The 270,755-nt window shown below is 40.3% G+C and overlaps 1 protein-coding gene across 1 annotated transcript; it reads right to left on the bottom strand.

Annotated features, from left to right (window-relative positions):
* Window positions 1-12,667: 12,667 nt before the first annotated feature.
* On the bottom strand, window positions 12,668-142,153 carry lamc3 (laminin, gamma 3). Its single transcript, XM_080510274.1, has 28 exons — window positions 141,831-142,153; window positions 129,495-129,799; window positions 112,036-112,166; window positions 109,677-109,843; window positions 91,140-91,328; window positions 90,045-90,162; window positions 83,792-83,890; window positions 80,747-80,883; window positions 79,463-79,582; window positions 66,920-67,118; window positions 52,424-52,533; window positions 48,969-49,196; window positions 34,808-34,996; window positions 33,315-33,560; window positions 31,429-31,582; window positions 31,136-31,278; window positions 30,783-30,961; window positions 27,724-27,904; window positions 26,384-26,628; window positions 23,372-23,448; window positions 22,985-23,119; window positions 19,231-19,444; window positions 18,942-19,088; window positions 17,332-17,434; window positions 16,745-16,947; window positions 15,626-15,766; window positions 15,382-15,481; window positions 12,668-13,744 (listed from the first exon to the last, which is right to left on the bottom strand). The coding sequence occupies exons 1-28, from the start codon at window positions 142,129-142,131 to the stop codon at window positions 13,479-13,481; spliced, it is 4,827 nt and encodes a 1,608-aa protein (XP_080366400.1). The 5' UTR covers window positions 142,132-142,153; the 3' UTR covers window positions 12,668-13,478.
* Between the last annotated feature and the right edge of the window lie 128,602 nt (window positions 142,154-270,755).

A 270,755-nucleotide genomic window follows, 5' to 3' on the forward strand; every position in this document is an offset into this window, starting at 1 on the left:
TTAATGCATCATTGTAGAGTTGGCCATCATGTAATGCCCTGGGACTTGGTACTTTTATAGTTTGAGTCACACGTACTAACGATCCAATCGATTGTCCTTTTCTGAAACGGAAAAGCAAAAATTTGATTGTTGTGGACACGGGGCCTTAAGATCTATATTACGATGTCAATTAATAATGTTTCTTGTCCACCGCTCAGGCTTGGCTTGATGGGCGTTTACCTCAAATCTTTCTGTTTCACTTTGAGTCCAGCATTTCTGAATCACAATCTTGAAAAGATGTCTCCTTTCTTATTTGTTCCTCCTCTCATCTCACGGTTTTTAGATCTAATGTGACTTGTGTGTGCACAAGTCAGAAGGAGAAAAGAATGGAGGCCGGGAAAGAAAAAAAAAAAAAGAACAGTGACAAATGGAAAACGGCATGCAGCAGACATCTATATTTTCTTTTTTGTAGGTTTGCGAAGCCCCTTTTTATTTGTTCAAGAATACAGACAGATCAATCTGTGTGTGTTTCCATGATGAAGACTTTTGCAATTGTTTTTTTTTTCTTTTTTTCCCAGAGCTTCTCTGATAGAAATGGAGATCTTTTGTATTCCGTTGCCCCCTCCGTCACCAAACAGCTTTTGTAGAGAAAGACATTCTCTTGAATTTTGAAAAAAAAAAGCTGTGCTCATTATACTTGGAATATTTACAGGATTAAATAAAGACGACAGCAGGGGGGGGGGCTCTGCAACAAACATGTCTGTTCACTGTGTCAAACACATAATGAACCAGTTGGGCTTTTGTCTGTTTAAGCTTCCGACCTTCACAGCTCTGCATTGCCTGTTTATTTGGGAATTTTTTTTTTCTCCCCACCACAAGAAGGGGAGTTATTTGGCGCCCGACAAGTTCCCCCTGACAGCAACAGTCAGGCTAATAAATGCTGGATAACATAAACTCCACTTACCTGTCCAAGAGAAAAACAACTCTGCTTCAGTTTTGCCATTCCTTCGGTTTCCTCTCTGTTGCCTCCCTCTTTCAACAGGAATTCAGCCCCGTTGCGGTTTATGAGCCAACTCCATCACTGCCAATTTGTTGTGGACATTTGAGGCAAAATGCTTCTCCCTCACGTTTTGCATTGTGTGACCTTGTGTTGTTTGGTAGGAGCTTTTCCACCTCAAACTAAAGACGTCTCCTCCAGTTTGAACTTACCTCTCGAGTCCTCCTTTTTTTAAATTTTTTTTCGCATTTATTCAACCCTGAAAAATTCCTTTCATCTCCCACCAATGCCATTTGCATGGATAGATATCACGCTGAGTAAGGGACGATATCGTTGCATTAACTCTGAAACTGGAAAAAAAAAAAAAAAAAATTCAGACAGATTCCTGTCGTGGTCCAGCCTGCAGCGCCGCACTGACTCGACTCACTCAGGGTGTCTAATGACCTCCAGTGGGCTGTAGATTCTGCTAAATGGCGCCATATTATAGTGGCTGACCTACCTTGCCAATGTTGACACGTTGCAATATACTCTTCCCTCGCGGCGCCGCGAGCGCGTGTCACGGGTTTGCTTCCGATTCATACAACAGATAATCGTGCAAACTGGATTTTTTTTTTTCTTCCTCTCATTCGTATCCCGTGGAGCGGCACATCATTTAATTTTTTTTTTATAAAGTCCCACCAGCTTCTTCTTCTTCTTTTTCTTGTAAAAACTTCTCATTCCTCCCTCGCAGCACATAAAGATGTAGTTTTATTGAATACAGAACAACACGTGCAGGATTTTCACCATCTGAATGGGTAAAGTCTTCAAAGCAAGTTATTCTCTCTGTGCATTAGTCTGGAACCTCCATTCCTCTTCATAATGAAAAGTGAAAGGTGAATCCCCTCGCTCACCATTCCCAAGGAAAAACCACACCTGAGGTCCAGATTGACTTAATATTTCTATTTGTTAAAAAAAAAAAAAAAAAAAAGAAAACCTCAACATAAAACAAGCTTTCATGTTATATTTACATATATTAAATTCAACCTATTTTTATCTAGCACCAAATACAACAGTCACTTCTGGGTGACTTTAACAGAGAAAACCCAACGAATCAGCATGACCTAGCAGATTTATTATTGATATATAATACTAACTATTCTTAATACAGAATACAACTATTAACTATTGGAGAAGGGGTAGAACTTGATAGGTTTACTTCTGGCTCAGGACTACAGACCTGAGATAGTAAAGAGTTTACACAAGTATGTATTATTAATCAAGAACATTCTCACCACCAGGTGGTTTTACAGGCCGGCGGTGCTCCAACTCCACTCACGGTGTAGGAAAAGGGGAAGATGACTTCACATTCAAAGCGTCTCCATTATTCCTGGATCAATGCAAAGCCTCTCACATCCTACTTAAACACAGATAAAAAGTGAACAACGGCACTCTTTTTAATCACTCTTTTAATCATATAGGCGTCTCTTAGCGACATAACAATACATGGATCAGCATTAACACAACGCCTCTGAAGGTGTGCCGTGCGTCTCTTGAACTAAGACGTGAGAAGGCGACGCTGTGAAGTCGCGAAGTTGCAAATTGTCATCTTAAGATGAGAAACGCCGAGTTTGTCTCACTCAGGTTTACGACGCTCCACTTTGGAGCCACATGTGGCTCTTCAGCCCCTCTTTAATGGCTCCGGGAAGCATTCGCATCATTTTATGCCAGTAAACATTTATTATCTACACACCTGAGTCATTATCAGAACAATGCTGATCTCTTAGCTGAAAGGGGAAAACAAAATGGTTAAAACACTGCAAAAAATTCATGAAATGAATAAAATGTGTTCAATTGCTCAAAAAAAGATAAAAAAAAAAAAAAACACCAATTAAAACAAATGAATAACAGAGATCAAATGGGTAAAATAATTTAAAAAACAGAAAAGCCTTAAACAGTTAAAAAAAATGTCACAGCTACAAAACTGTACAAATGTGTAAATTGTACTGATGAAACCCAGCAAACCCATAGAACTTTGTGTACTGCATTGTCATCATTTTAAAAGTCAAATGTGTTTTATTTTATATGTGGAAAGTGACAAAAATGGCTTTTTTGGTGAGAAAGGTCACGGATGTCGTGATTCACGTTTGATTTTTTTGTGTTATTTTTGGCTTATGGCACATTTACAAGAAAATTAGTGAAAATGGTGATATTTCGCTGCATTTGGGCCTTTTGTTTACACTTAAATGGAACAACAAATCATCGAAAATGATTTGATAAAAAAAAACAAAAAAACTCCGGCCAAAGGGGAGATTTGGAACAAATCTGCCTGTCATTTTTGGGAGGAGCTCTAATTCTCTGTCGGTCAAAAGAAACGACCCGGCATTATCGCTGAAGGAACAAAAAGTAATTTATGTCATTTGTTGATTTATTATTGATTCTGATTGGCTATCATAGCTTTATGCTTCTCGTTACACTGCCCCCTACAGGTTTAGAATGCTCACAGTAATGCTGAATGAGGTTTTTATGTGGGATTGAGTGAATGAAAATCTTTGGGTACAAAATAATTTATAGAGGAAAAAGTAGTAGTAAGTAAATGTAGTGATTGGAGGGAGTTGAAGATTGTTAAAAATGAGTCCCGCGGCGTGGCTTACTCAGCTGAACGAGGACACTCGGGTAGGATATATGTACCTGACGATCTCTGTGTAAAATCAAAACATGACTGTTCTGCGGCACTGCAGCCCCCGGACGCGACAAACGCTGATCCACTGTGTATTTTGACACCTGTCTATCACAGCCAGCACCGGCGTCTGCTGTAGTTTGAGCTACAGTCGCTCGCCTGTTGGATAAGTACACCCGGGCTTCACTTCCCACACGCAGCAAGAAGCCTTGATTTCCTTTGACTCTCTGTGCTCAGTCTCCGCTTTTCCTTCGCATTTGATAGGAACTGACCCGCCGAGCTTCATTTTTTTTTTGGAGACGCTTTTGGCTTGACCCAGTAATCTAGCCATCACAATCTTGTCAAATACAATTTCAAACGTTCTCTTGGCCTATTTTTTTTTCTTCTGCTTCTAATCTGACACGTCAACTCTCGAGCCGAACCCCAGCTGACCTGAAATATCCACCTGAAAAACAGAAACAGAAATGTTATTCATATCGCCTGTCAATGATCTTTTCATCTTCACTTATTCCCTTAACATATACGGAAATCTGTGTTGAAGCATTGTGTCTTCTGAACTTTAGTGATTTTTAAATAGTTTTTCTTTTGTATTTTTGTTGTTGTTCTTAATAGACGCTACAACACAACTTTAAAAAAGGAGCACGACCTTAGAGACCTCCAAAACGTCATTCACTATCAAACATATGGCTCACACAAAAGCACAATTATATTTGCACGACTGCTCGAACATAAGAGGAAAACATCTTTCTTCTTCAGCAGCATCTATAACATCCCTTACATATGGTAGAGAAAGCCACAAAGCAAAGAACAATTAAATGCTTTCATACCGATGTAAAATAAATGAGAAAATATGTGACTGAGCATGCGATACGTCTTTGAAATAGAAGTAAATACCAAGGTCACGTGTGTTTTTATCTGTAATCTGCTTTTAGACCAAACTCAGTCAGACACAAAATTAGCCTGAGCTGTTCAAATTCTTCAAACGACATTTTCAAGCGCATTTATTGTCCTAAATGAACTGGAGCCAAGAATATGACAATGCCATTGATACCATGCTGGAATCAGACTCGCATGACAGCTTGACAGCTTTTCCGGGGAGCTTCGGGACCTCGAAATGCTCTGGGCGAGACAAAAGGTAGAGAAAATTACATGTAATTGCTTCATAAGTGCTTTGTTCATTCATTGAACCCCTGATTCTCTCACATTCTGAGTACTTCTATAGACACTTGAACAAAAATGTATTTTCTGTGTCTTTATCAAAATCGGAAAAGCAATTATAATTTTTTATTTTTTTTTTATCTCAAAACTTTAAATGAATTGTCTCAGACTGGTTTGAGTTGAGTTTTGGAAATTCTTTCCCCTCGAGACGACATGTAAAACACAGCAATAGTCCATCTTTTTCTGCATTTACCTCGACTTTCCAGACTAAGGCCACCTTTACACATACGTGGGTTTTTGCAAAAAAACAAATCTTCATTCACACTGACCACATATACAGCTGGTTCAGAGCTGCTATGAGCATGCCAAACCTGTAGGGGGCAGTGTAGCATTAAGCATGAAGCCATGATAACCAATCAGAATCCTGAAAGAAAAACACCACGGAGCGAATTGTGACGTAAATATCCGCGTACTTTAAATGCAGCCAGAGACACAGATTTTACCCACATCTCCACTGTGGCCGGAGTTTTAAGGAATCATTGTTTGTGGTGAGTCGTAGCTGCGTTTATGTGTAAATGCGCGGCTCAAACGCAGAGAAATATCAGGTTTTTTTCGAATACCCAGGTACGTGTAAATGTGGCATGATTCCTGGAATCGCCTTGGCGCCCCATGCAGGTGGTATCTCTATGAAATATTTGTCGCACTTGTCTTTGGGCAAAAAAAGTGCTTGATCTTTGTCTTTCTTTTTCTTTTCTTTTTAACTTCCTTCACATACTTTTTAACTCCTTCTTAACATAGATACAAAATATTCGTAGTACGGTCTATTCATTGCAGCGTGTGTTAAGTGCTTAATAGAAAAATTTGACATATTGTGCTGCTTTACATTATCGCCATGACAAGTAAAAGCAGAGACTGTAAGCATGTTTTTTGCTGTATTCACACAAACATATATTTTTTTCCCCCCTAATACCAACTTGAAAGCACAATTTGCATATGTTTTCATGGTTTCAAAAGGTGAGTCGCAGCCATAACGCCAACCTGTCGAGCTGCATTTTTTAAAATGTATTTATTTTATTTGTTTAACCTGCGTTTTCCGGCATGTCTGCCATTTATTTTTCTCCCCGCTATGAACCCGTGTAATCTCCGCACTGTACATACAGCGCACTCACATTCACGGCTCCATACCAGAGTAAATTAAAAAAAAAAAAAAAAAAAAAGGGAAACGGTTTAAATAAAAAAAAATGAAAGAAGGCACTTTGCATTCTGCAGCTGCGTTTAAGACTTTACAGTGTTGTAGGTGGAGGCGGTGGTTGTGCACAAACATATTTAGTGTCCTTGAAGTGGGACAAGATGTTGAGGTTTTTTTTATGTTGAGGATTTGTGCTTGCTCTGCTCAGACCATGTCAGGCGTCTGCATTTTGTCTTTTTTCTAGATTTGAGCAGTTTGTTGTTTTGTGTGTGTGTGTGTGTGTGTGTGTTTTGAGGGGGGGGGGATTTCGTTCAAAAGGCACATTGTAGTTTGTTGCAGTAATCTATCCTCGACACATGGTTGGTGTGTGAATGCCGTCCAGCACGTGAATGCCAACATGCTTCCCGACACACACAAGGAGAAATGGTGAAAGTAGGAACATCCCGTGTGAAGCGAGTAACTCATCCTTCCTCCCTTCACTTGTAGATTAATGCGGTTTCTTTTTTTTTTTTTGCTCTTGGCTCGGTATCCCTGCGCTCTGGGCAGCATTTCGCCTCACAATCTTAATGAAATACCTTCTATTCCTCTCCAATCAACTGGACGTTGTCCCGCTCACGGCGTCTGCTCGGAGTGCTTCTCTTTGATGGATCTGGCTTTGCTTTGTGGGAGAAACCTTGTAGGCGTCGCTTATTTTAAATGGATGCTTTGCAATCTCTGAAGGGTTGCGAGGAAGTGCTTATCAATATTGCATTAGCGGCTTCGGATGAAGGTCGGCGCACCCCCAGAGTTAAAAGGGAGGCAAGAAAAATTAAGCAATATAATGGAAGAAAAAGGTCAGCAATGTGAAGCAATTTAGCCAACTATAAAAAAAATAAGCAATCAGCCTGAAAACCAACACCGCCTCAACTGTATGCCGTTAGAAGAGGTGTGTGGTGGGGTATAGTGAGAATAACCTCGGTTCAATTCCTGACTGAAGGGACATGCAGAATGCAACAGCTGTCGGAGAAGGTTTTGGAACATTTTCCTGCAGAAACTTTGCTTAAAATTGGCTATATGTTGAGATTGTAATGATTTTCAGTTTGCAGCAGTGGCTCTTTGTTATTCTTCAATTCCAGCCAGTGTTAACTTATAACTTATAAACCACACTATAACTATTTTGCCTCAATTGTTGTACTTTTAAACAGTTAGCAAATAGAGAGCACTTATCAATATGACTCTTATTACTTGTAAACGAATGCAAGCAGATGCTTCATGAGAGCCTTTTTGAAAATGTGTGTGTTTTAGGGCTGGTTTACTTGAAATGACAGTTTAAGTTTAGGGAAAAGTAAAAGCCAATCTTAGGTATATTTTCACCAACACATTCGTCCGTCTTTCAGAGCATTTTAGGATCACAACCCCCCCAAAAAATGCTTTTTTAAGCTCTTAGATTTTCAGTCATTAATAAATACGAACATATCTAAACATTTGTAAACCATCTATAAACTTGGAAACATTTACAAAATTGTTAAGACATTGATGTTTGTGTGCATTTGAAAAATAACTATAATAGAGAAAGTTGAACTTGACCTTCTCAGCAAAACTTCTCCTTTAAAACCAGTAAGTTAGAAGAGATTTATTAAAGTTAATAGTCAGGGACTCACTGCTCGTTATCTGTAGAAACACAGGAGAACAAACCAGACCTGACTTTATCCAATCGCAGTGCAAGTCTGGCGGTGGGTGATTTTTAAAAGCTTCCCAAGTCCCAGACATTAAATGACACCAATTGGTTTAATTTTATGAAGTAAAGCCCGACTCCTCAGGGCCATTTCTGCAATACCCACACACTCGAGAGAGAAATCAAGAAATCCTCTTTTATTGAAGATAATCTGTAGTTCAGAGCCCATTGTTAGTTGGTTGGCATCAACACATTTCAACATTAATACTGTTTATTACTTTAGTTTAAAAAACATTTTTTTTTCTTTTCTGCGCCCTCTATTTGCACAGCCACCACTGATCGTTTGATTTAATGAAAACATATTTTCATCACGGCTCCTCTGCTCGACGACAAAGAAGTACTTCAAAGGTTCATGTTAAAGGTTATTATGGTAGTAATTTACCGGTGCCGCCCACTCGAGATGAAATTGTGCTGCATGTGTCCCGTGGACTAAAAGACACAGCTGACAAGGGGGAGCTTAGCCATGAACAGGATGGATTAACGGCAAAAGAAGTCATTTCCCCAAGAGGATCAATGAAGGATGCCTCCTTCTACTTCCTGTTAGCTGGTATTAACGCCGTCCGAGTTGGATGAAAGATTGAATGGATGGATATTAAAATAGTTTTACTACATTTTCTCACCTTTGACAAAATGTAGTGGCAAAGCAAAATATACATTCAAACCGATATAGATTTTTATTAAAAAAATTTTTTTAATTCAGCTGGCGACATTACGTTTTGCACTGAGCTTGCAGTACAGCACTTTGAAACCAATCAATCATCTCATACACGTCACAGGTCGAGAACCAGTTTCTGCAAGTCACATAGTCATAAGTACTATATATATATATGAGGGAAGAAATTAATACAAGCATGCTTCCTGTCACGGTCACCAGAGCAAATCTACATCTTTGATTTTGGTACGTGTTTTACAACTGGATACAAATCCAGTAGGATTTCTGATGTGATTACCTTTTCTACCTGATCTAACCTCGAGGTCACCACTGACCTATTCAAGCATATTGCAATTAAATCGCACAAATTAAAAACAAAACAAAAAAATGGAAATGCCTTCCAGGTATATCTTTTTCTGACACAAGTGTAAATATTACCATTGTGCTGCTGCAGAAAATAACCAGGCGCTGCCCCTCCAGGGTCGATACCGACAACAGGTTTTCACCCGTTGGCTTTTCATCTTAGGACGAGCATTAAGACGTGCACACCGCCTGTGAAAGCAGCATTGTTGGGCAACAGTGGTGGGGGGGGGGGGGGGGGGGGGATGAGATCACAGAGCGGTGAGATGTATCCCGTGGCTCTTGCCACCACCTTTCCTGAACTTTTGCAACAGCTAACCAACTTTTCTGAAACTGATTCTGTAACAAGCACATTCACTTCATTCACGACTCCATTAATAAGTCCCCTGAAGGTTGCATGGTATGAAAAATGTAGTCACGTTCTCCTGACTGGGTTGGCTGGAAATCCCGCAGGCCTTTAGGCACCAGAAAGGAGGACTTCACCACCCTCTGTCTGTACACAGTTTAAACAGTCTTTTTAATCATTATCATCAACAGAAGGGTTGTGTATCGAGAGGAGTTGATGTTATAATATTACTGTGAAAAAAAAAGTGGAAAATGAGTTTTGTTTTGTGAAATTAAAAAAAAAAGTAACAGAAATAGTGTTTTCTTTTTTTGGTTGTGAGATTAATGACGTTCGCATAAACAATCTTTTTTTTTTTTCCTTTCGTTTCCCAAGCTTGTGAAAATTTACCTCCATGAAAGAGTCGTGTCTCGTAATGTTTTCCATCACACACCAATAAAAATAACACCTCCATCAAACACTGAGATCTTAACAATCTAACTGGTCTATTGCTTTCTGCGCAGTAATGAGTGATTGAATAATGTCCTCTTGCAGCTTTGAATTACAAGATCCAAGAATAACTCGAACAGGCACTCGGTAGAGCGCACACCACTTGCAGTGATATTCACAGTCCCCAGGTCGTCGGTTTGAGGCGGCTCACACAACTGTAATGTATTGTTTGCTCATGGAGTTTGAATTAAGCTTAACGGCATTTAATAAGTACTTGTGTCGGTACTCGGATAGGCTATCACTCGTCCTTTCAAAAAAGTGGTATTGCATTCCCCCCCCACAATATGGACAATCATTTGACGCATCCGACTTCAATGTCACTTTGTTTGTGTTGCCTGCTGCATTTTCATCGCTTGGTAAATAAGTGTGGGTCACAGCCGCAGCAATACATCCTGAATTCCTGAAGCGGTTGAAGGGTAATCTCCGCCTGTCAGCGAAAGCGTCTCCCGATGCTTGTTTTGTTCTGTTTATTTCCCCGAGATCTCTACTTGCTTGCGACACGGTTCAAATAGTCACTGCAATAAAAGGAGACACCGTTTTAAATATTTAAATTATACTTTAATAAACCAATTAAACAAACTGAACACCCCTCATCTAAGGCGGGATGGGAGAATGGGCGCTGTGTGAGGGGAGTGTGTGTTAATGTGTCTGACAAAACAACTTACACCGCCATTACCCAAACAAGAGCGAGAGCTGACTGACTGCAGGAGCTCAAGTTGCTTGTTCACACTCCGTCTCGCTGTGCTGAATTACTAATGAGACCCTGACCCTTCATGACTCTTCTATTAGATTTCTGCATTTAACCTTAAACTGATCCCAGAGTTCAGTACTTCATTTCAATTAAAATTCGATAGTATGTGTTTTCATTTTTCTCCCCCCCCCCCCCCCCCCCCAAGAAGGCAGGTGTTTTTAGAACTACCTGATAAGTTTGAAATAATAATAATAAATGCTGTTTGAGAATATCTCAAAGTGATTTAAAAAGCCCACAGTGCCACCCAATTCATTGCAATAAAATACTGTTAAACCCGCTTGCCCACACGTGTACAATTAATAAATAAATGTACTAAAACATTCAAGGGAATTAAAAGTTTCATTTAAAAAAAATTCCTTTGTCAACACAAACCTTCGTTTGTGCCAAGTTTTACAAGCATGTGAAAGCTAATCTAGCAAAAAGCACATGGAGGATTGTGTAAAGCAAAATGACTATCCATTTAGAACAGATTTGTTGGTTTGCAGGCCAAAGGAAGACCCGTCTGCCTCCTTCTCTACTGTGATATCATTTCTTAGAAAGAAGTAGAAGGTCAATAATCATATTTGAAGCCCCAATATCATTTGCGATTATTCTTTCTGGACAGGAAACTACTAAATACATGCACTTAGGATTCAGTCAGTTTAGTTTACTGCCTTTCAGTTGGCTGTTCGTGTTTAATTTCACCACTCCAGATCTGATGCGCCGTCAATTGTAGCAAAGAGCAATTGTAACATAACGTTTTGAAAATGAGGTGGAACTTTTTCAAAAACACTCCTGAAAACGCGACCTTCCAAAAAACGTGGAAAATGTTGCTGTGCAGACGTGAAACGACGCGTTTTCTCATGACAAGTCCCCAACTTGGAGACCACCAGTCTCACTCACGCTTCAGTTTGATGAAAGTTCATACATTCAAACAAAATACTTGGACGTTTTACCGTAACTATAATTCAGATAAGTGTAGTTATTCTTGAGTAAAGTAAAGTTAGCGTGGTCGTCACAAAAATATCGTGAATAAACATCGTTAGAAATGGGCCGGCACAGTCTGGTGTTATAGAAGAATTCAACAATGTGCACTGCAATAAGAATTATTTCATGAATATTATAATAAAGTAATGACTTTAATCACTCGCTGCTATTCTCCATCACCTCGATACCTCTCAGCAGTCATGAATTTAGATTTCATTTTCATATGGTAATGACACTCATCACTACGTAGCCGCTAAACTAACTGAAAATGAATATCCTTCATTCCTAAAGCAGAGTTGCATTTATCCCCAGGTTGAATTTCTACACATGTTCTGCTTTCCCCGGCGCCATCGGGAAGCCGGAGAAATCGTGGCAGTCGTGCCGAAATGAAGAATTACCGAACTGATCGTCTTGGTCGACGGTTCATCAGAAACAATGGCAATGTTTGTTTCGCAGTGAGGAATCGTCGGCACGTCGACATGATGAAATCGTAACGCGCAACGTTCAATTGCTTCCCGAATCAAAAGTAGAAAGCCAAACCCAAATGAGATTACGCTTTTAAAAGGAAACTTAAGGAAATTGAACAGAAGACTTTTGCAATGACTGAAAAGCTGTTTTATTGTTCTCGTCTTCTGAGCTTGTTGATATATTCCACACACCATTTACAATTTGAAGATTTTATTTGGGGACGATGAGCAGCTCTTTTCATTTCCCTTATGCATTGTTATACAATATTGCACCGTTGTACAACAGTGTCCACGAGAAAAATGCATTATGTAAAATGAGTTACATTATGTAAAACAGCTCTTTCCAAGTGTGCTTTGTTGCATAATGGATTCTACAGGAGGAGTGTACACACTTTAAACATGGTTTGAATCAGTGGCGCAGGGAGAAAATGCATCATTACATGCACAGTCGTTCTGGATTATTCACTAATATAATTCAAGTGATCAAGTAAACGGCATGTTTCATCGGAAAGCGACAGCTCCACATGGCTTTCTCCTTGATACTCCGATGTTTTGTTGTATGCATACCGAACATGAAACGCAGTAGTGGAAAGTAGGCAAAAAAAAAAAAAGCCACCGATGGAATAAAGAGGAGACACTTTTCATTGTAATTGAAATGAAAGCCATCGTGGACGTTACCATGTTCAACGAGACAATTCCAGATGTCTTGAAACTAACTTGAGTATTAACATGCATGAATGTAGAAATCCTTCACTGGACTTAAACATTGAAACCAGTGAGTTTTTACAAAGATCACATTTTTTGAAGTGCACATCTGATTATTTCAATAATCTAAATACTTCAATCAATGCGTCTGTAAACAGACTCAACTCGCCTGCAACCATCACAATGGCTGGTAAACCGTACATAATCCCTGTAATCAGTGCTTGACTCCTATATCGCGATATTTCTCACTTCAATGTCTAAAATCAAAATAGGGTATGTCCATGACCCCCACTAGCCCCGATGTGGCGCCACCCCTGGATTAGACTATAATAAGTGAGTGTGCATTTGTTAGTGGTGACCTTAGATGAGGCGTCTTACCTGGACCTGACCCTCGATTGAATTGGTATTCCAACAACTCATAAGTGATTCATATGTAGACCAGAATTGGAAAAAATGCTGTAAACACTAAAACAAAAGACAAGATAAGGAGAAAGTGGCAGTAAAAAAAACAAAAAAACAACGTGGAGGTAGGCACTGTGAGAATCCCCAAAACGGGTTACGTGGTGCTGAAGCCTGGCCTGAACCCCACTGAGACCAGGAGGACTAATTGTTAATTAAGCTGTGCTGATGAAAAAGAGCTCAAGTGTAAATGAATGTGTCAGTCTGAAGAAGCACTCAGACACACCTTTTTACCCCCGCGAAGGAAAATCAGCATTATTCTAAACTCGACAGTGCACTCCAGCAGTTCAGAACTGCTTGGTTATTATTCACGGCGAAAATTGCGAGTTTGCACGCGGGCCGGTTGAAAAGTGAGCGAGACGTGAGCGAGGGGGATGGAGATTAGGGATGATTCATTGGAGACGGTGAAGAGAGGCTTTCTTTGGTTTGAATTGTGCCGGTAAAAAAAAAAAAAAAAAAATGTACCACGGGAGATTAAAGAGGGAATGCTTGGTGACTTTTTTTTTTTGAAAGCTTTTTTTTTCTTGAACAAAAGCTTTTTTCTGACGCTCAGCTGTCTCATCTGTGATGTGACCAACCGCCATCCGAAGCGTCTAGGCTTTCCCTGCTGCTGCGCTGCCCCGAGGGCAGGCCTCGGGCAGGTGCGACGCAATGTCCCTGAGGCTGTCCCTCTCCTTGGTGATCTCCTCGATGTCCTGTTCGACGGCGGCCATGCGGCTCTGCTGTTCCCTGGCAGCCGAGTGCAATTTCTGGATCTTGGAGCCGAGCGCCGGGCCCTCCACGCTCCCACGCAGCATGCTCAGACGGCGAGCTGTCTCGTTCAAGATCCGGTCGAATCGTTCCAGTGGCACGGTCCCATCTGCTCCCGACACGACAGGAGAGAAAGAGAGAGAGAGAGAAAGAAAGAAGGCGTTGAAATAAGACGTGAGGGGAGGGGGGTCTTGTTTTTAAGGCTGTGGTCCATTAGCGGCTGTTCGACATCCAACGATCGGTATCGGCCTGGATGGCGACCTAATTAAAGTGATTATGCTCTCAAGCGTGTTGACCACAGAGGGCAAAGTCTTTGCCTTGAGAGTTAATTCTACAAGTTCTATATATTCTATTCTATTATATTATGACAGGTTTAAATTAACTGGACATACAAGTGTATACATGTGAGTGTATGAGACTAAATATAATGTTGGGACAAGGTTTAAAGGTTAATAAGTTTTCAGCCATTCTTGCCACATATTAGTTTAGTTTGTTTTTATTTCATTGATTGACAAAACTGAGAAATAAAACAACCAAAATATGAATAAAAGAGAGCAGAATAAATGTATTTAATCTGCCCCTTTATTTATTATTACTGTCACTATTACTATTAATAACAATACTACTACTAATAATAGTATTACTGTTGTTGTAGTTATTATTATTAATAATTATCTATTTATCTCTATATCAATATAGATAGAGATCAAATTGACAAATGCAATAACATTGACATTTAATTAAATTATTAAAAAAGGAGACTCATGCAAAAGAAATGGTACATCCCAATTAAAAATCAAGCTTAAAACAAATGAAACTAAAATAAAGATTCAAAAGTCGACATATCCCATGTTGAAATGACGCAGAAAGAAAACGTTCATGACGATACAAAAAAAAAGCTGCTCTTTACTACGGGTGACAGATGTAGACGGGCGAACATAAACTGGGAGAGGATTCCACATTTTGGGCGAATAAAGCTTCTACGTTTATGACAGAAACATTTCATAAAGCATGTTAATTAGACATACACATGTTTGCACTGCAAATTCACGTTCTATTTGGTTTGTTACATTGACATATTGTGTACGCGTGGGAATAAGGAAGTGTGACAGTGCGAAGCTCTTTGAGATGTGTAAATCACCCCAGCATTTGTGCACGCACCCATTATAACACGTTTAACACCGAGGTGACGCCAAAAGTCTGTGATATGTAAAGTCATTTTCCGTGTTTTGCACATAAGCGCTCAACCCATTGGCTGAACGAGAAGCTCTCAACCTGTTGCTGTTTCCACATGATGCACTGAGAAACCTTTTGAGTAGGAAATTAAAGCCCCCCAGTTCTGAAAAGGTTTCTCTCGCCTATAGATCGCGACAAGTATATCTTATTAATCAAGCTACTTTAAGTGATCCCTTTGGGCAAATTATTTTAGGCCCCCAGAGGAACCGTTTGGGGCTGTGGGCCTTGTTTAGAGACCTGCAGTGGTGACCTCTCAGCGGCGACATTTAAATAAAAAAAAAAATTAAAAAAAAATCAGAGAGAAGGGTTTGAATTAGAGTTTGAAAATCCGCTTTCTATTCCACATGAGCAGCAGTTCTTTCTGTGTTTTCCCCGGGACTGTTTCCATGTTAAATGAGCCTTTAACAAGCACTGAGCTGTTTGGTGATCTGGCATTTAGATTATTGGATTTTATAGACGCAGAAGCCGACAGAGGAGCGACAATAAAAATCATTTTTGAGCGAGACTTACCAATCTTGCTGATTAGCTCGGTGAGTGCGACGGAATAGGCCTCCAGCTGGAGCTTGGCTGCCTCCATATCTTGCTTCACGCCGGTCAGGGAGACCTCGCCCTGGGAGTGCAGAGAGAGAGAGAGAGAGAGAGAGAAAAAAAAAAGACATACTCTAGAAGCAGTCTTTTAAGTCGCACAGTGGAAGAATGGATCGATATGCAGAGACTTCACTGTTCGAATGTGAAAATGACTGTGGTTAAGTACCCCCGAGGCGAGCTGGGAGTTTGCTCTGTCGGTCAGCAGCTCCTGCGCAGACAGCTGCTGCAGAGCGCCGTCCAAATGTGAGCCAAGGTGAGCAGATGCAGTCCTGGTGTGCTTGGCCTGGGTCAGCGCGGCTTTGGATTCCTGAAGACGAGGGAAATAATGAAGCGAAATGGAGGAAAGGACAAGGCCGAACGGTTTGACGGCAACCGCTAAACATTTGAAATAGTTACGACTAATGTGGCGACGCCGCCTTCACACAACAACGCCGACTCACGTCACCTCCTCCACCCCACAGAACCAAACTTTTTGAAATTCTCAATTTCTTAATCTTAATTTTCGTTATATCGGCTTGGCGCCGTGTGGTACTGGAACTCTCTGGGATTTTCTGCTCGACCCAGAGTCGATCTGTTTTCATGACCGTGTGAATGTTTAGTACACGAGACCCGGTCCCTCGATCGCACGTGGTACCGAATCCAACAACCATCTGCTGTCAAGTCGCATACATGCCACTTCCACGTCACGGACTGGAGACTGACATGACAAATCCGCGCCGGAGGAAGCGTTCCAATTTTATCTGGAGAGTATCACGTTAGATTTCGAAAGAGAGTCCTGGTAAGCCCAACTAATTAATTTAAGACCATTAAATCCGAGAGCAACACATGCACTGCTCTAATTTTATATCTCTGGATTCACATTTATATACTGCAGTCATTTTTTATTATTTTTTTTACAACCAACAGCTGAGGAAATATAGCAAAAGGTGAAACCTTATTGCTTTCTACTCTGAATGCAGAAGAGTTTATTTGCTCATTTGTGTATGAATAACAAATTAAATACAGGTCAGATACAGAGCTCATTTGATGAGAAGTAAATGCGCAACTGGGGTTTGAAATGGAATAACCTCGCTCTGACCTAAAGACAAAGTAGAGAAATAGTATTGACTGACATTTGCTGGGAGTAGAGAAACAAATCAATGAATAAATAAACTTTAGAGGTTGGAGTGAAGAAAGAAAAACAAGTCATTTTCAATAAAAACGACATAAAATCACATCGATATGAAATTAGCTACAGACGGTCCACACTGCTGTATCTTCACGCAGTAAAAGCAAGCGCTCGTACCTTCGCGGCGGCGTTTGCCGTCAGCCGCGCTTCCCTCGAGGTGTTCCTCGACGAGCCGGAGGTTTCCAGAGCGGGTTCTATCATGCTTTCAATCTGCGAGACCTTCCTCCTGACGTCCGCCAAGACCTTCTCCTCCAGCGGCTTCTCCTTCTTCATGGCGGCCTTGGTCTGGCTCTGCCGCCGAGGCCACTCCGCCGCCATGTCTGCAGTTTCAGGGTGCGGAGTTGAGATCCCGCCAGTGACCTCGGCAATTTACGACTCGAGACATTCGGTGCTTAATGCCTGGTTAATTAATTTACCGTCACTCATTGTATCGTGAATGCGCGTTCATAAAACGTATGTTGGGGGAAAAAAAACTAAACTTAATGCATTCTACTTGAGCTCCTGTTGCACTTAATACATGACAAATAGGTCAAAACATTACAACAGCGATGACATATTTATTATAGTAATACTTCAGTCTGCAGCGCTTATTCTTTCTTCTTTTTTCCCTTTAGTTTGAGCACTTGACATTTCAATTTAAGGAGAATAATTCAGTTGACATTCAACCAAAACAGTGACGCAAGACAAAATAAATAGAGACTCACTTTCAAGCCGTCTGTGCAGGGCGACGGCTTCGGATTCCACCTCTTTTCCCGTCACCACGGATGACAAAGCCACGACCTTTGCTCCTTCGGCACGGGCTCTCAGCTTCGCGGGGACACAAGTGGGAGGAAATGCTTTGTCAGTGGCGGCAAATATATTCAAGGGAAAAAAAAAAAAAATATATATATATATAAAGAAAAGTGTGTCTTTCAAGGACACAAATCGAAAAATGGCATTTGAAGCGATCGCCAGTCGAACACGTTTGAAGACGAGCTCAGTGGGAAGCGGCTGCTAAGATCATTGAAAGTCACGCGACATGACTACATTAATGCATCGATGCATATTTCGAGTGGGAAATTATGCCGTATTTACGTTTTGCATATTTAGAATACCCGAGGAGTCTGCGTCCTTCATTCCACCAAATCAAATTTAACTGGAACCTTAAAACGCGTTGAACCTTTTTGATATATGAACATAAACTGTGTCTTGTGTCACATTTATGACGTTTCAATTACAATTTTAGGATGTTAAACATTTCAATACATTTTCAGCTAATTTGCACTGAACTATAAACATTTCAACCTTCTTTATCAGCATTCTTTTTTGTGTGTGGCAATTTATCAGGTTTTAAATAATTTGGGTTTTTTTAAGGAGTTCTTTTGTGTGCCATTTTCATTTGAATTCAGCCAAAACCTAAAAGTCCTTTTGAAAATGACGTTATGCACATAAATATAGTGAAAACAAGGTAAAAAGTTTATTTAGGTAGAATTCAGAGAGCCACAACAGGACGCCAACTCGATCATCTCAATTCACTGCAGGGCCAGACTTGTTATATCTTTGATTTAACTTGGATATGTTGCAGCTCTGGTCTAGGCTTTGTGGCCTTTCTCTATTGACTTTGCAAGTTCTTCCTTTGAGGTAAATTGAAGACTCTAAACTGTGAAGATATAATATGAGACCGTAACTTGAATAACTTTGAGAATATTTCATGTTTTTAACTGTAAAAAAAAAAAAAACAACCCTGAAACTAAAGTTATCTCATTTTAAAAGATTAGTGATGCTCACATAGTGTTCTTGTTTCATGCTGCTTGGGATTCTGTTGAATGTGTGAGTCATGAATTACTCAAGCTACGATTAATACTGACAGCGGGAGATTAATAAGTCGTACGCAGCCTTTTTATACAAAGAAAAATGAGCTGAGGAAAAGAAAAACACTTAATTAAAAAAAAAAACATGTTTAAACTGTCTTGGTCGTGAAAATGCTCAGCGGCAGCCTTCATATTTGTATTATCGATTCATGTTTAACTCTTGGATTCACGCTCGATGTGTGGGAGAAAAATGTGTTAGTTTTATAGTTAATAGTTGGTCGTCTCTGCGAGAATGAGTTTGTGGTAGCCCGACATGATAAATACATAGTTTTCAGCATTTCTGCCGTTTACGTGTAAACAGGAAACACTTGAGTGTAAAAAAAGAGTCTAAATATCATGTATAGAAACGGCATTATTTCCACCTGGGGTTAGTTAAGTAGACTAAAGGTTTTACCGGAAGCTTTGAGAAAAAGAGAGGCAAATAAATAAATAAATAAATAAATAAAACATTAGCACAAATTTACCTCGTGGATATCTTCCATGCCCTGCATGTTCCTACTGGCCGTCTGGATCAAGGGTTGCATCTCCTCTTTGATTTTATCAACAAGATTATCTCTGGCTTGAATTTCCTCGTCCAGCTCTTCGGTCCGTCTCAGCAAGTCGTTGACCCACTGAACAAAAAAAAACAAAAAAAAACAAAACAAGACCATAATCCCAAAAGATCCAATTAATTTGTAAATTTGACACATGGCATTTTACCGCGTGTCACACACATAATGCGAGACAACACTTCTACAAATTCTACTTGCTCACCTCGGCTGTGCGGTTGGTTGGAGGCGTGTGTGTTTGGTTGGCCTTGGCGGCTGACGGGCCGGCGTCCGTCAGAGCGAGCTGATGTAAGGATGATGTGATGTTTCCCAGGGCAAGATGGAAACCGGCGCTTCCTTCCTTCATGGCCGACTGTCTGGCTACTGTGTCGTTCAGCTGCACCGCCAGGTTCTCCTTCTGCCGCTGCATTTGTGTGATTCTGGAGTTGTGGGGGGAAGGGCAAAAAACAAAGGAAGTAAAAAGGCAAATTCTTTTTGTTTTTAATTCAAATTAAAAGTGTTTTGTGCCCATTTGATTTATGACTTAACGTCACTGTTGTATGAGCTGCTGAAAAATTTGCAGATGTGTCAAAAGTAACTAACGTTCTCGACTTGCAGGTTAAAAAAAAAAGGACAGACAAACAGGAACAAGAAACAGATTTTTCAGATGGTTCATCAGATGACTGAACTCAAAAGAAATGTCACTTCTAATCGTTTTAATGTGGCTTCCGCACAATATCCCGCCCATATTTATTTTATTTGACTCGTTTTTATTTGATTTTATTATTTCCCTATTTTTAAATTCATTTTTTGTTTTTAAATCTTTAAATTGACAGATGACGTCAGACAGGGGGATCCGGGGACCGTGATGTTTGCATAGGTATAATATGTACATGGGGAGAGTAGAGACATTAAGACGGTCGGTGTGAGAGTAGATGAGGGAGGTAATGGGGTGAGATGGAAGAAGATGATTTCGTGGCGACCCCGAGCAGGAACAGCCGAAAGAAGAGGAAGAGTAAAAAGCTTATCAATGCTTATCAATACACAGGTGACAAAAAAAAGGCAATATAATGCAATTCACTTGAATTTTTAGGGCATTTTATTCGTTTTTAGGGCATTTTAAAGGTATTTTTGTTGGTGACACACTCGTGCGCGCGCACACACACACACACACACACACACACACACATTACCATAGTAAGGCTAAACTTTAGATATCGTTTCTGCATCTTGAATCTTTATCCTCTTTTATTGGAAATCAGTGACAAACTGGAATGGAAAAAAACACCAAAAAAAATGCAATTTCAATGCCCACTAAAACTGCAGTAATTCTAACTACTTGCATTACTTCTGGACAGGTTATTTAATAGTTAACACGCGCGTGTGTGTGTGTGTGTGTGTGTGTGTGTGTGTGTGTGTGTGTGTGTGCGCGTGCGTGCGTGTGTTCTGCAGCGGGAACAGTTCAATACGATATAATAGACAATTCTAACCGCCATATCAAAGTCAATATAAGTCCCGGAACAAGGCAGTGGAGCTTGTTATGAGTGAGTAAAGAGGAGTAAAGAGAAGTCGACATTGTAGAAAGAAAGCATGATGAATTCATAAAAAAAAAGTGTTAGGCATGGTGCAATGGATGCTAAAGTGCCATTTTATCACCTCTCCAGCTGCAGTAATACCCGGTCTGTTTTCCTCGGGAGAACAGACACACACACACACACACACACACACACACACACACACACACACACACACACACACACACACACACACACACACACACACACACACACACACACACACACACACACAATCACAGCCTCAGTCACATGATTGGTTTTTTTCCCCTCTCTCTCTCTCTTTTCAATTTCTGTGTGAACAACATGAACATGTGGTTCTGACTGGCTGCTAAACATCATTCACTCACACAATAACACATTTTGCATGTCTGGAATGACGACAGAAAGCCGGAACATTGTGCTTTGAAGTGGTTTTTATGCTCCCAATATAACCGCTGCGGCAAAACCTGAAAACAACTGGGCCATTGGGTAGCTCGCACTCGCAGCCTCGAGGCAAAATTTATTTTAAACTCTCTTCTGCGTAAGTAAACCACTAACTAGTAAATTACAGTGATCGAAATGAGATATTTCAAAGAAATAGCACCAGTGATTGGATGCACTTCTACACCTTCACCTTCATTCACAGACATAATTCATATTCATACATCTGCACTTTATCGCACGCAGCCCTGCAGATTGAGTTGAACAGCTCACCTTGAACTCTTCTTATGAAATACACAAGCCTCCGTTTTCTCACAATGCCAAATGGATGTACTGGAGTAAATCGGCCTCCAATGTTCCAACAAGAGACGGACTCATAAGAGAACAAACTTCACAAGGTTTTCTTATAAATTGTTGAAAGAACGGCGAGGTAGTTCATGCACTGCTTTCTATGAAATGTACAATAAATGAGTGTGTATTTGTACGTATGCCTATGAAATCCTGGTTCGCACCTTCCATACAGCACTGACTCATTGTTTTGTAAATCAAAATTAATGCAAAAAATCACCACTGGGAGAAACTTGAATGATTAAAACGCCTTTTTTTTGTTTTCACAATCTTGTTCTTTCATAATCTTTGTGAAAAAAAAAAATCCCAGTGATGAATATGTGCAAATATACCACACTATGCACAAAAGTAGATATTTCTGATATTCTCATGCACATACTTGCAATACACTCATTAAAAAAATTAAAAGATTTTCTTTGCTGTTGAATTTGATCATGTTATATTTATCATCTGTATCTTCAAATTCCCGTGACATATTTTTCATGGTTGAAATATGTTTTCTCCCTAAAAATTAATAAAAAAAAAACAAAACAAAATCTGTTATCAGCAAGTCTGAAACTCTGGAAAAACATCACTCAGCATATTAAAGGTCAAACGTCCAAGTCTAGTATGAAAAAGTGGAAGAAAAACATATTTTTTAGTGCAATGGAACTTTTTTTTAAAAGTTCGTAGAAACTTTTCTTTTTTTTTTTTGCAAACATGACCCGGGGCCTCAACTATACCCCGCATTTTTATTAGTTTTGAAAAGCTTAAAGAAAAGAGGACCACTCTTTCAAAGGTAGCCCCATCTGAAAATGTTATTTTTACTGATCTTTTGCTGATTTAAGTTATTGCCCCGCTGCAGTAGTATACTAGTACTCTTGTGAACTCACTGTTTTGAGGCTGCGGTCGGAGAAGAAATGAACGTGGACTACTGCTGGTCAGCTCAGTGTGGAGTCAAATCTATTATCTGGAAATATTAATCCACAAAGCAATCATACGTGTTAAACGCATTTGTCAGGAACGGGTTGTATAGTCCCTGTCAATAAAATGCTCCTGACATGCCTAAGTATGAATACATAGGGGACCATTTTTTTTCGTGGGAAATGCAATTTAATGGCACTCATCTGTGCATAAACTGCTCAGTTTGCATCCTCCCAAGTGACACATGCACTCGCTGGCATGTGGCCGTGCTCCGAAGACGAACAGAAGTCTCCTGAATCAGCCAGACTACTGTTAGAAGGGGGTAATCAATTTTGAGCCGCTCGCTTCTTTGCTCTCATCATGGCCACCGGAGGGCTTTTTGCATCATTCCGTCTAGCGTTCGGGATAATCCTCAGAGCAATCACACGCTAGGAGATGCAGCGAGCGTGCGGCAAATCCGAGAAAGCAATAGGCTTACAGTGGAGAGAAGCCGTCCCCCTGTGGCTAAATGTCTTACTCCTTAACTCCAGTGTGCTTTAAGAGCCGGCTGCGAAGAGGAGGACCGCGAGCCGTAACACTGGGATCGGTGCACTTTGTTAGAAATACACTGTCGAAAACATAGTAATCCAGGAACATCTTGAGAATCAGTAATGAAAAAGGAAAAGGCTTTATGTGCATGCGAGTATTCACACGAAGGATTGTTTTTGTCTGGTGTGCGTTTTCTGAGCGTACTGCCTCGTCAGGTTCCCGATGTACTCCTCGGTGGAGTTGTCCTGCAGTAGATCCATCAGGAGGCCGAACGTCTGCTTGGAGGTCGATAACGCCCTCGCAGCGACGGCCTCGATGCGGTCTGCTGCCTCTTCGTGGCTGCGTGGGGGGGGAGAGACCAAGTTTAGACAAAGGGAAGTGAGAAAAGTCCCACAAATTCCACGACTGCATCAGCCCGAGGAGAGGTCGATGACTTCCACCGGCGACTCTTGTGTCCAGCTCAGATTTCTACGACGGCCGTGCGATAAGTACGGCAATCCGACGGCATCGACTCGTCGCCGGGTGAAATGGAATCCGAAAACCGACCACCGCAGTGGCCCGGCCGCGTTTTGTACAATCAGTCTGACTCACCTCTTCATCAGGACCTGTGATTCATTGACCATGTTGCTCCACTTGTTAGGTCCTGACACCAAATCAAAAGGAATGACCTGCGAAAAGTAAAGCCACACGGCGAGAAAAGAAAGAGGTGCACGTCAGGTTTGGACAAGTTAAATTAAATCATCTGAACTGAAATCCCCATATATCATAAAACATCATAATTAAGGGATTTTTCACACTCTGGTTGACTGGGTGTTTACTTTTGTTACAAGGGGTGTTTGCTGTCAGAGCCCCCCCCCCATTCATGTGTTTGTAGAATAAAATAAAAGTAACCCTCATGAGCCTGCCTCAAAATAGGGATTTTGGCTTTGCAAACAAACAATAAAATAAATATAATGAGCCTCTTCACATAAATATATGCAATCAAAAAGGGTTCAAAGTAGGGGCATATAAAAAAAAAAAACTAAAAGCAAAAGTATCCCCTGAAGTTTGATTCAGATAAACGTAGTGCGTTTACATTTCAGCCCCCTTTCCAAAAGTGACATTTAATTTGACAAAATGCAAATAGAATGGGACAAACGGCATCTACACTAGAAACACGAGTGTTATTTCTTCATTTTCGGCGGCTGGCTCTGCTTATTAATGTGGAATTAAATTGCCGCTGCTTCGGGCTTACCCGGGCGATAAGAACGATGAAAACACAATATGTTTGCGCGGACACGCAGAGACACGTAATCAAAAAAAAAAAAAAAGAAAAAGAATAGGAAGCTATATATATATTGGAAAAAGCAGGCCTCATCTCACCATACCCAAATAACATGCCAGGAGTATCCATAATAGATTCGCACAAGCGTCGAGGAGAGACAGAGAAAAGCCTCCCGGCGTGTGAAGAACAAGTTGTTAATTTTAGCGTCCGTCAAACCGCCTCTTGGATTTTCTTTTTTGCAGGCAGGCGTTTGCCACTCAGGGAGCTGGTGTGAGTGAGGTACGGGGCGGTGGGGATGAAATATTGTTTTGCTTTGGGGAATCTTTGTGTATCTCTGCGACAGAGCACCGCCAAGCGTAGTAAACTGCAGCATCTCGTAATAATGACAAGTAATCAATCATTTTACTTGCAATAACAGCATGGTTTCCCCCTCTTCTTCTTCTTCTTCTTCTTTTTGTTGTTGTTGTTGCTGTAATGACAGCACGCGAATGCTGTGAACCCTCCTTTGTGCTAAAGCTGATAACCTGTATTATCTCGGCAGGATATGGCGATAACCCATAAAAAGAATCCTCTCAGTCTTTGAGCAGCTCTTGTGGAGGTGCAGCGGTCAGTTTTTAAATAGGCAAGTTCACGGCAGCAGTTTCTCTCTTGGTCTTCAAGCAGCTCTTATACAACTTTCAGGAGTGCTCGGGGGTCATTATCGCTATACAGGATGAATCCTTTTCCGAACAGAAGACAAAGAGCGGTCGCATTGCAAAGTGTCCACCTCCAGAATGGATTGGAATGAGGAATATATTGACCTTTGTTTCACCGCAGCACCATCATTCCTTTGTCAGTCTCCTTGCGTACACCCTCTTGTACCCGTCACTCTCTCTCTCTCTCTTGGACTCGCAAGTAAGGACTTTCGCCAGTCGTCCAGTGCGATCTGGTGGCATGTCTTAGCCCACCACAACGCCTGTCCTTGATCCCCCTTCAGGAGATCGATATAGAGATGCTCCTCGTGCTCTTAGACCACTACTTGATGACCTTCTATTGACCGGACTTTGCTGATTATTAAGTTCTTTATTTAGCAAATTCAGTATCTGTTCTAAAGTCACTTATCCATCTCTCAGTGAATGGAGCTTGATGTATTGATCTGCTGATGCAGCCTAAATGAAAGAGTGGAGATACAATTCAAGGAACGCCGACCTTGGCTTGAAAAGGCGTCAACATGGTCAATTGATGTCGAATCTTAAATGGGCCTCCTATTAAGCCAGATTTTTTTTTCATGGTTTTTATAAAACATATGCTATATATTTTGAAAAGCCAGTGCAAGAACGTTTTGAGATTCACACTTGTGATGTCCTCAAGTGTGACTTTTCCCGCCGCCACTAAACCTCGCAGTTTCAGCGTCTGTCTCTTCAAGGAGGCCCCCCTTTTTAAACCCGCTTTTCACTGAACGTTTCACTTTTTAACGACATGGAGCCCGCCAGCCTGCGGCTTCAAGTGTTTGTAATTTGACACCAGCGTCAGTCCACTGTGAGTCTTTGCAGCGGTGTGAAACCTCACAACTAAAAAAAAAAAACTATGGCTTACATCTATTATTTGACATTTTCCACAAGATACATTAGTGGAAACTTCCTAAAAACCAGAGAGGTGAACATTTTTAAATAAATCTATATGCTATGTGTAATAACTTCATGCACCTCAGGGGTGTCAAACTCATTTTGCTTCAGGTCTACATACAGCGCAACTTCATCTCAAGACGAGTAAATAATAGCATTATATAGTATAAATAACTGGAACTCTGCATGTCTGTCTTTGTTTTTTGTAGTGCAACAAAATGAAATTATTTCATTAAGAAGTTCACTTTAAATAAACTGTCATTTTACAACACATGACAAACCTGATATTAAAATAAAAGAACTACAAAATAAACCATATTTTGCCTCAGTTCACCATATGCTTTCCATCTAATAGATCAAAGTGGATTTCTATTAGACTATTTACATCTTTGAAGACATGAAACATTTAGCCACACGTAGCCAAAAATAGAATAGTTTACATTATGGTCAGAATCAGAATAGTTTTATTGTAATTCAACAATGTATAATGTAAGTGACTTGTCAAAATCAAGGAATTATCTTTATTGTAGACACATTTCTACATCTGTGGAGTAATCCTGATTAGCTAAACCGACTCACCACTTCATCCAAAGTGCGCCCCCAGTAGTCAAATAAAGTTATTGCAGCTCATGTCATAATTTCTCAGAGCTAGCAGCTGCATGTTTTTCACCCCTGGTTTACCGGCTCCATGTGTAAACACAATGCCGAGAATGTAAGAACGTATGAATGGCTCACTGTGTTGTCGAGGTCCAGCGTCGCCCGTTTCAGCTGCTTCTGAGACGTCCCGATCATCAGCAGGGTTTCTGTGAAGGCTTGACACACACCCCTGCTCCTTTCATCCTTCCTCATCTCCTTCCTCTCTTCCTCCGTCGTGCTGAGGCTGCAGTTCAAAGTCGATGTGATGTCACGCAGCTGGGCTGAAAGCGCGCCCGAAGAAACTTCCAGCAAAGAAATTTGTCTTATGAAGGCTTCCCGTGCCTCTGCAAGAACAAAGAATAAAAACAAAAACAAAACCAGAAAACAAAACAAATTAAATCTTTCACGGATTATTTCACCAAGAATGCCATTCTTCCAACTCTTTGTAGCCGGTAAGCCGTAGTTTGACACTTCTCAGTCGGCTCTCTTTTCATTACGTTAATTTATGTGAGGACTCTCATCTGTCTTGTCTGTCGGTACTCAGAGAAAAAAAAACAAAAAAAACCCTAAAGACTGCAAAAGCATTTGTGATTCTGTCCACATACTAACATCTCTGTCATTCTCACTTTGTAATCTGTGGTGTTTCTAATCCAAGCGGATGCAGCTCAACACAATTAGAAGAACATATCTGGGCTGCCGCACCGTTTGTGACACGCGTTGCTGCATTCCGTGCGTTTTGCGACTCTCATAATGAGAGATAATAAGGGTGTGCATGTGCCCCCCCCTGATGTGAGCTGGTTGGCATCTGTATGCCCACACGGTGACTCCGTCACTCCCACATCCTCATTAAATCATTACGAGGCCACCCAGTGCCTTGAAGAACACGACTTGTAACTCCGTCGGTGTATCGCGTGGGTGTCGGGAGAGGGATAGTTAGACAACTCTTATCATGATTGCAACAATAATCATAATAAACCAGGGATTAGAGATGCACCGCCTGTCATATAAATAGGGATTAAGTTGGTCGCGCGGCGCCTTGTTCTATATTGTTATGATTTGTCTCCATTTGGCCTGTGCAGCTGAGCCTGTGAGCCTTTTCCCCTCCAAAGATAATGAGGATATATCAGCATTGTGTTAAAGTAATTGGGAGAGGTTTGTATTGTTGCCTGGCTCCTGATTCAATCGCTTTGTTACGTTGCGTCTGTGACGGCGTCACGCCGAGGAGGCTTCAAGACTGAGGCGGCGGCCCATTTGCAAGAACTGTCTCTGGTCTTGTTGCGAGCCTGATCTGGCATGCTACCAACTCGCAGCCAAAAATATAGCTGCGACACGTAAGAGGGCCACTGAGAGAGTCAGCCGAGTTGTCATGACCACATAGGAAACGTCGCAGAGTGCGACGGGGGGGGGGGGGAATCGTCTCGGATATTGGTGGCTGTTACCTTGGAAGGCCAGGAAATCCTCCAGAGCATTGGGGAGAGTGTCTTCCCCCTGGTGCTCATGCTCAGAAAGCCTGGCCGTGTGATGCTTCAGGAGGTGGGGACGTTTCCCAAATCTTCCCCGGCAATCAAAGTGAGCCAGAAGCTTCTCCAAATCCTGCAGGCGAGTCCTCAGCTCCTCTGCCTGTAATAGCGTCAACATTTGTCAGCGGCGGCGTCATTGAGAATACAGGGTTTTGTATTGTTTTGGGTTTTTTTTTGGTGAGGACCAAAAAAAAAGAAGCACGTGACGCTGCTGCTGCTGCAACTACAAACACAGCCACAAAGCATCTCTCTATCCAGATTTGTATTTATTTATTCGGATGCCAGGATTGAGATAGGTCTCTGATTCTCGGTACGCCAAAACATCAAAATGTAGTATTTCAACAAAAGCAATGAATAAATGAATATCAACAACAGGATAAGGACGGAATAGGCTTTTCATAGTCACATCCACTCGCTATTCTCCGCACAGCATGTGGCCAGGGAAAGCGTTTCACGAGATAACTACAGAAGACTTCTCGGGAGAACGGAAGGCCACGTCGGTAAACGTGAGGAAAGTGCAGTGATTGGCACCAATTTGTTGACCCCGGCAGTTAAATGGTTCAGATCCATAAAATGAAGACGGTAATCAGGCTGTGATCATGCCTTGTTTCTCTGTGTGCTTTTCACGCTGGTGTGATTGCCGGGTGTGTTCTCTCGAGCAGGAAAAAAAAAAAAAAAAAAAAAAACCCACACTCGCTGATTGTATATGTACACAACCAAGGCTGTTAGTAAGGTTACAGCTTCAGTGAATTTAACAATATGTGCAGCTCCTCTGCGCTCGCTCTTGAACAAGTCTCATATGTTTTTTTTTCTTCTTCTTCTTCATTTTCCCTTTATTATTGTATTCCAGACTCTAATCTGCAGTTTTCAAGTTTCTCCTTTGTTTTGCTCTCACTCATCAATCAAGCATCTCTGTCTTTTTCAACCTTTCGCTCGTCGTGCTTGTAAATCTTTTTCCTTTCTGTACATAAGCCCCGGGAAAAAAAAAAAGTAAGCGGAAATATAGAGAGTGCAGGAGACAGAAAGCGAGAGCTGGGGGGGGGGGGGGGGGGGGGGGGGAGACTGAGGACAGTGAGAGTAATTGCAGGTGTTCAGAGCAGACAAGGGTTGGGATGTTCACGAATTGCTAACACTGTGGAAATGCATTCACGCGGGTACAAGCCGGAGTCCCGGAGAGAACACACAGCCACTTTAGCCAGAACAAGGGATGCGTACGGAGAAAAGACAGAACATGTTGGTGGTATTGGATTGTCCGCCAGAAGGCGAATGCAGGTGCGCAGCACCTTAGCATACAGACGTGGGCAGCAACAAATCCAAAGGGACACAAAGAGGCAGAGCAGGGGATCATTAGGGGCAAATGTCTCTTTCTGTTTCACTGCACATCCACCGTATACTTGCAATGTCCAAATAAAAAGGAGCCATGTGGCTTGTCACGAGGAGGATCGGGCTATTTTAAGAACAAATTTCACCTTACAAAGTGCAAAAAAAAAGGGTTTATGTGAATGGACGCAACATGATAGGCTGTAAACACACATGTAAAACCTTCACATGCACTGTGGAGGAATACTGATGATGATGAAGACGATGATGACGTATTGTTTCTTTCAAAGTGGAACAATCTCATGTTTCCTCCAGTAGAAATTGCAGTGAGTTCTGAGTTGTATATCAGACAATATAGTGAAAAGATGAATCTAAATTATTTAAAATTCTTTAATGAGGCCTCATTAAATGTAATTGCTGACCTCTAGAAAGAAGTATCATTGAAAATCGGGGTCTACTTACTGAATTCTGACTTTGATTATTTCTATTCTGAGAGTCATCGGGAACCATCTAACCCAGTGGTGTCAACACATTCTAGTTCAGTGGTCAAATACAATAAAAATACCATTTGAGTGTAGTTTAGTGAAATAGTACCATAATAACCTTTAAATTTAAACTTTGTAGTTTTTCTTTGTTGTGGCGAAGAGTGTACGTGATGAAAAGGTTTATATTTCTTGTGAACTCTTAACAATTATAACAGAAAATGAGTATTATCTCAACTTAAAACCAATTTTTAATGAAACCTGGTGCAAAATACAGTGAAATGCTGAAAAAAAAGAAAAGAGCCGTTGCATTGTTGCATTGCGTTGTTTGAGGCGTTTCTATCTTTCATGTCAGCATCAATGATATATATATATATAATATATATATATATATATATATATATCTCCTCTGGTCTCAGTGTGTTGTGTTGCTACTCTTAAGTGATTTTTTTTTTTTTTAATCCATGTTTTTCTTGGTGGTTTGGGCAGATTTTTCTGTTTTGACGTTCTGATCTTAACCTTCTGAGTTAATTTAATTAGTATTTTCTTATGCAATGATCAGCTATAACATCAGAACCACATGTGAAATGCTGTGTTGGTCCTCGTGCTTCCTTCGAGATATGCACTTTCGAATCTGTACATCTGAAGGCAAGGTGCAGACTGCATGCAACCATTCATATCGACTGATGATCGATCAGAACAGACCATAGTCTTGGACTTAACTCAGGATGCAGGAAGCAAAGTGGCATCTGACATCTTTCTGTCAGAAACTTCTGCTGCAGTTTGAGCTAAAGCACCTTATTTGTTGAAACCGACCATACTCAAGCATCAACTTCTTTAATTGCAGTTTTGGACATGATCTGTCCAAGTCTTTTAACTGTTTAAAATCCTCAAGGTTTTTTCATTTTTATCAACGTTCAAGAAAAAAATATTAACTTCCTGCCCAACATATCCCAACCACTGACATCTGTCATGATAAAGAGATGAACAATGCTATTTACTTCACCATTACAATAAATATTTTATCAGTTTCAGTGTTGCTTGCAGCTTCAATAACTCCTCATTATGAAGCTTGATTCTTCACTTTACAGCACAACGACAAAATAACACGATTGCGGGTTTAAAACCACTAAGGGCTGAATCGTTTACTTGTAAACGCGCAGCCGCCAAACTCACCTGTTTCTTCACGAGACCATAGCACGTGGGGCATTCCTCACACTGGTGTGTGGCTCTGTCGTGGAAATAGTTCAGCTCACATTTGTCACACTTGTAACCCACAAAGCCCTCGCGGCAGTGGCAGGTGCCGTTACTGTGACACTGCATGGAGATGGAGCCCATGGGGTCACAGTTACAGGCTGGGCGAGGTCGGAATGGAAGCGGGATGAGAGGGGGGATAACAGGGAAGGAGCAGAAATAAACATTTGAGGAATTAGAAACGCTTTCATGTGTGATCTGTATTAGAGGGACGTCTTAAAGGATTAGAGGATGGCAAATAGTGCCGTCTTGATGCCTGGAGTAAAGCACTGTACCTCTGCAACCTCGTGACGAGAATCCAAAGAAGCCCACACGGCAAGAATCGCACAGCCTCCCCTCCACTCCCGCACGACACACGCACTGCCCCGTGATTGGATGGCAGGCCATGGACGACGAGCCAATCGGATTGCACTTGCACCTGAAAGGGGAAGGCAGAGAGGACGAAGGGTCTCCAAGATGAATTCACTTTCTGAGTGCAGTTATGACATCTTTTCACACCGATCCAATTTAGATAAATAGTTGTTTTTTTTTTGTTTTTTTTTAAATCAACGCTTTGCGTTTCGTTTACGTTTCGCATCCAAGGCCCTGCTGCAGGTTGAAGAAGCCGACTTCACAGTGGCCGCAGTCCCGTCCGGTCACGTGACCGAGGCAGTGGCAATTTCCCGTCTGAGGGTGGCATTCGTTTACATGTCCTGAAGTCCCTGCAGGACTGCAGCCGCATGCTGGAGAAGACAAATGAAGCAATTTAACCATTGAAACATGAGGGATATTGCATTTTTTTATTTTTTTTTATTGTTATGTATCACTTTATCATGCGGAGGGGATAATGTGAGGAAATGAGTAAAAGGGGGATGTATGGATTCTTCATTTGACACGTTCAGGACAGAAGAACAACCGGGAATAAGTGCAGAAGTGAATAAGTAAAGGCTCAGAAAAATCAAAGGACAAGCTGCTGGATCTCTGTCTACCTCTGTGGCTTTGTTTTGAGTTTTATTCACTTGAATTTGCCCGACTCGAACACTTTCATCTTACTTTTCTTTTTTTCTTTCTTTCGGGTGGGGTGTTTTCATTCTGACCCACGGGAATTTGTTCGTCCCAAAGCTTTTCCTTTTCATGACTGAAGTGAGCTCCACCTGTCGGATGTGAACTCCCGAATACCAGTCAGACTGAAAGTTCTATTTCTGCGTTCCTTCCAAAAAGCTCAGCTCAAGGCCGGGCAGCCTCTCATGGAATTTCACCCATTCATTTTCTGCTTTTTGCTCTTCTAAATGGAACAATGTTAATACCTAACAGAAAATGTGAATCTCAAGAGGGAGCACAGGTATTCCTGAAAATTCTCTCTGGGTAATTCAGTTCTAAAATTAGCCTTGTTTGAATTATAACTCGACATGTTTTTGCACTGAACTGTTTAGTTTACATACTAAAAACTCAAGTAATCTTTGTTTTTTTCTTTTTAATTTGCCTGGAGTTTGGCTGATTGCTGTAAAGCACATGCTACTTGTTTAATTGCACACATCGGTTTGCAGTTAGGGTGAAATATTAGACAAACATTTTTGAGGTTAAGAGGAACTCTGTCCATCGCAGAGAAATCACACGCATATTTGAAATGTTTGGTATCAAAAGTATTTAAATAAGTGGTTTGAATAAGGGTTGAGGGTGACTTTTCAGTCATAAGACATGAAATATTGGATTTTTGTTAACTTTTAATCATAAGTTTTCCTGTTTTCAGAAGACATGACAGTTAAAAATATTCTATAATGGTATGTTTGAATTTTGACACAGGACTGCTGAACGCATCATAGTATTTTGACTCCTCCTCACCCACACCTATACAGGACTGTTACACTACAGAGTGCCGTCGTGTTGGGAAATATTATCCTGAAATAGATATCTATTGATTTTATTTATTTTTAATGCATCTTTTACATAAATGTTTTGATAGGTACATTTTTCTATATTTTTTACAAATATTTCTCCAGAGCCATCGTATCGAAAGTTCATTTTGATGCAAATTAAAATGACAAAGAATATCTATCTATTGCACATGTGCGAGAAGATGGACGATAACAACAATGGCGGCCCCCAGAGTGTCATGACTCTTCATATTCTCCTGGGACTTTTATAGTTGAGCGTCACACGGAAAATCTAAATAACTTCGTTTGTCCATATAAATGTCCATGTAATGGCAATTAAAGTTTAGAGCGTATTGTTCCGTGCGTGCATGTGTGTGTGCATGTGTGTGTGTGTGTGTGTGTGTGTGTGTGTGTGTGTGTGTGTGTGTGTGTGTGTGTGTGTTTCATTACAATGACAAACAACAACACCCACTAGTGGCTCTACATGAAAACTACATCGTTTTCACAACATTATCATATATATATGCAGTCGTATAGTACAGTATATACAGTATCTTCATCCTGCAAGAAAACCTGGAGTGTTCAGTTTTCAGTTACTCACGTTTGCACTTCGGTCCGGCTGTCTGGGCGAGGGCGTCGCCGTAGAAACCCCGCTGGCAGCGTTGGCAGTTGTCGCCCTCCGTGTGTCCCAGGCACTTCAGACATCGGCCAGTGACGCGGTCACACACTCCCACCGCGTTGACATCCACGTTGCCATTGCAGTTGCACCTCGCACACGGCCGCGCTGCCCCAGACTGTCCCAGTGGGTCACCATAGTAACCGTCCTCGCACATCTGACAGCGCGTCCCTACGCAAAGGCGAAAAAGGTGAGAGAGGTGGGCGGGAGTTTGATGAATGGCCGAGCCAAAACGCTGCTGGAGGTCAGTCTTGGTGTCAACTCCAAGTGTGTTATAATTAAATTAAAAACAGAATCATAGGTGGCACTGCAGACTGACAGCACCCTGCAAATGAGGCGCTCTGAACGCTCCGTTTCCTCAGTATCGAGTTGTCTTTTTGGAAATATTCTCCTTATTACGATCTTGACATAAAGCTCATTATTTACTGTGTTTACTGTCAATCAAGGTGCAATTTGCATCTAATGGGGAAAATAAAACAATCCCTCTGGTGTACATAGCTCCCATTCTGCCGAATTATTCTCATCACAGGGGAGATAAAATCTCGGAGACGCTGGATCAGTTATTTTCAAGAAGATCTTGGCAGCAGCTCTTAAACAGTACAGACTTTAACTAAATAAGCTGATGGTAATGCGAACCGGCTGATAGCTAATTACAGTTGGGCATCTTATATGTTGCTATAATGAGGTATTCCTTCACAGGTTTAGTGATATAGTAATCGTTAAGATAACAGCTTTGTCTAATGTTAAAGCTAAGAGATGCAGCAGCTCTACAAACTAATGCCATCATTATGTAAGCTCAATTTATTACTGGCACTTTAATTCATAGCATTGTTATTCCCAACCCTGCACATGCATTTGTAGTGAGAAATATTACAATAATCGCCAATTAACTTGGCAACTTGCAATGTAATAAAGCCAGTAACTTAAAAATGTAACTCAATGTTTTGATACAACACCTCATCAATGTGATTAGTTTTGCTATGCGAACTGCACAAAGTCAGCAAAAATATATATTTTCAAGAAAATAAGTATAATTACTTATCGGCTACAGTTGTGATATATTAAAATGCCAAATAAATGATAACCATCTAATTATCACAATTTGTATGCAATATTAGCTCAAATATTTCATGACACTATTTTGTAAGTTGTTAGGTTTATGGCTTTGACATTAAAACGGTCAAAATAGGTATAATCGTTGGTATAATTTAATATTTTTACAGTATTGATTAATATGTGTGTTAAATGTATGAATCCTTCGGTTTATTGCTCCCTCTCCTTTCACACTGGTGTGATATCGCTCAGCCTTGGAAATGTTGCCCTCCGTATGCTTTTTGCTTTAAATCTTCACTGTCAGGAAAAAAAAAAAAAAGAAAAACCCCACAGACACGGTCTAAAACGCCGATCCGTCATGTCACCTGTCTGTCCTGTGGGGCAGTTGGTGCAGACCACCTGTCCCGTCTCTGCAATCTGGGCACAGCTGGTGCGGCCCGGGCAAGGGCAAGGCTGACAGTCACCGGGTGTGCCAATCAAAGCGTTGCCGTGGTAACCGTCCAGGCAGTGCTCGCAGGTCACCCCGGTGGTGAAGTGTGAGCACTCACACACACCTGAAAACAAACACAGAGAGGAAGAGTCGCTCATTCAACACACCGGCTCGTAAACACAAGCACACACGGGTGGACGGACAGAGCATCTTCTTTTTCAAATTTTTTTTTTTTGTCCATCCAGTAAACAATAAACAATGTGATTTATTGTTAAAAGAAAAAAAAAAGGGAGAAAACATTTAGCTGTTTATTGCCCCACACCCCTCCCCTACCCAACAATGAATGGGATTTCTGCCCTTGCCAGTAGATGTTTCCCCCATCACCAGCAGAGGGCGCTGTGTCTCTGACAGTCACTTGGAGCAACCACACACAAATTCTCCAATCCACAGCCCAATTCTGTTATATATATATATATATATATATATATATATATATATATATATATATATATATATATATATATATATATATATATATATATATATATATAGAAAAAAAATCCTTCCCCACAGCCCGCCGAGGAGAGCAGAAGACAACTAAATTCACCCCGACTATAATTGCTTTGGGAAATATATGAGCCAAATGCAGTTCGAAAGACCTTCAAGAACTAAAGCAATTCCACCCACCAAGTGGGAGAGATTACCAATTCGATGACGTCTTCAAAACAAACTGTTGTGTGTGTATGTTGTGTTTAAAAAAAAAAAAAAAAAAAAAAACCTGAGAAAAATAACTCGTAGCGCTAAACCACTTTAAAAGGCCTCCGCTCACGTGCAACATGTGTGGATGCGGACGTATGTACCGTGAATCCCCCGTGATGTACAGTCTGTTTACCGAGGAGACCTGCAGGCCTTCACTCCACGTCTCAACTACATTAAGCTACAGGCAGTTCGGAATGATATGACACGATAATCAGAGGGAATATTCCCCGCAGTGGAGGCACTGATATTATGTGTGAGTATTCTTTATAATAGAGCGGAGGGGGTGGTGGTGGTGGTGGTGGTGGTGGTGGTGGTGGTGGTGGTGGTGTGTATATATGAGGGCTCGGGGTAAAACCACCCAGCCGCCTGCTGCAGTGGCTTTGACGTCAGAGATCGAGAATGATTGAACCCACATACACCCTCAAAATCGGCAGAATTTGTGCTACAGCAACTTTCGGAAATGAAACCGAGAGAATCGGACGTGATACGATGTGGCACTTTAATTTAATAACTGACTGGCTAAAGCTCACAGAAAAAAGAAAAAAAAAAGTAATAAGCATTAATGCTCTTTGAAAAGCCATAAAAAGAAAAGTGCAAAGATGCTTACAAAGTTAAATTTGTCATTAAATGGCAATGAGCACACATTTTGTGCAGTTCTTGCACAAAAAAAAAAAAAAAATAGCTTCATTTGGGTTTTTCTGTGCATAACAGAGAAAATATATTTACTTTTTTCTGCTTTTAGTATTCAGCAAACATCTGAAAAATAAGATTTATTTGGGAGGGGGAGAACAGTAATTGGGCTGATTTTATGGAGCACATAAATGAGATATGGGTGCATAGTAGCTATTCTGCAGGCATGCACAATTTTACAGGGCTCTCATTAAAATTTCCCATCACACCCTTGTAGCTTTTTTTTTTTTTCTTTTTTAAATCAGCCCACACAGTGCAGGAAACTGGAGGAATTCCTTGCTTTCGGGTATTGGGGGGTGGTTTCACCGCCATCGGAGTATCTCGTCACTAAATAAAAGCCCCATTAACTGCAAAGACAAGTAAGAACAAGTACTGAAGATAGAATAATGTCAGTGAAGCTAAAGTGATCACAAAGCCATTAAGGGGGAACAATTATCTAATTGCCTGATGAAGTGTGGACTTCTGGGTTAAAAAAAAAAAAAAAAAAAGTACCATCTCTTTTGCTGAGGAGAGTTGTAATGCCAGCCATTTAAACAAAGTATTTAGCTGTAATGATTGTTCCCCGCATAAAGAAGTGACTCTTTCTTGAATTTCTCGGGGCATTATGACACTGATGGCGTTCAGTGTCAGTCCCCAATGAGCCATAGTAAATTTAACAGCAGTGGAAATGTGCTGACTTTACTCAGTGTGAAGATGACTGAGCGTGATATGAGGCGGCGGAGACACACCGAGGGCCTCTTCGCCGTTCATTATCATTCCGCCGGGCTCCCCGGGCAAAGCCAACGGCACGCACCACAAAACGTGGCCGGGACGGCGAGATCCCGTTCCCCCACGTGACCGTCCTCATCGTCATGCTCGCTGGCGTCGCCTCATAATGTCCCTTAAGAACAATTTTATCAATGAATCAATGACCGTTCATTCAGCCTTGAATGAATTGGGATTTTCAGTGAAGCTCCCCTTTCTAGCCGCACACTTTGAATCCTTTGACAAATCCACACAATCCCTCTATTCTGCTCTCAGCCTCTCGTACGCCTCCCCTTTCAGCCATGGAGCACTGCACTTCACTGCTCCGCTCTCCGCCTGAACTCTGCTTGTCTGTTCTGTGATGCCAAAGCAATAGTTCTGTATGGGAAACAAGTAGTCAGAGTATTTTTTTTTTCCTTATTATTTTTTTTCTTGAACAAGAGGCCTCCATCATATACACTTCGCACACATCAAAGGAGCTCTTTCCTTGCACATCCATCCGTCCTCCATGCCCCTCATCGTATACACACACACACAGACCCACACACACACACACACATACACCTACGGCTAATGCACTTCATTAATGCACCTACTCTTGGAGGATACGAATACATTTGGAATGCATCACTGTGCGATAGCTGCCAGGACACAAATGAAAAGCGTAAAACTTCTCAAAAGTGCCCATCTTTATCCAACCCCGCGACGCTCCTATTCGCCGCGTTCACACTCGAGCATCATTCAGCGCTCGCCCTCAAACAAAGTGCGACGAGTAGCTCCTCCGAAGATAGCGGTTATCAGCGAGAGAGGATATCCAACCAGAAATGGATTTTAAACCTGTTTTTGTTTGGGGTGGTGTGTGTGTGTGTATGTGAGGGTGGGGGGGGGGGGGGGGGGGGGGGTATAGGATCAGACCCATGCTCTTTCCTGTTATCAGAATCGTTTCTCTAAAGTCTCCTGATTTATTTTCTGTCCAAACTCCAGATCCAGAAGATCGTTGCGTGTCGTGCCGCACCATCTTGGGAGGTCTCCCTGGGAAAGCATCGCAGCATGTGGGGCCAGACACTCGAGCTAAACAAGGGCCACGGGTTCAAAGCAACATGTGGCTGAGGCGACATTCCACTCCGACACACGTGCGCAAACCGGAAAAAAAAAAAAAGAGGAAACCGTCGTCGTGACACATATCGCTTGTTCGTACGATATAAGCGGACTCGCAGCATTATGGTCTCAAACAGGAGCTTTTCGAGACATCTTGTGTCTCCCCCCCCCCCCCCCCCCCCCCCCCACAGGACCACGGAAAAGCTTCGGGCGGAGGAAATGTATTTACTAATGCATGGGAACACCATATTTTAATGAGGGAGAGGAGGAAATAAAACAGAAAGATGATGACATTTGTGTGTGTGTGTGTGTGTGTGTGTGTGCGGCTCTGCAGCCTCATGGGTTAAATCTGCAACAGGACTCTTCGATGGCAATGTTGTTCTCTAATTTAACACAGATATGCTTCTAGTGCCTGCTGCTGCAGATGTGGCTTCCAAATGTGGAGATGGGGGGGGGGGGAGTTTGGAGGGGGTGGGGGGGGGGCAGTATATTCTCTTCAACCCCATACACGATATGTGCAATGTGGGTGATGGAAGAAATATGTTTGGCCATACTGTGACTGAGGAGAATAAATGCATCCATCCCCGTTTTGTGTGGAGGCTGTCAGCCAAATTGTTATGGCCAAGGCCCCTGGGTGTCAGGGATGGGGCCTCTTACAACAGTGGCCGTAGCTCATGTTGTCTCGCCGAGACTCTTGATTCGCCCGCCTGCTGTACAGAATAGCTGGATAAATGACTTACAGTACATTTCAGTCCAATCAGTGTCAAGAAAATGTCAGCGCATTCATGAGGAAGGTCGAACAAACTGCCAAATAATTATCCGAACGGGAGACATTTGTCTCAGCCTTTAATCTGCGGCGTATTTATGTCCTCAGGTGAAGACGTTGGTTACTTTCATTAATTTCTACTGATTTTTTTTGGCCTTGTCTTTGGCTTTCTTTTAATCACGGTGATTAGAATTTCAGGAAATATATATTTGGAACAAATTGATGTCAGGTTGAGTCAATGAAGTGTCGTGTTCTGTGTTGACGGTCAACTCCAGAAACAACATTGAAACTAATAAAAAAAAATCATCCATCCATTTTCTGTACTACTTTCTCCAGGTGACAGTGGGTAAATGGTAACCCAGGCCGACGAGCCTCGAGCGGATTTACAGACGGAAGATCAAGTCAGTGCAGCTGAGGCGGCGCAGACAGAAGGAGATGAGCCTCCATCACAAAGTGCGGCAGACGACTCGGCTCCAGCTCAGCCCGAGACGCAGCTGAAGACGTCTCGCAGAAAGCTTAAAGGGAAGCAGTGAGGTAGGGAACGCAAACACTCAATTCAAAGAGAGCAATCCACCGAACACACTGTTTGGATCTCGGGAGGATGTCAAAGTGTCTGACTATAACAGGCGAGAACATGTAGTATCTACACAGAAAGGGATCGAACCAAGAAATCGAAAATCGTTTCTATCCAATGAGTTTTTTTTTTAAATTGATATTGATTCACATGATATGAATAACTTTGGGACATCAAGTCGTAAAACAACAAAATTAATATCCTAGTTTGCTAAAATCCTGTGTACTGTGCTAACTGGCATGCTCACACAAACATATTGACGTGCTACAGCAGATACATCTGAATTTGAAAATCCACATTTCCTGCAAAATCCCATTTTCTCACATCATTTTCAAAATACAAAACTATTGTTTTATTATCTTCGCCAATGAAAGTTTGGGTTAAAGGTATGTATGTATGTATGTATGTATGTATGTATGTATGTATGTATGTATGTATGTATTTAATCACACAGCAACTCATTCTAATGGCATATTCAAGTTAGCACAAAAGAATGAGAACCATCAGAACATGACTTGACCTCAACAGTGCCAGGTGGCGTTGGCGAAGGTATTCGCTCTACCGATTGCCCGCTCTAGTTATTTTACTGTTGATGACCTTAGCTATCTCATTTCACGAGGATTTGAAAAAAACCAAAAAAAAAACCCAGATTGATCCAATCAATTTTGTCTTCATTTGTGGTGGAAAATCCACATATTCCACCCGAAGACTGACGGCTGAGCGATTCTTTTACAGGCTTCGAGGTAAGTCGGGTGTTAGAGCTCACATTTAAGTCAGATTTGCCACTAATCCAGTGGCTAATAAGAATGCCAGCTTCCTCCCACTGACCACAGGTACCTGGCTGCGGAGGGTGAACCTGCTCCTAAACAGCGGCGTAAAAAAAGTCTGTCTGGTCTTTGTTGTGTTTCATAACAGCGCATTGCTTGTGTTTCACTTTGACATTTGTGCCGGGCCAAATTTTTTGAATAATGCGTCGTGGTTTTGCATAGCTAAATGTCACGCCCACTGCAGTCTGTTGGAGGAGGCTGGAAAACGAATGCTTTCTTTTTCTCTTTTTCTTTCTTTTTTTTAATTCGTGGTCGAGCCCTGTGAAGGGGAACAAACCACCGAGGCCTCCTGCAGCGAAACTGCATTGAAGCCGACCTCATAAAGGCCACTCTCCAGACTACCTGTCTCATCGCATCAATTAGGGTGCCGATGCCGAAATGACCAAACATGCCGCTCACTGCGCCGCTCATTAGCATGCTAAGTAATAATGGAGGCAACTGTGAGTCAGTGTTTACCAACAAAGGGGCACTTTGGCATGAGACGGAGCGAGCCGGGGCACGCGTTTCCCCAAATGTCTGCTTAAATGCCATCTTGAGCTCTCTGAGGTCATTAGTTAGAAAAATCTTTGGGAGAAAGTTGAGGCAGAAGAAGTGATACCGAGTGAATCTGGCTCCGGCGCTGGTTTATTCAGTCCCCTAATCTCTCTGGTGGGCTGTATTTGTTGCAGGCTAAGCCCAAAGATGCCTGGCCTGTATCAGCTTGATGGGATACGAGGAGCGACAGTGAAGGGAAAAGGAACTGAGGAAAAAAAAAAAGACTGATGTCGTCTGTTACAATAATTCTCTCTCTGTAATTTCTACTGCTGATCCTATTGGGCACGCTTTACTTATCTCCTCACAACCAGCGCACTTATTTAACACAGAAAGAAAAAAATAGATAAACAATGTGCGCACACTCCATCTCGCCTGTCTCGGGTTTCCAGTCACACTGTCAAGGCTCGCTGATTTGAAAAGGTTTTGACCTTTATTCTCTCGATAAAATTAGTTCAGATGGGGAAAACTTTCCTCAACCTACAACGTAGCTCAATGAATCTGAATGAAGAAGCCTCCCACATTAAAATGATGACTCCCCTCCTGCTGCCTGATATTATTTGCAGCCAAAAGAAAAGACATGACTTTCCATCAGAAACGGCTTTAACTTGATCATATCGTCACTCCTCGGGCTCCCCCAGTAACTTAGTGACGATTTTTCTTTTTCTACTTTGGACCACCTTAGAGAGATATTGACTACTGCAGGCTTGGAATAACCCAGGGACGGAACTTTTTTTCATTCTACTTTAGTTTGTGTATATTTTGCATTGAGGATGTAAACAGTTTATTAAAAAGTCCACTATGAGCTGTATGTTGGAGTGCACATGGTGAACCGAGGCACAATATTTACTTTTTCAAATTTCAGGTTTGTCAAGAGTTGTAAAAAGTAGTAGTTGTGTGCAAAAGTAGATATTGCATTGACATTTTAGACATTACTATTTGCATTTGTCCAAATAGTGCAAATATTTAATCAGGAAGAACTTTATAATTTGACCAAACTGACTGCCAGCAGGCCCTGTTTGTCAGTATGATCATCACTACAGAATCTTAGCTTTTATTCTAAAAAGATTAATAAACACATTTTTAGCCAAAAACTTTGAAAAAAAAGCATGTTTGTATCTCTATGTGTAAAACCATTATTACAAATTAAATACAAACTAGTAATAGATCAAAATAAATCAGAAGAAACTGGTTGGTAGTCTAGCTTTTTGCTTCTTATGCATCAGCGTTAAGGACACTTTGCTAACTTGCCGCCTCATGAATCCCGCTCACTAACAGGTGCCAAGATAAAGTGAGGATCAGCATTAGAAGCTCATACGCAACGGTTGATCAGTGATTCCTTTAGAGAACAGTTTAACTGCTCGTCGCATTGCACAGTTATTTACGAGGAGGTATCCCTCATAAATCGTGTCGTGACTTTGAAGAGTGACCCGGCACAGTCGACTTTGACCCGCTTCATCCACGCACACAGGCGATTCTCCTCAGATGGCAATTTTTTTTCTCTGGAGATGTGAAGATAAATGCGGGGCACCCTGAAGGACTATCAGTTAAGAGACGGCGCTAAAAGGGCAGCTCTTAACGTGATCCTCCCTACAGTATGTGCTGCAGGGACAATTGAGTGTCTCCATTTTATATTTACATTGCAATCAACTCCCCCACCACCGCAACCTTTAGCATATAAACTATGGCCTTTATCCAATAGATGTAGTATATGGAATTACCACTTTATGGAAGTTTAACTAGTCAAGTTGTACACAGTCGACTAAAAGTAAGTTGGCTCCTTTCATTTTTTTTTTTTGTTTTGTTTTTTGGAACGAGAAGGACATATGTTTGGCTCCGTCAGCCCCTGCAGGGATCGCAACTTCCACCGTTCCACCACAAATATTAGCATTTCCAATCTGTTGTGTTGCACAGGAGCAAACAGAACCGACACGACCCAGGGAGTGTTAATAAATCATGATTATGAAGCCCCCCCCCCCCTCCCAGCAGCCAGTGAATAAATTCCATCCCAGTATTGTCTTTGGGCACACCCTGCGTGATGATACAAGTCGTTAGGTAATTATACAGCAATTAAGATTCTGATAGAAGAAACAGCAGGTTGGTCCGCCCTCCGTGTGACAAATGATGAACGGGGCAATTCTAATCAACTTACTTTGATAGTTCCCCTTGACCCGAACTTATAGATTCATGGAGAGCTCGTGCAGATTGTTTGATTTATTTTGTATTTTTCATTAAAGAGTAAAAAAAACAAAAAAAAACAAAACGGCACGTCATCAGATTTGCACATACCCGCGTCATTAAAATTGAAAGGAAAAGCTTGTTTTAACTAGCTTTCTTTACTGACAGTTCGGCTAATGCTATTCAGCACACGGGTGTCCGTCCAGAGGACGCAACACAAGAGCCAGGTTTGATCCATGACTCAGAGGACATGGCGTGTTCCATATTTAACACCTGCTCGTCATTTGCATGCTGTGTGACCCATGCAAGTATTTTCAAAACATATTGAAATGCATGTGTGTGCAGGTGTGCAAGTGTGGGAAAGACTGAGGACGGGAAGTATTCTGATTATATTCCAATGCCACAACCTCCAGTGTGAGCATGACTGTGATTTTAAGTCGTTAAAAGTCCCATATTCTACACTTGCTTCAACAATTTCAGAGGCCCACCAACATTGTATTCAAAGTGTAATTCCCCAAATCCAGCTTTGGTCCTGAATTTCAGAAAGTCTAGAAGTCTCTCTAGTGAGAACAGGCTGTTTCTGTGTCTATCCGCCGCTTCCTCCAGACTCCAATGGGGTGAGAAAATCAGTGTTGCCATATTGGATCTCTGATTTGCCTGTGTGAGCATACATTCGCTAAAAAGTTCGGCGAGCGAGTGAGGGGGATGACAGACTTCAATGTTAGAAAATGTAAGAAAACCATTAAAAAATGAATTTTGCAAGGGACCTTTAAGAATTAAGTTAATTGATCCTTGTTTTACTTTAGACTTTTTAGTCTGAATAGCTCCAATTCTGTATTAATGCAGCTCGTAAACTAAAATGGCTACCTTCTTGGAAAGTTTAATTTCTCAGTTTACAGCGATAACAAACGAGCAATATGGCGGCAGCATCATGGCTGCTTGTTTGTTGTGCAAAAAGAAACAAACAAGCCTGTAATCTCATACATCAACCAAGTGGGAGTCGAGATCAATGAAGCTCACGAGGCAAAATTTGATATTAGACTACCACATTTATGCACATTTGCTGCAGAGCTATTGGGTTGTTTTATGCTGTTAACACATCGAACAATCATTACAACCGTCGCCATAAAGTTTTATCGTCTACTTCACTGAAGTGGCGAGAGGGAGTCTCATTATATATGCCTGTCGTACAAAAAGAAGATGGAAATAACTTATTAGTGCACTGAGCAAGTGCATTTCTTAACTTTCAGCAAACCACTGCCATACTGATTGATATAAGACCTGCATGAAGCTCCTAAAAATCATCATATATGCATTTTCCCCAGTGGGAAGTGGGATTTTCCCAACCTGCCAGTGAACTATGAATCTCCCACTTTCTCATCAAGTTTATTTCCTTTCTATTGGGAAAGTCACAACTTGCAACTTTCCATGGGAGAAATAGAGAGGTAGTATTTGAAATACTTACATGTGGGGACAAATTGTTAAAGATTGGGGAAAAAAAGGGGGTGTCAAGGATACGAGGCAGAAGTGAAGGGGAGAGCAGGTGTAGTTCAGAGCTGAGAGAAGGAAGGAAGCTGAAGGTTGCAACATGCTGGCTAGGGAGTCTACTTAACAAGAGTGTGTGTGTGTGCGTGTGTGTGTGAAAGAGAGAGAGAGAGAGAGAGAGAGACACATTCAGATGGAGGAGAGACATGAGAGACACAGGAAATCTGCAAGCAAATTAGACGTCATTAGCCGAGAGACGGTTAACAAGTCTAATTAGGGAAGAGGCAGGCAGTGATACCAGACTTGCTTCCGGACACACACACACACACACACACACACACACACACACACACACACACACACACACACACACACACACACACACACACACACACACACACACACACACACACACACACACCCTTCGACTTAAGTCTCAAAGATCTGACCTAGTTAAAGCGATGCCTGAAGCTTTGGCTGAGAGAGAGTGTGTGTGTTTGTGTGTGTGTGTGCGTGTGTGGGGTGTTAGGGGAAGAAGAGAGCAAGTGATTGAGGAAAAATAAAAAGAGTGAGGGTGGGGACCTTGGATGGGATACTTGTCTGCTCTTGGAAAGAGTTGTTTAAAGCTGCGAGCGCCAGATAGCGTGGCGACGACGAAGAACCACAACGCGTGTGCGACGTACACATTCCCAGACACGGCGCGTATAAATAAGTGGCTGGAGGTTGACTTGTTTACACAGCCAACAGCTGCTGTTTTACTTCCGCCATTTACAGGACGTCGCGTTCAGGATGTGAATCTAAAGGAAAACTAAGGCTGCTGTTATTATCTCCTATTAAAAAAAAAAAAGAAAAAGAAAATGTCAAGCACGTTAAATAGAAGGCTTCAAGTTTAGCTGCTATTATGAAGATGAGTTGCGTGGAACGAGGATATTTCTGTATTAGTACAGCCATCCAGTTCTCGGTTTGAGTGATGGCTTGCCAGGGCTCCTGAGGGATGACTGAGTTGCGTTCCCTTGAAGCGATGATGACTGAATGTCAGTTCTAGAAAGGCAGAGAAAAATGCTTCAGTCAAACAGCCTGCATCTCTCTCTCTGTTCCCGGCGCGCTCTCAAAGGCACAGTGACAGAAAATATTGTCTCAACAACCTCTGATGATCCCTCGTCTCATGTACTGTTGGCTTGAGTGCTTCGGCATGACTTCATTTCTTCACAGGCAACTTGGATCGGTTTTATATCCCATAAAAGTAACTAAACTATCAATACGATGACTTGCTATTGTCGGAATGGCAATATCCATCTTTGACTTGTAAAGACGTGTGCTGCCATCTCATAACATTAAAAAGCATGTTCCCTCAAGCTTATATAAGTGTTAGATCACTTCTTATTACAAAATAAGTTTATGTATGTGTTTTCAACCTTGCAGAAGATGTAAAGTGATTTTTAACTGACCCGTGTGATTTTGACTGACTCAGGCTCCATCATCGATCAAACAGTTTTCAAGGAGCGCTGTAATAATCTTACAGGTCTTAATCTATGAAATAAATAAAGATGAGGAGCCCTGATGCTTCAGCTTTTCAGCTTGTTAAGTCATTGAGCTGGTTCTGATTTACTGTCCCTCTGGACAGCACTGGGCTCTTGCATGATATTTGTAAACTTTCAAGAGATTGAAAGAAACTGTAAAAGGAAATGTGAGCCCATTTTTGTGAAAAGATTCATTTTTACACCTCTTAGTGGCGTCCAACATAGGTCTGGGACTCAAAACCCACCAAACTGCAAACACTGATTTATTTTTTGATTTTTTTTAAACAAATTCATTAAGTAGCAGATGCAACACAACACTGAGACAAGCTGACATATCAATTATCCTAGCATGAAAGCTTGTTGAGTCATTCCTGTCAAACTCGCCTCAAAGTCATGCTGCCATGGGTGAGTTAAAAAAAAAAAAAAAAAGCTTTTAGCAGCAGCTATAGATTTTGGGATAATTCACTGTATTTTGCGCCAAAGGTTATAATTGGATTTGGACTTCATGTTGAGATTATAGTAATTTTTAGTCGCAATTGTTTGGATTTGGGAGAATATAGACGTTTTCAATACGATTCAAAGGCTATTCTGGAACTATTTCATTGCTCTCATCACTATAACACTGTAACATTACAACTTTGGACTCAATGATCCGAAAAGACCAAGTTGTTCTGATGTGAAGCATGCATGTTTTCAGTTGACCTAGAAATACTTTCACAATCATTCCCTCTTAAACGGCCCTGATCCATCAAGGCAGGGGTCGACTCGACACCTCTGGTATAGAACCACTGTTTATTCTGGTATTGTGATGTTAAATGCACCGTTTTCACTTTGTCATCAGGGCCTGATACTTTATTGGATTCAGATCTTGGGAGGTCAAAGTCAATGTCTCAAGCCTTTTTCCTGAAGCGTTCTCTACTTTGTGGCAGAACACATTATCTTGATAAAGAGAGCCAGCACCATCACCTAACAATGCTTAGGTGGTGCGTGTCATTTTTCCTCCCATCACTTTTGATAGACCACCTCAAGCTGAGAAAGTCCCACAAGAGCCACAGCGCCACAGATCCAGTCGTCTCGCCATCACAGGCCTCGTCAAACGTGCTTGTCCATCCCCCCCCCCCCTGATTCTCGCACATCAACCGAGGTACCATCAAAATCAGTGTTCTTCACATCACCTGTCAGCTTTCATAATGTTATGGCTGATCACAGCGAATAACTGTATCTGCAGAGAAAATACTGGAGTGTCGTTTAAAAAAAAATCGTAATTACAAAAATTCTGCTGTACGTGATGGAGAGTCGTCTGGGTTTATGAAGAAGATTTCAGTAGGAGTCTTTTCTCAGATTCAATCAAGGTACAAAGTCCAGCATCTCACTGTGAAATAGGTCATTTGCCATCAAGCTTTCACTGTATTTCAGTCCGTTTCCACCCGAATCCATGTGCTACCGCTTATCAGAAAACACTCCAAAGTAGTTGCTGCTTACATATAAGCAATATTACTTCAAGTGGGTTTTGTGAGGGAGAAATGTGTCACCGTAAACCCGACGTCCTTGATTTGTGCTTGTAGATTTATAGCATGGCACACGTATGACAACATATTTCCTTTAATATGGTAAATGGAAGCCGTATCAAACATACCTCACCTTGTCGTCGACATCTTTTGTTGATTCCATCTTTTATTGCTCGTGGTAATCATTGTTTTATTGACTGAGAATCCCCGAGTAAGAGAGTGTGGGACCTGAAAGATTTGTGTTAGTCCCCGGAGAACTCACGCTGCATCCTTTATTGAAAAGTACTCCCCACAACTTGGAAACTGAAGGTAGTATTGTGAAATATTACCATCCACCCATCAATCTATCTTCTATATCATTTGATTAAACGTCTGATCCAGTGAAGGTTTGTGTGTGTATATAAACAGTGGCAAGCTTAAGATACACGCCACGAACAACGGGAGTAGTGAAAATTGTGTGTGATAGACGTGTAAAATAATTTCATGTATATGGAATTTGGGGCGTGTCTCCCCAGATGGCTCAAAGTCCTGGGAGGATTATATGTTAATGCATGATGCACCATTCAGTCACTTCACAGTGAACACAGGCAAAAATGAAGAGAGGCGATGCCATTTTCAGCTGATTACTCTTTTGTAAACAGGTTGTCAAACACAGGAAATCATCATGGTGTTACTCTCAGTTGAACACCTACAAAACACATGCAAAGTGAAATGAATAAATCCGCCCTCTGGGTCATGGACCTCTGCAGCTGGCATTGGCTGCGACCATGCAAACTCAGGCTCTGTTAATGAAAACTGTCGTTGCATTTTGCAGGTCTGTGTGCACAACCACGGTTCTCACAGCCACTGAAAACGAAACTTTTTAGAAAATGCAACTGCTGCGCCTGCACACCATGGCCTGTCGTGAATAGTTCTACATCAAGTGTCGTGTCATGACTCCCAGTTCATATTCTCCTCGGACTGGGCAGTTTTATAGATGAGAGTCACCGCAACAATCCAACGTCTTCATCTTCTTCATGTTGTCGAGTAAACAGGGCTTCAAATACACATTTATGACAATTTCACCATCGGCAAACATCTTTACACTAATTTGTATTACGGGAGTATGTGGACAACTAAAAATAAAAAAAACCAAAAACCTTGCGAACGCAGGATAAATGTGCAAACTCCACAAAAGCAAGAGTAGTAACCACTGCGCCCCTGTGCAGCCGGCACATCCCGAAAACCCTTAGATTTAAACTGTTCTTCAATTTGGGCTTTTTACATCAGCCGGAGTCACTGAAACAGAAACGTTATTGATGAGTTGCCAGTGAAGTGGCGCCGGAGTTGTTTTGGCTTCCTGACGTCTTCTAGATTTATGATTTGAACACGGATATGTGTGCGTGCCAGATATAATGCAAAGCGTTCGCTTATTACCTGTCTCTGGATGACAGCTCCCATGCTGGTGGCAGTTGCAGGGTACGCACGGTGAGAGAGGCCCTCTGCTCGGGTCTTCCCGGGTGAATCCTGAGATGCATTGCTCACAAAACTGGCCGGTGAAACCAAGAGGGCAGGAGCAGGATTCCACCCAAGGGGCTGCAGGACTGGCAGGACCAGAGGGGATGAAAGCAGAGATCAGGGTCACCCCTGCAAGCTGTGATGTGTCTGGGGGGGAGGAAAGAAGAGGGGAGTAAATATTAGAGAGAAACTGATGCTCACAAAAAATTTTAATAAATAAAAAATTGTAGTAAACTACCGTAGTCATTTTTGTCTCAGGGGTGTGTTAAAGTTTTTGGGATAGCTGCCTTTCCCTGTGTGACGTGTGTGTGTGTGTGTGTGTGTGTGTGTGTGTGTGTGTGTGTGTGTGTGTGTGTGTGTGTGTGTGTGTGTGTGTGTGTGTGTGTGGGTGTGTGTGTGTCGTTAAGCAGCAGGTTATTAGCATTTGTTGCAGTGCTGTCCCTCCCTCCCTGTCTCATTACAGGTTCTGGCCTGTGTTTATAGTTTACTGTCTGACACACACACACACACACACACACACACACACACACACACACACACACACACACACACACACACACACACACACACACACACACACACACACACACACATATAAGCACGCACGCACGCACAATAACAGATTCATCCACCCACATTCTCATAAATGCCACACTTAATGCTCACTTGAATGCACACACACACACACACACACACACACACACACACACACACACACACACACACACACACACACACACACACACACACACACACACACACACACACACACACACACACGCACGCACTCTTGTGCCTGCACGTGCCCACACACGTACACTCGTCATCCAGGGACTCTTTGATACAGCAAATGAATAAATCACTGCAGCAGAGCAAGACGAGAAGAAAAGGAGACAGGAGACTCGGTGGAGGTATGTCAAACGTGCAGTTCCTGTGGGGCCTCAAGATCCGTCTCTCCTCTCATGAATAGTGATGGAGGCAGGCCATCCTGAACCCGAATCCCTCTCACCATATACTCTCTGAACCATGGCCGCAGAAACACAAAATGACTTTTGTTCCTGGTCTGTTGCTTCGCCTACGATCACTGAAGACACACTGGGTGATGGATGGATGGATGAATGGATGGATGGATAGATAAACATGCTGATCAACCAACTGATTGACTGACATACCAATCAAAGATGGACTGACGGAAAAGCAAAAAAGCAAGCAGACAGATCAGTATGCTGTGAACATAAAACAATAATAACAGCCAGAAGAAGAGAAATGAACCAAGCAGTACTGATCTGAGAGTATAAACACAGCAAGGGGTGAGTATGAGGGAGCAGAGGATGGACCTCGGATTTTTCTGCCTGATCCAGCCCTCCCTTTGTGCGGTGATGAAACCCAGTTCATTTGCACCTCTGAGGAATAATCACCGAGAAGGCTAAAGTCTGTCCTCTTCCCTCGACACGACTCGCCTTGGCCTTTACTCTCCATGAACTTCCCAATTCTACCAGCCCATTCGACGGGGGAAATGTGCAATTAGAAGAGATTTCAGATACCGGAGCCCATATTTCAGTCGATTAGAAACGTTTCATTTTAGTTCACGCTGTGCAAGTTCACTCCATCAATCTTTTTTTTTTTTTTTTTTCGGGAAACCTTGGCAGAGCAGTCACGATTTTGCTTTCCCCTTTGAATGTTTTCAACGCAGCCCAGCAGATTGGAGACTAAGGCCCCTTTAGGCACCTGTACATTACACCATTAACCATTGATTTTTCATAGACTTCTCATATTGCCATGCTCGCTGCTCAAAAAGTCATTCTTTGTGGTGGGGGGGGGGGAAGGAAAAAAAAAAAAAAGAAAGGTCTTTTCTGTGGCTGCTGTCTAAGCCTGCCGTTACAGCTTTAAGACGATGCAGTCATTAAATTCAGTTCTGAGAGAGTCTCCGCAGTGCAAAGAGAGATTTAAAGCGTAAAGGAGAATGTGAGGAGAGCGTAGCCTGATGAGAGGACAGCTTTATGGGGTTTTGATATTAAAGTTTGGTGTGCAGCCTGCAGCGATGAGACACTTCTAACACTGTTTGAGAATGAGCCTGAGACCAAACACAAATCATTAACAAGGTTTCTTCTCCCCCCCCCCCATAATGTGCAGTAGATGCAGCGTAAACTGTGTGCTCGACTCTGGCAAGCACGTTCAATGTGGGTGGGTTAAAGAAAGAAAGAAAAGAAAAGAAAACAGTTTGTTAGAATATGCATGACTGTCTCTGTTTGTGTTTGGACAAACGTGTTATGGTGGTTTTGCTACACATTGTGTTTGTGTGTTTGTGTGTTTGTGTGTGTGTGTGTGTGTGTGTGTCAGAATGCCTGCGCCGCGCAACGAATTAAACTGGTGTTTGTAAGTGTGAGAGAGTTGGTGATTTCTGGCCAGCTGTTCGGGCTTCTCAACGCCCTAATCCACAGTAATGCCGCTCAGATTCTACCTGTTCATTATAAGGCAGACTATCACACAGTAAGAGAGGAAGGACATGATTAAAATTAATTAATAATAAAAAAAAAAATATGAGCTGGATTTCGGTAACAAGTTACAAACATCTGGGAAAACATTTTTTTATTTTATTTATTTATTTATTGTGTGGGTTGTGCCAGAAAAAAATAGAAATAGTCCCTGAACATAAACACTGAGCTAATTTTAGCAAAAAATGTTGCTGCATTTTTCACATTTTGTGTTAGTTTCTGCTTAAAATATTATTCATCATTAATTGAAAAAAAAAAAAATATATATCCATACATTTTTATTGACTGTGATATGCAGGCTTTTCTACCATCCAACCATCTGCAGCAAAAAGGCCACTTCTCTTCTCACAGCCTTGATAAGCGGGATATACCTCCCACCAGTTTATGTATCCTTCCTTCTGCTTTATTATTTTTACCGCTCGTAGGGTGAGATTTATCTCCCCTGCATCGTGATAAAAGCTCCTTCGCCAGCAGAACGGACACATCATATAAATGTATTTTAAAATCTAAGTTATGAGAAGAAGTGTCACCTCTCACGTATTGAGAGTAAAACTCACGCAATTCGAAAACGCAAAGCTGAAAGCTTAGCTCTTCCCAATATAATTTATATTATCTTCTTTTTTTTTTTCAAAGTTGTCTTCATGCCTCCAAACCGCAAACCCCCAGCCGACTGCTTTCATCACAAATCCCACCATGTATACAACCTCGCTTTTGAAGTTGTATTGAAGACATTTGTGTATGTTTAAAGAGAAAAAGAATAAAGCAGGGACTATATATATATATATATATAAATGACAGGACAGTGCAGGTAGCAGACAGGCAGCTGTGAGATTCTGTGTTTTGCAATGTGTGGACACGCGAACAAACAGCAACACTTACAGTTGTGCCCTCCGGCGTTGCTGATTTTGAGCGCTGTCAGGTTGTATAGGAGATGCTGGAACTCAAAGGCGGACAGCGAAGGTTTAAACCTCCCCTCGATTTCATGAAGTCTGTTGAAATGAAAAGACGAAATAAAAATAAAAAATTAATTTAAGAAAACATCACTCACAGAATTCCTCTTAGTGCATGCACAGGCTATGATTAAAAACCAGGGGAATAGCATTTTTTTTTTTTTTTGTAAATTTGTTTGTGTGGCAGACTTATCAACAACTGGAGAGGTTTGTACGGCAATTGCCGGCAACTGCTAAGAAGATAAGGAATTCCCTGCTATGCACGTGTTTGGATTCTCGTTTTTTTTTCTCTCTCCTCTGATTTCCCTGGTTGGTGATCTAAAGCTCGACTGCATACTGTGCAGGGGGTGGAGAGGATTTTTTTTTTTTTTTTTAAAGATGTAAATGTGCTGACTTCAACATAAATTCCGAGTCTTGATCATTGAGCTCTACCAGCTGCTGAAGGATGTTCTGCAAATCTAGACAGTACAGCTGACTTCTGCCTGTTTTACCCCCGGTGTCACGCCGTTCTTTCCATCTTGGTGACAGCTGCTGCGTCAGCTCCCACACCGCGGATGTTGTGTTACTTTTTTAGTTTTTTTTCTTACTATTGTGTGAAGCTCCCAGAGGTGAGGAGCAAGCGGCGTTGAGAAATACGCCCATGCGATTTTTATTGTGCACCAAACACAGTAAAGACTTGGCAAGCCTGTGAATATGTGCTGCCGCGCCGCCTGATTAGAACGTGGCAAAACCATTAATACGGTCCTGGGAGGCTTTCACTTGCAAATAAGTCATTATCTCTGGAGTTACAAATACCATTAAGGTGTTAATGAAAAAAATGGATTTTTTTTTTCTTTCTCTCTGCAGTTACCAGGTGATGTTGGATTTCACAGGGACATATTCTTACAAATGAAAGTCAGCAGAAACGCCATGGTCTTTCCTCTAAAGAGCAAAACAACTGAAAGAAGACAAATTCAAGGGAAGTTCGAGACGCAATGTCCCAATCAGAACTTTTGCCCTTGATTCCAATTCGATTTAAAAAAAAAATATATACCTTCCCAACGCAGTGCTTGGATTTTAAGTATATCGATCTGCAGAGTGATTTAAGGTTTACAAAATAACATGAAAGTGTTCTTTGTTCTTTTCCAATATCCTGTTTGCTTTGAGAGACTTGAGTGTCAGAATCAAGCAATTAAAGCTATTCTTCTGTGTTGTGGATTATTACACTCTGAATTACTTTTTAAGTGACTTTATGGCCCTGAATGACCTTCTTTCTTGTTTATATTAGTTTTTCTGTTGTAATACTGCCTTGTTATCATCTTATATGCTTTATATTGAACTTTTATCTAGTTTTATATTGTATTGCTGTTCTGACATGTTCTGTTCTGTGAAGAGGGGCTCATCTTCTAAACCCTTACTGACTACAACTATATTGAAAATGCTGACTGTCCTCCAAAGAGTTCTCGTTTTTTTTTTTTGAAATCTTTTAGCTTTCATCTTGGTCTATTATCAGACAAATAATTCGATTTAGTCAACACATCAGCAATAAAGAAAGCAACATTTACATGTAGCCTGACCAGACCATCTTATTTAGTGCAAAAACTACAGAGACGTGAATAATTTAGTTAGAAGTAGAGCATGTTAAACTTAGTGTTCAGCATGATGTCAGCATTTATTCGGCAGAGTTGCTGCAGATTCATGCAAAACAAAACAAGAAAAAGAAAAGCTTTTGTCCTGAACTATAGACCCTGTTTAAAATAGGCACTGTAATTGAAAGAGCCACACACTTACAAAATAGAAACCTCCATTTTTTTTATAAATGACTCGAGAAGAATACAGCGTGAAACCTTTAGTTTGTTAACCGTATCGGTGTCCGTCAGGCCTTTCATTACTTTGGGCGTTTCAATGGCCTCTAATTTATTAGGCCAGCTCTTCTCAGCGTGGCTCTAAGTCACTTTAGGAATGCTTTATTTCGTGCGTAGCTTGGGTTTCACACATAAACACTCATGCTGTGTGTAAACTGTGTGTGTCTGTGTGTGTGTGAGAATGCCCGGCTTGCCACACAGTCTCTCTTGACGCGGCGGGTCCTTGTTCCCTGGCCTGACATGTAGGCACAGTAATAAAGAGAGGCAATTACAAACTGGGCCTCAAAGCCATGGTAATGGAGCCGGCCAGACAGCGATAAGCGGAGCGCGCATGAAAGTGAACAAACTCCCAGTCATGCTTTCCCTATGGAGCATCAGTGTCCCTTTTAATCAGCACCAAGCAGAGCGCGGAGAGCCGCGTTGTAATTAAGCCTGCTCCATGGAGGATGAGAGGAGATCATCAGGAGAGAAAAGCCCAAAAGCATACAGGACACACACATGCGCACACACACACACAGACACACACATAAGTACTCTTAGATAGACAGGGACAGATAACGGTACAAGGTAAGCAAAGGAGTGGGACGGGAACAGCATGAGAGATGAGGAGTTACCAAGGGGTTAAGCATGCAATACATAAATAAAAAAAATACATGTCAGTGTATCAGTCTGAACACTAATTACACCTTGAATCATTGCATCGTGTAAGTATACAGATGCTAAGGTGGCTCATTATTTTTATATGGGGCTATTATAGCAATAAAATGACTTGTGCACGCGTGTGCAAACTTATGTGTTTGTCTAATTTGTGTGCTTAATGAGATTTGTGGGTCTCTAATGAGATTCGTATCTGCATCCTAAAATGTGTGCACGCGTAATACAATTATAACAGAAAGTGTGTGTGGTGAAATCTGTGCACAGAACAGGTGCCTGTAAGTGTCTCTGTCTTTACGAGTTGACTTTTTTTTTTTGCCATTTTCCTGCTTTGGTAGAGATTTGTGCGTTTTTTTTTTTCTGTTCAGGCCAAGTCCGATCCAGTTTCTGTATCACTGAGCACTATCACAGCGATGCTCGCTTGTGTCATAAAGGCTGTACAGTGGAGACCAAAACCCACAAAGCCTTCCAGTCTACGCTGAGGGCCATGAAAGCCCAGAGTTATGGCTGAATCCATACCACAGCAGGGGAGCAAAATCTGCTCATAAAAAGAGCCGAGCGAGAGGCTTTCCTGAGGTGGAGATGAAGAGACATTCGCAGGTCCTTGTGAGCATGCACTGATCTCTGTATGCACACCGAAGATATTACACATGTAGAAATTGAATTACACGTGCACTAATCTAAATCATGCACTTTTAATTTTTTTAATTTTACGTATCAGACAGACGAGGCAAGACAGCCAAACACAACTCATTTTACTAATGGCTGCATACTTACAAACATAGTCTATGAATACCGAAGTACTCTACTTTTTATACTCGTTGTGATGCGTTTGTAAAGTATAAATGTATCGCAATAGCTTTTCATCGTTCAGCATTTTGTATTCAAGTATCTGCTTTTTCTCATTGCTGTCTCTCTATTTTATTTTCATGTTGTCATTATGTGCATGTACGTTTTCTCCATGTGCTTCAGTTTCATCAAAAAGTCCCAAAATATCTGTCAGCTCAAGGGTTTACTAAGATTCAGTATAAAGAATGCTAAATTGCACACTCAGACAGGTCGATGCTTTCAGGCTGTGTGTTTTGCGGTTGGTTCATCGGAGTTTAATGCAATGAGTGATGTGACGAGCAATCGGGATTTCTAAGTTTCTTTAAAACAGCATCAATGAAGTTTTACCCAACATGGAACACCACTGATCACACACACATGAACACACACTGTATCATAATATCCCCAAAAAAATGACGTAAGAATGAGCCAGGAGAGAAAACACCATCCTCGACAATGCCCCCAACAGGGAGACCAGACTGATCTCCCCGTGCGGGGCGCCCCCATGAGGAAACGCTGGAGTAAAATAAATAAGAGCTTATAAAATGAATCAATGAATGAAAAGAAAAGAAAATGAGCTAAAACATTGGCTACGTCAGAAAGATAAGAAAAATTTAAAGTAAGTAAAATAATCAACTCCTCAAGCTAAAACATTGACTACATTAGAAAAAGACGAATACAAAATTATGTAAAATCATCAGCTAATTAAAACCTAAATTAAGAATGTGTGACAGAATGTGACCCTGAGGCCGCCCGGCTGGCCGTTCACCAAATGTGGGCCATAGTGACAGAACGAGGCCTCGCCGTAGGTCCTGGTCCTCAAACCAGGAACCCGTAAACAGACTCATATTGTAAAAGCAGGTCGGAAAGATACGAATTGAGCATATGTCAGGAGATCTGTCTGTAGGTTAGATTGCACACGTGTGCGCGCGAAATATATGTATCCATTGTTAGACGTACATCCTGATATTTAATCAGGCAATAGGTTGGATAAAATGGTATGGATGAGAGGATGGGTATGTTGGATTAATAGATGGATTCATGGATGGATGTTGCATTCGGACATCTATTTTGTGACCAGAACCGAAAGTCGACTTATGCATGATCCATGAGTTTTGGAATATACTTAAATCAGGAATTTTCTTATTTTCAAACAGCGTGCAAAAATGTGCTGTGCACCACAAAAATTGAAAGTTTTCGGCCTTTGACTGGAGGGGCCTTTGTATCATAAATAAATCACAGGCTTAGCCAGGCACATAGTAATTCCATGTTTTTCTTCACCTATAGCCACAAAAAAAAAAAAAATATATATTTTTTTTTCAATTCTCAACAAACTCTCCTTTCTGCTCTCTATATTTCGTGGGCGCTCATCTATATGATCAAAGACACTGAACTTTCAAAACATGTCAGAAATTAGCAGAGTTCCAGATGCTTTGCTAGACTTTGCTTACTGCTGCATAATAGCGTCTCCCTTTTCTCAGCATATTCTTGAAAGGCTTCTTCTGGCAATTTGAGGCTGCGAGAATCAGCGGCACTACTGACCTACTATATGTGGAGAGTGTACAGTATGGATTTAATGTGGAGGAGAAGCGGGGCATCACGGTGATTCTTTATGGCATACATATTCTGCTTACGTGGCGTCGGCTCACACAGCAACAAGCCAGGCAATAAAACCTCCCCGCCCACTGATTTCAAGGGAACAGAAAGTGAACAGAGGGAACATCAGAGAGAGAGAGAGAGAGAGAGAGAGTGAGAGAGGAACGGATGCTACCTTATATAAGCCATCCAGCCTCCTCCTCTCACCAATTCCCTTCCCGAATCCCCCAGCTTCCATATAATTTTCCTTCATCTGATTGTGCGGCGATCTCCGCATCAGGTGGGAACATAGAAGCACTTAGCAGGTTAACATATTTACCATCCATGAATGCAGACGCTGTCAGTCAAGAGAGATGTCAGGAGTCAGTGTTTTCGCTCATTTCTATTCATGCTTTCTGAGTAAAGCACTTAGCGGCACATATTTCCCTTTTTTAAAATTTTTATTTTATTGCAATATTTTTTTTAATGCCCGTGCATCTGATTGTTATTGTAAATTAAACCCAGTCGTGTAAATGTGTGCGTGACATTAAGTAGGAAGAGGGAAGGAGCAGGAGCATGGGGTAATGCTGCACATCATGGAGCATGGTGTATCTCTACATGTACCAGAAGTGTATAATGAGATCTGTGTAGAACTTCTCTTGAGGAGATAATTTAATGGTGGTCTCTGTCCCTGAGCTACGGGGGGGGGAAAAAAAGAACCGATGGGCTTCTTCAGCCGGGGCTGTGGGTGCTGAGGGGAGACTCATTACTGGAGCGCAGACAGTAAAGCATGAGTGTCGAGGAAGAAATTTGGGGGGGGGGGGGGGGGGGGGGGCACAGGCCAGAGGCGGACGAAGACGGGCTGGAGGAGCGGCGTGGCCCGACGCCACCGCCTTCTTCAAGGGAGCTAAATTATTGATGCATTCAAAGTCTCCTTGTCAACTTAAGTAAAATATTTACACGTTTTTGTTTTGTTTTGTTTTTTTGTTTTTGTTTTTTGCATCTGAAAGACGGCCTCAAATCAACAGCAGTAAACAAAGTGCAAAAGCCCGGGGTGGAACTGGGACGTGATTAATAATGATTTATACAAATCAGATTGTTGTTTTCAACCGGAGCAGGCAGCAGGTTTTTAACTATTTATGCTGAATAAAGAATATGAAAAAGTTTGAAGAAAACAAACCTAAAAGCAAAATAATAATAATCTAAAAAATTACAAATTAAAAAAAAATTCAGATTCCTCCACCATTATGACAGTTCTGCTCTGGATCTGTTAATTCAGAGGTGTCAAACAAAAACCGTCCCACAGGAGGCTCCAATAGGACCAAACCACCAAGCAAATTGTAGGAATTTCAAAGGAAACATTGGATAAAAGAAAAATCTGAAGAGAAGCAGAGACAAAGCATCACAAACATTCAACAACTGTATAACAACCTTTTGGCCATTTCATTGTATTTTATACAATTAAAATTGGCTTAGTGTTGAGAAAGTTTTCACTTTTCATTGTAATTGTTAGGCTTTATGCAAATATACACAATCTCATCATGTATACAAGGCCAAAGTACATTTAAAAGTTATTATAGTAGTATCGTACTGCTCCGACCCATTCAAGGTGAAATTTGGCTGCATGTGTTCCCCGATCTAAAATGTGTTTGTTGTCCAAAATTCTCCACGTACCTCCAAGCAACCATGCACTTAATGAAGTTTCACAAATTGGTCTTTTAATGGACTTTTAATGAAAAGTTCAATGATAAACAAACCCAGGGTACGATGTGTAATAGGGGCTGAAAAGTCCACTGGATAAAACTGCATCATCACAACCTTAGGTTTCAGTAATAATTCATATAAGAAATGCGTAATGAAGGCAATATAAGATCCTCATGACTGTTACAGGTCCTAACTAACTATAGTTTGTTTTTTAAATAAACACCTCCAACTCCATCCTCTCTACAACAAAAGAATAATGTAACTTCCAAAGGAAACGTTGGAAGAAATCTGGAACAAGACAATCTACTACTAGTGTACAGTGTGAGCATGAATTTTTACTCCTTTAGTTTATTTCCTTTAGAAATATGGTCTGTTTAACTTGGATTTTAAATCACAATCATTATTTGAAGCAGCTTAAATATACTAATATTTACCTTTTAATATTTTGTTATTTATTGGGCATTATTACTGTACAGAATTTGGTCTTGGGATTGATTAAGCTGCTCCATTCTATTCTATTCTATTCTATAATTCTGTCACTGTGAGGGGAAAACAATTGTGTCTGCTGCAAGAAATAATGCACAAAGGGGGCACTGTTTTTAATTCTTGTGGAAGCACTTTGTGTTGCTTTAATGTATACAAAGTGCTATATAAATAAAGATTGATTGATTGATTGAATATCCGGACTATATCTAGATAGACAGATGGACCGATAGATCGATAGAGCCAAATAAAACACATTCAAAACTTATGATGTTCATGAGTTCATGCCTTTTAATTAGAATCTGCCACTTATCACCGACAATAATGTGCTAAAATATTAGGCTTGTGTCGAGGGAAAAATAGCTAAAATAATCTTTTTTTTTAAAATGATGTGTTAATAGGCTGTTTCTTTTAATCTTTCTTCAAACTCTCACATTTGAAGAAAGAGAGAGTTTAGTATTTGGCGTGACCACCCTGTATTCTCAACGCAGCATCTGCTTCATTCAGTATACTTCGTCCTTGAAGGGTTTTGCACGTCGATTGTTATATTTTGATAGACACACACTAACGGGCGATTCAGAGTCACCAGTTACCCTCAAATGCATGTTTTTGGAACGTTTAGGGGGAAATCAGAAAGAGCCTACGCATGCACAGAGAGAGAATACAAACTCCACGCAGACAGGCCGGACTCAAACCAGGGATTTACTGTGAGGCAAGACGACCGAACCACTACACACCACGCATCCTCAGCTTCCTTGATTGATTTCACTACTTTTAGAGTGATTAAATGACACACTCCAATTAAGAGCGTTGAAAAACCGCTTATAGGATATGTCCTCTTTCATTGATCCAACATGCATTTTCTGCCACAGCTCTGACCGAATTTCATCAAATTCAGGTTTTTGGGTTTTTTTTTTTTTAGCACTGCTGACATTACAAGTATACTCGCTCCTGCCCAAACTGCCAACAGCCATAGCGGGAATTCTCGACGACCGACTGCTGTGCACAGCCTTTCACTGCAACCCCAAACCAACACGGTTAGTTCATACGGTGCAGCATCCATCAAATCGGCCCTCCGCTCGCTGAGGATTCCTGGCCGGCTCTTTGCTCATGCTTTAATCATTCCCCATCTGAACCAGCGCCGCTCCCTTCCCCGAGCAAAGTGCAACACACACTCAGAGGGCTGCAGCCTCCGGTACCTTTCTCTCCAGCTTCTTTGAATTTCTTTTTTAAACATGTCTTTGTTGGATGCCTTTCAGGAGGAGCTTTGCAATTGTTGCGCAGCATGCCGCGTACATGTGGAGGCTCTGCAGGACACGGTCAGGAGAGGACAATGCAGGACTCCCCGGCTGCGTGACATGTTAATTTTGCGGGCGGATCCTGTAATTAGATTTTTCTGTGTCTCGCTGGAAGACAAAGGAAATCAAATCCTCCGTTGGGGAAGATGAGGGCTTCTCAGGCTGGTAGTTAAGTTGGCCTGTGGGTGCTTAGGAGTAGAATTAAAGATAGAAACACACGAGCCTCGCCGAAGACAAATCGCAGCAAAACAAGTGTGAAGGAGGTGCCGAGTGGGACGAGGAGGATTTACTGGCTTGGAGACGGTGGGCCGAGTGGGGGAAGAGAGCAAAAATAGAGTGAATGACTTAAGCCTTGGGTTTTGGACAGGTTCATGGTGGAGGCCAGGGCCGGCTGTACCCACCCCCCCCCAGGTTGACGGGCCTGATGACGTCCCTCCGAAACAACATGACCGATTGGGCTCACGCGTCCCCCACAGGCCGTCACACCAGTGTCCAGCCCTGCTCGGCCGCCTCCACTCAGTCTTTGGCCACGGATTGAACACTTCACCATGGATGAGATCATGAGACTTGGAAGAACCACAATGTGGACCAACGAGAGCAAGCGGAAGCGAGATACGCGATCAGGTAAAGAAATTTGTGAAGTTAAAAAAAAAAAAAAAAAAAAAAAAAGTGGCAGTGGTCCATCTTTAAAATAGCCGAGGGTCAGCATGAACAACAGGTTGGGCTGACATCACAACAGGCTCGTGAAAAGTATGAATGTGAATATTCCATTTTGTGATGGACGACATGTTCTGTTAAGAGTCTTGATGCTATTGAAGGTGATGAAGACATCATGAGCAACCTTGGTCCAGAATGAACCGATCAGGAGTGGTTCATATTATTTCCCTTTCATGCTGCTCCATACAAAAGCCCACACATTCAAAGGTATTAAAAAAAAAAAAAAAAAAAACCTTTCTGGTGGATTTGATTGCTCCTGCTACAAATACTAAGCATAAAAAAAGTATCTCTTTCCAACTGAGTTATAGTGCAAGTAAAGGACGTGCAAGCTTTATCGTGCTGGAAAAAGTGATTTAACACAGAGCCAAAGCTAATATAAGGTAGTTTGATTTAGTTGAATTAAGAGGTAATCTTCAGAATTCACAGTGTCACTTTCTCTCCATTGTCGCTTCGAAGGAGAACACAGTTTCAAGCTGTTACTTTGCAAAATGCCTCTTCATCTGCCCAATTCAACCTGCTGGTGCCTATTTCCTCACTTAAAGTGTAGTCTCACTTGGCAGGTTGAGTCTGATTAACAAACTCTACTTTGTGAGCAGTTTGCTGGCACAATCCATTTGCCAAAGTATTCAACTTAAGAAAGTAAAAAAAAAGAAGAAAAAAAAGAGTTAGTCCACTTCCATTGGCGTTCTTCAGACTAAACATCTTGCTGCAGATTTTCATTGATGTGCGCATCAGAAGAATTCCTGCTTCGTGAGCTTTTTAGCTGGAACTTGTAAAATCACAAGTGCATTAAGCTCGACACACAGTATCGCTTTGGAATTTAACAGAAGTGATAATACATTTTTATTTTGAAATCACTTTTTTTTTTTCTTTTTTTTTTTACTTTTCAGAGCAAATCCCATAGTGCTACCTATAAAATAATCAATAGTTAAATAAAATATGGCAGCATAATAAAAGACATAAAACCAAATCACAAATAGAATCAAGAAAAAGGAAAAAAGTCTAAGATGTAATGATACTTTTTGAATGTCTCTGGGTTTCATCCAGAAAACAGATTACAGATCATGTCCCATATTCTTTTCTTTTTTCTTCTTCTTTTTTTACTTCAGATTTATTTGCTCTAATACTCTGATAAGTTTTAAAAGATCCTCCACCAACACATCCAAGTCCATGGTATCACATTTAATTTTGTATTTGCGGGAGCTTCGCAGTCCATCCAATCCAATATTGTAGCATATGTTGATATATATGCATGATTTAAACATATTTCTGTGTATATATCTCTGTATGTATATGCATGCTCCAATGCACAATGAAATGTTTAGTAATATGATGTTAAAAATAGTTATGGAATAATATTAGTCAAAAGCTACAAATGGGTAGGAAATAAAAAGTGTCCACTTCATTCTACTCCTTTTTCAGACTACAATTTGCTTTTTTTATTTTTTTTTATTTGTTTGTTTGTTTTCCTGTCCGTAGTTTCAGATAATTTTCTTGTAAACAGGGCCTCGTGTTTGCAAAACACTCATTTCAATATTCCTGTTGGTCCACGATGCTAAATTGATCATTTGCGAAATCTATTTTCGTGAACATGCATTTTAGCGCACTTGACAAAGGATTTTAGTAAATGGCTCTTGAATGCTCACTCCATTACGTGCAATGAGTCACTACTTTGACTTACTTTGGCCTGTCTAAATGTAAAATGCCTTCTACTGAGCACTTCAGTCTAGTCTAATAAAGTCTAGTGTTCCATTTAAAGTGTAAGTGTTGCTGTTTGTTCGCTACCTGCACTGTCCTGTCATATATATATATATATACTCATTTCTTGAGAAATTGATCTCTTTTATTGTAAGTAATTTCAGGGATAATAACAAAGATCTCCTTTTGAATCCCATTCAAACAGAGACAAGCGTTTCTCACGGTTTTCCTCGGAGAGCGAAACGCAAACAATAAAAATGCCTCATTGTGGACTTTTGTGACGCTAATGCAAACAAACCGTGGGTCACAACACTCACTCTGGCAGGCGGGCGACATCTCGAGCACTTCCTTATTCTCAGCTTCCCCCGAATTGAGACGCTAATCAAATGCAACGCAGCACAAACAAACTATTACGGATGACATACGCACGACTATAAGAATATAATCTCGCGGAGAGACGGCGGAAGAAAACAAAAACAGCAGACTGCCAGCTACAAGCAATGTAAACACCACCAGCTCCGTGTGACAGAAGCTGTGACACAGTTTGATTTTGATTGCTTGCTATCTCTATCGCCACATCCGACTTCTTGATTGCCGCGGCATTCGAAGAGGTGCTGTTTTCCTTGAATTACACTAAAACCACACCGACCTGCAGAGCCTAATAAAATTCCGATTTCACCGTGAGGCAGAGAAGCAGCGGAATGTCAAAATGGCCATGTTTTTATTTGGAATGTTTTTGAACGGAAATGTGATCTGATTGCAACAAACGCCAAGTCTGGCTCTATTTGTAGGTGTGGGAGGCTGGAATATGCATTATAGAGCAACCTGAGTGAGTGAGACTACTCAGACATTTAAAACTGCAGCTGTTAACAGCAAAGCGCCGCTGTAGGTCAGGGTTATTTTAACTCAGACTCTCATAGATTTAAAAAAAAAAAAATAGAAATATAGACGGCATATTTAATTCAAACTTAACTTCGCCATTAAGTTAGAGAATCACACATAAATTATGCAATGTGTATGTGTGTGTGTCTCTGCTTAGTCTCCGATTACCTGGATGGGAAAAAGAAGAGATATATTTCCATTTACTTGAACAACCTTTACACTTCCGGACGATGAGAATAGGAGTGCGATTTCACACTTTTCTGTACCTACACAGAACATTCTGTGCATGTTATTTTGAGGCATATCTGGCTTTCATAAGAGGTTTTTATCAGGCCTAATTTTTCACTTCCATGTGTCCTGCATTTATTAGTGTGGCCATCAGTTATGTCATGTAATATTATGATCGTATCGCCGACTTTTAAGCTGAATTGAATTGACATTGATGTCTGTCTGTAAAAAGGTAGAGTTACTTTCTTCGTGATTGCTTTAATCTTATTAATATAGCACTTTGGATATTGAACATTACAGGAATATATAAGATATTGGACATAGCACATTTTTACGTGATTAACTTCTATTCTAAATCGTGTTGCATTTTTCCTTTTCTTGCCTATTTTCTCCAGTCATATATTCTTACTACATTTTGGATGAGATACTCTCTATATACACTGTGGGAGGACAAGCGAGATGTGATTTCATCTCCACTCTGTGTCTGCATGTGCAGCAGATTTGACAATAAAACTCACTTTGAAACGCCGTTGTGACACTTTAGCCGATAGCTGGTTCATTCATGAAGTTCAGTATGTTAGCTGAAAGTCAAACGGTGTTGCACACAACTTTTCTTGGTCAGTTTGAGTCAGTGATTTTTCATGAAGTCTCACAAATGCTTTTCGGCAGTGATGTAGGACTGGACACAACACCTGATTTTAAAGAAATTACTCTTTATGTATTAGAACAACTGGGAAGAAAACAGTTCAAAGAAAGTACCAACTTGTGAAAAGCCTCAGGAAGCTAATGGTGATTTAGGAAAGACAGCAGCTTCAAAACCGCTAAAATCAATGGTATTTTAGTAACTTTATAATATCGTGTACTCCCAACACAGTGAAATAAAAAAGAAACAATACTCTTTCTCACTATGGGTTTATTAGATGACACCTAAGCGACACAGTAATCAGCACTAACGTTATGACCATCTGTCTAATAGTGTGAATGCAAAAGGTTCAAATCAACCCTTGCTGATAAAGACATCAACAGACCTAAACGCAGGTCAAACCTAAGTGCTGTGGGCCAAAACTGCCATTTTGGACATTTTACTGTATTTTGCACCAGAATGTATCAATAAATTTGGCTTCATGGTACAATCATAGTCGTTTTATGTCGTAATTGTTTTGCTTTTTACATATAGAGATTTCCAGCACCTATAACCTGCACCATAACAAAGACAAATTTTAAGTCTAAATTTCAAAGTTATTATGGTACTATTGTACTGGTGAGGCCCACTCAAGATGGTACAAGGCCCCTGAAATGAAATGAAGTTTAACACCCTGGTCTGTCGGGCTATGCTATCTGATGTGGCTACTTTTCTGCTTGAGCTTTACTTTCTTATCTTGGCTACATTGAAAAAGCTTAAAAAAAAATAAATTGAGGGAGTAAAGCTGATCATAGAAGTCAGAATATATTTTTTGCTCTCATTAATGTTGCATAATCAGGCCAATTAAAAACCATACATCGTTAAACCAGTAGATGGGAGTAAAGTGGATGACCTATCATGGAGGAGGTGAGGGATGTGTGTCCTCTCTGAGTGCCCTTCGAGTTTTATATCTCTTTTATATCCGTTTTCTTCATGGAGATCAATAACGTGTCCGTCTCATCCTCTGGAGCTGTGGCAGCTTGTAGGTAACTCCGAGCCTCAGTGTCGGCATATCATGCTGCAGAAATCACCATCTCCCTCATATCGTACCTCCAGGCCATGGATCCGTCCCCCCCGATCCATCTCGTGCTCTGCATGCCGTCGCTATAATCCACTTAGCTTTACTTTCCACTGCGACAACCGAGTCATCCCACCAGTCAAAGTCCCGCCGTCCCCGCCAACCCCCCCCGGAGCTGAACAGATGAGTGACCTCTGCACTCTCAGAATCATCATTCTCGTGTCTTCAGTAAGGCTTTACCTCAGATCACCTCTCCTCCACTGAGAGCCTACAAGTACTGAAGTAATGTTTTTTTTTCCCAGTCTGCTGTCCTCTTTTACCTCCATTCCAATCATTTTGGTGCACGTTTGGCTGTTTTCTTCCGATCATTATCTGCTCCTTGGCATGCTCCATGTCGCCGTCGGGTGAGAACACTGACTCGATGTAAAAAAAAAAAAAAAAAAAAAAAATGAAAATGCGACACCACAGCTCTGCACCTGCCAGATCTACATGACAGCCAGTGAAAGAGCAGGCTCATCACTGTATTCATATCCTGACGCTCTGCCGGCACCGCGGCGGCGAAGTCAATGTGGGTTAGCCGTAATCGGCACACGGGCGTCCCGGATTGTCGCCTCTCTTGCGGACTCTAAGCATATTTTAGTAAGAAACCGAGGGAGGGGCAGAGAGATGCCGCGGGTGAAAATGAAACCCAAAACAAACAATCATCCCGACATCCGAGCGAAGGCTTCGGTGTGTGTTCCAGAGGGACGGCGGTGATATCAAAAACAACATAAACAACAGTGAAACTGACGCGCGCACGCCTCCATCCATGTACCTGACAATGAAAGAGCGGCGAGGCGAGTGGCCGGGGTCGGAGTCCAGCGCCGGATGGGGTGTAAGGTCAGCAGAAAGGGCCATTCCGGAGCCTTGGAGGAGCAGCGAGACGCGGTCCGGGAGCAGCTCCGGGGCCTCGGAGGTGAAGGTGATGGAGAGCGGCTGGCCGTAGCTGTGGACTCGGTGACCCAGGAATTTCTCTACCAGGAAAAGAGAGCAGAGGTCATAGAGGTGAAGGGAGTCCGTGTTGTTAGAGGGGGTTTGAGTCGCCGACATGCAGAAAAGGCCGAGATGATATCTTTTGTGCGTTGGAGTGGAAACGGAATTATTCGTTATTGTGTTTTTACAAAAACAAATATTTGCCCCCAAAAAACTTCATTAACAGACAGACATATACAGCTGGTTCAGAGCTGCTATGAGCATGCCAAACCAGTCGGGGGCAGTGTAACAAGAAGCATGAATAGACAATCAGAATCCAGGAATAAAAAAGTCACAAATCGTGACCTAAATATCCTCCTACCCTCCTTTCGGTGAAAACAGAGACACTGAGTTTATCCAGATCTCCACTGTGGCCCTAGTTTTCATGGGTTCATTGCTGCGTTTATATGTAAATGTGAGGCACATACGCAGAAAATCATCACCGTTTTTTTTCTAATTATTGGGTACATGTAAACGTGGCCACATCGCATGCTTCTTGTCACACTGCCCCCTATGAGTTTGGCACGCTCGTAGTAGCTCTGAACGAGGTGTTCATGCGCACAGTATAAATAAAAAAATTTTTTTTGTCAATGTCGAGAGGAAAATATATGATTTTGTAAAAACCTGGGTACGCGTAAACAGGGCCGTTTTATTTCAGGCTCCTTGACTTCCCCTCCTCGTGTCTGATTACTGCCGTGATGTGTTTCACCTGTGCCTGAGTGTGTGATTGTCTTCACCTGGTGGGCGTGGTATATATTGTTTGTCTTCTGTGTGTCCTGGTTGTTGGTTCGTCTGTGGGCAGTTTTTCAGTGTGTCAGAAATAGCCTCCTGTGATCTCCAGGATTTAATTTCTTTCTGCGGGGGGGGATTTTTGTTTCTGTGCTCCAATGAAATGTGCTTCTGTTGACCACAGTGAGGGCAACTTCAGTGTTTTATTGGGTCTCTATTTTTACTTATAAAACTGCATGAACATTTCCAAATGCAAAAAGAAACACTACAATATTTGACACTGTTTGAAAGTTATTTCATGCTCATCACAAGATAAAAGGACACTTGGCTCTTCACCACAAGTGGGAAGTTGGCAGAAATATGTCTTTTCTAACATCCTGGGGCCTCCAGAAAGACGAAAACACCAATTTCTCTGTGTTTCATGGTATCTTTGTATATAAGAGGTCACTGGGGTACACGCTTTTTGAACACATGTGGAGCACAGCAGGAATCTGGGCAATTAGTGTAATTATCCAACCTCTCATCCCCTTTCAGCTCCTTGCCTCACATTAACTGGACTTCAAAAGATTTTAACCGTCACAAGTTGACCTCCCACTCCTCTTACCTCCCAAACTGGCTAGAGGATTTGATATAGGAAAAAAAAAAAAAAAGATTAAAGCGTTGACCTCCCATGTGATTGAAATGTGGAAACTGTAAGAAACACACGCTATTTAAATAGCTGAACCAATGTTCGTTAAAGCCAAAAAAAAAAAGTTTTCTGCTATTCGGCAGCAGATCTGGATGAGTGAGTGGGCAAGAACTGACAGGTTGCACGCTTGGTTGCCATCTTGTTTTTGAGCGTAATCGTGTGTGAAGTACATCCTGAGCTCTTCTGCGGGGTTGAGAGGGCTGTGGACTTGAGTGGGTGATTTTGCTTGCGAGGGGCTTCTGGCGTCATCCGGAGCAATTCAGCTGTCTGATCATCTAATATCTGCACAACCGGGAGCAGATTCTTTTTTTTTTTTATTATCCGCTCGGCGCACGCTCACATCCGCAGCCCACTCTCGCTTTTTGACACCCGCGTTTGGTTTAATCTGTGTTTGAATGTGACCTGCCTCTGACCTGACTTTTCGACACTGAATCGAGGCATTTGGCTGCAGTGGGCGATGAATTACTCGGCGAGGTGCCGATGCAACTGGTGATTTTAATGCTTTGCAAAATAGGGGGGGGGAAACAAAGCAGCAATCGTTTCCTTCCTGAATTATTTCGAACATTTTTGCTCACTCATCGCTTTCTTTTGGTTGATTATCCGTTAGTAGTCCTTGTTTCTCTTTCAGCCGTTTTCTCAGCAGCAGGGACTTTAATACAGCTCCACCACAACAAATTTAAATTAATACTTTTGTTATGTGAAGTGACAGATTATTCTCCTCCTAATGGGCCACGTATTTTGCAAATTCAAAAGCCAAGCTGTTCCAGATTATTTTATCTATACTACACAGAAGTGAACATCCTGCTTCCATCACAGTTGTTGGCTTTCAAGCCAATTTTGTGTTATTCATATTTCTCATTCAGCATTCAGTGGCAGAAACAACAACAACAAGGCGAAAAGCAAGAGGGAAAAAAAATAGACAGTAATGAAAGGGAAAAGACTTCAATTACACGGCTAATCAATAGCGCTTTCTGTTCCGACAACAATAAAGCATCGTTTGCGTCAATGCGAAGAAGAATCAATTGGAGTTGTATATAGCAACCAATCGGGAGGCGAGGAAGTGGCTCAACAACCACCAGCCTTCACCAGTGAGGAGAACCATTCAAACGAGCCATCTCTCATCTGAGGTTTGTCCTAGAATTAATATATCGATGATTTGGGAAAAAGTCTCGAACGAGGAGACTCTAATAAATCCATCACCAATTAGACATGGATACCTTGAACGCGCCATTTCCACATCCAAACGTCTTAACTAGGGGCAAAAAAACACCAAAGCGGGAATGGAGAGACGTCCAAAAGAAGGAAAACGATCGATACGCATTTCTTAGTCTGACCCGCCATCCGATCAATGCAGATTTCGACTCGTACACATGCATGACTCAATGTGGTGTTTGATAGGAGCTAAACAACATTTGCACTTCACAGCAATGTGCTGTCGATGCCTAGAACACTTGCAGTTATAGCAAACTGTTGACTGATGATCAAGTGCAGCTGGCTTGTGTTGGTTTGCATCGACAGGCAATTTAACATACCGCTGCCTTCACGTCTGTGGAACGACGTCGGAAGTGATTTTTTTTTTTCTCTTTAAGTTCACAATATGTATATAACTACTGTATTCTAGTAGGACTTATTCCATATGTGCAGATGCAACATTACGATTAACCCTTCATGGGACTTATTTACATAATAACCCGAGCTGTAAGGCTTCAGAATCTATGACTGTGAAATAGTAAGAAAATAATATATCATTAAACAGGCAAAACATTGTGATCAGTGCAGCTGTAAAGTGCTGGATACTTTGCAAAATCAAAAGTTTTTGATGTCCTCAATACTCTGTATTGAAGCACACACGGTAATTTGTTTGCAGTACCTTATCTAAAATGTATGCAAATGTTGATGAAATGTACATTTATATAAATGAAGGTGGATAAATTGCACTCTGAAATGCTATCAATTACATATGGTTTGCCAAAACAAGTCCTAGTTATGATGCACACTCACATTACCGCAGTAGTTCACAGCTCCGCTTTCAAATAACATTGCCGGCAATTTAGTTCATTCATTTACATATTTAGAGACAAGAATGCATTACGTTTGAAAATGCAAGAAAACAAAAAACAACTAAATGAAACAAGTGCTTTATTCATTATGCGAGTATGAATACTTAAAATGTTAACATGATCTCCTAAAACTTTAAATGGATTTTCACTGTTGTTCCACTGATTTGCCAGTGCTTAAAGCCCTTTATGATAACGTTCACATTTACACCTATACATCTAAAATGTATATCAGCAAGTATGCTTGATAAACTAATTCAGGGGTGTCAAAAAACAAATTTTAGTACAGGCGACACATACAGAACAATTTCAACTTGAGTGGTAAAATAATAAGCTTGAAAATGTTAACGTTAAAGTTCATTTTTGTGGTGTAGAGTATACATGATGACAAATATCTATATGTTCGCAAAACCAAACAATGTTGTTGCATTATTCATCTCTTAACAAACTCACCCTGACAGCATGATTTTGAGTCTATTTGTTCGTTTTCATAGCAACATTGTCGATATCTTGCCTCGGGTCTCAGTGTCAGATACTCATAACAAATTTGTTTAAAAAAAATCAATGTTTTCTTAAAAAAAAAAAGTTCCATTATCTTGGTGGTTTGGCTGAATTTGATCTTGCTGACATAAAAAAGAAGTACATATTAGTATATTTAAGTTATCTGGATGCAAAATGAAAATTAAACTGACTATATTTTCTCACATGAAGCATTTTTTTTATGTTCTTCATCAAGTGTGTAAAAAGAAAAACACACATTATAAACAGCAAAAATATAACGGAAACATGTTAAAAAAAATTGCCATTGTTTCTTCTAATTAGGACTAACAGATGCTACACAAATGACCTACAGTGTGTGTATCTGAAGTGTTCTTAAACAAATTGCAAAGAATACATTTATGTATCTGTCGTCAGTGAAGCTCATCATGAAAACAACCGAATCGCCTCTCTCCCACCTCCTTTCTGGTTGAGAACATGTGCCATTTCAAAAAAAATGTAGCCTCTCCAGTCAGTCACTCACATAAACTCAAGTTCTACTCAAAAGACGGAAGAGAAACATGCAGAGTAACATCAGCGAGCAGATAATCATTGTTCCCTTAGAGAACAGCCCCAGTCCAGATCCTATTTCTTGGGCAACAGACAAGAGGCAATTACTTATATTTGGGAGGGTGATGCACTGTAAAAATGACTAATGTAAGAAAAGTGATGTTCACGGGAAATAAAAGTCAACAGATATTACTTTTGAAATGATTAATATCAAATATATACTGCACATCCGTTGTGTAACCGTGGGTAATGAGCCCGATAATACTATTGTGTGACTAAGTTAATATTCCCCTCCTAAAGTGCTCCCTTATGGTTGTGCGCGCTTATATCTCAGATGTTACTTTGCTTGGCCATTATTCTGCCAGGGTCTGATTTGCATTGTGTGGTTTTTTTCTCTCGGTCTGTATGAACAGAGGTACCAAAGCATAATTACTCACATCCCTAATAGACCATCGAAGAATGGCCCCACTCGCAGGCCTCTCTCCAAAGTAATGAATCACCCCCCTCCCCAAAAAAATAAAAACAACAATGAAAGGATTATTCATGTATAAACGTGGTCCGTTGTCTGCACACTGCCATGGATTTATATTCATTATTTTATCTCACATGACAAATTGGATTGGATTTCAAAGTATAGCAATCTGTAAATACTACTGTCTGCCAACTATATGTATGTTTCTTATTTTCTCATTCAGATTACTTGGCAGAAATGTACCACAGTAAACAAAACCACCATAAAACACGAGCATATTCCAAAAAAAATGGTCCAGGTTTTTTTCCACCTTCATAAGCACCATTATTACACAGGGGGCCGAATTGACCATTAGGGGGCTGTTTTACCATTTAACTGTAGAAAAATCTATGCGAGACATTACGTTTTACATTTTTTAAATTGGCACGTAAAGAAAAACTAAACTACAGCCAGGGGAAAATGCTTTCCATAGTTTTGTCGAGAAATCTGAATACAATTATTTCTTACTGTTTCTATATATCATGTTATTTACAGTATTACTTTCTCTGGCTCAAAAAAATACATTTGCAGCTTTAGTCGAGTGGATCGACTCCAAGCATGCCTCATTTCTTCAAGACATACGGCCTGATTTACTAAGATACTGTATAACGTAAAGCTAAATCCTATTCTCACGTCGACACATTATACATGGCTGCCTATTGGGTGTGATCTAAGACCAACTGAGGAAAGTTTCATAAAAGGGTTTTGCATGCATTGTATCTGGAAGCCTCCATGGAGTTGGACGTGCAAGTGCAGGAAGTCACTAAACATATCATAGAGTTACTGTGAATATGGGAGAAAGTCTGCAATGAACTAAAAACTACAGAAAGATCGCAAAAGAACAAATCCTTGTCAAAAAAAGGGGAACGTAAACTCACCAAAGAAAAGTAATAGCTGCACAGATGTATATTTGTACCGAACTTCCTGAATTCTATACAAATGTATTTATCTAATTATCTACATACGTACATAGTCTATTCCCTTGTGTGCCACTATCCGTCACTTTAATTTTCCAATGAGGAGGTCCTGTGATGACTGAAATTCCCTCCTTGTGGGATTAATAAAGTCTGATCTAATGGAATGTAATTTAATTCCACAATTATTGTGAAATTATTTAGAAAGTAATAGTTCACGTATCTTAAAAAAATTTAGGAAATTATCACAGACCATCACAACTGACCAGTAAAACAGTGTTTATTGAATTTATTGAATTAGAAAAATGTGATTTGTTTTTCAATCTGGGTCTTAACACGCACGCACGCACGCACACACACACGCACGCACGCACACACACACGCACGCACGCACGCACACACACACACACACACTGTATATATTACATGTGTTTAGTCCAGCCTGCTGTTGATTTAGCTTTAATCACTGAAGAGTGAGATCGATTTGCTTTGAGCGAAACAGTTAAAAAGGGAACGGATGGACTTCCCACCATCCCCGACACCGAGGTCATCATCACATCAGTATGCGGTTTTAGATCACTAGATGTTTGGAATTTGAATGCTATGCAAAGCTACCAGGCTGCAGGCTATACCTTCATAGTGGCAAAATGACAGTAGGATTAATTTTGGTGAGTGTATTTCGAAAAACTGCAATTTTTTCTTTTCTTTGGGGGGTGGGGTTGCCTTCACTGCTCTCTGGAGTATAAAGATTTGTAGCTTATATTAGTAGAAAGGAGTATATTTTGGGTTCTGGACTGTTAGTCAGACAAAAGATGGCATTTTAAGAAGTCAGTTGGAGCTCTGGGAACTGAAGGACAAAACAATAAACAGGAAGAGTATATCAAACAAAGCAACAGCTAATAAAAATAATTGCTTCCCTGGTCAATCTGAGTAAATGATGCATGGATTTCAGCGAACGAGTCCAACAAACATGGAATGTAAATACACCCAGCCCCCATCCCGTGCCACCTGACTCCCATTTTGTTTCTATGAGTCTGTCAGAATGATCTGAAGTCCACTGACTGTGCCGCCGCTGACACCCCGCCAGAAACCCATAAAACCGCCATCACAACAAGTGATAGATGCCCATATAACTTTTAGGGAATAGTGAAGGAGCTCCCAATCAATCAAAGGGTTTAGACTTTGCTCCAACACAAATTAAATCAACTCTATTTCAATTAAATCACTGCCGCCTCACACAAACACAAGTCCCACCGAGGCACTAACATCGACCGGTGTGCAGACAGTCTGAGGGCAAAGGCTGGGTGGACAAACTAAACTTTTAAACAGGTCCAATACTGTCAGAGCACTAAGCCCAACATTAAACTGCACTGCCTGCAGGTGCAATACGTGATCGGAAAACCTGATGACGTGGAAGAACCGAAGGCTTTTGTTCAAAGGTATTGTTGAAGGAGGACGTTGCACGATGTAGAACGCTGCACCAAAACACCACCACAACTGACTCATCGACAATCTTGCCACGAATATGAATTGAGTACAACAGGACAAATGTACAATTTCAGGATAAAAATCTCTCTTTTTTTTTTTTTTTTTTATTGCAAAGACAAACTGGAAGGAGGAGCAGGGTGAACATAAGGGTACCTGTGATTACCGACTAACTCCAGGAGAGTGGCGTTGACTCTGAGGGCTCTTGTGCAACCCACACAGAAGCTATCTAAGAGACACTTCAATCTTTTATCAGCAAGTGTTCGAACTAAAAATACTTTGGCATTAACCTATTTTTCCCAGTGTTTATGTCTCGTTACGGCACACCTGCGAGATCACTTTAATGTGGGATCATTTCCAGGCATTCTGTGCTGTACCGAGTGTATAAATCTGTTTTCTACACAATTATAAACAAATGTCTGTGTAATTGACTATTTATTTTTTTTCCGACGCACATTTGAGACCTTATTTTTCATTTCGGAGGATCATATTTCTTTGCCTCATTACATAGACGTATACCCTCAAGATGGATTACAGCATCGGCGTATTTGACAAACGCACATAAAAAGATGTTTACTTTGCACATTTCAGTCAATGCACAACAAGCATGAGTCTATTCAACTACTTTTTTTTTTTTTTTTTACACAATAGACTTCACAACCTGTAATCCAAACTGGTCCACCACACTTATTTATTGAGAAAAAACAAAGGGTCTATACCTGGTTCAGCTCCTTATCTGGAACCAATCACTAACACTGACTGTACCTTTGAGCAAATCAATAAAGCTATATGTGAGACGGAATCAATATAAATGTATGGATAGCTCATGCCAGAGAATGGAAGCAGAATAGATTTTTAATGTCACTTTACAGAGGGACTGAAAAATGTGTTAGCAACCAGCCATCGTAAAAGGATTAAAAATACAGTATCAATAAAATAATAATCTAAATATATGAAAGATATATATAAAAAAAAAAAAAAAAAAACCTACAAGAAACCAGTGATGACACTCTCAAGAAGGAGCACCTGATTGGGGTTTGGACTAGAGTACTAGAGAGTTTTGAAGTAGAGGCGTGTTGGAGCCTTCTTGGCCAGCGGTGAGATGTTGTTGGTCCACAAGATGCCCTTTGGAAATTGGCACCCCCAGGAACTTGGTCCTGCTCACGTTCTCCACAGCTGCACCATTGGTGGCCTGGAGGGGATGAGTGTCTCCTCATGAAGCCGACAACAATCTCCTCGGTGTTTCGCCTCATTGAGGAAGAGATTGTTGCCTTTACACCACTGGAGCTTTTCTCATTACTGTCGTCGGCTTCATTGCTGTTGGTGAGCGGCGCTGTGGACTGAAGATATGCTGCCAAGTGAATGGAGGCTCTGATATCTATATTTATTTCCAAGTCTACAGGTGGCAGAGGGAGGACTGCATCCTAACCAGCCCTACGAGGGTCTGACATTGTTTGATTGTTTCTCAAATCCAACGCTGATTATCTGAACTCTTGATTACAGAGGCCCAGAAGGGCCAACAGCACAATGCAACCACAAAAAGCCACAACACAACAAAAAAAACAATCTTCCGGTCGGAAAACCTTAGACATAATACATTTAATCTCTTTCTAATGTATAAAAAATACGACAGACACGGATTAATCCTGTCCGTGTAGAAGTCTTAGTCATATACACATGACTTAAAGTAAATTACATAACATTGACTTCAGCAGATTCAGACAAGCAAACCTTAACAAAAGGCACCATTCTACTTAAGTGAAGAATTAGAAAATTTAAATGTTGTCTTCTCTGATTTCGTGTGAGTGGTTCATACTCTTGAGTTCACCGGTTCTCCCGACATTGATTTTACCCCGGATACTCCTTTTACGACAACCCTAAACCATGTGGTCGGACTTAATTGGTGCCTCTTTTCCCCAGTGTTCTACTGGAATGGATCCCATCCAACCGTATGGAAGATGGACGTGTGGATAGTTGCTTCAGCCACCTCTGGGTAAACTATGTGTGAAGAGATCCGGGAGGTTTGTCGAGAATGATTTAAACTTTAAGAAATCGCTGTAGTCTTTTCAAACAAATGGAAGAAGGAGTAGTCCCGAAGTGTGCTTTTTGTGGGATTAATAGCATTGCAAAGGACGGGAAGGGTTCAGCAGGTACTAAAGCACTGCAGTTCAGCATGTCACTTTGAGTTCCTTTCAAGTACTCGACCTTTCTGTCTCCGACTTGATTCTTATTCAATCATTTATTCTTCAAAGTTAGCTGATCCCTCCCTCTGCTCTCTTTCTCCATTTTTTTTTCTTTATTCAGCACTTGCATTTGTTCTCACCCCTCTTTTGATATCTCCACTCACTTTTCTCATTTCGTTTTGCTCCAGTGCCTTTTGTGTTTTGCATATATTTTATGTTTCTTTCTCTTTTTTTTTTTTTTTTTTTTGTCTCTTCCAAATGACAAGGCTATACCAGGCTGAATTACATGCAAGCCTGGTTGCAGGTAGCACTCGGCTTCTGCGAAGGCCCTTTTCTCCGCGGTTGCAGCTTGAGTCAGAATGACAGGTAGCCCGGGGGCTGCACTCATGGATCTTCTCTCTCCCACTTTCACTCCTCAATCGAACACAAGAGCAACCATATGCTGCTTTCTTACCTTCTACTGCAGGGTTATTTCATTAAAATTCTGTCTTCCTTTGCCTCATTCCTTTTTTTTTTTTTTTTTGCCCCTCTTCCTTTCTTTGAGTCCCCCCTGCTGCTTCAGGCTTAGCAGGTTGGCCTCCGCTGCAGATATGAAAAGGATCGACATTGCAAGCTCCTCAACAGATGGCTGTGAGGACTTATGCTAGATGATGTCCCCTTCAGCATGAAGCACAGCTCGGGCCAAGAGAGCCACAGTTGCTGTCCAGCAGATACGAGTGGTGACCGCGGCTGTTGGAGGCAGGTCAATGCGACTGTTTGGGGAGGTACTTCATGTTTGTCTATGATAGTTCCTGGCAGCTGCGCTCAAGTGTTCAGTCTGTCGAGTCTCAAGTCGGGGACTTGAACTCCGCCTGTGTCGACTGGCAAGCAGATGTCCGGGATCAGGAGGAGGAAAAGTGGCGATGCTTCAGAGTAAGAGCGGGGGCCCCAGAACTCACGCACACGCACACGCACACACACACACACACACACACTCACACAGCATCCACCAATGCTAACCTACAGTCACTTTTTTAACTACCAATGCTGAGAGGAGCATAACAGGGGAAGGACAATTTTAAGCTGTTGACATGGACAAGGAAAAGAAGCAGCAATTCTGACAAACCCACCCAGTGTAAAAGCTATGCTTCTCTTCATTGTCATGGGGAGTCAAGAGAAGTTCTTTTTCATTTATTTTTTTTTCTTTTATACCGCCCGAATCTCTTTCTGCACCGGTCAACAACTCGTTGTCAAACACAATTGGGGGAATATTTATGACGCTTTGTCCCTGGCTTAGCGAGGGCCGATATTTCTAGAGCGGGGCGAGCTATGCAGATCTCCAACACTCCTCTGTCTTGCTCCAACAATTCAATAAAATGACAGGAGATTGAATCCTAAACCCCCCCCACCCCCACCCCCTCGTGTGACGGCTCAAGCAAACCGTGGTGACAAACACATTCACGGCAATCACAGAAATTGTGTTTTGTGTGATGTTCAACTTGGAGTTGTCACTCAGAATTATCTTCCACTTTGGTGGAGAACACAGTGGAGGGATTTGAGCACAAAAATACAAATTAAAAGTAAAGAAGAGCGGCGACGGCGGCAGCATGCGGGGAGAATTCCAGAGCCGCTCCCGTCTAATCTTTAAAGTGACTGTACATATGCACCACTATGAAAACGGAAGGGGGAAAATGAGATCATTAATAGGGATGGCAAGGCAATAGATGTGTGCATTTATTATGAGGGGAAACAACATAAACAAGAGCTGTGCGAAGCAGATAAGTGGGCTGTCACAAAGCTTCTCTTGGCCAGTTGGACCACTAATCTGTGAGCTGTGGCCTACAGAGACGTCAGTGGAGACTGTGCGAGAAACAAGAAAACAACTGACGAAAAGGAACACTATTAACTGTGTACGTTCCTAATTAAACACATGCATATATAACGGCGAGCATGAACGTATTTATGAGGCTCACGAAGATGTCATTTCCGCACGCAGGCTTCCCGAGACGGTCAAACTCGCACATCCATGACTTACTAATGCATTTATAATGACATTCCTACAAATTGCGCCGGACCACCAGGCTTTGTCACATCCTCTTTTAGCCGGGAGCTTTTCATCTTTCTAAAAAAAGACGCCTCCAAATGGAGTCGTTCTCTGTGATCTGTGCGCGTTTGGGGCATTAAACCTCCAGGATGCAGAGTTAATGGGATTGCTCCTGTTTGGCTTCCGGCTGCAGACCGCTTGGTGGCTGGAGGGGCCTGCGAGTTGATGCAGAGAACCGACTTAGCGGAGACAAGAAGAAACCAAGCCAATTTTCACTTTGTTGCTTCTCCAGCATGGGCCAAGACATCCAATTCCATCAGGCCTTTTGCTGCTGGGGCAGCTGATAGAAATGGGCCCTAAGTCCTGTAGCCAGGCCAGCTTATTCCCTTATCTTCTAATGGCTCCGATAAGGGATTGGAAGAAATGGTGTCAGAATAACCACCGACTGACCCGCTGCCAAAGAACTTGATTAATCTCGCTAAGAAACAACAGGAACATGCTATGGATATTACGAATTCTCAACTAACACGAATATCATTTACATGTTCTTTGGGAGACCAACAAGTGAAAGGTTTTATTAGGTTGCGTAACAGCTGTCGCCAACACTTAAGCCTCCTCACAGGGAACATAACCCACCCATTGTGCCCGAGGTAATAATCTGACCTTACAGATTTATACAATTCTCTTGTTATTTTGCTTTGTGACTCACCGGGGGCTTTGTAGAAGCCAACCTCTTCCTCAGTAAGAGGCAGCAGGTAGATTTCACCTTCCTTCCACAGCAGGGAGTACTCCATCCCACTGGAAAACTGCCCCCACCAGCCATCCTGATCTGTAGGGAAAAGACGTTTTTACCAAATTGATTACTTGTATTCTGCCCTCATTGCTGCATATCAAGATGTACTGTGTGAATATTTTTATTCACAGAAAAAAGGATTCAGACCCCACTTACATGACAATGTTTCCAGTTTAAAACGCATGGTTTTTGCATTGTCTTTTTTGTTTCAGAAACGCAAACGCGTTTACAAAGTTTGGAAAACGATGTCCATTTGCACGTCAGAAACACTGAAAGCGATGCAGTTAGCATGCCAGGCCACCAGGCGGTGCGATTGTTTTTGTAATGATGCCACCCACACACACAAACACTATCCATGTTAACAATGGAGAATTCATGGACATTTGTATGGACAGATGACGCAGTTGGATTGCTAGTACGGGTGATTCTCAACTATAAACCGACTAAGTAAGAGAATATTGACTGGGAGTCATGACGCATGACGACATTGTTGTTATTGTCCTACTACTGAGCATGTGCAGAACACGGAAACGGATCACGAACAGTGGTTCCATTGTCGTGTACGTGGACCCTCGGTTCATTTTAATTTGTCATCGTCTTTATTATTAGTCTTTCGTTTTTGGTTTCACATGCAACCACGCGCAGAAATACGCAACGAATGCAGCACACCCCTTTTTGTCCACCTCACAGGAAAAGGTAAATTCACAGATTCCAATCACGCAATATAACACTTCCAATTTTGTTGCAAAACAAGTTGCCAGGAAGCAGTAAAATCTGGTCAGCATCTGTGCATTTTCTATTTTTGGGTGTTTTCTGTGTTTTTGATTCTGTTTGAAGCTTCAGGATGTTTTGGGTTTTTTTTTTCCGCGATGACCGTGTGTTCTTAAAAAAAGGGGGGAAAAGATGAATGTGTTTTTTTCCCGCATTTTATCCATGTTTTATTTCTTTGCAGGTGTTTTCTCCATATGCTGCATATGTAAACAGATTCACTTTTTTTTCCCCCATTTATATTGTGTCGAGTTCATAAGTGTGAAAGTTTTTCGAAACAAGTTGGTATATCAGCAGTACACAGCTGTCAAGAAATATCAACGCAGGACAGGTTTCAGAGAGAACACAGTAAACGTTGGTGATCTTGGTCATTTCGGCTGACTAATAAAGTCCCGAGTTAGAATTAAACCTCATTAATGGCTCAGACCATACCTTCAAGGAAGTCCGAAGTGATGTTGACAGCAGCATAGTGATGAGACGAGCTGCAGACCAGGGAGTGGCCGAAGCAGAAACACGGCTGGCAGCCTGCTGGATTCACTTGTTGGGGATTGAAAAATCCTGGTCTGCATCTGTAGGTTCAGACACACACACACCACCCTCATGCATAAAAAGTTATTAACATGCAGATGCCGTGCACACGCCTGATTGCAGCTATTTACCACATCCTCGCTGTTGTGCCATCCCTACTATCTTTTTAAGTTGTTTTCAGCAGCGGAGGCGCAAGGTTGCTGCAGTGCTGAAGGACGAGGGAACGGGATGGGGCCTCGGCTGCAAGGACCCTGAAGTCTGACCCCAAGACACTTAGTGGCATATGGGTGGGACAAGAACACCGCTAAAAATCAGCCAGTACACTGGTCACATTAGGCAGGAGAGAGGCTTGCTCAGTCAGCCATGAAATCAGCAGGGAAAAAAAAAAAAAAAGTCAACAAACAGGGAGGCCAGATTTATTGAATAGTGGGAGACCTGGGGCTGTGTGTACTGCTAATGTCATGGTGACTTTATCTGTCTGATCCTGTATCTCAGAGGTACAAGATAGAAGTAGACAGCGAGAAGCAGAGAAACTTGGATATTGACATATTGTTGCGGTCGTTTACACTGTCCTTCTCAAAATGACATTTAGCCTGAAAACTTACTTATTACTTTAATCTCTTTTATTGAGCGAGAGATGAGACTTGTTATTTTACACATTTCTTCCAAGCTAACAGTAAATATATATATATATATATAACGTTCTACAATGGTCGCCAACTTTTTTCAAACAAAAGATCTACCATCCGTGGTTGGCTGGGTTAAACGATAATTTTTCAACTGATTAATCTAATGATTATTTTTTCGATCATATATTATTTTCCAATTATTTGATTAATATAGCAATTTACATAAACACATTTGATTCTTATAACAGTTCAATATTTATTCAACATTTCTTTAATACATTTGTTCTACAGTTTTGACCATAAAATCTCTCCAAATTCCAAAATAAAAGTCAAGCAAGAATTAAGTAGTGATAAAATAATAAATGGAGTAAACAACTACATGACAAGTTAAAATGTCTGGTAACCATTTGACAGAGAGCCTGTATGACGCTGTATTATCCAGACAGTGTTGGACAGATGTCCTTTCTCTGGATAATAAAAATGACTGTGTGCATAAAACAATACAGTCCGTAAACCCAGTTCGTAGTCCTGGACCACAAAGAGAAGAGTAAAGACTTATTTTGAAAAATGATCATTTAAGTTTCTGTTTCTGTCTGCTTTGAGTTTTATTTTGGTAAATGCTTTACTTCCATCAGCACTTCTTTCCCTAACTTAACTCTAGCAGTTTGTTTTCATCCATCATTAAGACCTTTTCATACACTGTCCCGATGGTCAGTGGAAAAATATGATGTTGCTTTCAACCGTCTGTGGTGCAGAGAAGTTTGAGGAGCTCTGCTCCAGGATCAAATCTCGGGCCTCGTCCAGGCGTACATGACCATAGGGGGTTAAAGACCACTGATTCTGTACTAAATACTATAATTGTGCCACGTGAGTGACTTTTAGATTATCAATTGTTTTCGAAAAGCTCCACCCTTTAAAAAGCACAAGTTTTCAGTTCTTCACTTCATGATGTTGTCGTGTAACTTGTCAAGACTGCTGAGGTCACACAGTCTGTGGAGGCCAACGCCCTCCTCTTGTTTCAGGCCCTACAGCTTCCCCTCCTGATCATCTCCACCTCCTCCTGTCGACTCCGGAGTCGCTTCTGTTTGCTTGTTTGTCACGTCTTGTCAAGATTTTGCTCCATTTGTCATTCCAAGTGGAAGTTTCCGCTCACCCAACCTAGTACTGCCTCAGTGCTGTAAATCTTAGAACTCATTTAGTCATGTCACTTCTGTGTTTTGGCCTTTTGCTTCTGCAAAGCGTCTGTTACTCCCAGTCAGTGCACCAGTGCACCCGATCCTTTCATTTCCCTGGAAAACAAAAATTTATTGTAACAGAAGAGACCCTGCTACTCTGGGGTTCCCAAAACACATTATCTTCTTCACCCTTTCATAATCACACTCAAAATTAAATGTTTTCTTTAAATGTTTTACCATTATCTTGGTGGTTTGAAAGGCCTGGAGCTTCTTGGGGGCCAGTTTTGGCTCATGGACATGTTTGACATCCCTGCCCGATATTGTCTTTTGCAAAATTGAAGAAAAGGAGTAAAAGCCAACATGGTTTATTATGTGGTAACAGTATTATCCAGCTTTTAATGGATATCCTTTGAGAATCATGTTCCACTTACAGATCTTATCAGCTATAAACGGGAAGTTTGATTTTATTTTTATTTTTTGTAAAGAAATTTTATAAGAAAAACTGCAAAAATGACTTTTGGATAAATTCACAAAATTTGAGAAATAAAACAATGCATGTATACTGAATACATGAACACTTGAGATCGATGTAGCTGGATTTGCATTTTGAGAATTTATGAAAATCATGATCATAATCAACCAAAAACTGCTGCTATTGGATCATTTTGATTGACTTAAGTTTTTCTTACTGGCTTTAAAATATAGAAAAAAACTTGATTGCAAAAATAAGTTGTTTTTGATGATGGACACCATAGCTACATTAAAAAAAAAAAAAAATTTAAAATATTGAATATTTGCAATAAGTAAATCCAGAAAAAGATGCATACTGTTGCAGTGATATTTTAAATATGTATAATATTAAAACTCAAATTATTGTCCATTAGTGGCCTAAAATAGCATTTTCTGAAACAACAGAAAACAAACAAACACTGTATCTTCGACAAGTAAAGAACTGAAATGGACAGAACTTACTAATGCATTTAGGCGCATGGAATAAATGAGCTGTAAATGCTGCATTATTAAAACACCACACAATGGCTTCAGTTGTTGTGTCGAGTGAAAAAAAAAAAAGGGGTAGGCGTTGTCTTGGTAACCAGCACTGATGTGCATGCATGTATGAGAAAAGCATCGACCGTCTCACCCACCTGTCACAGCTCTGCCCCTCCACGTTGGCTTTGCAGAAGCAACGCCCATCCGAGGGGGAGCAACTGTCCACACTCCCACTGAGGTCACACTCACAAGGCCTGCAGACAACAGGTAATGAGAAGACGAGGCATTAGCCCTGCTGCAAAGTACAGACGGGAACAACGTGCGGCGCAGGGAGAATAATGTATGATCTTTTACGGGCGAGCGACGGTGGAGTTACCACAGCCGCTCGCGTTCTCGCTCCGGATCATTGACGGCCCGTCGCACAGCTGAAGCTCGGCGGGGCGTCGCACTCGAGAGGCATTTACTAAAACGAATGCTCACCTTGGGACTAATAGCCACGTTTTCCTTATAGCGCCGGCATAATTTCAGCGTCTCCTTAAGGTCATTCAAAAGCCTAACTGCCCATGTATGTGCACTAAAAGTCCAGATTCATCTCATGATCCTTCATGTGAAATATTGAAGGCTGTGTAAGCCCAAAAAAAAAAAAAAAAAAAAAAAATGAGCGATGGGATCAGCCGCGACTCCGGCGATGTCAGAATGTATTTGATCACACTTAATTGATCGATTACTTTTGTTTGAGTCTGTTACACAGGATCTATTATTAATGAGGTGCTATTACAAATAATTCAATTATCCCAAGGCAAGCTGCCTCTCTTCGTTTCTGCTCCAGTGGGCTGGGTAATTCGCACCTCAACTTCAACAGCCTGAACGTGTTGCATGAGTGACAGAAAGCGGCGTCCGCATCCGTGTTTAGCTCCTTGATAAAAATACCAGCGAGCGACATCTCGTGTAAACACAGCGACACCAAATGTACGACTCGCGATTCACGCACTTCTCCATGTGGCTCAGGTTAGGGGTTCGATCCCCCACCTTGCCCTGGCCGTGTGTTTTAAAGCAAACCTTGGGCTCGGAGGGCGTGCGACTCAACCTGCATGGCAGCTGTCATTTGCCATCAATGTGAAAAGCATAATTGCGATCTGATGCGCTGTATAAGTAAAGGCCATTCACCATATGATTCAGCCACAGAGTGATATTCACGAAACCAAGATGGCTACAATCTTTTGATTTGGCCGTTGCGTTTTCTAAAAGCGGAAATAAATTACGTTTGGCCAATTTAGGGACATGGAATTAAGCTACATATATACATATATATTTATATATATATATGTGTGTGTGTGTGTGTGTATGTTTTCTTTTAACAGTTATCCCACTGCCTGTTTTCATGCTTCAGCAGTATAGAAATAATCGTAACACAAAACAATCATTGATATGCTATTCAACACTGCAACGACTTAGCATTCCTTTGGCAGGTAGAGGGGGTGGGGGTTAGGGAGAGTTAGGTTAGACTCACTGTGAATATGAATACGACATACTTCTCAATCTCGCACACACAGACGTACACACATGCACCTTCATATACATTTGCATGCAGGCTCATATGTGCGCATACTTGGTATGAGCGCTCTCGGGTCACACAAAGTTGAAACGCGCTCTTTCGCCATCGGAATGTACGCAGAGGGTCAGTGCATCTTCAAGTCGCGAACAACGTCGGTTCTCTGAGTGCGCTCAGTCTCAGATGTAAATCGCTTGCGTATTTCATGAATGACGGCCGCGGTGCCTTTCAGAAAGTCAATTTGATTGGCCGAGTGCATTCGTCCGAGCATACTGAAACAACTAAAGCCAAATGCAAACAAATCTAATAAACTCACTCTTTTTATACATATTCAGATTTCCTGAATCTGATCCTAGATTGCAGGGAGTGTGTAACTGTACCTATGTTATCTCCTCAGATATAATCATAAATGTTTCGAATACCAATAGCTGACAGTGAAAATTCAACATGGTACGTGGTAGTCGTGACTCCCAACTACATTGTAAGAATTACACATTCAGCTACCTTTGTGGGTATTGTTTCAGGCTAAGCTGCTCCTTGGCGTTGCCCACAAGCAGAATCTTGCTTTGAAGTCTGTCAAAGAAGTGAGGCTTGATCCAGTCATGGCACGTAAGAGAAAGAGAGAGAGAGAGAAAAGACTGCTTGGCTTCTCGTTTGGCTCTAAGAGGCCTTTGAGACAGCAGGATGGAAACCATCAAGTTTTCATTTTTTTTAAAAACCCCAAAAAACCCCACACAGGTAGACGGGAGTGTAAACTCTACATAGAAAGCAGAATTTTATTTTATTTTCTTAGTGTTCGGACAGCAAAGTTTTGGAAACAATTGCCGTACATGCAAACTAAAACTGCTGAAAACGCTACCAGTGGTTGCTATGATGTTCGATGTTTGTCTCTTCTCCTTTGTATTGGTCCTCCCGATACAATATATTTTCATATTTCTATTCATTTTCTGTATTACGCTTTATGGAGGGCTGTGGAGAGCTGAATACGTACTGGACTGACTGTATGTTTGATTGTCAGCTCTTCACAAGGTGAAACCCAAAAGACAGATGTTCCAAGAAAAAAGAAAATCTGTTTTGGTATAGAGGTAACACGCATACCTAACACAGAACGCTAATGACTAACTGTTATCGCAATGTTGCAATATATTGTTTTTCTTTCTGTCAAAGGTCTTGTGCTTTGGGAAGATATTCTTTGCACCCTTAGAGCAAAACCAAGCAATAAAAACTGTGCCAACATCAATCAACCTCAAACACGTGATGTTGGAATGTGGGAAGAATCTGAAATACCGCTGTGTGGCCATAAGTCATGACTCTTTGAATATCGATCGAGCTTCTTTCTAGATTATTCCGTCATAGTGCAGAAGAGTCTGAAGGAAACAACCAAGACCACGTTGTTTTCCAGAAGTTTAATGAGATTAATTGCTGTTTCAGCATGTTTTATGGTACGTCCACGCTCCAATACTCCGGCTTGTAATGAACTGATTGGGTTTCCAGAAGAGTTTCCTGATGTCATAAACTTTAAATCAGATGAGTTGAAGCAGGGACACATTGAGAACGTGCAGCTCTGTGGCCCCTCAGGAAGAATACAGGACATTTCTGATGTTGAAAGCCTCAATAACAGACCTGGGCATCACAAGGCCGTTTGTGGCCTTTTAGCTCTGCTTGACCGTCACTGAGAAACCCTGAATTGAAGGAAAATTACTATATATGAGGTATGTGATACTGGCAAATTATTATTTGCTTCATTACGTCTAAAATTGTGACGTTTTAAAATCTAAAAACCTTTATTGACCATTATTAAGTTATTGGCTATGGCTAGGTGATTTAGCAATTTTTACCTCACAAAATTGGTATTTCACAATGAAAAAAATTATGGTTAATGAAAAAAATGTAATCGTCATTAAGTCACTTACTGAACTTGAAATTTAGAAAAACACGTTATCAGGTTTTCCAGACAAAAAAGTGTCAGAACACAAAAGAAGCTCGTTAAAAAATTGCAAAAGCAAAGCTCTTTTTATTCCTTTTATCAAGAGATGGTTCTTATTGAGCAAAAGTCATGCCAACCAATACCTCGGCCCTTAATAACGTTTACATTATTTCATGTGGCCAAATTGAGGAAAATTAGCTGCCCACCCCTCCCTCACTTTATTACTTGGCTCTGCAAAATGCAAAGGGTGACATTATGGTTTCTACACCATTCTGCAACTACCTTTCACAAAATGCTCCAGAGAGCACATACTAATGGTTGTGCCCCTTTGAATTTACGTAGAGCTTTCTAATTGACTAATTGAATCTAGTACGACTTTCCAGAGTGACTAGGTTGAATCCTGATCCGGGAAAACCCCATTCCTGCATGTCTTCGATGTGCCTGACCTGATTGTGATGATCCTCTTGTTACCGGGTCTTCTGCAGAGCATGCTGATGTCACATCATTAGATTCTGGTGTGTTGGAGCAGGGAAACATCGAAAACATGCTGGCTTGTGGCCTCTGGGGAACAGGAAAGGTGGTACAGAAGGACTCGGCTCACTGTTTTGACAGTTGGAAGCCTCTTCCCCACGTGTAGAATACTTGCAGAGCGAACACGAACCGGGGGGGGAATTTCAATCTGGCATGTGAAGAAGTTACTCATTGAATGGCTGATTTTTTATCACTGGAAATGTTTGCTGTTTGAGAGTCGGCAGCTGAAATGATGGTGTTTTGTTTTTGTCTTCTACACTGATTCCTGCTAATGAGACAAAGAGAGGAAAACATGACAGACTCTGTAAACTAAGTGGCTTACAACATTGACTGGGTTGGATTGGGATGTCTATAATAATTACAGATCCACTTAAACCGGTAATCCCAAACTATGGCTCAAGACACACGGTGGGTAACAGATTTCCACAGAATTTGACTCTTTGGCCAATCCCAGAAAATTGGTCTAAGAAAAAATGATTACTCGTTGCTTACTTATTATTCATAAGTATGTAGACTTTTCTCTACAGAGTCCGCCTTTTCCACGAGTCCTTTGACAAAACTTAAGCCCCAGTTACACGGTGCTGTTTTTGTATTTTTACAGAGTTGCGTCTTCAGTGGCACCAAGCACAAAGATTTTTCCATTCCCACTTGAAACGTGCAAACCTGGTTGTAAAAGTTTCAAAAAACATAAAACACTCAGCAGTTTTATATCTGATCAAAAAGCGCACAGCGCGACGCTCCCTCTCACTTGAAAGTAATAACATCTAAGTCCTACTCTCCATTGTTATTTTTCTCACAATATTCAGAAAATGTTCAGCGAGAGAGAGAATAGTTAATCTCATGTGCACCACCCTGAAAAGCGCTTGCATCACCATTCGTGAAATTATGGAATAAATCAAGTATAGAGATTAAACAATTAGCAAACTTAATACTATGTTTTTTTTTAATATAAAGAGCTGATTCTGATGAGGTTCAGAGTTTTTTTCTTTATGACAGCAAGGACTTGTGAGCTATGATGTAGAACTGTGGATCGGTGGATAGGCTATAGTCATAAGGAACATAAGGACATAAGGAAATTGTGCGAAGTTGTAGGATTAAAGTGTGTGTTGCGTGTACTCTGGTGTACTCATTTGGATAAACTTTTTTTTGTACATGTTTGGAAAATAAATTCCAAATAAAAAAAATAAAACAACCCACATAATACCTTTCAGGCAAAAAAGCTAAATTAGTTATTTTTCTATTATTTAAATATTTCATAAGTTATAATTACAATATCCTATGTATATACAGTATAGTATATATATATATATAGAGGGATGTTATGTCTCTGTCCCGAGGAGTCACTAAACTTTTGTTGACTTGAAAAAGTTTGGGAACTCCTGCTGTAGACAATTATGGCTCGTCCACATTATTCATTCGACTTTTAGTCTGAGTTGTGTCCCGTGTATTCCTGATATGTGTCCTCAGTTGACTGACCCACTAAATGCTCCACTATCTTCACAAGCGAGTTGCAAACTTTGTTTGCACACTGTCTGCTCGGTAAACAGCGTGCAGGGGTGTTTGTTAGAGTTTTAGTGCTTAGAGAGGACGCTGGAGCCTGAATGTAAATGAAATCACCACCGATCCTGCTCGTAACTCCACCGTTTCACTTTAAAGGGTAGATTCATGCACATATGAACAAAGCGTTGAAGTTTGCAGTCGTGTAGTATTTTATTGCAATAAACATTGTGGTCATATAGTCAACTATTTACTGTTAATCAGCTACTGAAGCACAATTCCGACAGGCTGCAGAATAAATGAAACGCAAACAGTGCAGATTATGTTTGACGAAATACAGCTAATCAGTCATTACATGACGCATGCATATATAACACTGATCAAACTCCTCGGCTGATGAGTATCGACCAAAAGAGGCACCACATATGAATGCCAGTGGAAGGTGGGGTTTAAAAATTTTTTTTTTGCAGTGATTCTTGGTTGAGCTGAAAAGCTTATTTTCCCTTCCCTTCGTATTTCCATGCGTAACAAAATAATAGCGCTCTGGGTGGCTTGTTTGTTACAACGGTTGTTTGCAGTTTGACACTGTGCTTGGCACATCCTGGTACTTGCTGATAAGGAGGTCACTAATTCACAGTGGTGTCACAGAGAGAAATTCAAATCCTCTTGTCCTGCTGCTTTGTAGTTTGATAAATTCAGGCTTAGGGGATCTTAGATGGTATTACTGCAAAACAGGCAAGAATATATTAAATAACGTCTCCACGTTAATCTAATGACATATTCGTATTGCTGCTTTTTTTTGTTAAATGTAATTCTTACAGCTCGTACACATTGTCTCGTACATATATTTATTACGTGAGGTTTGTGTTTCGTCTTGTGGATCTGCGCTTGTGTTTCTCACCTGCAGCCACCGGGGCCGAGTGAGTGAAAGCCTGGCTGACACGCGTCGCACTTCTCGCCCATCACGCCGCCACGACACGCACATCTCCCCTCCGCGTCACACTGCAGACCCACCGATCCTGCCAGGGACAATGGATGGCGCATGCAAGACCCACGAAGGAAAGATGATGTATAGGGGAGGGCATAATGGATGAGCAAACAAAAAGGGAGTGGTACTTTTCAACAAAAGGGATAAGCAATTTGTCTCGACAGGGTTAATTGAAGACATGTTATTGAGGTTTTGTTTTTTTTTCTGTTGTTGTTTGTTTGTGCGAACTGAAGTAAGTTGCAGGACAGATTTACTTAATGGAGTAAAAAAGATGATCTGGGGCAGAGAGAAGAGGAGAAAAGCAGGCGAGAGGAGCCGGTTTATAACCTTTGATCAGCATAATGGACTCCAAAAGCTCTGTACTGACACCTTCCACCATTTATATAAGGAGGAAAAGAAATGGCTGCAGTTTCAATGTTCATTTCTCCTTCACTTTTTCCTCTCTTTTTAACCTTAATTCAGGAGCCCAGACACTCAATGTCCCTCCTAAAATTAGACTTTGCCTAATGAGCAATGAGTCTCTCCGTTGATAATGTTCAACGAGTCAACTGGATCAATCCACAGCGGCACGGGCGAGCAAAGTAATGGATTTCTTTAATGATCATTTGAGGAGCCGAGGCGATGATAAATCTGATGAGATATGCAAAGACAAGAGATGAATAAGATTTGGATGAATTATAAATTAAAAAAAAAAAAAAAAAAAAAGGATTTTACTCTTAGGCAAGGTTTAGCAGTTGAGAAGTGGAGGGCTTGAGTAAATATTAATGTGGCGTTATTAATGTTTTAAAAAACATTGGCCATAAAAATCGGAGGAATTAATCCTATTCGTCTGCAGCTGAATCTTGCATATGGTGTCTCATTGTGCCAGTACAGCATTCCAATTTAACTGTAATTAAATTTTCTCATGCAAGAAAAAAACAAAAGTAGCGAGTAATGATATTGGCATGGATTATAATTGGGGTTTAAGTTATTATCAAAACAATTAGGCGTTTTGTATGTGCAGTGTACCATCGACGTTGCAGTTGCAGGGTAGGCAGGGCCCTTCTGGAGATTCCCGGTGGTGGTTATCCTTGCAGCTCTCGCAGTGGGGCCCGTCGGTATTGTCTCTGCAGTTCACGCAGCGCCCCCCACTGCCGGTGCTCCGGTACTGCTCCGCGTCGAACACACACTCGTCTGATCGCCCACTGCAGTTGCACTCTGCCGGGGAGGGAGGGAAGGAGAGGGAGGGCAAGACGGGGAGGCGAGGCAAGAGGTCAGGCGGGGAGAGATGTGGCGAACGAGGGGAGAGGAGCCACGGGGGAAGAAGCAGACAGGAAAAAAAAATAAAAGAAGGTAAAAGGGGAGATGACAGAAATAGATGAAGGGGAGAGACTTATGGAGTGTATATGTGTTGTGTGCGCGTGTGTGAGAGAGATTACGTGTTCTGGGATTGGATCATAATTTAGAGGCTCGTTGCTAATCTCATTTCACACACTCCTAATGAGGAGCCAATCGGCTGTCAGGGGGCACTTAGATAACGGTAATTCATGTTTATACAAGAGCAAATTACTCAGCTGATAAGGCACCATCACAGCTCTCATACCCCTCACTTCAAATCCCTCCTTAGTTTACCAGTTACCCTGAGGGGGGACTTAGGTGAAATTGCCCATTTGATTGTGAATCAACCTCTTGGTTGTTGCTGGAAATAACCATACGGATCCTCTTTCCATATTCAAAGGAAATTCTCTGTGGTATTGACCTTTTTTTTTTTTTTTTTTAACCTTTCAAGCCTCAAAATAAAACCTCAACATGGACTTGGGATCGGCACTGTGGAAGTTAACAAACAATTAAAACCTCAGCATTTTAAGATTGAAGTGGATCCAACCAATTTAAGGTATTATAGTATAAAAAAACACAGCTTTCACACAGTGAGTTTTCTTCAAGAGCTGATCAGAATCCATTTATTTAATTAAAATTCAGATTTGGTTTGTTCTGTTCAGTGAAAAACGAGTCCAAATGGCTCTTTGAGTGTTGTAGGTTTCTGACCCCTGGCCGAGAACCTTCTGGAGAGATTATATCTCCGGTTTGCTCTTGGAACGTCTTCAGGGTCCCTCCCAGAAGAGCTGGGAGGAAGTTGTGGGGGGACAGAGATGTCTGAGCTTCTTTACTCTCCATACTGCCACCACGAAACCCATACGGACTACTGGATAAACGAGCAAACGGATGGATCGAACCCTGTCAGTCGATATGGACACACGAGCATTACCATTAGCAGGTCCCATCCAACTAGAATCCTTGTTTTGAGTGAGAATCAAAATTATTTTTGAGAACAAATCTCAAAAAAATAATATTTCATGTCAAAACCTTGCGAACCAACGGTTTTCTCCAACGAATAAGTCTCTGAATTCTACCATTTATGAAGTTAATTCATCAGTCTTTGAACTTGACGTGTTTGGCCGTCGTTAACCGGACCACGCTTGGATGCTCAGTTTGTTTGCGCTGGTGTGAAAGCTCATCTGGACTGGTGCAGTTCACACTGTGACAGGCGTGCGGACTATTAGGTAGACCGAACAGAGGGGGCCAACCAATGAAAATGACGTGGAGCCTCACTCTCTCGCTCGCCCTCTGTTGTCTTTTTCTCAACTTACTTATTCTGACCGTGTACAGTTCAACATGCATATTTTGAGAAAGTAATTAGGTTTCTTGTAAATAAAAAAAAAAGAAATAAAAAAAAACCAGAAACCCAAGGTGTGTGTCTTATTTGGTGTGTTTGGGATGTAGCATTGTACACGCCTCAGTAACAAAAGTAGTTATTGGCCGTCCTAAAAGTTACAAGCAGTCGCTTGCACATAATTTGTATGATTGATTTTGTACATGTAGTTGAAACAGATGTTTTAATAGGAAGACTACGAACAACAAAAAAACTCCCTCAACGTGTTGATTTGACATGAAATAAGCCATCATTCCTCAAAAACAACGTTGATATTTAACTTGCTCTGTCAGCCAAGATAATTTGCAGCTTTGCATGTGAGCCATTCATTTGCAGTCAGGACACGATGTTGAGTGTGTCTTTGACCGCAGCTTCAACTACTGTGGAGGCCACTGTGATGGTCCAAAGACGGAGCCTTGTGTCCATCTTCTGCATTCATTACATTCATTTGGTATGTTTAACGGAGCTTACCGATGCGTAGCAAGCGGCGTAATACCACTGATGATCTGTAGGGGCTGTGTTGAACAGTATAGCTCATGTGTGACCAGTGAAAGGAACAAAAACAGTTTAAACTCTAAGGCAATGAGCTTTTCCTCAAGGCAATTTTAATTGAAAAAAAAAAAACATGCACTGCCCTCTGCTGAATAAATGTCTTTACATTCACATCAATGTGAATTGCACCTACAATATGCATGTGTAAAGGGATCTTATTTGGACTTAGCGACTGACTGCAGGTTCGTGCTATGGAACGACAAAGAGGCTCACGGTTTCACCCAATGCTGGCGGAATAAATCAACTGCAGAATGGTTTCTTGCTTTAAGGCGAAAGTCTCCGAAATGCCGACAAACCTTCAACAAGACCAGAAAAACTCCTTAGATTTTGTCGCTTTTGACAAAAGTTGCTTGAGAGGATTTGGAAAGTATCCAGATTTAACAAGAATCTTGCCAAGTTGGCAACACTGGTGAAGCTCAAAGCGTCATGGCCAATTAATAAGTGTTGTTTTCATCTTTTTTTTTTTTTTTTTTTTTTTAACTCCAAGCTTGTTTGCAGCTTTGTACCTTCATTAAATAAACCAAACCAAATGAACGTGTTCCATCCATCCATCCATCCGTCCATCCGTCAATTCCAGCACCCTTAGATTCTCAGTGTGGGTAACTGTTATCAACAGCTGCACTGATCTTTTCTCTCAATCGGCCTCAAAACGAGGAACAAAATAGTTTGAAGAATGCAGAGTAGAAAAAAAAAAACTGCTTGAGTACCACATTGAAGTACACATAGTTTATTGCCCGCCACCTCTGCAGAAGGATGAGTACTTTCAAATCTCAAGTGGTTTCAATCGACAACTTCATTGCAAGATACTACAAAGTCTGACACGTTGCATCTTTAATGAAGACTTTTATATTTGGATTTTACTTATGCTGCCTTAGGGGGAATTTATCATAACTAAATAAGGATGCACAGTCTTCGAAAATCGTATATTTCAAATTAGACTCTCTACTCGTATTCACATAAAATTTTAAATGTTTGATTTTTGAGAAGCTTTATCATCGTTGCTCATGAAATTAGCACTCACTCATATTTTGTGTCTTTTTCTTTCTTTTTTTTTCCACACCAACTTTTCAAAAATAGATTTTTGAGATTTTAAATTCATTATGGTTTCTTCCGTTGACTAATCATGGTTACTTTCTTCCCAAATTACTCAGCAAAATCAGGAGTTGAATGAAGCGAGACAGAGTACAATGTAAGACAGACAGTGTAAACATAAGATCACAGTCACATGTACTCGGAGTGACACCGATGTCACCAATTAACCTTAAAAATGCAGGTTTGAAAGAGAACATAAACAAAAGAAAAAATATGACTTCCGAGCCTGGACTTAAACCAGGTATATTCCCGCTGTGTGGTGAGCGCTCGCACCACTGATATGATAAGCCGTTTATAATTTGATTACAGATTTCAGCTGTTAACCTTGGTTCAGACTTGTTTACTTTCTCTGGATCTCGATTCAAAGCTGAATTAATTTCCTGTCTGTGATGGTGAAAAGACCACTGTGAAAAATACTTTGCAAACCCTCTGGGCAAAATGTTTGGTCAAAGAAGTTCAGCTCAAGTGCAACTGCTTGACACATCTTCTTTTTTTTTTTTTTTCTCCCCACATAAATGTGTTTAATCGTTGCCATTTTTAACCATTCGTTCTCTGATTGTCGTGCTGACAGACAGAACGGAGCAGAACAGAAGAGCTGCTGCATCCATACAGGAGCAGACATTCAAACGCATCATGCATCTTTTGACAAATGCCAAGTCCGTTGTCGTCACGTCTGCGGCGCTGCTGCCCGTGGTGCGAGAGAATGTGACAAAGTTGCCATCTTTCAATAGAGAAAGTTGCGACAGCATGACTCAGTTCTGATTGGCACTGGTAGGCAGGTCGAAGCACAAATACCACCGGCCGGCTCTACTTGTCACCCTTCACTCCGTGTTTATCGTGCCATCGAGCAGTTCTGCCACTGCTGGTGAGGCTCGCTGACAGCCAGATGGCAGCACTGTCGACAGCAGCCTGAGGCGAATATGTTGTAGTTTGTCATTAATGGGACAAATCTGACTTGAAGTTGATATTTTAAAAGACATTTTTTTAAAAACCGCTTAATTGGTATTTTCTTCTGTTACAGGAATGTAATGTCAGGCCAAGGAATTTATCTCTTGTGTTTTACTCGCATAATGTCAGGTCGGCAGCTCGCTCACCTCACGGGTTAATGTTCATGTGTGAAATAAATAGAGGAAAAAGTGAGTGCATATCTAAATGTGGTACTATATACTGAGGGAAGCTTGAGGGCAACGTGGACATGCTCTTTCCTCTCGGCAGTCGCATGTTGCTTTTGTTTATAAGCTGTTGATCTTCAGGAAGAGAACCCTACAAGTCTGTGACTTAAATCATGTTGGTTCAAGCCCAACTCCGTTTCATCTTCTTCTATGTGGATGTTTTCCCTGCATTAATTGCCTTTGATGTTAATGCCACCATTGGCCGTGCCAGCCGACTTTCCTGAATGGAATGACATCGAGCCAATAAAACACATTATCATAAGCGTGCGAGAACGCTGCAGCATGTTTTGCATCCAGGTAAAAGGGAAAGGGGAAATAAAGCGTGTAGCAGAGTGCTTTAAAGGTGGCATGTGGGATGAAGATTTGCTACGAGCCTGGCGCGCATACAGCTGGAGTGTGTTCAAGGAGACGAATCACTTGAAGCTGTTTCTCGACAAGTTGAACGCGAATATCTCGGCGCAGCTTGCCGGAGCACCCCGCGTTTGGCCATCTTGACCACATTTTGATAGGTCTGCCCACCCACAGCCACCACTTCCAACAACAAGATGCTTCTTTCCTCAATCCTGTCCCGAGGACCACGCAGCCTGTGCATCACTGCCACTGTTGAAGGTTTCGCACAAGTAAAGAAAAACACTTCACTGTCCTCGCTTTGTCTGAACAAAGTACACAGTGTTCGTTCCTGGCATCGACCACCTTCAGCAACACAATGCTTTACATGTTTTTGTATTTACAGAAACTGAATATGCATTGTAAAAAAAAAAAGAAAAGAGGAAAAATGCATTAGGGTACATGTAAAAACACGTTATATTGTGATTGAGTTGAGGGAAGACCAAGGTATAGCAGGGTTTATGATTGAAATGGGTTGGTTTCCAACAATAAAATCTAAAGTGAGAGGTTTACAAGTGTCTTTTTATCGAGCGTCTGTATGGAATTGTCCTTGGTGCACCGCACCGTTTGTGATGGATAAGCTCCAGCCCTCCCATTACTTAAGAGTAGAAGATAAAGTGGCGAAAGCAGATATATGGACACCAAATGGCGAATATTTCAAAATGGCTTGAAGAAAAAAAACAAACAAAAAACCTTGATGTTACCTGAAGTGATGCAATTTGCTGGAAGGAAAAGGGATTGACCCCCCCCGCTGGTCAACACATCGTCCGTCCCCCCCCCCCCCCCCCCCCCTCAGCTCAATTATTTCTTTCTGCAGGAGGGCAGAAAATCATCTCCCCTGCATAATCATTAAAGCTAATTTACCAGCAAACTTCACCAAAATATGTCAAATTAAAGTATTTTTAGAATCTAACTGAAACCACACTAGTCATCTCTCAGGCATTGAATGAACCCCCCCCCCACCATTAACTCAAATTCAAATCCACCAATTTGACCACTTGTAAAATGTGTTTGGATGTTGGATTTCCTGTAGTTTAAAGATAAAATAAATTTTTGCCAAGGTTAGAACCAATGTCAAAAAATTACTTACATTTTTCAAAACTCATAAATCCTTTTAGACAAAATCCATTTTAAGTTGGACTTTAGAGGCTACATGCAACACAATTCCATTTCTACAGTAAAATACCTGCAGAGCAAACAGTTTTTTGTTCTTTTTTGCAAAGACCACCTCAGTTTAATCCTGAAAATTACATTGTGAAAATGTTTCAATTAAAATGTTTCTATATATATAAAAAAAAAAAACCCTGTTATATCAGCCCTGTATGCTCTAACTTTTATGGTTTCCAGTGGTATGTATAGACAGATCCTTTATCTTCAGAGCGTTCCCCAGATACTGGCGAGGATCCAATTGTAGCACATGTCACAATATGTCAGTTTCTTTGCGATGAGCTTTGTCTGCCAAAGCCAATGTCTTGTCAATATACAGCACAACTCTGAGTTGAAAGTAGGTCAAACTCTCATAATTGTGTGAAATATGAAGAACAGCCCTGCCTGGCCTGGTGATGTGACAGTTGTGTAAAGAGTCTTTCCTCTTTGTGAATCATGTTTCTATACAACAGAAAGAAACGGCACACACACCTTTTGAAAGAAATGTCATGTTGTCCAGCAGCCAGATTACTTTATTTTCTTTTTCCCCAACATATAAAGAAAAACATTTCTGGCCTGCTTCTTACCAGGTCAGACAATATTTACTGACATTGTGTTTCATTGTATATATCTATTTTCAATATATAATACAATACAGTTATGGGCCTGTAGGAAATAAAACTTGAGTAATGACTTTCAGGATTGTTTTATTCAGGTGATCGGAGCGTGCAGCTTGTGAAAGATTGCGGTCACCTGAAAGATTAAAAGTCAAAGATGTCTCCGAGCTCAATGTAGAATTTGTTCACTAGCATTGAACTGCAACCACCAAGACTGATTAGTTGTTTGTTTATTCCATAACCAGGCCATATACAAGTTTCATAAAGTTGTCCGTGGTCCAACAACATCGTATTCAAAGCATTTTGCCCCAAACCAGCCTTGGTACTGAATTTCAGCTGAATAGTCCCACAACTGAGCTCTACTGACAACAGGATTTTTACGTGTCTGTGTCTTTAAATACTAATTTGCTGTGTCTGTTTTCTGGTAGTGTTTGTGAGGAGAAAAGACAGGACCTGCTCGTAATTGTAGAGGTTCAAATGGAGTATGCATTTACCAGAAGGAGTGGTTGTTTCCACACTTGACGTCATGACACATTCGATAAAAGGTGGCGCAAACAATTGAGGGAGATGACTTTTTTTTCAAACACAGGCAATGGAGACACATTTCACTGTTAGAAAATCCTAAGAAAGGGAATTTCTCATAAAATGGGGACCTTTAATGTAAACGCAAATTCCTGCGGGTCTTCAATTCACCTCTGTGAAACACTTCTAATAAAAAAGTGATGCAAAATAATAAAATAAAGACAACATATTTCTTTGGTGTGCAAGTTTATTCTAAATGGATCCCTTCCCAACAGAAAGTCTCTCCATGTGATTAAAAAAAAGAAAAGAAAAGAAAAGAAAAGAAAGAAAAATCTGGATGGTCCAGTACCCTCAGTAGAATGAACTATGAACCGGCGACACTAACTTCATTTGAGAGGCCAGTCCTGCGGCACTTTAGACTCCTAGACTTCTGCTGAAGGCTTCCAAGGACTTGTTAATTTGCATATCATGCCTCTATAGGCGTGGACGTGGCCTCATGTAACTCCTAGGGGCTTGTTCTCTGAGAGATTATTCTGGACACAAACTAAAAGCCAATGTTTTGGGGTTGGGTTTTTTTTTTGTTTCATAATCTTCTGTAGTTTAACCCCTCCACCACACACACACACACACACACACACACACACACACTCACACACACACACACACACACACACACACACACACACACACACACACACACACACACACACACACACACACACACACACACACACACACACACACACACACACACACTGCTCAGAATGAAATATTTTTGCTGTGTGGTATCACAGTGTGACACAAAACCAAAAAGTAATCAAAGCTGAATTAAAACATGCGAAAATGTTATATCAAGGGTGATTCGACACTCATTAGTCGCACAATTCTTTTGATAGTCACAACAACTTATGTCACCGTCACTCCGGGAGTTAAGAGTTGTTTAATCAAGGACAAGCTTTGCTGTTTTAAAGCAAAAGAAGCCGCGTCGATTCTATGAATAATCCCTGAACTATCCACTAAATGACACGCACTACATGAAAAGAACCTCGTTTCTCGAAAAAGATAAAATAAGAAACGTAACCTGGGTTATGTCACATTAATAGTGAATCAAAAGAAGCTAATGAGACTAACATTCAGTTCGTGGTGATAATTTGTAAACTGAAATTGTGGATTACAAAAAGACATATTTTGTGAACTTCTGGTGGAGCACAGTCACACAACATTGATGACTTTGATCTGGTTTTGTGTTGTGACTGAGAAATGTTAAACTCCTGCTGTGTGGGAAAAAAGCATTAGCAGTCGAGGTAGTCGATGATATTACAACGTTAATTCAAATCCAAGCATCGGTTTCTTTGCCGGTGTTACAGGAAGAGGAATCAGACCAGTTGAAATGCAAAACCATTATTGCTGAAATTCACAACTCACAAAACCCAATTTATGGAGAGAAAACACTGCTCAAAGGGGGAAAACACTTAGAAACAACAATAAAAATCAATTCGGTTCTTGTTTGAAAGATTTCATGTGTTTCGCAGACTGTCGATGAGTTTCTGGCCGGTTGAAGTCCCGCCACAATAATCCAACTTTCAGCACAGCACGCACAGCTTTGTTGTGGGAGTTATGTCACAGATTATATACATCACAGGAGTTGTTATCTTTTCGCACAGTGTTTTAAAATGCAAGTGTGAGCGCATTGCAAGGCTTCAGACCACTGAGGCTCCCCTCCCAAAACACATGAGGCATACATGTGATGTTATGTGCTGTCAGATCTATAGCGGATCAGATAGATGATTTGATGCTTCAGTTGTCATTGTGATAAGAGGCATTTCCTCTACTAATTTTGTAACTTTATTATAAGATATTTTCTGTTTTCATTGAGGCTTTGACCGATCACCTCACAAATCATGTTTTTCACCTTTTCCTCGGATTATAATTAATTCAGGGTGAACACAAGCAAACAAACACGGAAACGATTAACCATCTCCAGTTAATTCCTGTTTCAAAGGAATTAACCTTAATTCCTGTTGTAAACAGGACCTAATGCATCCATAACGCTCATTTTAATACGTCTGTGCAAGAAGTCGCTTTTGGCGCAAGATTTAATGGAAAAATGTTGAGCTAAAAAAATCCCCCCCCCCCAAAAAAAAACAAAAACAACAAACAACCTGCTTTAGATTCTGAAGATGTTTCGCCTCTTATCGAGACGGTTTCATCAGATCTACCATTTTGAAAGACCGAAAGCGTGTCCAGTTGCCTTTTAAGACAAGAATCAGGGACTCCTTAACACTGATGTTATCCCGTCTTCAAAGACGAGTGACACAAGGGAATCGACCAAACACAGGAGAACACGGGGAAACAACAAAGTTAAAAGAGCTGCGGTTTTAATTATTGATTCAAAAATAAATGACGATCTCAAATGATAATAAAGCTTTCTTTAGAATTACAAAGGTTCAGATGTACTTTTTTGAACCTCACATTAAATAGGTCCCAGTGGAATTCCTTTGTAAACAAACATTCCGTTCACATCCAGTGTTGCTCTCGGAAAATATATCCCACATATGCTTTTGGCTAAAACAACCAAGATGGATGTGTTTTTCTCCTCATTAGTGGTATTAAATATATGCCATATTGTCTGCTTTTGGCCGTGCCGCTCGGTTTTATCCCACATAAGCAATAATCCAGCAGCGAAGTGTGTTTCTGGGCAGGGGAAAGGAGTTTCCCACCTGCACGGGGAGGCAATGCAAACCACAAGCCGACTGTCTTCTGCCCTTTATACTGTATGAATAATTCCTCAGTAGTGCTGCAGAGCACATTGCAGAGAAACACCACAATCCCTGCAGGCACGAGGATTTCTCATTTTTACATTTAATTTGCTGGATGAATGAGATGTCGGATGAGCCAAGAGAGTATAAAAAGCAGCAGTGATAAACCATAGCAGGAGTCACGCCGCATTGTGCCTTTGCATGACCTTTCGTGCAGTCTTACCAAAAAAATGGGAATTTCATCTGACCCGCACAGTGTCCAGCCATTTAAAATATGCTTTTAATGCTTATTTGCGTCCTGTCTGCATTTGTTTAACTCGCCTCTTTTCACCGATACCATCGAAACTATTGCGGCTGATTTTGATTTCTTTCACTGGCTTCGATCTATTATTACAATGAGTGTATTTCATATTTCATCCACTTTGAGTAGCTATAATTATATATTATATCAAAACAGGTTGGGTGAAATATGCTTATGTGTATGCTTGGCAGCAGTTGGATGAAACATTGATACCCATCTTGTGTCTGTAGGCTAAATATGGGGCTGCGGCTCACTGGAGCCAGCCAGAACATAACTGCCCATTAATCCACCAAGCAAAGTTTTTATTATGTTTTTTTTTTTTTCTTCCCCATCATAGTTTGATTCGTGAATTGAATCACAACAGACTTGGTGTGCTAATTCACATTAATCAGCCTTGGTTTTACCTTTTGGACAAAGCCCGTCTCACTTGTTTATTCAAAGCAAAGCTAATTGTCTCGGGGCTTTATTTCCGTTTTATTATTCACACACATGGAATGGAAGGGTATTAGACGTATCTAACTTATTATATCAGATGCGCAGTTATGATAATCTTTAAAATAACTGCCATAAAGAAACTTAGTTATTTGTGTTATTTTTGTCTCCTTCAATTGGACCCGTCTTGATGATGTGCACAAGCTGATACTACTGTCACACTGTTGTGACACTCGAGCAGAGCTGTCAGCGTTGTGTGAGCCACTATAGTTGATTCTTACTCATTAAATTCATGTTAAGTTCAAGCTACATTAGCGAGGAGGAGGAGGAGGAGGAGGAAGAGTGTAATTTTTTATCAATAAAATCTGGGATTTTAAGATTTACACAACCAAAAAACAAAATGATTTTCAAACATGCTGATTATTAAGGTGAGTGTCACAGGTGCTGCAAATATTGGTTTACTGTTGACAACTTATTGTTTCATTTTGCCTGATTGCGAAGCACTTTGTGATTTCTATCTGAGAAAATTGCTGCATGAATAACACTTGCTTTCTTGCTGCTGTCAGAAAGACTGAGATAGTTTGGAATTTATTGTGCTGCTTTGTTCACTTGGGATGAATGTTTTGGTGAATGCTTTGACTAAAGCGAACAGATTGACTCCCCTGCTGTTTTTATCCAATTTCATTGCCAAATTAACCTTTAACACACATTTTTGCATGACGGGAGGGGAAAAAAACCAACTCGTGTACAGGTAGAACATGCAAACCCAGAAAGTCATACAATGAGCCTGAACCTGACAACCACTGCAACGACAAGTGTTTTTGTAAAAGCTAAAAAACGGTAAATTATGTCTCTGTTTACATGATGATGTTTCAATGAAAACACATCATTTTTGCATTTCAGAAAAGAAAAATTGTGTTTACACAGCAACAAAAATGATGCCCGTTTAAACAGGAATTTCAGAAACGTTGAAAAAAAATTGTACTTATTATTATGCTGTACTATTATTATGGTTTGTAATGAAACTGCACACAAGCATGCAGAGAATAATATGCTATAAGCTGACTTTCAAGTGAAAAACTACCCAGTCCCAGGAGAATATGGACTGGGAGTAACGACACTCTAAAAGCAAACATTGTTGTTACTGTCTATCTCCTCAGGCATGTGCAGAGGAACTATTTTTTTTACGGATGTGCACTTGCGTAGTAGCAGCATTTTTGAAAAGTTTCAGTAGCTCAGAGAATCGTTGTCATATCAACGTGACAAAAGTTTCCTGTTTTCAATCGAAAGTGTTGTAGTGAAAACATGGCCAAAAAATGCAGTAACACAGACACTTCCTTCATAGGAAATAGGAATATTTAGTCGTTAGAGTAACACATTCAAAAGTAATAATAAACAATAATAGTAACATTTTACTGTGCATAATCATGAAATTAATGGAATTTCCGGAGTATTGAGGGCACCGAAATATAAGCCGCACCCACCAAATTGAAAAAGAAAAAAGTACCCCAATAAAAATGAAGTCGGATTTACGTGATGCACCTGAACGCATCACCAATGTATCTGCCTCGAGTTTAATGACTGGACCAATCAGCAAGTATGTATTTGGTATATTTGCCACCTTAACATTAACTAGTTGATGAAGTAATATTTAGTCCTCGCTCATATGAGCTTGAAATGACGATTCTCCTAATAACTTAGTTTTTTTTTTTTTGGAAATGTGGGCAAAAAACATGTTGTTCCCCCCCTTCATTTAAAAGCTTTTCAAAATCAAATGACAAATGCATCTGTGAAAAGATTGAGTGCCTTTTCCAAACCTACTCTGAGGTACAACAGGTTGTACTCATGCCGACTGTCTGACAATGACAGCTTCAAACATTAGGATGGTTAAAAATAAAAAATAAAAAAACTGCGTCAAGGGATTCACAGTCGGGAAATTGGTGACAGTTACTGAAAGGGCAAAGTGATTTTTGCTTCATGAAGTGATTCTCAAAGGTCCACATTAAAGAAGCAAGAATACTAAATTGCAGTAAAAAAAAGGAGCATATTTATCATTTTTGCAGTCATCATGGCATACATGCCCAGAGGTGGTCAAGATAAGCCTGATAGACCACATTATTGACATGTAAATGATCACAGACCCCCCCAGCTATGGCTGCAGACATCACACACACACACACACACACACACACACACACACACACACACACACACACACACACACACACACACACACACACACACACACACACACACACACACACACACACACACACACACGAGGGGCAGAAAGGGATTTAAAGTGTGTACCTACTGAACAGCCTCGGGCTAAGCCCATTACACCACGGAGCACACAATGAAAATCATGAAGACCCGCAGTAACCTGCCTGGCTTGTAAATGACTTCAGTCTCAGAGGTAGGGGGGGGGGGGGGGGGGGGGGGGGTCTTGATGAGTACGGCATCCCATCGCACCGCAAGTACACATTCCCACAAAAACACACAATCACACACAGTACACACAGAAGATGGTCGACCCTTTTGTTCATTTTTCCACACACCTATTCCAAAAACCACAAAGCAAACAGCCGGATGACAAAAAAAAAGAAAAAAAAAAGAGCCAGCCGATGGTGAAATTACTCGTAAACACACGAAAACACGTTCGTGTAAAATTGCAACACTCACATGAACAGCCTCCTAAAAATGTCCATTTACCACCTGCTACTACCGTTCTCACAATAACTATTGCGGAGATAGCTGTAATAATCACGCGTGATTCGTCACTCCGTTTCTTTCTTTTTCCTTCTTGTAGCATCTATAAACAAAGTTTTAAACATGAGGCGCTCTGCCTCAACTGTTTAATAGATGAATATAGCTGCAAAAAAAAACTGCAAACGAGGCCGCTGATTTCGATAATGACCACAATAAACACAATTACAGATACAATGAAAGCCTTTGTGATCGGGAGGACTGAAACATTTTCTTCTTTTGAAACCCAAAATAAAAATGTTATTCGTCGTGCTTTTATAACCAAATTACTGCCCTAAAAAAAAAAAAAAAAAAAAAGGTTTATCTTTGAAACAGCTTGTGGAATTGTGTTATTCTGTCTCATCCAACTTGGGTGAAGCCAATCTCCACTGACTTTTCATGGCCTTAAAGGAAAACACGCGTTCATTTGTTCTTTATTCAAGCCTACACTCTGAATCTTTTGCTAGATTCAGGTCACTTGGCTTGTGCTCCATTTACATGGCGTCGTTAATATATATAGCGTATTGTTATCTGTGTGCATGTTTGTGTCTGTAGTTTCATTGCAAAAACAAACAAACAGCAGCACCTACTAGTGGCCTTAAGTCAGCATTTCTGCTGTTTCCATGTAAACGGACGTCATTTTCTAAACGTTGCTGTGTAACTTTTCTGAAATGAAAAAAAACCCAATGCGTTTTCACTTGAAACATCATGTCGGGTTTTAGTTTGGCTCAGTTGACTAAAAAGTAAAAATATAGATTTCTATGACTTTCAAGGTAATTTATGCAACCTTTTTGATCACTTTGAGTAAAGTAGTTCTCTGCATAGTCCGTCTTATTCATAGTTAACCTTAACTTAACACAAACAAGGAAAAAAATGATAATACTGGTTTTTGTTTGGCTATATTTGTTTACCAAACAGGATGCCATTGTTTTTAAATGTTTCTGATTTGAGCGTAGACAGTTTATAATGGTGAAATTTCTAAATAGACATTGACAAAAATGAAAGCCTACTATTAACAATGCAATCAAATGTGGTAAAAAAACAAAATAACTGACCATTTTTGGCAAATGCTTACAAAATATTACTTAACTGTGACACTAATTTTCTTGGTAATTGTCACAATTGTTTATACGCAAGTCGACTCAAATTATCAGCGCTCTCTCAAAGTCTGGTAAGTGGTCAAATTCAGGAGATAATCACAGTGTGAGCCCGATAAGAAACACAATGCAGTGTTCCTCCTCTTTGTTTTCTGTTGAAAACACACGTCCAATAACTTGCATTTCTTATTTATTTGAAGATGAAACTAAATGCTAACCAAATATGCAGTGTCGCAAAAAAAAAGATAAAGAGGATTTGTATTTACAGTGTTAAAGAGGCGATAGCGTAAAGGGAGAAAAACACATTGTTCATTATGTGTGTCCCTTGTTTGCTTGGTTTGTAAAGTTCAGGCTTTATCTTTATTACTGTCGCTTACATGGCTGTCTGAGCCTGGAAAGGTCAATAAATGGTTTCTAGTTTATTTTCTCTGCTTAAAGATTATGTATGAAACTGTTGCTTGAAAGAGACACTTCGTTTTAATGTATAAAAATCCTACATGTCTCATACATTCCTCTGGCTTTCTTTTATTGTGTAACGACTGAAGTCAGTGGTACAAAGTGTTTGTGTATCAGGTTTCTCAGTGTTGTTCATTTGATTGTTTTTCAATCATCTTTCAACCTAACTGGTCAGATCCGGTATTTATCCACCACTGAGCTGGTATCTGCATTGTTTCCCATGAGGCAAATGTTGAATTCTGTATTTTTGTCTCTTATTTCGGAGGTTTGTGAGCTTGCCCCGATATGACTACGGTTGTGAGATTGAATCAAACGAAGGGGAAAAGATCAGATAATGTGGAGAGAAAAAATGGAGTTTAATGAATCGGCCTGTTTCCACTGTCTGTCTGAAACACAGCTAGCTCAGCTTAGCACACATGGGGAAAGAGCAGCAGCCATTGTGTCTCATCTGAACCCGGTGTCAAGAAATACGATAAGTAAGACAGACGAGGGCAAAGTTGAGTTATGTATTTTTTTTTTTTGTTCGTATATTCTCTTATGTACAGGTCTACTATCTTATAACATGCAACAAGAAATCTCTACAAAACATGTGTAGTGAATTGGTTTTCAATGTTTTCCAGAGCCATTGAAATGTTTTGTTTGAATTCCAGATGCTGAACTTTCTTATGTCTGAATGCTAATCACATCCATGATGAAAAAAATGATCCTGCATTACTAAAGTTTTCATTTGCAAATGTTACATTTTCCAGTGTTTTTTGGTTTCCGCATCACTGATTCCGAATCCCTTCTCTGCATCTTGGTGGAGATTAAGTAAAACAGCTAGAAGAAAATAAGTATCCTGCCAACTCTGTACTTGTTTGTCAATTCTGATGCTTGAGTATAAATTTTGCTGAGTTTGTAAGAAAAGGCGGTTACAGTGGGCCGCACGATCACTTCACAGCTCCCGGTTTGAACCAGCTGTGTGTAGTTTGTATGTTCTTCACGTCTGTGTAGTTTCTTTTATTTATTTTTTTTTTTTCAGGCACTCTTGCTTCCTGACAATATGGACAAGCTTGTTTGGGCAGGTCGTGACTCCAAATTGGCCTTAAGCGTGAATTAATGCGTGCGATTGTCTGTCCAATTGTGTTAGCTCTGTGATTGACTGCCCGCTGTGTCGCCTGCCTTTCCCTGTGTGCGAGGAAAGGCTCCAGCCATGTGTGACTCTCGTCTGACAGTACAGGACTTTATTGAATTTGCGATTGAACACTGTGACTGTTGTAAAAAGGTTCTAATCTATGTTTGAAATGATGAAGGAAATGTGTTGATATATGTTTGGTAATTTCATGTTTGTACAAATAAGTTAAAAGGACTTTATGTTGAAAGTGTTTCTGAGGCGGAAACCTCACTTCCGATAGGTTTTGGTTCCTCCGGCGGAGTTTACAGACGGACCACACGGTTCATGAACGCAACCTCGTGTAAACGGTCTATGAAGTTGATAGGATGGAAAAAAGAAGAAAACTAAAGACTCTTTTCATGACATGGGGCGAATGAGGTACTGTTTGATCGTACGTGTTTGATCATATTGATGTAATTTGACCCATAAAATGTGCCTTTTCACAAGTTCATGCTTTTCATTTCGGTTGTAGTCCTCATGGCGTCCCCGGTACTCTGCAAGAGGTTGTATAAGAAAATAAATGCCCGTTCCAAAAGAGTCTGTGTCCATGGTCGTGACGAGAGCTACAGACACTGTTTTAAATGCATGTAACATTATTGAACAAGTGATGTGTTTTTGTTTGTGAAAAACGGTGACAAAGAAAATAAAATATCGAGAAAAGAAAGTAAAAATTAAGTTGTATTCTGTGTTTGCTATTTTCTTTTTAAAATGAGACATCAGCTCCAAAAATATCTGCCTGAACAGCCTCATAAAGCCACCGCCTCCGTTGTTTTGGTCTGGGATCATTTCCAGCATGTCGGCATCAACACAGTTGAATTAAATTAAAGTTGCTGATCCCGTGATGCTCGGGTGCTGAAAAGGTTGATCATTCACTGGGAAATAGCCAATCAAATAGTTCTAGAGTTCTTGAGAAAAAAAAATAAAATCAAACCTTGACCAAAGAAGTTGCCAGACGGGGTCACTACCACCAACTATTGCTTCAAATAAAATTTTCTGAAGGAAATTGGCATCTATGAGTCTCAGCTTGTGTTTTCAGTTTCGATGTAGACAACTTTATGCTTTCCAGTATCCTTTTTTTCCCCGCGCGTCTCCATCTGTGCAGTAAGGAAAAATTTAGAGGCGCATGGAGCGGTGACGTGTCGCACGAACAGGGCCGCACGGAGGGGCGTGGCCTGTTGAAATGACGGAATTTGGTTCGCGCGGAACCATGCGGAGCTCGAGGACACGTCAGGCATAAACAGCCTTTAATAATGCATGTTATTTGTGTTTATTCTTGCATCTAAACCTGAATAACCATATTTGAATTTAAAAACCAATCTTACTCTTTTTGAATTCTATGACTGTGAGTTCTTATTATCGTTCCATACCGTTCTGGTTGCATGCAATGTAAATTTTCAGATTGCAATCCCCAGACGACGAAATGAAAGCAGATGTGCTCTCGAGATGTTTCGTTCCGATAATGAGACAAGAATGAAGTCTGTTCCGGTGTCTGACATGAAAATATGAAAGGTTGGCGAGGCAAACTGAGTCAGAATGAGTTCTGCGCCAGATAGAGACGTGCAATTACATCCGGCATTCAATCCTATGCTTCCACATCCCGTGCCGCTTATACGCCGTGTTATTAATACACGGCATTGATTAAGTTGGGTGCAGTAGTCTATTTAAGACGCCATCTGCTTGAAACCAACAGTATGAGTAATAAAAAAAAAAAGCTTGCTGCTCAATAGAATTCAGTGGAAAAAATATAACAAAGCAAAAAAAAAAAAAAAGAATTGTGAACCACTCTCTTTTATGTTTTTTTTTTATTTTTTATTTATCCCTCAGCCAATTACAACCCATCCTCTACAGTGCACGCCACGGTGAGCCAAACCTGATAACGCTAATTCATATATACTGAAGCACCGATGGGAAAACGCCGGCAAACATATGTGCACATGAGCCAATTAAAATATGCACAAATCTCCCGACATCCTGTTACCAACACTTGTGAGTGCCATTAAATGCTCCACAATGCAATTCTTGTTTAGAATACTTCCGCGTATTCTCTTGCACTTGCAAAACTCTATTTTATTGCTATTAGTTTCAGCCGCGATGGCAGACAAAATTCCTAAATCCTGCGTGAAGCTGAGTTCAATATCATAAAACATGATTTATTTTTAGAGCATAATGAAAAGCAATGGAGTTCAGTCAGTCTCGGTATGGAAATACTGATTGGAATCATTTGAACCAGTGGGAGAAAAAAGGGTTGAATTTACTTGGAAATCAGATTTTTAAGGCATGTGGGAGATTGATATGTGGCGGCACACTCAAGCATTTTGTGAGACCTCCAACCCGCTCCCGTCTCGTCGCTTGAATTTAACACTGCCCCGCAGATCCTCCACACCCACTGAGTCCATGACAGCACCCGGGAATCAAAAATACTCACTCAAACACTCGTTGGCTGAATCCCCAGTAGCCCTGGCCCAGGGTCTGTCCTGGTAAAAAGGGTGACATCTCTGGCAGTCGGCTCCCGCCGTGTTATGCTGGCAGGCGCAGGCCAGGCGTCCGTGTTCCCCCTCGGTGCACTCACTGGCATGACCATTACACTTACATCTGAGGGGGAAACAAAGACAGGACTGCTAAGTCAAGTCAGCGTGTACAACCTTTCCTACACTCCCTTCTTGCTCTCAGTGACTCTCCTTTCCGGCACAAGTGCAGATGCAGTTAAGCACATTTTGAATGTGTGAGGGTAGCGGGGAGTGGAGGGGGTGAAAGTGAGAAGGTATTTCCACCGTAAGGACTTGTCACTTCCTATTATTTCTCACCAGCATAAACACAGCCTGAGATGAGGTGGGGATATTTTTTTCTTCTTCTTCCCCTTCGTTGAGTACACTTTTCAACTGTGTTAATGCGCCAATACTAATACGCACGTGTAGCGCATGTACATTTTACCGCTGCACGCTTCGATATATAAATACAGTATACCGCATTTCTGTATTCTCTAGTGTGACTCGGTATTATGAGATAAACATGCAATTTATTAATCCAGTTTTTCACAAGACAGTTCTTATCTGCTCATTTCCTCTCCCTCTCTGCATGTGGAGAATCATTTCCTCCGAAGCATCATGGCAGCCACGCTTTCTTCTGTGTGTGTGTGTGTGTCTACTACTCCCTGGCAGCTACGCCAGTTTTGTCAAGTGGCCACGATAGGGGACGGGGACTTGTCGCTGAGTGGCAAGCTCTGTCAAATTTAGCCAGCTGTCCCGGAACCAGATGCCTGTTTTGCCTGAGGCTTAAGCCTGGTTGTTTTTTTTTGTTTTTTTTATGCTGTTGCTGGGATGACAACAAACCCACTAACTCCAAAGTGCCTCCAATCCACATGTGAGACCTCTGCTTGACTTGTCGGAGCAATAATTCAAACTGAATATGTTAATAGGGAGTTGACCTGAAGTGATGTACACCCACACACACACACACACACACACACTGTATATACATATGCATATACTGTATATGATTTTGTTGATGGCAGGAATCAAATTCTTGACCATTTCAAGCTTTATTTATGGAAGTTTCATGGTGTTAACTTCTGCTTCCCGATCATATTTCCAGAGTTTCACAAGATTCACACTCTACTTTGCAGATACACAGTCTGACCTGATGAATCAGTCGAGGTTAAGGAGATTTTTTTTTATAGGGGAGCAGAAATTACTGCTTTTTCACGGCACAGCTCGGAGGTCAGGAGCTTGTTTCTTGAACTCTTTAAGCCATTAATGCAGGCTTTTTTGTTTGTTTGTTTGTTTTTATAGCAGTCTTCTTCAACTGTGGTTGCAGTGATACTCTCTGCAAAAAGGCATCATTTACAGCGTCTGACTCACCTCCTCACTGGGCACCACTGTGGTGTGAAGGTGGATGTACTTATGGAGAAAGCACTGGTATAAGGCTAACACATCATCATGCGGCTCTCTCCCTAAGGTGTTGCGACATCGGTGGGTATTTGCCATGCCGCTGTAGCAAATGCTAAATGTTTGTGACAGGTGTCGGATCAAGTTTAGATGCCTTCTGAAGGCTTCATCTCAACTATTTAATCGGCCACACTTCTTCCTGCGATGGCGAAGTGCGGCCGGGTCCTTGGCGCGATGTCCTCTCTCATTACTGTGAGTAATAAGCCAAAAGAAGTGGAAGGAGGACGGAGGATCATCTCGGTCGACTCTCATCTGATGGCGAAATGCCCGACAGCAAGCAGCCTGGAGTTTAAAGTGTTGATTGCTCGTGTTGCTTTGCACACTTATACATGTGTTGCGTAACTGTTTGCCCTGAATATTACGTGCAATAAATATGCATTCTCAATATGTTTAAAAGAAAATAGCAATTGTGTCCAGGCATTTATATTAATTAATGGAAAGATAATGCCTGTGGAAAGTGTTTGCTGTAACAATGAATGTGATGTTGGATTATTACTTGCCTAAAACACCAGATGGGATGCAATAAAATGTAATAAATATTTAATCAAAACCCTGATTTTGTCCTCTGACTCAACACCAAATATTTTCAGAGGCTGTATCGACCAACATGGTATACGCTGGACATCATCATCCTGAGGCTCGAGTGTCAAAATATATGCTTTTGGATGCCCGACTGCCCACTCCCTCCATCCTCGGGCCTCGATTGTGTCTCCTCCAGAACAGATTTCACAAAGGCAGACGATATTATATAAATGAATTGGCCTGAGACAGAGATGAAAACTGGAAACACACCATGCAGCGACAAAAAGAGTCGGAGGGAAAAGGCTGAAAGTCTCATACCTGCCACCCACGGCGAAATCCGAGATGGCATAGAAGTACGAGCGCAACACTTTGGAGTCCTTGAAAAACTCGTCTCCGAAGGTGTTGAGTCGATCTAAAGAGATGAGCAGGTCAGTCGCCGTCACCCATTCCTGAAAAACAGAACAAAAACTAGGGGAGAAGAAAAGACCAACGAGGGGAGAAAACAAAAAGAAAAGCCACCTTTTGATGATTAAAAATAAGAAAAGGTATGAATGAAAACCGCGGGAGGGCAGGTGGTGTAATGGCTGCTGCCGCTGTTGGAGGTGCGAAGAAACAGGAAATGAGAGGAAGAACACAAAGTGGGTCGCAGTTAAAAGAGTCAAGGAAGACTGCAAAATTTGAAAAATAAAGTCGATGGATCAAAAACAGAAGCAATGGAGGTGGAAAGAACAGATGTAATGTAGAGATAATGAGTATGGCGCAGGGAATTGAGTGAATGTCAAAGCGAGGTGGGGGAGAGAAGAAGGATTAATGGAGACAAAAAGCTGAGAGAGAGAGAGAGAGAGAGACAGAGAGAGAGAGAGAGAGAGAGAGAGAGAGAGAGAGAGAGAGAGAGAGAGAGAGAGAGAGAGAAAAGAGACAACACAGCAGCAGTACTTCAGTATAATGGATGGCACTTGGCAAAGCTCCCACCCCTGATATGATTCAAGCTCTTCTGTCCAAGCTGCCAGCAAAAGGTAAAGACAGGCTGAAGCAAAAGTGGGAGAAGAAAGCGAAAAGGAATAACACAAATGGGAAGTATAATGGCGGCCTGCAATAGAAAAGAAAAGGAAAGAAAAAGCAGGCAAGGTAAAGAGAGAACAAATGACATCTTTTGCCCGTGAACAGATCCAACTTTAAAACAAATAGCTGGCAAGAAACTTTCTGTCTGTTTCTCGGCTGGTTTGTGGCAGTCTTGAAAGGAAAAAAAAAATAATAAAAAAATCCTGTAATGTACGTTTTGAAGCTTTTCCCAAGAGAGGCCTTTGAAGTGTGGCAATGGGAGACGAGGAGATTGCGGCGGATGGGCTTCAGACTACAAACACATGTGACAAGTTCATGCGGTATGTTTTTGTAGTACTGGAGCCGATCACACAACAGTACCTCCGTTAAAAATCCCTCTTATTATTGTCAAAAGGTTAATATGTCCTTTGCCATCTTCACAACATGGCCAGTGAGTTTACGCATTCAGAGATGTTATTAATGGGGAGATCAATGTGTTCCTGCACTAAATTTTGACCCGTTGTAGACTAAGTTTGAATATATTTTAAGTCTAACTTTGAATCTGTTTTCTTTTTTAGACTGTTTGGACTTGTTTCTCCATTAAGTTTGCAATTCTTTTTTAGACTAAGTCTGGACCCGTTTAAACACAATATTTTGACCTGTTTTTAACTGTTTTAAACTCATTTTAGACCTGTTTGTAGACTACATTTGGACATGTTTATAGACTAACATTTTACTTGTTTTAGACATATTTTAGGCCTGTGCTTAGATTATGTTTGAACCTGTTTCTACACTACATTTCCACTTGTTTTGGACCTGTTATGACACTAAATTCTAATGCGTCTCTACACTAAATTTTGACCTGGTTTGACACTAAATTTGGACCCGTTTTGGACTAAGTTTGGACTGGTTTTAGACACATTTTTGACCTGGTCTAGGCTACATTTGGACCCGTTTCTCCACTAATTTGGGACCCACTTCTAGACTAATTGTTTCTGAGATGAATACAGTTTCTGCCATTTCTCTGTAAAACATTTCACCAAAATGTCACCATGTAATCCCCAAAATTTTCAACGTTTTCACTTGAAATGGTGTTTTGCAAAGAGGGGCCTTTGTCCACATATTGCATTGAAGGTAATCCAGAAATATCTCATAGTAGCTCAGAGCACATGTTTCAGAAATAATGAGAATCTCAGTTTTACTGAACAAGCCTGAAGTACATTTTGACTCCTCTGTCTCCTGGTGGCAAAGTAAAACAAAACCGTTTTGTATTACTCTTTGTTCGGCAAGAAGGAAAATGGCCTAATTGGTTGGATAGTTAGACTTGAAACAAAGATGACACTTCAGAGCCCCGTGAGGCCGTCTTCACAGGTGCCCACTGTGATCTCGCCCAGCTTAAAATAGCCTAAGAGGCAGTGCAGTTAAACTTTAGAAATAAATTATCTTTGAAGACCATCTTCTGGGGCCGGGCTCTCTTGTGCTGTCAGCATGACTGTCGTCTTCCTGGTTCAAAGGAGATGATCCTGGGAGTTGGACCACCTGGTTGGATGGCTGCCTGCAGGTCCCACAGACACACTGCTGGGGCATCAAGAGGTCAGAGCCCTCCCTTTTTTTTTTGAACATCTGGTGTGAATATGCCACACATCTGTTGTTGATTGGTTGAACCCTTGCAACCCTTGCATTAATGGGGTCGGCATGACTAAGGACTTCTGTGCCACCTGTGGTTTAGCTTAGTCAGTAAACTCTGATAACAAGGCTGCTTATAGCTGAGTCTGATGAGACATGCAAAATCACCTTTTATTTAAAACAGGAAATGAGGTGATTTTTATATTTTAATTAGGCCATGCTGTGGCTCATTTTCAGCAATTGAAATAGCAGTTAGGGTCATTATACATTTAGTGAGCTTACACAAAATGAAATGCTCCTTAACTACCAAATGCCTTACAGTAGGACTGTCAAACATAAGGTCTGTGGGCCGAAACCACCCCACAGGAGGCTGCAGTCAAGCCCGCCAAACCACTAATCAACAAAAATATCATTTATTTATTTTTTCATTCTTTTGATTGACACAACACAACCTTAACACCCAAGCTGAGATGTTAGTGACGTGGCCAACCTCATTGTGAAAATGCAAACTAGCATTGAACTCAAGCCAGGCGATCAAGGTGAGATTGTAGAGATTTTCTGTATTAATTGTTTGATCTTTGCAAAAACATGTTCCTTGCTCCGCAAAAACAAAAAAAACTTCAATGTTTGAATCAAAAGGGCGGATATGGCACCATTTAACTGGTCCACGGAAGGTGAAATAGGCCTGTATGGAAGCCCTGAAGGATCTGAAATGAGTTTGACACCACTGACTGTCAAACAATGATACGTGTCATATATGTTTTTTGTGTTGTGATTCAAGTGTGCAAGTCTCAAGAAACACCGGTGTGAGCCCATTATGTTGGGTAGTGGTTTATCCGTGTGATTCACACAGTGATGTTGCTCCCTGGCAGGCTAGTTAGTTATCCATATGTGGCGTTGGCGAAGGTCTGTGCTCCACCGATTCCACGTTCTAGTTCTTATTCTGCTCGCTGTATTTATGAGATAAGAAGTACTGCGCCTTGTTAGGAGTCGAAGTGCCTGCTACAATGCCGCTATTATCTTCAACAACAAAAAGAAAATCCTCCTCGTCTATGTAAATGTTTCTCCTTCGAGAAATGTCCCCTGCTAATCAGGTGACAATCTGTATAGTCAGGTTGGTCACATTGGTGATACTTGGGGAGCTCGACTAAGGTTGCGCACACTGTCGATAGTTTGAAAACTGCCACACACATTTGTTTTTCCTCCGTCCTTCCAGCTGCAGTGCACTTAAGGATATCCTTACGATTCTTTGGCTTCGCAGCCCATTGAGGCCGAGACAGCAGCTATTTGGAGGGAACAGTTAACCACAGTGTTGTAGGATGGAGAGCCGTGTTGGCTGGCACTGTATTGTTCCAGCACTTGCTTATCGACTTTGCCCCTGCTTGACATGCCTCGAACGGCTAATGGGGTTTGGATGACACCGGGCGACTCCGACGCTCTGGGAAAACAGATGCTCATTCTTCATTTTTTTTGCGCTACGCTACCTGGGCGTGACATAATTTTCATCCTTCGGTTTACTGAAAGGAGCAGTCAGCAGCACAGAGGATCAGATGCAATTCTCTCGCCGAGCAATATGCTCGTGAAATGTCTTCATGTGCATTTTTTTTTTTTTTTCCTAACGTGGCCATCCATGCTGTACTCTACCATTGGGTGATCTCTGTCTGCTCAGCTGAAACATAATGAAAAGAGTGTGATGTCCTCATAATGTTCACTTAATGACAAAGAGCGCCCACGCACAGTCTGTAAAGTAATTACATTAAAACCATATAAATTGGAGCAGCTGAGTAATTCTTCTTTGGTACTTAATGGATTTTCTGGACTTTGTCACTAAAGGTTTAAGGCTTAAAAAAAAAAGTCCAGATTGTCTTGAACAATAGCATCTTTGGAGATATAGTCAGAAACAGTTCCCTATTTTAGGTATTTCTTTTGTTGTTTTATGAAAAATAGTCTGTCTCACGCCATTTGAATTTTCTTTTCCTTATTAAGTATAAAAGGAGATTTAAATTTCTTTTTTAAATAATGAGAAAATTGTCACAGATACATTTTCCCTTTTAATAAATAACTTTTCACAATCCATGCTTTAACTAGTAAGAGGGGACGTTGGTGTTTCATTGGTAATAATTTCAGCCCCCAGTTTGACACAGGCACAGATCATAAAAAATGTTTTAAACTCTTGGTTTTTTAAAGAAAGAAAAAAAATTATCCCTGCAGACAATAAAACTGAATACTCTCCGCCATTTATCATAGCGTACAAGACCATTATCATATGAGGGAGTTATTAGTTATGCTTGGTGGAACAGTGCTAATTGTGTAAAGAAAAGCAGACATAGTTCCAAATATCACTTACTGCACTGAAAGGAAGTAGTTTCTTAGGGTTAATTAGTAGTCAGCCCATTACGTATTATTTGTGCAAACCACAGCAAAAGCTTAATTAACTTTGATTCTCACTCCCTTGGAATTTGGACTTGGAATGTTACAATGATGCTGACTTAGGAATAGGCTGAGGCGTTGAAAGTGGCAACGAGCCAGTCTTTTTGCCGAAGACAATAACCCTCTGATGATTGAGCGAGCAGGTTTCACACAGGTATCAGGATTAATTTTTTTGGGGGGGACGACGCAACGTGGAACAACCTAAGAGTCAGAATGTGTGCTCTGGGGCTTGTAAATGTTCAACCACACCTCTTCAATCTCTCATCTCTTCTTCCATGTCGTCCACTCCCCCCCCCCCCCCCCTTTCCCTTCTTCTCTTCCTGTTTCAGTGAATTCCTCTGAACTCTGAAGCCTCTGGCTGCAGGCACTGACAGGAAAGAGAGCAGTGTCCCTCATTCCAAAGTTAATAACTTTTTAATTTAATTGCTTAAGTTCACTGTGCCCTCAATATGTATTTTTTTTCCCCCTTTTACTCATTGTCATTCACTGCTGGAGCTCCAATTTGCCACACAGCTTTCGAGAGAGAGAGAGAGAGAGAGGGGAAGAGAGAGAGAGGGGCGAAGGGAGAGTGAGTAAGGGAGGATGGACCAGTGGCAGGGGAGACAGACAAACCGTTTTAATGGATGACTGAACAAATTAAATTTGAATTCATACAGCAGCTTTCATCTTCTGTGCGATTATTGAAAGAAGAGAGCTTTACAAACTTGACAACAGAGCTCCTGTTGGAGTGAGCCATTACTTTAGAGAAAACATCTAAATGCCATGTTAGGAGGTGAGTGTTGTTGTTATTTTTCCAAATAAAAAACTAATTTGGCAACGGTAACACAACATATTAGATCACTGACATAACAAAAAAAAAAACGCCATATTTAATCAGTTGACTTGAACGTGACAGACAAAATACCCGAATATATCTTTTGTGATTTAAATGTAATTCAACTTGAACCCCCTAAAAGGTCAGGGATGTGTATTTTAAAAGCAGCAGATGAAGCGTGTGAAAGTTTCTATATTGAAACTACACACTCCTCAGACTGAGGCACAAGCAGCAAATCTGCTCGGGGATTAAAATGCTAATAAAACAGACAGGATGCAATTCCTGTTTTAAGCCCTCATGAAATATGCATGGCTCCGTATGAGCCGTATGCAGAGGAAAAGGCATACTGACATGGGACATCGAGGAACAAGGATCATTTCATGCTCGGTTGACAATCTCTATGTAAAGAGTGAGTTTTCTTAACCCCTGACGCAAATGTCAATTTTACACTTCCGCTTAAGAAAGTCCTGCCCAATATTGCCCAATATTCAGAAAATTGTCCTGTTTATGTGTGATAGAAGACGGGAGTTTACTTAATTATAAGTGTTAATATATTTACAGAAAAGTGTTTTTCACGGATACTCTTGTACTTGTACCTTGTGTAGTCTTTCTGGGTATGGGTTTTCTTTGGGTTTTTACACTCATTCTCCACAAACACTCATTAAAGGTCAGTTGGTAATTAACGACCTGTTCACAGTTTAGCTGGACGTTGCCCTTAAGTCAGTTGGCTCCAGTCCACAGCAGCTCTAACTTGGGCGAAGTCAATCAATGTTGTGTGTCCAGTCCTGGTTCTGGAAGGCCACTGTCCTGTTGCGTCACCTGAATCTAATGAGTATGTCGATGCGACAAAGAAGGAAACAAAAAGCCTAAAATGAGCACCTGATTTCAAAATAACCAGGACGACATGATTTGACTTCTTGTTCTTCTTCACCAGCGGAATTTCAATATTCTTTTGGGCTTGTTAACTCAAATATCAGTTAAAGATTTAGCACAAGACATTGATGGCGAGCAATGGTGGTTACCATGGAAACCTGTACATGTTAAGCAATGGGCTTCGTCACACCTCAACAAAAGCTTTTTTTTTTTTTTTTTTAATTTGCCTGTGATGTCACCAACTTCACCACAGCTGCCTATGTAATAATTGCAGGATGACTCATACATTTGTTAACAGCTGACCGATGTGACAAAGCACACTAATGATGTGAGAGGTAACCAGAGACGGAGAGAAAAGACATGCAGGGTTGGATACAAGAATAACGAGTGTACGAACAAGAAGGCAACACTGTAGGGTTAGATCAATGACACAACTCTTTCTCATATAATGTCTTTGTTCTTATTGATGTATCCTGATATAAACTGTATAATAAGGCATTCTTGTGGGTTACATTACATGCATGAGTGCGATCACCATCCTGGGTCATAAAAGCACCCAAGGACCTGAAACAACATTGCCAAAGTCTTCTAGGTATAAGGATATATTTAATGGAATATCCAATTTGGAATCGAAAAAAATGCTCCAAATCCATCTTAGTAGTTTTATAGTTGAGAGTCGCCCGTAATGGCAATCCAACTTGGTCATCTGTCCATATAAATGTCCGTGCACTTGCCATTGTTAATATTTGTAGTGTATTGCATGTGATCTCATTACAAAAAATAACAGATGAAAAACAATTCAGCAATTCTGCCTTTGCAGTGTAAACAGAAATTGTGCTTTCATGAAAAGAAAACGCAAAAACGATGTGTTTTCACTTGAAACAATTGCTGCGGTCACTATTTTAGTTAAGCGGATTGAATTCTTTCTGATTCTAGGGTCAAATTGAACCACTTACATGAACACTGAATAAAGCAAATCGAAATCCCAATTTAACAAGATGTGACAGTTCAATGGCACAATCCCATAATGCTTTGCACTGTGATGTCTATGACATAGGCACAGAATCCTCCAACCGAAAATGGAATTTAGTAGAGTGACAATGCTTGTGGTGCTTCTTATTTCATTTTTATTGAAACTGCAACATCAACCTTTTACATGGACGACACCAATCGCTACAATCCGATTGGAATTTCAATCGGATGGTGCCAATATAATCGGATTGAAGTGTTTATACGGTGCAAAATCAATCTGATTGACATTTAATCAAATTACTTTTTGGCCATGTAACCACAGCTGTTGTGCAAATGAGGGTCTTAGTTGTTATGAAGCTGACGACAGTCAAGAGGATTACATGATGAGGAACTCATTAAAAGTCGCCAAACTATCGACCAACGCTGTACACTGTTCCTCGGCTCACGCAACACAGCAACATGAGCAACGGTCAACTGGTGAAGGTCGTAATGTGAGGTCATCGCATGTGGTGGAAAACATACATACAAGCATACATACATACTAAAGATATGATTTTATCCTCATTAGTCACAGAGATCGTTGATGGAGATGGATAACATCACCTGCAAGCAGCAATTTAATCAGACCGACACCAAGTTCGACTTAACGAAGAGACATCTGGAGATGATGAACTTCGGTCTGGGCAATTTCTGAAGCTGTGCAATGTCACCAGTGTGCCACGTCTATCCACGATAGCAGATGTGTACTTGATAAGCAGGATTGGATAATTAGAACAGCAAGTGGCTCAGGGGGTAATGCTATATAGGCCATTATAGTTTTTATTTTGAGCATAATTCTTCTCAAGAAACCACTGATGTGTTCAGCAAGTTTATGTTCAGTAACTCTTTTACTCTAAACAGAAAGTACAGTCGAGGCCAACAGTGACTGGAAATGTTCCAAATCGTCTGAAGACAAACTTCAAGACAAAACTGACTCAATGAGATGATGTGAGAAGATAAAAAAAAAAAAAGCAGAACACATTTGGTACCAAGACAGCCATGATATTTCAAACTATTTCAATTATAGCAAAATATCATGATAGGACTGGTGGGAAACTACCTCCTTTCTCTTCATTTGCCTCAAAATATCAGTTAAATAATTCAATTCAACTTTATTTATATAGCACCAAATACAATACAGTCATCTCTCTGTGCTTTTAACAGAGAAAAGAGAAAAACCCAACAAATCCATATGAGCAAGCAGATTAATTTGCGACTGTGGAAAGGAAAAACTCTCTCTAACAGGAAGAATCCTTTGCAGGAACTAAACTCAGAGGTGGCGGCATTCTGACTTTTTGAAACTTTCTTTGGTTTTGTGGATGGGAAGAGTAATAATTCAGAATCACTGTGCATCCACAGAATCAGGTTGAATTTAATTATCCTATGTCAGTAAAAATTTCAAACGGTAAAATATTGCCACTGAATGAACAAAGAGGGAGAAAACAATGTGACTCTAAGGCTATTAATTAGAAATATCAAGTCTCTGACAGTCTTCATAGCAATATATTGGTGACCGTCCTGAAAGAGCGTTTGTAAAATCTTCTTTGAACACTGACATCAGATTTCTGTAGTTGCATGCAGACTAACACGTCTTAATAAACTAAGCAAAAAAGGAATGTTTCTGCTGCATCAAGAAGAAATAAAAATGCTCATCAGGTCTGGTTGTGTTCATTTTATTTACTGCTATATATTGATTTTGTGTTATTTGTCTTAAAAAAAAAAAAAAAAAAAAAAAGCATATTCATGTCATTCCAGAAAACTGTGTTGATAATAGGGAAGATCCGACTGGAGCAAGACATGAAAAGAAAAATCAAGAATAGAAACCGGAGCTATTTCATATTTACAGCATAGCAGGGAGAGAAGCTTTCGGCAGCTGTGCTTATTGCTCATAACAAATAGCTGGCATGTCCTTCCCTCCCTGTTGCCTCCCTCTTCCCTCCTTTCTACAGCCCTCATCTTACATTAAATAAATAGTGCTGTTGTGGGAAGGGTTGTTCCGGCTCCCGTCCGCATTTCAGTTGAGGCGTCTGTTTTCTTTCTTGTTTTGATAGTAGCTCAAGCGGGAACCAGTATGTCACCATTAAGGTGGACTATGCCCCACCGTCTTTATTGTGATGATTCACTGCGTGGAGAAAGGATACTCCTTTTGCTTTCCACCAGCTTTGATTTTGCTTCAGAGAGGATGGCCTGTGTTGTTGTTGGGGTTTTGATTTTAATCTCTGCTCACTACAACCACCTATCCTTAAAGCAGAGGAGGAACGAGAGATTTAATGAAGGAAACGATGCAATTGATCCACCTTTTATTCTAATGGGACGAACAGATCACAGCCAATTTATGGGTCCTCTCATCTTGTTGTTTAAAAGGAAACACAGAGCGGAGCGGTAGAGTGGAGGAAAAGGGTGCGTGTTTGGCAGGTCTGTTCAGAGATTTGTCACCCAATCTATGTATTCTTAGCTCGTATTGATCCGCCACAGCTTTATAACCAGTGGGTCGATGTCATCTCCAGCATATTGAAATACAGCCAGCAACACCATTAGTAGTCAGTTTTTTTTAATGTAACTAAGGCCTCTGCGCAGTTCACCCATGCACCAAAGGCCTTAAGTCATTAAATGCTCCCTTGCATTTAAATAATACATCTTAAGGTTCGGAGGGTTAATAGGAAATTACAGTAGTGGATGCTGTTAGAAAAGGGCATTGAAGTTGCTTTCAAAGTTGTGTCAGGTAACGGGGTAAGAAATGCTCTCATTAAATCTGACGAGGAAGGAAGGGAGACTCCAGCAAGTGCATTTTTTCGCACAATTTTTATGATCAACAGGAGCAGTCAGATGCTTAGGAGGTTGAAATGAGAAGTCGCACACAGACAGAGACCACAGCTCATTAAAGAAAAAGGGAAAAAAAAAACAGTATGATTGATTAATCGGAAAAGGGTCTGCAGCAATCCCTAAATGTTTGCGATAAACATATATGCACTCATGTGCCACAATATTGGTGCTTTTTTCTATCATAGATCACTAATTGAATACAGAAGATATGTTCAGTATCAGTAACACAAATTCTTTTCAATTATCATGCAGCCCTCCCTCTCAAACACATAAAAATGAATAATTGGGTCATATTTTACATTTCTTTCACCAGTCCTGAAGACATATTTAATGTTCAAAGATCGTGGCAGAAGAAAATAGGTGAGTCTTTCTGCTTGTAGAGTAGCTAATGGACTCCAAAGTACAAATGTATTGCTGGGTTCGCCAACCTTCAGACATTTTATTGTAAATTCAAACTGTAAAGCCACACAGGACATTTTCATGCAAAGTGCTAGTTTTGAATGGCTGGCGACAAGCATCCAAGGCCCTGCTCGCATGACAACAGTTTCAGTTGAAAGCAGAAAGCTTTCATTGCATACATGACAATGCAACTTTTTGAAAATGCTATGAATGTGTCTCCATGGAAAATGTTGGAAAGTGTAACTTTTTTGAAAACTCTGTCTCCGTGTAATATCTCAAAGAAACAACAGCACCCAAGAGTGTCCAAACATGAAAGCTACAGTGAGGCCTAATGGTGGCACACTTATTTGGTTTAGAATTTTAGACTTTTACAGGGAGGGTATTTCCATCTCAGGGGTAGCAGACACACAAACCATTCAAATTGAGTTGATTGTGAGCCTAGAAGGCACGAGTTTAGATCAAGGGAGAAATCTTGGGGATATAGAGCAGGCAGGTACAGAGAGATCATGCAAACTTCACACACAAAAAAAGGCTTCAAGTTCAACTCGGAAACCTTCTCTGTTGTGATTATATAGCAGCAGTATTTGCATGCTGTTTTGTGAATTTTGCTCTAAAAACAACGAGATTACAGTCAGTACTTTGTAAGAGGCTGACACTAGCAGATAGTTTCAGGCAGGATTTTATCTCAGGGCGTCGCCAACCGTTCACCAACATTTCCCAAAGTTGAATTATTATCGTTAGTGGCTGTTGAGTCCTTATAGAGAAGGCGTGTCAAACACTTCAGTTCAGGAGCCCGATTTTATCTTGACTGGTGAAATTGTGTCTTAATAACCTTTTAAATATAAATGTTAAAGTTCTTCTTTGTTGTGGTGCAGAGGAAGGCAGGATGAAATTGTGTTTGTGATCGCAAAATTAAACAATTACTGTGGGAAATCATAAAGCTTTGCATACATTTTAATGAAACTTTCTGATGCAAAATACTGTGAAATATCCCCGCCCAAAAAACCTTCTCCTATAGTTGTTTCATTACGCATATTTTGAGAAACTCACTCTGACAGCATGGCTTTGAGGCGAGTTTGACAACTTTCAGAGCAGAATCACGGATACAGTGTTTTGTGTCGATTTCACCTCAAAAATGTGTTAAAAAAAATTTTTGTCTTTGAAATTTTAACAATATTTAGATTGGAGTCTCTTGTGGGCTCGTTTTGGCCCATGGGCCTTATGTTTGACACCCCTCTTAGACAGTTTAGATGGTTTTCCTTTCTTCTGCACTCACATTTCTTTCCTTTGTGAATTAAAGGGAAAACCCCTGCTGGGGAAAAGGCATGCCCCATTGACCCCCATATTTCTCCAGCTGCGGTGCCCCTCTGTAACGTTCTGGAGGACTGTTCCATTCTTTGAAAGCCAGTGCACTGGTTAGAGTTTTACCGTCCCATGAAAAAAACCAAACCAAAACTATTCAGCAATATTGACATTTTATGTTCTCATTCTTTCTCTTCCAGGACTTCCACCTGAGCTGGAGCCTTCACCACCCAGTCACTGTTAAATAAGGCGAGCATTTACCGATCGGACCACAATGCCCTTTCCGCCGATCACATCATTACTGCCTCCGAGACTACCTGTTTCCAATTCCTCGTTTTATATAATCCTTCACTCCCTTAATTCTTTAATCCCACATAATCCTTTAAAGGCAAAGAAAGTATTTCTCTCTTTGTCAATGCTTGTAGCGTACACTTTTCTTCAGGCTGGAGACGCAGCGCTCACTTCAGGACACTTCAGGCTCAAGCCTCAAGTCCGAGAAACCTGCTATTGTCCTATTTCCAACCAGAGTTCAGAATTAGACAGTGGATAGATGGAGGGGGCCCAAGCAACGCGCTGGTAGATCGCTAGTGTGGGGAGATTAATCACGAAAGCGTTGGTTGCAGCAATGTTTTCTTGTAATCATTTTTGAATTGCTATCATGCAAAACAAATCGTGGAATGAACGGTAGAATTGGTGCAGCAGAGTAATACACACACTCAAGAGGAATACGAAGAGAAAGAGATGAAGCAAAGACTAATGGAGTCTGGAGAGAAAATGCTTGTGGAAACATTTTTTCTTTTTCTCTTTTTTTTTTTAACTCTGGGTAAAGACACTATAGCAAAGCCAGAGACGTATTTATATTTTCATTCACTCTCCTCCCATTGTCGCCCTCGCAGGACAGATGACACTGAATCTATAGAGCCAAATCCACTCCTGCATGCCGATCCACCCTCGCCTTCTTCATCTTTTTTTTTTTTCTTCTTTCTCTCATGCAGCTGTTTGTCATCTTACTGAGAGTCGGCTGCCACACAATGCGCCAAGCCCATATCACACCGAAGCTAATCCAATAGTGCATTTCATTTCTATTTTCACAGGCCGCAGATGCGAGGGAACCTCGCACAGCAGAGTCGGCGGGAAGGAAAATGTCCTTATCCAGCTGCTCGGCTCAGCTTAGTCTCTGCTTGGGAGCCGGTGTGACTTCATCATCTGCTGTCGGAAACCTCCAACGGCTCCCAGTTTCGAATGGAATCAGTCCTGGGGAAAGCTGGCTCTTTCTACTCCGCGGGAGGTCATGGAGACGGCACCCATAGTGGTTGAGGAGAGGGGAAGTTTTTTTTTTTTTTTTTTTTATGAGGACACAGCATCTGGCATAGGAGACATGTGTGGAGCAGAACGAGACAGAGAGGGTGTGGGTTTACACACCATCAGTGAGGTGTCTGTCCATGCTTTATCTTATTTTTTTAATCAAAAATGTATTCTTATTTCATAATACAGCACCACAAAGTGAACACACAAATAAATAAATAAATAATTAGATAGATTAAATAATAAGAACAATATCACACACACACACACACTATATATATGTATATATGTATATATATATATATATATATATTTATCAGATCATGAATTTAAGGTAGTTTTTTAACAATAGGCTACATATCAAAAGCATTATTTTAAAAAAATGCTTTTTAAAGACATTTGAGTCTTACAATCTAACATAAATCACACATTATGTTGTGTACAGTTTCAGTTATAGCACTTCAATCTATAATTGATGGTTTCAGATAACACTTTCTCACTATTGTAACAGTGTGACCGACAGGAGAAACGAGTCATTTTTGAAAATAAATCATCTTCTCCGTCTTTTGAGGCAAATGTAAGTGAGGGTTATTCACTTATTGCTCTATATGGAGTCCTTCGTGGGGGATTACAGTGAATTTGCCATTGTTGTGAATGCTTGCTCACAGGTAGAATGAATCGTGTTTGCAAGGATAAATGGACCTCACATCAAATGGAGTCTCAATACACTTTATATGATTGGCCATATTGGACCACACACACCACATGCATACACAAGCTTGCATAAGAGAGGGCGCATGTTGACGTGTATTGTCTTGCTCAAAGGACAGAGCAAGATGGGGAAATCGAACCCCAGACTGATTCATCCTAACTGAGCTCAGCTGCCTCAAAAAGTTAAATACACACATGACGTTCGAGGCGTATGTCAAGTCTTCAGTGAAAACTTTTCATTGTACGTTGGATTCCGACTCCACGACAACGATGCTCGGAGTAACTGAAAGCTCAAGTTTGTTTGTGCCAGTGTTTATTCATGTATAGCAGCTGCATTGTGGTCCCATGTGGTACCTACCATATATCTTGATATACAAGTTGCTTCTGAATACAAGTCACATGACCAGCCAAACAACTAAAAAAGTTATTGGGGGGAATCTCTTCCAAGTTTCGAGCATCACGGATGCCTGTTCACTGAAAGTTGAAATCTGACCTTCCTCAAGTTTGTGCACCATTCTTGCACCACTATTACAGAATCTGTAAATCACCAGTTCAGTGTGATTGCAGTGGAAAATTTGCAAATTTTCTCGCATTTTTGGTCTGCAGCTATGCAATTATCGTAACCCAATCAGATAGGCCGGGGCTTGATCTGCAGATTTGTTTTTTTTTGTTTGTTTTTTTTTGACTCGATGTTGCATAAGGCGCCACATTTCATGGATGGGCTTCAAAACTTTTGGATCGCACTCAGAATAAACACGGGGGTTTGGCCAAGCTATAGCTAAATCACCTATAAATTGATTTGTGTGAGGTGCATGCAGTAAACAGAATACACACGCACACACACACACACACACACACACACACACACACACACACACACACACACACACACACACACACACACACACACACACACACACACACACACACACACACACACACACACAGAAACAGCATCACTCGTTCAAACTTTCCTGAGTTTCGGGAGATGGCTTCCTTCAGCAGGGTTGGAGCAGGTTATGGTAATGCAAGGTTACACTGCATATCCTCCACGGAGCCACACTTACTCTTCCTTTTTAATGATGTGGAGGAGGACAGCTTTCTTTACAGAGATAGTAGTCTGGAATTGTCAGACATATTTTCAATCGAAAATTTAGCAAAAAGGTCAGAAAAAATACTCATTATTATAATCAAAGTTTTAAGGAAACAGCTTTAACAGAAAATAAAGTGACATTCTCCAAGAGGATGCATGTCCACTCCATGGTAGGAGTAGTTTTTGTTGATATTGTGCAGATGGGGAATAAAAATAGCCACAAGCAGCCAATCAAACAGTGGTAAAAAAAATAAAAAAATAAAAATGAAAACACTCGGCCAGTGGGAGTCCAAAACAGCCTGTTCACATCCCGGGAATCAGACTGTTGTGGGTGGTAATGAAGGTTATAAAAAAGATTTGCTCGTCATATAACTCATGCAGCGCCGGTTGCTTCGTTGCTTGGTGAGCTAAAGGCCTGTTTAATTGGCCGTTGCATCAGCTTTGAATGACAGCAACAAGAAAAATGCAGTTACTCCTGATAAGCAGGCAATTAGGAGATAATGCAACCACAGTGAGCAAATTACACATTTACTCTGGTAATTTGCAAAGCGAGCACTTATGAAATTAATACCAACTTGATTTTTTTTTTCATGAACAAACATTTTTTTCCTTTCATTTTTAACCACATAATCTGCTTTTGCAATACAATGGACATTCATAGCGACAACAGCTATGATCCATTTATTTTGGGGGGGCTTATGTCTGAACATCGTAATCAGTTGATTCAAATTACAGGAAAACATTGAAGAAGTCTTGAAGCATGAGTGGTCTTTTGTTCCTCTCGAATACTACAACAGTCTTGCTCTTATACAATCCTATTTAATTTCATGCGCCTGTGATGATGCTTAAAAGTGACCATTTACCAAAATGTAAGGCAGATAACAGTCTGTCCCCCCTGCAACTAGTTTTTAAGAAATTAGTTTTTAACAGGATTTCTTCAGGGCACGATTAAATGAGGAGCTCTTAAGGTACATTTTTCATCTTGCATTATTCATGAGACTTTGACCGCTGGACCATTTGTGTTTATTCATCCCAGATGACTGATGCTGAACCGTAAGGATGAAGTGGAAACGTTGCATCCGTGGGAGTCCCTGTTTCCTTTTTCGACTCGTCTTCTGAGTGAACACATAACTCACCCGAAACTACAGCTCCTTTTTCATTACCCTCCAGTTTGTATCTTTTTCTGTCTCGATAGAGAGATATATAAAGCCTCGGGTTTTGCATTTTTTTTTTTTTTTTGCTCAAGTTGAAGAATTCTCAGCTCATACAGACACGTCCCTGGATCAATTCGAGCTGATCTGTCTGAACCTCAGGTTTTGAGGTTCAACTATGAAAATGGAAGTATCAGAAATTGCCTGTCAGGCCGAGAATCTACTAGAAATCTTGGCTGGATTATTTCTATTATGATCGGCTATTAATCACACAATAATCTGCCAATGAATAATTAATCTATTATGCTCAATGTAGTTTTTGTAAACATTTCCACATGATCTCTGTCTAAATTATATTGTTCAATGAGTTTGAAGAGCGGCACTGCTACTGTTGTATTTTAGGAAAGTTATTGTTAAACCTACCATGCCATCAACAACGAACTCTCTTGAAGTGCTTCCGCTTAAATGGCGATGCAGTGCACGTGCATGAACAGATGCATCCTCAGTTGTGTCAAAGAGAGGAGGAGTGGCTGCATTAACTGCCTTATTTACTCGTTTTTAGCCGCGCTTTACTGGTGCCCACCCTTCCCCGGCTCGCCCTCAAGAGGCTGCCATTAATTCAGCACAATCCTCTCAAGGCTTCATCAATGTTAATCAGAGCTAAACATAACATTAGCTTCACTTCAGCTGCTTTGAAAGAGCCGTGAAGCCATGCATATACATGTATGGCTACAGGATGTTTGTTTGTGTAAAAATGCGCGTTGTGAAGGCGGGTTTTTGATGATAAAGTCAGAACTTGGAGCGGCGGATTGGGACATCTTACACAATTGTGAACTTTACACTGTGTTGTGCAGGGTTGTTGACAGAAGAAACCATTGTGTTTGAACAATGACACCACTTCACACTTGAAGAACGACACCTAATGAATAAGCCACTGTGATTATTAATGAGGAGATTTACACAAAGAAAAACCTCCAAAAAGGTCAACGGCAGCAGCATTTGTATTATGGATTGTCATCAGGATTTTTTTTATTTTTTTTTATTTAATAGTTAGCAGTTTAATCTCGAAATCTAATGCACCTGTCAAATGCGCATGATCTGTGAGTACTTCATACGTGGCAGCACATTCGCTCCTATATCAAACTGCCAAGAAGAGAGGGATTAGGATCTTGAAATGTACAACAAAAGTCCTCCTCACCTGCAGCATCAGGCTTTTGTCAAAGTTGTAAGCGCTGGGCCGACCTTCCAGGGTGGAGAAGGCAACGTTCCCACCAGTGAGTGGGGAGATGTCGCTGAACTCGTCTGTACATACGGCGATCCTCTCGTCGTCTCCTGGCCGAATGTAACCTTTAGCATCCTTTCCATAGGTCTTCTTACAAGAGGCGCTGTAATATTGGTAAGGCAGCCACGGCCCACCCTCCTCTGTGCGCTTGTAGATGGCAAAGCTCTCTGGCCGACTGGTGTAGAATTTCAATCGTATGTAGGTTATCTCGAAGGCTTTCCCTGTGGAAAACAGATATGATTAGCTCTGAATGGAATCATTAAAGGAATTAGTATTAAAACTAGATTTAATATAGTTATACTGGTAGATTACAGCTGTTACATAAGAGATAAATACTGCAGGGCGATAGTGTAGGGCCCAAGAGCAATGGATAGAAAGAAAAAAAAATGCAGACATAATTGCATTACAGAAAGAAAAGAAACATTGGCGGGGGGGGGGGGGGGGGTTAATTTCCTGGGTTTCTATGAGGTAAATGAATGTCATTCTTGCATGAGGAAAATAATACCCCCAGATTATTTATTCAATATAAATATCATAATGGGCTGCAGCAGTGAAACAAAGGGAAAGAGAAACACAAAAAACATATTTGATATGTGGGAGTCGTAATAAAAGTAATGGAGACAAAATCACAGCAGGTGAGTTCCTGATTGTCCAGTCGAATCTGTGGTTGGAATACAGTCTGATGCAAGGTGTGATGGGCAAGCAGCTAATCTCATCAATAGAAGACCGATTGATCAAACAGACCACTAATGAGCGTCATGAGAGGCTGAGTATGCCACTGAATTAAACACATTGATTTAATGATATATCCGAATGGATCCAGAGGGCTTGTTGGTATATTCTGTGGAGGCCAGGAGAAGAAATGAGGGAGGGAGAAGAAGATGGACTTTTCATAGATTTGCATTCCCCTTGAGTCAGCTTCAATTTGTGGAAAGAGAAAGTGTGTTTAGGAGCACAATCTTTACATCAAATGAATCCGAAAGAAATGTGAAGACACCCTCAGATTTCCATTGAGGATTAGGTTGAAAGATTTAGCTGATTTAACTAAATTGCTTTGCAGTTTAGTTGGGATTTTAAGTGCCACTCAGTGGCGAAGTGGTCGGCATTCTCACCTTACAGCAAGATGCTCCCTGGGCCAAGTCTTTTTATTTTAGTGTGCAGAATTAGCAGATCTTTACAGGAGCTCAATTGAGATATTTTGGAAACTCTTATAACTGTCCAGATGTGTGAATGTGTGTGATGGTCTATCTCTGTGTTTGCCCTGTGAAGGATTAAAGACCTGTTTATAGTGTATCCAACCTTTGCCCTCTGTCAGCTGGGATCTGCTCCAGCGCCCGTGAGCCTGCATTAGATAAAGCTGTGTCAAAGATGGATGGATGGCAAGGCAAGAGGAGTTTGTCTGGGATATTTTTGGAAAAACGATAAGCAATATTCTTCTTATGGCCACTCTTGTTCTGCACCGCACAGTTAGATTAATGGAAAATTTGTCCTTATTTGGGTTTCCTCTGTGGATAAATACAGAAAACAGGTGGTCGATTGATATTTTAAGCAGTTGTTCTCATCAGCTTTTTTTGTCTTCTGCCTTAATCCAAAAGCAAACAAAGAATCGATGCTTCTTTTTGATTGAGCTGTGTCATTTCCCGCCATTGTTTACTTGCTGTAGACAGTTCAAACAAACACCCTCGGAGTCATATTGGGGAGCCTTATTTCCGAGATGTGAACACACATTTAGAAATAAGCCAAATGTTGCGTGACTTGGAGGGGGATTAACTGGGCAGACAACACAGTGGAGCTGAATGGAGACCCAGGCAAGAAGGAACATGCAGAAAGTCTCTTAACAGCCTTCTACCGGACACCATTGGGTATTTTTTTTCTCCATCATTAGATACCAAGTCTCAGCTGCACCACATTCATAGAGCGATTCCATCCACCACTACACCCATAATGACATCTGTTGCTTTGCTTTGCCAGGGCAGAACAAGGCATCTCGGTACTCCTGTCTCTGCAGAAATCTCTAATGGCATCTTTCCTTTAGGAGCACTGAGATCGTTTAGGTTTCATTTACTCCCCACATGAGGTGAGTTTAGCCCTGCTGGGACGAAGGCAAAAAAGAAAGCATAAAAGATCCAGAGACATCTTGCCGGCTATCCCCTGTGAAGATATGAAGACTAATTGCAAATGGCATTCGTATGTTTTTATGCTCAACATTCAATGATCTGTGTTTTGTCCTCCTTCAAAAGCACGCTTATTTTAGATGGGCACAGCAGTCTGTATTCATTAGCTTCTGTATGTGCACAGCAGAGGTGGAATGTGTTTTTTTTTTTTTTTTAGCTATATGTGTCAATAAAGCAGAGCAAGAAATGCACAACACAAAGCGGGCAACAGTTCTTTTGCTTTATTCTTTAAAACGAAAACTAGCTTCAACACATTTCATGGGCAAAAGTGTGGAAATGGAGAAGGTGTTGGGGGAAGTGGATATGAGTTGGATGATGAGGGAAGTGGGGGCAGGTGTATGGGGTGTGGTAGGAAAGAAACGAGGCTCCTCTGAAGCTGCCTACGGTGAAAAACATCATATACAATGTAATCAATAGACTGGATGTTATTTTCAAACCAGCGTGCAGGCAAACAATGAACAAGAGTTTAATGTATAACCCAAGGACACTTGAACTGCCAGCTTTTGGGATTGGAAGTCACCCAAGTTACACTGAGTAGTACAGTTCAATTTTGATTATTTAATATAAATATATTTTCAGAAAAAAGTGCAAAAATGGTATACAATAGCAAATGAACTGACAATTTAAAAAAAGAGAACCAAAGATTTACCAGCCAAGGTACCACAGACACAATTACGATTCTCTTCATTAATACTCAACTTGGGAACCTTTTGGCAACAATGGCAGCCACAAAAAACTCTTTATAGCTCCTTAGGAGTTTCTTACATCTGTTTGCAGGCAGTTTCTGGCTCTGTTGCAATGCAAAGCAAGCTTCTAATTTCTAGGCATTTTTCCTGCAATAGCAGATTTCAGCTCCCTTCAGGACTCACTATTTCCAGCAGGTGTCTGTGTTGCTAAATGTGACTTTTTAGTCATTTTACTTCTGAAAACCCCCAAACCATCATTTCAGAACAGTTTTTCTGACATTAGATATCACAAATATCTTGGCAAGTCTCAGATTTAAGTATTCCTTTAATATGTTTTGGCTATCCAGTAACTGAGGCCGCCACGCAGCATGACAGAACCTCCAGGTTATTCTTCCTTATGCGCTTGATGTTGTCATTTGTAGGCACAGTGGTGCACTACATTCCCACAGAGTGGTGTCGACGGAGAAATACACACATGCTTGCACATACTGGTAAAGTAGAGACGTCAATTAAGTGTGGGAGTAGGTTGGAGTACACAGGGAGAACATGCACGGGAAAGCCACTTTTGCCAGGATTTCTACTTTTCCACTATGCACCTCGTACTATTTCCACTACCCAGAAAAGCTCAATGCGTTCAATACTTGTGTTAAAACAAGTTATATTTCCATTACTGCTCCCTTTTCAATATATTAGAAAAAAAAAAGCTCCCTCCTTTAAAGTTTGTCATTGGATATATAAAAATAAGAAAAAGGAGCTGCATACATTATGTGCTAAAAAAAAAAAAAAAGGGAAAGTGTGGCAGGAGGGGAGATAAATGAGGCACACCTGTGAAGCAGGGAGGAGGGGAAAGTCTGGAGATCAGCGACTGAGATGGACTTCCGCAAGGAGAAAACAGGTGAGTCATTTTTCTTTTACACGAGCCCTTCCTGCCTGTCATTCTCTCGCCACGCTCTTTTACCAGCACATCACACATGCTTTAAAGCTCTACCTCGAACCTGGGGGTGTCCAACCTCGGCCCTGCAGGTTTTATGACTCTCCCTGCTGCAACACACCCCTGCAATGAGGGACTCATTACTGGGTTTTCTTACAAGCTTGGTGGTACATCATTACATTTAGTTGTGTTAGAGAGCGGACACAATAAAAAAAACATGTGCAGGATAAGAGATTTCACTGAGCATGGTTGATGACCACCCCTCTAACTTTTACATTTGTCTGTGTCTGTGGACCTCCACATTATACAGAGATGTTAAATCCTGCCGGTCCCCGTGCATGCATATTCTCTGTGTGTCCAACTCTGCAGGGTTTGCTGATGATGATGATGATGCACTAACTAGAGTGCAGGTGTGTTTGTGCACAGAAACAGTGAAAAGAAGTAGGACAGTAGCCTTCGTGGAACATTCTCCAGCATGTCAACATGCCTACAATGAGACATTTCTACATACATCATGCCAGCATCAGTCTTAGGCTCTGAAGTGAGCTGAACTTGTTTTTGTTTTCTTTTTTTTTCACATTCATGAATACAATTCTGACTTTCTGTGACTATGACTACCATCAATGTGTTGATGGTTTTGGCTGGCGCTTAAATTGGGTTTGGTTTAGATAGTGGTTGATTGGGAGTCATAGAAGGAGGCTTATGAGTTACAACTTTGTTTTTCTGAATTGGTTAAGTTCTTTTTCGTTTGGATTCCGGATTTTTGCTATGATTTGATGACCTTTTAATATGATGAACATAAATCAACTCTTGGATTTATTTTAATCTATTCAGCCTCTAAACCATACAATTATTGAATCCTTCCATTCGACAATGGGTAGCTCGAGAGCACATCTATACACTTTGATAGCAATAAGCAAGAGGCACCTTGAGGTCTACTGGGCTTTCAATTTGTGTTGTTGATGATATGGACCAAATGTCAACCGTCTTCGTTGGCCTTTCTCTGGCCACTAAACAACGACAAGTTCAGGACCCCATTAGGTGGATTCTTAACATGTCATCGTTGGCTACGATGTCATATTGTCATTCACAAGGACTAATGTCAACCGTCTCTGGTTGGACGCCTGATTAAATCGACTGATCTTTCTCCACTGCAGCCAAGTCAATAATATTTATTGATACATGATGATGATATAGACTAGGCTAGCTGTCTTTGTAAAATAAAAGTATGAAAGTATGAGAGTGCAAAAGATTGATTCGATTGCTAATTTGTATTTTAGCACATAGTTTGTATTTACATAGTTCGCACCAGACATTGTTTTCCCAATTATTGGAAAACTTCTAAATCACCAAGTACTGCAGATTTTTAGGCCACGTTTACACCTACCCTTGCTTTTGCAAAAATAGATATTTTCCCCTCTACGTTCACAAAAATAAGTCATACTTAATTGCCACGCACCCACATATACAGCTGGTTCAGAGCTACTGTGAGCATGCCAAACCCGTAGGGGGCAGTGTAGCGAGACGCATGAAGCCATGATAGACAATCAGAATCCTGGAAAAAAACACTGTCACAAATTGTGACTTAAATCTTAGCCTACCTCCTTTAGATACAGAGACACAGGGTTTTCTATATCTCCTCTGTGGCCAGAGATTTCAAGAATCATCGTTTGTGGTGACTCAAAGCTGCGTTTATACGGAGAAATGGCACCGTTTAAAAAAAAAATGCCCAGGCACTTGTAAACTGTAACTTCAGACAAAAGGTAAATGTGGTGGGTTGTGGCATTTAAGATATAAAAAGACATGCAATGTCTAGTTACATTGCATGAATCTAGTTACTGACAATCATAAAAAAATCAATAGCATTTGTTTTAAAAAAGAAAAAAATGGAGCAAAAGGTCATTATAATTTGATGTTTTACCGATACTGATTGATAGAAACTAAATTAAAAAAAAGCCATATGTGAATGATCTAAAATGCCCTTGTACCCCAAACTGAGCACAAAGTTGTTATTTTTCAGACAGACTGATTAAATGACTAATAACCTCTAGTTTGAAAACAGCACTAAGAACTGAAGTATGGTGTCTGACCTGCACTGACTCACCCATGTCAAACTAACACAGCTGCACTCGTCTTCCCAGACGGAGACTAAACTCACGGCAAGTCCTGTGGACTATCGCCAGTCTTTGTACACCGCTGTTTATTCAACAATCGCAAGACTCTCGCCATCAGCAAACAAACCGCTGAGTGGATTTATCTTCTCATCATGCAACGTCTCGCAGTTTGTCTGGCAATCCATGCACTCTTACAGAAGAGTTCACGCGTGAACTCGATGTTCTGTCTGTGGCAGCGCCGTGCCCACTGTGGCAGACGTTTATCATTGTTTCACATCGGAGGCAGGATGTTGCTTTACTGCGACGCTGCTGAATGAGAACCAGCTGCAGGCGTCAATGTGCGCCGGTTAAAACATGTCTTTGTGGGAAAAACCTGACCCCAATTCCTCACCAGCAAATCATCCGGCATTTTCTTTCTTTCTTTTTTTAACCCCCGTCTTCCTCATTATGTTTTGTTTACTCCCCTTGAAGCGGCCTGAACCCCCCCCCCCCCTCCCCTCCCCGCTACCCTTGCACAGGCCCACTCTGACCTGGCTTCAGTGTGTGTCCCCTTACATCCTACTGCTGTGTTTATCATCCCTGCATTTGCCTGTATTCCCTTCAGAGGGAGCTTGTTTTGTTTGGAGAGCCAAAAGAAAACATTAATGTCGAAGGCGCCCCCCACCAGCAACCCAGATGGATCAGAGAGCTCTCATATGGGCTGAAAGGATGCCACACATGCAAAATGTAGGGATACTCGGTTACATAAAATCGTGGGCTGTGAAAAGTTAATCATCTTGCATTTGAGAATATGCAGCCCAGATGGAGACATCAGAGACACTAGGTTGTAGAAAAACACATTTAAAAAAAAAAAAAAAAAATTTCAAGGTAGTGCACCGGGAGCAAAGGTCAAATTGCTCTCAGGCTGGCAGGCGTGTGGGTGGTGGGATTGTCTGAGGAATAACAAACCCTCCAAACACAACATACCTCAGCAGCACCAATGCCGCCTTGTTCTAGAGAGAGAGAGAGAAAAAAAAAAGATGTTGCCTGAGAATATAAACAACAAAGCCCGCAAGAACACAGCCAGACATCTGGTTGCGATTGGAAATCAATAGTCTGCATTTGATGGAGCAACTTCCTGCTTTCTGAACAAGCGACGCGGCCGGACAGAGCGTTACGGACATTGTCAGCCTCTGTTATCATTTTGTCTCAATCTCGAGTTCCTTTTGAACCAAAACGCCTGGCAGTGACCCTGACAGTATCAGACTTGCAAAGAATATTCTAAGCGGTAAATAAATACTCGGCACCTAATATATACTTTTGCTTCTCGTCAAGTACAACAGAAACTATTTCATCTACTGAGCTGCAAACGATGCAAAACCCTTGACTTAATATTGAAACCTTTTGCATTTTTGTCTTATTTAAAACCTAAAAATCCTGCTTTACCTTCACAAGAAATGTGCTGTAGCACACCTTTTAATATTACATGGCTTGTTGGACAAACATGTGTTAAATGTCATTTAAACTGGATGTTTGTTGTTGATAATGTGCCCATATTGTCACAGAGCTCAAAGCAGCGTGAACAGCAGTTATACTCGAGTCCAAATCTTAAGTACTCATGACACTGTTGTTCATATTTGCACCAATATAAAGAAACTGTTAACAGCTTGTCGTCAATTCACTGTCAATAATGACTTTTCCAAAAGCGAGAGGATTGATTTTGTTTTCCTTGTGCCTCAATGGATTGCCTCCATGCAGCATCTAGAACGTGTCAATTCTTCCAAAATGGATTTCTTTTTTTTTTTTAGGAATTCTAAATTTACTTCACAGGTACATTTTAATTTGACAACTGATAAAAAGTTTTGCTTTCTGGAGCTGGTGACAGGTTTGTGGATTCACTGACTTCTTGTGGCAACCAAAAAATGTCAGCGTATAGTTAAACCACAGATAAATTGTTGTAGTTGTATATCATCACTCTCATACACCAATGGCCTCAGTCACTTATTCGTTTTTTCAAAAATTGGAAAAAGGAATTTAACTAAATTCAGATATTTCAAAATAAGTTTGAATTAACATTGAAACCTCAAGATGGAGAGTTTTTTTTGAATTGTGAATTTTTTTAAATCTAAATTTGATGAGAAATCCATTGTTGTTTTAAAATATTGCTTGTTACAAAAAACAATTCTCAAAGTGAGTGATTGTGGTTTCAAAGTAATCATCAAGAAGAGTACATTCATATTAAAAAGCTAAAATCAAGCACAAAATAATGATTACATAGCAGTTGATGAGTTTTAGGCCCCATTTACAGAAATGGTTTCAACTAAAGTCTAAATTTTTTGTAAATGCAACGACTTCGTCTCCGTGGATACTGGAAAAATACAACTTTTCTGAAAATGCAGTTAATGCACATGTGCACCACGGCTGTAGTAAATATGAATGGATGGATAATAGCAATGTTTTCCTCCAGAGTGTCATGACACCTAGTCCATAATCTCCTTGGACTTGATAGTTTTATAGTTGAGAGTTCCATGTAAAAGTAATCCAACTGCACCTTCTATCCATAGTACTCACCATTATTTATGTTTATAGTGTATTGTTCTCTACACCCGTGTGTGTAGTTTCATGACAAAAACATCCAACAGCACCAGCTCGTGGCTCATCAAGCCAACCATGTCTTCAGCGTTTTAAAATGTTGCTGTGCAAATGCAAAACCTTTCTCAAATGGAAACGCCAAAATGACGCGTATCCACTTAAAGCCTTGTCTAAACAGGGCCTCAGTCCTCCTGATGGCAAGATGCAGAACTGTCAGTAATGTATTTCACAGAGCTTTACATTACCTGTGTTGTGTAGAAACATTAGTTCACAAATATTCGAGCTCTCTGATGATTTCCATGTGCCTGTACTTTAGCTCAGCAGTTTGGCTGCTGCTTCTTTTTATATTTTTTCATTTATTTTGATAACATATGTTATGCAGAGTTGATATCTACCTAATGAAGTGTACTTGTGCTTTAGAGCACCGTTTTGGACTTGACCTTAAAGAGTGAATCAATTATTAGATTAAGCTGCACATTCTATCAAAAACAATGCATGAGTTACTTCACATAATAAGTAGCTGTGATCAAGTACCAACCTTTCGTGACATGCACAATACAGCTGATAGGTGTGCAGGCCCAACTTAAAAGTAGGTTAATCAACACGGGGAAATCCTGTGTCTGGAATCACTGTTTAAATACAGACTAAATTAAATGCTTTAAATCTAGTTTCCAGAAAGAAAACATGGTAATTAATGAGTTCAGCAGTAAAGGGGGATCCAGAGCAATATTCTTCTACTACGCCTGATGTTCCTATGTGTACACCTTTGTTCATAGGAGACCGCTGGTATAGACACAAGAGCAGAGCTCAGCAAGTAAATGGATGAGGGAAAAGGTAATTGCACAGAAAGATTTGTATTAATGCTTTGTAACATTAATCGCCGCTGTTCAATTCAGTTATGGTGACAAATGTGGTCTGTTATGTATTTCAGCAGTTCTGCACAGCATGGTAATGGGATAATGATGGTAATGGCTCAAGCTGGTCCCATATTTTAATTTTTTTTTCTGAAATGAGAAATGTCTAAAATTGCAAATGTGTTGTACACAAAAAATGCATCAAATACATTTCCTAAAAGGAGAAGCACATGGCCCAGGCTATCCTAAACTTGATCCTTCATGTAATACAAATACTAGGATAGGGGGGACAATATGCAATAAAACACAATAATGGGGAGTTATATATGTGCTTTGAACTGTGAGGACCAGGGGTCTGCAACCTGTAGAGCCACATGTGGCTCACTGGCCCTTCTGTAGTGGCTCGCGGGAGCTTTCTCAAAAGCATACATAAATAAAATTGTTATCCTTTTTTTTTTTTAAATGGAAATGAGAGTAAAGGACTCTTATTTATGAAAGGAATTGGAAAAAAGGCACAATTACAAAAAAAAACGAGACACCGAAATGAGAAAAACTCCTGAAACTACTTAAAAAAATACTAAAATTGTCAAAATAGTTCAGACTATTTGTCATTTAAAGTTCGTAAAGGAAGGTACAGATTTCGTACATATATTAAAAGTACATCTACCCTACTTTTTAAATTTGGTAAAGAAGCAACAATAATACGTCTGATTTATTATGACAAGGTTAATATTAAAACCATATATTAATCTTTATAAATTGTGTTAGGATCATTTTATAGATTGAACATGTTTATTTGGGGGGGAAAGTGACAAAAAAAGACTAAACTGTTGATACATCTCTACCACAGTCCAAAAACATGTTTAAGGTTAATTTGTGACATTAAATCGCTTGGTATTGTACCTGCTTTCGGCTAGGATCGGCTCCAGTTCCCCTTGACCCCCAAGTTAGATAACGCACACACACACACAGAAGATGAATGGATGGACTAAACCTAAATGTCAAGTATTTATCTTATCTTTTAATAGGCCACACTTTTCCTCATCCCCATTAGAAGATAGTTGTAACAGATGTTCATCCTCAGTTTTGATAGACGACAGAGATAATTCGGTCCAGACAAAACAAGTACTTTATTACCCAATTACTTTGCTGCATTTCGTGGTTGCAGCTGTATTAAAATAGGTGATAGGCCACATTTCAAATAAATTGTGCTTTCAGCGCATATCTGAGATAGTTCTCTCCCAAAGTTCTCCGAAAAACTTTCATCAAAGTAAAATGGAAATTAACATGATTTAAAGTGACAGCGCACTTGCTGACCAAGTCCCAGGCAATGCAAAAAGGACTCTAGCTGGGGGTTAATGAAATTTACCTCCCCTGAAAAAGTAAGTGTGCCTTTTGAATTCCAAATGCACTTTATGTAAATGCTTGGCTAACTTCGTCTGGTCCTGCTCTCCTTATTGTCAACTTATTCCTGTCAGATTCAGGGCTTTTTCTTCTTATTGCTTTGACTTTCTTTCCAAAAATATTAACATTCTTTTGTTGTTTTTAACATTTATAGTCAGTGTCACTGTTTCCTGGAGTAAAAATATCAAATGTAACCCGCTGCTGAAGGAGGAGTCCACCATATATAATATCTCAAAACGTGGATGGTCGAGAAGGTCACATTACAGCTGATGGCGTGTGAAATGCGAGTCTTCTGTGGTCCATTGTTAATTGTTATTGGCCGTGGAATTAATATTTCTGTGTGTCAATACTGGGAGGCACCGAAACAACAGTTACGACAAACTTTCTACTTTCTCAGGCTATGTTTTCAATGTTATTTGTGCTGGGTTTCAACAATGATGAAGCTCATCAAATACCAATGTTGGTACTGTTGATCAAAAAAGTAAAAATGCACAATATAGCAAGAGAGTGCGCAACTTTTCTGACAGATCATTCATGGCAACACATAGCGTTCGTGTATTGTTTGCATAGTTTGGGAGTCTAAGTTGGGCTTTCGTCCAATTCACTGTTGGCTTAAGCATTTGCATATCCAGAAGCTGTTCTGTCAGAATCGCACTAAACTCCACATTGAAGAAGCAGCTCTTATGGTAATATCAGGATATAGTCTCTGTCATGCAACAGAAGCCTTAAATAAGCATTGGCATACTTTTAGAAGACCTGCGCTCCAGATCTAGGTAGTTTATCTCACCTGTTAAATGGCTGTTTGTTATTATAATTAGTTCATGAATGTCTTTCAAGCTGTGGTAACGATCAGAAGGTATAGCCTATCTTACTATAAATACCTGATCTACAGACGACTGCACGTCTCACAGCAACGTCACAGTGATGTAATAGTTACTTTCCCAAGCAAATAGTCGCAGTGACTACTCTATGAAAGTGAAAACTACATTGTAATTTTCAGCACTGGTCATTGCTGAATAACGACTGTGAGTTCAGTTAGTATTTCCTCCTGTAAGCACCTTCCAGACATGGTCTTCTGAGTATGTGCTCACAAATTTTCAGTCTGAGGTCTATCTGTTGCCAAAGTGTTTTTCATGAAGACAGCTCAAAGTCCAGGCTGCCCAAATACAAGTCATGTGCTGCTCAGCACATCTGTTTTGTGTTATGAACTCCTTACAAACAAACCGAGATGTTAGTTGCAAGGCAGAGAAAAGTGGAAGAACGGAAGACTCGCGAATATGACAATGGATTGGTTCGACAGTCTCCTGTCAAATTCTTGATGATACTCGCATTGTGCTCATGAACACAACGAATGTTGTCGACCTTTAATGCACCAAACCTGCATCACCTGAGGCCAGAACTGAACTCACAAGCACACTCATACTTGACCTAGATTACACAGTTTGTCCAGAGTAAACTGCAAGTTGAGGAAAAGTCGAGACCTGATCAATAAAAAGGGGGGTGCTGCTGTGCTCTTACCAAGGTGGAGGGTGAGGTTGACAGAATTGGGGTGCTGGATGCCGTAGAACATGGACTGACTCTGCCACCACGTGGGCTCGTCGTTCCTGTTGAAGTCCGTCAGGAAGTTGACGTTGTGGCTCAGTCCTGGATGTGATGTGTCGCAGCTGCGGCAGGAGTGCGTCGAGCCGGTCTGCATGCAGTAGTCCTCAGGCGGGGAGCCGCACACGTTGGATGCCACGACCGTGCGATTGAAGGCGACGTTTTCGAATTTGGGCATGCAGCGGTTTGGCCTTCCCTCGTCGTCCTGGCAGGAGTCCATAGCGGCCCGAATGCCGAGGTGAAAGTGCAGTGAGAGGAAAAGTGGCAGCAGAAGAGATGCATCCATGTTTACGAGCAGTCGGGACGTTTGACACAGAGATGCTGATGCCCTAAAACCTTGATTTTAAAAGAAATAATCCAACATCAGGAAGTTGGTCCTGTCCAGAAATCCTCTTTGTCTCGCGTGTGTGTGTGTGTGTTGTGCCTCTGCTGGGTCTCAAACATATGTTCTCTCTTTGTGGACTGGAATGAAGTTTATGCAGGAACTCCTCACTTCAGGAGCCACATGGGCCAGAGGAGGGACAGGGGTGGGGGCTGGAAGATCAAACCATCCTTTAAACTTCTCCATCTGCTGGTCAGCATAGACATTACACCACCTCCAAACGTTGAAGGAACCGAGATTTTTTTTATTTATTTATTTTTTTTAAGTCATCTGACTGGGAAATATTAATAAATCCTATAACTTAGCTGTTTAAATATTGCATCGCGGTAGTTGGTACACCTCCGGGTATTGAGGCGGTGAGTAGCGAAGCACCTGCATTCACTACTTACGGATCACATAATATCATCGATATGGTGAAAAATGGAGTTGGCAGCCAGCCCACAGCAGGATATTCTGGTAAGTGCTGACTGTGGAGATTCGCAGTGGAAGGCTTGATGTACTAAAGCTGTCTGGAATATTTCAGCAGGTACAGGTCATCTCCAAAAAGAGATGTCCCTCCAGAGTTGGTGTGACCTGCACAGATGACTTATTAATAGAAAATAGAAGAGGGAGCTTGCTTTCTAAGTTGTTTTTTTTTCTTTTGGGGGGGTAATCAAGGTGAGATAGTGTCAATGTGCATATTAAAGTCTGCTAGTCTATTACAGGTATATTGGCTGCAGGTTAATTTCAAGATTAATGCAATAAACAGGAGTTTGGTGAACTTGTCATGGATGTGCACACCACTGAAGATCAATAGCTTTGATTGACACCCATGCTCAAGATTGCAGTTCTCTAGCTTTCTTGCCACATAACTAATTTTACATTAGTGATCACTTGCTAAAGTGTTTCTGCCAAATTTTAAGTAATTTGTTCATTGATTAAGCATCATATAATAACCCACTCATGAGAGCCCTGTAGTAAAAGCTCTGGAGAGGGTCAAATAAGGCTCACGTGGTACAAATAGAAAAGTCTAAAACTTAAAAAAAGAGACTATATATACAATTTTTCTATTTCAATTTACTGCTAATCCTAATTGCCATCGAGATTAATTCATAAAAACATGCACACTGAAGGCTCCAGAATCCATGCAGCCTGAAAATCAACAAGCTTTTGCTATGACATAAGCTAAAAATGTATCACTGAGGCAAACATAATTTAAAATATTTATTTTTCAATACATGTGAATATTTAAAATGAACTAAAATTCAGAAAACTTTTTTATTTCACTTCAATGTTTCTAATCCGAGCCTGAACTAAATTGAGCTGGACACTTCTTTTCATTGGACACCCACTGTTAGATGCTGCACATCAGAGAGCACGTATGGTTTAAACTTGCTGCATAGTGTCACAAATTACAAGGTGTATTAATAGTTAAACTTGATAATATATTGGCAACCTGTGCAGGTGGATCCTGCCCTCATCACAGTGAGCTGGGATAGACTCCTAAGATGGATAAATACTTAAATCCACCCGTTGAGGAGTAAATAAGTCATTCATAGAAATGCCACAAGAAAGACTTTTATAAAATGCTACTCGGCAGTCTGCTTTCTTTTGTTGTTTTTTTTGGTTAAGATAAGAAATTACGTCGAACAAGTCTGGATTGACATTTTCTCCCTTTTGCAGCGACGCTCACGCTCGTTGTTGTAAATTCACAGACTGTTGTGGAGGAGAAGGCTCATAAAGTTTAAATGAGAGGAACCGGGGAGGTGGGCATTATACAACTGGATACTCTGGAGGTGAGCAGCAGTGACTTGAACTCTGAGATAAAGGGAGTTGAGGGACCATAATGAAAAGTAGTAATGCCATGAGCTGTCTGAGCTGTGGACCACCAGTTGCGCTCCCGTGTTTCGGACCATTTGCCAGAGTTTTACTGGAAACACTCGGCCTGTGTTTTAAACATAAAAAAATAAAAGAAGAAGCCACAATAAGCAAGGAACAGTTTTTGAATCCAGCGATGGCTTATTCAAGGAGTTGTGCAGCATGCCCAGTTAAACAGGGGCAAGTTGGCGTTTTCTCCGGTGAGAGTCACAAACATAGAGATGTGAGATCAGTGTCAAGTCTGTGAATGCAAAGCTGAACCTGAGAGGCATTTTAAAGTGTAAAAGCAGACAGTGTGTGTCTTTTTTTTTTTGCAAGATGATGCAGTCCAGTGGACGTCGGGAAACCTCTACAAATATGTTATTGCACTTTAGATGTGAACTGCATTCCAATCCCTGCTCGTGTTCTCTCCACACTTATTCATGAGTTGCTTGATATGCTGCTGATCACCCCAATCATTTCTGCACATCCTATCCAATACAAACAAGTTCACAAAAGGGTTGAAGAGGGCTTAAATATCCATAAAAACAGTGGTATCACATCAGATATACAAAGTAATTTTTGATTTCTTAAAAAAAAACCCAAAGAAACTGGTGTGTTTTCCAACCTAATTTGATTTGCATTTTACATACATTCCCAATTTAATTTCAACTCGGGTTATATGTGAGGTCAATTTTACATCATTGACCAGAACAGTTGTCCCATGAATTTTAATAATTTAAAAAAATATGTTTTAGTTAGTTATTGACATTCAAGTACTTATTTAAGGGGGTGTGATTATTTAAATGTTTTACTTAAATTTTTAGCATGTTTAGTTCTCCATACAACAATCATGTTGTATGGAGAACATACAACATACAACTCCTTCAATCTGCGTTATCGTAGATTGAAGGAGTTATCGTATAGAATTGGAAATATTTGTTGAAAGTACGGTTGGTTGCAAGCAATAATGGAAAAACGTTAAATTGTTATTAAGAGGATCAGTGCCTCTTGGAAGCTATCACTGAATGCAGTGGAATGTTTTTGCAATTCTATTCTGTGAGTGATTAAATTCCGAAAAAACGAAAGCTGGTGAACATTTAAAGGTGCCGCAATTACAGATGAAAATATGAAATATCTTGTAAAGTGTTTGACAAAGGGACTGTTTGAATCCGAAAACAGGAAATGGAAACAGAGATAACAACGAGGCAGCTGTCATTAGAGAGACCACCGCGAGACGCAGAGAAGAAGCAGGTAGTGTGCACCGACGCGTTTGAGTTCGGCGCATTTATGATCCCGGTGGGATTTATAGCAAAGTCTTCCTCATATCTTCTTGTGATTGCCTTGATTTATTGGGGCTCTGTCAGTATGCAGGCAGAAACACTGTAAAAGGGGCCGCGTCAATTTGCAGTGAAATCCTCGACTGGATTTGGCTGAGAGAAGAAACGGTTTGGCTGCGTGTGGATCAGCCGTTACGACGAGGAAACTAATGCCTTTGCATCAAGCAGATTCATTATTGCACCACCTGTATGCGGCGTTTCGCGTGTGGGGAAAGCAACTGTTGCAGTAGAAGAGCGCATTGTGTTTGAACAACATGCAAATAGGGGATTGTATTTCGATGTGAAAGTGGTGATGATGGTGTGATTGCCAGGAAGTAATTAGAGATGTTTTGCTTCAGAACAGCTGTAGATCTCATCAGCTGTAAATTAATTCCCAGAGAACAAAGTCTTTGACTTCACCTGCAGCACCTTTTAGGTATGCTGAAGAAGAAGAAAGAAAAAAAAAATCAGTTGATAGAGGGTGACTTATTATTGACTCCAAAATTTGTGGTCAGTATTTGAGTTGTCTGAATAAACCCAGCGTGTGTCTCGCTGGAACAAGTTGAAAAGTCTGCAGAGCACCCAAGGGTATATTATTGCCTTGGACCGCCGACTGTTTTGGTAACCATTCAGACAAGTCAACCTCATGCTTCCCTGTGATTCAGCGGAGGAAGATAAACCGCACACTCTGAGAATGAAACTCGGCCTGTCAGAATAACTCTCCCGACTTCATTCAAGCCACATCTGTTTGTAGGCTGCACGTCAAACACGGGGATAAAGAATGCAGACGTGCGCGTTGTGTATACGCGTTGTTTTACTGTTTTGGAATCGCTGTGACAGTCTGTATCACCGAGGAGCTTGTGGTTGTGCTTTGGAAAAATCCCTTTTCTGTCACTTATTTTTAGGAATAGAAAAACAGACGCCACAATGTCATGATGTAAACTGATACGTGTATTTTTTTTTTTTTGGGGGGGGGAGGGGAGCATTTCAGGAAACAATTTGAATTTATTGCAAACTGGCTTATCTAGATAAAATTTGGCTATGATCTTTATTTACCAGAGAACGAGGAGGTCCATTTCAATTAGGGATGCATAAATACCGATACTGCACAGAGTACTCTACTTGTAACAGATTCCGGAAACCACCCGGTGGGTTTTACAGGTTTTTTTTGGACATTCAGTGTCAGAATAACGTGTGGATTTAATGCCAGGTATAGTTTTCACAACACGAGGAATTTGTTCCGGTGGGGTTGGTGCAAAACAGTAAAATAGTACAAACAGGAAATAAAAACTGTAGGGAAAAAGTAGTGACATATAATATAAAGTCACTTTAGATCATCATAGATTGTCTATGGTGGTGGTGATGGATTCATTATTAATCAAAATGACAAAAAATTAGGCAGACTGTAAAACAATGTTCTACCAAAATATCAAGTGAATGATAATTTAATCACCCGAGACATTTGGACCAGCAATGTCGAGCCCAATGTCGCTCATTTGTTTAACTGTGGATCCAGTAGTACCAAGCCATGCTACATGCTAAGTAGCTTCAGGGTAAAACAAACGTATGTGTAATATCCCGTATTTAGCTGAAAAGTGACACACTTTGTCCTGTATTACCGTGAGAATCAAAAATATTCTGTAAAATGTCAGTGGAATTTATGACAAACGGGGTGCTTTATATCAAAACTTACGCAAACTTATTCCGCTGCCTCTCCTGCCCTGTGACCAATGAGCTGATGGCATACTTGCACACGAGTAGGACAATACAGAATCCTGCTTATTTCATTGGCTGGTACAGTTGCTTACGGACAAGATGCCTGAAGACAAGAGATGAGCATACAAAGCAGCATGGTGACTTGGGATTGTACACCTTCAATCAGCAATGCTCCTCCGAAAAAACATAAGAAAGGCTGCATGTGGAGTCAACATCTGGGAGGAATTTCACCATGACAGGCACGGTGAATGCAATTGGGTTGGCCAGCCCTGTCAGTGAGGAGAGTTGGCAACCCTATTCAGGGCTCACACACCAGCAATGCTACATGCTACACATGGTTAAAGTATGTTTTTGTGAATTGTTTGCATATAGAGTATAACTTAGACTTACAGTAACGGCAGGTACTTGGTATCAGCAAATAGCGAAAGTTTAATACTCACACTTTTATCCTTTATTCCTAATTTGAATGGAAGCAGAAGCCAGTTCTGATGCCTCTATCGTGATTTTCTTTCGGTTAAAAATGAATTTGAACATACTATTCATTTCATTTGAATGGGATTATTGCCAGTCCGTTCAAATTATTGAAGGATCTCTACCCATCTGCTCTCTGTGCTTTGACCCTGTCCTTCTTTCCTTTCTACCCCATGTTTTTATCCTTTGGTTCCATGCAATGCTTCAAACTCCACTTTGCCCTCCCACACTCTCCACTCCAATCCCCCTGCACCGTACCTCTGATTCTCATCTCGAACTCTCTCAATGCCGCAGATCCTTTCGCCTGCACCTGCCACCCACCCCCTTTTCATGCCGCAGATTGGTGCAGCTGGCTGTCACGATGTGAGGCTTGTTGCGCCGACAGTAGCAGGTATGGCCTCCTTTTTATGATGACACAATGTCGTAGCGATGAGTTACGCTTTCAAACAGTGATTTGATGTCACAGCTGTCAGCGCTTCACTTAGCAATGCAGGAGGCGGCTGCCATATCCCTGCGGGGAATACGTTATCTGACAAACTAATGAGCGCCGCACAACCGCCACATCATCACAAAAAAAAAAAAAAAAAAAAAATCCTAGCATCACAAGCCTTTTTATGAAAGTCTTTTCCAGCCCGACAAAACTGTAATACGTTAATGTATAGCAATTTTTTATTTATACTGTGTGACATTTTGGTCACACCACACAACTCTGAAATCTTCATGTGCGTCTCACAAACACAGGTATGTCTCAGAATCCCAGAATATTTGTTTCTATTGAATAAAATGCTGTGGCCTTTTATGTAAATACAGTAAAGAGTAGGTGTTTTATGATGTAGAAAAACAGATGCTTTACAGCACCCTTTGCGAGTGATTACCGTACCCATCGCCACAAACAATACTTTGCACTGAGAAGCTTATTACTTTGGAAATGTGTACTATCTCATTAGCTGATGGGTTTGTCTGTAAGTGCAACAGCATATTAGTTCCTGCAGATGAAAGCAACAGGGTCACTGAAACATCAACATTTATATTAAGAGCAATCGGTTGCCAACAAATTAACTGGTGTGTTTTTTTTTTTTGTGCTTGTCTTCAGTGTTAATGATAATTAAAAAAAAAAAAATTATATGCAGAACGTCAAACTTTTCCTACTACAATAGCAATAAGCAAGATAAGAAGACAAACTATGCAAGCAATAAACAATAACTTCAGTAATCATCGTATAATTAAAAACCGAAGGAGGATCACAGAGTAAAAATAAGTTAAATAAGATGCTATAAAAACAAGTCAAGCATTCAGCCGTTTACTTAGTACTTACTGTCTGTTCTTAGTATTTGCTGTCTGTTTAGAATGACCAAGCACTCTGGATACCGACTAAAAGAAATCTTCGCAATAACAATAATGTGTCAAAAGCCTGTTGAACTGTGGACTTTACGCACACAAAAAGTCTCTCAGACGACTTTGCAACCTTTTCCAGCAAGAAGAGCAATTCTTGAGGCAAGTTTTCGGAACAGTATTTGCCCCTTCTTGTGAAGATAAAAACCTAAAAGGCTTCAGTTGTTTGTACAAATTCAAAGTTGGCTGCAGTCTTGCTTAAGTGATGTGACTCCTTGTTTGCTCACTCATGAGTCCAGTTACCTTCTTTTGCAGCTCTTAACCTCAGGGTGGGTGGCTTGGTGGTGACCTACTCTCCTCACAATGCAAAGGTTAAATTCTCAGATGTGGAACAATGGGACATTTATGTTTGTTGTCTACATGTTCTTCCTGGGGATCAGTTGATTCTTCTAAGTCCTGTCAAAATGCATCACTTCTGTTTCAGAAAAGACTTCCGTCAGCACGGCAACATTTTCAAACAGAAACTCTGAAAATTATGCAGTTCTTATGTTTGGCCACTAGTGGGTGCTGCTGTTTGTTTGTTTTTGTTTTTTTTAATAATTAAGCCAAACACACGTGCACGCAGGCGTTTTCAAAAAGCTGTGCTTTCAGTGGCTCCAATCACTGTTGGCATGAACGCAATAAAAGTTTCCTATATTCACTTAAACAGTGTCGCGTAAACGGGGCCTTGAAATACTCCACCTCCCTGTACGTATCCCAAGAGTAGAGGTGTTTTTTTTTTTTTTTTTTGATGGAATGCAGGCATCAACGTAAGCCGGGGTGATTATCTGTCCCTGTGTGTTAGTCCTGTGATGGAGTGAAGACGGGAGAAAAGGCAGGTGTGGAAGATGGATAGATAGCCAGAAGGTTCATTTACTTTTTCCATCAGCACTCTCAATGTCTTATGGCTGTGTTCAATAAAGACATGACAGATTGTATCTATTATTTACGTAGCGTTGGGGCTAGGTTAAGAAGGTTCTGTTCATTTACACTCTCGACGATGACTGTTTCATGAAGAAAATTAGAACATTGCATAGGATTTATATGCTTTTTGTCTTTTTTTTTTTAGAAGTAAAAGCAATGTAGTAATCAATAATCACAAACTAATGATACTGTTTGGCTGGGGAAATATAAGTGCTGCTGCCAGCCTCGGCTGAGTTGTTGTCGTCTGTCATGTTCCGTCTTGAGCAAATATTAAAATATATGTACCTCGTTTGGATTTCATTTCATACATTAAAAAAATGGCAAAAACATTTCTTTTCATGAGGGTGCTCGATGGGGTAAAACACAGAAATGCTTTCAAGCTGTCACATCAAGAAGTCCTTTCTTTTTCCCTTTAAAAAAAAAAAAAAAAATGCAAAATGGGGCCGAGCACACATGTGAGGGCAAAGCCAGGAAAGGCTGAAAATAAACCTCATTGCTATTTAAAGAAATGCAGTTGCATCTTCTTGAATTTGATTTTATTGTATTGTTCTTATTGACTGTTTTGTTTTGTTATGCTCTGTATGTGTTACATTTTTTTAATTTTATTTCATAATACAACACCACAAAGTGATCTTAAAAAAAAAAAAATGTCAACATAAAGTACATTTTAATGAAGCCTTCTTTTGCATAATACAGTGAAATGTCTAATAAGCTCACCTTGACTGTATGGCTTTGAGACGAGTTTGATAGCAACAAGGTTGGGCATTACAACCTGGATTGGAAACTCTTCCAGGCTGGTTTTGGCCTCGGGGCCTTATGTTTAAAATAAACAAAACAAACAAACTGTGTACTACAAACCAGCAACCAAGCCAAACCAAGCCAAACATGGTCACAATCACAGAAATCACTGTTTTCCCAGATCTGCTCTACATTCTCGAAAGTGTATCTTTATGGCTTCTTTTTCATGTGCAAATGTGGTTTTAATGCAAAATGACAGGTCCCCATGTGATCTCCAGCACTCCCACTACCTGGGAAAAAAAAAAGTAATCCCAATTAGTAAAACCAGTTAAACATGAGTCGTATTTAAACTTGTTAAATGGGCTTTAATGGAAGACATTTCTAGTATGTAAGAACTGAAAGAAAACCTGGATTCTCTTGTTACTTTAACATCAACTCAAAGTTAGGTGAGTGTGAACATCAATTTGTCGGAATCGTACGAAAAGCGGCTTCTGTAACCGAAATACATTAATGATGATCCATTTCCTGTGTTGTGTTTTGCATGCTAACCTGCTACGGCTAACAGACATGTTTGAGTTGTATTGCATCAATCCTTCTAGTTTTATAAATGCCTCCTGTACGATTTCTTCCATTTTTAGGGGGGAAAAAATGACCTATTGGTGTGATGAGGAGGAGGGAAAAAAATTAGCAGAAGTGGCAGATAAGGTTAGTAATGAATGTCAGGGACAGTGAGGCGAGCTTGTTGCTAAAAACCATGAACTGAGAATATCACCTAACGTATGCTGGAACTACATATTTGGCATTTTCTTTCCAATATTCATGTTATTTAGACTCAAACTGCACTTTATGTGCAGTGTTTATGTGTTTAATGAGCTCTGAAACTCCAATGATGTGTACAGAATTGGAAGTTTCTTTTGAAAAAGCAGCAAAACCCTTCTATGTACTGTCTGAATTAGACTCCTCTTTCTATTTATCTGAAACTTTTAGTGACAATACAAGTGTTATATTTTCATTGTCAATCGGAAGTAATATTCTCACGTCATTTTTTTTTTTTCTTTTCTTTTCTGTGTTACACTGCAATGCAGCTCTGAAGCCTGACGTATCATTGCAGCAGTGGGAACAATGAAACCAATAAAGACATTGATTCAGAAAACTGTTCTTTAAAACTAGTTTCCGAGTTTCATAGGATCTGCAAGCACAGTGATATGACACTCTTGCACAGGGGTGCAGTTTAAAAGAGAGGGCTTTTTAATGATTTAAGGGACAGATACAGGCCAGGAGGCCCTGTAACAGACCCACGATTGTTGATATTTATTGTATCTTATGTTAAGCTCTTGTCAGAGGCCAAGAAATTGTGACTTTGGCCCTGCTCCAGCATCCTTTGCAGTTACTCTGTTTTTCTACTGAAAATACTTTTTTTTTTTTTTTTTTAGAGTGACTGACGGGGAAGACCACATTCCCTTATCTCTCTGTCCACCCAGCATCTTAAAACCAACAGCTTTTCATTCATAACATCCATCGGTTCAGTAATTAGTTGACTGTTGATTAAAAAGGGCTTCAGAGTGAAAGGAGAGATCTGGCAATTACCCAGCATATTAATCCCCTTCAATGGCTCCATTAGAATGCAACACGCACTCTGGCTTCAAGTTTTACATTTAAATTTGACTCTGAATTTTTTTTTTTTTTTTTTTACACAGCAATTTGCACTTATAATTTGCTCCTCCCATAATTGGACATCGCTGCTCCGTGCTTCAGTTGCTTTGTAAGTGGAACCAATGTTCTGCCTTCCCATTTATGTGGCTGACAAAAGGGGCCCGAAAGGCTTGGAAACGAAAGGGGGGGACAGGCAAACAACTTATATCATTTATTTTATTTATTTATTTCCCAATATCCACTGCTGCTGTCCCTGTCCTTGTCCTTGAAGTGTGATGATAACAATGGGTGGGAGTGGTTGTCCAGTGGTTGGGTGGAAAATTGTTTTCTACATGCAAACCACAAAATGCTTCATCCTCTGACAGACATTTAACATTTTCTTTACTATATTATTATGTGTTATATATGTGTGTGTGTATACCATTATGTATTTCTAGATAGGTGTGCATATTATGTAGGTTTTTTCTTTTGTACTTATGTATTTTCATAAAATATAGATTTCTTTATTTAGATTATATACATATATGTGCTCTATTTAGTAGAATGTTTGTACAGCTGTTAGTGTGGAAGGTGTTTTTCGCCTTGAGATGACGTTCCGAAGAAAACACAACAAGAAGAGAAAACTGTGAATTATCATGTGTTGTTCTCGTGCATCAGACAAATTAGCCAACTTGCTAAAAAGAAGTGTGATGACACTGAAGGCTGCACAACTGTTTTATTGATCGAAGGCATAAATTAAGAAAATCAAAACTAAGGTCTTACCACTTTTGTCACAAGTACAGCTTATTCATTTCGAGATGACGACTGTTAAGCTTTCAAATGTGCTTTTGATACAACATTGTATTTGGTGAGGAGAAATGAGCGGGTTCTACTTCCTTATGGCGCAACGATCTGCCTGGAGTGTCAAATCACAGTCCTCGATTGAGATAAAGTCAGGTGGTACCTCCAATATTGATTCCTGACGCACCGGGTAATGCGAGACTGAATAGTGAGACGTCCGATCCGGTTGTCGTGGAGTCATATTATTGGAGCTTCTTCAAGAAAATAAAAGCAATATGTACTGGGATTTCCCAGGAGGCAGAGCGAAAACACATGAAACTGATTATCGTCCAGTCCCGCACCTCTAACTAATGGAGCGTGTCAGTGGTGACAGATAAACATGATTCATTCATGCTTAAAAGCTACACCGAGAGCTGTTTTTGAGGCATTCCATAAATCACGCATTGTACAATTTGGCCTTTTCTTTTATCTTGCAGATTTACCTTTTGTCTGTTTTTCCTGCCTTCTTTCTCATCATTCAAATGGAAATGTCTTTTATTTGAGCTTCTTGTTTCCCCACAAATGCATGCATTATTTACGCCTACACTTGCACTCACACATGGAGACCGCGGCTATTAATTTAATGGCCGTTCCACCGTAGATGAATGGAATCCGAGAACGTCGGCGCTTATGCTCAATCTCTGCAAATTTGACCCCGGTGGTACATGACTGCAGTTCGCCCACACATGCGTCCACGTATAAACACACACCGTTGCACACATTACCGCCGTTTTGTTGTTGTTGTTGTTGTTTTTTAGCCCCTCTTCTTCCTTCTCTCACTGTATACCCGGACTATGCATTCGTATACAGCAGCATGCATGCACACGCCAACATGCATGTGCATGCAACACATGTACGCACACGATGCCGCCCCTGAAGGGCGGCTGCTCCTGCTTAATGGAGTTGGAGATGCATCCATTGCTCGTTTAAAAGTCAGCGAAGAGAGGACACAGGATGCTGAAAGGCTAGAGGGCTAACTGAGGGAACTGCAACACAAGGGGACGGGACATATGGATGGAGTAGACGAGGTGTTGGGAGTGTGAGTGCAAATGACAACATTAATCCCAGATCAGGGCTATCACTGAAGGGAGGAGGGTGGGGGGAGCAGGGCGGGGGGGGTTGTTGTATGAGTAAACAAGGCCATCACAGTGCCCTGAATAATGTGGAGTTCTCACTGGGGCTTTTCCAGGCCAAAGCTGTTTTTCAGAATTTTATTTGCCTTCTCTGGTGTTATTATGACATAAAAGCAACCTTACGAAGTGAGATGGGGTGGGGGGGTTGCTGGGTGGTGGCTATATCTGGATGGCCAACCCTCCTGTTAGTGAGCTGTTTTTTTTTGTTTTTTTTTCTGCTTGAACAAGTAAAAGGACTAGTTTTCTGTCTTGGTAGCACAGCTTAATGATCGTCTCACAGAGAGAAGTGCGAGATTACCACTTCATAGCATTAGTTTTAATGTCCAGGCCATTGTTATTCCTTTTCATGTGCTGATATGCATCGTTCGATTCCTATAGGCCGAAGTTCATAATGGCATTACAGTGGCGTTCATTTGTCAGCTAATGGTTTCCCTTATTGACCTCTCCTCGGCTTATCTCAGTGTGGTGGCTGTGATCACTCCCGGGGGCAGAAGAGCCAGGGTGTCCCGCTCTCTAATTTCCTTCTCTCCCTCTGATAACTGCGCTGTTTTTCCGTATCCCATCCCTCTGAATTTCTCCACCTACACACTTGACCTGACGAGACGGGGGTCTCCCTCCTTCCGTCTCCAGCGCTCCTTGGCCCTGGGTTGAGGGTGTGTGCAGCCATGCATGCGGCACGTCTGTGTCGACATGTGTTTTGTTACAGATACGTGCATTTTCCAAGTGCTCAGAGCGCGGTGAACAGCACCAAGGTGATAATGCATGCAGATGTTCCTGCGTGCTGCTGTAATTACACTACACGTCTGCTCTTTCTTCTTGCCATTGAAGTAGTGTGTGTGTGTGTGTGTGTGTGTGTGTGTGTGTGTGTGTGTGTGTGTGTGTGTGTGTGTGTGTGTGTGTGTGTGTGTGTGTGTGTGTGTGTGTGTGTGTGTGTGTGTGTGTGTGTGTGTGTGTGTGTGTGTGTGTGTGTGTGTGTGTGATGTACTCTGTTAGTTGTTCGTGATCCTGCTTTACATCAAACTAGAAAAAAAAAAATTCTCTCTGTGACCACTCTATGCCTTCCAGCTCCCAACATTTATTCTAATGTGCTTGACTATTATCCCACTTTCATATCGCACAGAATAGCAGACACATTATACATCGAGTCTGACCCTGGAAATATTTTAGCATAGTTCTTGTTTCGGTTCTTTGATTCCATTTTGAGTCACCTCCTTTTAATATAGATGACTTTACCCTGCAGTCGGTCTTTGGAAGCTTTCATTATGAAAAAAGGAGGAAAAACATGTAGTTTTTGTCCATATTTAACTTGAAGCCATGTACAGTATGCATACTGTCTTTTATAATTTTCCAGTTTTGTATGATTATTCTAACTCATATTTACGCAAGACCTCCGATCACATCATTAAAAGTATAGAAGTGTTTTTGTAGAGCCTGTGTAGAAAGAGCTGAGCTGATCGGTTTCTTACAAAACTGCTGAAATTACTGCCAAATTTTGCAGCAATTCAAACATAATCAGTTACTTGGGAAAGTAACTGGCAATGTTATATTTCTTCGGTTCATCCTGTGTTAATAATGAGCAGACGGTTGTGTGATTGTGTTGCATGAGCATTCATTTATCAAGTGGACTTAAATATTGGTTATCTGGAGGAGGATGGTCTGGAACAGGGGTGTCAAACATAAGGCCACTTGGCCAAACCTCTAGCCAGCCACCTCATTTCTCAAAAACTATCCTCAAAGCCATGCTGTCAGAGTGAGTTTGTGAAAACATGCTTAATGCAACTAATATACGAGACGTTTTCTGGATTTTCCACTGGATTTTCCACCAGAAGGTTTCAGTAAAATTTGCTTTATGTCAAGATTGTAGCCAATGGTTTGGTTTTATGAAAACATAGACATTTTAATCATGCATGCTCTGTGCCACAACAGAGAAAAACATCAAAGTTTAAATTTAAAGGTTATTATGTCACTATTTTACCAGTCTGGCCCACTCAAGGTGAAATGGAGCTGTGTGTGTTTGACATTCCTGCTGTAGAATCTGTTAAGAGAAACACATTTGTTGAGCAATTGCATTTAGAGAAGTCAGCGACACAATGACAAAGATAAAGTACAGACATCCATACAGCAGATGGATCTTATGAAGGTAGACAATGTATTTTACCTCCACTATTGATCCTACAGTCATATTTGGTAACCTTTGCTTTCAATCTTCTTTAGTGCAAGTGACAGATGGTCAGTTGTTCGGCCAATACATCTAAAAAGTCAAAATTTTGCTCCTATGTTGCATATAACATGAGTTTTCACAGAAATGAAGAATTATCATATGTTTTAGACTTCACATTGTAAAATGAGTGTCATTTTAATAGTATTTACTCTATAGAAAAGACATGTACATCTCATGAACTTTCAGAGTAAGATTGTCATTTTCAAGATATTCAACCGTATATTTTTCCAAATACATGAGTTCTTTTTAAAAGGTTAAGAATGCTTCACAGGATGTGTGGTTATAGCGTAACATTAACGTTTTGTTGTCGAACATCTTTAGTGCTGGCAGTCTTTTCTTTCCTCTTAAACATGAGCTTAGTGAAATTGTAACAGCTGATCGTCGGTGGAGATGATTGCATTGGATAATCCTAAAGCCATCAGTTGTCATTTAGCATGACGGCAATAGATACTGTTTGTATACACGCCATAAGAATCGGTCCTTGTTGTGCTGATGAGAAAACTAGTGCCGTTGCATTAAAGAACTTCGCAAATAATGGCATCATGAAGATATTATTTAAACTTATAACGCCTGGACCGCTTTGTTGTAGCTGTGTACATGTAGAGCATGCACGCACAGCGTTTGATCAATACGACGGGGGCAACATTTCAACATGACCTTATCCTCGGATTAATAGTGACGGCAGCTGCAAGGTTAGCAAGTATGATGACTGAGGCAATGGAGAAGAGTGAGTAACACGCGGTTGACGACGACCTTGTGGTGTAAAAGAACAGCACGTCTCAGCTCTGAATATACATACTGTTCTCTCTTGGAGGAGGTAAAAGGCAATGTTTAACAATGGCTGAGAGATTTAATGATTCTCTTCAAATGTCTCATTCAGAAGAACATATTTTTGTGCTTTTAACCAAAGGTTGACCATTTACCATGTTAAGCAAGGTGTTTTTTGTTTTTTTAAATTACATTAGATACCATACAATTTTATTGATTGTGTATATCTCTTGGGAGACACACAAAAAAGAAATGTTATTTAAGGCATGGATATAAGCTTGTTTGTGTGACAGGAAAGGTAGAATAGATGTTGCATTTATTTATGTAAAGAACTGTATTTCTGCATGTCGACTTAACTACCTTTGGTGACTAATCAATGTCACTGCGTGCTTTGGACGTATGTGGTGGGCGAAAAGCTGCCATTCCTGGTATTGGTATTGACTTCTTCTCCGAACATTGCACGTGCTGTTCTTTTTGTAAAGACATTCAAGTTAATGTATGCTGAGCCACTTGTGAAGTAAAGACAATTTACTTTGAAGAAAACTATGTTTTTTGCTTTGTAGAAATAAATGTATCCCTAAATAAACATGACACACATGCATGCATCTTCCATACAGCTTTGTCCAACTTTAGGCAATCCCAATGGACACCCTGCACAGGTCACAGGGCAAACAGACCAATGGAAACACACCCACGAGCAATTCAGAGTCTCCAATTAATCTTAAATGCATGTTTTCCGATGGGGGCAGCATGCACAGAAAGCCCAGACTCGGACCAGAGCTATTCCTCCTGTGTGGAAGCTCTAACTGCTGCACGTTTAGCACAACACTTAAGAAGAAAAATAAAAAAAAAAGAAGTAAAAAAAGTTTGGGAATTTGAAGCCATATACACAACATTTTCTCAAGCACACAATGATTTTGAAGTATTTGTTCTGTAATTGCTTTAATATGTGTGATAATTGTTTGCCGTGATTGGGCTCATCTCAGTTCTTGATCTTCGGTGTGCGTAATTTGTTTTCAGGTCTCCCTCGTAAGAGAGATCTTGAGCTCAAGGAGAGCCCTTGCATAAATAAAGGCTTAACAAGGAATCAACAAGAAGGAACCTTTAACCTGGCAATCCGGGCTGAAACTAAATTTACATATGCTCCATGATGAACTCTGAAATCTATAAACAAGCCCAGCTGTCTTCTGGCATTAGAATAAACTCCACTAATTAAAACACCATTTCGAGGACGGATGCCTATAAAGATCTGAAAAGTTGTACACTTTGAATAAGTGCAATGAAGCTCATTATATGGAATTTTACCAAGGGAAACTTGGAACATATATGCATGCAAATTTGCACGAGCTTTTGGAATAAAAGCAAAGTTTTTGCTTTCTGTTTGTCTTGGGGGGGCATGGTCAAGGGAAATGACACCAGCCCTCTTTCTAAAATGCCGTTCGAACAAGAAACTTTTCTAAAAGCAATGCAATAATGATGAGTTTTCACTAGTTGTTGTATAAATGTGGCCTAAATATAATTTGTGGTGTGCTGCACAACATGTTTAGCCTAAACCTTTCTCTATAATTTTGCTTTTTAACACCGATTCTGTAAATCATGTCGCACTGACAAAGAACTACAATTTCTCGAGCCTCGTAGTACATATGCCAGGCCTTTAGGTGGCACTGTAACTGTGCCTCAGAACAACACCAAAAAAAAGCAGAAGACATTGAGAAGACAAAAACGTAGGAGTCAGAGGGATTACTTGTGCTCACCTTTGTATTCAAGGAATACAACATATTGCCTCATCAGACCGACTAGTATCAGGACCTTCTGCAGCACAACCTGGTGCAGCTGTTTTTGTTTAATTTGTAAAAACATTGTGTTCTTATTTGTAAAAGAGGAAAATAAATATCCTTCCGTTAAACAAATTTCCATTTGGATTGCATCGAGCCAGGGTTGTAACAATAGCTTTTTTGTTTGCATACACAAGTAAACCAGCTTGAATTCTTCTCCCAGGATGTTTCTTTTGGTCGGGGTCAGCGTCAACATTAAGGGGAAGGGCTAGTTACAGAGACTTGCAACAGTTTCTGCTTTCATATAAAAGGCTCTCGCCATTACCTGTCAAGAATTGTCCACTGCTAATATCTTTCATTTTTGAAAATACCAATTGCTCGGCACTAAAACCAAATTGACCACCTGGTAAAGCCAACGTTGTGCAGCATGAGTGTGCGATGAGACTCCTTTGTTTCACTCTCAATGCGTGAGAAGTGTTTTTAAGACTCTGCATCTTTTAATGACTTGCAGAGGTGATGCGGAGGACTTTGACTAAGCCCTCTGGGCTTCTTTTTCTCTCCTGCACCAAATTTTGTAATTCAAATTTTGTGCTTTGTAGTTACTCTGTCAACCTTTGTGCCAATAAAAAAAAAAGAATAAAAAAAAAAGATTTAGTGACCGCTTGTTTTCACTCTTGATTTTAAATGCATTTATTTTGATGTGCTTTGATCGGTGTGCTGGTGAAAAAAGTTTAATCACTATGCAGGGGAGGTCATTTTTTATCCCGCCCTGTGGTAGAAATAATTAAACCGAACATGAGATGCGCACATCCCATCCCCCACAGTAAATAGTGCCCAGGAAACTGCTGATATTCTATGTTTTTTTTTTACTATTTATCCCTTATTAGCTTTTGCTTGCATTTCTCACCATGCATAAAACATACAGATAAATCCAGCATGGAAGCTAACCTTCTATTTCCCCTCAATATTCATTACCCGGAGTAAAAAGCACTTTGCAAATGACATATAAGATGCGGTGCATATGCGATGAGAGAATAAGAAAACTGTTAGATTTGTTTTAACAAACGTCAACGTGAGGCCCCACCTATGCAACAATGGAAAAATAATGAGGTTACAACAGAGCTGCTGTAGTTTACATGCTGGGCCACTCGTTGGTGATGTGGTTTTTGTATTGCAACAGTGTCATATCAGCATTAGACGTCCTTTAAACTGTTTTAAGTTTGTTTTGGGTTTTTTTTAAGTCATGTCGGCCGACTTGGTATCTGATGTTTGTAAAAAATGTCATTGAATAACTTTAATTGACTTGAAAACCACTCCTTTAAACTAACCAAAAATTAATCGATGGGGTTTTCTGACGACAAGACGTAATAATTTTAGGCGAATTGGGATGCTCAATTTTAAAAGCGTGACGTAAGGATGAGAGTCTGGAGAGGTTTTAACAGTATTTCATACTCCAAATTGCTTGAGATTAAAGCTTTAATGCATTTATTTTATTTCTTTGCAAAGCACTGCAAATTGTCTTGTCTTGTGTAAATGCTGCTATAGAAATACATTTGGCTTGCCTTGTTGAGAATGTGTGTCATCATGTTTCACTGTTTGTCCTGTGATGAAGTGGTAACCTGATCAAGATATAGGAAATAGATGGAGAATTAAAAGACAAGCCTCTCGTGTGCAGAAAAACCTTTGACTCCAACTACAGTGTGCATGTGCAGTGTTTTTTCTTTTATTCGGTTTGGAAAAGCCAACAAGCGCATTCTAAAAATGTTGAAATCTTGATGTCACTCACAGTGACTCCCAATGCCATTCTCCTGTTAACATGGCCTTTAAAGGACTGCTTGGTGTATGAAGAACTTAAAATATATCTCTTTATGCAGATGCAACTTTGTGAGAGCAAATGTGAGCTAAAATTTGTCAAAATATTTACTGTTTGATGCTTCATTACAGATACTGACATTTCACGATCTCCCTCAGTTTTTTTTTTGTTTTTTTTTATTCCCTCGAAAACTGTACAACAGTACTGTGTGGACTTGTGTGGTTCGTGGGTGTTGTGGGCGTTATTAGCCGGTGCAAAGTTTGTATGAGTGTGTTGAATAAAAGCACACTTGTGATGATCTCAGCACTTCTGTTTGAATCATTAGGGATGCTGAAGTTTGCCATAGGAAAAAAAAAAGTCATTCTGAACTCAGCTGGAGGACAGTACATGCCTCAGCATATATCAGCCAGCGTCCAAATACACGGCCATCTATCTCATTATTATCCCCGTATTCTCCCCAGCATTGCCTCATCAGTCTCTTTCCAGCTAATCAGATTGTATACCCTCACCTTGTCTTTAATTCAGGACTTCAACTCTTTTACATACAGCACCGTGTAACTTTCAGCCATCCAAATATTGCATACTAAGAACTCTGACCCTGATAACGCATCCTCTGTGTTGAAACTGAGATTGATTTTTTTTTTTCCTTCCTTCCTCTTTGATGTGCAAAAGATTCAAGTGTCAGTCAAAGTGGGCAAATGGGGGGGGAGAAAAAACCATTGATGTTTGTAGAAAGAATTGCACAATCATTAATTCTCACTCTGAGGGCAATAGTGCACTATAACATGGTGTTGCACCACATTCATACCCGATATTAAAGTTAATGTTCATGTGGCCATTCTCTCCCAGACACTGCCTTCACTGCTGACTCCGTGTTCCTGTTGGATAGTCATTCCTCCTGTTTTCTCTCCTCAAGTCAAGTCAGTTTTATTTATACAGCGCAGTATCACAAAAAACACATTTGCCTCCAGAGACCTCACAATCTGTGCTGCACAACCCCCTATTCTTAGCCCTTCAATTTAGATAAAAGCTGTTTAACAGGGAGAAAAATGGGAGAAAACCTCAGGAGGAGCAACAGAGGAGACATCCTCCTTCTAGAATTGGGGAGAAACGCTGAAGATATGTGGTAAATAATCCAAAATAGCCTAATTTTAAAATACAGAAGAGGGAAAGAAAAACATATCCCTTCCTCCCCCTCATGAAACTCAGCAGCTCACCATTTTCACTTTGAAGTGCAATCAAAAAAAAAAAAGAGCTATCGTCATCTCCAACAGTCATCCGCTCACCCTCGCTGCATCCATGATGAATCAGCTGATAACCAGGTACGGCGCTCTCTGGAGGAGGCAGAGGAACAAAGCCACTTAGAGCAAGTTGAATCAAAGCAGATGTGTTCCGTACGCCCCGTCTCTGCTGAGAATTTATAGCTAACTAATATTGACGTAACGCTCGACAGCTACAGCCAACCTCCTACCTTTGCGATACCTGTTTTGTTTGATTCTCCGTGTGCGAGTTCACCGTTCAGTGCTTTTGGGTTGAAGGTCTATGAATAACGCGATCATCTGGGTAGTTGGTACGTGCAAAGTTCTACAGTACAAATGATACATTACAAATAATGCCATGAAAAATGTGCAACATTGGGGCTGGTGTCAAGAAACCTGTAAGATTTGGTCATAAAAAACAATGGGGAAGACCAAAAGGTAACGCATGATCGAAAATAATATTGTAGCACTAAGAATTGCTTCACAGCAGATGCATAAACCTGTTGAAACCAACATTGTACCTTTTTGTTAACAGTATGGTGGGTAAATATGATGCATTTTAGATTTTAATTCATATATACCATTCATGATGAGAGTGACTATTTTCTCCATTTATCAAACTTTTTTCTGAAACCAAAAAAAATTATGGGAAACACGTTTTACACGCAGTTTGTGTTCACTTCATTTGTTCTGACTTGATTTATTAAAACTTGATCAGATTTAATTCCCCAGGATAAAATGTCCATGTTCAATATGTCTTCAAAAAAGTTGATAAAAAGAACATAATTTGTTTGGGGAACTTGTTTTCTCTGTTAAATATAGAAAGCTCCTGGCTATCAGAATGCAAATTTAAAATTCAGTCATGACCTGTGACTTTATAAGTAATAAGTTGGATGACATTGGACCAACTGTACTTGAGTACAACATGTTTAACTGATTAAAATCTCACTAGAGTAACACCAGTTGGAGTGGAATTATGGAAAAATGTCCATGAATACTTGAAATACTACAACGCTCTGCATCGGTGCCCAGATCAGGAAAAAGTAGAAGCAGTGAGACCCAGAAATGCTCCAGATTCATACAGGACTTTGTGCATCACGAGTTGCCTGCTTTGAATGTTCTTTCTGCTGTATTTGACAGATACAGGATGCCGGAACATTGTGGGATTTTTTTTTTGGTCCATTGTGCTCTTGTCATTTTTTAAACTGAGCATTGATGGATGAGGAGAACTTGCTTTTTGACATAAATGTCATGCCTCAAAGACTTAAAATGTGACCCAGACTAACCCTCGAAAGAACGGGGACTTTGCCGGGGTTCAGAAGTAAATAAAACAACACGCATCATAGACAAGGATGAATAAACTCTCCGCACTGCGGGTGTGTTGTGCAAGCTCATAATCTGCATGAGCAGAATCAAGGATTGCCGGAAATGTGCGGAGGTCTGCAGAGTGTGAGAGGGCAGGGGGTCTGGGAAAAACCCTCTGCAATATTTGTATCCCTCATGGTGGTTTGGGAGCTCCATGGATGACTTAACTCGAGGCCAACATCTCATGTGGGCAGCTCTGTGGATGACTGACATTTCTCTCCTTCATTCAGTCCTGACATGAACTCTTGCAATGCTTGACTGGACTAATTCAGTACTCAAGGCTGCCCCGTGGCTTTGGCTCTGACTTTCCTGTATTCCCAATCGCTGTGACTTCACCGTTCAACTCGAATTACAAATAAACATTAGTAAGCTCAGATCAAGTATACTGCACCTAAATGAGGTAATGGGTTGGGAATAATATTGATCTTGACATTTAGATTTTTACCGCTATTTCTCAGTTGGTGTTGTGCATTCATTACCTTCACCAACAAAAGTTGTGGGGGAAGGTTATTTTTTTTTGTCTGCATGTATTTATTTATTTATTGGTTTGTATGCATGTATTTTTTACCAATTTTCACAAAAAATATTAACTCAGATTGCATGAAATCTCCCCAAAAAATGTCCCATACAATGTCCCGTGAGAGGCACCTCATGGAGATCAGCATCTGTTGCCATGGAGACACACTGGAGGGCTGTCATTAGCCGTCTGCAAGCACTCTACTAACTCTGCTCCCCGTCCCCCTCCCCCACTCTCAGCCAATCACACGCCACCTCGCTCTAACGGTGCATTTAAGTAGCACAAAAGAAGGGAAACAGACAGAACATCATTAAACCCTAACATTGCAAGGTGGTGTTGGTGAAGGCATGTGCTCTACCGAGTGCCAGTTCTGGTTTTGTTCCTGTAAAAGGGTCCAATCTAATCCAAATGTATTCGTTTAGCACATTTAAAACAACAACCAAGTTTGACCAAAGTGCTTTTATAGTGGAGTTACTTTATATCTACGTGAAAATGAATCCATCAGTCACAGTTGCTGCTTTAAATACTGTACTAGTGACGCTACCTCAACAAGTAACTGAAAATTAGTAAATTGTTACACTTATCAAATTAAATTCATGAATCTAATGAACACAAAATAAAAAGCAAGATCAGAAAAAAGTGTTTCACATGTGCCAGTTTGAGAGTTTTAACAATAGCTTGAACTTTCTAGGCACCCATTAAAAAAATAAATAAAAAAAAGTCAGTTATTGTCCATACATTGGCTGTTGAAACTGATATTTTTACTCAAGAAGTACAGGGGAGCTGAAAACGTATCAACTGTTACTACTTGTTCTAAAAAACAGTGTAATGTGAATTTAGAGTTAATCGCAAATTTCATTCATTTAAGATCAGTGGCGCCGCCAGCCAGAATCCTGTATGCACTGCGCGTACAATTGTTTTGAAGGTGTGAAAAAAAAAATTATATATATTTTGAAGGGTGATCTTCAGATCATTGGTTTAAATGCATTAAATTCCCACATCCAGTTCATGCTCTGGCAGCTGTCCAGGGTGCTGAACCGGGTGACAGTAACTTTCTCATTGTAAACATCAGCGTCCAACTCCTGCTGAAACTCTTCCTCCAGTTATTGAGAGGAGTGTCCGCACCTCGTTAAAAGACCGCGATGTTGTGTTTCATGCCGATATTTCAATAAACGTAGTTAACAAAACAACCAATGAGCGCAAAGTGGTGTATGTTAACAACCGGAAGGTTTACAGCCGATGAAATATTTAGAGGGGATCTGTGCGTACTATGAAAATTTAATCCTGGCGGTGCCACGGTGTAAGATCAATTCTATCCTCATCGGTAATTAAAAAAATGTGCAGGTTTGAGATACATGGACCAATTTGATGGTATATTTCCCCTGTATATAATGTACATGGGCATAATTTATAAGGAGACGTTTAAGTGTTTTAGTCTGACTGTAATATATTTTTTTTCAAAGCTCTTGCTCTTTAGAAAGCCATCGTTTTATTGTGCATATATGGAGTATTTTCACATGTTCTCCAAGAAATGTAAGTCAAAAATGGAAAACAAAAATGCCATATTTCAAAATGTGGGCTTCGCTATTAGCAAAGATGAGCTTTTAATTCATTTTTAAGGCTGTTTTCCAACGAACGCGTCATTGCACATGTGAAATGTGAGGATTCTCTCCATGGCTGGCATCCTAATTGAATCCCAGGTGTTCTACATTTGAATGCGAGCCATAGACTCCACTGCGTCGGCCTCCATTGGAATGCAGGGCACACAAGAGCACACTTACTGTGCAGTAACGGTGCTGTACATTAATTGCATATTGGAGCTTTGGAATACTTTGCATTATCATAGTGGTGAATAGTTCAACTGTTGTAAAGTTCAAGTGAGACAATTAGGTGCCATATGTTGCCGAATGATATATTGCAGGATAAAGATAATGTATTCATTCCTTCTTCTCCTCTCTTTCTTTTCCAATTCCCGGTGAGTACGAGGGGGTAAAGGAGTTGAAGGACAGAACACTTACCCAGGATTAAAGAAGCTCTGTGTGTCTTCACTGATATTGCTCTCTTTCACACACTAAGGCTTTATAGCATATTTTCACTCCTGCCCAGCTCTTCCTCTAATGATTCCAATGCTATCATCTGTCTCTCTCCTCCTCCAAGGCCTTATATTGTCTCGGTCCAACAGTCTCTGCCTTCCTCTCCGTACACAATCTCCCCGTGTCATCCTCAGTGTTTTCCTTTTCCTCTGCTCTTCTTTTTTATTTTCCTTTCTTCCTTCACTCTTAATTTCTCTCCTCTCATTTCCCACTTAAGACCCCCACTGCTCCTCTGCTCTCAGGTTGTCAGATAAAGGTGAGGGGTTCCTTTCGACTCCTTAGATCGGTGCTCTCCTTTAGAAGAGCACTTTTCTTTTTCATCCATCCCATCCCCTATCTGTAGAATTTCCTTTTTGAGCTCTGGTGGTGGCATTTCTGATTGGGGCTGGTGTGAGGAGGGAGATCTTTACAGTGAGTGACCTTTGTGGATTTCTAAAGCTCATTATTCCTCATTGGGCTGAGTCATGGAGCTGTGGGAGTGGCACAAGTCTGGTGACAGCTACTGCTGGGCCAGTGCAGATCCGGCTGAATCTTTTTGTTCTTTCTGGATTTTCCCTCCCCTCCTCATTCATTTTTATTCTCATTGTCTCCATTTCTGACCCTTTTCATCAATTTCACCAACTTTCCCCACTGTTTCCACTTCAACAAAGCCCTTTTATGTCTTTTTTTATGTCAAAAAAGTAAAAACAATTGGTATTCCATTCATATTGACATAAAAAATGCTACGAACCTTGTTTGCGTCTTGAAAAGTCACGAACAAGATATCGCATTATACCTTGACAACTCTGATATATTGTCTTCCTAAACAGTTGAAAGTTTGTGTAAAAGTAAACATTCAATATGGAGATCCAGTGGTTAGGTGGCATACTAAATGTATACTTTGCATACTTTCTCTGTGCAGTGTGTCTTCTTCTTTTGGGTTGTCTGGATCCATAAAGTTGCATTACCGCCATCTGCTGGTTCTATCTATTTACATTGATTCTCACCGCCCTCATCGTCCCGAGTGACTCTTTCCCTCTCTATCTCTTTATCAGCAGCCTTTGTGCCTGGTGACTGTTTCCGTTGTTCTTCTTCACTTGGGTTTAACGGCAGTTGGCATCGGTGAAGTTGCAACCACAATCTGCTGGTTCCATTTAGCCCATACCATTCCCACCGCTCGAACATAAAATGAAGAGATAAGAAGAAAGCAAGAAAGCTGCGGTTTGTGTCTCTGTCCCGTTTTCTTCTACAATCCAAAGACCTCTATGAAAGGTGAAGTGTTGACCCTAACTTTCCTATAGGTGTGAATATATGTAGCGGTCTTGTTGGCTGACTTTAACTCCAGATCATTGACACTCTGAAGCCAGAACTGCATTTGTCCTGCATCACTGAGGTAGACAACACCTTCTTGAGAAATTGATGCAATGATTGAGCAACAAATTTGAAGACAGCAACTGGAATATTACTTAAAAAAATAGTGGAATGAGACAAACGGTTATATCATCCATCTCCTGGACACTGCTCTAGGCTTCAGGCTTGTTGGTGGCTGGAACTGATCCTACCGTCTCAGGTCAAACACAGACACAGACAAATACTCTCTTTTTTTTTTTACCCACCTCAAATGAAAAACCTCTAAACTGTGTTAAGAAACCAGATTACTAGAGCCAGGGATATTCTCACTGTGAGGTTGAGTTTAAACCACCTTGCGCGGTGTCTCAAAGTCACATTTTGGATATGTTGCTGGTTTAGATATGAGTCTAGACAGTCTCGCATCGCAAGATGGTGTCTTGAGCCTTTTAAAGAAGCAGCAGGAGGAACAGTTAACACAATAACTCTCTGTGACTACACACTTTTTTTAGTCTAAGCCAAAATACTGGTATTCACTATTCACCCACGTATCTGGAACACTACATCTACCAGACAAAAAGAAAAGCCAAAACTCTAGAAGTTTAACTAAAAACAGAGTTCAGCTAAAGTGACTGAACAACATCTCTCAGTGTACAACAGAGACCCGACTTCTTTTTTTTACAGAATGTCCCTTGAAACAAAGACATTGCTCGTGCTCAGATGTGGATTTGAAGACAGCAGTGATATATTCTTTCCTCGAGGGATATACTATGTATTCTATATCTAGCATGCCCTTTCAGAACTAATTCATTTCTGTCACAACGTTGACAAAATATGGATGCATATAGAGAAATTTCATTTGGTAGCATGGTTCTTGTCTTGCGCACATATCAGCGAGGATATATGATTAATAACATATGTGCATAGAAACCAGGTCTCTGATCGTCCAATGGTAAATCCAACCATTGTGTCTGTACAAGGTGTGTGTTTGGAATCGTGATCGGCCATGCAAAGCAAATCTACATTATGGGCGCAAACAACATATTTTTCTTCTCGACTGAACAGGATGTGTATATTCTCTGATAAATGCATGAACATATTGAATCCGCCTTATCCTGAGAGACTAAGCTATGTCCACATCGCAAGTAATCTTTCAGTGTCAATAACAAATTCTGCTATTATATTGACCATTTGACGTTGAAAGAAAAATGTAATTGTTTACGGGGATATTCAACAAGTCCAAGCAGAATTGATTTGCCTCCTTTTCTGTCACATTGACTTTTCTGATCACATCACGGAATGAGACAGGTGTTGATGCAACAGGCATATTTCTATTTTTCATCAGAATCAAATGAAGCACGTCAGCACAATATTCTATTTCAAGAGAAAAACATAAATTCATAAACATCATTGCAATTTGCATTTACCTCCTTTAGATGGTAAAATTATAATAAAATGTATTTTTTCCATGAAGTGTTCTTTCGTGGCCCCAAGCTAGGCTTGGAGCTAATTAATTAAAAAAAACAATTTATGATTACGATACTTGCGTCCATGGAAATGGGCCAGTTTAACGTGTGTAATATATGAGAGGCATACATCTCTCTTCAAGAAGAACTGCCACCGTTGTGAACTTGCGACAGGATAAAGGCTGACTGACAGTCATGGGGAATTGACAGTTTCTGGCCTCATTACTCATATAGGCGGCCGCATTGGGTGGACTTCTTTATACATGGTGGACATTAATGAGGAGGATGACATTCTTTGATGTGTGAATATGTTGGATCTGTAGCAATGACACAACGGCCCGTTAGTCCAGCTGCTGTTTGACATCGATTCAACACCTTATTTAAACCTTCTCTGATGCATAAATCACATGCCAAGGCAAGCTTAAGGATACAGTCGAACGGTGCACAACAGAACATTGAGATAACAGAACTATATGTCTGAATTGGAACCGGCAAGAAACCTTTAGTTCCGTTAGCTGTGACCGACCTCTTTAAGCAGCGATATATTCATTGCTGTATAGGGTCAGCCGCTTTGTGAGAAGCTTCATTATACGTTCATTGTCAATCAAGCGCATTCAGATTAAATGATCGGGGGGCTGGTAATTTAAAAGGTCAATAGGACAGCTGTAGTGGAGCATACGTGAATAAATAATTCATACAGTATTCAAAAGGTAAGTGCAGTCACTCTTGGACACACACACGGCTGATTAAATTTTCACATACTTTGGTGAGATACTGCTCGGATCCTTGTTCCAGATGGTTGGGATGCAGGTTTTTAATAGAGAAGCTGTTCCTTAGCATCTCCACACAGCACAGACCTGCACCTGTGAGAGGCACTCACACTGCAAGCAGCAGCAGAAGCAGCTTTTACCCTCTCCTCGACATGCTCGGTAGTTTCTGTCATGTAATTGCAAGTCATTGAGTTTCATTAGCCAGTTTCCTTCCACAACAGCACAAAATCCATACAGAACTGCCCTTTTGGTGATTGTGCCTTTCTGCCTCGAGTGACTTTGACGGATGAACACGTTCGGGGTTCACACATGAAGTGTCAATTAAGCATGCACGTCCTGTCCTGTTGAAGGATGAGCACGGCCCTTGGACACTTTCTTTTAACATAATGTTGTCATCGCTGATTGCAATGCGAGCGTCCGTATGACAAGGCCGATACGGATGAGGCATTGTTAATAAAATTAACTGGGTGATGATATTTACACACACTCCTTTTCACAGCTAATTTCCCAGAGACAACAAGGATGTGAATGTTAGAACCACGGGCAGATATTACACTCAAAACTTATCTATTAGCCACAAAAAGCAGAAAGTAACATTAAAAAAATTGCTCAACAGGACAAAATCTATAGCACGTTAGCACCAAAGTCAAAGAGCCATTATTTCACAACGACCTTGCTGAGACCCATTTCTGTAGTTGATTTAAACAATTTACAGGAGCTGGCTTGTCACCCTATCTCTCTACATAAGGTGTCATTTATATCAGATTAATTAGCATGTCTATTTGCATGTGGCAAATCCAATTTGTTCCTCAAATATGACCTTTAGGACTGACTGTCCATACTGTAATTTGCAAGCAATCACGCTGAATTGTGTGTCAAGGAATCATTGGCATTTTGTTGCTGTGGTAACAACAAAGATATAGGCGTGTCACTCATGTCAATGGAGGGGTGGGGGGGTGAGGTGGGTGTGTGAGCTGCGGTAAAAAAAAAATCCACCTTCTATACATAAATATAAAGATCACACCATAAGAGAAATCCCTGCTTCATGTGGTCTTCTCATCTTTTTTTCATGTTAGATTGTTTTGACAATGTCAATGATGGGGGGGATTGTTGTTACCCTCATAAACAACTTCACAACTTCAATTTCACATTACTTGATGCCATGCATACATTCTTAGTTAAAACTAGTCAAATTACTGAAGCATCACACAATGATTGATTTTTTTTTCTCTTTTTTTTCATTTTAATTCAATTCAGCAACGGATTTCAACCATGCTTGCAGCCTGATCCAAGGCTATTGATCCACCTTTGCGGTCACTGTATTGTTGAGTTGTGGGTTCTGGTGTCAACATTAGTGATTACCAAGTGAAATGTGTTCATTGGATTGGATCAATGCTTCCTTTAAAACACTCACTCATTCAGTCACAGCTGCCGTTCATCACAGCTGCAGTTCACTTTGTCCTCTTTAAGCTTACAGGTACATACCAAACATTTCAGTCGAATACAGAAACTACTATATTCATTCTCATTCAAATATTTGACAACATGCTGCCTTTGGTTGTGCCGACGTCTCAACATAACTTTCCTTCTTCTCTCTCAGTAAAAAAACAACAAAGACAACTTTAAAACTTTCTTTTCTCGTCTTTCGCCAGTATAATGCCTTATTTGTGTTGCTCTATGATGGATTAATTGCTAGTCTCAGACTAACACAGTTGACATGTGGAAGTATAAAGGCAGTGATGTTTACATCGTTTGAACCATAGACGAGCTTTCAGCACAACAAGGCAAGAAAAGAAGCCTGTCCTTGGTGTAATTACGTTATTTCCAGCATCTGTAGTATCTATTATATTGCGTCGCGCATTGTAAAATGTATTGAAGCTTGAATGTGAACATGAGCAGATTATATTGATGTGATCTAAGGTCAGGGTTTTGGCTGTGACACCTTAGAAATAAGAGATGTGTTTTTTTTTATAATGTTGTAGCTTTTCTAGCTTTAAACTAATATAAAGCTTGAAACTGGCTTTAAGTTAACCACTAACCCCGTTCAATCTTTTGGACTTGTTCCTGTGGCACTGTATGAACACATCTGAGCATGTTAATATGGTAGACATAACCTGCTAAACATCACAGGCTTTGCCTCTGAGACTGTATTAGCGTGCTGACATTAGTATTTAGCTCCGCGCTCCTCTGTGCCTTCTGCGCAGGGCAGCTAGCATGGCTCTAGATTTCTTTTTCCCTGAACAATTCCTATCCTTTTGTCTTCCCGACAATCTCATGGCCTCAGCTTCACAGACTTGGCAAATGCAACTAAATAATCTATATGAGCATTGTTAATGCGAGTCACTGAGAGGTTATTGCTAAAAGGCAGAGAAAACGCAAAGAGGCTACTTTGTGTTGCTTTGGCTGTGAGGAGGTTTATTGTCTTAAGAAGATGGGGGGGGTGGGGGGGGGGGGGGGGGGGGGGTGCGTGGGGGTAAAATGTTCGCGCCTTTTCCATACGAGCAATAAAACACACTGGGGCTCCAGTGGTCTTTAGGCTACTTGTGTTTTGTTTAGGCAGACTGGTGTCTTTGTGTTCTCTGAACCGACGGCGCCGACAACGGATGTGAGGGAAATAAAGATTAGAAGGAGAGAGACTCTGAAGGGTTCTGGAGATAGAGCACGTGAAGTAAACAAAGGAACATGGGGCGATGAAGAGAGAGGGAGAAGGAGGGAGTGAGGAAGGGAGAGTGGCAAGCTGAGAGGGATGTGAACGGCAACTGCGAGGAAGACTGGCACTGCCTCAAATTCATACACGCGTGTGTCTGCTGTTCTTTATTATGCATGTGTATCCCTGGACATTCCTCTAATGGAGGAGTCGTTTTGAGATGCACTATAACAAACAGAAATTATATGGCACTGCCACTGATTACCAACAGTCGCCGGGTCCTTTCAGGAAGGCTGTTTAGGCTGTACTCTCTGTGCCTTACTCCTGTATGTCTCTAACTCTGACAAATTGCCCTGTTTGGGCCTTTCTCTGCACACCAGATCATATTTCATGCAGCGCAGCCTAGAAGGAAGGAGACACACAGCCCAGAGGTAAGAAGTAGGTCTGAGAGGAATGTGCGAAGGGGAGGAAAGTGGAGGGTGGAACAGAACGAGAGAAAAGGGAAGGAACAAGGTTCACATGTGTGATGTTGATCAATTGTCTCTTAATGGAACATTTTGGGGTTGAAGTCAAGCAGCAACAGCAGGTGCTTTGCCTCTGACGTCTTCAGCATGCGCCGTCTCCACTGTCCTGAGAGCCAAACCTGAGTCACACACACCTACAAGTAACTGATCTATAAACCCAATATGCTGTGGACCATCACAGAAGAAATGAATCCTTCACACCAGTATGCAAAAAGTGTATATTTAATTGCAGCCGTTTCTATATTTACAGTGTTTTTCTTCCGGGGATGTGAGCCTAATGAATGTCTTTGAGTGGGAGAGTATTAGATTTGAACACTCACAAGTGTTGGCAGTGGTCTCCGTTGTCTTTCATTTGCAAGATGTCTTCATTTGGTGTGGGATGATGGAGGCACATCTGCTATCAACTGCTATTTATGATCACCAATAAAACCCCATAATTTATGTTCCTCTGACTTGATTCACCAATTTTATTTTCATATAATTCTGGGCAAGATTCAGTCTCACCAGAGCGTCCAACTTGTCGACACAGCTATGGCTCAGTTATAAGAGCTGGTTGTCTCTCAACTGGATGACTGCAGGTTTGATCCCCCGTCTCCTCCTGCATGCATGTCGAACTGTCCTTGAGCAAGACACTGAACCCCAAATTGCACCTAATGCATGGATTGAGCACTGCATCATTGATGTATGTCAATGTAGTCAACAATGTCTGGATTTTTTTTTTGTTTTTAAAACAGGGGAGAAGTGCTTTAGTGTTTGAGCTTTTCTATGTAAGGTTTGCATGTTCTTCCAGTGTGTAAACTTGATACTCCTGTATACTTCTACAGTCTAAAAACCTGCAGTCGAATCAGTACTCTAAGTTGGGCATTGGTTTGAATGGACGTCTCCTGGCAAGCTATCCAAGCGTAACCTGCTTTTACTCAAAGTCATCTGGGATTGGCTCCAGAACTCTGCTACCCTAAGTTGGTTTAAGCAGTATAGACGATCAATCATTCTAACACAGTAAATATGAATAGATGTTGGTTTGCTCTTCAAACATAAAAAAAAAAAAAAAACAGCAGCTACATGAACAGGGCTTTGAAAATCTAGGATGTGGTTAAGCTTCAACTTCAGTTAATTTTGAGCTCATCAACTTATTCTGTTGCAAACAGCATTGTGGTGCAACTCATTTTTACTTGTTACATTCATAGGCAGTCGTCTAAATTTTTTTGTTTTATCAGAAATTATGATGAAAGTTCATAAGATCACATGCTCTTCCCACCTTTTTTTGACGTGAATGCCAACGCTTCTCACAATCAAAATGACAAAAAAATGCTCATAGCAAAATGATTTCTCGTTAAAACTCCCTGGATGATCTTGCAAATTAATTTAAATGCAGCTGTGTATATTTGGAACATCAAAGCCCTTATCTTGTCTACAACAATGTTTTCTGCTATTTAAATTGTTTGCCTCCATACAAGATGCCCATGTTTTTTTTTCTGTCACTTGCATCTGTCAGTCTATTCTCTCATGCATAACGGGGGCATGCTGAGCAGTCACTTACACGAAAATGGCTGCCTATAATACACAGAGGGGGGGCGGGCATGACTGCAGGCTCAACAATTCCACTCTTGTGTCTTTTCAGCATGTGAATATAAAACAGATATAATTGACTGGCCTCATAGTAAATAAAGAGAGGAAAACATTCATTTATATCTCCAGCCCTAATACTAGATAAAAGCTGAATTTGACAAGAGCGTTTGTTGAAGATAGCTGCAGAATGAGAAGCACTTGGAAGGGGGTAAGAAAATAACTATGTAATTCTGATAGTTCAGAAAGGGAGTAAGATAGGACGATTGTGCGGGGTGCAAACTGATGGAAAGAAAGGGGAATAAAATAGTGGGAAAGATGCAAATGTCCTGCGCCGATAAGCGGAGAGCCAATCTCACGCGACACATGGAGCAGTGTGGAGAAGGAACTCCTTCAGCACAGGCCTTATCTGCAAAAAGACTTCTCTTCAGCCTGATTGAATGACTAATCTCCAGTTCTGACAGCATAACAAGGCTGAAAGTACACAAAGACACAGAGCCCGAGGAGATGGTAGGTGCTGGCCAACCCGGGAGCACTGCAGGGCTTTTCGCCGTGGGATACAGGCGAGGAGTCGGCGAGACCAAGAAGTGGAGTTTAGGAATAAAATGATTGACAGTATATAAAGGCAGTAGACGTTAGAATTCTGAGAATTCACTTCAAAAACAGGAAGCGTGCGAGTCGACGCTAAAAACAGGTGAAATGGCAGATGCTGCATGAGCTTCGACGATGACGGGTATTTTCTCGGTTAGAATATGGATAAGTGAACATGAACCTCGAGTCATTTGTCATGCAAATTTCCCAAAGGAGAGTTACCTGCAGCACGCCTGAGCTACCCCCCATACCCACCACTGCCCGCCACTGATTTTCTCATTTAGACCTCCAGAAGTAATTAGAGTTCATTATGAGCATTCCTGATGCAATTATTTAGCTAATGAAATCTAATTAAAAACCTGCAGTCAACTGCCCCCATTGTTTTTCTTTCCTGAAATAGTGTTCATACCTGTTATTATCAGGAACTTTAAACCTCTGCTGGATGAACAGAAAGGAGATAACAATCGGCTGGGAAAAGAAATCCCCCATCGCTTTATTTTGTGCTTTTTTTGTTAATAGCGTTCCCATTGTGATGCTAATTGCAGCGTACAAAGGCAGCTTTTACCCACGAAACAATAGCTAATACCTACTATTGTGATTCCCTGATGGCACATTTCAAAGAACTTGTCAGTTGTTTCTGAGTGGTTTTCATCAGTTCTCTGGAAGATAAAAAAACATGCCGCCCATTGTGAATTCCATATCTGTCAACTTGGGAAACTTGTAAGAAACTAAATGAATGTTTAACAGTAATTCAAAATGTGCAGTTTTGGTTTTAGTTATAGGGATCGATTAATCTTAATCAGCCACTGAACCCTTCATCAAAATGCTTCAACGTCCATTAAAGGACAGTTCAACACTTTAAAATGTCCTTTTGTGCCACCAATATCATATAAAATTGATTGAACATCATTACATTGACCATAATGACACATAGATCTCAATTTCTAACCTAAAATTTCCCCAGAGGGGATACGTTTCTGACTACACACTACTGAGTATCACCGTCTTTTCAAATCAAATTTTAGCAGACTAGTGGGGTGTTACGGCAATGACTCAGTCGGAGGGTTGAGCTCAGTTTACTAGCTCATTATGTGCCCTATACAGAGCATGACATTAAGAATCCTGCCTCCCCCTCCAGGGAAGGTCACTTAGTACATTAACAGTCGCTGTTAAGAGTGGTTTTAATCCAAAAAATAGCTATAATTTGCATTGAACATTGACCAGTTGACAAAATAATGCACTGTGATAATTAGACTTTTGTTGAGTGTGTGCAAAGTAAGCCAAGAAGCCCCACCGCTCATTACCCAACCCAAGATGTTCGTGAGGAAATTACACTAAATCTAAATTCCAACAATCATTGGGTGCACGTTTAATTAATCAAGTGAAAAGCATCATTTATGTGAAGTGAAATATCCCCCAATCCCCTGTATGGGATTGGGGGATATTTTGAAAAGTAGCCCTTCTCAGGTTTAGAAAATCCCTCCTCTGCTGAAATGTTTTTGTTGCGAGTTGGAATAAAAATATTCCTCACCACATGGCGATTAGCGCAACTTCATCAACACATCGCAAAAAACAGACATCACAAATTAGCTTTAAAAACTAAATGAAGCAGAGCTGTCGCCTGTCATGCACAGAGCGTGAAAGTCGCTCAATGAGCTCACACGCTGCATATCATTTGACTCATTTCAAATCATAGGCAGATTTCCTAATAGATAGATGATAAATGACAGTTGTAGATGTGCAAGTGGCATGAAGTGAATGATAAAGAAAACCTCTGTATAGCAGTTCTGAACTGGTTTACACGATTGAATTGACAGCATTTTGGGTGCTAATGCAACTTTTCTGAAACACTACGGCGCATGAGCTACGGTCATAGTAAATACTTTCAAAAACAAAAATGCCAAAATTACGTGTTTTCACTTGAAAGGCTGCTGGTTAATTGAAGCTTACGGATGCGTCCGAATAGTCCCTCCTTTCTCCTTTGCTATCCATGTTTCCTTAACCCTGTGGATGAAGTGACAGGGTTAAGGAAAGGTGTTGGGGAAAGACGATCACAGTGTGACAGTCGGACTACACTTCCATTAGAAGACGTAATAATAATCCAACGGCGGCGAAGGTTAGTGATGTGGTGAAAACACTACAAATTTCTGAAAATGGACTACAAAGAGCCCATTTCTATCACTTTCCCCTGTGGCTCTGACCGCTGGTATAATCACAAATATCACAATGTTCAAAGGAAAAGAGGAACTAAAGGTAAAAGCCTGCCAGGTGAATGAATAAACAATCAAACTGAGACTAGGCTGCAGAAAAACTTTACGTTACCGTGTTTGTTTTACAGTTTGGATCTGGGTTTTAGATTATTTAAAGTTGTTCAAGACATATTATTGCATTGGGAACTAAACATGATCAGCTTTGAGTTATCCAATGAGTCGGTCCCTTTCACTGCTGTCGCCGCAAGGAATTGTGGGGCAGCATGATCTGGTCTCCTTTGGTAAATGATGCATCAGTGTTTCCTGGCTAAAGGAAGCATTGAGCCTCCTTTTCTTCGTTTATTTTACTTAAACACTTCCTGGGTTAAGGAGAAGGAGATGGGAAAGGAGATAGGAGGGACTATTTGCATGCACTCTAAGTCTTAAGGCTGTTGTGGCATGCTCGGTAGAAGCTTTTACTTTGAAAGTGACAGCGGCAGTAAGTGTCTACAACCAGCAAACATCAAACATTTATTATTGTCTTGCATTTTGTTTGTCTGCGTTGCATCATTACATTAATTCAAGTTCAACTAAAACTTTGTTTAATTAAGATTTAAATCCCATTGACATTATTTTACCCCTTCACATTCTTCAATCTTTCAAAAATAATTTGCATTGTCCCAAAAAATAAACTTAACCAACAACATCAACAACAACACAAGCTAACATACTGTGGTTAGTGAAAAGTAAAACTCTGCAGGTAAACACTGGACAGGGTGCTAGCAGCATCTGAATGTGTGTGGCACTCAGGCTTGTACGTGAGCGCGGTGAGGGACTTTGTTACATTTTTGAAAACATGGCCAGTAGCGTGTTGCCAAGACAGCTGAATAAGAAATACACAGAGTTCTTGAAACGATCAAATTCAACTAAAAAAAACAACAAGAGTGATATACGGGCCAGAAGAAGAAGTGTGACTGTGGACTTGCATCATGTTGCTCCCAGATCCCGATGCATAAGAGCGACGTTTCATCTGAGGCTTAAGCTTTTTCCCCGTCGAGAGATAAGGAGCCACGTGGTGATGCATGTTTATAACCTTTTGATTTGAGCATATTCATATTCAGGAGCGTTGCTACAAAGTCTGCCAAGCAAGATGCATTGAATTTCTGTACAGGCTTATATAATATTTGTTTTGACATACACACATGAATCATATTGATTTCTGGACAGAAGGAATCCAGTGGTGCCATTAATTTCAATGAATGAAGCTAATGTGTTGAGTTGCCATTGTCCCGTCTCCAGCTCCTCACATATAAATACTCAAATCTGTTAGGTGACACAGATTTTATATAACTTTCTGTCTTCTATTAAAAATGTTTTAAGAACAGATTCACAGTGAGGACTTCGAACATTTTTAAAGTTTCAAGGTTTTTTTTTTTTTATCATTATATGAAGAGACAGTCAAAGATAGTAAGTCTTTATCCTGTGTTACTGTTTCCCTTAGAGAGAAAGAATAAGGCTCCCCATACCTAAAGCTGCTGATCATAAAAAAAAAGAATCCCACATATGAGAATCATATTTTTAAAAAAGCACTCCCTGTGAATTATTCATTTTCAAACCTTACTTTCATTTCCTGAACAATAGATCTGTTTTATGAAGACTTCCAGCAGAAGTCGGAAAACTACATTACACATATGACATTTTTTAATCAATAAAAATACCCTTAAATGAAACTAGTGAACTTTTATCGTTATCCACATTTCAGCGCTGGGCCTTTACTAATAACTGCTGCGTTAGTGAATTGACCTCAATACCACTGAGTGATGAATGCTTGGCAGATTGTAAAGAATGGTGCATTAGTCCTGCAGTTCATCATGATTATGTTTTTATTATATTATTTTTGGTATATTTCTATTATGTTAGTTCTGCATGCCAGCCCATGACCACATGATACATTGATGATTTCCCTTTAAAATGGCATAGTTTAGTTTTTTTTGTCAAGATATTATAGATTTACAAAAAGACTGAGCTGCTCCCCCCCCCCCCCCCCCCCCCCCCCCCCCCTAAAGCCCACAAATTGAAAGTGATTCATGGGAAATAAATATTCATTGCGACTACAAGAATGGAACTGGTCATGTGAGGACAGGCTGATTAAAATACTGCATGTGTACCACATGATAAAATAGGATAAACTCACTGCGACACAAGCCTGGAAAGTATTCTGTCTACTTTAAAATAAATTACCACAGATCCAAACGTTTTTGTTTTTTTTTTTCTGGGGGGTTGGGGGGGGGGGGTTGTGATTTAATCATTGGATTCTTTATTGCAACAAGAAACAATCGTGTTTTAGTTCCCTCCAAATGTTGGCCTCAAGGAAGCGGTAATGTATCGTTCACAAACGAGCTCTTTCCTCTGCTGCGATCTGCTCAAAGACACAAGTCCAGGGGCAGAACTTTGATTTTGATGGGCATGCCATGAGGCCAACAGCATGCAATCACACACAAAGATCGTATCATGACGCAAAAGCAGGAAGGCGGACGTAGTTTACTCCACTGAGCATTGGGCAGCGTCTCGGTACAGATGCCCCTAGAATTCTTTTTAAAGGTTTACTGAAATAGAAAAGAGCGCTGCACCATTTGGGTCATGATTGGTGCTTTTACCTTTTCCGTGAGGCATTTGTTTATGTGTGTTTCAGTTTTTCTCCAGGATTTCCTGCCACAGTCCAAAAACAGGTGTTTTTAGGTTAATTGTTGACTCTTATCGCGGGTAGGTGAGTGTATGTGACTCCCTGTCTCTCTGTGTTTGCTTTGTGATTTGCTGGCGATCTGTCCAGGGTGTACCCTGTTATCATCCACAGTCAGCTGGGATTGCCTCCAGCATCCCTGTTTACCCCGAGTTTTTAAAAAGAGGCGCATAAGATAAATGGGTGGCTGGAAACAGGAGAGCAGAATGCCTACTCTGGAAAATGAAGAGATTATTCAGAGCGGGTTCCAACACAGACCTGCACAGACACATGAAGGTCTGGTGAAGGTGAAGACATTATGGTTGTGTTGGTGTCTTTAGAGGGTCTTTTCAAAAAGAGGGCAAATAATTAACAGGTAGAAGGAGGCCAGTTCAAGCTGAGGCATCTGATTCCCCTTAACAGCAATGCATAGCCTTCGGGTATAGTTTGCGTATGAAGTATGAATAAGGCTTAATAGCATTTAATATAATATGGACCCTCGCAATACAATATAGAAACCCCCCCACCCCCAATAGAATATGGACCCCACCTATAGAATATGGACCTCCTCACAAACATGTTCCTGTAATAAATGTTCTTGATTAGGAAATAGATTATTACAAATATGTCTAATATAAACATATTGATCAATATTTGATTGTATTACTATGAAATTAAATGTTCTTGACTATAAAATGGATCACTCCAAATATCTTAAATATAAACAACTTCTTGAAAGATGTATATCACTGATTCCTAGTTAGAACAAAACAAGTTTGAAAAATATTTAATATACCTATTTACAGTTTTCTTTAAAGAAACGTCTCGGGAATTTAATCATTTCAAAGATACTTGGTATTGGCAAGGAGTTAAAGGTTCGTACTTGTACTCTAATTAAGCCATTATGTTTTGATTAAAAACAATGACTATCGGGGACAGGGTGCATATCAGTTTACAAATCATTTCTATTTAAAAAAAACATGTTCTAAAAAGAGCTGAAAGAGCAACACTTTCTAACACTAAAAGGAACAGATTGTGGATTGAAGGTCAAATCCCAATTCACAAGTTGAAGAGCCTAGTTGTATTTGCTGTTTGCCTGTCATACTGAGCCACAAACAAATAACTTTTTTTTCTTTTTGTCACAGTGGGTTCTAATAGCTTTGGCAAGCAAGTGAGGGAACATGTATGGATACGTTGAAGATCCTAACATGTCGGGCGAAGATGGAAGAAACCAACTGGGAAGTGACTGAAGCCTGTTTACTTTTTGCTTCCAGAGGATGAGCAATCACAGCTGAGTGTGTTTTATGGGAAAGAGACAGGACTGGGAATCGCTTGTCAGCAAGCAAGAGATATGCAAATGTAACATTAGAAAATTAAAACAAACATCAACAGAATGACATGCCATGTTTGAACCAATGAAACTCCTCTAAGATAATGGTGATCATGTCCTGCTTCGCCAAAGGCTAAATATAGCACATAATTGAGCTTTGTTTTTTGTGGCGCTGACAAAAATTATGGCTTGTGTTATTATAGAGTAACAACACGTCATTATAGAGAACAGGGTTTGTAAAGGGCATGGGCTGAAAAGCTGCAACATGTCAAAACAAAGTATGTGAATGTAAAAGGAAGTGAAATCCTGGATGACCTACAGTTTTACTGGTCACAGTTTGAGTGGACAATAAGTTAAACCTGGAGCCCAAACAACAGAAGCAATGTCGTACATAACAGACCATGGAGATACAATCACACCCAGACCTTTTGTTTATTCTTTTTCTGTCGTTAAATCCACTGCAACTGCCATAACCCTTTCAACCACTTCTACTGTGGCTAACAGTGATCGAGTGCTTTTTTTTCCCCTTTCGGTTTCATCTGAGACACCTGCATTTGAACAGCTTTTTGCTGCTTTGCCATTTCCTGAGAAAAATCTTTCAGTTTCATTGTTGGTGAGAGATTTCATGGTGAGATGGTGAGGTAGCCCCTCCAAGTCTCGTCTACGTACCTCCACCTTTTAAATATTTCCATTGCGGATGCACCAATAGGGATACCGTTACTCATACTCCGATACAACCCAAATCTGTAAATGAGCTAAAATGAAGATTTTTGATGCTAGATTTTTTTAATGGGGCTGGATGAACTAACTTATGTCTTACTAATGACAGTTCCAAAATTATTAGAATGATATAATTTATCTCAATGTCCATTACTAAAAACATTAAAAGCAACTAATTAATAGGTCATATACTAAAGCGAAATCAGTGGGAAGAATGGTGAATTATAAAGTCTCATTACTGTATTCAATTATAGCTATTACACAGATTTGATTTGATTTGTACTTGTGTGCAATCTACACTTCAAAATCTGCTTTGATACTTTGGAGTATACGTCACGCCTGAATATACCCATGAATTAAAGTATCTTTAAAACCCTTTGAGCTGGGATTTTTGTAGCGAATATGTATATTCTGTTGGCAGAAAATGTATACTCTATATCCATGTTTCTGTACAAAACGTGTATTTTATAAATACGATGTTGTTTGTCTGGGGAAATGTGTGTGTTATTTAGATATGTTATAAATATAAATTGAATCAAGTGCCTGGTTTTGAAATTTGAGAGAGTACTTTCACTCAAGTATTTACCAACAGTACTTTCAGATGCATTTCTTTACAATTTAAGCAATTGATTGTTGTACTGAAATACACTCATGAGACATGGTGGTTTTTATAGATGAGTCACTATAATAGCAATGCAATTTGGTCTTCTGTTCACTAGAATGTCCGTATACTACATATTGTTATTTGTACATATGTGTGTGTGGTTTCCTTAAAAAGATGGTGAAAAGCATGAACATGAAAACTGTGGATTTTCAAGTGTTTGTCAAATAGACATCCTTTTTAAAACAATGATGCAAACAAAACTATGACTTTTGAGTTGAAACGTTGAAACGACATCTTAAAGTACAATACATTTCCAGCAAAAAGTACAGTGGATAATATTTGTCAAGCTGAAGAAGGGTTTGTTCAAGAAAATTAAAAGGTTTCCACTGTTATGGTAGTTTAAAAATCTTAAAGCTCTCTCAGCAATCACGCTTTAGTATTTTCTTTTCTTTTTCTTTTTTTTATGAAAATTGTATACGTGTGTATTGTCTTCATTGTCACACTTGTTTTTGCCACTGGAACACTAAAATACAGTGTGTCGACCCAGACGGTGAAAACATTGATATCCAATAACACGTGAAAGGCAATTTAACAGCAGTACAGCGTTTGAGTCATATTTCTCCAATTGCACATCCCTGTTAACAGGGGCTAGCACCCGCTGTGTGATGAATACTCTGACAGGGGAGATGGAGATAGGGTGTGCACTTGATAATGAGGCATTGCATTAGACAGCTACAGGCATGGTGCACTTTAAAACAAGCGTGAGAAGCGCGAGGCCTGTGAGAAGAGGAGGGTAGGGGGGAGTATAAAATGGAACATGACAAGACTGTTGGATCTCCACTTATTCTCTCCAGCTGAGCTGCAGTTTGATCGCAGCACTGGGACTAATTTCTTGGCAGTTTTCAGGCAGCGCGCCTTTGTAGGCGGGCAAAGGTTTAGATGGAATAACTCGGAACATATTTCCCACCAGTCCCCGGGCATGAGAATTGGGACACTGCGATTGCTAATTGAGTCAATTATAAGGGCGCGTGTGAAGGACAGCCTAAACTCTTGTTGTACATGTAAGTCCAAAAATACATCAGAGGGGCGACTTTAACGTCTTCTGTCTGAGTGTACGGCTGAGGCTTTGTCTCAGGACCAAATTGTTAACTTATCTGGTTCTTAACGTCTCGGAGGGACGTGCACACAATAGGCTTAACCACAAGCCTGTTACGCTTTATCATCCATCTGGTCCACCTATGCAAGAAATTGTGGCAACGACAGAGTTGTTTTTTTTTTTTGCTGTCGAGTGACACTCCTCCTGTGGCCTTGCGAGCAATTTTGGAAAATATTAAGCTTTATATGTCTTCAGGCTACCAGTTTCTCGCTGAGGTTTCAGATGAGAGATGCTTCTCTTCTGCCCACAGGGAACTCCAAGACATTCACTAATGGATTGTAATGAGCTTAATTTGCTCCAGGATGAGTGATAAGGCTGCGAGAGCACTGAGGCATGTCTTAAGCTTTCATTTTGCCTACATTTAATACAGAGGAAGGGTGAAATACAAGGAAAGAGACATTAGAGTAAAGCCGAGTAGCCAGGAGAGATAACAAACATGAGCATATTATCAAAATCCGCTTGTGCTTTTCTGCTTCACAGAAAAAAATCTATCACATAGAAGGTCATTGTTTTTCCAGAGTATAGTTTTCAACGGGTGTATTGTCACTTCCCCTAAAGAAAAGCTTTGAGAGCTGGCATTTTTATTCTAAATACTGACTTCTGCTTCATTGAGCGAATGATGGAGCTTTTCTACCACTTCTTGCCAAAGCACCTAATGACCTGGTCTGATCTATAACAAGACAGAATAAGATTTTGAAAATCTTGTCCTTGTAGTCCTTGTCGTCCTACTTTGTGTATTACAGACTGTCGCGATCCAAGCAGACATCGGACAAAAGGCAGAGCACATCTTGTACAGGTCACAAGTCCATCGCAGGGCAATTTAGAGTCACCTATTTAACTAGTACATCTTTGGACTTAGAGGGCTGTTCGGTCCTTGTATTCCCGGAGCAGGAGTCTGGTTCGCATTGCTGGCAGTAAGTCGGACCTGTTTCCTGTGCACGTTGGCCTCCGGCAGGGGTGTCCTTTGTCACCGGTTCTGTTCATCATATATATGGACAGAATTTCTAGGCACAGCCGGGGGCCAGAGGGGGTCCGGTTTGGGGACCACAGAATCTCATCTCTGCTATTTGCGGATGATGTGGTTCTGTTGGCCCCATCAAGCCTGGATCTCCAGCGTGCACTGACACGGTTCGCAGCCGAGTGTGAAGCAGCTGGGATGAGGATCAGCACCTCTAAATCCGAGGCCATGGTTCTCGACCGGAAAAAGGTGGCTTGCCCCCTCCAGGTCGGTGGAGTGCCCTTGTCCCAGGTGGAGGAGTTCAAGTATCTTGGGGTCTTGTTCACGAGTGGGGGAAAGATGGAGCGTGAGATCGACAGGCGGATCGGTGCAGCGTCTGCAGTCATGCGGACGTTGTATCGGTCCGTCGTGGTGAAGAAGGAGCTGAGCCAAAAAGCGAAGCTCTCGATTTACCGGTCGATCTTCGTTCCTACCCTCACCTATGGTCATGAACTATGGGTCATGACAGAAAGAACGAGATCTCGGATACAAGCGGCTGAAATGAGCTTCCTCCGTAGGGTGGCTGGGCGTACCCTTAGAGATAGGGTGAGGAGCTCAGTCACCAGGGAGGAGCTCGGAGTAGAGCCGCTGCTCCTCCACATTGAGAGGAGCCAGCTGAGGTGGCTCGGGCATCTATTTCGGATGCCCCCCGGACGCCTCCCGAGGGAGGTGTTTCGGGCATGTCCCTCCGGTAGGAGGCCTCGGGGCAGACCCAGGACACGCTGGAGGGACTATGTCTCTCGGCTGGCCTGGGAACGCCTTGGGGTGCCACCGGAGGAGCTGGAGGAAGTGTCTGGGGCGAGGGAAGTCTGGGCAATTCTGCTCAGACTGCTGCCTCCGCGACCCGGCCCCGGATAAAGCGGTAGCCAATGGATGGATCTTTGGACTTAGACGATGCAATCCCCCAAATGGAAATTCTCCAACTTTGAATGATCTTCTGTTCTTGTTGCTATGAGGAGTACCACTTGATATCACCCATAGAGCCTCAAACTTTTAGTGATTTGTTTTGTTTTTGTTTTGTAGAAATGAAGGGTGAAAGGGAGGGTGCACACCGGACAAACATGGCGAAACAGACACTCACATTTGCTGTCTATTCTAATTGTGCATGTCTTTGCACTGTGGGGGGGAAGTTGAGTATCTGGAGAAAAACTCTCAAAAAACCTTGTAAATATCACAAAAAAAAGATTTTTCTTGCTGTGGGACAAAAGTATGAACAGCAACTGTGTGCAGCCCATAGAGTAATCATATGTCCGTTAATCTTCTACACTGCTGGATCTGTGGGGGGTGCTCGAGACAATCCATGTGACTGCTCACCGAAAACACAGGTTTTTGAAAACGTCTCTCAAGGTGGAACTTTTTTGGTCTGACTCTGTCTCCATGTGAATGCCGGGAAAACACAACTTTTCTAAAATGCCGCTATTTGTGGATATGCACCACAGCTGTAGCAAATAGCTCTTCTGCAAATGTGCAAGTCGATTGGCAATAAGACCAATGGCAGCCTCTGTGTGAGTGTCATGACTCCCAGTCCATATTCTCCTTGGTCTTGATAGTTTTATAGTTGAGAATCACCGGTAATAGCAATAATCTCTGCCTGTGTACTCACCATTGTTAACGTATTTAGTGTCTTGTTCACTGCACGTGGGTGGTGTCATTACAAAAAAAAACAGCACCCACTAATGGCCCAACATGATAAGTACATCAGTTTCAGGATTTCTGCCATTTCCATGTCAACACACAACATTTCTGTGTAAAGTCCAAACTTTTTCTAAACGAAAAGGCGAAACCAAAGTGCAAAAGTTGCAGAAAATTTCAAGAACAGGGAGGGACGTAAATCCACACCTACAGGATATTTAGTTGTGACTCGATAAATGCACATGCATGTGGACTGTGGAAAGACTTTGATGTTAGAAATCTTGACAGCTCCACACTCGACCTGCACATTTTCCATCTGCAGTGAGCATGTTGACCACTACACCAGCGTGTGGCCCATTGAATAACAATATTAACTTCAAATTAAGGAAAATGATGTTGGCCTTGTGAAAACAGCATCGGAATGAATAGCGATATTACATAGAATGGAGCCATTATTGAGAAAAAGTTCCCACTTTAATAGTAGTAATACAGTTATTGTAAATTGATAGGGCACATATATGGCTTTAAATAATATAATTCCACTGTAATGTGATTTTACAATGGTTGCATTACTTTACTGCATCAGAGAGGATGGGCTGCTTAAATTACAGAAACTCGTGCTCGTAACAGCATGTGCTGTGCTTTAGATATCGCATAAGAGATTTAACGTACTTTTTCAAGGCTAAACAGAAATTTGTGGGCAGGGAATTTTGTGTGTGTGTGCGTGCGTGTGCGTGCGTGCGTGCGTGCGTGCGTGCGTGCGTGCGTGCGTGCGTGTGTGTGTGTGTGTGTGTGTGTGTGTGTGTGTGTGTGTGTGTGTGTGTGTGTGTGTGTGTCTGCGTGTGCGTGTGTGTGTAGGCAGCTGCTTTCACCTGGCACTTTTGTTGGGCTTTTATCTTCTGGCTGTAATGGGCCCAAGCAAAGTATGAGCTGTTATCTCTGTGGGTTCACGGAGTGTAATCCCCTTTTCAATATTCTGTTTGGGTTCTGGAGCATGATTAGATATGGCCAACGTGTAGATCTGTGAATGCCGAACAACTCAAACGGAATTGAATCATAACGTACGGTTGGTTTGGTTCTGTAATGGCTTGGTGAAGTGCTGAACTGATACAAGGAGATGGGCTCTGAGTGGGACGGGTATGATAATTTGTGTTTGTCACCTGTAGCTCTGGGAGGAACTTGTGGATTATATTGTGGCTTACCCCTGTAACTGCTGTCACCAGCCCTCTTAAAGGCGTATTTATTTTCCTCTTATCTTTTATATTTACATCCTGACACACACCGATAATTATAAGATGCTGTGGCAGTGTCCACTTTGATGTGGGCAAACACAATGTGCTTTTCTGATCTAATTAATGCACCAATTAAGAAGAAGGAAAACTGGCTTCCCAAGGGCAGCTTTGCCCAGGCTGTACTAATTAAATCTGGGAAACATGAGTGATATGCTTCCTGATTCAATGTGACGGCCAGTTCCACTGTGTAGGCTCCTACAATAGGTAGGACCACATAATAATATGAAAGGACACACATATGCATATGTGTGTTGTATTTGAATGTCTTTCAGGAACATAGCATGGATTTCAATTTTCCTGCTATAACTAATCTCAAGTGGCCACAATGTGAGTGTGTAACCAGATTACCAGAGTCCTAGCAAAGCAGGTAAAGGTACACACGAAGGGGGGGGACCTGGTTGTTTACCAAACATCTGGGCTTGTATGTACGCTAGATTTCTCTTAAGGTCCAGTAATGTGCCTCATTAGCCACTATCGCGGGTGACAAAATACATTTATGGCACTTTACACCAAACTCATATTTTTTTATTGTGCAAGTCAGCAGCTGAGTTACAAGTTGGAGACGAGCGTGCTCCATAATTGTGTTTTCTTTGTGCACTTTGGAGAGTTTTGACAGATTCTTTCGCCGTCAACAGAAAACTTTGTTCTTCTCGGGTTTTTCACAGACTTCACTGCCAACAGAGCACTTGTTTTGGGAAGAAACAAAAAAAAGTGTTGCTTTTTCAGTTTTTCAATTCTTTGAGGACAAATGAAATCTCATTCTTCTCCAATAAAACAAGAAATCTTAAAAGCTGATTTGTACTCTCTGGATTAACTGTTTTTGCTTTGCGACGTACCACTGTGAAGAAGTGGGGAAATCATCGCTGTGGCTCGATTGAATTGAGACTTTTAATGTCCGACACAACTAAAATAGATGACTCGGGCAGTGCTCACACTTGTGTTAGTTATTGAAAGTACCCTAAAAAAGCATTTTGCTATCTAATCCAGTTCATTTGTGCAAGAGTTGATGGAAATCAGCCTTCACATGTACAGCATATGTGTGGTCCTGCTAATGACACAATCATTTTAACCAATAACATAATACCTTGTCAATGATGTATGAAATAGTAGAATACTACCATATGTTAAAATGAGTATTTCTGCTCAATAACCTAATACAGTATGTTGACTATGTCATCAACCGAATGAATTTACAATGACCAAAGTGCACAAAATCTGCAAAAATACACATTTATGTGATATAAATGGAGTTGTGGTTATATATTTCAATTTGTTTTTCTTAGAATACATTGTTTTTTCACATATTCATACATTCAAACATCTCTCCATGCGTGTGCTCTTCCATTTGTCCATGATACATATCTGTGATACACAACATTCATCTGGACTTTAGTATAGAAAATGTGTAACTATACACTGACAGGACATCTCGTCAATAAATCTTCAAATTATTTTTTATATATTTCTATAAAATAACTTATTAAATTGTTATTTGCAATATTGATTATACCTCAAAACATACTAATGATGTATTAAAATATTTGACAGGGTAACACACACACACACACACACACCCACACACACACACACACCCACACCCACACCCACACACACAGTCATTCAAACATCAGAGTGGATTTTAATAGACCCATATCAACCTAAGACAGAGTACTCTATACAAAGTACACCACATACAAATATTTACGGTGTCGTACGGCTATTTCTCACTGTGTGTTTAACCTTCCTCTTAAGCTGCAAATGTTAAGTATCTGCTAACGTTTGCATCCACTTCCCATACTAAGAAGTAATTGATAAAGACTTTTCTTTGCCACATAATGAAACTACTAATTAAATCCCACCGCAATAGCAAAAAGGACAATTAATTAATTATCAGCCACTATTAAAAAGCAAAGTTGTTCTAATTAAAATGCTGTACTTCTCTCGTTGCAGAATAGCAGTTTATATGGAGCTCATTATATAGTGTCTCTGTGGCTTGTGTAGTTTTCTCTTTTGCTACCAGGCTTATTTTAAATATGTCAGATCTTTTTTTTTTTTTTCTTGGAGTGAATAAACTGCCTCATATAAACCAAAAAACACTGAAAAATCTTTACTCTAAACACTGTAAATAAGAGATAATTTCAGAGATTGCCACGCTCTCATTGATTTTGAACCAGATATTAAATATGCATCAACTACACTTCAAATAGGCTTGACATTTTTTATTTACGTTTTGTATTTCATTCACCTTTGGTTTTTTTCCCCCTGCCTTCTCTGATTGTGAGCATCAGTGTTTCACTTCATTATCATTCTTCACCTGCACTGCGGTTCTGGTCAATTCGGAACGAGTCAATATCAACCTGATGCACTTATAAATGCACCTATGGATGGAGACGAATCAACACTTAATGACTTTGTCCTTGCACCATACCCTCTACCCCCTCTGCTCGCTCCGGTTGATCCGCGGCCTCGGGGGCACACACACACGAGGCGGGCAGATTGTTTTGTTTTTTTTTCTCTCTCTCTTTAAGGCCTTGAGCGACTTGATCCGAGAACATGCACATGATAACAAGATTGATTAACCTTGAACTGTGCCCCTCATATCTGATGCTTGCTTTATAGTAATAACTGCCTTCCTTTTCACAATAGCCCCCCCCCCCCCCCCCCTTCACCTCCGTATGGAATCGGGTCAAACTACTGTATCGGGGGATCAACGCTACAAATGTCTGCTTTGCGTTTCAGAGAATTCACACTGGTGCACTGATATGGTGCTGCTTACGCGTGGCATAATTTCAACCTGCTGCAGGAAAGAGCATCAGTTTGCCTGAATTATAGCGAGCATTTATAAATAATTTTCTTCAAAATGAAGTGTGCATTATTCATACAAGAACATAACATTTTGATATTTTTTTTCATTTAGAATGAAATCATTTGCTTTTGGACATGTTTTGTGGATCTTATTCCTACTTCATAATACTTCTCTATACATGGGAATGGCCTGTACTAGAATGGAGTGTTTGTTTCAAATCATTTAAAAGAAAAAAAAATGAAATTCCTCTTCACAAGGTCCTATTCGAAATGCTTGTTAAAATGTAAGGTTAGCATTTAAATGATGAAACGCTCTTTTAGTTTACAAGACCTGTCGGACTTAGCAGGGTTTGCTTGTCTGTGCTTGGATTCTCACATTTGGGCTGTCGACCAATACAAAGCAGACCTGACAGCCCTGACCTTTGCAGGAACAGAGACCTTTAGGGTCCAAAATTGAGAAAGTTAGGTTGAAGCTTATTAGCAGTGTTGAACAATACTTTTAATTGCTCATGTCTGCAGAGTGTTTCAGTTTCACTCCACAATGAATATGGTGTGTAGACGTTATGACTCCCTCACATTATACCATGTGTGATAAAGTATATAAGATCTTTAATGTGTCACATATTTAGCATATGTACATTTGAGTGCTTGAATTTACCAGAGTGGGTCTTGCATAAGAGAGGCAACAACACATAAAGGGGATCATTTGCACAACTTAATCAGAATGGAGTGAAATAGTTTTGACCTTGTTGGTTCTAAATGTCCCAATTCAGAGTTACAGTGATGTCACATTTCAAAAAAGTTCTGTTTTACCCTTTCACAGAGATGGAGTTTAAAAAAAGCTATTTAAAAAATAATGGCATCCTCAGTGGCTCCGAGCACCGTTGTCATGTAAAAAGACACTCAAAATCTGATCTATCTGAGTTTGAAGGTTATTAAGTGCATTGTGAGATTAGATATAATCAATACCACCTGTCTGATTTTATAATTCATGCAACACACACACACACAGCAGAGTCTGCAGTGCCACATAAATCCAAGTTCCTGACCACAGTTACCCTATTTATGCGATAAAGCCTAAGGTTTGATGAGTATAGTAAAATCTACCATTAATTTAAATAGCAAACAATCGAGACTGCTGTTAATACCACACTGACAGTAAACCCTCAGCCGGATGGCCTCACACCCATAAAAAGGCAAATAGAATGTCCTCTAAGTCTAAAGAAAACCACCCTGCTGATGTCCCCATAAAAGATGCAGGTTTTCTTTTGGATTGTAGTTTTTCTCACTTGTAAATTTTTGTTGAGGTGTTCAGACTTCCTTTTCAAAGGACTAGAAGCGTCTGGCCATGAAAGAGAAACTTGAAAGTAAATTTAAAATGTGTTTGCTCCGATCGGTTTCTGCCCTCACTGTTTTCAACTCTGCTGTTTTATAATTTTTGTATTTTTTTTTTTTTTATAACTGTGTGCACTCCCGGACTTCGGCAAGCTGTCGCCCGTCTCTACTCATTACCTCATACTGCATATGCATGTGAGCATGGACACTTACCAGACACACACACACACGCACGCACACACACACACACACACACACACACACACACACACACACACACACACACACACACACACACACACACACACACACACACACACACACACACACACACACATTTAAAGTGAGGCCTCAAGTCAGAGACGGCTCCTCTGAGGTTCAGCCCTACAAACTCTACTCAGTCCCCGACTGGACACAAATCGGGTGTGTCAGGACTAACATTTTCCTGCCAGAAATAATAGTTTTTTTTCCATATAGGATGATAATAGAAAATGGGTATGTATATATATATATATATATATATATATATTCTTTTTTTTTTTTTTTTGCCGGAGCGTGCCCCTTATGGCTGGTAGCGCTCCCATCAGTCACGCTCACACAGCTCCGTCTACCTTTCGTGGGCTTCCCACATGTATGAATTTGAAAGAGCACTGAATCTGCTGAGAGGCCAGACCAATAATGTGACCATAATCCTGACGTGTCGCTTCAAGTGGAAGGTTCACTCGGCGTGGAGTTGAAAAATGCAGTCACCTTGTTCAAGTGGAACGAATAATGTGTAGTTAGGCTTGTCGGAGAAAAGCGATTTCGTTTCCATCAGAGGGGTGAGTTGGGAAGCAACAGCTCACACCGGTTATTGTTTGATGTGAAAGAATTAAGTTGCGATACAAATGTTTCAGGACTGATTTGCAAGTAAATAAAAACTCCACGCGACAATTTGATATGTTCCTATACACACCAAAAAAACTGCAAAAGGATCTATTTTCGGGGTAACTGACAAGAAGCCTATCGTTCCACACTACGTGAAGACCATTTAAGAGGGGAAGAGTTTCTTGCGCTTAAAGATTGGCTTTACTATTAAAGCTTACTGAAGTGCAACAATTAAAAAAAAAAAAAAAAAGAAGACGAAATCTATCCCCGTCGACAGCAAATCATTTAATGAAAACATTCAGAGAAACTCGAGTTTGCAAGTTAATTGATGTTGGTGATCTTCATAACCCTTTGAAACCAAGCATATATTTTCATGTTCCTGCTTGAAAGTGACTGATCCTGTTACTCTCATTGTCTGTGGAGTTTTATACTATGTTTAACACTGGCAGATCATCTGAAAGGCGGCAGATGGGTTGAAGCAGTGACGCTCGATGGATTGTAGTGGAAGGTGCTGGTGAAACAACACCCAGCACAATAACATGGAGCGTATTTAGGCATGTGAAATTACTATAAATATTCCAATAATGACAAATACTTGGTTTGACTTGACTTGACTTGACTTGACAATTGCAGGGGCTCAAGAACATTCCTAGAAACCATCGTCTAAACACAGTTCATAATATGTATGTAGCTTTCGCACGGCATGCTTCCTTGCATATTTGAAAACAATGGATTTTATAAAAACCCAATGGAAGTCATATGAATCGAAATGCTAAATTCTTGGACTTTGCAAATGGTTCAACTTGGACAGAAACTCGGAGAGGGATCTCCAGTTTAATACAGAATAGAGTGGAGGAAAAAATACTGCATGCGTGATGGTATTTGACATTGCATTAGTTGTTCAGGTGTAGATAGTTTCCAGTTCTGGCGCACACACTGCATCCATCACAGACCTGACAGATGCAACACATCTATAATAGAAAGGAGAAGGCCGGCAAAAGCCGAGAATCTCAGATCAGATAAGAGTTGGAAAACATTTGTCTCCGAAATCTCCAGCAAATGGTCTCCTCGCTGTCTAAATGTTGATACACTTCTGTTCCAAGCTGCGACACAATGGTCAACATGGCTCTGTCCCAACTTTACCAAGGCATACTGCTGATCTCGACAGCTTAACGTCAACAACAGTCATCTGTGTGTAAAATGCAAGTTTAGAAAATGTGCACATAAAAAGCTTTTTATACATTATCTCAACCTGGGGCCTTTTGTTTGTAATAATTTCCCTTTGTTGGTCCTTTTCCACTTCTAGCCCTTTACATTGTCAGTTTATACAATAATGTTGCAAGTTAAAATGCAGAATTGTTGTGTTTTCCTTTGAAAAAAATATTGACCTTTACACAGCAATGTTTTCAAATCGATGTCCATATACACGGAAATGGCAGAAACGTTGAAAATTATGTCGTTTCCACGTCGGGCTACGAGTGGGTGATTGTTTTTGTAATGAAACCACACACACACACACACACACACACACACACACACACACACACACACACACACACACACACACACACACACACACACACATACTTATATATCCACCCTGCACATAAATGGTTATGACACGATTATATGTGGTTGCAGTTGATATTTCATTTGAAAAGCTCCAGCATGAATATTTATGCACAACATTTGTCTTTTTTTTTAAATTTTCCTCCAAATATGTAGAGTGACATTCACCTTACAGTAGAATCATTGAATAGCTGTGTGGTTCGGAACCAAAGCAGTGACCCTGGGCTTTGTCTGAACCCACACAGTGTGGAGTTTTGTTTTTTCTTTTTAAATGATAATGTGTCACTACATCAACTGGTTGTGACTGTGCAGACTTTCAGTGGCCCAAACACACTTCTACCTTGTTCCCTGGCAGCAATTTATCCTTGTCAGATGTGCCTTGAGTTTTGTAACGCACTGCAAGCTGAGTTTCACTTAGTGAATGTACCAAAGTCCACACTTCTACTTCTACTTCACATCCCACCCAGCCTCTGTGTTGCAGAAATCACCTGAATATTTCAAGCTACAGGCTGTAAATGAAGTGTTTCATAATGTCACAAGATGAGATTACATGTGTTGCAGCTTAACTGGCTGTCATGGACTGGGAGCTGCATTCCCGGGTCCATTTAGAGGAGAAACTGTTTTATTTATCATGTTTCCATCACCGACTGAAATAATCATAAGATGCCTTAATTTCCCAGATACGTCTGATGTGTTCTAAAGCAGGGTGTACACGGCACAGTTTTAGAAATGCTGTCGCAAAACCGAACTTCATTTGCTTGCATTGCAAAGCAAATGTATGTATTTTATTGGCTGACTGATTGTCGATGTCTCGATGTATCTAAAAAGATGGAACACAAAACAGGAGGATGAAGTAAAAGAAAGAAAGCAGCTTGATGTTACTATACTATACTACAGAAGGGCAGAACTTTAAGCTGAGTGTCCGCTGGGTGACAACATCACGACAGCTGAGCAAAATATGAAACATGTCAGACATTGTCATTGGCTCTCATTAGACACTGGTTGGATGGTTGGTTAGTTGGCAGCAGTAAATCAGTCTTGGCTCCCCCATTACACTCCATGGTTAACGATGCAGCGAAGGAAGGAATTGCTCAAGTCTGGGATAAGATGTTGGGATCAGAAATTGGGCGGGAGGGGGGGGGGGGGGGGGAACCGAACCTCACATTGTACGTAAAAATGTTGTCTTTTCACTTGAATTGTTATTGAAATTCATGACAGTGTTGCTTTTACTCCACACCAGCAATTATTTCATTGAATTTTTTTGTGTGTATTTCATATTTTTGGACAGCATTTTATGCTTTGTGGGTCTAACCTTACGCCATGCTCGTGATAATCTCTTTCTTATATACCATAGATTGTATTTTTTATGTGGATTTTATAGTTTCTTGTTCATACTTTTTGTAATTCTAATGGTACGTGAAGACTGTGCCTTAACTTTGTTACATCACTGCAATAATGCAGCTCTGGCTGTATCCTGTTCAATACGGCAGAAACAGAAATGCCGTTGATATTAAGAAATGTACAGTTTTTTTTAAAATAAATACGTAATAATGGGATATGCTCATTTACATCCAAGTTTGAACACATTGTGTTCAAGTTAATTCCACCTGAGCCATGCCGATATTTAATTTTTTAAATGATCATAGCCACGAAACACTTTAAACAGCAAAGTTTTGAAAACACTAGTCACAATGTAGTGTTCATGTAGGACCACTAGTGGCTGCTGTTGTTTTGTTTTTGAAGTGAAACCACACACATGCCGGAGAACAATGCGCTATACATGTTAACAATTGCGAGTACACAGACATTGGGTAACTCAATGGGTAACTCAATGACAAGAACATGTCCCATGTGCCAAAATTGTTGTCATTGTCGATTACACCTCAGGACCAGTTTCCAAAAAGTAGATTTTTCTGTGGCTCCGAGCTCCGTTGTCATTTAAAAGGACACGTTTTCTGTTTTCACTGAAAAACATTGTGGCGTAAACAGGACCTTAAAGTGCTCCTAAGAATGATAAGTAATCCCTGACATCAACAATTGCATACTTTTAAGGCAAAAAAAAAAAAAAAAAAAGCAAGGTGTTAAGAGTTCACATGTCCGCAGCTTTTTCTGTATTTTGAATTCAGGCCTGATGCTTTTACAGGAAATTGGAAAAGATGACCGATCATTGAGGAAGCTGTCTTGTTCTTTAATTGAATTCCATGTTTGGCTAATTGTTTTATTGCATTAACCGACCTTTTTCCGCGCTGTAGATAAACTAACCCTGACATCTTACTGTAGGATACCTTGATAAACTTAATTAATTTTCTCTTTCTCCAAGCAGTCCTGCCTCAGAGGGAAGAAAGCGCTGCCTATTTTCTTTCTTTCATTGATAAAGACAAGAAATATAATAAGTATTCAATTAGGCTTTATTGAATTTATCCTTGTGAGCTACATTGCAGGGCTCACTCATATACAAGTTAAAATTTGTCAGTTCATTTTCAATTTGGGTGAAGCAAGCCCTCTATGAATCTTTCTGTCTTGTACGGTCGCCCGTTTTCCTGCCTCGAGTATTGTGACAATCCTTCCTCCTCCACTGCACAACCTCCTTCTCTTCCACCTGTATTTGCCCTGTTCTCTAATTTTCACACTCTCTCCACCTGTTCATTGCTCAACCATGCTCGCGGTACTTAAACTAATAATTTCCACCTGGTCTCTTTCTGATTGTCCCTCTCTCTCTCTTTTTTTTTTTTTTCATGTAGCCCTTGTTGAAGTGTTGTTGCTCCATTCTTGATCGTCTCTGCCGACACCTGCATCCAAAACAAAACATCTCTCCAAGATAGCCGTTGTCGATTCATTACACCTGCGAGTGTGTCACAAGATCCTGTTTGGACACTCCATCTCAATTTGCAACTTGAAAAACCAATAATGAACATTTTCACAACATTGAGGACTATTCTCGTGGTTTGAAGGTTTGTTTTTGAGAAAGTCTGTTTTTTTTCCCGGGCTAAATCAGTCAAATCTTTGTCATTTAAACGGGGCCTGAGTGTGCAATGTTTTTCTGGGGGTGAATCGATGATCACAGTGGAGTCAGCCAATCATCTTCCAGTTCCAAAAACAAAAGAATGAATTTTAAGAATAGTGGCTCTTTTTTTTGTCTCAGCTTTTGTGTTTTACTTCTGTTAAAAAAAAAATAAAAGCTTGGTGATGGAAGGTTTGTAGATGAGGTAGGTTTGGGGTACCTTTAATATTTTGACTCACGTAGGTTGATTTCTGTAAAAAAAAAAAAAATCTTTCTTTTTTTCAGATCTAAAGGTTGAAAGATTTATTGGTTTGTTTTTTTTTTCTTAATTCAGATGAGTTTGGCCTTGTTTCGTTTTGTTATGTTATTTCTCTTTAACTTTTTTCCGGGCACAACTGCCTCAACCTTTCCTCCCCCGCATTTTGTGAACCTTTTGTATGTTTTCGCGTTTTTAGACAATTGTGCACTGTTGTAAAATGTTATGCTGAAGACAAGTCAAATATTTTCTCTACCCTTCAATCTTTGATTGATTTGTGTATGTCTCTGACAGTTTTTAACAGGACACCAGCTCTCGAGTGTCCAACAAATTCAGTTACGTGCATGATTCAGCATACACACTGCCCATGAGTCACTGTTTAAGCTGATTCAATTACATGATTCAGGATATACAGTGAATCATGGCCATTGAGGTAAATGCATTTCATGTGGATTAAGTGGATGTTAAAAAGTAGCAGTGGCAATTATATTGCAAATTTCCAAAAGAATTTATGTCATCATTAAAATATAATGTAAATTTTATTAGGGGATGGCCGAACACGGTTATCATAACACATTCAAATGAATTAGAGAATAATATATTGTACAACCTTTTGTGATAATAATAATAATAATAATAATTACTAAGACTTATTAATCAAGACTTAAACTGCAACAGTTCCAACTGTAACCCAATGAATCCACTCCATATCAACAGTTTTTTTTTAACCGAGGATGATTGCAAAAGGAGAGAACACCAGCTTTTAACTGTACATTTTTCAAATAAATCCCATTTTTCAAATGAAAGTTTAAACCCAGAATGTATAACGATGATCCTTGACTACAAACAGAGCCATACTGGGTTATTTAGATTTCTATTGGCAGCACGGTGTTTTGATCACATACAAATCCTTTACCAGCTACGCATGTCAACATCAAACCACCCAGTGCCAGATGGCATTGTCCTCCAGATTTCCACCAGTGAAACATTAGTTCACAGTAAACACGCTACAGGGGAGGAATATCATTCATGTAAAGAGTGGGGAACTCATGCTTGAATAGGAATATTCACTAATATGAAGTCACAGAGTTGCCTTAAAGCAGATCCTCAGAAATATGGAGTGCTGGAGGCGGGTGTTGTTGTTCATGCCCTGCAACTAAGCCTTGGGCCACCGGACTGAAGTGACGGCTTGCTCAGTGTAAACCCTCGCAGGTCTCCACGTCGGCTTTGCTTGGCATAATTTAGCTTTGCCAATTAGCTTTATTTGCCCTCGCCGTGACATCACAACAAGTAGACATGATGCCGACAGACATGGCGAGGTGTAAGACAATGTGAGAAAGCAAGCTGCGACAGAGTGACTCCATCATGGCTATCAATCTCTAGTCACATAAGATAACAACAGAACCTGCTATATACCTGTCTCAGAGCTGTTATTGTCTAAATACAAGACAAATAAATAAGAGGGGACTCTAATAACTGAGGGGATTAAAGTAGTATCCACAATATTGCTTTTTAAAGTATTCTCCTGCTAAGACTGGACAAAAGTATGCAAAGTTATGGATGGAGAAACATGTGAGAAAGATTTTTTTTTTTTTTTTTTATGAGGACAGTAGTAGTTCGGTGCTTGACATCAGTAGATGACAGTGTCCTCATATGTGATGCAAATATATTCTGGGTGAAAGTATAGTGCTCTCCTCATTAGTAGCCTCCCAGTTTGACAGAGGTGTTGAGGTGGCTGCCATTCACCCTCGGTAATTATCCAAAGTATGGATTGAAGAGACCAGTTTCCTGTACAGCCAGACATCCTGAGAAAATTACCTTTGCTCTCAGTGCATTTCCTGTAGATGATTTGTTTGGCTAATACCTGTTGTTTTTTTCCCAAACAAGATACATTCATAGCATATTAATACCTCTTCATAAATAAAGAGTCTATTTAGTTTTAAATATTCCAATCTCTGAAACTTGTTTTTGTTTATTATGATTATGCACATTGATTTAAAGTTTATAGCCATGCAAAAGGAAAGTCACAAGCATGAGCAGAACTCCTCTGGGGGAACCTTAAATGTCTGTACAGCATTTCATGGCAGTACAAGTGGGTGACAGCCTGACAAACCGACCCTGTCATCCCTGAAGTGGCACTGGTACCCAAACAGGCTCAAAATGCAAAGTGTTAGCAGCGATACTTATTTGGGCGATTTGCTATAAACATGCTCCGACTGCATCCTATCCGATTAAATGTCTGGACTCCTCACATAAGGAACAGGGGGTGAAATGAACAATAGAAGTAAAAAAATCTGTGGCAAGACACCAACATCTCCGCAGGATCATTTCACACCCCGATTGTTGTTTTCCACAATGACTCAAAATTACCAGTCTGTGTTGCCATGAATTGAGCACATTTATTTGAAGTGACTTTGAAATGACACATAGTCCGGGGCCATCTCATATATGACATAACGTTATAATGACTGTGTCGCTTGTCAGTTCTCATTAGTTGATGAGTGCTGGTGTGGCTGGTAAGGAGAGGGCAAATATGAAATCACAAATACATTAACTCAAATTATACATCTCAAATGTACATTTTTTCATGCTTCGTCTTCAAGCAATATAATAATAATAATAATAATAATAATAATAATAATAATAATAATAATAATAATAATAATAATCTATTGTCTTTATTTATGACTCAAAAATCTGTGCCTAAAACGGTGTGAACAAACATTTCACACAAACGTGGCTGTACCACACTGACTCAATATCTTTAGCTTCTTGTTAGCCACTTTTAGCCACTTGTCCATTCCTTTAACACACAAAGTAGGCTGTTTAATTAAGTCTTTTATACGTGTTAATCAATACAAGGCGATCAGATTGCTGTACTTTGAGCTTGCACTTTGTTTAACTTCTTGCTAACCACAGAATTGTCTCTTCCAGGGCATACGTACACTCTGCAGGCCATTATATCATTAGCCACGGTCAACTTCAGCCCAGTTCAATCCAGCAGATGATGACGATAAAACAATAAAATGGACCACTCAGCCCTAATAGATATTCTAAGGCTCAACTTTAGAACGATTTTATTTAAATGCATTTTTACAAACGTGTATTGCCGCTGTAACAGAATCTGCTGACCTTCAATTTGATAGGAATAAGTAATATGACGAGCAAGGGGAAATGATTTGATTAAATTCATAGGTAAATAAAATACATTTATTGTTTTCTTGTTGGATCTAATGTTTATATTCAAATCAGATGTTTACCAGTATAGGTTTTTTACTCTTCTGAAAATGGAGAGATTATCACTGGAGGTAGAGAGAGGCTTGTTGCGATTGTTTGGACGTTTGCTGATGAGAGAAAGTCGACGTTTTAGACCAAGGATGTAGAAGGAGGAGGAGGAAAACATTTAATGACATTGTGAAGAAGGACCTGGGGATGATTGGTCTCACAGAGGTCACGGTACAGATGGATGCAGATGATTTGCTATGGAGACAAAGAAAAATGACCAAATAAAAAGAGAAATGAAGACCATCTTTATAGGGAGGAAGTGAAAATGCATAATTTTTTTGTTTCAGAAAAGATTTGCGTTAACATGGCATGAAACACTGAAAATGATGTAGCGAGCACATTAGGCCACTGGGAGGTGTGTGGATGTTGATTGTTTTTGTGATGAAACCACACATGTTCATAGAGAACAATACCCTGTAATCATTAACAAAGGCGAGTCCATAGACATTTTTATGGACAAGACGACTGGACAGCAGGAATCCCTCGTTTGAGTTGGGGGTTTGAAAACTTTCTCCAAAAATGTGCGATTGAGGTGATTTGGTGTCTTGAAAGTTTCTGCGTGTGCCCTGTGAAGCCAAAGCTGGAAGACGTGGCATAGAGGATGAAAGGATGATTATGACTCGGTTTTTAAAAGGAAATTGAACATTTTCTACTATTAAAGTTAAAATCAGTTGGCTGAACCAGAGTGAAAACATTAGTAGGTATTCAAGTATAAAATCTCAGTCCATGTCGCTTCTCCACCTAAAAATAAGAAATGTTCCCAAATATGAAACGCTTTTGAGATAATAAATGCTACTGCACTTGATCTGTATCGGGTTTCTTGTTTTCCTATTTATTCATGCCACATAATCTTTGCTAAGCAGCAGACTCTGTTCTAATTTAGCAAGACAGTTTGTGTTATGTTTTTTTCAAACTTTTGGTGATTTTATTGTTGCTGCAAAATCATTTCAGCAGATAAAATGGCAAAGTAACTTGTTATCTTCAGTTAGTCATAATGTTACTGGTCATATCGAATCTTTTTATCACTTGGGAAATAAAGTGTTTGCTTGAGAGGAAGACAGTGTTGTTTCTTTTCCTAGATTGGCTCAATTTATAATCTTTGTTGAGATGTTAGTTTGTTTCTTGTTTTTTGGCCTAGATTCCTCATTACTGAACTTTTCTCGTTACGTATTGATGCAGATTACCATGGATTTCACTACTGCTGGGTCTTTAAAATGAGTGTATCATCTAAAACATGTACATGTCACAAGAGGGGAGAGTTGCATTTCTGTAGCAATTGCTTGTGATGCATTATGGTAGCACTGAAATACAATATTGTACTGCAGAAGACTGAGAAGAAGACACATTGAAAGTGACATTTTGAGACTTTGGCAATGGAATGAGCTGTGAAAACTGTCACCACTAACAACAGAAACTCCATTGAAACAGCATCATGTTTGAAAAAAAAAACAAATGCACAAACCTGACTAGAAATGGACACAAGCAAACTGCAGAGACCGGGATGGATGCACACATAATTTGATTCTTATTTGCAGGCTGCACAGCCATATGTGAAGGCATTTCTGCTTGTGAGAATGAGAACGAGATGAGAATTAATCGTTTGTTGTGAAAGTAGGAGAATATGAAAAGGGGGATATTGCATATAAAGTTGGATGGTCTCAGATTTCACTCCCTCACTGGCTTGATGGCTCATAAAAAGTGGCCACTTTCGTTAATGACCATTACACTGACATGTATCAGTGGGTTAGTCTCTCTTTCACTCAGTCTGTATTCCTTGGATGGCATACTCCAGATCTTTACAGCACAATGTTGTTGAGGTTTTTTTTCCCGCTTGAGTACATCACGCATGTGTGCAGTATAGTGATGTTTTGTTTGCTGTCTCACTAGTTCAGCATTTAACCTTTTCTCTACAAAATAAAATAACTGCCATATGAAACACGTGCAACGGAATCTTTAAAGTGTGAAAGTGTGAGCCCTTCAAGTGTTGTAGCTTCAGTGTTACAGCCTCAAGTGAAAACGGGAACATTCTATTGTGATATGGGGTTCCATTCACATGACAACAGTGCTCAGAGCCACCGAAATGCCTTTTGAAAATGGCTCCCAAGGTGGAACTTTTTGAAAATGCCCTGCCCTGACATTTTTGGGGAAACATGGAAAAGTGCAAGTTTGAAAATGCTGCTGCTGTGCATGTACAACATGGCCATAGTAAATAGTTCTTCTGCACATGTGTGAGTAGATGGACAATAACAATGTTTGCCTCCAGAGCGTCATGACTTATTGTCCATGTTGTATTGGGACTTGGTAGTTTTATGGTTGAGAATCAACGCGATAACAATCCAACTTGGCCGTCTTTCCATACGAATGTCTCCCCACTTGCCATCATTCACAGCTGTAGCAGATTATTATATTCTCTACTTGCATGTGTGTGTAAGTTGATCACAAAAATAACCAACCACAACCAGTAATGGTCGAACACGTTAACCGCATCGTTTTTAGTGTTTCTGTTGATTCTGTGGAAATGGATTTAGTTCTCAAAACATTGCAGCATAAACCTGACACTTTTTTTGTAATGTAAATGTGAAAATCCTGCGCTGTCACTTGAAATGCTGCCGTTCAAACAAGGCCTAGTTTGCTTCTCCTGTGTGCAGTTTGTATTTTCTACCTGTGCATGCATGGACTTTCTCCCACCACTCCCTTCTTGTTGCATGGGCCCACAACACCACGTGGCTTCCTCGCACTATGTGAGCAACACATCGCTACCCCATGTTGGACTCTGTGACTGGTGGGTCCAGAGCCCTCCCACGTGGCTTGTTCAGGCTGGAGGAAGTTGTAGAAGACAGAGATGTCTCAGCTTCATTGCTCAATACAATATTGCTATACTGCCACCGTGGACCCATAGGAACAAGTGGGAACAAGGATGGATGGATGGACAGATGGCTAGATGGACTCTTCTTTCCTCCAAAAGTTCAAAAACATCCATCCATCTTCTATACTGCTTTGTCCAGTTCAGAGCTGCAGTGCAGGGCACATACTGGCCAAACTGCCATCAAATGCATGTAACAAGCGAAAATGGAGCAACATGGTAATATATATATATATATATATATATATATATATATATATATATATATATATAAACCATGAGTAAGATAGAGATAGTGTTACAGATTTATCTTTGATGAATATGACAGTTATCCCATCATCAGCATGAGTAAAATCTGAAAAAAATTGCTTTTTATTTCCAAGAAATGCAGTCCTATTTATGTAATAGCATTTTCTTGGCTGCAGTTATCACAATTTGAAAAACCTTTTCAGAATATATGTTCTTATGAAGCAAAACTGCTAAGCACTTGATGTGAACTGGTTATTCTAGTCTCTTTGTATTTGGCCTGTGATGACCTGTCCAGGATGTAACATGCCTTTGCCCATAACTAATCGAATCCATAATTAAATAAAGCATTGGAGAAGATGGATGGATAGAAAATTAAAGGAAGTCACAGTGGAATCAAGCCTCGTGCAGTGGATGAAATATTCCGCTGCGGTGTGTTTTTTCTGGACACAAAACCAGAGAAAGCCATATAAATAACCGTTAACACATGTGGATTATATGGAAGGTGGGAAAGCTGAAAGTGTCATCACATTCTGCATTGCATGAAGCAACGGGGAAGAGGAACAAAGAAGGTGGCGGTGACAAGCTGCTTAGATAAATGCGAGATGTGTGTGCACCCGAAGGGGAATAAAGGAGCAGAGGTGACACGGCAGACAGTTTAGGTGTGAGAAGTGCACTTGATGAGGTGTGATGGGCCTTAATTCGAACCTCATCAAGCAGTTGCATGTCCATTCAGCCACTCTCAAACGCTGTTTGATTCGTTTCATCACCTAGTTGAGGTCAATTCAAGTGAATGGAGTACTGCGACAGCCTATATTTAGGAGGAATCTTCCCTCCTACATGTATATATATATATATATATATATATATATATATATATATATATTACACAGCCAAAGCTCTGTTTTGTCATTTTAACAGTTCACAATATACAACACAAACAGTTCTGTCACTGCTGGCAAGGGTAAATTAGAGGCCAAAGGAAGAAGAAAAAAACCGACAAAGAAGTGCAATTTTTCTTTCATTACTTTGAGACGGGAATAAAGATAATACCTGGCAGGGAAGGTGATGCATACTTCCAAATGTAACATCACACCTGTGCAAAGAGACAAAAAAAAAAAAATTGCTTAAAGTTTAATCAAGCTAGAGCAGTGTACTGGTGCAGAACATCACACCTCTGTCTTTTACCCGACTGAACCGAGAGAGGGAAATAAAATCAGCAGGCTGGGATGTGGGCTGTCTGTAATCAGGTTTCACCGCCTTTCCCTATCGACTGCTGGGTCAAGATCATATAAGCATGCTGCTGTGTCTGCCCACCATCCTGCTTTTCCCTCTTACTTGCCCCTTTCTCTATTTCACCTTCTCTGTTTCCCCTCTCTGGTGTGCAGCTCTGCTTTTTCTTTTCTTTTTTTATATATATATTTTGTCTTGAATGTACCAGTCAGAGGAAATAATTCAGTTTTGGCACCAGTCAGAGGGTGAACGGATATAATTTTAGCTCATATTTAGACTATGAATAAAGAAAGATTAAAGCTCCACGCGGCTTTGTGATTATTGCATGGTCACATTAACAGGGTCGTGTTTCTGTAAAACATTACATCTTGTGCTTTTTAGATATATATTCTTGTACTTTTATGCACATTTGTTGGAAAGGCTATTTTGCTGAACACTTATATGTATATGAGAAACCTCAAAATAATTAACTCCCTTTGTCAGAGGCACTTACCTACAACAATGTGTCATGATATACCTATTGTGATGCTGTGTTTGTGAGGAAGGATTTTACAGTGCACAGGAGATGACATAGAGTCAGCATGTAATGAGCCTTGATGAAACTTAATAGCAGTATTGTGAGATGGGGAGCGCTCCATTTCACTGTGATGGAAGAGCCTGTCTCTTAAAGATCCATTTGTGTCTTACCAAGGTCAGCATTTTGTCTTTAATGAGAGTAATCTCATCGAGGTGCAGTAAATACTGGAGCTGCCACCCGGACTTGAATATACATGAACATTAATAAAAGATTACTGACACAATGAATGGACACGAACAAATAGTACCGGATGTCTGGTGCTGGCGTCTCATGTTTCATTCCCGAAGCCTCCGATCACACAGACAGCAGCCGAAAGGTAGAAAAAAAAACAATCAGTTGTCTCAGAAAAACAGATGAAGGAGTAGAAATATGGAGTAATTGAACTATGTGAACAGAAACCACATTTTTCTTTATGGGCTTCTTTAGCCTGGTTTGACGATGTTCAGGCCCCATTTATACAACGTTTCAAGTGGAAACACATCACATTTTTTCAGAAAAGTGTTGCGTTTACACAACATCTTGAAAATGTCCATTTACACGAAAGCTGTAAAACTAACAAGTCCCAGGAGAATATGAACTGGGACTTGAGACACTCTGGAAGCCGCCATTGTTATTATTGGCCAACTTGTGCATGTGCAGAAGTATTTAACACGATTGTGGTGCGCTTGCACAGTAGCAACATGTCAGAAAAATTGTTTTTCCCGTTTTCAAAAAGTTCTACCATGGGCGCAGTTTTCAAAAAGGTAAATTTTCAGTGCCCCCCTGCACCGTTGACATGTAAACACACACCCAAAACACTAAGAAAGTTGTAAATATTCACTTGAAAAAGCTTGTAAACATGTAAACAGTGCATAAATCAATTGGGGAAAAATCTTTATGGTATCACCACCCTTGCGTATCTGTGATTTTTCATGCTACTGCACTTTGAAAACTACCATGATAGTGTATAGGAAGTAGTAAAAGTTCCGTACAAAGATAAAATGAGATTTGTGTGACATTAAGTGGTTTCCAACACATTACTTTACATATAAATAGGTATTATAAAAAGAAAGTTATAAATAGGTATTATGTAAAGTGTATTCACATTTAGAAGTCAAAGACTTGTGCGCATGCAATGCTAGTATATATTTTATTCACTTTCTTCAGACCACTTATTGATTCCTTCTCCTGATCAGCTAAAGAGTTAATATCTTATCAATTGTGCCGCGACTGAACTTTCACCGTGAATAAATAGTGCCGTCTCCGGAGCGCGGTTTATACCATCATCTTCTGGACAAATAATCAGCTTAGGTAAACAAGGCTTCAATTTCTGGAATAAACTTTAATGATTCCTCACGTCTGAAAATCACTGCCTCTCCAGTCACTAAAGCTCAGAGGATCGTTTAGTTTTTTTTTTTTGCTTGCTAATCTCACCGGATTTTGACTGAAGGTCACCGTGTGCCTTGTATGGAACGGTGTGTGTGAATTATTTATATATATTTTTTCCCCCTCTGCTTCACTAGAAGTAAACCAACAAAAAGACAAATCTGTGGAACAGTCCTGTGTACAAACTCTGCCTGCACGGTTATTATGTCCACCTGAGGCTTTTTTGTCAGGGAAATAAATCTGCACGGTAACCATAGAAATCTTAATCCCACAGAAAAGAGAGTCTGGTGTCACTTTTTGCAAAACGTTCAGGTGGAATAAAAGTCTGCATACATGCTGTTGTTTCCCAATCCAATTATCCTCGAAAATACTTCAAAACCTCACAGTATATGCAGTAAAGCTAGGACGATGGGGCTGCAGTATTTCGTAAACAACCTTTGTCTGTTACTTCTATGTTTGCAAGGGTATATTAATGTGTGTTTGGAGACGTGAGGTGTTATATAAAGGTGAGGTAAGACTGCATGTCTAATTCATTAAGTAAGAATCTATTGTGCCAAGCAAGTTTCCAGCTTACAATTCTATTTTATTTTTTAGATTTTAGTTTGTTTGTTTTTTTTAAATGTACAAAGCAAGCTCTTGTGGAAATTCCTAAGTACACTGCACTCCAGCATATATAGCACACTGTGACCTACAGGTTACAGATGCCGGCTTGTGGCTGGCGACATTGTTGATTTGATCCTTGAGGCTGTCGCGTAAGTCTGGGTGGTGAAAGAGGAGCACTTGTTGCTGCTGAGGCGTCCTTGAGCAAGGCCATAAACCCACGACTGCGTCATTGTAGAAGACGCTGAGAGGCGAACGGATCAGGCTGTGGCTGGAATGGACAGCCTTCGGGTGAAAATATGCACAAGTGTGGAGTGAAAGGGTGATCTTGAAAGAAAAGGAAATGCTATAATCAAGTGTTTTCAAACTCATTTCAGTTGTAAATTGATCTCAATGCGATCAGACCATTAAAGGGAGGGAAAGAAGTTAGTTTTCTTTTAGTTTGTGTACAAAAAATATTCAAGTACATCCTGAAAATGTCCATGTTGTTCTTATTAGATTTTTGTAGAGAGTGCGTCAAAAGTAATATGTGAAATCCTACCTGCTGAGAAGTTTCTCTTCAAAATACCGTGGGCAAAATCCAATTGCATCTCAGAGCTTGGGATTTTTGCAGTTCGTTGCGCATGCTAATGTTATTTCGCTTGCTTTAAGGTAGCCATCCAGGTTATCACTGATCTCTCAGCTAAGAGCATTGCAGCAATCACCTGGTCAGTTGCACGTCTCACATGTCCTCTACTCCTACTGAAAGAGAGGACAAGATAAGCATTTAATTTTAATCAGAAATTGGCAGTTTGCGTTCATTTTTATTGTTTGATTATTGAAAATAAAACCAGTGTAATGTATTTTATTGAGATTTCTCAGTGAAAGCTCTTACCAGCATGCAGCATTACGATCATACTATAGTAATCTTGTGATTTTTATTCATTGATTGACATCGAATGTTGTTTAAGAGAGTTCTTGGGTCTTGGGATGTCGATTTGTTCAGGAGACTAGAATTGGTGTTGTACGAGCGCTACACTCAGCAGGCTCCTTATTTCATCTTTTTAACGGTTGTTGGCTGTGGAAGGATAATTGACAGGTTGCAGTGGGCGGATCCAAATCTCATTGGCTGAAGAAAGCTTTAAGTGGCAGCCATGACAAGAAATGTTTGAATTCTTGTTAAGCTAAGGAAAAAAGGCTCAATGCTTCCTTTAGAACCTCCTTTAACCAAGGAAACACTGATGCATCCTTTACCAAAGGAGACCAGATCATGCTGCCCCACAATTCATTGCGGCGACAACAATTAAAGGGACCGGCTCATCAGAGTGTTCAGAGAAAGTCAGGGTGACAGCAAAGAGAGCAGATTATGTAAGTGACCAAAGCAAAATTCTGCCTTGAACAACTTGAAATCATCTAAAGCAACTTGAAAACAACAGATCCCAACTAGGAATGTGATGGGGATGTTGTAATACGAACACAGTAAAGTTTTTCTGCAGCCTGTTCTCACTTTGATTGGAAAGGAGATAGGAAGGATATTCGAAAGCACCCACAATCCTTCAGGAGGAGGAAGTGAAGGTTTGAGTGAAGTGTGATATTTGTGCTGCATCTTTGCACTTGAATAACAGTAATAATAATACATAGGGAACCTAGTGTGTTTGTAATTCCCTCCTTCCCAATGGTGCCCCTTCCAATTTGTTTTCCGATTGTATCCCTTTTTTCGTACCTCTTTTGTGCCAGCGTCGCACTCAGCTCTGCCTTCTGCGAGAGTCTCCTTTAGTTCAGTCATTTGGCTTTTGTGTTTATTGTGAGCCACTTATCAATGTTATTATTATGGAGTTTTTTCTGGTTCTTTTTGCATTCATGCCTTGTGTTAAATGTTCTGAAAAGAACTAACTTTGCATTAAACCAGTTCCTGCCCTGGTTTTTGTGTTCCTCCCCACATCAAGCCGTTGTTGAAGCAGATGTGTTTAGGGGAACTAGAGTATGACGGGAGGTTTGTGGAGTGAGAGAGCGAAAGCTGGACAAGGTGCTGGGAGGTAGCTGCGAGGCAGGCTGCTTTGTACTGGCACTTTACAGTCTACAGCCATAGTTTGTTTACTTTAATAAGGTGGCATTTTCCTACATTATGTCCAGTTGAAAGCTTCAACATCGATGCAGTAGATGTGTTAAGTAACAAACTCACAGATTTTTATGTCATTATCTAAACATGTATGTCTTTTTACTAATTGCCTCTCTGTGTCATGATTCAAATAGGGTTAATGACAATCAAAAGACAGCCTGTATTTCGTTATATTAATTATCAACCCAGTCCTACCACAAATTATTACAGTAAAATGACTGGATTGAACCGGCTTTACATGTTTGACAAGCAAATAAGTACCCACTGACTTTATTAATTCCAAATAAAGACAAAAACCCCACTTTACACTGCAGATCAATGAAACCCTCAAAGCTCGCTTTGATGCAAAAGTTAGAAAATTAAACCGGATGAAAGATTTTCATTTTTTTCTCGCTATAGATCACCTCAGCGTCACCATGTCTGCAAAGCCACTTTAAAGGAGGCAGTTCTCACTCCTCCCAGACTGCCTACCTGTCACCTGAAGCGCCATCAAACCTGCTGTGACAAACTGACATGAGAGGCGTCTGCGAGCTGTCTTCCAGCCAGACAGCCATGTCATCTTATCCTGCTCTGGCACAGCATTCGGGAAACCAGGGGATTAAACCCAACGTTAACTTCACAAGCGGGGAGCGATCCAAGGACTACTTTGCATGATGAGAAATCCTTGTGAAAACTGGTATTTGTTTATACGGCGGTGGTGTCTGCAGTGAGAGTGACATTGTTGGATTGAAATCATTACAAGTGTAATGACTTGGGCCAATAAACCACCATGCAACCAATGAGCCTTATCACCAAGATTATAGGAGCCTGAAGGATGAATGACAAAACATCATTCCAAGTTCATGCAATTATTTTGTATTGATCTGTTAATGAACCAAATAATGGTTCCCTCTAAATATAACTTAAGATTGAATAATACATCGTAGTCTATCATCCCGTTACCAAGCAATCTTTCTTTTTTAAATACAGGATTGTGTGTGTTCTGGGCTGTGCAGTCGACTCTGAGAAATAAAAGGTGCATGAGATATGAGAACTTAATTGCCTTGCTGCTTTCTGGTTCTTTGATGTCTTTGCTCTTCCACACATTTAAAAAGCTCCCTGTAACTTGCACTTTTTTTTTTTTTATCCTACACCTCTGCACAGTACCATGACATTAGTGCAAACACACTTCTCTTTTCAACCTTGCTTTCAAGCTTCATCTCATCCCTTCCCAATCAGTAATACCTCTCATTTCTTTGTATTCACTCGATCTGCACCTCTCTATAACACCGAGATGAATCGCTACCAGTGGGTTTTTGAGGGCACTTATCACACCGTGCTATAATTAGACCTTCCTTCGCTAAAGAAACAGTCATATTTATTAGCTGTCCCTGTGTTTGGTTTTCCCTCCTGCGCTCAGGCTACTTGTATTCTCAGTGACAACTTAGCCAGTGACTCATACACAGACATCCAATACTATTTAATCCCAAATATCTATATTTTTGTACATGGCCAGCATTGCGGGACACCCCCTGAGGGGTTCAGGACACCCTCTGGCACTTGTTCCAACTTCTTGTCATCTCCAATCTGTGCTCTCCCCCCCATTGCTTTTCTCGCCTCCCAAAATCAGCCTCTCAAAATTTTACCACGACTTCAACAAAATATTTACAAGGTTTCCTCAGCCATTTTCTCCCCTGCCAGCCTGGAGGATGTTATATCAAATTCCCCCCCAAAAAACACGCAGGTCACATCAGACACCCCTGTGGCCTTTGGCCCCGGTTTTGCTGTGACAAGACAGTTATGGATCACACATTGCTGCTGGTGCCCTGCGCCGTCTCCCATCATTTCTTTCAAGATGTGACGTTAATACATTGCAGCCACGTGACTCCCCCCCCCCAAGAAAAGTCAACATTTATGAGCTGACAAACATCACAGTAAATCTCACATGCTTTTACTTAATGAGCTGTGTTCATGAATGTATTCTGCCATCATGCCAGGCAGTATAGTATTGTACAGTATAGTTTTGTGTCTGAATTGCCATTTATGTGCCTCTCAAATTATCATGATTTATCACTTTTAATAATATTCAGGTGTTTCCAGACTAACACAATATTAGCTCGATTAGAATCATCTTTGAAATATTGGTTGTGGTAATTAATACCTCTAGTTTAAATCCATTTATTCTGACTCGCCGAAATTCAATTATTTAGGGTTTCTCCATTAATCTAATGCATGTTTTTTAACAAGGTGTAAAAGAATGAAGCGCCTCAAGAAAAACTGCCCATGCACACATGGAGAACATGCAAACTCCACACAGAAAGGCCTTGAAACAGAACTATTCTCACTGTGACGTGGAACTATAAGCAACACCACTGCACAACTCAGGCTCTGTTTTTCAAGTGGAAATGCATCATTCTTCCAATTTCATTCCAGAAATGTTCTGCATTTAAATGGCAGAAATGCTGAAAATCAATATAGTTTTCATGTTTTGCCACGAGCTGGTGCTGTTGTTCATCTTTGTAGTGAAACTATGCTATAAACATTAAAAATGGCGAATACACAGACATTCGTATGGATCCACGGCCGAGTCACTAGAGACATGGTGCACGTGGGCAGTAGCAGCATTTCAGAAAATGAGTTACATGTGCAGAAGAACTATTTTCCCATGCACAGTCGCAATGTTTGTGCCGTCTACAAGGAGACAGAGCCTTCAAAAAGTTTTACCTTGGGAGCAGCTTCCAAAAAGGTAGCATTTTTAGTGGCTCCGAGCACCATAGTCATGCAAAAAGACCCCCAAAATGCAACAGAAGTTTTCCTTTTTCATTTGAAAATTAGTAAAGGGGGCATAAATCTCATGATTCACACTAAAAATCAACTGAGTAGAACAAAAACATGCTCATAATATGAGTTTTTGAGTAATAAATGTATAATATTCGTACATTTTCACAGGAAAATTGCACCTGTATACACTTTAAAGATTTTCCAAATGTACATTCATTTTTAATATAGTTTTTTTTCCTCTTATTCTTTTAAACCTTCAGTTATAGCGGCTCCCTGATATGTGACCAGCTGCTCAAACCAAATGTCCAAGTTCTTCATGTGAAGCTATCTAAGAAGAGCGTAATGGATCGGAATATATTTCTTCAGCTGGACGTCCAGGGTTATGTTTCTGAAAATGCACTGTGATTGTCCCAGAGTTGTTATGGGCAAGGCATAGCTTCGGGGTGTGCGCTCTGCCTTTCAATACGTAAAGGCTGAGTTAGCATACGAAGCAGACATCGCTCCAAGGCAGTCAAGCTAAAATTGAGGAATACGGTTTTTCTTTTTTTTTTCTTTTTTCTTTTGGCATCAGCTTGTAGCTCTGATCTTGATTCGGATCACTCCATTTTGAAAGAAATAGTTGGAAATTGGCACTCAGTCTTTCAATCTGGAACATTTTGTAAAACCCCATGAGCAAGACTGTTCTCTTACTCAGTAGCAAATTAAGGGTCACTGAAAGTTTGTAATGGGTTTTCAAGCTCACAGGCAGCCAGTACAAAGACGATAAACTACTGGATGTGCTATTGTGTCTCTGGCTTTTGAAGACACTGAACATTCAAAGAACTAAATTAAAGAGCCCCCTGTGATGTATTTGCAGAGTATTTGATAAGCTCACTTCTTTTGTTGACTGAAGATGTGGGTGCCAAAAGGCTAGGCAAGTGTGAGCCCTGTAAAGTGGTCGATAATCTTTAGAACATGTTTTTTTTCCTTTTTTTTTATTTTTTTATAGTGAACTAATAAATGCTTGAGCAGACAGATTTTTTAGAAACTGTTGCTCCCATATTTTGTGTTCCCATAAAACCACAGCTCATATTGATGTGCAACACAAGTGTCCTTGGAAGTGGAAAAGCAAACGCATTCGAGAAAAAAAGTCTGTATGTGTCAAAAAGAGATCAGTGGTTAGAGGCTAAAACCTGTCATATAATCCGCAAAAAGGTTTCACTCATCAGACCTTTTTGAATTTATCTACCTATTCCATTGGAATTACTTCTCTGGTGTTGCACAGTGGTGTAGTGATTCGCACTTCTGCCTCATAGAAAAAAGATTCTTTGTGGAGTTTGCGTGTAGTCTTGAAACTGAAATCCTTAAAGCCAGAAACATGCATTGAGCATGTTAAAAAAACTTTTTATTGTCATAAAACTAAACATTTCCTACTAGAAATTACTACAAACTTGACATAAATTCAATTTTAATGAAACATTTGGTTGCAAAATACAGCTACATGTAAAAAAACAAACTTCTATAGCTGTTGTGTTTTGTCTGATTTTCTTAAAAAACGTGTTAAGAAGTCAATGTTTTCTGAGAAATGTTTACAATTCACTTAGTGGTTTGCGAGCCAGACCGGAGCGTCTTGCAAGGCCATTTCTTGGCCCCCAGGCCTTATTTTTGACACCTCTGGTTCAACCATTCAATATATATTACAATATATATTACAGTATATATATAGAGAGTTTGCATGTTTTCATGTATGTGGGTTTTCCTACCACAGTTTAAACACAGGCGCTTGACATTGATTGATTTATTCTTGCTGTGTTTTCCCTTGGCAGCTGTGGAATGTTCGGTAGATTCGGTTGTTTTTTCAGTCACAAAGTTGCAGATTCATTCCCACATTTACCCCCAGCTATATTTTGAAGTGTCCTTGAGCAAGACACTGACCTCCAAATAGCTTCCGAAAGATGGTTGATGGCGCCTGTCTCCATTGGACTGCTCTGCAACTGTTCATGACCTGGACTAAATCATCTGATTTTACCTTTTTCTTTTTTATTAAATTTCTATCGCCGACTTCCCATTCCTTTCTATTTTTATGATGTAGTAAAATGAATCACTTCATCTGTGAGTGGTAATATCATTTTAGCCCATTTGTATGCTTTGTGTTGTGTTGCATTAATTCGTCATCTGATCATAAATCTGACTCTTCGTTGACTTGTACTAACAGAGGTAGTGACATTTTTATTGCCTCTGCTATAATTTTGGCGAGTTATCAGAAATATGCTTTTCAACAAACAAATCCAGACTTCAGGAAAAAATTAAAACAACAACAACAACCTTAATTTGATCGAGCATCTTACAATTATGACTCCATTTATCTTTCAGCCTGCTGATAAAGTAAATTAAAAGTGCAATTAGCCACACACATAAACACAGATGATTGCTCATTAGATGTTGGAGCTCTTTTTAATGGGCCTGTTTGCCTGTACTTACTGTGTTATTTTTATAAAATGCACTGATTAGTACTTCGATACTCCGATAGCATTGTATCCTATCGCTTTGTATTAGGCTTTCATGGAATTACTTTTCAACAAAGCACAAGTCTTAATACGTCTTAACCCCCTGTGGAGCCAATTCACCTTGATCCATTTTTCTTATGCCAGCATTCTCAGTTCGTTTGAAAAATGCTGGTTTTCATCTTGATTGAAGACTTGTAACATAAATAATAAATAGAGATGTATTTGATATACTTACTTTTGGTTGTACTTTATTTTCAACAATTAATTTGATCAATTAAAAATGTATTGTTGTATTGGAGATTTACGAAAAGTTTTTTTTTTTTAATTCTCCAAATGCACTTTCTGATGCTCTGATGTATTTTTATTGTTTTTGTTTAAAATTTTTGCATTGGTGCTTTTAGTTGTTGCAACATTTTTCTGTGCTGTCACTCAAATATCAGGGGTAAATCGGTGCTGATACTGTCGCACCATTCCGTTGCTTTATAGTTGTCAGGTCGTTCCAGATCGACCGGTATATGTCAATATGTTAGTCAATTGTGAGTTTAATTTCAAATGAAAATGCTCGATTTTGCATTTTTGCTTGAGAAAAATTGTCAATTTACATGGAAACAGCACAAATATTAAACGATGTAGTTAGTTGGAATTAAATCATACACACATGCATGAACATGCGGAGAACTACTGAATACTGTATAGACAATAAATTTATATATATTATCTTTTGTCCAAATAACATCAAATTTTGTTCTAATTGCGTACATGTTTCACCTCCCCAGAACTATGTCGTAATCAAAAACATCTGTCTGCTTGGGTTCATTCTATAGATGTAGATGTCAGATCACAGGCCCTCAGTTGAGTTGGTTCACGCTTTTTTTAATGGTTCGTAGCCATCATGGATATCATGAGACGGCTCATGATATCCAGAAGGTTTGATCACTAACATAACAAATAGAAATAGAGCTTTTGGACAAAAATAGTGATATAAGTTAACAAATAGGCAAATGCACTCACAAATAGCATATTTCTTTAAATAATTCCATGATATCTTAATAAACCTACGTCTTTATGATAGGGTTGTTTATGAAAGTTAAGGGAAAGATGATATCGATGAGTTATACCTTGGAAATTCAGTTTATTTATCAAGTCTAACAATAAATGTGACCGCTCTTCAGATGTACCCCAAGACTTCACTAATCGAAAGCCAGGGGAGGTTTGATGAAGATATCCAACTCCACAGGACACATATGAGAAAAGACAGAAAGGTTATGCCCTCTCCCCCTTTTGATGCCCTCTAACGTCACGTGGCAACAAATGAATCCTCCCAAACACAACCCAGCAAACGGACATGTCCAGGGTGTGCCCTGACCTTTCCTCAATGTCACCTGTGATTTCAAAAAATAAGTAAACGAATAAAAACTCCAGCTCAGGAGACTCTAACTTGAATCAGATGGGTATAGAAAAAGAGGCAGATGAATTGAAATGGAGGTGAGCGCACTCTCAGAGAGAGATGCCATTTTATTGCCTCTTCGGGGCTAATAGGCACCGAGATCCACTTGCTCCTCTCAATTGACAAATCAATACACAAATTTACACACGAACTAATAATCTGCTGCCTCCTGGAATTAGAATAATCACTGTCACTCTCCATTTGCAGAAAAAAAAAACACCATTTTGACTATCCGGTAATTACATTTACATTGCTAATGGGTTCAAACGTGTTATCTTAGGTTGAGATATGCATTTGCATAATATTTGTTCTTGTAATTATGATTATTGCCTTCTGCTTTTACACTTTGAATCCACATATGTGTTAAATAGGCATATTTTACACTTCACAAAATTTATACAAGCAATTTCTATTTAAAAGTAAAAAAAAAAAAAGGATATGACAGGAAAAACGATGGGTTTGCGCTCTTCCTTTGCAGGTGTTGAGCCTCCATGATTCAGATTTAACTGGGACTGCTTGGTATTGTCGTACATGCCTCAGAACATGATTAGATGGTAATTGCTTAATTGTGTTATACAGTGCACCTGTGTGGAGACATCTGTGTTCGTTGTGTTTCTCCACTCATTTATTCATTCTTTGATTCGTCGCCTGTCTGTATGCCGACACATGGAGGAGAGTGGATTAACACCAGTTCATGTATTTTAATCATCGCTAACCTCAATCTGTGTCTCCTACACGCGGTAATGTGCCCGTGGCTCAGATGGCAGAGTGGGTCATCTTGCGACCGCAGCCGGTCCTCGTCTCCGCCGGACCGTGTGCCGAAGTGTCTTTGGACGAGACGCCGAACCTCAAGTTGCGGTTTCATGGCTACTCTGTGAGATTGTGTGAAGTGGTTTGAGATTTCTGAAGCGGTAAGCCCGTGTCATACAAGTGAAGCCAATTTAACATGCAAGGGACTAATTACTGTCTGCACTCACTTTCAACCTCAAAGTTTAATGTATGAAAGTGAGTCATGTCAGTGTTTTTTTGTTTTTTTTTCCTTTTGTCACCTATCCGCAATCCCTAAAGAGTTTTTCCGCCACACCCAAACATTTGCTGCTGTCCTATTCTCTCTGTTGCAGCCGTCATGCCCCAATGAAAAAATAAACAACTTGGGATGTTGGGACAGGAGCTTTTCCTCTTTCTCCTCTGCACTTCATTCCAAAGACTGAGTGCTGTGTTGGTGTTTGTAACCCACTGGAATTCTCGTTGTTCGTTTTCCCTACATCCTTTATCCAAGGCTGCATCCAGTCATGTTTCAGACCTGCTTTAAAGTCTCTTTTTGTTGTTGTTGTTGTTGTTATTGTTTTTCCAAACCCTGTGCAAACAGTGGAGCAGGAATAATTCATATGGCAACTGGGATGCATTTGGGTGCAACACTTCCTCAGGCTGTTCACCATCCAGCATCCTACCTTTGCGTTCCAATGATTTTCCCAGGCATGCAGCTGGAGAGGGAGATAGCAACCTGCTCTCACACTCGTGTCCTTTCTTTTTGTTGTTCTTTACATTATTTTTGTTTGTGATGCTCCACTTTTTTTTCTTCATAAAATCATGTTCTTCCTCTCAAAGTTGTGTTTTCTCTTTCTCCCATATTTACTTCAGAGAAGTGATAGCATGTCTAATATTCTACAACAAATTAGCTCTTATTTATGAGAGTAACTTCAGAGTAACTGTGCTTAATATGCAGAAGGGGGAGAGAGGGGAAAAAAAAGAATCTTCTCACTAGCTCTCTGCTTTTTGTCATTATGACAGTGTGTGTTCATGCTTGACTTGGCTCAGTGTACTCCCATTGTAGCCAGTCCAATCATCTGCAAGCAATACATCAAAAGGGCCAATATGAATAGCAGTCCCTTGTTATTGAGTCATAAATTAAAGACACATTTCCGCAGATTTCATCGATGCTCTAAACGGGACCTTGTATGTGATGCATCATGGACGTGACAAACCCAGTAAATCAATTCACGGCCCCTTTTCCCCAAACATGGACAGCGAGGGCTAATTTATTCATGTGCATGTTTGGCTGTACCGTTGTAACATAATATACAGAAGGATACACATTAATAATAACATTTATTGGCTTAGTTTTTTTTTTTATTAGTTCCTTTTACCGAAATGCATTGATTTTGTTGTCATTAATTAACAATAACCATAATGAGACTATGAATTAAAAAAAAAAAAGATATGAAGTCAATATGGAATCCCAATTCACAAATATCACCTTTACTCATGTTTGTTTTATTAATGTGATAAAGTCAAACGGAACTCACTAATTGCACATATCTTGCGCATAAGGAATATTGCGAATAAAATAATGCAGACAGCGACTTATCCACTTTTTTTCCTTTGTATCGACACTATCTTTGAGCTTTATCTCGTGGTGTTGTGTGAGAAGCAGTGGCATTTGAAACAAATGTTAAATAGATATGACAACATGCGATTTACAGTTCAACCACTCATGCGTTGACTCTCTCTTTGTACTTCCCTCATGGGATGTCTTGGTCAATACATCAATTCCTTTGAATAAAGGTTTCCTCTTGCTTCAAATCTTTCGCATAATATCCCAACGGAAAGGTCACATATTGCAGGATGAAAGGGGGAGGGGGGGGGGTCATGGAGAACATCTAATATGTACTGTGCACTCTTTCCACTCAAGATCACACTCCCCTAAAAGGATGACAGATGTTTTGTAGCGACACAAAGCCCATTTCAAACCTCTACTGCCCATTTTCCAAACATCGTTCAGCGTTTCATGCTTTTGTTCGAGTTCGTCTTGACGGTCTTGCCCGGATAAGTGTCATTTTGATGGGACATACACTTGGGCGCCATTTATATGGCAGTGATATCAAGTGAAAACTTTTACTGTGTTTTGGGATGTCCGTTCACATGGCAACGGTGCTTGGAACAACTGAGTATGACCTGGCACGACTACCAGTCCGATTTTCGGCCATTTCCATCGAAACACACATTGTTTTCCAAACGTTGCCATGCAAATGTGAAATTAAAATGCAAAAATAGATTTGTTTTCACTTGAGATGTTTTTGGTTAAATGTGGGTGGAAAACTGAACTTGTATCAAAAATAAACAGTTAGATGCTTAATTGCAAAACATTAATAAATGAGCTTACAGGCCAGTTTTTAATTTGTTTCAGGCAGCGCTTGTTGCTTTTGTGCTTGATCAGAGATGTGTACTTTTGATTCTGGAGATGTCGCAGTCCTTTAGACACACTGGAGTTGCTTCATGGTAATGAAATCATTAAAGCTAGAAACAGACGACTCCCCACAAATATACATTGACAGACTAACAATTTTGTGAAAATGGTGGTTCAAAAACACATTTTTATTGAACGACCTATAAAAACACTATTAACATATTGCAAATATAACTACACTTGGTTGTCTGTGCAAAGTGTTGAGAGAACTGAGAGCTTTTATTTTTCAAATGGGATTCATACATACATCGTCTGTTGAGAATAAACCCATAATGTAATTTGATTTTGTTTGAACCTTCTGCTGATTGAAGTGAATTTAAGTTGGGAGATTCCCTATTTCCTGTTGTTGTTTAACGATAGTATCCAATTAAAGGGAATCCATCATATTGTCAATGGTGGCTGTCTCCTTGGGGGGGGTGTTCCAGTTTGAGGCTTAAGGCAATCGCATATTTTTTTTGTGCGAGTACTGGGCAGACGCACATTTTCTTATTTTCTTTGTTGACTGGTAGGACATTGTTCTCAACAATGCACTTTGTCTTTTTCTTGAGGATTTTAAGATGAATGTACAATTTGCTATCTTTGACCCAACATTTTCAGTCTGGGATGGAACCTGTCGGAAGGCTGGAGAGGATTTTTCCACTCAGTTTAAAATCATCTATAGTGCAACACCATAATCGTAAAGGAAAGATGACTTCTAATTACCATATAAATTTGCTTTGTTCAGTTACACCTACTTATAACTCTCCCCCCGGCACTTAAGAGTTGAAATAACTGATGAGTTGTTTCATTATCACTGCTTTTTGCACGGATTTATCTTGGTGGAACTGCTTCAGTAGCGTCGAACATTTAATCAGGCATATCATGTTTATTACACAGGAATTGATTCTAAAACAAATATATGTGATATTTTTTTGGTCATTCTCCTTTATCTATCTTTTTTGGACATGCTGGATCATTTCCTCACTGCTATTTCGGCTTTCCTGAGGTTTCAGGATAATGTTCAGTTTACATTTTAGAGGTTTTCAGTCGGATCGTTTCGTCAGTTGCAACAGGTCAAGTGTTTTTCACTGCCTATAAAAAACACAGGTCTCACTGCACAGCCAAGTGTTTAAATGCAAGATAAGCTCTGTGTCATATTTGGTGTTCGCAAAAACTGAGCAACACTATAGAGTTCAATTCCAACACATAATATCCTCCTTTCATAACCTTTATGTTAATCAATATGCATTGCAACTTTACAAGTGAACTGAGAGGCATTGATTTGCTTACACATTTCTGCACTTTTCCTTTAAATGCTGGTGTGCAACTCACCCACAATGCCATTTTGTTATGTTATACTAAGATTAAAAACATCAATCAGTCACTAACTTGTTTTATTGGGCAATAAGAAAGGTAAAAAAAAGTAAAAGAAGAATGTGTGTTTACGGGCTATTTTGCTATTTTTTTGCAAAGTCAAACGTTTAAATCCCTCTGACTCGCGCAGGTAGCGAGAAACAGAGTCACAGAGACACATAAAGGTTGTACTGTCTTCTACAAAATTGCCTCTCGAGTTGAGATGCCAGCGAACAAAAATCATAGCAAGAGTGGTAAAACGAGAGTGATGGTCTAAATTCCTTCTCCGAGATAGGGGGGAAAAAAAAACAAAAATGCAGTGGAGTGTCAGCATTGTTTTGACCGAGACAATATTGAAACAGATGAGACTTTGATGTTGTTGCTTTATTTGCTCAAGAGGAATATTATGATTAATGTGTAATTCACCTTAACATAATAGGTCTGTGAGTTTGTCAGGCTTGAACACCTTGCTTCTCAATTACTGTATAGACCAAATATTCCCCCCAAAAAAACAAGTTTAACAATATATATATAATTGATGTTGGTTTAGTGGTGAATGTAGATGCAAAACAATACATTTTTCATCTTTTGTGTTCATTTCAGTCAGTTCAGCTTGTCTGGAGAAAGCATATGGTGCTGGCAGTGTAATGGTTTCATCTCCATGATTTAAAACAAACCACACAGTACCTCACACAAAAGCCGAGACTGATCTCCATCATCATGTTCCTAATCTGCAGTCGGTCTTGGTCTGTCATGTTCGAGTCCCTTTCCTACATGAGGCGCTTTGTGAGAGAGCCTGAGTAATTATTGTCTGCTCCAGAGTAAAGGATTGGCTATTGGCCGCCCCACTCCCCGTTGCCTTGGTAATGCTGCACTCTTATTGATAAAGTTGATAAAGAAATGCTTGGGCATGCACCTGGCAGATTAGACCTGAAATCCCTGAGGTGGGAAACAGCTGCAGCCAGACCTCCATACACTAAGTCCCCTGACAATCAGCAGCTCGCAGGGGAAAAAAAAAAAGAAAAAGTTTGGCTCAAGTGCAAGTAACTGGGGAAGAATGTAATTTACTTTAGCTTTATTTGCTTTGGATTGTCTTGTTTGTGCTGCTACTTTTAGAACGGCGTGTGTTCAGGAGCTCCAGAAGCTGCCAGATGAAAAAAAAAAAAAAAAAGCTCTCTTTTAGCTTAGAAAAGGCTGATTGGAAATAAAGACATAGTGACTGGCATTTAAGGAAGAGATGGGGCTTTCTGCCACTCCGAAAGGCAACGGGAACTTCTGGGGAAACTGAGTCGGGGTCCTCTTAAAATTAAAATAAAAAATCTCTCACATGTGAGAAGATGGAGGCCATGTGAGGATTCTTGCAGCGATGATGCACCTGTGCTGGATTTATTGAGGCTTTTCCTTGATCTCAGTATCTGGTGGTATTAAGTGCTTGCAGTGGCTGGTATTCAGTGTAATGGCAGTTAAAAATACTTAGAGAAGTCTGAAATGTAATTGAATTTACAGCTCGATAGATTATTCATACTTTAGGCAGTTTTGTTTTTTTTAAAACACATTTCGTAATCAGCCATAACATTATGACCCTGTAGCGCTGCATTATGTAATAATGGTGCAATATGTATTCATGTGATACCTTTTCAACTCATTATGTAATAACACCACATTTTGTAACAGCTTGTTACATATTCCAACAGTTATTACAGAATACGGGTTGAATAATTAAATGCACTCAGTAGCACTTACAATCTGGCTTCATCGATTCAAGAAAAACGGAATGGCTGGTGGAAACACTGATTGGCTTGACACTTTAAAAATCTCACATCCACAACGGCAGGTGATCTAAAAAGTTAAACCTGATTAAGAGCCCTGCCTTCTACCATTGCATTTTGCAGGATGTGAGCAAAAGTAAAGACTGACATATAATTCAAGTTCAACTGAATCTGACTTTTTTTGTCATTATTAAACATAGAACCATGTGTATGGATGAAGGGCAAAATTTATTCCATAATGCACGAAATTATTACATTTACCTAAAAAATTAAAAATAGTGGAACACCCACATTCTGTTGCATTATGTAGCAAGTTATTAGAAAACGTGGCAAAGGTTATTAGAAAATACATTAAAGAATTATATTACAAAATGTGACAGATTGTTACAGAATGCAGCATTATTACATAATGAGGTGAAGATTTATCCCGTTGTTACATTTTGCACAATTATTACTATTTGCTGCGCTACGGACCCTAATAGAAAGATAATTGGTGTTATTCACAGGTAAAAATGTCGGTCTCGAGTTGAACAAAAAGAAAGATAATGAAAAAGAAGCAAGTGTTATGAGACATTATCTCCAGAACTGCTGCTTTTGTGAGGTGGTTCCAGGCTGGAGTGGACAGTAAAGGTAAAGCAATGGATTGGGGTCATGGGCAAGGAAAGCCTATTGATGCATATGAGGAAGAAAATTGTGCAACAAAACAAAGATCTTTATAATATTAGTCACAATCTTAATGCTGATGTTTGCATTTGTGTCACCCTTTGTATGTTTAACAAAGTCCTATCAGTCAATAACCAGCAGCCTTGAAAAATGTTCCAAAAGTACGACATTACATTGGGAAGTGTGTGCTCGCAGCACAACCGCATTGAAAACTTTTTGTGAAACTCCCATTTAACTTCAGAAACTTGAACTGCCTCAGAGCCTTGACTAATAATGAATCTATTCCACTTGCTGGTGAGAATCAAATTAATGTCTGCCAATCTATATATATTAGATACATATTTCACCTGTCCGTCAAGCAGTCAGTTTGATGACATGGTTAGTAATGATGTGTCTCAATGTTAAAGTCCTAATGTGGTGGCAACATTTGCAGATATCATCTGCAAGGACTTTGAGGTGGAAACTATAGCATGGTCCTGTTGTGTATCAGTCCTTAACCTCAGTCGCTGCACGGGAAAACGCGACTGTGTCTTATGTGACCCCTTTGTTTGCACCATATAGGGATTTACAACTAATTGCACACGAAGCCTGCTTACAGGTCCAGCTGAGATTTTGTACAGAAAAGTACAATGGCTTGATTGGTTTACAAAGAACAAAACAATAACACGCAAGGACGTATTCAGTGTTACTAAATGACAACATTTCAAGTTTATTTTTGCAGAAAGAAATCATCAGTCTCCATTGTGTTAATACTTAACAATGCTAATTTTGAAAAGCATCAAGTGCACATAATAAGGATGTAATTGTAGGGCAGAATCATCCATTTAGGAATGGATTCAAAGTTAATTGAAAGTAATTGCTAAGGGTTCTTTATTAGCATGCATATACGCTATAAACTGTAGAATATGCTACCATAAATGAGCAAGTTCTATTTTACTTTGTATTTTCATACTTTGGCAGGCTTCCAATCATGAGTCATTCATTTGCAGCTATTTCTGAAAGCGTTTTCAACTCTGTTTCCAGGTGTGAAGTCCATAGGAGGTAAACTATAACAAATAGCACATCATATTTAGCCCATGCAACTGTTAAGGGGTTTTCAGATACAACAAAACAAAATAAACAACCTAACTGTTATGTTAATCTGTTACTGAAGAGTGTTATTCTCAAGTGGCAGTGGTAAAACAAATAAATAAATCGGCGGCTCTACGTTTTAATGGTGGAATTAAAGGCTTCATGCAGATTTGGTCCTTGCCCTGAAGGCATGTGGGCTGTGGAGCCAGGTGAAGGCTGGGCGGTGGGGTGGCAGGTGGTGTGTGTGTGTGTGTGTGTGTGTGTGTGTGTGTGTGTGTGTGTGTGTGTGTGTGTGTGTGTGTGTGTGTGTGTGTGTGTGTGTGTGTGTGTGTGTGTGTGTGTGTGTGTGTGTGCGTGTGTGGTCTGGCAGGAGGAGCCGGGCTGTCTGCCTCTGGGTGCTGATTGACAGAAGGGGGAAAATAGTGAACCCTGTCTTGCGGATCCCTGCCGTGTGATGGATGGAGATGTGACCGAGGGGCAACCGGAGCACATTTGGATGCACGGAATTAATCTGGCCCAACTGAGGAAGGTACTGATTCTACGGTCTATAATGTTTGTGCACAACCAGTTTTTTAATCCCCCGACATATGGCTCATCAGTGTTTATCCCTGTAAAAGTTACATTACATTTTTTTATTTTTTTACATTACATACACAAAGAAAATCTACTTCTTCTACTGACACCAATAAGCAGATCGTGTAATTTTTTTTTCGCTAATCTTCTTAATATCCAGAACTAGTGCAGAAATTAGGTTGGATAGTTAATCTACCATAAACCGGACTTCAGACCTCGAGTCCTGCTTCTGATGGATTTTTTTTTTTATTACCCTGAAATAAACTGAGCCGTTACCAGAGAAGCATCATTATTCATCACTTCAACTGTTGCTGCCATTCATCAGGGAATTTGCGTCACTCGGCCGTCCGGTTGTTCATTCATCAGTTCAACCATCAGAACGGTCAGAATATATCTGATTACGTGGTGGCTGCCTGGCTATTTGCTCAGTGAGTCGCCACAAAAAAGCATATTAAATTGCAGTGATGTGAATCCACTGGCGGATTACCACGGATCTGTAAATATGTTAGAGCACTGTCTTAAGAAACGCCCCCCCCCCCCCCTGTTTAGAACATTATGGTCTTACATTTAGACTAATACAGTACAAAGTCACCGACGTCTTTTCATTCATGTACTTGAGAATGAAGCATATGTGTGTCTCTAAATAGGTTAAATCCATAAATGAATCCGCTTGACACTTTCTGACAGTCTGAAATTTAATTTTCTCTTGTTTCTGCTACAATTTTGCAGAGTGGCTACATTTAATCTCATGGATATAAGCGGTCGTCTGACAGGATGATGCATGCACAGGGACTTGCACAAACACAACCGCACCAGCATTTGGCAACGAAATCTGAGCAACTAACAACCGGATAGATATAGGGAAAATACGGTTTGTTTGTTTCTTTTTTACATGTGTAAACATGAATATGTTTATTTTGCATTACTTTGGGGATTGATTTGATGCCTTTAGTTGTAATTGCAGGTCCGCATCTTAGAGTTACCAGCCTCCTCTTTATTGAAAATGTTAGTTTTTGTGAGGAAATCATGATTTTTTAAAAGATAAATAAATGAAGGATATAACTAATATTCTGTGTTTAATTTGTGATTGAAATCAAACCACAGAATAAACTATATTGCAAAACGGGTGACACAACAGAAAGCAATAAACAATACAAATCCAATACAAATTACAGATTTAGACACATTTGTTTACGCTATCTATTAGAAATTGGCCTTTTATGTGTGTACATAGAAATCTATTTTAGATCTTGGAGTGAAAAATGGGAGGAAAAACAAAAGTATTGTTTATATTTATATTTATATCAGTGTAATTCATAATGATTATCGTTTTATAATAGTCTCGATTAGACTTTTAATGAATTCTGTTGGAAAATGTGTGTTTTTAGTCATTTCATTCGTCATTTAATTGTTTCTATCATGACAGTTAAAAGTGAAAAGAATTTTCATGCCTCCCCAAGAAAAAAAACCTCTCAGTCAAAAGGCGGTAGTTGAACTCGTCAGTTTGCACTTTCTCTGCTGCGGTGTCCACAGAGCATGTCTCGCGAATAAAATGACTTCTCTGTTGTGAGTGTGATTGCAGTGTTGTAGTGTCTGTCAAAGCAAATCCCCATTGTGCTCCTTCCTGAACTTGTCATCCCAGACAGAAGGTCTCTCAGCGGGATGGGGTTTCTGGCAGTTTTTTTTTTTTTACCTGTCTCCTGACTGGGACAGTTGCACCTTGATCAGGAGGCTCACCAGATGGGGATTTCCCAGGTGCATCTGCAAAGATCTGGAGCAGATGACTCGCTTTTTATTAATTCAGATTTACATCATAACGGGTTTAATCGGGTGGAGAGGAGGCACACTTCGTTCCATTTGCCGACTGCCGCCGCAGATCAAACGGAGGCGTTGGCCACAGGTCAAAAAAAAAAAAAGGAGTGTGATCGCGGCGAAAGTCGCCGGGTTGACGTGGCAGCGGAGGGAGCGTTTTCCCCGGTGGGAGGAACACATGCTGGAGTTCACATGTGGCCGAACGTGACCTTTTTAAAATGCAAAATCAACACGTTCCCCTTGTCCTCGACGAGCCAACGCATGCTAAATAGGCAAGTGCATAGGCTATTTACAATTTACCCAAATAACAGTATCTGTCGGTGTTTTGGAGATGGAGTTGTGTTGTAAAGATAAACCAGTGCCAAGCAACTGATCCTGTATGTGGCAGAGCTCCTGTCCCGCAGATGTTTCCCACATCCCTCACCACAGGTAACTAAAGCTGCCACAGTAGTGCTGTGACAAAGATACGATTACTGCCACATGTGTTTTATCAAGATTGGGACTGATTCTGGGTCACTGCAGCATGGCTGTTTGAATATTTTTTTTTCCCCCTTTAGAACATGGGTTCATGCTATTTTTATGGTATTGCAATTAAAAGTACTCGACAGAAGAGGAAATCAGTTTCTACATCTGCTGACATGCAGGCCGAACCCAGTGTGGGAAAAAAAGGCATGTTACCTCGACACATGGCTTTGATATTACTGTGAAAAGCTCCCGTTGGTCATTACCAATTTAACAATTGGAGTTTATATATTAGATTTGTGGTCTGCAGCAGCATTTCTCATCCTTGGGCTCTGTGATTTAAGACTCCTCCTAATACTGCACAGTCAAAATAATTATTTATTTCTTTAGGTTTCTGCCGAGCTTTTTCACTCAAGTCAGATGGATTCAAGCAGGAAAACATCTAAAAGCTGCAGGGCAGTAGGTTATCAAGACTAGGCCTGTTTCACACACACACACACATACACATACACACAAAACTAATAAACATAACACTACAGACATGATGTCTCATCACCTTGAGAAAATCACTCTTTTTATTTTGTTGTTTTATTTGAAATACATGAGTATGTGTCATCTGTGAGGTGAGCTCTGTTGGTCAAATCAGGTTGTAATTCGGTCTGCTCTTCCACTCACAGACCATATTTCTAATGGAGGTTTGCACATGCTCCATCAGCTCAGGGATGATATTTGTGCAATGAACCCTTCAGGCTCACATAACAGTGAAACATTTCATCTTCAGCCAGGGTTGTCAAATTCATTTTAGTTCAGGAACCATACTCAGGCCTTATTGAATCACACTTGTTCCGGACTGGTAAAATGATGGTGTAATAACCTTTACATTACGATTAATCCCCCCCGTGTTTTAATACATGAGGGATTCTGAAAATACACATTTAGCATGGCTGTATTAGTGCAAATATGTAAAAACAAATACATTTCCAGTGCCATGTCATTCATTCACCTGCAGTATTTCACAGCTCTCAGCATGGAGGTTCTTTTTGATAAGCCCACTCTGATAGTAGGGCTCTGCTGCTAATGCTACTTCATCGATAGGGTTTCACTGCTGTATCACTGATCTATTGATCCGGGTCTCACTGTTGAGTGATGTCTGCTACTCTTCCCAATACACTGCAACCACCCAGTAAACCCACTAGAAACAGAAAAGTTTCCTTTGTGAAAACAATCCCGTCAATCGTCTTCTCGATGTCCTCTCTGCTGGATTGGACCCTCTGGCAGGCTTTTAATTTATGCATTTGTTTTTAAGATGAACAGCCTACATTTGTGTCAATGTTGCAATTTTTTTTATCCAATCAGGTATCAAATTCATTTTGCTCGTTATTGCTTTAACATAAATTGATCGAAGAATTGCATTACTTTATTAAAATAAATACTACTTACTCAACAGTGTCATTTTTCCAGATTTATTTACATATATCAGTGTTTTTATTGAATGATGGTAGAGGAATGGCCTTTAATTACACACAAAAATATTCTCTGCATCGTGATAATTAATTGTCATCACTTGTCCAGTGAGTGCTGATGAGCCAACTTAACAGTTTTTCTCTTATATAAGAATGTAGATTGTCTCCAAACTTCTATTTCGCCATATGTTTAGATGAAGCAATGGTATCATGTCACATTTGTCTTTGTTATAATATACTGTATATAAAGAGCGGCAAAGATCGAGTTGCTTGTCACGGAGGAGTTCCGACCATGCTGCGACACGGACCACGACCCGCCTCTATATTCTGATCAGCTGTGTCAAGTCCAGTAAGGAGAATTAAACTATTTTCTTTTGATCTTCAATCCCCTGCGTTACGCCTATTAAAGCAGACAGTTATTGAAATTGATGAGCAAACTGTCTATATACATCGTGCAGTGATTTGATTGATTTCTCCAGCGCACAGTCATTGCCTATATGCGGCGTAAACCACTGACTCTTGTTAGCATTCCCCTCGGCGTCGCCTTCTAATGCCCTTCCCTGCAAGCAAACATGCACGAGTCTTAGCCAAAAGAGAGAAATTCATATTTTATTTTCATAACTGGCAAAGGTGACCTCCAGGTATGAATCCAACAAGAGGCTGGACATGAATCTATATCGGGATTCATAATTGCAAATTGCCAATTAGAAACAGCGTTATGCTATTTATATAAAGCAAGATACATTTTTCTCCTGTTATGCCAAGTAAGGTGATAGGCAGCAGTCAATGAAGACGTGTCAAAAATAAATTAGTTCGAGAGGTATTAGATGCAAGAATGATTAAAAAAAATGCTTTTAGTGGAAATCAAGTCGGTGTAAAATTGGCTTTTATAAAACAACTGAATATCTCAAATTGAAGTGTTAAAATAACTGTGTGTGAGTGACAAATGTTCAGTTAAGAACTATAAAGGTCACTGGAAAAGTGAGTTCTATGCAGATGTAGGGAACAAATGTTTTATCTTCAGAATCAAAGTCAGGATTTTCTCAAAATGAATTTTTTTTCCACTAAAGTGTTCAGATTCTGCTGTTTACACAACCAATGAATCTGATTATGTCAGTGGATCAATCCCAGAATGCTTTGCACTGTGATATCAGTCATTTTTGATCATTCCTTATGAAACAAGAACAGAAAATAAACAGTTCCTTCATTCAGAGTCTCACCAGAAAGACAAAATCACACGTTTAAAAGCAATGTTTTCTCCAGTGTCGACAAGTTGTGCTTTGCTGCTGCCAAGTTTACATAGATTCTGGTTGGATCATCAACAGGTTTATGCCACCTTTTCCGGTCAGATTTTCATTCTAATCCGATGGGGCTAATTTAATCTTTCTTTCTTTCTTTCGAGAACAAGGGCATTTTTTTGTTTTTCTTGATATGTCGGCTGCCAGTTAGTTTTTTGCTGTAACTTCAAACGAACAACCAATCACGCAATAGTTGTTTAACGCCACTCCAGGAAAAAAACTTCTGCCAGAGGATGCAATGATGACAAGCTGCGAGAACACACAATTAAGGGCTGTGAGAAAATAGCGTCACTCCTTCCTTGCAGCTTTCAGCAAAAGAAACAATTCCTCTGTTCTTGCAGAGTATGTATGCTTAACTCTTTATCAATCAATATTTCTTCCTAACTGACAATAATATGGTAATGACAGTCACGGAATCCAATCTTATGCACATTAAACACACAGTGTGTCCTATTTTGCAGCATGTACTTCTTTTTACATGAATTTTGTAGTCAATACATGACATTTGAGGATGTAGGATTGAAAAGTGCATAGAATGTATAGAAGTTTGTATAGACACCCACTCAAAATCAGTTTTGTGCTGATAAAGATGAATATATGCAAGTTTTTAAAAATATTTCATCGTATTGGAATATTATAAATCCTTCCGTTTATTTTTTACACCATTTTTTTTCATTTTCTGACTACTTTGAATATCCTACAAACATTTTCTCTGTCAGTTTTGTCCCCAGGATCCAATTAGCATCTTTCAATATGAAACAGGAAGTTCAGCATTTTCCTAATAACTACAGCTCGGCATGAGAAAGGGGTGTGAGCTTAGTGTCAAATAGGTGTGTTTGTTGGTTGCAGAGCATCCACCAAGTTTATTAGGTTACGTGGTTTTGTCAAACTTAAAAGAAAAAGCATTGTGCAACTGCAACGACATAAAAAAAAAAAAACAATATCCGTCAGCACACAAAATATCCACACACTGTGTGAAGATCTAATTTTGCAGTACCTTCTGCCAAATCCATTATACAGGGAATTGTTTGTGATGAGGATGCAATAGGAAGCTCAATATAAGACCATACACTGACAAAACGAGGCCAAAAACAAGGTAGCCCAGGAAATTTCACTCAAACTCTTTGGAAAAGAGCAGAGTGCCAGCTGATATTTAATATCATGTCCGACGAAAAAAACACACAAATGTAACTGCAACTGTTTGTTTATATTCTGCGTCTCGCTGAGCCTCTTTGTGTGAAAATGTCAATGTGTTTGTTTCCATCCCGAGAGAAAGTGTGATCTCGACCTCACACGGCTCCACAGCAGTACTTTCTCGTCAATAGCCCAATCAATCTTGAAGTGAATGTTTTGACTGTTTAATATTTAATTTCAATTAATTTTAATGTTTATTATTAATTTTAAAAAAAAAGAGTGATCATGCGCAGACCTAACTGAGGTTGTTGAAAGGTTTTTAAAGGACAAATAAAGACACTTTCCATCTGCAATCTTAGGCAGCTCGTGCGACAATCGCCATCTATCCCCTAAAATGACTCTAAAAGACATGAAATTAACCAGGAACACATTGCTCATTGCTTGCTCTCTGCTTTAAAGGCCTTTGCAGCATTCGTGGCAATTTCCTGTGATGGTTTTTGTGCGTGATCTCATTGCAGTCTTGGATTAGTGGCGCTATCTCTCCTTCCTAGCTGTTTGTCCCTTCATCATCTTCCGTTTCCTCGAACAGATCAGCGCAGATTGGGACCAGCCTTAATCTGAGAGATCCACGTCGCTAAGGCAGCTGCTGGCTGACCAAGGGGTTGGCAGTGCCAACACTTTGTAATGACCATGACAGCTGGTATGGCAAAGGAATCGCAGCACAGTGGCGGCGGCCACAAGTGTGCGGCTGCCATTTCATAGCGACGGCCATTAGTGTGAGTGGCAAGTGTTTACTTATACCAGGTTCACAATGTGTCGAATCACGTACCTTTGGACCACATCTCAACTGGACTTTTTCTGATTAGTCATCCATCAAAGGGGGCACAATTACTGGAACGGTATTGGGCACGGTCAACAAACTTTCCACTCTCCATTGTCCTGATTTCCACCCTCCTTTCCTACGCTTTCACACAGATCCTCTTCCCTCCTCATTTCCTGCAGCACAGATTCTCTCTTGGAAAGTGCTGCAGCAGATGCTCGCAAGGCTAAAGTCTGGATGGATTACAAGATCTAACAGATGCTTCTACTGTTTCCACTCGCTAGCCCCAAACCAAGCAGAACGGGAATATGCATTTGTGCACACACTGCACAGTGCTTATGGCACAAAGAAGTATTCATTTGAAGGCTGCGAATTGTCAACGATTTGTTGGAAAGGTACTAATAGAAGTCTTTTGTTTTTTAATAGATTGCCACATAAGCCACTTTCAGATTGAATTCAGACAAACTGTTGAGTAGTCATTAAGGAATCCTCACTGTTTTTCTATTGGAAATAATGCCTTCTGCAGTACAAGCTGCAAGCTTTCATCAAAAGCCCCCATTCACACTGTTTTCTGACAACTCGGTCTGACTGAACCATACAAGAATTCTCTGTAGCACGTCATCCAGTCTTGCATATTATAATTTGTCTTTCATCACACACACACACACAAACAAACCATCTTCACTACATCTTGCAGACTGCCACTTTTACACGGGAGTAAAGTCCACACACGTTAATCAAGTTTTCAGAACAGGTCAACCGTTGACCGTGAGCAAAGGCAGGTTGAGTCCTGTCTGTTGACAGGCACACTCACAGGCTATTTCAGAGTGATAAGTTGATCGTTTTTTTGTTTGTTTTTTGTTTTTTTACCTACTCAAGGATAACATGCAAAATCCATAAGAAAAGGACTTGAAAAGAAAACAGTGCCACTAACTAGAGATGCACCGATGCTTTGATTTAAGTACAAATATGACAATTAATGCTATTGAGCCTAATCCATACTTCAGATGCAAACAATATGCAAAAATGTTGCATTGCAGTCAAGTGCCTTCACGCTACAGGCAACTCCAACAGCCTTGAATACTCCAGTATACCCCTGCATCTACACTACATGTAGGCGAGTACGTAACGTCTATCCACACACTGTTTTACTGTAAGCGGGGGGTCCAAGCTGACTGTGCGACGCCACACATGTCAGCTTGTTGGTAATGAGTGGGATCGGATTCTATTTTCGATTCTATTTGAACAATTCCGTTCTTTATCGATTCTCTTGATTGCTTTTAATTTGGAAATGAAACTGATGTTATTAACAGCAGAGGACGTGCTAATGTTGCCGCCACTGCTGGTTTGAGGTTCACTCCGGAGCGGAACGAAAACGCGACATTTATTCAATTATTCATTCAATGCAAATGTTTCTCCACGTTGGTAGTATTTCTTCCATTTGATGAAATGTCTACTTTGGTGAACGACGTTGCCACGTAGTTTGCATTCTTAGCCACAACCTTTTTTTTGTTTGTTTTCAATTCCCATCCCGAGTAATGACTGTATCATGCTTAAAGCATGTTTAGCGGGTGGCATTGCTGGCGTGTGATCCCCAAAACCCTTTAGCATGTAGGATGTAGTCTAGGATAGGGCTAACTCTGCTGGTCCAACTGTCACTGGTGGTTAAGTTGCTGGTGTTGTACGAACTAGCTTTTGGCCTCCTCTTGATATTTGATATACTCCTCTCTTGTGGAGCTGCTGCTGGCATTGCTCACAGATGACGTCACGTAGTTCTTGGATGTTTGTATCGGGGATCTTTAACGAGTATACAGTGCAGTATCAGACCAATTACCCTGATACTGTTATTGTGATCGGTGCATCCTGACCACTAACCCGTACCTAACCATGCAGCCGATGGCTTTTATGGACTTATTTTAAACATTTAACAGCCAAAGAATGACCGGGCCTGTATAAAATATATGGCTACAGAGGAAAACCTCTCCATATACACTCTTTATTTCCTTTCTATAGTTTGGCGGCAGACTCACTAAAAACAGCAGTTAGCCGTTTCTGTCCTCTCAAGGGTATGTGCAGCTGTGACTGTGAATGTGTGAGCTATTCAATCTATAATATACAATAATAATACAAAAGGAGCCATGATGACAGAGCTGAAATTGATTGCCTCTGCAGGCTGGAAATACACTGTGCTTTATTCCAAGAGCAGTGGTTTGGAAATATCTTTGCGAGGAGGTTATATTCAGGGCTGTTATATATGAAGTTGGATATTTGTTGTGTAACTGAAAAAGGAATAGGAAATAATAAAACTCAGAAATGAGAGACAACCATGCAATGCTCTCCTCTAGTCTTAGTGACAATTAACGTGGGATACACAAATATATCATACTATGCTATCTTTTTTTTTTTTAAACAACAAACCATTGTTTTGGGGAAGCAATTTTCAACAGATGGCTGGATGCAATTTTAGGGGGGAAAAAAGAATGAAAGTCACGAGTGCAATCCAACTGCTGGGTGGAAAAGATTTAAAAAAATGTTATGGAGATACAACAGTTTTGCTCAAATGAATCTATTTCTTTGTCAACATTATATGAAGATGAATTTAACTGAAACAAAGGTGGTTTTATACTCAGATAATGGAAAGTAAATGTCACTGTCAAGTGTGGAGTGCTGCAAGCATTCGGCGTCGGGGGTTAGAGATTAATTTCCAACAACTCCAGATAAGCAAACCTAGGTGACAGTGGAAAGAATAAAGCTGTCTTTCAACTTGACAAATCTTCTAAACATGTCTAAACCCATGAAAAATGCAAATATTTCACAATGCTCATTGGACAAAATCACAGGCATTTATTATTCTGAAGTTTACATGTTCCCCCTGTATGTTTGTGTGTACTCTAGATTCTTACCGTCTGTTTGAAAATGTATATAATAATTACAGTTGGGTCATATATTTGACCCACATTGTTATTTTAAGGTCCTGGGCCTTTGTTTCACAGCTCGAAACACAATTGGATGGATGGATGGATGGATGGATGGATGGATGATAACTTCCATCTGCTATTTTTGTTTATAGTTGCAGCTTTTTTGTTGATGCCCTTTGTGTTTCCAAAACACATTTATCTAAAGAACCAATTTCATTGAGATCAAAGAGCGTCCTCCTCGAAATAAGCTGAAATATGCTGAACTTGGTATTTGTAAATCAGTCAGGCTGGTTTTTTTTAAATTTCTTTTGAAGACCTAACTGAAAGGGATAATTAAAAGTAAGATTCAAAACAGAGGATTTATTTTTTTAAACACATAAGTCATTTCAGCAGAAATCTGTAAAGTAATTCGACCCTAAATTATTATCATTTACATTATCAGTTACAGATTTTCCATTCAACGCTCGATCTATTCTTGAAATGCATTAATAGGAGTTCTCACCTTTTTCAGTGACGTGTGGATTGATGACTACGTCACAGGAAGAGCACTGGCACCGAATACAGCCTGAGGTAAAGTCTGGGGTCAAAGCAATCAAAGGGTTGGGGGAATAAAGCTTCAACCGGGGCCACATGAAGCTTTAATCTAGTGTGGGGTAAAGGGACGCTGGGGGGTATTAAGGCTGCTTGGGAATGGGGGGGGGGGGGGGGCAGGTGGACCAACAGAAAATTGGTGTGAGTGGTACAATTTCATAATGGCAGTCATGAATCATACAAAGTCCCATAAAGACGTGCTATTAAAATGATCACTTATTAAAACTATTGCAATTAATCTTCGGATTTTATATGACAATGTAAGTTATATCCAACAGCAACATGCACTCTATATTGACGAGAACCGGTTTATGTTTGCTGGCCACTCCTACATCTTGTGGATTCTGCCCGAGGTGCAGGGCGCAGATAAAGTGCCCGAGGGTTCATATGATGAACTGTCAGACTGTGTTTGCCTGTATATTTCATACTTACTTCAAAATACGAACACATGTGGAATAAATTGACACATTCCTGTATTTTATTTCACATTAAGCATGCCTTTGACGGTTTTCACATACAGAAAGACATTTACTACATAATATTTTCCACATGTTTGTGTTTATGCTTCCTTCGTATTGATCGGTGCGGGATGAAGACCAATAAAAGAATATAAGCCTGCTCATTCCTGCATGTTTAGAGTATTGGACGTGTCATCACAGGCGTATTGAATAAGATAAATCAAAGATATGGCTGTGCACAGTGAATATATATGAAGAAGGTGGAAAAATGTGGGAAAATAGATAGTGTGAAAGGAGTGGAGATCTCAGAGGAGACCAGTAACACCTGTTACATTTATATGAACAGATGTCCCAATGGCAACCTCTGGGAGAGCAGGACCCTGCAGGCTTCAGAGGCTGTGTGCAGGTCTGTTGTAAACATCCACAATATATGCAATAAAGGTGTGTCTCAAAGCACAGAATGCAGCTGGTGAAACGTATATCTGCGGGATCAATCGGAGGCTTCCAGACTCGGCATATGGTCTTGGCTCATTGCATTGATCTTGATTTGACCTTTTTCTTAATCTTGACTGGCTTCAAACACTTGTTATCCCAAATGCATATTGTATTCAAGCCCCCCCCCCCCCCCTCATTTTTTTTCATCATCATCACAGGTGCAGTTTTAAACCCATTCTCTAAAGTACAAGTCGTTAAACATTGAGTTACAGAGAGGGACAATTAAAGTTTAATGCTGCTGCTAATTCGCTCAAAGAATTATTTTGATGAAAATGTTTTATAAATCACTGCCTTGTAGCCGCTCTACTGCAGTAAACCACGATGCGCGAGTGAAAGTGAAATTAAATGTGTTTCTTTGTATTTATGGAACACAGGCAGTTTCACAGGTTAATCAGACAGTGATGATTTTTCACCTCAGTTCATCAACAAACTGTTTGACCTGTTTTCCCGTCTCTAAAACCCTGTTGAGACATTATAATTAATTTCTTGCAGACAATCAATCACCTCACTGATTTCGCCATGCGTTTATTGTCATACTTTTGAGCAACAGTCTTCACATTGAACACAGACTATATTTCATTTGCACTGACAATGACTTTCAGAGTTTTATAGTGCTGTATTAAAGGCTGCATCTGAATATTTGGGATGATTATTACTATTTAATTTGTTCTGATTCAGATAATTCAGAGAAAAAAAAAGCTTAAAAAAAATGTAATATAAAAAAAAATTACAAACATCATCAGTTTAAGCAACTTATTCCATGCAGTGTAATACTTTTTAATTTTTTTTGCCTTTTCCAAACCCCTTTTTCAACTGAATAAAGATAAAAAAAAATCTGTTGGAACTGATCATAAATTACTCACTTCCTAATGTTTAGTCGAAAACCATCTGAATGGGAGATGTTTTTCAAAGGAATTCTGCAAAGATAATGCAACCCTGGTCCAGATTACACAATAGCCTGTAAAGATTATGCCAAAAAAAAAAATACAAATACAAATACATTGTTATAGATTGATATATTCCAAAGCTACTATAAAAGCATGTCTATATCAATGTTCTTATCAACTCGTTATTTATGTTACCTGTTATTTTGTTTGGAAGCAACAGAAAGAAAGGAAAGGAACGAAATGAACATGGAGCTGGAGGGTTGAATCAGGATCTTTGGTATGAACGTGTCTTTGCTTGCCGTGTTGGATTGTGACTTCTAGTTTTGAAGACTTCTTCCCCATCAGGTCCCTCCAAATACTGCAAATCACCCGTGACTTCCCATTTGCACAAATCTAAGAACTTTATCCATCTTATCTATTCTCCCCAAATGGTTCTGACAGTTTTATATTGTTTTTCCTTCCATCCCATTCCAAGAAATTCGGCATTTTATTTATCCATTTATTCGATTTATTTTTATCCCTTGTTTTTTGTTGCTGTTTTTGGGCAAGATCATCAGCGACGTAACACCCTGCATTAGTTCCGTCCCAGGTGCATACAAAATATCCCTCGCGAAAAACGTATATCAAAAAGCGACTACGCCAAGTGAGTCTGCTCCAAAGCTCCTCTCTTCATTTCCCCCGTGGAGCTACAATCAGGTGTATCTCATGGTGACGAGGCTTGGAGGACAAATGGAATTCACAGTGAGCCGTCATGCTGACAAGCTTGTCATCTCCCTCCCTATAATTGTCTTTCCATGTCTCAGCAGGTCAGCGGAGATACAGCTGAAATGTGTGGTGTTGCATTTAAGTCTCCCTGTCATGTCCAAGGGATGACGGAAAAAAAAGAGATCCCCACTGTCGTTCAGGTCCCCCCCCCCCTTTGTATCCAAATATTAATGGCTAAACGAGCATGTATGGTGATCTCTGTTGGGTGCAACATTTCGCTCCTGAAATTAATCTCTTCCCCTTGTTCTGTGCTTAAATTTGAATTAATGGCCCTCTTGGCCATTTGGGAGCGGCGCAAACAAGTCGTAAACACCACTTTGACATATTATCGCCTCATAAGTTGATGTAGCGAATTCGTGAGTAAATACCTGTTTTTCATTTTGACACATTTCCACCAAGTTCAATATTTCAGTATCTGATGGAGGACCATTATTCTTCTTCCCTCTTTTCTAACTCTGCTGGGCTCTTCATCACCTCCTGGGGGGGAAATATCTGGCACTTTAGGAGCTAAATACCCTACCATGTTCACTAGCTTGTCATTAAGTTCTTCTATTCGTCTTCCTGGGCCTGGTAAGCTGCATTTCATTTGTTTGCATGAATAAAGCCGCCTGCTGCCACAGAGAGAAAAAAAAAACAAACAAACACTACAGTGACCAACAAAAACAGCTTTCCATGAACCAAAAGAGCCGAGTGTTATTGACATTTTAAAAGCATGTGGGTCTGTCACAGTGGCCCTCCAGTGATAATGTTTGAGTCACTGACAGCGTGAAATATTTATCATAGTACCTTCGAGAATCAACATGGTGAAAACAATCTGATGTTCAGTCAAGTAATCCTGGAATAGCATTCTCCTTTTCAGGTGGTTATCCTATGAAAAGTTAATCTAAAGGCGTATCCTCTGCAATCTGGGCAGTTTTTGCCTCAGAGGACTGAAACTAGTCGCCAATTTCAATGGAGGAGAAAAGCTCGACAAGCCTTCAGAGTGTACAACCCAGGCTTTGATCACTCATTTGGGCCAGAAAAGACTCAGCTGGGAAACAAACCAACTTTTCCCAGTTTTTGCTTGAGTGAATAGAGACTTGTCTGACTATATATTTGGTTAGAGTTGGTCTTTTTTTTTTTTCCAATGTGAACACAAATTTCACTTTTCCCCCCACATACCCTGCTGTTGAGCACTTTGAACAATAATAATTAGGGGGATATATTTCTTTCACTGTTCTTATACTGATGACACCGGTGGCCCATGTACATAATTATTTGTATTTAGGCTGAGGTCTGGAAAATGTGCCAGTTTCTGATGTGAAAATATACGGGCTACATTTAATTAGTCATTAAAAGTATTGTTTACAATGGGAATGTATTGGGTTTTTCAAGCTGTAAAACAGAGTCCCGGGACTTTAAAATAATATGGGTGAAATACATGATCTGTAATTATATTAATTTTAAACAATGATGGGAATAACTTCCATCCAAGAGAGACCAGACAACCACACACACTTACAGTCACACCAATAGGAATTTTAAGATCACCAATAAACTTCACATGCAACTTGTGATTATTATGGAATTATTAGTGTTTCTAGTATAAGTTTCAGTGAACCTTTAACTTGATAAAAAAAATACCATTTTCCTTTTATCTTCAGCTTAATTCGGTGCAACAAGTACTATTGCAGAGTCCAAAACATTAAGAACGCAAAAGCTAAATTACGTGGCATTCAACACTAAAAAAAATTCCATAGGGGATAGGAAGTCTTTTATTATGAGCACAACTTTAAATAAAAGTGTCAAAACAACAAAATCAAAAAATATTATGGATAATGCACTGTGTATCAGTAGCAACGACTACGCTTCAACAGTCTATCAGCTATAAAATCTATAAAGTGCTGTCAGTAGAAAATATAAGTTCCTGCCTACCTGCGAGAAGCCATATAATATCAAATTAGACATTTGTTTTCATGTCTTAATTTGTCTTAAGCTTTTGTCTTAATGGTAACTATTTCACAAACTGCTGTTTACTTGCTTGCAGCAATATCAAAAATAGAGGATCATAACATTAGCATGAGCCTTTATCCACAATAGTTGTAATGCATTAGTAGCATCACATCAACCGTATCTTCAAATAACTCTTCACTGCTGCGTGAACATCGATCGTCTATCTCATGACTGTTTTCTTGTTTTTTTTTTCTCGCTATCAGTAATTCATTGGTCTGTTTCTTCCAAGAAAGAATCACATTAACGTTGTTAAAGGTTTTACCTTGGTTAATGTAATTGGCTACATGGTAGGACTTGGTTCTTCCACCGTTTCGAGCGAAACTATTTCTATAGGAGCCTTGTTGCTGTCTGATTGAAAAATGCTCAACGTTCTCTCCATCTTACCACGACTAATTCATTCAATTCAATTTAGCTGGGACAAAGGATTATCGAAAGTGATTATGAGCACTTTATTCAGGTTCCATTCACACATGGTTCTTCCGGTTTCATATTTACATGGCAGTGTTCAAGTGATGCTCAGGCATAAAACTATCAAAAAGGACAATAAAACTAGGATATGGACTAGGAGTTATACCGCTCGGAAGGATATCCAAAATGCAATGAATGTTTTCAATTGAAATCACGTAAATGGATGATGGGGACGATTGAGAGTGAATCTGCGTGTATTAAATTGTTCTTCACTGTTTTCCCTGTGAAGTACTGATGACCTGTCTGGCACCTATACCCATCAACCCCTGGGATCACGGTGGAGGTTCCCAGTGACTTTCATTGGCCAATATGTCGATGAAATAATTTCAAAATTAAAAACGAGCTATTATATCAAAGAACCTCTGATCATGAGCTTACTGCAGCTCCTGCATGATTATTAATGAAGTGAGAACTTGATTGCTCCAGAAAAAGGGACCAAAAGTGAAATGAAAGAACAGAATACATAAAATTCTCTATACAACACGATTATTTATGCATTAATTAAGAAGAAAATGCTGTGCTGAGGATTTTTTTGTTTTGTTTTTTTGCAGAGGCAATAGAGAAGCTGTCTCGTCGAGAATACCGCAGGCTGGGTTTGAACAAGAGGGCTTATTTTTGCACTGGCCCAGAAAGCTTTGACAGTGTGATTGACAGCTGTTGATGTTTCTGATGTGTCGACGATAAAGTGGGGCGGTTGATGAAATATTACGACCGACACATTAAAATTGAACCGATAAGGCGAGAAAGAGACTCCTATCCTTTATTTTAAAGTCACTCATCCTGTTCGAGGTTGTTAGGAAGAGAATTAAAACCCTTCTAAAGATAACACATCTGACTCCCTGCACTGAGATCAGTTTAATTGCCTCCACAGATGGCTTTATAACCCTACCTTTGAAGAGCGCTCTGCGAATTAAAAGAACCCCCCAAACCTTAATCATAACACTTATAATATCTAATTATAGATGGAACGTCTCCCAACAATGTGTACCGGGGGGTTGCCGTTGCCAGCATTTAGCCTTTCATAGCCATTAGTGGAGACTATCTTAGATCACGCAAATGTGACTCAGAGGTGATTTAATGAAAAGGTCACTACCTGGTAACTCTGGCCACTCCCCCACTGCGTAGCCAGCGGGTGGCCACAACCTCTCACTCTCGCTCTCTCTCTTTCCCTCACCTCTCACTTTCTTTCTTTCTTCTCTGCTCTATGAGGCCTTTCCCTCCTTACAGACGGCAGCCCGCTCAGATGATACCCCCCATGTACTCTGCCATAGAGCTGTGTTCATGTGATGGCTTGTGATCTCATGATGAAATGAATCGCAAATGTCTTCTCTCGGCGGACGCCTGGTATGACTCTTCCGACTGTCTTTCTCTCGCCGGTTGGAAATGCCTCGGTAATGGCGGGACGATAATGGCCCACAGCTGTGCGTCATCAGGGTATAATCATTACCCCTGAAATGTACGCTAAAACAGAAGCCCCAACCTGACACGTCTCGACAAGGCTTTCCTAATTTCAGCTCCATATTGTGACAGTCGTAATATATTCCGGGGCTGCTGTTCTACAGGCCAGCACGTGCCATTTAATGTACGGTTATTTCTGTCTCAATTCATGAGCCACGGTGAGCGAGAGGCTCAGAATGGGGATTCATTGGAATGAGTTATAGCAAATGATAAATTATCAAAAATGCAGTGAAGACACAGGAAAGAAAAAATATAAATGAGGTTTACTTTAATCACTGGAACGGGTTCAGAGGCTTCACCCTTTAAACCTGGATGTCAAATTCATTTTAGTCTTCATGTAGCTGCCATATTCTATCTCAGGGACTGGATCAGTAAAAAAACAACAACAACAGCATAACAATCTTTGAATCCAAGTTTTGGTTAAATGTTTTTTCTTTGTTTTTCAGCAGAAAGATGCCACCTCTGAGCCCTGGTTCTGCAAAAGTTTCTTCCTGTTAGAGGGAGTTTTCTTTTGTGTGCTCATGTGGATCTGTTGAGTTTCTCTATTTTAAAGGTACTTACAAATGGCCTTGTTGTATGTGGTACATAAACAAAATTTAATTGAATATGTTGGTGTGCAAAGAGATCATTACTTCTTTAAATAAACTTCTACAACTTGAAATTCACAAAGAAAAATAATCAACTTTATTCAATTTCTGTAGTGGTGCCTCCCCATTCGAAAATACATGAGTCCTCTATTTGTGACATTTTCCAGCTGTCATGCATGATTTTGCACAGTCACGCTAAGGAGGTGATGATAATTCACGAATAATAAGATAGTTGGCCGTCACTGCTCATCACTGACCTCTCAGCTCAAGTCTCAGTGTTGTGCTTTTTTTCACGGCTCACTTAAATGCACCAATGCACTTAAACTATATAAATTAGCAGCTTTAGTCTTTTTCACATTTACTATCGTCAATGTTAGACCCAAGTTGGACCCAAAAGCTGATGTAGAAACAAAGTAGGTCAATAAAGAGCCACAGTCTTCATTGTGGGGATTGATTACGATGAATCTCAGGTGTGCAGCTCACCCAGAGAACTGGTCATGTAGAGTCTGCCCACCACTCACAGAGACACAAGGAAACAGAAACGAAGATCTGACAAGAGCCTCTCTTCACACCCCCATCCGAACTTAACCGGAACCATGGAATTGATCAGCTGGTCTCTCAATGTGATCGACCAAGTTTTTATGACACGACGATCGGGCAAAGGAGAGCCCACATGTCCCGATGGGACGTTTGCAGCTGGATACATGCTGGATTCCTCGGGTTCCTGGAGGTCCCTGTGTTTGGCCATTCTTTCCATCGAGGATGTGGAAGACCTCTACATATTGGGATTAACGATAGCAGGTATGCTGCTGACTGGGGCTGGTGGCTTTCTGATCTATCGCAAACTTGAGAAGACGCGGGCAGCTGCATTGGGAAGGCTGCCTATCATCTCTGAGGGATTGTGCCGAGCTTTGAACCCTCAGACTCATGTGATAAACGAACTCAAGACACCATTCTTGAACGTTTATGCAAAATTGGAACAATCTTGGAGAAAGTAAAAAAAAAAAGTTGGCTGGAAAGTTTAAAAATTTGGCCACGATTGGAGCAGCATGAAGATTAGAGACACTCAAGGTCGAAAGATTAAGCTGAATCGCCTGAACGAAAACAAATGTAATCTACATTTCGGATTCCCAGACACCCAGTCATTGAGGCTGGCGTTTTGTCTTTAATTCTCCTGGATGTGAACGTGAAACAAAGGCTCTGCTGTGCCACCCGAAGTCACGCTGAAGGCAGACTGGACTCACCTTGGAGTGTTTTTTGCCCCCGGATGCACAGTATGTGTGATGCTCTCAAGAATTCTGTGGTTGAAGAGATCATAACAAGAGCAACGGAGAAAGGTATGTAACAGGATATTTAAACACAGTCAAATCCACATTGGAGGAATGTCAAAGTCCTGTGTGGGAGAAAAAGTTAGTGATTGAATGTAACCCATATTTAACATTATTGAAAGAAATGTATATATATTAGTCTTGTCACCTTTTTATATCTAGAGCACTTTAAAACAACTGCATTGAAAGCCAAAGTGTTGTACATAAATAGACAATCTAAAAACATAGAGTGAGCAATAAAATGATGTACAATAAGAAAAATGGCAATAATAGAAACAGGTGCAGACTCTCAAACATGTTCAAAAACCAGGGCATAAAGCGGGTGCTACAATTGGTTTAATATTAGTGAAAATATATCTAATGTTTGTGAGTAGGGAGGCCCACCTATCCATAGCTGCTAAAATCAGGTAAAATTGTGAAATGGTTTTATCTCGTGTGAGCATATTGAAAATAATTCAATGTAGTTCTGGTGTGAATTTTGTCAACTTCGTTTGAGGTTGTGGTTCACATTTTTATGATGACAAACATTACAGTTTAAATGGTGTAGAAAGTCTCCATAATACAGATATGATACAAGCCAGGTAACAAATGTTTGAATGGATAACAAGACACAAACACAATGGCTGTATTTTGACTCTCTTGAGCTCTCGAAGCATCATTCACCCAGAGGACACCTCAAATGTTGTGAGGCAAGATCTAAAAATACACTTTTCAGGCCTGCCGTCGGCGAACACACACTTTGCGCTACATACAGAGTCGTGTGCACCTGGCTGGATCCGATGAGGTCAGGCCAAGGTTATCAACATTTGTCTTACATATTGATCAAACTGTGCCAGTGGGAAATGAAAGGTCACAAGGTGGCCAACTAAATCAAAGGCAAATACTAACGGTGACAAAATGTGGCGAGCGTCTCCCTCCCTCCACCTGCTCATCCGCAAACCTTCCTGTGGCAGCAGTTCGCCGCTGTAAGTTATCCTAAAAAAAATAAAAAAAAAAAGAATTAAAAAAGACTGCGAAGCGACATGGACTCGGAGACTAATTAGGTTCAAGACCTCCAGGCATCAGTGAAAATACCACGGCTGCACCTCCCAGGAGCATGGCTCCGTTTCAGGTCAGAGAGAAACAACATATTAGTTAAGCACAGGACTGCACACAGAGCTGGATTTAAAAAGAAAAAGATTCCAGACCCCTCATAGGATACATTATGTATGATTTGTAATGAGGCTTGGTGATTCAGTGGCTGTCCATTGTGGCCTGTTTTTCACCTATATGTGACCATTAGTTTTCTTTTTCTTCTTTTCTGCTGCAGTATTCCACCAAGAACACCTATCATTAATTCAGTCGTGGCCATGCCTTACAGTATGCCGTATTGATCACTGCATATGAAGTCCGATTCCTTGTTCAAGCACGTTTCAGCAGGACAAAATGTTTAAACATCAGGGGGAATTGAACAGAATTTATTTGCTGAAATGCTGTATTACATTACATTGTTTGCTTTCATCATAAAAGAGGTTAAAAAAAATGTTGCAAACAGCTGAAATGTTTTCTTTTTTCTTCCAATTATACACATTTATTTCACTGAAGTATATTTGATCTTGTATTGGTAAATATATCAAATATATGGGCTGGCCTGAGTATCAATGTGCTTTCACATTAAGTACAGTAAATCATCTACGTCTAAACCAGAAAGAAAATCCAATCAATGCAGCTCTTAGATCAAACGCTATAATGGAGGACGACTTCATGATGTTGATTTTACTTTGAGAGCAAGAAAAAATAGACAGTGGAGAAACGGGCTTTACACCCTTACAAGAAATTGAGACATTTAAGTGACCAGTGATGGTCACTAGATGCATGCATTCTTGATTTCAATTTAAATGTTAGTATTGTTTATGTTTTACTATTAAAAGGGAAACAATTTTTCAATTCTGTGATAATACACTAAAATTGGACTGTTGTAGTTTTGCCCCATTCAAGATACTTATTATAAATGTATGCTTCATTTAAATATAAAGTTTGTAGTTGCACTATATGATCAAATGTTAATAAGAATGCCAATATTTATAATGTTGTGGATGAATAGTCTTCTGTACATGTGCACAGTTTTCACAAGAAGGAATCAAATAACTACACAATTTGCATTTCCATTTAAATTTTCCATGTAATTATCATATAGATGTATATAAGTATATAATATACAAGACCATATTGCTCAGTAAACACACCACAAAGAGATCGATGTTTCTCACGCCTGATGTGAAGTACCAGACGCCTGGCATTTCCTCAAAGACTGTTCATAATGTTAAGGTGACATTGTCAAACAAATGGCATTATACGTTCATTTTAAAAGCCCATTTTCAGGTTTTGAAATTACAAAATATGACCAGCAATGTAAACGTCAACAAATTTTCACAAATGATAACGACTTGAATCGGAGGATGCAGATTATGTACGAACAATTACCTCCTGGTTTATCGAGTGACAGGTGGAGCCGGTCATCTGTGAACCTGGGGCTTTTAGACGGTCCTCTTTTGCTATCGAAGATTACGGCGCCGTCCTGCCAAGATCTAAAGAGATTTCTTGTGACTTCAGAAGACAGATTGTGGATGCCTTTGAGCCCGGGATGGAATTTCAAGAGATCTCCAAATGACTTGAAATCACTTGAGAGAAAAATGATCAGCATTTGGTCCAAAAGCAGACCTTTTGATGCAAGAAGAGGTCTTTAAGATACGCCAAAATCTTATCGCAGTATCTGCAGGCGGCTCTTGTCAAAGTAATGAGACAGGAATTGCTGAAAACTGACCTGCTTGGAGGGCATGAATGAAAAAGCTTCAACTGTCCCCTCTCTCCCCCCCCAAAAAAAATCAATCTGCAATTGAACGTACACTGTGAATATGAATGTGTGTGTCACCGCAAAACAGAGATGGGCACTCCAGGTATTGGAGGGCCACAATCTTGCATGGATTGGACTTGTCCCTTCCTCGGTGCTGAATTCTTGTTTCGAACAAGTTGGCACTGATTGGACTGAGCAGCCGGTTATCAGGCTTTCTGCAGGACTTCATGATGACACACTTCGGAGCAAAGAGATATTGAAAACATGTAAGGCTACAGCCCTTTCAGATCACGGGGGGAAAACATCATCTCTAAAGCAAGTTTGTAATTCAAATTGCTTGATGTCTTAGAACAGTAACAGTGTTGTTTTTCTGGGGTGAACATACCTTCACAAAAATGTGTATCTTCTCCACCTCCATGCAACACCCCTCCGGATGTTGCCCCGAAAGTATTTCAAAATGGATTAGTGATGTGCAGTGTTGCTCTGGTGGACATATCCTTTCATTACAGGGAACAAACACTGCAGTTTATAGGAGATATGGCATCCTAATGCTTTAAATAACCACCAAATGGAAAATTCTTGAGGAATTACACGTGATACTTTCTTTAGAATATTTTGCATTCTTATTTTGGCCACTGGGATTGTGTGGCTTACACAGGCTGGGCAGATGGGTTTTCATCCGTACAAGGACGATACAAAGACAATGGGTCTGTCCTGGGGAATAGCAAATCGCTTTTGGGGTGTCGTGTGTGTGCCCACCTACAGTATGTATATACATGACCTTAACCACAAGGGCAGTGCATGAGGCCACAGTGATCTTTTTTCATTTTAAATTCCTCACAAATTCATACAATGAGATGTGCAAACAACAATACCTTATGGATATTAATAGGTATATGTGCTATGGCTTAATAAAGACATTCAGTTGTCTTTTACCTTGAGTGTTTATCAAATCCACACAATCAAACGTTTCTTTTAAAAGTTCAGCAAAGATCAGTCAATCTATTTTCATTTTATTTGTGTTTTCTCTTTAAAACGTGTTCCACATGCTTGGGTAGTTTCAATTTATTATAGCGGGTCGCAGACATCCAGCAATGAACCTTTTAGGAAGACATGCAGATTCATTAAAATTCATGCACATAAAAATTGCCCTTGACTTTTTACTGGCTCCATTTTATTCTTTTACAGTCCCATCAGATCAGCTGCAGCATCCAATTACTAAACAGATTTCAACCGATGATGTGCCAGATGAAACCTTTCCAACTGATAAATGAAATCTGAATGGTACAGTGTCACGAAACTGTGGCTGCAGACACAGATTGAGCCGTATAGGTAGCTCAAAGTAAACAAAATGCAATGAGGAGATCAAATAATGTTAAAATTCAATAGGCAAAGTCTTGTTTCGAGACTCCTCTCCAGCTGTGGACTTATAGAGAAAGGCATTCAAATTCTACCTGGAAGTTAGTTGGGAAGGAGTTTGGGTGACTCACGGCATCACAGCTGAGGACACTGATAGGTATCACGACAGGCCACAGGAGAGTGTTAGACAGGTGGCTTAGGCAGGTCAACCTTCACAATTGTCTGAAGGACCACTGTGATCCATCGAGTCCCTCTGTGTTAATAACGCTGACCTTTTTCCGGTGAGATCCATTCCTCGCGAGTGAAATAACCCTCATTTAAACAGAACGAGACGGAGCTGTGTGAGGAGTTGCGCCAAAGGAACTTAATTAACATTAGGCTTATGATCAACAATAGCTTTGCTGATGTAATATGATCCAAGACAAATCGTGTCTGAGCGATAATGCAATTCGCCGGACTTTTAATCCAGAAGTTACGAGTGCAACATTTCATACACATAGACTCTCTGTTGTAACCACCTCTTGACTCGCCAGGTCTAACGAGGTGCTGCAAGGAAACACAATAGAGCTTGTGGGATGTGTTATCTGTCAATCACCTCGCTGCACGATGCACAATGGGACACTTTTTCATAACATCTCGGAAAAGAAAACTTGGCATCTGGCTGAGCATTTGGCCAATTTTTAACGAAGAAAAAAGCTTTGAGTCAATGAATTCATATTACCAGGAGAGTTGTTCATCTTTCAATATAAACAGCTTTGAGGAAAATTTATATTTTCTATTTTTTTTTTCTTTACTGTTTATGTCAGTGAGTCACAACCAATAGCAAGTTGTCCTTGTACCTAGGTTTGGTGGTTCAATCCTCTATCAGCCCCGTTGAAATCTATAGACAAGACAATTAGCCCTAAATTGCTCTCAATTTGCCCACTGAAAATTATTTTCTCCAATTATTTTCCAAAACTATCATTGTTTTCAGGAATTAGACACTGCAAAAAGCTGCACAACTCTGTCATTGAAGTCATTTTTTATCATAGTCGCGTTGCGCACTCGGGATCGCACAGGGGCAAATCAAATCTGGCAAAGTGCGAGCAATTTAGATTCGAAAATGAAAGTCAATTTTTCCTCAACCCTCATGCAAAATTGGACGAACACTGTGACTCCTTTTTTATTTCTAAAGGGAAAAAGGCTGCAGATATGAATGCGTATGGCCCTTTTATTGTATGTGTTTGAGGGTTCTGATAAAATGAGAAAAATGTTGCCTTTTTTTTCCCCCTACCTGATTCAAGTGGATAATGTTTAAATGTGCCATAAAGTAGAATCACACTGTATCAAGATCTGATGATCGTCTACATTTTACTATTGTCTTCTGTCAGTCTTTCTTTTCAGAGAGCATCTGCACGTGGTGATGAGTCCAATTATTATCTATTTGTAAAATATAAATATTTACACGCTTTGGCAGTGACTAATGTATGCACATTAGCGTGTAATTAATTCATAAAATAAGACAAAAAAAATTGCCTGGGTTTCCCTTCATCAAACCATCCAAAGAAAGGCCAAAGGAATTCATTGTGCATGCTACATATCACTAATATTCATGTGGTGAATCAACATATGGTCTTTCAAGGTGTGGATCTTCATCGGCTCAATGTATACAATCAGCTCTGCCTTTGAATGATCATTTGCTGTGCATGTAATACGTATCTTTACCTCTTAGTTCACTCTGTCAAATGTGATTAGATGGGAGGGTAACTCATCAACTGCAAAGATAAGGCAACCACCGTGGAGCTGGTGGATTTGAGCCAAATTAATCGGTGTGTGGTGGAGAACGACACCAAGTAACTCTACCCACTACCCAACTACTGCTCTCTGGTTCTGCTGCCAGCTGAGAGTGAGTCATCTGGTATTGATGCTCCGTGTACCCCCGGCTGAATCTTTGTGGACAGCCACTGGACTGAGAGATCCGCGCATGAATCAGTCACAGTTTGAGGAGATATTTTTTTCAGAACACCTCCACCGTCTCCCATATATTTCAGTGGCACAGTCACCCGGTGTTTAACAAAGAAGCTTCAATAAAAGCAACACCTGGGCTTGAGTCAGCGCCGGAGCCTTTGTGGGTGGAGTTTGTGTGTTGTTCCTGTGTCTGTGTGAAGTGTTTAGGCCTCTTTAGCTAACTGAAAGACATGTCTGTTGATTGAGTGGTGAGTATAGATTGCACAGCAAGGAGTTCGTGTGCAGTCGAGTGTGAATCTCTGTGTTAGCGTTGCCTGATTCCTGCTGGGACAGGCCGCGAGAGACTCCCTTCATATGTGGACAAATCAACCAGTCAAAGTTCAAAGTTGTCATTGCAGTTCATTACAACACAATATCAGCATTAAATGGCATTACCATTTTGAGTTTCCCTCCCTGATCTTAAAGGTGCCATTTTTTAATGACTTTTAAGGCATCTTGGAATAATCGTATGCACAAGTCAACCAGTGTGTAACATCACAGTAGAAAGCCAAAGAACTCATAGTTTTGATGACCCAACCTTAACGCCTCCTGACTATAAATTGCTATAACATTCACCTGCTGTTCCACTTTATCCATCTCGGGAGCATGGTTTGTTGGACCCCGGCTGACAATGGATGAATGATACGCTCAATATCACCTTAGTTTAGAGTCATCCATTTACATCATATACATGTTTTTTCCCTTCCCTCCGTGATTGGGAATCAAATTAAACGTCTTCTCTTCGTGAGGCAGTAAGAACCACCATACCATCAGGCTCCTTGTCTCTGTGGAAATATCTGGAATAATTGTTTTCCTGGCATGTAAAAAAAACATGGTCTGGTTTAGCTTGTACTGTACAAATATTTGATATTTTAAGGACTGTCTTTTGGTTGTCTTTTGATATGATGATGTAAACACAGTAAATATTCATCATTTGCGCTGCACCATGTATAGTTTCCTATACTACCCAACTTCATCTGTCGTGGACAGCACACACACACAGACACGCATGCACATGCAGACGAAAACAAGGAACACATGATTGCCACCTGCCTTCCAGCTTCCATACCTGCTAAAATAACCGCGATGCCCGATTAATGCAATCATCTGACCCCCCCTTGCAAAGGTGTAATTACAATCATGGACATAATGACTGGCTTGGCTATGCCTTCATATAAATGTCAGCCTAGTTCTAGACGCACCATGGATGCGACTACCAAGAAAACTCCAATTCTTGCATCAAATAACCCTGGATATAGTTTAGATTCAACACCATGTCTTGAGGAGAGAAGAGAGCACAGGCGTGGAACCCAAGGGGTCTAAAGAGTGAGAATTGATTGCTTTTAACATACCTCAACGTGCCGTACTCCATCTGCAACGTTACAGAAAGTCAAGGGCGCTCCACGTGTTCAATCACGAGGCTACATTGGTGAAATCTACTGGAAAAAGAAAAAATGTTTCAAATGTTTTACACTTTCTGCAAGTGGCTTGAAGCAGTTAATACAAACAGGTGGGATTCGAAGAGGGCTAGTTTAGTTACTCTCTTGCTTTCTTGGGGTGATTTGAGAAATGGAGACGTAGATGACTTTTATGGATTTTCTATTTAAATAACTCGCACACTGTCAGACTGATCGGAGACATTATATGAAAAGAAAAGACCATCTAACAATCATATGTTCTTTTCCATTCAACAGAAACCGAGTGCTGGACCTGAACAATGACGCAAACGGTACATCTGCATAAGTGAGTACATTTGCTTCACGACTGAAGTTCGAATCACAGTCGATTCAAAGCTGAGAAGGTCACTTTACTCCTCATGAAGATAACTACTAGTCCTCTCATAACTGATGGCGTAATTTGTGCAGTTATGTCATCGGGAGATGGAGACTGTCAGTTTGGCTGGAAGGGACTTAAAGCCTTTCACTAGTGTGTGCGGCTTTTTGTTTGGGTTCTTGCAAGATGAGTAAAATGCATCATCCAACACCATATGACAGGAAATTGGTGGAAAGTCATGGCTAAATTGTGAGCGAAACAATATACAGTCTTTAAACAAGGTTCACTTATGTAAAAGTAATGGGTAAATATAAGTGTAGTCAAGTACTATTTAAAGTAAACCTACTTTATTTCTACTACAGTACCAAGTATTAATTTTATGTTTCTCGCAATAATAATTCCCCTACTATGATATTTAAAAGAGCAATAAGTAATTATGAATGTAATCAAGTACTAATCTTCAGGTACTTGCTCAAGGCGGAGGGTTGCTATTGGGGAATGAGGGAATCATTTTCTTTATCTTGAGGTTTTTGGGAAAGCTCTTGCATGTTTATCTCAGAAAATTTAATGGAATGTGCTTGTCTCCGTGACGAAAAACCTCGAGCATACAGCTGAAGGGTTAAACAACAAGTTGTGGATGTGAAGCTGCAAAGACGGTTATTCTCCAGTAAAGTGATCAAATATAGTTGGAACTAAATCGTGAGAATTGTCAGGTACAATGTTTTCAGCACTTGACTCTCAGAGTCAGAACAATTATTGCAATTTGGACTATAATTTTGGGCCAACTTTTAAACTTTCATCTCCCCATTAACATGTTGCACATTTAATGCAAATTGACTTAGTCATCCCCCCCCTCCCCCCATTTCATTGTTAACAGTTGCTGTGTTTGAATTTGACCTTTCAATTGTAATAATGAGATGCAAATGAAACTTGGTTAAATTGGTTCACAATTTGTTTTGCTTGTTTTGAAAACCACAGAACTGTTTGTTTTGGAAGTGTACACATTTGTTAATTCATTGAAACAAAAGTATGTGAGGCAACACAGTGGTGTCGCGGTTCGCACTCTTGCCTCACAGAGAGAATATACCTGGTTTGAGTCCAGACGTATGAATATTCCCCCTTACTGTGTGTATTTGTGTTCCCCACATTTCTTTCCACTGTATTTATTTATGTATTGTTTTTTTAATGGAAATCAAAAGTTAAAATGGCCTAAGTTTGCCCAACAGTGCTTAATTATGATACTACTAAATTTAAATTGAAATGGGACAATCCTGCATAGCTAGTGACTTCACATGTATTACAGTGAGTACATTCCCCTGATAATTTTTCCGTAGTTGTACTGAAGTAATAATTTGGATGGTGGATTTCAAATTATTGTTTTGCTACTTTTAATTAAGTAACTGATTTAAATACCTCCTCCACTGATACCAAGTGCTTCTGCTTTGATGCTTTGAGCACATTTTGGTAATTACACTTATGCAAAGGTAATAATTTTTCCCTTGAATTAGCACTTTAATTACAATCCCTTCCTTTGAGACGCGGCTCCGACTGAACCCACGGTAAGACAGGCAAGAGGAGAAAAGGCAAGGTGAGGGGGCATTAAGTGCAGGTAAGGGAACAAATGCAATGGCAAGAAAGAGACAGTGATGTCCTCATTACCTTCAGTGACAGGTGTCATCGCATTCCCTGATACTTCTTCCCTCAGTTGGGGGGGGGGGGGGGTTATGGGTCATAGGCTGTGGCTCCATCACATAGCATCAGCTGTAGATCTCCCCTCGCTCATCGTCTCTGTCCTCGTCCTCATCCATCCATCCTGATTACACCTCTAATGGTTCCTCTTCACAGCAGCCACCAACTGTAATGGAATTATGCTTGAATGAACAGCCGCGTCTCTCCACTCCCCCCCCCCTTTTTTCCTTCCTCCAGTCTCAATCCCCTTTCTCAACACACATTCACGTCTTTCTATTTTCATTCAAAGGAAAAAAAATTCAACAATATCGCAGAACAATTTGGGAGGGGACGCGTTGCTGTCAAATCTTCCGATTGGCAGAATTTATGTCATGTGCTTTAGTCAGAGCGAGGACGGGGACAAACACAGAAGAGTCTCCTCACTCAGAGATGGCGCAGTCACTGTGTAAAACCTTCAATTCAATAGTCACGATGGTTAATCCTCTCTTGCTTGGCCTTCTTTCCCCAGAAGAAAATGCTTTAATAATCTCTTATTTAGCATGATTATTCAATTTCATCCCCCCCCCCACACCCCTTCTACCCTCTGTCCGTCTGTCTCTGCCTCTTCCAGCCTGTATTGTGACACTGGAGTATTGCCTCTCGCTCTCCTCGGGGAAAATCCTCCCTCCGTCGTCCAACCCCACCAGCCTTATCAGTGACACGAGAGAGATGAATAAGGGATCAAAAGGGCCTTTTCTCTCCCTTCTTTTTTCACACTGTCAGGTTATATTTACTCGGGGTCCCAGTCGCTCAGCACAATGCCACACACACCAATTACACATGACAGGCTTTTTCATTTCTGGGACCTTCAGTGAGGCAGTTGTTGCCACTGAAGCCTCACCAACCATGTTCAAGGGCAGACCATGCTCAAACCTATGGGGATGATAGTGAAGTATTCCTCTATTTAGGTTCACAACAGTCCTTTTCCTGAATAGCATGACTGATTTGGGGTTGAAAATAGTTTAGTTCTCGGGATATCTAAGAAGTCTCTTCCACAGACGGTTTTTCCTCACTATGTCCCTTGGAGTATATTTTCACAGTGCCGTTAGGGCGAAATGTGCAAGCATGAAATGATATAATTGACAAAAAAAGTATCACTAAGCTACTGTTATCTCATGTGAGACCAATTATCATCTTGAACCACAAATGGACAGCTTGTTTGGCAGTGTGATTCATCCACGGATTCTCTACTGGTTCAAACAAAACCTTGCTGCAAAAAAAAAAAAAAAAAAAATCCCCAAATCCCACAAATCATTTAAAAGGAAACAATGGCTAACAGCAGAAGGGAAACCAATGTAATGACCCATGTTTCATTCTTTATTTATAGCATAAGCAGATGCCTTGTTTCATTCTTCTGTTGAAATCCATACCGACGCTGTGTGGGCTCACCACGCGTCCGAGCACTGCGCCTGTAATCAGCTAGCCTCTGCCATTAATATAGGATCAAGGTTAATAACTAATCCCTTTATCAAACAGTCAGTTTAGTTTTGCAAAAACTAAAGCAGGCCAAAACTCCCAGTGTGTTTTTGAGTGTTTACCCAGCCCCCATTACAATGTACTAAAACCTTGGCTCTCGTGTTGAGGACTGGCAATAACCCACCACTTAATGAGTAAGGCCTACCGCTGCTCCTGCCAGACGATAATCTTCTCTTGGCATAACCAAATCAAGCACAAAAATGTTCTTATCAGGAAGAAACAGCACACACACACCCCCAAACACCCAGCGGACCCCTGACTTAATTGATTTTCACCATCCCAAGGCAGCTCATTGCGTACGTCAGACTACTCTATTTACTGGACTGCCTTTTTTTTAGGTGATAGATTGTTTTTCTGTGTGTTTCTTGTCTGCTTGATTTGATGTTGCGATTCAGTTTTCATCGATGTACAAAAAAAAAAAAAACAAGAAGCATTGATGTGCTTGTTTTTGTTCTATTTACTTGTCAGTTTCGTGTTTTACGACAATTAAATTGGCCGTATAGTTTGCTTACAAAATAACTCGCCCACATTAAAGTGCCTTAATGAAGCTGTAGCAGAGGTAACTGCTTTTTATGGAGTTAACATAAATTATTTACTTTTGGTAGATGTTTGTTTTTTTTTTTTTACGATCTTGATGAGTTGTGGGACACATAATATTGTTTAGCTACTACAGAGTGAATACGAGTACAAGAGTATGTATGTTTCTTATGTTTACCTTAGGATGGACAAGATAACCTGAGCAGGCAATGTTTGCCCAAAGTCTTCTAGAATAGATTCCAGACATAAATCACCTCACCTTGGATCAAGCAGGTATGAGAAATATATGGATAAATACTTCCTTTCTCAACATGTCAACATGCATTGCAGCCCAGATTCACAAAGAGAAACACTTGATGTGATTTGATTCTCACACATTTTGTCACGTATTCAATTTATGCTTCAATTCCGACCTGAAAAATCATGAGATCAAACTCGGCAAACCCTGTCAGAATTTCAACATCCAATTCTTTAACTACGTTTTCTTGATTATCGGCTCCACTTTAAATCGTCCCGAGAGACGACGATAAACTAATCTTGTGCCACTTTATTGGGATTTTCATGTTTTTTCATGAGTGACGCCAACACAACCAGTAGTGCAATGGGCTTCTAATTGTGAACTGACAGAGACACTTTCACCGGCTGCCACTCACGCTTACGTCGTATTCGTGCAAAGCTTAATAGTGTGACGAAGAATGGGCTACCAGTACTATTCAGCACTGACGCAAATTAGTTTGGAATAATGCAGCTGATCTGCTATTAATAGGAATTAGAGTCAGGCAAACACTGATGGAATTAAAATCATATTTAATAAAATATAGCACGTGTCAAATAATATGACGATCACGACGAACTAATGATGATACATCCATTCAACTTTTATAATCACTTTATTCAATTTATGGTCGCTGATGCTGGAGCAAAGACCAGCTTGTACTAGGACAAGAAGATGGAGAGACACTTAATCATCCATGTCAATGTACAGTTAAGAAAGCACTATAAAAACCAAACTACCGCGTCTGTCCATTAAGGCGGAAAGCTGGAGAAACCAGAAAAATCACTCTCTTGCAAAGGGAAAACATGAACATGAAACCTGTACCACCCACTACTAGACAGCACTTGTTTCAGTATAGCTGAAGATAACATTCAGTGTTCTTTCTTCTGAATATGTTCGATTCATAGGTCGAAGAGCTTTGTGCTGTAGAGTTTGGCCAGGTGTCGGGGTGGTGGTGGATTTTCCTTTGCATGTTCACCCTCTGCACAATTCGGTTCCATTTTGGTGTCCATTTACATAACAACAATACTCGGAGCCACTGGAAACGCACCTTTTTGAGAACAGCTCCCAAGGTGGAACTTTCTGAAAATGATCCAACTATGTCACCATGGAAACTGGGAAAAGGCAACTTTTTGAAAATACATGTTTGATAAAGCAGTACAGAATATAAATGGATGGTTTTGGACTTTCCATGATGAATACTATGTCTCATTTAAATTTGTTTCTACAAAACAGATGCATTCTCATGCAATCTGCAGTAGTTATTGATCGTTTTGATACAATTATTCATATTTTGGTGTGGATTTAATAATCACTTTGCTGAAGAATCCTGTATTCGTCCTCTTAAAGAAAAGCACCACTGTGGAAGAGATTGTCAGTTCTTTATGTTTGCAATGGTAATTAATTGAACTTCAAGCAAATTCAGGTTGATTTCTTTTGTATTTTAATTATTCTTCCCGAGTGCCTGAACCCACTCTCAAATATCAGCTACTTGCTTCCACAAGAACATTCACTTCTGAGAAAAAAATTTTTTTTGGTCCTTTAATTCCACCTCTCAGTTTGTCAGATTGTCAGTACATTATAGCAATTTGGCTGTGCAACAGCCCTGTCAGCAGTATCCCATCAGCTCCTGCACGCCTTTACCTCTCTTTCCCACTGTGGAGTGAAGTGCAGGCGAGGTGAAAAATGAGCAAGGTATTTTTTGGCATTCTGTTGTTTATCTCAATTAAATTTGCATATGCTGGGATTAAAGTTTGAGCACAATACATTGCTTTATTGCAACGCATGCAATATCCATCCCAGATCATCACTGCAGCTACAATCAATATTTTCGAATCTTATGAATCAAACCTTGATGTGTAATTTGAGATTGGATTGGCAATACACAGACTTTATTTTTCTGTTATACGGCAAGGAAGAAAATCAACAACTGAGGAGATAATGATTTTTCAGAGCACAACTGTCATCTGATCTTCCCGGGACTCGTGACCATTAACCGAGATATCCCACTTTATTTTCCTTTGCCCTCATAAGATTAAAAAAATTACAGCATTTGCAAGTAACATAGCAAAATGCAGATGAGATAAGACACCGTGTGCTCATTCTGTCCCTCTAAGAAAGCATTTAACAAGGGGACAGGAACGTTTGTAACTTTAACTGTGATAAAACAAGTGCTACAAATGACAGTTTATGAAAGCTCCCCCATCTGCTCTTGATACTTGAAATGCATCTTTCATCTTCTGAGTATTGCAATCATCTCTATATTTAGAAGAGAGTTTAGTCTTCTTTTCCATGCTCCCTGCATATCATCTTTTTCGTGTTTTTTTCCCCCCCTCATGCGATTTCATTAGTTTTCACACACAAGCAGTCCAACAGTGGACTGCAAATTGATTTGCACAGCATACCGTGCGTGCATTGGCTTCTATTGTATCTGCCCGTCACATCTATATTTAATTTGCTTTTATTTAAATTCCACATTGAAATCGATTTGAGGAAGCAGATTGTTGATAAAAGCTGTTAGGGATGAATACATATCTTCCATTAGAGATAAACTGTACTTACTTCCTCTGCAGGCTTGTCGCCATTATTCATACTGAGACCGCCCTGGTCCAGAAACACAATGCTAATGCTTGGCCACCTCCCGGATCCAGGTACATGCAGCTGTGGCACAGTGTGCTTGAACAGCTGGTAAAGTGGCTCAGCAGCCCCGGAGGGAACAGTCCTGCTTCCTTTCATGTTCACACTGTAGCTCTGCAGATTTCAAATGCAACCCGGAGTCATGGCGTCTCCTCGGATGACTCCGCAGCGCCGTCGCCACCGAGCAGGAGTGTGAGTACAGGGATGTAGCAGACAGCTATGGAGCAGTGATATGTGAGCCGTCGAGCTCAGGGTGCAAAGACACAAAGGATCGTGGATTTCGGGAGACCGACAACACGGTGGCTGCTAAAAAATGGAAGTGTCCCATAGCGGAAGCACTAAAATACTTGACTGAGCGGCATCTGAACAGCTCACATGAGAGGCAGTCACTGGCATTATCAGTAACCGTGGGGTAATCATTGAATTATATTTGAAGACTTTAATTTTTATATAACACTCTGTTCAAGTAGTTATTAAACTGACCATAATTATACATATCCAACCATTTAGACTTTGAAATATTAGAAGTATTTCTAATTGAATTTTTGCAGCAGACTGACTGGTCAAGACAGGTTTAAATGCTTAAATATAGCAACATGCACTAGGCACAAAGCAATTTAAAGTGGATCAACATAACCTAGAAAATGTATTGAAATGAAACCTTCAACATATATTTCACTTCAATAGCCCTTTCTCATGAATGTGACTTTTTCACTTCCAAGCAAATGATAATGAGCTATAAAACAGTTAAAGAAAACAAATTAGCTTTGCCTCAATCTGAAGAATCTGTCTCGGCATAACATTTTGTATAATCACATGAATGTTGGCGTGTATTTGGTCCTTTGCTTTTGAAAATAACCTATAACAAAAGATAAAGAATAATGATGCCATATCTGAACAAAGTGTTGCCACAACAATGATGTTCGGAGCGACTGAAAATACAATTTTCTTTTGGCAAACGGCTCCCAAGGTGGAACTCTTTGAAAATGCTCCAACTCCATGTTCATGAAAATGGGGGGACATGCAACTTTTTGAAAAAGTAAATACTTCTTCTGCTCATGTGCTTGGAGATGGGCAATAAAAACAATGTTTGCCTCCATAGTCTTATGACTCCCAGTTCTTATTTTCCAGGGACTTGGTAGTTTTATAGTGTAATTGTGGTCTAAATTCAACCTCTGTCCATACAAACGACCGTGTACTCGCCATGGTTAATACATATGGCTTATTGTTCTGTGCTTGCATGTGATTCCATTACAAAAACAACCAACCGAACTGCCTAGCGGTCCGAGAGAAAAACATCATATTCAGCATAGGTTTTCCTTGTAAACGGACATTGTTTTCAAAATGTCAGTTCTATACATTTTCCACATATTTTATCATAAATGGCCCATAAACATGTTATTTACTTTTGTGACTTTAATTAGTGTCACCAAGGATTTGCCAATTGAAATACCTTTCAGTGTGTTTTCATGAATGCCTTATATGGGGTTAAACAAAGGTCATTACAACATAAATGGCTAAAACCGTAAAATGTAATTTAGAAGGCAACCTGCTGAAAAGCAAAAGGTAAAAGCAAAAGGTAAAAGCAAGACAATATACAGAACAAACTACCAGCAATATCCAACAATCGATTATGCCATCACCTGCGCAGATTTTAATGTGGACTATACTTATGTTCAATGGGTTTATTATACTGAAACTCCTCGCATCAGGGAGATGCACCAACAGTGAGAAAAAAAGATAGTTTCCAAAAACAACCACTTGTAAACTGCATGGTTATAATTTGACAAAATTCACGAATCCTAAAAAAAGCAGCACTATTCTCAATATTAAGCACAGCTGTTTATTTGTGTTTCCTAATAACATTTTGAGGAAACAGGAAGACATGCAGAAAGGAACAAACTAGAGGCACTTTGTTCAACAAGGGATTAAAGTTAGTAAGTCCAAACATTTATTCAACCCAAAGTATTACACTGGATGTGATAGTTGTCTTTTCGAGGAACAAAAGGAAATCCAAAAATCTGCCATTGTCTTATTAGTTGAGGCAGATGGAACAAATCCACTTAGGGCAAGACCATTAAAATGCATTGATTTTCTTGCAGACTTTGACTGTTTTCTATGCTCTGTGGCTGCATTTGAAGAGGCTGTAGATGCTGTAGCGCTGTGTCAAATACTGTCTTCTTTTATCTCGCTCATTCTGCCATTTTGTCAAAACCCAGCGCTTATGTTACAGTGCAATGCAACTCCAGGCTACCGTTGGTAGTAAAGTCAGAGATTTGGGCGTGTTATACCAGTATCAGCTAATGTAGTCTTAAGCCAATAGTCTCAAGCAGAGATGAGCCGCAGGCTGCAAAGGTCTAGTAAGCTCATTCTTTCAAACAAGCCTTGGGTTTTTTTGTGTTTTTTTTCCAGGATCAAATCTGTAGTCTTTCACCCTACCCGATACTGCCTGGTGAAATAAATTCAGGATAGCATTTTTAGACTTTGCATATCACCCACTGGAAATACCAAACACTTGTTTCATTTATAAATCTTATGACATGTGGCTCCTGGTATAATGGATAATTAGTGGTTGGATTATACAGTGTTGTGTAAAAGTTTCAGGCAGGTGTAATATTATGTGACTTATTCATCGTTCAATAATTCAATATAGGCATAAAGGGGTCGGGTTGGATTCAAATTTGAATTTAATCTGCGGCAGAGGAAAACAATGCAAAGTATCCAGTTAGTGCTTTTATAAGAACTGCTTTCCTTGATGTGGCCCTCAAAGAAAACTACAGAAAGATCATCTTAACATCCACAGAAGATCTCTGCTTCCATCTCACAGATATTCTATAAGAACCTATTTTCAGATATTTAAATTCAGAACAAAAGCCGATGGACAGATGGTTCTCACAACATTTGAAGCCAGGAGACAGGCCACATTGTGATGGGAGGAAAAGTCAGTCAGCACATCTTCAAATCGACAGCCCTTGGCAGGGGGTTCCCGGTCCGCTTTGGTCAGTAGCTCTCATAAATGGCCCCAGAAAGGGAAAGTTGAGTGAATTGTCAACAGTGTCATGGGCATCCAGGGCTCGGATGCACTTGCTCCCGGAGATTATAAAAGAAGCATCTTCTGCTAATGCTTTTTGGCTTTGCACACCTTCAGCGATCTAATGGAGTCAGGAATAATTTGGCAATAAAAGCATGACTTGCACAATGCAGGACAGGTGGTCATGAAGTTATGTCTAAACCAAAAAGTGGTGCATTTAAAAAATTTAATCACCGTACGGCCATGAAAGCATTGGCTTTTCCTTAAATCAGACAATATGAAAATGGAACCTCCTCTTTTTAGTTGCAGTTTTGCACCATAAAAAAAGAAAAAATAGCTCTGGGGCTATGATGAGGTTGCAGACTCCTCAGGCTTGGGGGGCTAAAGACGGCATGCAAGTAGTGTGGTGGGCAAGGAGACATCAAATCTGCAAGGACAGGCGTGCGAACACGGGCAGACTTTTCTGAGATACTGCCTCAGGTTGGCAGGCTGGTGACATCTTCCTCGCGCGTCTGTCGTCTCGTGCTTCAGCACATGTGCCGTACTCCTTTGTGAGCTCAGTCATATGTTTGTCTCCCTGTGTGTGTGCGCGCTACATCGTTAATGTTGCTGACTGCCACATGTGTTTGAATGAATTTGATATTGCGCCTGTGTTGATGTTGATTTTGTGTGTTGTATCACCCTATAATCACATTCTTTACTCTCTTCCACACTATGTGATCTCGGTCACGTTCGCAAAACGTTTTCAAGTGGAAATGGGAAACTTTCTTTGGGCTTTGGCTTTGTCTCCGTTTCAATGACAACGGTGCTCAGAGCCACTGAAAATGCAACTTTTTGAAAATGGCTCCCAAGGTGCGAGTTTTTTGAAAATGCTCCCACTCCATATTTGTGGAAATGGGGGAAAAACACAACTTTTGTGGTAGCTTTATCATTGACTGTCACCATAATAACAATCCAACTTGGTCATCTGTCCACTAGAATGAAAAGGCAAAAACAATGATGTGATCTTATTTCACTGAATGATAAGTTACTTAATTGTCAGCAACATTAAATAGCAATTTTTTTTCTTCTTTTCGACTTCAACATAAAGTGGGTTAAGGAGAGATCTCTGAGTTGAGAAAGTCATCACAGATGGGTGGTAACCACAAACACAACAGCTTTCCACCTGTTGGGGGAATGAATTATTCAAAACACTGATTTGTCTTGCTGATATTAAATATTGCACAGTAGTGGTTCAAAATAGATGCAAGCCCTAATGTATAAGGGAGTGACGTTTGTTTTATTTATTTTTTTTTTTGTTTTGTTTTTTTTTTTGGGGGGGGGACTTCTATCACCTTTGGCCTGCACCCCAATCCAATAATTTACAATATTTGTACAAGGGTTGATTTTCTTTCTTTCTTTTTTTTTTTCCACACCGAAAGATGAAAGTCTCTTTCATCCATGGCGCCCACTCAACCCAGACACCCCTCTTCATTCAAGGTACTGTTTCACCCCCACCTTTCCATCTAGGAATGAATTCAGTGGGCTGACATTCAGTCCCTAGTCTCTCTGCCATCAGCTGGAATGGCTGCTATATTTCAAGCTGCAAGACTGTGATATTATGGTTATTATATATCATTTTCATTCTTCTCATTGGTTCGGGCTCTTTGGTTTCACCTAAAAGTGCACTGACACGGGCCGAATGAAGTAGTAGAATTTCATCTCCTTTCTTTGGTATTTTCACACACATTACAACATATTGCCACAGGAGAGGCTCACTCGCGAGCACTTCGACTGATCCATTTCCAGGAGTGTGTCAGGGTCACACTGTGCAGTCTCATAAAATTCTAATAAAGGACTGCAAACTTTTAAGACCCCGATTACACGCTGCACACGCAAAATATGCACACGTTATATTTCCCGCTGTGAATACATTTTTTTTTTAAGTTTGATTTTGTGTTATCTTGCACAGAAAATGGCGTGTCATCCGGTTTACAGAAGGAAAATGTCACGTTGATTGGTGTTGGATAGCTCGAAGATATCAACCGTGTCCTACTTTAAAGATTTGTTGAACGAGGAAGAGAACTGCAACCTTTCATGAATTTCTTCGAGTTCAAGTGAATGAAACAGTGTCACAAGTTCTCAATGGTGCTTTCACTCAACATATAGAGAAGAAAAAGAAAAGGACATAATACAGTTACTCTTATCTACCCATTTACTTTATATACAGGTTTGTCCAAGAGAGTTTTGCAGGATTCAACAAAAAACTGTGAATTGGAGCTGGAGTCATTCATGCAGCCATCTATTCATCTTGTGTACTATATTTTCTCAGTTGAGGTTGCAGGAAGCTGAAGCTTACCCCAGCCAACACAGGGTTGAGGGTAAGGTATAAATGGACCTCAAACACCTGCTGGAGAACCTTAAAAAGCTCTAGAATGTAAAAATTGCTGCATTCAAACCATCAACAATCTTGCAGTGAAACGTCAGAGCTAAATCACTGTGCCACTCATGCAACTCCATCCCAATTTTTGTTTTTGCTAATGTCATGTCTTTTGTCAAATTTGAGTGGGTGGTTTGTGCTTAAAGGGGGTTCCTTTTTTTCTTTCATATATCCTCAGTATTAAAAAAAAAAAAAAAAGCATTGCACTATTTACATTTTCATTCATTTTGCATGAATATAACTACCTAGAAAGTGAAAGCATTGAAAACTTAGTGGGGCATGTACTCCTTCCCAAGAGCTACACGCAGCTTAATGATACTGACGTGCTTCATTTAGTGTGTTTGATGAGGTGTCCCACCTTCACAGTATGTAAATAAACTTCAAGAACTAACTCATTTTTGAGGTGCATTTATTGAGATCTAACAAACAACTGCAATCAGCTGGAATCATCAAGCCATTCAACTATCTTCCATACCACTTTATCCAGGTTAGGCCTGGTGAAAGCTATGGCTGTTCAAGAGTCGGCAGTTAAACTAAAAACCATGTCTTGGGATTATGCGGGACAGCAAATGGTAACACAGAAAGAAACACCAGGAAGCTTCTTCCTTCCAGGCATAAGCTCTCACCCCTGCTACCAGTGCTACTAATTTATCCTGGAAGCGAAATCCATGCAAATTTTGTATTTTTGCTTAATGTAATGCCGCAAATTGCTGTGAAATGAAAATTGAGTGGGTGGTCCGCGCTTAAAAGGGTTGCTTTCTCCTTTTAAATACGACAATTCCCCAGTATTAACAAAGCCGTTTACCGTTAAATGTATCTTTCACTTTGGATGGATTTGACTACCTAGAGAGCAAAAGGACTGAAAATAGTGCCGCATGTTCTTCTATCCAAGAGCGAGAAACTGCTTAATTATATCGATGTGGCTTATTTGGAGTGTTTGATAAGATGTCATATCTATAGTGTTTGAAAAAAAAGATTGCAGGTGCAGAATTTTTGAAGCCCATATGTTTTCAGCTAATGAACAGCTACGAATGAATGAAATCACAACTCTAACTATAATGGGAAGGCAATATACTTATTTTCCAGGCTTTCTAAATCAGAAAATCTGTCATTATCACATTGAAACCAGTGAAGACTTTAACGTATATGAAGGTTCAAATAAAATCTTGAACGTTCTATGAGGTTTTATTCAACACCACAGGTACAGAGACTACCCTGCAGGGGGGTAAAGATACTTAATGGAGTATGGAGCATTTTCGGATTACTTCCTCCTTACTTAAGACTCAATTCCCTAAAGAGGGACAGATTGGATTTAAACTACGATGAGTGTGAGGGTCCATTAGAAATAGGCAGAGCAAGGAGCTCACCAACTTCTCTGTCATGGGCTGAATTTGTCTGATATGGGAGTGGAATATGGAGAGAAGTGGAGGCAGCCGGGTGAGAGGTGAGCACTGATTACAGCAGAAGGCTGCAGGTAAACGATACATGGCCGGATTTCTTGCACTTGTACGCCAAAATAAATAGCCGACGCTGGCAATTGCATTACTCTTGCATGAGTATTCACAAAATTCCCGCAACAATAAAGGGTAGCTCCAAAAGAAAGGGTTAATGTATGCTATATATATACTTGCAAAAGGTGCCCAGTGGCATTGCCCAAGGGAGGCCCGCGGATAATTACAAACCATTCAACAAACACAGCTTGGCGGCTCGCGGAGACATTCTGAAGCTGAGCCAGTAGGTAAACACAGCGTGATCGAGACGGGTGGCAAAAAAACATGGGAGTACACAAGTTATACAACATTAGCCATCAGAAAGGAAACGTGGATTGAAAGAACAGAAAAGAGCCTGACTGAGTGAAGAAAGAGAGCTTGGGGATGGATGACGGTGGAGCTCGTAATGTATCCCATTATATTACTATTATATGGTATCACGGAGAATAATTAGTGACTTGGATACAGTAATGAAGACAGTAACGGGGACAGTTTTACCGGCCATGGCGCGTTTGAAACACCCACAATATTTCAAAGCTCATAATCATGAGATGTGTGATCATCATCATCATCATCACCATCCCCTATGCAACTTCATCTCCCGGATTTCAGCCTAATTACACCCCATTAGTAAATGTCACCTCAATCTGCAAGCAGACGTGGTGTACTCACTGGACCTCCACTGCTTGTGTGTGTGTGTGTGTGTGTGTGTGTGTGTGTGTGTGTGTGTGTGTGTGTGTGTGTGTGTGTGTGTGTGTGTGTGTGTGTGTGTGTGTGTGTGTGTGTGTGTGTGTGTGTGTGTGTGTGTGTGTGTGTGTGTGTGTGTGTGTGTGTGTGTGTGTGTTGAAATGGCTTTGCCCCCAAAGGGCTGATATTCAAACTGAGGGGGGAAAAAAATAATAAAAAATTAAATAGACAGTGCGGCCCAAAGAGCTCTGCAAAGAGTGTGATGTATCAGTAACCTCAATCATGTCCCGCACCTATGGCTAACCTCGGGCTAAGTTAAGGAATTACCAGAGCGGCCAGGGAGAGATGCAACGCTGACTTTGACTTTGCACTTCAGAGGTGCGAGCAGTTTGCCACTCGTCTGGAGGTTCTTGAGAAAGACCATCATTATACATTAATAACACCAGATTTCTCCCTTGGCCTGCACGGCCTCTGTTTGTGTCCCCTATTGATTTTTCCACTGAATTCTTTTGATGAGAGTATAGGGACTGACACTTTGATTCCGCTTACTGTTATTTGCCGCGTTTGGGTGTGCACCTCTGCGAGTGGGTGTACCGGTACTTGTTCTGTATCTACATGTTGATAAACAGAGAGCTTTGTTTAGCCTGTAAGTGTGTACAGGGTAGTTATGTGTTATAAACAGCCTTTTTCATATTTTTCAACACTACTGAGAGTGTACTACTGCACAGTGGCATTCTGCTAGTTTGTGCTGTTCTGCATTAATCCATAATGTGGCAAACATTTTTTTCAACTATCATCAGTCTTGCATTTTGTACACATTTTCTATGCTCCCCTTATTGAATCCCTATCATTTTACAAATTATTGGCTTGGCATTTTGGGAAGGGCAGTTCACAGCCTTGGTTCTTCACGGTGCTGTGCATTTGTCCTGCTGCCATCTCATGCGTGGAAATTTGGGGGTTAAAAAAGAAAAGACAAGAAAATACACGCATACAAAAAAGGAAGAAAAACCTCAAGCAACACAAAATGAAGTATTGTCCTTATGTAAAGCAACACACAAAAGAAGAAATTCATCAGATATTATAACACATTAAACAAAATAAGGGGTCATTTTGCTGGGTATGTTGGAAGACAACCCCCCCCCCCCCCCCCCCCCCCCCGAATGTTTCTGGCTGATCAGATTGCAGTCACATTCAGATGAGGAGAGAACTGAGCACACACACGAACACACATTACCAGACAAAGGCAAGACCACTAGCCGGTGAGCCAAGGACCTTCGACAATGGCCGACTCTGTTGTATATTTGGCAGCCCTCCATTAAGCCCCTTCCTTTGATATGGAAGTCATGGCTCATTCAATGTGAAAGAAATCACTATATTATTGCAATATTTTATCAAAAGCCCAGAAGGATTGAGGCCAAATTGAATATCCCTGCAGTTCGTCAGAAAATCTGCAATGTTTGCACATTTCCCTTTTTTCTTCATCCAATGGGAACTCACGACCTCGGGGTGTGAAGACATTTGGTGTTAACTGCCTTTTGTTCCAGTGAGCACAAGTCAATACGATAACATGTTTGTTTCTACATATGACACGTGACACGCTTGTTTGAAAACTGTTCATGAATTTCTTGCAGAGGAGGTCATGTGTCACCCTCCTCTATTTCAAAACAAACATAATATATGCAAATAGAAATCAGTGAAATTGGCGATTTTGCAAAAATGTCAGGGAGCCACAATTCACTTCTTTGCAGTGTTGGTGAGCAGACGTTATATAAACACATATTTACCGAGGAAAAGACCTGAAACATGGCATGAAAACTATCTGAACCTAAAGAAACATTTTCCATCTACACTGCACCTTCAATGAACAATAATCACAGATAATGTTTCAAATATGTGCATATGGATGTGAAAGAGAAAAGAATGGAATAGAAAATTACGAATAGGTTGAACTAAATATAGATTTAACTTGCTCTCTCGCTCATTATATACAATGTATATGTATATGTGTATATATATATATATATATATATATATAAAACCTTTTATGTTGCTCAGCATCCTGGAGTGCTGCAGGCATCACCTTCCTGCCTGAACCTGATTGCTATTCTTCAATTGTTGTCATTTGCTCTCATTTCAGGTAATTGATTCCCTCAATCGACCTATGATGCCCAAGACTGAAGGAATTCACGCCACTAATCTTTCAATAATTACTCTCAAATAGCCGTGGCTATGATGCCATTTGGAAAATCTGTGAGAAAACCCAAAGACCTTTGTGTGTTGGTGGATTTTGCTGGTGACAGAACTCGGGCAGAATTAGTTTTTACTATTATATTACATCTTGTCTTAAATTCCATGAAGAACTTCTTTGTCAATCCTAAATGAGCACATTTCCTCCCAAAGCCAAAAGGTTTGGGTTGTTTTACGAGCAATTTTCAGCAATTAGAAGTTCATTTGTTGCGATTTAAGTAGTTTAAAATGGATTTGAGGAGGATAGGAGATCCACAGACAAAGATCCTTTGTGTTGTTTTATTTGTATCTAGTAGAAAAATACCAGGATAGCTCATGTTGGATGGTTTGGAGGGAATCGTGAAGGAGGCCAAGTTTAGATGATTTGGACATGTGTGTACAGTAGATGGGGCTATGTTGTGAAAATGATCCTGAAGATGAAGCTGCCAGGTAATAAGAGAAGAGCAGAGCCAGTGAGGAGGTCTGTGGATATACAGGAGACAAATGGGATTGAAAGGAGATAATCCATTGCAGCAACCCTAAAAAGGGAAAATGCCATAGAAGAAGAAAACGTCATGTTGGTCTTTTCTTTTTAGGTTGAATACATGTCATAACGTTTAATTAATTAACCAATATTCTTCTGTCATTCATGAAAAGCCGATCCATTTCAACAAAATCCCTTCAATGTTTATTGCTAGACTTGCTAACAATAAACATTGTAAACCAGAGACCCTATTTTTGCATCATTGATGCGAACAAGCACCTTTCTGTGATTCCACACTCGTTCACAGGAACTCTTTCTTGGCCCCAAAGCCAATATTTAGGCTTCCTTCATCTGTCTGTCACCCTCCGTCCACTGAGTGAAAACTTACACAGTCTCGTGGGTCATTTTATTGACAGCAGTGACTGTGTGTAAAGAGAGGGATGTGGTGGTGCTGATGATGATGTGGGACTGACGAGAGGTGGGAATTGATTTACAGCAACCTGTTAGTCAATTTATACCTGGGGTTCAAACACAGGAGGTGTTTTTGTATATCCACCTTAGTTTTCCGTCTTCCCTTTGATGCCTTCCTGTCAGTGGTTGAGAGCTTTTTTTCACATTGAGGAAGAAGAGTGAAAAAATGTCTTGTTTAAACAAGTCTGCCCAGGACATGGTTAAATATTGATTATCCTCTGAATCTAATTGCCAAAGTACATTTTTCGATTACAACAATACAAGTAAACTGAATGGAGAATAGTTAATGTCTGAATATAATAATGCCATGAATGTAATCAGTTGAACTGAAGAGCTATTTTGGAAACAGAAATCATGAACTAAGTTGTGGTGCAGAGTATACATGTTGAAAATGTTTATTTTGACAAAAATCTAGCAATTACTACCAAACGGTTACAATAATCTCAAGATGAAGCCAATTGTAATGATTCTATAAGTGTTGACTTAAGCTTGAACTCTAATGCTGGTTTGCGATCTTTCATGGCATCACTAATATTTCAGCCCGGGTCTCAGTGTTGTATTGTGTCCATGACAATGAAGAACAATTATGAGGCCAGATTGAAGCGTCCCAGGCCAGTGTTGACCCACGGGCCTTATGTTTGACGCCTCTGATACAGCCTTGAGTTCTGCAAGGTGTCATAATCAGAAATGGTGAAGAAGCTGGGTACATTCTCATCGTAGCTTTTAATCAATAGTTGTTTTTTAATGATCCGTTTATTTTTCTCTATTGCACTTAAAATTCTCAAACAATCAAGTTATATAGCAACTCGGCACATATGTACCTCAGGTTAACTTGTGTTTGAGGTTTAAAGTTTAACTTCTGTGAAATAAATTAGGCAGTTGCCTTAGTTTACCATTCTGTTTCATCTTTTTTTTTTTTCTACCTTGGTGAGATTTGACTGCTACTCCCAAATAAGAGTCCTTACTTCTGCTGCTCAAATTGGAAACCCAAGAGGTGATCTCAGTTATTTACGCTCCACTTAAATAAAGGCACTTTTTCTTCGAAGGATTTCATCATCCTCCATATTGTAGGATCGTGGTTACTGATTAACCCTCTCGCCTTCACAATATTCGGATATTTCTCCTAATTTGCTGCTGATTTTTTTTTTTTTTTTTTTTTGAGGGGGGGGGGGTGTGCGCATGGTGAGGGTGGAAGTGAAACAGCAGGCAGTGCAGGAGGCGGTGGCACAGCTACAGGGCGCGGGGCGGTGCAGGGAGGAAACGCTGCCTCGGAGTCGGAGCGCGCGGTGCGCTTTAACCAAAGGGACTCGACTGATTGACAGTCGGAGCGGCAGCGGAGGCACCGAG

The sequence above is a fragment of the Blennius ocellaris genome (assembly GCF_963422515.1).
Source record: "Blennius ocellaris genome assembly, chromosome: 15".
NCBI lineage: Eukaryota > Metazoa > Chordata > Actinopteri > Blenniiformes > Blenniidae > Blennius > Blennius ocellaris.

Excerpts from the sequence above, each read along its gene's own strand:
- lamc3 (XM_080510274.1), bottom strand. The coding sequence starts at position 142,131 with ATGGACTCCTGCCAGGACGACGAGGGAAGGCCAAACCGCTGCATGCCC. Across the intron at positions 31,279-31,428 it reads CAGGGCCTTGGATGCGAAAC|GTGCAAGTGCAATCCGATTG; the intron begins GTAAACGAAACG and ends TTCCCCTTTCAG. Across the intron at positions 13,745-15,381 it reads CGAGCTAATCAGCAAGATTG|ATGGGACCGTGCCACTGGAA; the intron begins GTAAGTCTCGCT and ends TGTCGGGAGCAG.